Source organism: Drosophila grimshawi, unplaced genomic scaffold (assembly GCF_018153295.1).
Source record: "Drosophila grimshawi isolate 15287-2541.00 unplaced genomic scaffold, ASM1815329v1 contig_311, whole genome shotgun sequence".
NCBI classification, from domain to species: Eukaryota; Metazoa; Arthropoda; class Insecta; order Diptera; family Drosophilidae; genus Drosophila; species Drosophila grimshawi.
The window spans coordinates 17805692-18086018 of record NW_025063098.1 but is presented as its reverse complement, the minus strand read 5'-3'; the positions used below and the strand labels follow the sequence as shown (position 1 = coordinate 18086018).

Here is a 280327-nt window from a genome sequence, read left to right as displayed (position 1 = left end):
CTCATTAGAGCCTCGAGCCTCGAGTGTATCGAGTGCAATCAGGACACAATCAGGACAATGGGCCCAATTGATTGGCAACACATGCAGCTGGGCGTCGAAAATTTGCTCGCTCCCTCTCTGTCGTCTATATACATTTATGAGTCTATTAAAGTCAGAATTTCGTTCTAAGGGTGAGCACCTTAGTCCCAGTTTGTTTGATTGACAGCGCGACCAATGAACAAACTGGCGACTTCAGCAGAAATGTGGCAAATGCATCAGTTATTTATGAGCCCTCAAGTGATCAACAGAGCTCGAATAGGCCACAAATGGCATTCTCATGTGAGATGTGAGATATTCTCGTGTGCCACACTTTGCACACACACACACACACACTGACACACTCACACACATTGGCACAGATATAGCGGAAAATATCGTTGGCTGGCATTCATTAGCCTCGTCTCACGCCCCATTCTTCCTGCTCCCTGGGCAGACTGCCATGGTTTTTGCATTTATTAATTGCCTGACATGTCCATTAATTTAAATCAATGATATACATATATGTGTATATTTTTTTATTTTGCGCTGAACTGCATATAAAAACTTGATGCTTCCCCTGCCAACCCACTGCACCCCCAACAATCTTCCTCATCGCTCTGGCAGCAATTAACATAATTTTTCGCAAATTGCAGCATAAATCTCATCTCCATTTTTTTTTTATTAGTGGCGTTCAGTCAATTAAATCTCTACGAAATTAAATGCTCAGCACTAAAATGGTGGGCCAGTACAGTATGCTCTGCAATAAAGAGACCATCGGAGCACTTAAATATTTTTTAAAAATTAGCATATGGATTAGACATAAATAATATTTAATTCATCATTCGAATTGATTTAAGAACTGAGTAAGTAAGTTATTAAGTAACTGAGTAGGTAATTAAGAAGAATATATTTTACTCAAGTCAACTAATTTAAAATAGGAAAAATAATAGTTAGGTCTGTTTAGATTTTTGAACTTGTTGAATTCACAAAAACACCTTTTTGTTTTTCTGAGTATAGTAGTTGTGATTTATATAATTGTTGCCTTGCCATTATTATTAAACGTAAGTTCAACCACATTGGTGACTACTGTACGCAAAAGCAAATAACCTCATATAACATTTGGCATGTGGGATATTCGCGGATGGGCAAAAGTTGATGACTTATTTATGTTTTTTTTAATGGCAATGATTTGTTGTTAGTTGTTACAGTCGACAGCTTGATTTGATGCTGTCACAGGTGACAACACCAACAACAACAACACCAACAACGATACCATCTATAAAGCTAATAAACTCTGATTAGTTGCAAGAGCTTTGCCATTGGTCAATTGGTCCATTGGCCCCGGATCGTTGTTGTTGCCACTAATTTTTTGATCGTTATTTGGAATTTATTATGGCCAACATTTTGGGTTTCTCTCGGTGAGTGTTCGGTTGCTACCGTTGGAGCGGTTTCTTTGACTTTGAGAGCAAGCAATTAATTAATTTTGTTAGTGGGGCAAGCAAAGTGAAGCGCAGTCGGTGGTAAATTTATTTTAATTTAATTTATTTTAAGTCTGTGGCTCATGCATATTCATTGCCGTCGCATCGACAGTCGACTATCGACTTATTCATTTGCGTAAACATTTTAATTAGCAGCCAAATTGTTGATTTGTGATTAATTTCTCAATGATTAGTTCGTTATTTATTTGCCACACACGCCAGGTACGCAGCTCTGCCACAATTTTGCACACATCGATTCTATTCGGCGGGGTCATCAATCAAGCGATCAATATTCCTCGCCGATCTTCTGCCCAAGTGATATGGCAGGTTGTTCAGTACTAATAGGTATATATATTGCCTGTCTATCAGCCGATTGACTGTACCGGAGCAAATTCGTAAATTAACATTTGTTTCAAAGCGAGAGAGTGAGAGAGAGAGAGAGGGGAATGTCATTAAAAATGTGCTTTAATTAGCCACAATCGGAGAATATTTTGGCCTGTAGCTAGTGCAAAAGATTTAACCTACTCTCTTCCGGGAACCTGCTTCAAAAGCGCCGTCGATTTCATATTTCCCCGAATAGTTCATTTGTTAATGAAAATCCCAAAAAAAAAAAAAAAAAAAACAACCAAATCCAAAACAACAGCAGCAGATAAAAACCGCCGACACCAACCGAAGAGGAATCAATGCAAACAAAATTCCAGAACTCCAAGAACACATCCTAACTAGCTACCGTTTAATTTTTATTACGATCCAAAAGCAGAAAGAACAAAAACCTAGTGGAGAAAAAGGCGAGTGTGAAATTGTCGGTGTTTTTACGATTTGTGGCTGCCGCTTTGATGGCAGCCTCCTCCTTGCAGCCTTTGACTATTTGATGTTTCTATTCACACACAGATACAGAGATAGGGAGAGAAACTATATGGATAGCAGCCGATACTCGATCCATTGCCAATGTCAATCTATGGATTGCTGTGTCTTTTATTTTATGGCCAGAATTGGCCACTCACACGCCCTAGGGCTTGTCGACTTGTCTGTGCGTCATAAAACATATTTTCAGGGATCTCACAGATCTCTTCCCCCCCACGCAAATCTCTCTCTCTCTCTCTTTCTCTCCTCTTCGCTCCTTTGGGCTATTTTGACGTTTATAAATATCCCACAATTTGTTTTTCTCTCTCTCTCTCTCTGTGTCTGACGTAATGCTGATGGACAAAGGTGCCGCGTGTGAGAACACATGTCGCTGCCTGCAACTGTGTATCTGTATCTGAGTTACTCGTTGTATCTCAGCTCTGCAGTTTGATTGCTTTATTTGTTGTTTTAGGCTGACACTGGCCACTCGAGAGGGCGTTGCAAGTGTGTTTTGATTGTTATTGTACATTTATTATTGTTTTTCTTTGCCTTCGTTTTTTTTTTGTTTCTCCACCCGATTTTTCACAGCAATTAGTTTCAAATTTGCCGCGCGTCTTTGGTGGCACTTGTGCCGTTAAGCATGGGAAGTGCATGTCCTGCATTTCCTTCAGGATGTGCCTCATTTTGGCTACTAAGCGGCAGCTATTAAGCCACTCAAGCTGATCGCTTGAGGAAGCCAACAGCAGTTGCAATTCAACTTCAAAAATAAATCATAAATTCATTGGTATATTTGAGTGAATATACAATAATTATATGTGTTTACAAGTACAGTGATCACTTGAAAAAATACTTTCTAAAAAACGATATACTTGCTATGAGAAGCATAAGTATCCTGCAAAGCCCCTTAGCGAATCTTGGATCACCCAAAATTAAAAAAAAATATTAATGCAACTGCTTAGATCCCTTCAGATTTCGTTGGTATTATTATAATTTAGATCAAATCTTAATCAGAACAAATGGTGTCATTTATTTGTCAAAGCTTCCCTTTTCGGAGTGATCACTGTGGCTCGTATGTGTTTAATGTCTACTGCGAATTCGCTTGTAGTTATTCATTTAAAATTTGTCTGCTTGGCAGCGGTGCGTGGCAAGCAGCCTGCAGCCTGACTCCTCTTCAGTCCGCAGACGCCACTCAGCCGCCCTTTGTGATGAGCCTCCTCTGCTGGTGGCTTTGACAGTTATGCTAATGATATCATGAGTCGGTTCAGTTTCGGTTTCGGTTTCGGGGCGTTGCCATCGCCATGACTGACTTTAATTTGACAGAATTTTGTCATGTCATTTTGTCGCATTTCGCATGCGAAATATGCGCCCAAATAAGGAGCAGGGGAGGTGAGTTGAAAGTCTGTTGACGGTGTCGGCGGCGTCTTGAAACGCCATACAGTTTGCCACTTCCGCTGAGGAGATCGATCGTTTGGGCCCTACAGAGATGTCATGGGAATACGAGTCGCAAGTCGGCAAATATCACATTTGGGAATCTGACAGAGGAAGAGCTTTTTTTTTAGTTGTGTTTCTACACATATTTGTTCCTTTTGTTGTTGCTCAGATATATGGCATTGGCATGTCATTTGGATGCAGCGTCAGCTACCTGCCAATTACCTAGCCATCATTCTAGCCAGGCAGCCACCAGGCGACCACCAGGCGACCACCAAGCTAGCCACATCTAACAGCTAAAGCGCACTTTGATCTTTTGCCGCCTGGCCAATGGCCAAGCAATGTGATTAAGCCTGCTTTGCACACAGATACACACACACACAGATATACACACACTCTCTCAGAGAGTCGAGAGTTGAAAGCCTCCTCGGCAGCCTGTTTTTCGCTCGTTATTCTCCACTTTGTACGCCTGTCTGCTCATTTATCAAAGCTGAGGCCCCACTGCATCTGTATTGGTATCTGTATGTCTGTATCTGTGTGTGTGTGTGTGTGCGTGTGTGTGCGTATCTCTGGCTGCGTTAAGCGGCTCATATCCGCGCCTCACCAGCCAACTGTCTGATTTTGGCTTTGAAGTTCGGCGCAGCTGCGTGATTGGCTGAGCTAACTTGGCTTTAAAGGCGCAACTAAAGTCTTTAACTGGCTTCTACTTGGTCAGCATTCTGGCTTCTTCAATATATAAGAACGTATCTTCTCTCTTCTGTTGCTGATGATGCTGCTGCTGGTTCATTAGAAAAATGACGGCTTTGTCTTTTTTATGGCTTACTTTAACGCTTACTTTGAGCTGTTTCTGTTTGCTGCTGCTTCGTCTTCTGCTTCTTGTTGGCTTAACTCATTTGGCCTCGAGGGCTATTTGCGTTTACCCATTAGCCATAATGGCCACATTGCCACCTGTGTTGCTCACGCATACAACACACACACACACAATTGTACACAAACGGAAACTCGCAAATTGCTGCATACCTTGCGGCGCTGCACATTTCTTGTCATTTTTGTCGATTCGCACATTATTATTATTGATGTTCGCTAATGATTTAGTTGAGCTGCTTTTTTCAATTTTCGCAACATTTTTCTTTTGTTGCCGTGAGAAAAGTTTTCGGGAAAGTTGTGAAACGCTGCGATTAAGTCAAAAAAAAAGAAGAAGAAGTTAGACATGCTGTGGGAATTGGCAGCAACAGCATCTAGGAAAGTTTCCGCATTGAGTAACGTTTATTTGGCAAATTTAGACTAATCATGGCCATAATTTATTGTCACTCAAAGCAAAGCTCGCACACAAACTGTGCAACGAATTGACCGAACCCCAGGAGCAGCCATCACCCCATCAGCCAGCACCCCCAAGGGTCAAACAAACAACCCCCACAATAAAAGTCAGCGTCAACAAATCGAAATACATGTGAGTGCGGAAAACTAATGGATTGATTTATGTGCTTCAGCACCTGGAGTGCTGAAATTTATTGTTGCTCCGGCCATAAATCAGCCAAGGCGACACTTTTTGCGTGGGCGAAATGTCAGATGCAGACATCGTGAAAGAGAGAGACGCAGAGAGAAACAGAGAAAGAGAGATAGAGAGAGAGTTAGAGAAAGTTTTGGTGAAATTGAAAAGGGATAAGAATTCGCTACGCTATAGACAAAGTTACAGATTTGGGGGACTACATTTTGAGTAATTAATCGCTCCCAGCGGCATTTTTGCGATGCGACAATAAAAATATGTTTCACGATTTGTTTGACTTTCGACTTTGGGGTCACCACAAATCCGACTTGGTGCTATGGGCTGTGTGTGTGTGTGTGTGTGTGTGCTTGTGTGTGGGCGAACGAAAATTAATTGCTGTCATTAACATGAGAATTAGGAGTGGCAGGAGCTAAACACAAGAGACAAAGACAGAGTCCAAGTCCAAGTCGTAGTCAGGATGTAAACGAAAAGTAATTTGAGTTTTTATTGCTTCCGCGCGCTGAGAGATTTTTATTTTTGGGGTAGCGCCAAATAATGGAGATTAATATGGGGCGTGAATGGACAGATGCAGATGCCGATGACGATGCCGATGCCGATGCCGATGCCGATATTGAGATTAGAAGGAAGCGTTTGAGGGTAGTCGACAATTAACGCTGTGACGCTACATTTTTATTTTTATATATATTTCTTGGTTGTTGTAGTAAAATGTGTAAATTAGCTTTTAAATTTCAACAGCAAATAGTGTGACGCCCTCAGATCGGATCAGATTGGATCAGATCGGATTGGTTTCTCATGAAATGTGAATGCGAGTTTTAGTTCTTAACACAATTATAAATCTGTGTACAAATTCCAATTCGGATGCGTATTAAATCCTAATTGCGGCATGGCTATTGGCCGTGTGTGTGTTGCTGTTGCCGCTCGGCACCTGTGTGAGTCGGCACTGATCAAAGATAGGCATACAAAAGGATCAGCTCAGCTTGCCAAGGCACGTCTCTCTCTCTCTCTCTCTATCTATCTCTCTCTGTCTTGCGCTCATTTACGATTCTTCACGCTCTGCCGTTGTAGGTGTGAAAGGCATTGACCAAAACTAAAGTGCTCTCTCGCCGAGAGTCCATTAGCCACCTACACCGAAGGATGCTAGCAGGTCCTTGCGCTAACTATGTGTGGCTAATGTGTCCCTTTGTGCCTGGCTGTAGATTATCACACGCTTTATAATGAGTTTTCCTAGACCCGCTGGCAAACCTGTGCCAATTCCCTTTTTGTGAGGCGCATTTGTTACGCATCCTTTTCGCTTCAAGACAATGCAGCTTCGCACCCATCCTCGATCTCTGTGTTGGCCTATTGCATTTGTTACATTTGTGAAGCGTCATTAACACACGCGCTGACACACACACACACACACACACATATAGAGCAACATATAGCAACAAGAGTGTAACTTTAAACAAAGAGTATATTAAAATAAATCGAATTAAGTGGACTGACATTCAATTTGTGCTCTGGGCCATAATGTGCATTGCCATGCATCAAACTGATTGCTCAAAATTGTGAAGGGCCTTTGAGGGTTTTTTTTTATTTTTTATTTTTTTTTTGTTCGACTTAATTCGATTTGATTTGATATTTTGAAAAATTGAATTTTAATTTGCCACACAAGTCGCCGAGCGTTAGCGTTGCTAACTTGCCCCAAAGTTCAAGGCGTCCATCGGTGCTTAAAAGGTTTCCACCATTTTCCGATAAGCACGAGAAAGCAGTTGTTGAAACCTAAACATTAACGCTATCAATATGGATCACAGTCTCTCTCTGTGTGTGTGTGTGTGTGTGTGCAGAGCGTGTGGGCTTGATAGAAACTGAGTTGGAGATTAGCTGATGCTTAGTTTTATCTAAATTAATTAGTATTTATAATAAAAGTGTTGCGATAGCATTAAGAACAGTATTATTTATCAAGCATTCAAATATTTATTGTTCAGGTTTAGTTCTCAAGGTAATTTGACTATCAGTTCGTCGTTAATTTACAAATACATAAAAACTCTGACCTAGAAAATCGTACTGAACTGTGAAAAAGGAATCAATTTCTAAAATAATACTTTCTTGATCGTAGCCTGGCCGCTCATATTCAACATTAATTTTAAAGTTTTGATTAAAAAAAGAATAAATATGGAAAACACGAGATATCATTTTCCACTGCCATAACATTTTTGGAGTTGAATCCAGGTTTAAGCGCGAAATTACGAAATTTAGCTTGAATTTTATATATGAATTATATCCCCAAAAAATTGGCATATTTATTTTACATTTCAGACTTGTATTTATCTTTAATATTTTGTATTTGATATAAACTTGATATAAGTTGTATCAGAAATCCTGCAAGTAGCAACAATACATTCGTTTGCAACTTTCAACCGCAACATCGAACATCAGACACGTTGCAACACCAGCAAAACACTTCACTGCCAACTTAGTTCTCTCTCTTCTTCTGTCCATCTCTCTCTCTCTCTCTCTCTCTCTGTCTCTTTTTATCTCTCATTATCTTTCTGTCTGTGGCTCTGGCAGCAGCTTGAACCCGTGTTGCAGGCGTGTCTTTTATGCCTCTTGCAACCGTGACGTCATCAAGGCCAGCAGCCAATCAGCGAGTCCCATTCAGGCGCCTGCGCTGCGCGTCGGCGCAAAAGCGCTGGCAACGAGCCAAGGCAGAGCAGTTGAGAAGGAACATTTAGCCAAATTAATTGCTGGATAATAACTTATAAGCTGACACCGCCCGACTTTGACAGCCGCAGGCAGCACAGACCAAGTCTCTAATTGGTTTTTGCGTTTTTTTTTGGGCGTCTCTCTGTACGGAAAGTGACCCACACCCACACCCACATCCACATCCAGACCGTACCCGCCTACAACTCTCCAGGTGGAGAGTCGCGTCCTCGGACTGGCCCCGAGTCTCGTCCAACGACGCCATTATGCTGAATGAGAGCGTCGCTATCTTCATGCCATCTGCATTTCATTTTATTTGTAATTGGATGTAATTCAATTTGAAAATAATTGTTGCTATAATTTCAGTGTAATTTTCAGTGGGTGTTTTGTCTTTGTCAAACACACACACACACACACACATTGGCAGGCAAGTACAGTCAACCTGATTTTCAACGAACGTCATAAAAAATTGTTCATCACACTTTACCCAAAGACAATGAAGATCTATCTACAGTATCTATATTTTAATGGCCTTTGTTGTATATATCTTAAACTTTTATTCTTTTCAATTATATATTTATATATGTACACATATCTTTAGCTAACGTATTTATTTATTTTTTTATTGATTTATATGTTGTTCAACAAAGTTTAATACTCAAATTTGACCTTTCAATTATGGATGAACATGTTTCTTGTTTATCTAAAGACATCAGCTTAACTAAGAAACTCGTTTAATTAAGTGATTACTCGTAAACACTATTAAAAATTTAAATATTTTCTGCATTCTCACATGTTTCGTAGTTTACTTGTGTCCACTATTCGGAGACTACACTGTTTATACATATATTTTACTCTTTTCCCAATTGCATTGCACCTCGACACTGGAATATAAATTAATGAAATTAATTCACATGACAGAGCTGGACTGTTGTGTCATTCAAATGTGATAGAGGCAGAGAGAGAAAGGTAAAGAGAGAGAGAGAGAGAGAGAGAGAGAGATAGAGAGAGAATAGGTATACCTATAATTTGTGTGCCCTTACTTTGTATGTAATCGAGCTCTATACATTTACCTAAATTATAATATCATATTATTATTGATAATTGCGCTTTTAGGTTTCAGCTTTTATTATTCGAACTCGCACTCACACTCGCATTCATGCTTATATTCATTTTCATATTCATTTGTGAATGAGGGACGTCAGTCAGCTTTGAAGAGGTCTCATCTGAGGCTCATTGTCTAATTAATAAGCTCTGTCTCTGTCTCTGTCTCTGTCTATGTCTGTTTGTCTGTCACAAATTAATTAACGCCGCCTTCAACACGAGGCGAGAGACGAGTGCGTCTATTGTTGCCCATTAGGCTTGATGACTTCGGTTTTGGGGCTTTAAAAAAAGCATTCCTCGCCTGGCATTGTCTACAATGTTGTATGCGGCTCACTTCCAGCCAGCCAGCCACCAGTCTATCCATTTATCATTCAGCATGGCACGAAACAATCATTCTCTATTCATAATTGAAAAAGTAACGTTCCACTACTGTTTGGCAGACTGGGCCTGGTCAATTCATATATGCCCATAATAAATATACATCTATCTATATTAATAATATGTCCGTGTCTGGGTTCACTAATTGCCACCACTTAATGGTGCAATTTGATTTTGAAAGAGCGGCTTGGGCATGATCATCAATGACAACTTTTGTCAGCAGCTTTTCACTCTATATATATATATTTATATATATATTTACGATATGTATTTCTCGGAGTTTGGGGGCAAGTGAAATCAGTTCAACTGACTTGTGGCAAGTGCGAGAGTGTGGTCAAAGAGTTTAACACGAATGATGTTCCCTACAATTGAGGGTAATTGTGGTGCGGCCACAGCACCAGAGCACCAGAGCACCACATCAGCAACCGGCTCCACATGGGCCCGAGCCATACGGAGAATGTGGAGTACGTGTCGATAATAATATTTCAAACTAATTGCGTCTACAATTTCGATCGGCATCGACAGCAACGGTAGCCACAAAAGTGACATGCAGCTGACAGCTGAGTTATTATGAAGGGCTGCGGATCGCTATAAGGCTACTTAAATTAAATTTGGGGTTATGCTGCCAACTGCCGAACAGCCGTCGGCCATTTTTGTTTTTGTTTTTTTTTGGCCACAAGTGTGTACAAATTTACTGTGAAGCTTTCACTGGCAGCGAGTCCCAGAATGAGCAGCTTCGATCACCGATCCGCAATCCGCGATCACTGATCACTGATCAGCGAGAGATGCCACAGCGTTGCTCTTTATCAACAAGACGTTTGGCACACAAAAAGAGCGCAGTCAGAACGATTTGGCCAACTGACTCTGACTCTGTCTCTGACTAACTCCAGCCATGGGACAGCTCGGCAAGAAGACGACGCATCGTCGAGACATAATTACCACCTTTAAGAAGATGATGGTGGTTTTTCGCGCGCTTTGATCTGTGCCGCATGCCGCCAACGAGAGTCGAGAATCGAGAGTCAAGAGATCGCCTCAAATCGCCTTTGGACTCCGCCGTTGAGCTTCGTTGGCGACCACGAGGCGTCTCCGGTCTTCAGTAGTTGCCAGTGCTCAAGCTCAAACTATCTATTGATTTTTAACGCGAGGCTGACGTTAATGGTGCCTTGGCTCAAAACCCCTTTGACTATGCCTGCATAAAATAACTACTAACTACACTAAAAAAAAAAATTAAATAAATTATAATAAATAAATAAAATACCATTTTCAAAGTAAATAACAATATATTTTTATATAAATATATATTTAATATATTTTTATGGAAACTTTTAAATACAAACTAATTCAACACTTTTAATTTCATAGCTGGCGCTGTGCGAACGAAAACATATTTAAAATTTATTATGGTATATTCTGAAAAAACTATGAAATTAAATTATATTTTAGTTGAAGTTCTAGTGCTCTCCCTTGGCTTATTAATTATAATAATATTTTTATGTAAATGTGTTATAGTTAATATTAATAAATAAATAGAAATTCTTTTTTTTTTAGGTGTAGCTCTGGGCCAGGCGCTGACCGCCTGGTAAGTAATGAGAATGCGATTTGGCTAAGTTGCAAGTTGCAGCGACGACGACGACGACGACTCGTCTCGTCATCGGTGGACAACAATGCAGGCCATATAAATAAGTCACGTAAACGGCAACAATGGCCGCAACATAACACCCTTCTTCGGGTTGTTTGTTGCTTGTTTGTTGTTGGTTGTTAATCGTTGCATGCGACCGTTATTTGACGTTTTTTCTTCTTTTTTTTTGTACCCATTTTCTTTGCTTTCTGCTGCTTCTACAATTTTCGTGTGCGTTACAGCAATTACGCGCATGCGTCATGGCTAGCACCTCGCTGCCACGTCCCTATTCGTATAGATATATGCTGGCAACTACATAAACATATATAATTACGGTGTACTTTTGCTTTTAAGCTAAAAAGCTGCAATTAAACTTTCCCGCTCTTTTATCTGTTGATTGCATTGCCAGCAAATGCATCGTTTGCGCTCATTAATGAGCCACTTGGGCGGTTCCGGTGGCTCAAAAGCGTTCAGTATGCTTCAGCTGTGTGGGTGGGGTGTGATTTCAGGTTGGGGTAAATTTGTAAACAGTGTTTTACAACAGCTAATGTGTGTGCTTTAGAAAGCTTTATTCAAATATTGTTATCGTCCCGATATGGAAACCTTTAAAGAAGTACAATTATAGCAAATAAATTTACTATGAATATCATAGTAAAGTATAAAGTTTATTATGGTTAAGTAAGTCGTAGGCCTTTACAGCTAGTACTCTAATTCGTAAGTATTTTAATGTATATATTTAATTTATTAACAATAAAAATAATTTTTTTGTCAAAAATATACAACAAATATTACAGGCACAAATTGAAAAAAAAAAAACAACTGGAAACGAAAGTCTATAATTTCTGAACACAGTGTTAAGTTTATTTATTTTTTTATATTTTCATTTTAACAATAACAATTATTGAGTGCAAAATAAGGCACAGCTAACACGGATTATTGCAACAATTATAATTTGTAATAGCTACTAAACTAATACTTTGACAAGTTGTAGACCAATTATAATTATAGTTTATAAGATCAGTGACAACTCTGACCATTTTTAGACCATCATTTTGGTTTAATTGAGAGTTAGTCAAAATACCGCCGAGCAACAAAAAGTTTTTCTAGTTTAGATTATATACGAACGACAGTTAGTCTTCAGTCACGGCACGTTCATAAATCACTTGACTTTCTAATTTCAAATTTCACCACACACACACACACACAATTGTAATAAATGTTTGAAGCTTCGAGTTCATTAAGTTGTGCTAATAAAAATAAAGTCACTTGACTGCATTAAATCGGATTGGACACGCGCACTTGTACCACAGCTCGAATATACATATATTTTCACATACAGGACAATTGCGAAGACCACCCTCAAAAATTGTCTGCCTGCTTCCGACTTCATTATGCGGCGGACATAAAAACTGACAGTAAAAACTTAGTTACGCATACCAAAAGAAAAAAAAACAACAACAACAACGATAACAGTTTCACAGGATAATGAATGCAGGTGCAAATGTGATGCGGAAATATGTTACGCTTTTTGGGGTGGTTCGGGTTGGTCCACGGACATAAACTTGGACGACGACCTCCCCGACTCTATCTCTCTCTGTCTCTCTCTCTCTCTGATGACTGCCAAGAATTTCCAATTCCATGAGCAAGTGCTCGCTGGGCCAGTTAGGCCAGTCAGTTCAGCTGAGGTGTTGGTATATTGTCATAATACCCATGTCGTCCTGCCTTTTATGAGGGGTGGGCATTTAATGAACTTTTCCAAGTGAGTGGCCACATTCGTTTCAATTTGTCAATCTCGCTTACCACACCCCCACAATCCACCATCCACCCCTGGCCAAGTGTCTCCGTTTGGGGCACATGACTTTTTGTGCCGGAGGCGTGTTTTAATTCCGCTAAATGCCGCACTGCAATACGGTTATAAAATATGCATGACAGCTCTTTTCAATTGCACACAAACACAATCTGACATGAGCAATAAACATTTTAATTATAATGCGATGAACTTGAATTGCGTTTGTTGTTTCTTGTACCCTGCAGGGTATTATTATTATGATCAGTTGCAAAGGTGCAAGTAATGTGCCAAACAGCTTTTTTGCTGTTTCGATTAGCATTCCAAAAAACTAGCTGATTAATTGAGTATATAATATAACTAAACTAAAGATGGAAGTGTCCTGGATTGATAAACTCAAAAATTACACATTGAAATCTGAACTTTAATAGCTTTTATAATAGTTCAGAACAGCGAATATTTAATCTTCTCGACTTATTCAATCTATTGTTTGTCTTTCATATGTACTTACTAGTTGGTGGTAAGCTGAGTTGCGGCCATTTTGTTGCACGCTTCTGGACAGCTTTGGTCTCTTTCTCCTCAAATCGTGGCATGATTGACGCCGCTCAATCGATATCGATCTCTGGGAGGGAGCTGAGGAGAGTGGTGGAGCAGAGTAGAGTGGAGTAGAGCGATCCAATCAGGCGCTGCTGTAGGTCGCTTTGGGGCATTAAGTCGACGCCGCTGCGCCATAATTTAAGCGAATTATCTATGAAATAAAATCACCGTTCGTTTTGTTGCCACGGCGCCCGCAACGAGAATGGAGGGAATCCGAATGGGAATGGGAATGGGAATGACGCAGCAGTCGAAGCCGTCGAAACAGTCTGGATTCTACAGCACACGTTTCATTTTGAACTATTTGTAATTAGAAATAATGCCAGATGAGTACTCGGAAATGGGGAATGTGGTTCAAATTTGGACAGTTTGTTTGTAAAGTCGACACACCTTTGATATATCTACTCCCCTCTCTCTCACTCTCTTCCTGTATATGTATCTCTGCGCATGTTTCTGCTCATATCGCGCGACGCCGTTTATAATGTCTCAATATTTCTCAATTACGCGCCACGCATATAATTTGTTGTTATACGCGGCACAATCACTGATCAGCAGCCAGCAGCCAGCAGCGAGCAGATCGGAAGATCGGCAAATTGGCGAACCAGCAGCTGGTCCAAACCGGCAGTGGCCTCGGCCTTTGCAATCGTACAAATAACTCCATCGTTGACTCCAATCAACTTTGGGCAGGCAGTTTTCTCAGCACACGCAGAGTAAAAGGGAGAGCAAGATAGAGAGACAGAGAGAGAGAGAGAGAGAGCGAATGAGAGAGAATGAGCGAGAGAGAGAGAGGCGGCTGTCGAACTGGGAGGTCTCAGTTGCTGTTGTTGTTGGCCAGAGATAGTGTGGCCAGAGGCTTAGGCTCCATCTCCATCGGATCGTGCGCCGAATGCTTCACATTATTAGATGCGGATTACCACTTTGGTGCAAAGATCAAATCACTTTGCTGCAGCGAGCGACGCTGTAGGTACACTTAAACAAATATTCAATAATATTGTACTTAAATCAATAAAGGAACCAAATACTAAGCCAGAAAATAAAATTTAAAAACCTTCAAATGTTTGCCCGTTTTAAGATTTTCGTTTATATTTTTTATATCCTAAGCCAGAAAATAAAATTCTGTCAAGAATGTTTTTCTTTGGTCTCAATAACTTTTAAAGTAACCCTTTTTCTGGATAAGTTAAGTAAGTGGTTTTCATCTATATATATATATATTTTTTTTTTATAATAATATATATAAATACATAATTATACTTTAATTGTAAGTTATGTCTAATTTCATATAACGTTTACACTCTGAAACATAGGTCAACTTATTGACAGATTAGGAAACATTGATGATATATATTTTTTTAAACCAGGAATTACATGATTAAATGAATTAGGATAATTAGTAAATCAAGAATTGTATAATAAAATTAATACAACAACATTGTTTCGTTGAGTGTAGCGGGGCCAATCAAAAAGGCAACTCTCAAAAAACACACTTGCTCTTGGCCCCGTCTGGACAATCTGGCTGGGTAACCTGGCCGGGCAACTTGGTGGCGTTAGCTTGAGGTGGCTCCAATCACGTTTTTTCGCGCGCTGCTTGCCTTTTACAATTTGTTTGATCTGCCCCAAATGAATTGTGCAGTTTCAATTTGAATTATGCCGCGGCTGCATTACAACAAAGCTGTGCAGAGAGAGAGAGAGAGACGATCGTTTTTTTGGCCACATGCTGTGTGAACAATTGCAATTGAAATGTCATTTGTCAAAATAAAATTGAACAGCCTTTCAAGCAGCCGCCGCAACGCCTTCATCGTCGCCCCCGATCCTTAGTCAATGTCACCGTTTACTGGCTCCCATTCCACAGTCCAGTCCACAGACAATGGTTTGTGCGTGTTCAACACGTGTGCTAATCTCGGCTGAAAACAACCGACTGATCGGCCGACTAAACGCAACAAATCAACCTTCAATCAAGACAATCCTGGGCGTTGCTCCTCCTCGATCCTTGTGCGGCATCATCAAACTGGCATAAATCTTTAATGGAATTCATTCATTATGGACAACAGGCGGTGGTCGACGTTGCTGCTCGATTTGACCACAATGCAAAAAATAAAAGAAGTATAAGAAAAATAAGAAAAAAATAACGCTGGAATTGGCAAAGCCAACAATGGGCCTAGAGTCGCACGTCTTGCCTTTATTCTTGTTGTTGTTGTTGCTGTCCTTGCGGGCATTATAAATTCTCTTTTGTGTTTGAGGGCTTGGCTCTGGGTCGAGGCTACAATTACGTGTGTGCGGGATGCGGACAAGCGGGATGAACAGACGGACGCTTTGCTGCCGATTTTTGGTTGGGTTCGCATAAAGCGAAGGCGCTAAAGGATAACACCCTCTTAACGCCTACCCAGCACATTGTTTGTGTTGCGGCACAAACACAAAGTGAATTGCTCAAGAAACAGTATTGGCCAATCATTGATTGAATCGAATGAGCACATATTGGCTAACGCAAAGCCGTTTATTGTTAATTTTTAATTCATTAAAAAAAGAAAACATAAAAAAAATAATTAAATTTGAAAACATTTAATTTAAAGCGAACTCTCAACTCTCTCTTGCTATCTAAGCTTTAAGTTTTAGAATATATATTAGCCTTATAGATAAAAATCAAAATATATAAATATTTATATGTGTATACAGATACCAAAAACTATACTAATAAATCCCCATATCATATGTAGTTTGTAGAAATATTATTTAGCCCCAGGGAATGCTAGGAGAGCCTTTCTACTATTCCACTACTTTGCAGTGTTCTTATTGTGAAATGATATTAAAGATAATCAAATTATATTTCCAATAAATTTAAACTTGTATGTGAAGTCATACCTTAGACATATATAAATGATGAATAATTAAAAGGAATTAGTGGTTTGGCTTATACATTATTTGTAGTCCTTAGTGTGTATTTGAGTTGGCTGAGAATATCCTATTTTTCTTTGGTATGTCAAGTCTTTATTTATTTTCCCGTGTTACGTGCCTCCACTACATCATCAAATGCTGCCACACACTGACTATAATTAAGCCGTTGGCTGGCAAAGCCACAGCAACTCCAGCTCCCATTCTCTCTCTCTCTCTGTCTCACAAACTCTCTTTCCGTATCTCTGTCTCGTTGGCTCTGTGATTTTGAGGCGTGAAATAAATTGATAATTTTGGCTTTATTGGATTCTCCAGCCTCGCATTCCACCACACAGATACATGCACATATCGTCACACCAAAAAGCCAGATGACTCGCTGTGCTGCGCTGCTGTAGGTCCTCAGTTCCCCAGCAACGTCTGGCGTCTGAGCAATTAATTTGGGAGCGAGCGTGCGGCTGGGCGGGCGCTGGGCAGACAACAATGCGTCCAAGGATTAAATCGATTTTTATGTTGATGCAAAGCCGCAGACGCAGTTTGTACATGATTTTTTTCTTATTTTCGGTTAGTTCCAAATTATGAATTCGTGTGGCATGTTTTTTTTTGTTTTTGTTTTTGTTTTTGTTTCTTGGTTAGCAGTGGTTGGTCGCATGAGTTCTGATGAAAATTACAGCGCTTGGGGCTGTCGATCTCCCCCATCCGCAAAACGGTAGCTGTACCTGCCCCAAGCCCCCATGCCCCATAAGCATTGCCTGTTGGCGGTGGCAACAGTTTAGCGCTTTTGTTGCTGTTTTATTATGGCTCTCAAATGTTGTTTATTGATGGGGCACAACGGCTAAGCGGATCTATACATGTATATACAATATACTGGCGAGTATATCTGCATAAATTGTGTTTGTGTGTGGCTGTTTGAGCTTTGAGCTGCCGCGCGAGACTCTTAAAAATCAATAAATTTCCAGTCAAATTTTCTGAGCGCGTTCCGCCGAACCAAAAACTCATGTTAAAATGTCATAAACAACTTTGTCATAATTTTGGTAATTAAAATTGGCCGCCCGCAAGCGTTGGCCAGTTTCACCATTAGCTTCTACTATGGGCAGATTGGTCAGATCTCTGGTTGATTTATCGTACCGCTTTGAGGTGTGACTTTGTTGTTCAGTTTTTATGATGCCGACGATATGGGGGCTACTTACTTCTGTATGAGCCCCCATTTGCCCTCTCTGTCCAGGTACATTATAAGGCCTTAATGACGGCTTTTACAGTTAATTGAATTACGATACGTATACGAGTTCTTGAAAGCCTCTGAATGAGTAAGATCAAATCAGCTGATGCTCTGTCAACATATTCATACACTATATTTAGTTGGAAATATTTCAGCCGGCAAAGTCCCCGATATAAAAATTGTTTAGCGCCCAAGGCAAACAGTTTTTATTAAAAGCCATGAGAATAAGTTTAGCATCATCTTCAATTAGCAGATCCTTCAACTGGTACCAGTTGATATAATTGCCAATCCGAAATGACACTAATTAATGCCAATCAATGACACGGTGGATCTGATCCACATTTATATTCAAGTCCAACAACAGTTGCTGGAGCGTTTTGGCCTAAAATCGCTAATCGTTCGGTGCAAACCGCAAAACTATACGGGGAAGAGCAAAGAGAGACAGGCATAAAAAGAGCGAGAGAGAGAGAGATTAACTCATTTTCAGCGGTTAACAAACAACTGTTGGCAGTTGGCAACTGGCCGATACGAGTAGAAAGCGTTTAGAAACGCTAGCCGGATGACGAGTGTAAACAAAAACAATTTAAAAACCATTTGGCAAAACAATTTTCTAATGACGCTCATATGTTGTGCATTTTCGTTGCGGTTTTCAGGCGGCAAATTACTAAAAAAAAAAATACCAGCAGGCAACACGGCAATTAGACGACCTTAGAATCCTTTATCAAAACAATAGAAACACAGCCACACAAAGGGTTCCCCCTACCCCTACCCCTCCCCTGCTCACACTCTCTTCCCATCCCTGAGAAATTAGAAAGAAAGGGCCCACTAATAGATACTGCAGTGCCTAATAGATACATTTTAGAGCGTGCTTCGAGACCATCAAATATTTTCGACTCTCGGCTCGACGCTTTTGTTGCTGCCATCAAACAAACAATAAAAAATTTATTAAAGAAAGGCAAGACGAAAATTACACAACGAACAAATTAGGAGAAAATAAAAGAAATAAATAAATGAGAGATACAACAGACAATAGGCCAAGGAAAGTGGCCATGTCATATGGCCCAATGGGAATGATGGAAGTCGCAGGAACACCCAGAAGCAAGAACTGGAGTGCTGGAGAACCCAGCCCAGCCACAGAAATTGAAATATCGCTGCCAAAGGGCCCTGAGAGCTGCGGGGTAATGTATCAATTTAGTTCAGCCTCAAGTTTTTGGTTTTGGGTTTTCGGGTTTGTTTGGCTTGATTGGTGCGCTTACGGTTCGCAGGCAACGAAATCATTTAGGCAATTGATATGGCAATGGCAAAGGCAAAGGCCTGCAGCAATCTATATAGCCCTTAGAGTAGTCTTGTACCACACTCTAACAACGATTATAAACAAATTTCCGCTTTTGACGCGCGCCGCAACTTGGATGAATAGAATCAAGGAGAGACGGGGGTTACAGAGTTGGGACAGAACTGGGCAAGGGAGAAGCTAACGTAGTTTAAGTAATTCCAAAAATGGACTGCTCAAAAACGTATTTGTGCAATTAACGCCAGACCACCAACAACAATAACAACAGCAGCAGGCACAATCAACTTAAATAATGGGCATTTGGAGCGCGTGTACAATTTATTAATTATACGCCATGTTGTGTGCCTCGAGCCAACGCCCAAAAAGGCCCAACTATTTAGGGAGTGGGGGTGTGGCGACGGCAAACTTTACTGCCATTTTGTTTTATGTATGTAAATGCTAATTGCAATTGCTTGGCCTTGTATTAGGAAACATTTCTTGGCATCGTTGCTTTAATTAGAATTTAATGTAGGCAACTTGGAGTCGTCAAATTATCCCGATATAATCAGTTGAGTGTACATTACATCATCATTAGAGTACAGCGAAAGTATCGCATAATTAAATTAAATTTGAAATATGTGAAATGTGCCATCATTTAGAAGGGGACCTTGCGCACATGTGAAAGTAGAGAGACGTTATTATATTATTTCATTATTTATTATATTGTATCATGACTCGCATGTAATTTAAGTCACACCCACTCCAAACCGCACACACGTGCCGCACCCAGCGGAAATTCAAAACTCAGCATGTGGCCGCATTAATTGCAAATCAAACAAATTGATTTATTTATTTTCAATATCACAAAGCGGAACATAAATTGAGCCAATTCATAGCAGCTATCAATCCTCAAGAGCCGCCATTCAAGCCAAAATTCAAAATTCAAAAGTTTTCAACAACAACCGTTTTTGGCCGACTTAAATGCCAGTTACACATTCAGCTAGCTGCCTGGGCGTGAAAGTGGCAACAACCACCCTGAGTCCCGGTCAATTTTGTGCCGTATTTGTCTGGGGTGGTCGAGTTTTTCCATTAGTGTCCAGTGAGGCGCGTGATGCGCGTTAACCCACCCCGCCCGGCCTGCCCCTTACCGTTGCACGATCCGCCTCCTTTTTTTTTTTCTGCAACACACTTTTGACGCCATTACGTACAACATTTTGTTGACAAAACCTGACTTGCACATAAATAACCAACGAAACAAACGTAAATGACTACTCGGGCTTTAGATAAGCCCAGGATACCAGAATAAGCCTGAATCTGGTAAACAACCACAAAGGGCGATATAAAGTTAAACTCATTTTACGGTGTGCGAAATTGTAAATATTTATGCATTTTCCATCCATTGCGCACAGTGGTTGCGATGACAATGTGAAGTACATCCATGTAAAGCATACATTTAAAATATGTGTAATAAGAGTAATAATAATTTTAAATATGTTTTGTAATAGTTCAATTTTTGTTATATTTATTTGATGCACAATTAGATATCTGATATCTTTAACTTGAAAAATATTAATGTTAATCCGTAAAATGTTGCGTGAACCTGACTACTAATAAATAATATATTAACATTTTATTTGTTTGTTCATAAGCTTAAAAATAACATGAATAATATGAACCCATTAAATAATTATAATAAAATTAGAGTTTTAAGTGTATTATTCTTAATATTATTGGCAACTATAATCAGACTAGATTTAAGCAAGCAATATCCCTGGGGAAGAACAGAATTAGACAGGAGACTATAGACTAAGAACTCACCTACCTAAACTATGGTCTTAGCCAGAAAAAGATGCAGTATCTTAGGGAAACATATTCTAAGCTCAGAAGAAATTGGAGTTTTTAACCCGACAAAAATTCTTGAAATAAATGCTACATTAAATACTCATTTTGTTTGGTTTATTTTAAATATTTTTTAAATTATTTTGTAATTAAAAATAAAACTATGAATAAAATAATAACTAGCTTATATTTTGTTCTAGTTTATTTTTATGTTTTCTCATTTGTTCCACAGTCCCTGCCTCCTGTAGACACCCAATGCTGTCGCCATATTTGTTTGTGGCTGTTATTGTTGTCGTTGTCACTGTTGTCGTCGTCGTTGATGTTGATGTTGCTGTTGTTCTTACTGTTGTTGTTGCTCTTGTTGTTGGTGTTGTTGCTGTTGTTATCCTTACGCATCACAAGACTTAATGCGGATAAATGGTCTGACAATTACGTTTATGTCAACAATAAAAATTAAATTAAATCGTTTTTAAGAATGCCGCTGAAGCTGAAGCGGCTTCCCATTTTTCCCACCCCGTGGACAGATGTTACAAATACTTAGATCGAGGTGACACTGGCAACACCAACACACAGGAAAACCTCACACAAGCCAATCACAAACTGAAAAGGGGGCAATATAGGAGTAGAGAGATGTTATGGAAAAATCAGTGTGTGTGTTTTTGCAAGTGTGTGTGTGTGTGTGTCATGCCACAATGCAAACTGTCAAACGGGATGTCAGGCAAGTGTCAGCGTTGGCGGCCTGCAGCAACAACTTCAAAGTGCTGGCCGGGTCTGGGATTGGAGCTGGGAGTGATCGTTCCTGGGTGTGACACAACATGCGTGACAATTTAATGAGCAGTCGCTGCTAGCGGTGAGCTCTGCACATCCAATGTTTTAATCAAAATTACGCGTAATGGATTTTGATTTTATTAAATGCGACTTAAATGAGTTGGGACACATTCACTCTCTCTGACACTGTCTCTCTCTCTCTCTCTCTTGTATACATATAGATATATATATATATATGCGTATTATATTATATAGAAGCAAGTGTATGCGACTGACGCAGACTAATTAAGCAGACGGCACTTTGCTCGCGGCTACGCAACATCTACAACAGCGCCGGGCGTGTTTATATGTGCTGTGACAGTGGAGGCGGATAAGGCGGTGGTGAAGGAGGAGGAGGTGAAGGAGGAGGAGGAGGGGTTAGGGGAAGGTTTGAATTTGCTTGAGATTTGCTTGAGATCCGCTCGGCGCTAATTGCGTTTATATCCTTCAGTTAATGGCACTTAATTAACAACTGTGCCGCAGCATTGAGGCATGCACGAAACACTTTTCAGACACTACAGACACCGCTGACTAGATGAACATTTTTTTGCGTTGCCACACATATTTTTTGATATTTTCCGTATACCCTGTATACAATCTGTTCCAACGAATCATTTGTACAATTTATTTGAACATAAAAATACATTTATCTCGAACAGAATTAAAGGTAAATAAGTTAGACTATACAGTTATAAATTAATATATTTAAGATATACCTAATTCAATTGAATTTATTTATTTTAAACCTATTCTGTATAATCTGCTTAAAATATACTCTATACGAATAATTGTCAAATTTATTTATAGAAAAAACATTTATTTCTGACAGAATTAAAACTAAATAAATTGTTGTTGAGAAATGTATATGATACAGTTATACAACTAATATATTTAGCAAATAATAAAACGGACATAGCTATGAAGAAAAATTAAATCGTTGTTTTTTTTTATACCCTGCACAAAATGCTGAGATCTGCTCTTGCAAGTAATTTGTAAAATGAATTGAAAATAAGCATACACTATTTATTACTGACAGAATTAAAACTAAATAAATTGCTGTCAAGATATGGCTATGATACAGTTACAAAACCAATATATTAAGCAAATAATTAAGAAGATAAGATGAAGCTTTTATTTATGTTAATAAAGCACATTCGTGGAAAAGTGGGCGTTTTCGACTAAAGTGAAATTTATGCCAGTTAACTTCAGCAAACAAAGGCCACTCAACAAACTGACAGTCCAATTAGCAGAAATAATAACACATCAGCACACACACAGACACAGTTTTATATATATCTGTGCCGGATGTGATGGAGCACCCAAAAAAAAAGAAAGAGAAAAGATATATATATATATATTTATATATATGTGTACAAATGAAAAGAAGCGCTACGGCTAATGCATATATGAATTTTTAAGTGCCGCCAACGCCAAATGGTCTCCAGTCCGATTCCCAGGCCCCCAGCCATGCATAAAGCCAAAGTCCCGGTTTCTATATACATATATACATATATATATATATATGTATATATCTGTTCTTCGACATTTGGCATGCATCGCTGCCAATTCGTAGGAATTATACGAAACGTTAAGTTTTATTAAGCAGACATCAATTGAATTGAATAAAACTCGAATAAATAATAATGCCAAACGATTCTTTTTTTTGTTTCGGGGTACAGTTGGCGCCAAGTTTTATCTGTCATTTAGACCTAAACTTCTAGTTACCTCGATTGCGACTTTTCTTGACGAATATTAATGTTAATTGGCGTCGTTTTGATCGTTTGTGTATCTGTCTGCTTGCCTGAATGTTTATATCTGTTGCCATGACTAAGTTATGACAATTGCTGGCGTTGATTGCTTGGCTTAATTATGGCCACGTTGCTAATGAAACTCACGCCCAGTCCGAGCTGGTAACTAATTGATTTGTGTTCATAATGAATATGGCTAAATTCAATTCTAAATCTAAATCCAGAGGGGTGGACAGGCGCACAGTGTATATATATATTAAATTCTTTATTAAATATTTAATATGCATTTCATTTGTTGTTAATAATATTAACCTTCGGACTTAAAATACTCCAAAGGCGTCTAATAAACAGCCTTAAGTAAATCAAGTTCTTCCTTATAAAAAAATCATTATTGTATTTTTGGAGAGCAGAGTTTGTTTGCAATTCGATCTTCTGATTAATTCGTTGCATTGATGACTTGGTCACGATTTGTCATAATCGCTGGAGACGGGCCCGGCTACCGATCGAAGTTGTAGCTACTAATTGATTTGTGTTTGCCAGGAATGCTGTCAGGCCCCGGTCCGAGTCCGAGCTTGATTTGGACGTGATTTGCGTAATACTAAATACAATGGGTTCAAATGGGTTTTAACTAATTTCAATTAGCAGCTTTTTGTGGCCGTTTTGTTTTGCGTGATACTTTTGCGATGTGCAAATTAAAATCATATACAAATGGAAAATATATACTGTTGCTACTATTCAAATTAACGAAATCATATATATACAAATATACATATATGTTTGTATATGTATTTACGGTCAAGTATGCGTTATCATTTGCGATATCAAAATTACCATAAACAAAATGTGTTAATTGGTGAAACCTAAAATGAATTAATCGACGCAGTCACAGGCACAAAGATAGTCGCTGACTATGTGATCGGTATCCACTAATTAGTTTAGTCAGCCATTAGGCTAACACTAGAGAGTCAGGCAGCTAATTGATTTATTTTTGTGTCTTTTGGTTAGCAAGTCAAATGGCCAACCGCCATTATATTGGGCATCATAGGCCGGATCGTTGTCTGGCTCCAACTCCGAGTTAACAGCAACTTTCCAAGTCCCATGCTCAAACAGTCACATGCATCAGGCCATATCGGAATGGGCTGCAGCACATGAGGCTTGGGTCCAGACTTTGCTCACCCGATAATTATGCTTGGTTGTAGATACAAAATTAACACTTAAAATTTACACTCATGGCAACTACAACTCGCAATTAAGGCAATTAGGCTGATGGAGAAGCTAAAGATGAGGACTGAGCGCTCATAACGAATGCGAATAAGGCCAAGAAGACTGCAACGGTCAAAAGCTAATGATGCACAATATGGCGGCAAGCGCACATTATGTGCTGGCTACACTAAAAAAAAAAAAATATCATCGAGAGTTTAGAAAATAAATCGCTATGAATTTTCAAAAATCGCTATATTTTTGCTGCCAATTTTTACTTGCATTATTACTAAGAAAACATATTTCTCAAGTGGAAAGTTCTGCGTTTCTTTCAGGGTTTTTCTATTCTTAACTCCAGGGTATATTTTATATATGAACACAGAAATCTTAAAATTAGATTTTCTTTCTTAAAAGACATACTCATTTTTTGGAAAAACAGTTTATAAAATGTTTTCCGTAAATTTAGAAACTATATCTAAAAACAAGATAATACTTTTAGTTTTGAGTGCGAATTTCATAAAAATCTATTAAATAGCCTGCAAATTTTAAAATATTTTTTTAGATTTTATAAATGTTCAGTTAACTTTCATTTCTTATAACAAGGCAAACAGCCTAATGCTGGACATGTATTTCTGTGAGTGTAGAGACAGATTCTCGGCAAAGCCACGCTTCAACTTAATGGCAAATGGCGGTCTGTCTGAGCTGGCCAATCAAAGCGACCAGTTTCCAGTTTAAGACTTGGCGAGAGTCTTTCGTGTGCCGATTGAAATGTTGAACTCGACCGATTACTGAACTTGGCCAGGATTTATCAAGCTGCACCAGCCGACTGTTTGCCAATTATAAACCGCAGACTTGGCCCGATTTGCATAAACACAATGTGAATGTGAATGTGAATATGGAGCTGGGTTTTTTGGGAGCAGGAGCAGCCAGCCATGTGAATCGCATGACACATTATGTCATTACATTGTTGCAACGTGTAATTGGAGGAAAAGTTTTGCCGCCAAATGACAAATGCATGATCCAAAATTGAAGAAAAAAAACAAATAAATGAAGAAAAAAACAACATCAAAAAGCCGCCGTCAAGCTTATGAATTACAAATAAGGCTCGTAGTTGTGGTTGGGGCACAGGGCGTGGCAATTGCATCTGCATACATAGGCATGGCAAGGGGAGTGGTTGGAAGGGAGGCGGCGTGTGGGGTTCGTCAGTCGGGGCAGTTCTTGGCAATGGCAATTCATCACGGGCGTTCGTTGTGTCTCGTTGCTGCTTTTGAGCCAAGGCAAACCAAACACATTTAGCCAACTAATGTGCCAATTTAAATGCAGCAATATCAACAAAAGACCAAACAGGGTAAAAAAAAATGACAAAATATTCAACTTAAATGCCAGTTGGTGCTGGCATTCGAATTGAAATTGGAACTGGAATCGGAATTGGAATCGTAGTTGGAGTTGGGTTTTCGCTTTTGTATGTAATTTGGAAAATGAGATACTTTTGCAACTTGCCAGCGGTATAATTATAATTAATACGAATGCAACACAAACAACAAAAGCAACATGAATAAGCAGGCAACACAATAACAACAACAACAGCAACCATGAAAATAACAACAACAAGAACCACAATCAGATATTTCTGGCACAATTTCAAAAATGGCGGCAACGTTGTCATTAAATTTATCTTTTATTATTCGTTACAAAAAACAACATTGTTGCCGCTTGTGGGTGTTGTGTGGTTGGGGTGTTCTTGTGTGTTTAAAGCTCTTGAATTAATTGCATTTCACATGCATATTTCATACGACATGTTCGTATTTTAGACACAAATTAATTGCGGCTATTATTTATGTGCAATTCGAAATGCCAACCACAACTCGAAACAAATTGACATTTAACCGATTGCAACATGCTCACATTACATTAAATGACATTATAAAAAACCACAATTCAATTTTTTATGTTCAATTTATTCCGTTCACTTCACTAAAATATATTGTACATAATTTAGTTTTACTTAATGGCCAATAATTATTTTGTTAGTTTAATACTAGGTAAGTGATTTTTTGCAATAATCGTATGAGCAGCTGATGTGCTATTTGTCTGTCAATACCATTGATTATTCTTAATTGTTAAATTATATTTTTATAGTGTCCAATTATGGCACACCTCTTTAAGCAAGCCTCTTAACCCTTGATTACACACTAAGCCGAAACTAATAAAAACTAAACAAAAAAGTCGACTCAAAACACGCCAAACTAGCACGCAACTTGCTCAATGAGTATGTTACAAGCTGCTTAGTGCAAGTAATAAGCGGCTATGCCAGATATACTACCACAAATATACAAAAAAAAAATGAAAAAAAAATAGTCAAGTCACAATTACGTGACGGACAGGCAAAGGGGGCGAGGTGGTGAGGGGGGCGGCAAGAGAGGCGATAGTTTAATGACCAACAAACGCCTTCTCATTAAACGCTAAATTACACAGGCGCATGACGCGAATTTCAGAGACATGTGCAATAGCAACAACAAAATATAAATTCACTAAATATTGCTTAACAACAACAGAGCAGCAGCAGCAGCAGCAACAGCAGCAAGAACAAAATATCGGTTGCATGCAACACTCAACTCTGGCATTTGCATAGCACAATGTTAACGAACACAAACAAACTCAAAGCTGAGCCCCAACTTTGTTAGCTGATTAAAAATAGCGCATGGCATGCAAATCGCCTGGGCTTGTGTGTGTGTGCGAGTGTGTGTGTGTATGTGTGTATGTGTGTGCTTGTTTGTATGCTACACTAGGCCTACACCAAGAGAAAAATATGGTGGACGTTGGTTAAAGTTAGCTTAAAGCAGTTCTTGGCAGCACGAGATGAAGACTCACAGACTAATCTACCTTACCCAATAAAATATGCTTAGAAATAAATCTTATCTAAAAGAAATCACATTTAGAATAATTTCTTAATTTCAGAAGAAATTATATGATATATCAAGAATATCATATATGGGAAACACATACTTAACTTTATATCAAAAATATAATCAGAAAAATTTTAAATGTTCTACAATGCAGACATGTAAATTTAGGAAAATGGATACCAATAGGAGGAAAAATAAATAAAATATATTTGAGTTCCATTAATTCGATTAATACTAATTTATATGCTAAATAATACTATTTATTTATGTTCATATAAAAAAATTTAAAATATATTTTCAAAATAATATACAAACTAAAAATTCTACAAAATAGTTAAAAACAAACACAATGATTATCTTTGGCCCGTCGTCGAAGTTTATCTGCTGACATCTAAGGTCGGAGAAGTCTCCTTCATTTGATATATATATATATATATATTTTTTCTGAGTGTATTTAGTCTAGTAATATAACAAAGTATTGGCCCGAGGGTGTTGCTGGCAACAAGAAGCAGGACAAGGCGTTGAATCTAGACGAACGACGACGCGTGCAAGCAGAAAAAAAGAGAAGAACAAAAAAAAAATCGAGCTAATAGATGCTTGACGTTTTGACGTTTTGCTGCGCCACCCGACAGGCTCTATTATTAGGCGCCCCTTGGCTAGGGAGCTAGAGGGGGGGTGGTGGCCTACTCTATGGGCATGACTGCGACAACATGCAATATGCTGATTTTAGTTTTGCATGTCGGCCGACGCTGTTGTTGCAGCAACAGCAGCAACACCAGCAACATCAGCAACATCAGCCAAACGAAGCCATCAACGTCATCCATCAGCCATCCAGTTTGCTGCAGCGCAGGTAATTACCAGCTAGCCAACAACAACAACAACAACAACAACAATTGCTAGACTGCTTGTAGTTAGCCGTAGTAATATGCTAAATTAATTGGACAGTATGAAGTGCGTGATATTGACTGCTAATTAAGCAAGTTATAACCAAGTTAGTATCCGCAAAACACGCGCGTTATTTGTGAGCGCTTTAAAATGCCCGCAAACACGCAGCTGCAACAAAGGACGACGATCAATTGTCCGCCAGCCCAGTTATACCCACTGATAGAAGAATAGATCGTGCGTTCATTGAAACGCCGACTAATGCGAGTGACCCCTGACCTTCCTTAGATGAGGCATGCAACCTGCAGTTCAGGTACAGGTAACACAGTAGCTGCCGTCGCCGAGTTTCCTAGAAGGACCAGGCTCAGGGCCTCAATATAAATTGCATATAATTATGCAACAGCAAACAACAAACAGCAAAGGCGGGCAACACTTTGAGGCGACACCGAACTTCACACCTTCTTCAACGGGCAGCTACGAGTTCGTTGTGGCATGCTCTCTTGGCATGCATCCTGTTGCCCCGTATCCAATTCAAACAAAGCCTTCGAGCACGTCATCCATTAATGGCCAGGCAAATTTGATGGCCAAGTCGCCATTAGAGCGATATCATCTTGGCTGAATATCGCATGGCTAACAGCATTTAATGGAGAGCAGAGCCGAGCAGAGGAGAGAACGAGACCGAACGACAATGATCCATGTTGTGATGCGCCTGTCGATTAACCATGACAACAGGTGCGGCACGTAGTATGCAAAAGGATTGGGACCAGCGAAAAGGATAATCGATTTGACGCTCTCATCGCGGCGCCTGCAGCTGCGCCTAATGTGATGTGTGAGTGAATTTGTGGCTGTCTGTCTCTCTGTCTCCCCGTCCCTCTGTCTGCCTGCCTCTCTTTGTGGCTATTGCTTCTATAATGAAATTGTGTTGACCAATTTGTTTTAATTTGCCTCCTTTTTTTATTATAATTTTTGTTTTTTTTTGTCGCATCCTTTGACTTGGACCTCTGTGTGTGAAAGTGTGAAGTGTTCGTGGGTTGTGGCTGCAAAGAGGCGTGTTCCCGATTTGGGGCCACAGCTGCCAGCCAAACACGAATTAAACTAACTGCCTACTGACACGACCAAACAATTTTCGAGCAAAAAACAAAACAAAACAAAAAAAAGAAAAGAAAAATCAATGAAACTGCAGGCACAATAATGAATGCAGCTTTTGGATTGTGGCACGCCTCAACTTGGCTCGCTGGATGGATTGATGGTGGTGGCTTTAGACTGGCTAATAAATGAAATGTTATATTGCCCGGCAACAGACAACAACAAACAGAGAAACAAAAGCAAAACAAAGACAAAAACAAACAAAACAAACAAAACAAATATGGCAGCCACGATAATTGGTCGCCATTTTGAGGCGCATTTCGTTTTAGTTTCTGTTTCTGTTTCTGTTGTTGTATCTTTGACTGTTTCTCTGTTTGTTTGTTCTACAGCTAGCGACACGCGCCACTGCACACTTGCAACAACAGCAACAACAACGACAACAACCACAGCAGCAGCAAGCGGAATATCAACCACAACCAACTGCAACTGTAACTGACAATTGCTGAAAAGTTGATTACAACTGACGCAGCAGCAACCAACAGCAACCAACAGCAACAGCTGGAGCTCATGTTGCTGATGCTGATGATGATGTTGCACTCACAGCTCGCCCCTTGCATTTGGCAGCTAACACAGCCCTTACCACAAATCTAGGCTCATCATTTCCGCCTACACTAAAAAAATTAAATAAAAAAAATGCTACCCGAAAAGAAACATTGAATAAAGTTCAAATTAAGTCATAGCTCTAAAAACAGAAATATACTTAAAGGAATATATATTTTTCCTCAAGTAAGTTTCTGAGTAAAAGCTTTTGGAGTCAAACTTTTGGTTTCTTAATAGCTAAATTTAAATTTAGGCAGGTGGACTTTTTGGCACATTATCTGAAAGTTAGCAATGATAATTGCTCTTACTAATTTTTTTTTTTGCCAATAGCTAAAACATATTAACCATTAATATAAATAATGGTTGTGTTGTTTTAATCATTATTAACAAAATTCGTTACAAAATCTATTTTATATAAATAACGCTTGCCCTTAATTCACAATCCCAAAATCATTAATGGATTTAATAAATTTCGATCAAATTTCAATACAAATGCAAACTTTTTAATGGATTTAGTAAAATCAATTTGGTTACATTTTCAAAAGAAAAGTGTAAGCTGAACTAACATTCCAAGCAAGATCAAACTTTGAAGCTCTAAGAATAGATTTAAGCAGTACGATCTCTCATACAGATGACTAAAATGATTAACTTCAAACATTGATTGGTTTTTCAAAGAGTTAAGTTCAAAACATATTCTCATATTCTAATAATGCTAGCTTAAAATCTATTCGCTCACATTCATATTTATATATTTATGTACATAAATTTCACTCACCACATAAAATTTAATAACCGTTTTAAAAAAGAATTAACTGCATGCAAAGTAATTTTCCAAAATCTATTTTTTCTAAGTGTACTCTGGCATGGCAATGAGGCCCTTTGAGTGCACTTAATTTTAATAAGTGCTAATGAGTTGCACAATGGGCGAGGAGGCAAGAAAGCGGACCAGCATTAAATGCTTGAGCACTTTGCATAAATGGCTCTTTGTGGTGGCTGCTTCCGCTGGCGTTGGCAACATTGTGTTGCCAAAAGCCGCTGGTTGTGCTCGATAACCGCAAATAACACGCATTGAATGATGGCCCAAAAGCCCATTCAGACAATATGGGTATCGATGGACTTGCTGGTTCCATCGATGGCTGTAACCACAAGTTGCAGATCATGACATTTATTTCTCTCCCTGTTCGTCAAACAGTCGGTTAGTCAGTCAGTCAGTGGCACAAAGATGACTCATCTCAACACATCTAGTTTTTAGTTGGCTGCCTATTTGCATTAGGTGGGGGAGGAGGGCGGGAGGTTTGGGGGCTCATTAGTAAGGCAGCCAATTAATAAGCAAAAATAAATAATTGCACAATTCATTTGGTAATTAGACATGGCTCATAAAGTTGAATTAGCTAAAAGCCGATGGCCAAAAGATACAACCCAGCCAAAAAAAACACAGAAAAACAGAAAAAGTTCTATAACGAACGCATTCAAATGAAATGAAATTGGCTATAAAGCCAAAAGCAAATTGACTGTATCTCTCACATAGACATGTGCATAGACATAGCACATATACAAATATATACAAATATATATATATACATATATATATACATATGTATAGGGCCACATTATGTAGGCTTAAATATACACGCATATAAACAATTCATTTGTCACACTAAATTTGTTTCAATTCATTTGCTCGAAATGACAAATAATGCGATATAATTACATTTTGTTGGGTTGCTTTCAGCTCGGTCTTCTGGAGTTTGTTGATTTGTTGTCGTTGTTGTTGTTGTTGTTGCTGCTGTTGTTGTAAGCGCTCATTAGAGAGCCCTTGGTGGAGATTTTTTAATGAGATTGTTGCTATTTATGTACGTTTTTCCACAAAAATTGCAGCTGTATGTGCGCATGTGTGTGTGTGTGGCTGTAATTATCATTTCCCTTCATCAACAGCAACGGTGCGTATGAGTGTTCTGCTTCTGCCAGTGTCAATCTCTGCTGCTGCGACGCCAACTGCGTTTACCGTTCCACTTCAATTAACGCACAATTTGCGCATGCAGAGAGAGAGAGAGAGCGGCATACAGAGAGTGAGAGAGAGGGGAAAGGAGAGTCTTCATTGACATCGCCTAATTTAAAACAATCACATGAAAATCAAAAGCATTGCAACGGCTGTCTCCTGAACGTAGGAACCTCAGGGCGGTCCATGTAAAACTGGCGGCTATTAATGAGGCTTGACTGCAGCACCCCTCCTTGCCTCATTTTTTTTATTTATTTATGATTTTTTTTTTGTACGACAGCTTGCAAATTGTGTGTGCCATTTGAGATTATAATCAAAACATATACGACTCTTAGTTGCTCTTGGCAGACCAAGAATAACATGAAACGAAATGTTGAGTGATGGTTCTTCTGTTATCGTTCATGTCCTTACAGTTACCTTAGAGGCGCACTCTGTCGATAGATAGTCAAGGTTTTTACAGGGGCAGCAAGTTGAACCAGTCTCGCTTAACCGTTATGTCGTCGATGAGTCGTTAATTCGTTGAGTAGAGCATGTTTCGTTAAGTTAGAGCAGATGTCAATGCATTTTAGTCAAGACACCAAACGGGTAAACATTTACGTGCGCCATCTATTGGCACTTGTGTTGGTGTTCCTTGCACTGCTTGGCAAGCAGTGCTAACTTAACCGTTTCAGTAAAAAACGTGGCCAAAGTTAAATGTATTATAAAGGATTTATTAGGAAAACATGATCAGTTTGAACTACTTATTTATATAAGTATAGTATATAACTTACATAAGACAATCAATCCAGAATGTCTTTCAATAATTTGCAAGGATGTGTTCCAGCTTTAGCCTTTTTAATGACCCTTAAAGTATGCCTCATTTTGTTTACCCTGAGAGCGATTTAGCGAATACAGCAACCAGTGGTGTGGGCACGCGCTATCCCCAATGGTAAGCTGCACACGGCAAAAGGAAAACATTTTTTGGTAGAGGAAGATTTATGTATCCTTTTACAACTTGTGCAGCAATTTAATTACTAGGCGTTCACTATGCTGTTAAGTTATTATTATACCAGAAACAAAATATGAGTAATTATAAATATATCGTATTTAATATAAACGAGATGTAACATAAATATATTCTAGATAACATGTAACTTAACTTCTTAATTAGATATGGCACTAAGAAACATTTTTCAAATTTGATAAATGGTCCATTTACGATTGAATTGATTAAATATTTTTCTATAACAATTAAAATTCACTTTAAGCATATGTTACTTTCATAAATATTTCCTTCTTTTGCTTAAAGTTTGCATCGATGTACGAACATTTTGCAGTTGGTGTCTTGCTGCATAATCAATAATTTTTAATTTAACATCAATCGCACAATCGTTTCTGCTTCAGCGTAATGACCATTATTATATTTTCAACATTAACAGGCAATATAACAACAACAAAAAGTCAATTCAATTTTAATGGAGTAGCAATAAAACAGAAAAAGCGCAGAAAATTGATACAGCCATGCGGCAGCCTCAGTTGCCAGTTGGCAGGCGATTCAAAACCAGCCACAGCTATATAGCCATAGCTATAGCCATAGCCATTGATATAGTCGTAGCCATATACGGATCCGAAGCAAAAGCTAAGCGACCAAGCATAGCTGCAGCTAAAGCCCGTTACCAAGCCTTGCAGCCAAGACTGGCAATACAATTTTGCAATTGAAATAAAATAATTTAAAATCGTTTTCATCAACATCAGCTCAAAGAGTTTTTTTTTGTGTTTTATTTTCGTTATTGTTGTTGTTGTTGCTGGAAATGATTTTGCGGCAATCAGTCAGCGATGACTTCTTCATAATGATGGCAATGATCATTATGATGATGATGATGGATGGCTATTTGAAATTGATTCGTGGTGAATGCAAATGTGAATGCGAAGGCGAATACGACTACGAATACGAATGGCATTCATTCTGTGCGATTTGCCATCATTTTCATAGCCAATTGCATGCTTTTGACCGCTGCACTCTACCTCTCTCTCTCTCTCTCCCTCTCTCTCTCTCTATCTCTCTCTCACTCTCGCTTGCATTGTTTCTATCTCTCTCGCTGGTCTTTCGACGATTTTGTTAATACGAAACGTGCCTGCTTGCCTGATGCGCCGTGTCCAATTATATAGTTCGCTCATTGTAGGGTATGCTAAATCGTACAGAAAGCTTAACATTTGCCTCGCATTCGCATGCTCGAATTAATCTTTTTGTGCGCGTTCTCAGTTCTCGCATTTCTCGCCGTTCTCAGCGTCTTTTCATAATGGTCGTCGCCATCGTTTTACTCGATTTGCGGTTAAATTGTCTGACGAAAGAAAACCAATTTCAATTTCAAACAAAACGTTTTGTCCAAATTACGCAAAGGTTTTACTCTGTACGTGGTCATTGCATCATCAAATCTCAAAGATGGAGGTTGAAAGATCTGCAATCTGCAATAAATGGCTAATCGATCTACAACAAATCATCGGAAGTGTTTTTACTGATTGCCAGTTGCTTAGCTATTTTTTATTTAATTTTTTTTTTGTTAAAGGTCTTCTCTCTCACTCTCTCATCTTTGGATCGATTCACGGAAACCGATCAACGAGAATGATTTATGTGCGAGCTGTATTAAAGAGAGGCCAGCAAAAAGGAAGTGAATGCCATATGGTCTCTCTCTCTCTCTCTCTCTCTCTCTCTCTCTCTCTATTTCTTTGCTAGAATAACAAATGGATTTGAAATTGTTACAGTCTGTCTCTCATTAGCTCTATAAACAATAACGCCCACCTATCGACTCTACGCTCTCATATCTTTTGATAAATGACCCAAACTGTTTTCGATATGTTTTTAATGCCCACAATTTGCTGCATTATCAATTGATAATTTTTTCTTTTGTCAACACTCGCACACACACAGACACACACACACACACACACACGCACAAAAAGGTCAACAGAATATGGGCGCCATTCAAGCGCATCCCTACACTCTACAAAATAATAGAGAAAATATAACAAAAAATATATAAAGGCAATCAAATATCAAAGAGTCTAAGCCAGAGAATGAAATTCTTATTTCAATAACGCTTTTTGTTATCCAGAATTACCTTAGGATGAATCTGATTCTGTATAAGTTAAGCAAGATTGTTCTCATTTTAAAACAGTTATTAAAAGCATGTCTAACTTTTTCTTAAGTTAATAACTTTATTGCTTTGAGTATAATATGTAGAGCTTATTTAAAGTAGTTAGTATATATCAAACCTGAAACATTAATAAAATTAAATTAAATCAGCTTGAATCAAGACTTATCTTTATTATGTAAAGAACTGTAATGTTTTACACTTCTAATGAGTTTGAGAATTTTTAAAGTAAAATATAGAATGATATGGAATGAATGCGATTCAAATTAACTAAACCTACTTAACACAAGAGTTTAGATTATTTTATTAAGAACTGGAACGTTAAACACTGAAATTCATTTTTACTAATTTGATAAATAATAAAATTAATAATATATTAAGATTATAGAATGAAATGGAAAGATTCTGGGTTTTTCGCTGAGTGCATTCAAATTTCCCCCGCCACTGACCCACTTGCCTCTTGCCCCTTCCAGCACATCCGGTGTTGTCTTTGATAAGTTCTTGATGCGCCGCTGACTTGTCTGTCATATTATCATGTTAAAGCATGTCAAAAGCGCCAGGCAATTATTATGGCCAGCTTGTTGAGTGTTTTTTGCTATTGCCTGTGTCTGTGTGTGTGCGAGTGGATGTGTGTGTGTGTGTGTGTGTGTGTGTGGGCCGGCACTGCCTTGGCCAATGATTGGCTTTTGAGTTTGGCTTTGACTTCAGATATTTATAACTTTTATGGATGCTGCTTTTGATTAATGTGTGACAACGTGTGTCGCGAACAAAGCCGTATGAATATTAAACTATGCCTGGCCATTTAAAAGCGACATAAATTAGCCGCCGGCTTAAGCCCCAAATCTAAATACATTAACACAAATCGTTCCATTCGTTTGTGTGTTCGTTGGCTCAATGCTGCATTTGGAGCTGTCCCCCCAGGTTGGCGACCAGTCCGCTTCTCTTATCGATGCTTGTAAATGTCTCAACTATTTGTTAAATGCTAAAGCGACACGGTCATAATGGAAATGACAACTTAACAGCAACGCCAACAACAACAAGCACACATCTTAAAAGGCTCGATCAAGTGGCCAAGTCTTCTACCTTATACCGCCCCAACACCGCCCCTCACAGCACCCCCTCCACATATCATCGAAGTTGACGGTGTTCTGATAACTGTATTGAGAGTGTCATTAACATTTTGATTGGTTTCGCAGACACGGACGCTCCTCTAAAGTCCACAAGAAGTCAAACAGGACAGGCTCTCATATTATCAGCGCACAAGGCATGCACATCATTTGTTAAATAAAGTAGAGTCACAGTCAGAGTCAGGAGTCCGATGAGGAGTTGGATGAGCAGTCGAAGTCAGCCTCAGATTTTGCAGCTCTCCATATGTACACCGGGAACAATAACTGAGATAAATTATACATAAACATCTTTTCTCTTAAGATGAACAGAATTCCTACAATTAATTCACAAATCGAACATATACTGCAAATATTTTGTAAGAGCAGTAAGTCTAATAATGCTTATGCTAAGCATAAAATAAAAAACAATCTAAAAACAAAGTGAGAATGCAATCAAATTAATTTTCTTCAATCTTTGTCGATTGGGTTAGTGAAGGAAAGTTGCCCATTTTAAACATTTCAGATGTAATAGTAAAATCTTTGTACTCAATAATTATGTAACAGCAGAGCAAAGCTATATAAAACTGCTTAAGTCTTGACTTGGCTAAAAATATGATTATAAAGAATTTGCTTTTGGTTTCTTAAAAATGTACCTAAAATTCTTTTCCTACTTTCTAGCTCTCAAATACTAAGCAACTAAAATACTTGGACAAATGCAATCGTATCTAAAATAGGATCAAAATACTCGACTTTAGTAAGACTTTGAGTATGAAAAAATTGGATTATTTTCTCTCTGTGTACTTGTACAAATGTATAGCACTCGGACTAACTCTCTGCCGGACAACAGGCGATGCTTGTGCGAGGCAATTAATCAAGGCGACGTTTTCGCATTCAAAATGAAAACACCTTTTTAGCAGCAGTGACAACAACACCAACAACAACAACAGCAACAGGAACAACAACAATCGCAACAACATCGTCAATCAGTATCAGTTGACAACGGCAGCCTGGAAGCCATTTACAGAATGTGCCAGCCCCAATTTTGGTTCGATGGAGAGAGGGGTGGAGGAGTGGGAGGGATTACACGGCGTATGCGTGATTCGTAATTCTGGACTCGTTATACGTGGATCGTTATTGGTGATTCGTGTGGCGCTTTACGTTTAAAGTGGTGTCTGGCGCTGGCGAAATTAAAAAGCGTCAATTTGTCACACGTGGTCAGGTCTCCCCAATTCAGCTCAGCTCTGCCCCCTGCCCCTTCTTCATGCTCGTTGTCATTAAGAACTGTTTTGAGGCTGAGTGTGCTTAATTGCCCCTTTTGCAAGCGAAGCCAACGACTTTGCCACTTGGCACACTTTTGTCGCCTGTCTTCTTGTCCCCGTTGTTGTCTAAGTTATTAACTGCGCTTGCAATCCATTAAGTGAGCAATTGGACGACAAAACACGATGCGAGTGGGTGCAAGGGAAGTGCACCACTGACAAACTCCCACCTTCCTCACAGGGGGTGTGACTGAGGGGTAAAGAGGCAGCTGCTCATACATCAGACTTTGTCACTTGGCTGCCGATTGATGTTGTTTGCTAAATGGTTATTTATATACTACTAAAAGCATTCGTAAGTCCATAAATTCATTTATACATTTAACAAATATACATTAAACAAATATTTGTATAATTTAATATAATTTTTGATGTATAATATCTTTCTGACACAAATTAAATTAACATAACCTTTACCAACTTGTATGTTTCTTTTCTCCTTTTGTTGACAAATTAATTGATTATTTTATAAAAAACCATACAAAGAAAAACTGCTTGGGCCATAATTGGACCATCTGACTAAAAGTAAACTAAACCAAAATATCAGATATATTTTTGAATTTTTAAAAAATTTGCTTAATTTATAAAATGAAGAACGAGTTGTTATTTTAGACACTCCAAAGATTTACATAAGTTTGTAGATCTGCTGACATAAAAATTATTGTTCAAAGTTTGACTTATGTGTCACTTAAAACTCATCTTTCTACTGATTACAAGGCAAATATATATTAAGTGTTCTGCTATGGACATCATCGACTTATGAAGACGTACATAAACCAACTTTCATCAAGATTGCTGATAATATGAGGGAAAACTTCTTCAAAGTAGAAATGCTCTACAAACTACATTTATAAACCAATTACCCAAACACTTAAAAATTGGACGGATAAGGTAATACTACATTTATTCTTCGAATATGCTCGGATTTAGATAATTCAAGTCAACCGATAAGCACACAAATATATATATATATCTATATACTTATCAGATACGGCGATTCACTTGCTGTTGGGAGCGTTTTAAATAATTACAATGGAACTTGTGAGTGGGTAAGTAATGTGTGTTTGTTAGTTAAGTAGTTCTTGCGGCTCCAAAACTTGTTGTTGTTGTGTAGAGGCATTGTGTGGGCAGAGTCTTGGGACTTTGTGTTGCAGCGTCAACTGCTTCATGGAGAGGAAGACAGCTTCATGTGTCAGTTAGCAAAAAAAAAAAGGCAGTTTGTGAGCTGATGCCTCTGCCTCTCAGCCACTCTGGTACTGGCTGTACTGGTGCTTCAGCTTGCCTGGCTGCAAGGAGCACCAACACCTTTGCACAACTGCCTGGACCTGCTCCTGGAGCATTAAGGACATTTTAAATTAATGATCTGAGATTCATGGCGCCCGTTTCCGTTCCAGTTGCCTACGTGTTTGGCAGAGTTCGCCGAGTCCGCAGGGTACACGATTTTTTAATTTCAACTAAAATCCATTTCGGATGATGAACGAGATTGTCGAGCTACAAACTCTGATTTAGCTCTGAGCCCTGGTCCATGCCATTGCCATTTTTAATTGTTTTGGGAAAAGGCGGACAGAAAAAATGAAAATATTCATTTGTTACACGGAACTTCTTTATTTCTTTCATTGTCGTAGGCACACTTGAAAAATGATTGCGTTGCGCAAAGTGCAAGTCATTTATAATATTTGGCATCATCAACAATTTGTTTTGTTTTGAGTTCGCACAATTTCAGAATATTAACAATTTTTTAACGCATATGCAAATTAAAAATGAAACGCTACGAACAGTTCCAGTTAATGAGCTAACTGAACAAATATACTTAAACACATTTTAATTAGCATTTAAAATGAGTATCAAAAAGCTTTTAAGAAACTGTCCAATATCAATAATAAAAATAACAACAAACAATAACAGCAAAAAAAAATATATATATATAAATAAAACCAAAAAACAGACAAACAAGTCAGTCTGAAATCGATGTATCAAAATATGAGAGGAAAGCCTCGCTCGTTCATTAACAAGCGCGTCAAACTGATAAAGATGAGAAGATGGTATACCAGAGTGAGAGAGCCAGATAGGTAGAGAGAGAGAGAGAGAGAGAGGGAGAGAGATCAGTTGAGGGAAGAGGAAAACAGGTCACAATGCTAATTGATTGCAGCAACGTAGCTGCGGCAACGTGGGCAATAAAATTATTGAAGCCACCGCCAGGGGACACACATTTCTCGTCTCGATAAGCAAATTGCGCTCCGAAATATGACCAGAGAGGCATGACTCATGCAACACGGCCACGACCAGAGCAGAGAAGAGTCGAGCTGAGCTGAGCAGAGCAGGCACAGGTAAGTGGTAAGCATAACTGACCCAAACCGAATCGAACTGGCAGCGTCTAATGCACTAGATTTGGGTTTTGGGCTGCCCTCGTGCAGATTAAGCAATTAACTTGGCTAGTTGAGATAAGTGGCTCACACTCTCAACTACGTTCAGCTCTAATTCTCAAAGAGGTGTCGTTTTATGTAGATGATCTCAATATGCTGAGAAATGATTTCAATACGCTGAGAGAAATGCTACACTTACTTCAAGTACAATCGGGATAAATTAAGAGCGTAAATTCTAGGTTCAAGCTAATTTACTTTTATTTAAAGATGAACCCAGGAGTGAATTAACAATTTATTTACATCCAATTATTATTATTATTATTACGACCCAGATAGATCTATTGTGTCCCCTTCTGAGCACCTAGTTCTTTCATCAACCCTGATTCTGGCACGACTTCAAGTATTTTTGTCATTCTGAGGGTTTCCAAGTCTTCCTTAAGACATGTTTCCCTCGGATAATTCATCTTCTTCTGGCAAAGGCTACACAATTATTTGTGTCTTCCCCTCGTTGACACAAAATCGAAAGATTCCCTTACTGATTATACTTAGTTTAGCTAGCTGACCTCTTAGCCGACAGTATCCTGTCAGGGGACCGATGAGTATTCTATTCTTCCCCAGGATATATTGCATAAATCGATTATGGTCCTAATAGGAGTCTCTCTGCCTCCCCAGTATATCAAATAGCCTTCTATTCTTGATTCAAGATTGATTTAGGAAATATCTGGTGATGTTTTTATAGATGTTTTTACTATCGTACTTAGCCTTATTTTATGTATTTGGGAATTAAAAAAGAGAACTTCTTTATTTTTCTGAGTGTACACAGGCATTTATGTGAATGTATTTCAATCTAAGCGATTGTAATGCATTTCGTTTTAGTCAGTTTGCGTATGCAAATCAGAAACATGTCGTGAGTTCGATTTTAAATCGTATTTCAGAGTTACCTTTTTGTAAAGAAATTTATACGTGATCATATTGGATCATTTCTGTGAATTTTTATGAGCTTTTAATGTTATAATTTACTTTCCAAATATTTAACGTCAATATGTATATTTATATATGTTTTTATAAAGAGGTTTTGCTTTGTTTAGGCTTTTAGTGGAGGCGTGTGTCATGAATAAATGCGATAGATCTGAATTTTTTACGAGCGTATCTGATTTAATTAGTTTTATGCCTCAAAATACCATAAAATACTGGAAATGCCTTAACACACTTTGCCGCAACAAAGTTGTTATACAAATTAGTGAAATGTGCCAAAAATTTATAAGCACAACTCAGACTTTCAAATAAATTTATGAATCGCATATTAAGCTCGTACAAGCACCCCAAATCTCTCTCTATCTCTGTCTCTCTCTCTCTCTCTCTTTCACCCACTTGAGGCAATAAAAATCATGGCTGCTCCTGTAAACCAGCTAAGTAGGATCCATAAATATTGCAGCTAATCGCACGAACTCTGAGCGAAAACAACGGAGATTGTTTGTAATCATACGAAAATTGCCTACAAATGAACTGCTTAACGGCGTGTCGCACATTTAGAGGGCGCCCCACACACCCCCTCAAGGCCAACACCGAACACAGGCCCAACCCCCAGATGAATCGCAAGCCCTAACAACCCCATTGTATTCCATTTAACCCGGAAAAAACTGTGCCAAATTTGTGCTTGCGGCGGCCGAATAACAATAGCAACAACAGAACTCAATGGCAAACCTTGTATGTGAAATAAAAAATACCCTGTAATCGTGTAGAGTAGGTAAAATGTGTATTGCTTAATTGGAATGCATATTTAATTTCTAGTTATTTTCACTTTTACTACACAAACGTTTTGGCTACACAACTAATACGCCCCTTGCAGAACTGTTATACGGGGTATGGAAACAATCGCAGACTGAAATTGCGCGAGAAGCATATTTAATTTATAAAACGACCAAAATGGCGCTCAGCAAATTGTCGATGGGCATATGCCAAGGATTGGGTGCAGGACGAAGACTGGAGTGGGACTTGTGGCAGCTACTAAGGGTGCCACAAAACTGAAAGCATTACGGCAATGCGGGATGCGTTGAAAAAATTGGTTACTTATTAAAAATGCCCATATAGCATAAAATATTCATATCTGCACATTTATATTCATATGTGTGTACAGTGTGTGTGGGTGTGTGCGTGTGTGGGTGTGTGTGTGTGTGTGTGTGTGTGAGTGTGGTTGCATAAAAATCAGTGGTACCTGCGCAGAGTGGGTGCGAAATTAATTAAGAACGCTCTTTTATGCAGCGATTATTAGGCTTAGCAAAAATAAAAGTTTAATTCCCACTTGCTTGGCGACCTCTTTTATATCAGACTGCCTTAAATATGCACACAAATGTGATTCAACTGAAATTAAAGATATATGTGTCAAATATCCTAGTCTATATATTTAGAGTTAATAAAGCAAAGTCTGTACAGCAATTGAATATCCTTAAATGAAATTACCATTCAGAAGGCAGTCTCTCATTTCAAAATACTAAAATAATACAAATACAAGCAAGTAAGAATGATAAAGTTAAGTAGGGCGATTACGAGATACCCTGTACCCTGCTTTTAAATATATTACTTTAGTTATATTCCCTGCAAGCAGCTTTGGTTATCCGATCTCGATGAGGAATCGATTTGTATTGATAATCGCTAAACGGAGGCAGTTTTCGCAGTATAAGAGAACTCACATATATTCAGAATTGTCTCCAGCTCTTTTAGCGTTATCCGTTTGTGACCTATATATACATATATATATATGGGGTCGAACAGGCTTGCTTCTGCCCATAACATTTTTTTGTATGTATACCCATTTTTAGCAAAAATTAATCATAATTACTAAGAAATCTGTAAAATTGTTAAAAATTTATAAGTAATGGGCTCCACTCAAGTTGCTTATTGTCGTTGCCAAAAATACTGAGAAATTGCTTTCCAATTGAAATTCTTTGTTAATTTCAACACTCAAAATCAATAATCTCAGCTGTTGACTACATTCCCCTTACCCCCCCGTGCAAATCAGTGCGCTGCGATGCTATCGATGCTCAACAAGTCGACCTTTCAAGCAGTTCTCCCCAAGGTTTGCTGACGCCCACACACACAAATAGACTCACTCGCATGGCGATTAAATAATTAATGTGTTAATTTATCGCTTAGCAAATTGTGTGGTCAATTCACTAACAAAATCACGCATAGACCCTGGTTTCTTGGCCCCATCGAAATCGATGTCGAGTGTGGACATGCGAAAAGAATTTTGGAAAGCAATCACGATAGCCTGGGGCATTGGCCAAGGCAACCAAAAGAAAGTGCTTCACGTGTTAAGGGAAATCACACAAATGGCAACAGGGCAAGTAAATACAAGAAAAATACACACACATACACATAGTGTCTCTATCTCTGTCGCTGTCACTGACACTGTCTCTGTCTCTGTCTCCGTCTCAGGCGATTACGTGGGCATTTGAAAGAGATTCGCCATAAAGGTAAAACTGTCACCAATAATAGCGCACCACTGGCCACACATAAAATTCGCGCAACGACGGACAGAGACAGCCATAATCAGTATTGGCAATTGAAGTGACATTTGCGCTGTGCCACCACCCACCACCCACAACCCACCATTTGTATATGAGCCAAATAAAAATGCATACCAAATGAAGCTGGCGAACACTGCAACGAGCAGCGAGAAGACAAACATAGAGACAGAGAGAGAGACAGAGAGAGAGAGAGAGAGAGATGGAGAGAAAGAGAAAGAGAGAGAGCGAGAGAGAGAGAGCGAAAATAAGCCATTTGGAGGCACTTGCGCAGAACTTTGCTGCTGAATATTCCATGAAGTTGCCAATAAAGTCAAGTGGCAAGTCCTGCAAATGGAAACCGGAGCTGGGGCAACCCGTAAGCTTATTTTGTTGTTGCTGCCACTGTTGCTGCCGCTGCTGCTGCTGCCGTTGACTGCAGTAAGCTGCTGCATACTAATTTTGCCATGCCCCTGTCCGCCCGCCCCACTCCGATTGCCATGCATTGTAGTGGCATCTTGGCCTCATTTTGTATTCATACCAAGCACCAATTTCTCGTTGCTGCTATTGTTGCTGTTATTTTCGCCTGCTATTAACTGAAATAAAAGTAAAAATGCAATAAAAATGCGGCCCGCCTCTTATTTTGCATTAAAATTGCATTGCAATTGGCGAAGTCGAGACCTTCTTTATTGTTGTTGTTGTTGTTGGTGTTGTTATTATTGCTGCTGCTGTTGCTGTTTTATTATGGCAATTGTTGCTCGTTTCTGTTGCTGTTCAAATGAAATCCAATTAGTTGGTTACAAGGCCTACGAACAACGTCGATGGCGATGCGTCGTGACTGGCAAAGTCCTTTTGTGTCTGAATCTGAGTTTGTAATTGTGTGGGTCTATAACATTGTATGGCATTGCAGACACTGAGAGAAAAACACACACACAATCATCAAATATCTTACGAAAGTCAGCAAATTATTTTCGTTACAAAAGATTCTTGAAATAGTTTCAAAAATTAGATTCTTTGTTCTCAACTTGTACAACTTTAACTTAAAATTCTGATTTCCTTAATTTAGTTCTGTTTTCAAGCATTTTTTTCCTATTAATAAAATATTAACACTTAGCAATTGTTGGTCTATTTGGGCTTCCGGGTTTTCCCAATCCTTGCAATATATTTCTGACCATTTAACATTTTCATACTCTCAGATTGTTGTTTGCTGTTTAATGAACTCTTTTTATAATTTAAATATGTTTTTTTTTGCTTTCTACAGGTCAAGTGTCTTACATTTTTATTACATTCTTTATAATACATTTTTATTTTAATTTATTTTTAATTTTATATAATTTAGTTCGTGACTTAAACTTTATTTTTAAAATTAATTTTAATTTTTTTTTTTTAGTAAACATTAAATACTTTGTATAAATAAAGAGTTGGAAAGTGTTTTTTTTTTTCATTCTTCCAGCTCGCTTCTAGTCATAATATTTGTTGCTCAGTGTAGCGTGAGTTCCGTTGTGTTGGCTCACGCGCTCAATTGAATATGCAGTAATTGCGCGTTTCATTGTTGGCCATGATTTTGCATGGCTGGTACCAAAAAAGTGTTGCCTAAGTGCAAAATTGAATTTTTGTGATTAATTTTTTGGTTTGCCGAACACGAGGAAAAGCTAGAAATAATCAAATGGTACCTAGAGCAAAAGACACTGTATCCCCGCTACATCTCTGTCTCTCTCTCTCTTTCTCTATCTGTTGCAGTCTTCATTTCTAATTCAGTTCTCTTGCGATGCGTGTACATGGCACATGCCAACATATCAGAAGCAGCTTCTTAGCTTTCCATTGCCAGCATGGCATGCCACAATCAAGTGGCAGCATTCCTGCTCAGGATGCCACCTGAGCTGGACCCGTGCTCAAGGCCAAGACTCGCCAATAAAACTGTCAATTAACCTTTAAGTGAACCCAGAAGAAGAAAAAAAGAAGAAAGACGCCAGGCACAAACGCAGGAAAAGACGCGCATACAAAATAATTTCCATTTTTGCATAGACACCAGAGCCAAGGCATTAGCTATGGTGGCAGGAGGGGGTAGAGCAGGAGGTTATATCTTATCGCTGACTGCCAGAATGCCAGGCGAGAGATAGTAGAACGAACATTTCTGCGCTGGCGCTAATAGAGAACTCAAAGCGAACTCAACTGTCAATGGACGGACATTAGGAAAAACCGCAGGAAAGTGGACCACAGGCAAAGACATGTTCTCCCGCCAACTGCCCGCCCCGATACCGCCCCGTCGCTTTGTGAACTCAAACTGACAAAACGCTGCTATTTCCAATTGTGCTATTAATCTGCCACATTTGCACTTCTCCAGGCCATTCGCTGGCCTGCTCACTCACATAGACACACACACACACACCAAGTTGAGCTTTGTCTCGGTCCGGCGGGAATGAGAGATGAGGGGCGTTGCAAGCGGCCACGCTTGGCTAAACCGAAAATAGAAACAATCAAAATGAAAATACATTCTCTTCATGCTCTTGTCTATTCGTAATAAAAACCCCAAAAGCAAAACGTTTTCCATTTAAAATGTCGTCGCAAATGCAAAGCTTCCACTGTTCTCCCCCCCTCTCCCCTAGCTCCATTCGCCCCCGACTGCGCTCCAGGTCTTGGCCAGCAGCAGCAGCCAATGGGAGACGGGCAGCGTTACGCCCACTGCGTCAATTGTTGGCCAGTTGTTGGCCAGTGCTGCCAAGCAGCGTGCAGAACAAAACCTGTTTCTACGCTGAGCTGAGCGAAAAAAAGAGAGCCGACCCAGCGCATGTGCCATGTGTCAGTGCGAGCGAGAGGGAGAGGGAGAGCGAGCGCTTGTGTGTTGTGTGAGCGAGATGGAGTGGCGTCTGGGGCGGGCCAACCAACCAAGAGCAACCACCAAGTGCAGCTCAGCAGAAGCAGAAGCAGAAGCTGAAGCAGAAGCATAAGCAGCAGCGGGTAGCGGGGGCGGAAGCAGAGGGCTGGCTAACGTTTATTATGGTAGGTTAGGTTCAAACAAGGTGGCAAACAGGCTCGTTAACGTTAACCAAATAGGAAGGAAGCAGCAGCAGCAGCAACAGCAACAGCGGCAGCAGCGGTGGCTGAAGCATCGCTGCCGGCGTCAGCGGAACTGGTTTTACTTGTTTCATATATGTATATATATATTTATTTTTTTCTTGGTGCCAGCGGGGTGGCTCCTGCCTTTGGGCTCAACATTATTTGACTAACAAGCTTCGCAGCGACAGCAACAGCAACAGCGGCAGCAGCAACAGCGGCAGCAGCAACAACGGCGGCAGCAGCAGCAGAGAGAGAGTTGCTGCGACAGAGAGTCGCAAGAGTCCGTCGGCATATTTTTATTTTGGTTGCATTGATGAAAAGCGTTTACGCCCGCCAGCACGCGCCCGCTCCCAAGCACAGCATTCTGCAGATCGCATCTCAGTCAAACGGCGTCCGTTCAAATTGTCGAGTCGGTTAACGAATTGTTGTCGTCGCGTCGCGCAACTCAATCAAAGAGCCAAGTTCATAATTAAAACTACAACTGCAACCCGAAACGAATTGCCGTCAAGTGTGGTGCGTGTGTTGCAAGGCAATTACATCTAGGGCATATATTGTTAGAAACAAGACCAAGTGACGAGAGTGTGAATCGTGAATAGTGCTGTTATTTTGTTCGAAAACTGTTCGAATTGGCGCCACTAGCTGTCAACATGTCCAGCCACGAGGAGGATGAACACGAACACGATCACGAGAATGGCGACGATGTCGAGGAGCAGGAGATACATGTCGATGTCGATTCCGATTCGCGAATGTCCTGCGGCAGTGGCTCAGATGTGGATATGGACGGTGGCAGTTGCTACGATGAATCAGAGACTCCGCTAAGGTAACACATATCACATAAAAGACAAATGTTGAAAATAGATTCAAAATGCTTACGTTGAACTGAGAAATACAATATACAAATATGAGAAAGATTAACCGACATGAAACAGCCAGGTTAACATGGCCAAAACTCTGATCCGTGTGGATCATTATATTGTTAGGAAGCACAGAGTTGTACGTATTTTCTCTGAGTATAATTAAAGAAAGATTATTGCGGAGCCTTGGCTGAAGATAGAGACGAATAAAGTGTCTAGACATTACTGATAAGGTTAATTAGGGCTCAAACTGACTACAGCTAAATTTGTAAAGAAAAAGAATACCACAGCAAATCGTATGTCTCCAAAAAGTGGCATGTCCGAGCCTATACAAAGCAAGAATATTTAAATTTATTTCATTTAAAATCTCGAGTAACAACCACAGATTAAAATTTTTTTTTTTTTTGCGATAAAGGTTTAAAATAAAATATCAAAATCAATATTTTATACTTACTAAGAAAACGTCAACTTGTTTTTATAAAGCTTTGTTTGTTTCATAGATTTGGAGCAATTTTGATTCTCTATTCATAATTTAACGATCATTGATGAGTACAAAAGGCGTGTATTCAAATGTCTTCAGCATTGTGTGGCATAACACACAAAGACCATTTGAATAGCTAACAAGCAACTCAATAGGCAGAACATAATCACACAACTGCTATTCATTCACTATACTCGATCCAATTTGGTTTGTGGTGTGAAGAAACCTCTTAAACACTAATAAATTGCCGCAGCAGCCAAAAAGAAACTTCCTGAATTTAATGACAAGTTACCATATGACAGCTGGGAGAATAGGGTACAGGTAGTCTGGGATAGGGGATAGGAGAATGGGGCTTGGGGAATTGGGCTGGGGAATTGAGCTGGGGACTGGGGACAGTCTACGGCGATAAAACGCACATTAGCAAGGCGCCAAAAGCGCGCGTTGATAACAATACCCAAATGGGTCTAAACGAGTTCCGCAACAAAGCCACAGTTTGTGGGCCCCATGCATATTGGATTAACATTTTAATAGAGGGGGCGCTATAAAAATCCTATAAAAAAAAAAGGAATGCGCCCGGAGGCAAACAGCGAAGACCGAAAGACATATCATAGGCTGAATACCATATGTTTATTATAACAAGTTTACTTCGACTTTTAGTTATAGTATTTTATTTTATTTTTGGAAAGTGTACATTAGACGATTTGAAATGACTTTAATTATTGCTGCTTATAAAACGAAATGACGATCGTGACTCGAATGTGCTGCTCGGTGATTTATAGAATTCAAATCAAATGCCTCGTTTCGCATTTGCATAATTACTTAATTTGCCACAGAGTGACAGCAAAAATGTTACGCATACGCCGCATATTGCGACGGCAACGAAAACATGATTTCTGCGTGTTTCGGGCCAAATACTTTGAGCCTTATCTCTGCTAGCAAATGGCCACAACAAGAGCAAAAAAACTATATATGCAGGGGATATGTGTGGGCAACACTGGTCTCGAAACTTAGTTGGCAACATTAATTAATAATTTGTTCTGTCTGCTTATCGTGCGACACTTTTTTTCTGTATTAATGAGTCAACAACAGCAACATGTTTAATATCTCGTGTCTTTCTCGTGTTTTTTTGGTTTTTTTTTTTTTGTTTGTTGTTGTCCAGTGAATCGCTGCAATCGGAACAGACGCGCTCCTCGTCCAGCGAGAATCTGCCCTTCAGCATATCGAGGCTGCTTTCGAAACCCTTCGAGACCAATAACAACAACAATAACAACAACAACGGCCACAGCACACAGCACAACAACAGCAGCCCCAACAACAACCACAACAACAACAATAACAGCAGCTCCGATAGAAACTCGGCGGAGAAGGAGCTGCAAGCTGAAGCGGATCACGAACTGGCCGCCTATAAGCTGGCCACCAGCATTGCCAACTCGACATATGGCAGTGCCGCTGCCTTGTACTCATATCCGCATCTCTATCCGTCGGCAGCAGCGGCCGCTGCTGGCCATGTGCTGCGAGTGCCACCGCAGCGTACGCCGCTGACCTGGGCGCTGCCACCGTTGCATCATGCGGCGCTTGCCCATCAGGCGGTCAAGGATCGACTTGCAGGTGAGTGTTGAGTGCAGATTTCATCATCATGCCAAACATTTACTTTGATTCATGCTGTGCCCCAACACATTTATGATCTGCTCGAAGCCATCCGCCAACGGTAGCCGAAACAAGCGGCTACTGTTTCGGATTTGCTGCTGGATTGCAGTAGTCGGCCCCACACTCGTGATTACCATGTGGCACGCACATGAATGTGAGTACGGGAGTGCGTCTTATTAAAATCCAAGCTGCGCTTGGCCTGTGTCTCATTTTCGGTCATGGGCGTAGCCAGCAGGGGAAAACCACAAGTCATTGATTAGCGAATATATACAACACTTTGATTTTGTATTATATGGCATTATTCGAACGGATCCGTTCGTTTACGCATTTAAAATATATTACAAAAATTGTTATAGTTATAGAAACCATAGGAAAAACCCTTAAGCTGGAAAACACTTTTAAAACTTATTTAAAAAATGAGTTCTAAAATTTAAAGCACCTGCTCTTTTTCTTATAAAATGGAAAGTAGAATTCAAAAGTATTTGATTGTTGCACATTAGTTAGCTATTTTAAAAGCAAGTCGCATAAAAAAGACAACTTGTTATGTATATGTCTAAGACCGACCCCCCCAACTGGTATCCTGGCCACGCCCATGGTAGTAGCCCAGGCTAATAAGCGCGATCAGAGAAGTCTTTTAAGCCAACATGCCTGTCGGCATGTCATTCGCGCACCCAGACCTCACACGCACACTAACGCACACACGTGTGTTACACACACACACTCAGAATATCCACAGTTGTAGCTGTGCGCCCTAAAGTATAAAAACATGTTTGCCTTCAAATGCGCAATCGCAGCTTAAGTTAAAGAAAAGAAAAAAACAACAACAAGAAACAAAAACTCAACGCTGCGCCACCGCCCAGAAGCAAAGCTCAGGCTCAGTGCATACAAAGAGCGAGAGAGAGAGAGAGCGGGAGAGAGAGAGAGAGAGAGAGACACACACATTTGCCACATTTGCATATGGCCGGCTGCAGATCCTGCCTGCTGGCTGCGGCTTTTCGTTAATTTGTTTACATTATGAGCTTCAGTTGTAGCTACAAGCTGCAGTCGCAGCGCGAGCCGCATTATTTAATGAGTGCGCGTTGATTTTATTACGCCTCAGCAGCCACCATCAGGTTGGTAGGGGGGAGGGGGTAGTGCAGCATTTTATTTTATTATATTATTTTTATCAGCTGTCCCTACTCTGTCAGGAGTTGGGGCATCCGAATGCCAATCGATGTGGCTGTAACTCATATTTGGGACGCATTTTGGCCATGCAGAAAAGCTGCTTAGCATCGTGGCGATCGTTGCGATTGCTTTTATGGCCAACATCCGCCGCCGCCGCTGCCGCCACAAGAGCCTTTTTAGTTATTTTAATGAGCTGGTTTACATGACTTTTTAATTTCGCGCTGTGCCCCCGAAAAGGAATTAATTACACATTGGGCGGTCGTCGAGCTCAACGCTAAGTCTCGACTCTCTGCTTATTTATCGCTGCATACCACACTTCAATGTGAGGGGGCCTCAACTGACATGGGCAGCTTTTAATTAGCCACTGAGACGGAGAAAGAGAGAGAGAGAGAGAGACACCGAATGAATGAGTGAGTGAGAGAGAGATAGCGAGCAGAAACCCTAGTAGAACTCAGCCACACTTTTGAGGCAGTCATGCAAAGCAAGCCGAGCCATCTTCTGACCAGTTTCGTTTTGTCAACATCTTCGTCAGCGTCTGAGTTGCAATATGAGTGTGTGCATCTGTGTGTGTTTGTGACTGTGTGTGTGTGTCTGTTTTGAGTGTGTGCATTGTGTCGCTTGGCTTGCTGATAAGCTGGCGCCTTGGCTTTTTTCATTAACAAGACAAACGAGCGACTCTGCAACCGTAACACAAACTGACCCTTGCCGTGATCCGATCCCCGCTGCCGGCTGCCCGCTTCCCCCTCGCACTGCCATATGATTAATAACCGTTGCATGTTAATTGGAATGCTGTTGAGCTTGCTGACAGGCGGCGCAGCAGGCGCCAATTATTTTTATATTTTGTTGTTGGTCCGGGTCAAACGCAACCCTTTATGCAATTTGCCAAATAGCCAAAAACTGCAAGTAATTGCAACCAACCACAACCAACTTTTTCAAAGGGTCAAAGTGCAGACACTTGAGTGTAGATATTTAAGGCATATTGCGCATACGCCATGTGGGTCGTCGGGGCAGAAACAAAACACTGGCTCAGGCTCAGGCACAGTTGAAGTTGAAGTCCCAGTCGCAGTCAGAGTCTCAGAGTCAGACTTGTGCTCGGTTTCGGCCACAGGCGCCATCAATAATGCATGCTAAAAGCTTTTAGCATTATTTTACGTATTTTGGGAAGGCAGTTTGCAGGCAGCAACAGTAACAGCAGCAACAGCAGCAGAAGCCGCAGCCCACAGACAGGTTGTGAGTATCTTTAAGATACGCCAAGAACAGAACCAAAACATCATAAATAAGAACAACACACACACACACACACACACACAAGTAGGCAAGCAGCAAAAGAGGGAGGGGTTGGGGTGGCAGCAGTGGGGAGCGGTGAAGCGCTGGTAAGCCATAAAATTATGCTTACGCGAATGGATCCCACCACGAATCCTTTAAGGATATAAGTACTGCACTGCGCAAATCGAGCGCCTGCTTATGTGGTGCGATAAATGGCTTTTTATTGAAATTGATATTGCTTGAAATATTCAAATGGTGGCCAATCCCCACACGGGAATTGCGTTCACGAAATTTACACACTTGAGTCGAATATTTATTTGGGCACACATTCAAAAAGGGTTCCTGGGAAAAGTCGCAATAAAAAACATGATTTGTCAGTTTAACACCAGCCATACATTCTGCCATTGAGGTTTCTGTCGATTGATGAAAATTTCACCCATTCTGAAGTGGTTTTTATGGAGGGAATGAAAAATTTACAAGTAACTAGATATAAAACGCAAATATACCTGTCAAATAAACTGTTGGCCTTACATCATAAACATAATAATTATATTGCCTTTGCAGTTACTGCTATTTATTATTAGATTGATTTTGGAAAAATATTTACAATTTCGATTTAGAAAATTCATCGACATTAGAAAATTCAACAACACAAACAAAACCGAAGAGTTTTGTACTCAAATTAAATATTGCAAAAATGTGCAACAAATATTAAAATAAACATGCAGCTCACATTTTTCAAAAATATTTTTTTCGATCTTAAAATACGTAAACATTTATATTTATATATCAGCTGAAGAACATTAATCGGTTGTATTATTAAACAGATAATATGAATTCTGTATAAAAAAAAATAAAAATTTATTTTTGTTTTCTACTCTCAGATCGAGTCAATCCTCTATGTCATTTTCAGCGTAAGGAATTTAAGCAGATAATCAACATTCTCGAAATGTTAGATGTCTACTGTGAAATTCTCAAAAAGTTATGTGTTTTTTTTCCCTATATGCCTTTCCGATGTCTTTTAAAACTGTGTCACATTCAGTAATGAATTTAAACGGAGACCAATCAGAAAATTCACAAAATGTTAGCACTCTAAAGCTCTTGGTTATCCTTAAATGGCAAATGTATTTGTATTTGTTTACCTAGCTGTTTGGCTATAGAAATTCGCCACGATATTCACAGCTAGAGCCAGACTTATCACATGACCCCGGTGACGATGGTCAAGCCGGTTTCCCAGTTGTCACTGAGGACGACGATCAACGACATCGTTTTAATATTTTTGTTTGGTGACCACTGCGCCAGGCTTATCGCATATAATAAACAACAACACGCATGCCAAAAAGGCAAAAGTAAGTCGACTGGCTGGAATTTTAAAAGGTTCAGCGCCAGCAGAAACATGGACCGTTGCCCACTCAGAATACAGAGAGAGGGAGAGGCAGAGGGAGAGGCAGAGGGAGAGGCAGAGGGAGAGGCAGAGGGAGAGGCAGAGTGAGGTGCAGTTAAGGAGAACAGAGACTGGGTCACATACGCATCCTAGGAACCCGCGACTTTATGACTCAACCTGAACAAACGGCTGAAAGACGACTGAACGGCGGCTTTGAATGAAATTGATGTCGCGTGCGTTGTCTACAAGACGATGCGTCTGTGTCTCTATGATAAAGGTTAAAGATCGGGCCTCAGACTGCGGCAATTAGGCGCTTAGCGGCCGGAGTCACTGACTCTTTAAGGGCTGGGCTCGACTAAATTGATTTAACAGCGGGGCAGGTAGCAAGGCGGCGCTAAGGTCGCTAAGTAGCCGCACACAGGTGCCGTTTGCCGTACCGGAAGCAAATATCGGAAATTGCTTGTTATCTGGCCATGGAATTTATTGTTTGCTAATTGCTTGGATAGGACACTTAGCTAACTATATATGTATATATATATATGTACGAGTACTTAAATTTCTTCTCCTTCTTCAACTAACATTACAGCTGCCTTTCCGATTGCCCGTCGCATTGGACATCCCTATCAGAATCGCACGCCGCCCAAGCGAAAAAAGCCGCGCACATCCTTCACACGCATCCAAGTGGCCGAGCTGGAGAAGCGTTTCCACAAGCAAAAATATCTGGCATCTGCGGAACGTGCGGCTCTGGCGCGAGGACTCAAAATGACCGATGCACAGGTGAAGACGTGGTTCCAAAATCGTCGCACCAAATGGAGGTAAGTTTCACGATAAAAAACAAAAAAAAAAAAACAAAAAAAAATCAATAAGCTTCTCAAAAGTGCTGACAGCTAGCACCTTTTTTCGCTCCAACTCCAACTCCCCATTTACCCGACACTTTAAACTACAAAATGTACAAATGGCCTTTGTCTAAAAGAACAAAAACAAAACAAAAAAAAAAAGGAAAAGGAAAAAGCCAAAAATAAAGCGTTCTCTGCAGAACTGGGGGTAAAAGGTTTATCCATTATGCATAAGCACATTAAATGAAAAAGAGCAGGCGGCAACGTTCTTGGTCTGGGGGTTGGTAAACTGTGGGGGTGGATTCATTCTTTTTGTGTCTACGGAGGGTATAGCCAGCCCTCTGTAGCGTTAACTAATAATGATAGTCATAATCTCAAAATGGCGGACATGAAAATAATGAAATATTCTGCAAAAGCTTAAAAAAGTCGGTGCAAAGTTTACTCATATTTAAAAACAAATTTAACATGAGCTAAATTATTCCAGTTACTAATAATGGCAAAATGACATTTAATAAGATTTGATATTTTTAAAATAATTTTTATATGGTTTTGTCAATTATTCAACCATGAAATGATTTGGTTTTAAATTTCTTTTAAATCATAAAGAGATATAATCCATAAATGTATATATAATTGATATATGATATAGTGAGTGGTAAATGTTTATGCACAACTTTTACTTAGCATAAAAGCAAGCATCTGTTAATTATCATTTTGATTTATGGCGCCGGCCGTGAAAGAACTAGCCTTCCCCTGCCAATGGCAATTAACGAGTAATTCCAACTTGGACTCACAGAATTAGTTACCCCAGTAACTTCCATAAACACGAATGTATATATATTATATATCTACATATGTATGTGTGACATATAAACATGTCACGCGCTTGTGTGTCTCTAATTTAATGAGGCATTGATGCGTTCAACACAGTTGCGTGTCTCAAATTGTTTTATATTTTATTACTAGCATTAGAATAATAACAAAATGTTTCTGTATAAAGCAGTTTTACCCCATAATATATATATCATATGCAATTACCATTATAATAAAGCAGTCGTAGAACCTTTTTTTATACCTTTTTGAAAACTGGCACCGTGGCAACTGGCAACAACATTGTGTCGACTGTGGGCGCATTTAAGACGCGCTAATTGCGCGCTTAGCGGGCCGACAACGCCAGAAACCAGACGCAAGACTTAAGATACGCCACGCCCCCCTTTTGCCCATTTACCCATTGCCCATTGAGTTCAAGTCCTCTTTGCTGTTGGCTCTTACAGCTTATCAGGCATTTTGGGCCTATTTTAGCTCGTAAAAATTAATGATGTAAAACGCAATTTTGTTAACGGCAATGGCCACGGCTCGTTTGTGGCTAAGTGAAATGGCAACGGCATTATACAAGCCGCTTGATTATATGTACCTCGTAAATATTAAACACACTCAAGCACACACATGGGTACAGCTCACATAATTGCCTTAATGCAATGCTGAATACTGCGCGCCAAGTAATTTGAATAATTAGCACCGTCCAACATGGCGTATGAGTTATGTAGTTGTGTTCAGTTATGTGTCAATTGCTTGGCCCAGAGATTACTAAATGTACTTTTTTACTTATTTTTAATAAAATGTAACCAGTTTGTACGGCCATGACAACAACAGCAATGCAAAGCTTTTCAATGCTTTGATTGCTTACAGTAAAAGCAACGACAACAACATCAATAAATAATTAATAATTAACAACAGCAACAACAATAGCAACAGCAATGTGCGAGTCAGTTGGCTTGAAGACTGAGCGATTGAATGACGCTTGTTGCCTGTCAATTTGACAATGTGTTTAGCGACAAATAAATGAAAAAAAATAGACTTAGAGGCAACAAGAAACAAAGTTACTAAAGACACAAGCCAGAGTCAGACACACACACACACACACCAAAATATAGATACACAGACTGAGTGAAAGAGAGCACAAAGAAAGCATTGAGAGGAGCGAATGAAACGAAAAAGCAAAAAAAATGGAGTCTCATTGCACACTTTTTGGCAATGGGGCACCTAAACAAATGGCGCTGTCTAATGGATGTCTGGCCTGGCAAGTCCCTTTCGCAGGATTCGCCTTTTATATACGCATATATGTGGAAAAAGAGATAAGAATCCTTGCGTCAGGAAATATGCCATTAAGTTACTATTTCTCTAGAAATTTGGAAAATTAATGAATTCACGAAATATTTCTTTCTAAATTCGGAAATGAATAACAATTACTGTCTCGTAATTTAGAAATGATAGTCCTGGTCTTAAGAAATCGTATGAAAAATGAGACAAACACTTTTTGGCCGTAGAAGTATGTTGTTTTTTTCAAAATCTTTGTAGTACATGATAAAGCCATATTTAATTAATTTCTTGTTATTAATTGCTTGCTCTAAGTTCAGCATATATACAATTAAAGTAACCTTAATTAAATAATTCTTACTTGTTCTACCTACCGATATTCATTTCTTGTTCTTAATTTCTCAACATTTTCCTGCACAAATCTAAGTAAAGGACATCGACAAAGTAGTCTTAACTTGGTAATTCAAACTTGTTGTGCTGCTGCTGATTGCAACATAGGTATATATGCACATAATTTAATTAACAACCGGCACATAAATCAAGTAGCCTTTAAACCCTTTTTAATTATACGGCCATGCATCAACTCAAAAGATTCAGTTGGTTGGGCAAATCTTAAATTAGAGTACGAAAACTCACACGAAATTAATTGCTTCGCATATGGAAAAGTTTTCATGCTGCTGCTGAAAGCTGTCTAATTAAAAATTTATACACGCACACACTCGCAAGCAAATGACAAATGAACTGTGCATGTGTGCGTGTTTCTCTGTGTGTGTGTGTGTGTGTGTGAAGTTCTTGGAAAACTTGAACCACAAGCCGAAAATCAATTTGGCAGAGAGCAAAGTTTTTGCCAAAAGAAGAGAATCAAATGAAATTAATTACAGCTGTGTTGGCCATTTGTAAATTAACTTTGAAGCTATTTTTGGCCGGCACGTGTCCAGCCCCGGGAGCGAGGACGAAATCTTCATCTTAGTGGCAAGTCCCACAGGAATAAACAAATGCCAGCCAATTAATGGTCTAGCTAAATTGTTATGTCTCGCAAGATAAGTACCAGAGGCCCTTTTTTTTTGTTGTTGTTTGTCGAAGGGCCTCTGTGTTGGGAAACCCCAAAAGCATTTTGGCCATGGCTATTTTGTCGTTGTAATTTGCTGACGTCGTTTTGTGGGCTGTTTGTGTGTGAAATGATTTTAATTACGGGACCCAGTGAAACCTGTGAGCAGCTGCTAACAGTGCGACAATTGACTTGCCATTAAATTTGTGGTAACATTTATCTAACCTCCATTTCTCCATTTCCATTCCCACTGCCCCTGGCAGCGCCTCTCCAACTCCCACTCCAGCAGTGTGCAGTCAACCGATTTATGCGTCAAGCTTTAATAAACATTTTAGCCTAATGTCTGGCCATTATTTATCGTGGATAACAGCAACAGCGACACAAACAACAACAATAACAGGCAAAAACATTTTCATCGCCCTGGCGCCAAAAGACAAACAGTTAACATTTGTAAAGTGTTTCTTGCATTTTCATTTCCACATCCAAAGCTCTCGTGGCTGAAGATAAATTACAATCGTGCCTCATGTTTCTCTCTCTCTCTCTCTCTCACTCTCTCACTCTCTCTGCCCGCACAAGAGAGCACGGCTTAAATTAAGGCCGCGCATACACACTCACACACACACTCACACACACACTCACACACACACTCAATCACACACTCGTACATTTGTTTACGTGTTTCTGGAGTTTTTAATCAATTTTCGTTGAATTTTTTATGCGGTAGCTGTAAAACAACTCGCAGATAAACCATCCAAAAATGCCAGAAAGTAAAAGTGAAAAATACTCCCCATATAATAATTCACTTGAACCAGAGCCAGACAATTGAGTTGTTGTACAGATATCACACAAACAACGCGCACAACACTCTTTTTGCTGCCTGCTATGGTCAATAATTTAATTAGAGAAACAGCTGCGTACAGTGAATACATCTCTAGCTTTGTATAAAAAGATATTTTTCAAATATCAAAAATATTGTTAGAGAACTAAATAAATAAAATATAAATAAAATAAAAGCTGTTCCATTTGTTCAAGTTCTTTACAATTTAATGGGCCATACCGGTAATAATTTGATATTTTCCTGCCCAAAATTGTAACACAGTGCGACTGAAACGTTGTAAATGAATTTTTAATAAGTTCGCATTAAAGTTATGAACTTGTAGTTTGAATGATGACATTGCTGATGAAAGCCGTAATGATAGCATATTAAACTATAATACAATCATGGCATATGAGGGTCGCACACACACACAAACACACACAGTCGCACACTAACGAGCAGAGCATTTAGGATAGTAATTAAGGGACAAAAGTTTGGGCTCGAGTTTGAGTTTTGTGAGTAGACGTCATCGTATTTAGCTGGCAACCGAAAGGACTTCATTAGATCATGAAATATTCAATATGGCGCGCGATGGTAAAAACAACCCCTCCATTCATGCATGTGTGTGTGTGTGTGTGTGTGTGGGTGTAAGTGTGTGAGTTTATATGGGGGTGGCCACAATTAGAGCATAAATGCTGCGCAAACGCAAAATAGAGGGGCATGAGGAAAATGGAGGGCAACAACTAGAACGAGGCTTGCAGATGGAAGGTAATAACTGCAGCAGGATTGCAACAGCAGCAGCAACAATGGCAAAAGGACGTGTTGCAATTGCAGTTGAATAATTAATGGTACTCATACGCACACACACACACACACACGGAAATTGCCAGTTGCCGTTGTTGGTCGGCTTAAATCCCATTTAAGCGCAACATTTAAAATGTAATTTTACGCAAGGCAATTCGAAATTAATTTTCAATAAGCAAAAGCGAAACAATCCCATTCCAGCGTGGCCATAATTGCGTCCAGGAATTGTGGCAATCAGCATACTTGATTTGATTAGTTTTAAATGGTCTTAATAAGCCACCCACATAATGACTTGATGAGCCAGACCTCGACTCCACGTCTCCGCCCCATTCGTATCCGCTGTCAGCCATCGCTCAAGCAAATTGCTTTTCGATAATGAATATGCACATTAACCGATGCTATTGAATTGATAAGCCTCATCAGCATATCCTATTTTAATTGAATTGTATGCTTTATGCTTTATAGAGGAATCTTTGGAAATTCCCTTAATTTTGGTGATCAAGGTACAATATCATAGCACTCTCTTAGTGAAAATAAAGTTTCTTTTTTTTAACTTAATAATAAAATGTAGTTGCGAGTATGTGCACTATATCTTTCCTTCTCAAAAGTTAACCATTAACATATATGAGAGTATCTTTCAGTACGGGGTTTTGCGGAACAGGAGATAGAAATGCATTCTTGCTTTAAGATTAACTATTAATAATTTTAGGATGAAGTATGGGCAGTTATGATGAGGAGGTGAACTCTGGTCTGCTATCTATGGCATCCCTAAGATAAGTGTTCGTTGTTGGGATAAAGTTTACTATAAATATACATTATGACGGGGATATCTTCCAGTCAGGAATATTCTTTTAAAACTAAAACTTACTTGCTTTTATTGGAATCATAACTCAATATCTCATTCTCTCTCTCACACTTGCAGACGTCAAACGGCGGAGGAACGCGAAGCGGAGAGACAGGCGGCCAATCGCCTGATGTTATCCCTACAGGCGGAGGCCATTAGCAAAGGATTCGCGCCGCCGGCAGCGCCACTGGGCTCTCAGACCAGCGTCAATGGAGCTCCTCTTGCGGCGCTGCACGGTCTGCAGCCTTGGGCGGAGGCGTCGCATGCCGCTGGCTGCTAATCGTCTGCATATATATATATATATATACATATATATATATGGCAGGAGTACATATATGTATGAGTATGAGGTTTATTTGTGATAAAGTTTGCTTTGTATATAGATACGAGATACGAGTAAATTGCAAAACAAAATCATGTGTACAGTGAGAAAGTTCACTGTGAATTAATCAACATGTTATTGCAAGTTGTAAATATTTAGCTTTACTTTTTAGACATACATTATTATAACTATATTCACTTAGATTGCTAAGTAATCGATTTAAGTTTAAGTAGTTTCTCTTAGTTTGTAGCGCAGTGTTTCCAATTTGTTTATTGTTCAACACTTGAAGGCAAACAACGCAAAAAAAAACAACAACAACAAAAATGCATCTCAAAATGTCAACTTTAAAACATAAATAATAAATAAACAAAATTTTAAATATATGGCTTGTATTGTACGTTAGTCGTAAGTCGAATGGCATTACCTAGTATTATACAATTAAATAATAAATATTAAACATATAACTAACATAAAACAAAATGAAATGAAAATAAATACATTACAAAATCAAAGAAAACAAATATGCATTTTTTGTTTTATTGGAAATTAAGGGAGTTTAAATATGATTTATCGATCAAAATTGGCCGGATATAATATTTGATGTGATAATGCGTCTTCTATTGAAAAGAAGAATAAATAAAAGCAATCAGCCATATGCTCAATCCAAACAAAAACCAACAACAATTAGTCATTCGAGGACCCCGAACTTGAATATAATATCCAGCGGCCTTTCATTATAAATATATTACGTGTTTTTTTGCGCTAAAAGGCAAAACAAACAGACGCCGCCTGGCTCCGACAGCAGGTAGGCCAATCCCCTATATGTTTAGGGAGAGGGAGACAGGCCCTTAAAGTGTTGGCCGCTGTCACATTAGCGTCGGCTGCCGACTCTGAGACTTGAACTCCTACAAGTTGCCGTTGGCTGCTGGTGGTCGCCTGTGCGGAAGTAAACCATTTTAGGCAACAAGTTGCAAGACGGCGCCCACAAAGTTGCAGACCTTCGAGGTTCGTTCGGTCTGTCCGTCTGTCCGTCCGTCTGTTTATCGGTCAGCGATCAAATGCTCTTTTATTGAAACTTCAGCAGAGACACCTTTTTAATTTGAACATTTGCCGCTGTTGCTCCAGCAACTCCTTTGTACACACTCAAAGAAAAAGCAAACACAAGTTGCTTATATTGGATCAAGAACGAAAATCGAAGACCACCCAATTATTATTTCAAGAATGTACTTTTTGAAAGCTAACTTAGAGTCTAAAACTTTAAGCTAGCTTTACAAATTTACATTATTAATTTATATGTTAGACTGTTTTAGAAAATAGCTAATTATAAGATTGAATATTAAACTAAATAAATGGAAAATAAAATAAGTTTAAAATTAAAAATACTTGCGAAAAAAGTTTTATACTTGATTTAAGAACTTTTGATCGACTTTGTCAAGAAATCTTGATAGGTATTCATAGAAAATTATCTAATTCAATACCAGTTGTGCTTCAATTTCAAACATCGTTGTTCTTATTTTTTATTTTTTTTTTTTTAGTGTATGGACTACCTGGAAATTCGCATAAATTGCGTTTAATTGGACAATTTTTGTTTTATACCTTACCATATTTTTCTGTGTAATGAGGATGCTCCTCCATTTATTCGTTAGCTTACTTTGTTTGTGCCATCATTGCATGCAACAAATGCCGACTGGCGAGTGCTGATGGGGATGTGGCTCTAATTGGCTGCCAAGTCTTGTAGCGCTACCAGGTTTGATTGATTATTGAGCAAACTTGCGGACAGGCACTTGGAAGCCGTAGCCGTAGCCGTAGCCGGAACTGAAGCCGCAGCCAGAACACAATCTATTTGTGTCCACTTATTGGAATGACAGGCGCCACAGGTCTGCTTCGAGCATAAAAGTTTCGTAGCCCAAAAATCAGCAAAAAGAAAGGCAAATTGAAAGTGACCAGAGAGGGTGGCTTCGGCCGGACTCCACCTTGCAACGAATGTGTGCGTGTGTGTATGATGGCAGAATGGATATGAAAAATACAAATGAACAGCCCTGCGGTTGGTCAACAAGACAGCAGGAACTGTGTGGCCGGAGGAGAATTTCATGTGAAGCCTCTTGGTCATGCCAGCCATGTCAATTTGGATTATGGATAGATTGAAAGGGATTTAAGTCCGACCAAGTAACTGGGCGCCGTATACCGGGCACACTCACTCAAAATTTACCAGTCTGGGCACAAAGCAGAGCCATTTTCAAATTAGTTTTTCAGACAACAACAAATTTCTAGCTGCAATTTTCATATTAACAGCACTAATAACAACAGCGAAAGAATGGAAAGCTTGGGGAATAGCTGACAATACACAAAAAAAAAAAACAACAAAATATCAAAATAAACTAACTTTTGACAGTCTGCAGCAAGAGTCACAATAACGGTCGCAGTCACAGTAGAAGGCACACAGTGACAGCAAATAATTAGCGGCCATCATGGAGACATTTAAATTAAATATGAGTCGCCTTTGTTGTGTGTGTGTAGTTGTTATTGTTGCAGTTACTGTTCCAGTTGTAGTTCGTTTTGCTAACGGTGGCACGTCTAGCCTCTAATTATGGTCGTCGCTGGTTGGCCTGTCAACCTGCCACATGACAGTCATAAAAAACAATGTCATAAAGGAAACCATTTTTAACAACGTAGCTAAAAACCAGCAAACTGAGTATGCAGTCGACTAAGAGATACCGTTGACTATTTTTCAGTAACCAAACACTTTTGGTTTGTATCTCAAAGAAAAAAACAAAATTACTTTCGATATATGCCTTTCAATTATGTTCGACAGCAAGTCCAAATCTAAATTAATTTTACTGTTTGCTGTTGAAAAGTGTATAATTATACTTTAGGCTCTTTGCTTTTATTTCAATAATCATTTCTAGCGACATTAGTTCATTATTGATTTTGGCTATATTTTATGGTAGCCAAAATCATAACCAATCATGATTGAATATGAATAATTGCGATGCAGAAGAGAATCTAAAGAAATGTTATAAAGAAGTTAACTTTTTATTAGAATGTTTTTGTTCTGTAAGGACAAGATCGATTATCTATAAGCAAGTCTACAGATTCAATAAAAATACAGGGTATCTTTATTGTAAAAACTACGTTTGTCAAGGAGAGGACATACTGTCATTAGTTGCCTTTGTCTGCACATATGTACATATGGCGCAGTAAATACCTGTATTCTATTAAAATTAGTGCACAAGAGTTCGGCAACACAAAATGAGTTTAAAAATGGAGTAAATGGAGTGCGAAGCCATGCATCCCCCGATGGCAAGGGCAGCCATTATGCCCAAACGGGACAATTTTTTGTATCAGTTATTTTATTTTATTTTTTTTTGTGCGGATCTACCACCATAACCTGGAATCCGGTGCGACGGCGATAACTAACAGCACTTCTAATGACCAAACAGTGCCCCGTTCGTTGAATTAATCATTTGGCTTGTCATTAGGCATTTTTATGCTTTCAGTTTGTTGTTGTGTTTTTTTGCTTTTTTGTTGTTATTGTGCTTATTGTGCTTTTATTTGTTTTAGTTTTTTGTTTAGTTTCCCATATGGCATTTAAGTTTGTTGTGGGCAAAGAATATGCTAATTGCTGTTCATGATGACATGTTGTTTGTCGGGTGTTTTGGTGTTGTTGTTCTTACTGTTGCTGTTGGCAATGAATGGAGTGGCTAAATGATTTGGAAAGGGTTCCCCCCGCACACATGTCCAGTCTGCCAGTCAAAACTAGCAACAAAATAGCACCCAAGAGAATATGAATTATCCGCATCAAGAATAAAATGCTAAATACTCTTGTAATAATGCTTAGTTAACAGGCAGTTTAAGCACTAAGTGCAACACTAAATAACGAAGCTTTCAAATGCTAATCAATCCTTATATATTTATAATTAATTTTAATTAGTTGGAATTTTAAATAAAATACGTTAGAGTGAGTTGAATATTCATTCAATTCTATGTCTAATAAAAATGTCGGAAATTTAAATTAGTATTTGCAATATAAATATCAGTCAGTTATAGTTGGCATTGCAAAATAATTATACAATTCAATCTGCACTTATCACGATCAATAAAAATACTTGGATGGTTCATATAGACTACAACCGATCGAAAGAGTATAGAGATGACTTTATAGTCTTTAATGTAATTTATAGTTTCTTCAAGCGTTTTGTAATCAGCAAACTGTTACAATTACAATTACATTTAACTCATGTGTTGTTAAGACAGTTCAACTTCTCCATTCGAACTTCGCCAGATTTAATTTAAAATAACTGAAATCAATTTGTATCCCTAAGTAGAATTTTCTGTAATTTAAAGTAATTTGAGTGGCAATAGTGTAAATAATAAATAATCAAACTCCATAGCCTTATCGGCAATTTTAACATTCACTCTTATAGATATTAATCAGTTGATCTAACCAACTTATCTGACTTAATAATCAATAGAAAATACTTGACCAATAGACATTAATATTCATATACGTATGAATTATAATCATTATGATCCATAACACTATACAGATTGACTTGCGACAAACTAGTTATTCTATTGAGCAAACCGATGATTTATATTTGATAATAAAATAAATTACAATGAAGTGCATTAGGAGTACATCAAAATTGTTCCGTGGAAACGAGATGGAGTCGTGTGCTTCACACATTCAGTGCAACATGAAAATTTAATCAAGTTGTTTTCAATTGAGTGCAAAATCACATCAGCAGCATAAAAAGTTGAAAGCCAGGAGCGGAGTGGAGAGTGTAAAGTGCCAAGAGCAGGACGAAGACCGTGCCCAGTGCCAAAACCCCACTCCACTCCAATAGACAAGCAGTCACACAGACAGACAGACAGGCAGGCAGACAGACAGACAGACAATATAACTCAATGTGAATTGAGTGGTCAGCCATGCTGCGAGGGTTGCTTTTTATACAGCACCGGTTCCCGAATCCCCACTTTCCCCGAGCCTTGGCCACAAATGTCAACAGCTAACAGCATATTGGACCCGGACCCTGGGTCAAATTCACGTAGCATTTCGAAAGCACCGATTTCTTCTATATATAAATATATATTATACATATATATATATATATATGTATGTATTTATTGCCAAACACACAAATTTATGACCAACCAATAAAACGCTGTAAATAAAACAGTAACAGCAACCAAATCGCTGACTTTGACGAGCTAGGCAAGGTAAGGAAAATAACATTTCAATTTTATTGCTTCGTTTGGTCCACAAAAAGAAAAGCCTCATCAAATATTAAAAAAGACTGGAAAATTTATGCCGAATTCCATTAGAGTTATAGCGTGAAAATTGCCTCGATGCTTTTGCTAAACAAATGTCAATGCCCCAATTAAAAAGAGAGGGGCAATAACTCAAGGGTGGAGTCTGCTAAATAATAAAACTACTTTCAAAAGACAAAGCACACAAAAGTTTCTTGGTGGAAATCTCTAAAGTCTATTTAAGCACCGCCTGTTGAAATATTCAAATTAAGCTGGCAAATTGAGCAAGATTTCCACTTATAAAAGCGAGACTTTCATTTCATTTGTAGCTTACCTTACTCTCATTCCTTATTCCTCATTCCTCATCATCTTCGTCTTGGTTCTCCTTTTCTTATTTGTATTGTGTATTGTGTGTTTTCCTCGTTTCTTGATTGCGCTCATTCCCAATTGTCCATTTCATGGACGCGCAGCATTTGCATTTTTTATTTGCTTCAAGAGAAATTGACCTTTTTGGCCAGCTGCTTTCTTGGCCTTTGTCTAAACTCCTGGACTGCTCTGGACTTTTGTAAGTGGCCTTCTGGGTAAATTTTGATTTTTGCGTAATTTTATTTTTCTTGTTGCTGTTGTTGTTGCTAGGGCCAAGTCAAAACTCGTAGCTGGGCCATAAATAATGCAGCAGCAAAGCCCGGCAATTGCCTCAATCACATCGGGGCCAAGAATGTTCACGCATTTCCAGAATGAAAGGGGGCAGTGGCAGCAAAACACGGAAATTGAAATGAAACGAAACTCATTTAGATATATCCGTCTAAACCTTCTTAACAAACCCAGCTCCGACAATGCTTCCATTCCATTTGCTTTGCCAAATTTTTCCCAAATGCATATTAAAATACGCAAGTCCCACAGATTTCGTGTCCCGTTTGCTGGCCAAATAAATGGCTTGTTGTAAAAATAAACGACAAACGAATGGCCCAAACAATAAAACGAAAGAAAGAAAAAAACCAACAAAATAACGCCCACGACTTACGACATTTCCAAAATGAACAGGAACAGGAACGGGAACGGGAACGGCAACAGGAGTATGGGCATGTCATGTTCATGTTGACTAATGTTTAACGAGCGCAACTTGTCCTTGTTGATGTTGTTTATGAACCTGCCACTGTTTGTGCCTCCCTGCCCCGCCCCATGCCTCTATTCAAATCCCTGCGGTGGTCGAGACCGGATCGCGGCGAGAATTGACACGCGTGCCTCCTTCCAAGTCCTCCGCTTCGCCAGCATTTCAAATTGATGAAGTTGCGCCGATATAATGGCAAGGAGCGATTTTGCAGGAGCAGCAGCAGCAGCAGCAGCAACTGATGTGTGGAGGGTGGTTTTTGCCACCCCTCAGCTGGTGTCAATTGTGTAATTGCCAAATGTTGTTTTCAAATATTTAATTGAAAGGGTGTTTTACGCATTATCGCTGTTTGCCTGTTGGCCTGTTTGCCTGTGCGTTGACTGAAGGACTTGCCATTTCGTGGTTACACGCGTATCCTGTTACAAATCCAGTGTCAATGCTGTTTTGCTTGCATGTTTAATATAATTGTTATCCGTTTGTCTATTTTGTTGCGCGGCTACTGAAGGGGGAGTGATGTTTGTTGTCATTTCAGTTGCTGTTTGCTGTTTGCTGTGTGCTTTTGCAAGTGTTGAGATTTTCTCAGCAATTGATGCTGATAACAGTTGACCCCGCGTGATCAACAGCAGATGCTACAAATACACTTTGAGTTAAGTGTCCTGGGAAAGTTTACATATATACCAAAAGAGGTTATAATATTCGATTAAAGAGAGAAAAAACCTCACATTCAGAAAAGCTTACAACTTACAACTGAGAACTTTGTTAAGATTTACACACATTTTTCTTAAAATACAAATTTTGGACATAAAAAATGTTCAACAAGCAAATTACGATTGATAATTAAATGATAAAATAGGAAATTGAAATTTAATTAAATCGAACCAAATGAATATCTTAAAGCTTAAGCTTGTAGCAGTGGGAAGAAAAATATCAATAAACTTCAGTTATTCTAGTTATCTTATCTGATCTAATAAGCAATATAAAATGATTGACCAATAATCATTAATATTCAAATATGTAAAACAATCCCTCATATATATACTAGCTGATGATATTGATCAAATCGATTATATATGATCGATGATAATCATTGATGTGGAGTCGAAGGTCGTATTTCGCACTTTCCATGCAATTCAAATCAGAAATTAACTCAAGCCACTGAAAATTGTGTGCTGGTTAAGGAAAACTATATTTTATTGATAGAAAACCTGTTGTTATAGAGGATATAGCGCTTTGTATATTATAATATAATCAATAATTATTGTGTTAATTTCAATAATAGACAATGTAATATGTTATTTGATCATTGGTTGAGACAAGATTTCTTGCAGCTTAAGGAATTTTTATATATTCTTTAGTAAACTTCTTTATTATGTTCCTTGAATCTCAGTATCGAAGTTTAGTAGATGTAATAATGTTATTCAAGGGATTTGATGTATTTTGTTGCTTATTTATAAAAATAATAATTTATTGACTAAATAAGTAAGTAAATAAATCAATTATTATAGAAATGAATTACATGAATTCAATTACATAATAGCTCTGAAGCAATTTCATTAAAAGACAGTCTTTGTCAATGGTTTCCAGATGTTGTAACCAATTTCAGTCGCATGTCAGCTGCACAAGGACCTGTCCCTGTTAGCTGGTCACTTGAACTCAACGAATGGGCGTTAAAAGCAGCTTTCAATACAATTTACGTGGCCACATGGCACCTACATAGGGAGCATTGACGACAGGACGACACCTACGCTCAATGCACAAAAGAGCACTCAACGCGAATGTCGATGACGAGTGGCGAAAAGAGTCTGGGAAAACACTGGACAGCAGAGCAGAGAGCTGAACGCTGAACGAACAGCAATTCCAATTGCATTTTAATGCAATTACAATTCATACTTCATACAAACCCCACCCAATTCTACCCACTGGGATTGAGAGGGAGAGAGAGAGAGAGAGAGGCAGTCCTTGGGCAACTTGACAACCCCGAAGGCCCACTTGACATTGACAATAAACAGCGAAGCGTTGCGTTGCGTTGTTGCATTGTTGAAATATGTCCTGCGTCCTTAATTTCACTTTTATTTTTGCCAGCCTCCGCAACGAGAAATGAAATAGTCCTGCGCATCGGCCTGTCGCAGATTAAAAGATATAAATTCATATTCCCCAAGCACCCGAGGCCGTGCGTGCGAAGTGTGTCCGTCTGTGTGTGTGTGTGTGTGTGTGTGTGCGACACACACACACGCTCGCACACCCTCCCCGAGGATCGATTAGCTTGTTAGGAATTCAATTGGAAAACTGCGTTTTGTTTTGTTTTCCTTTGCTATGCATTTTTTTGCGTGCCTATTTCATATATCTTTTTTATGAAGGGATTGCGTGAATGATGAGCTGGCTCAGCTTTATGGCAGCCACGTTTGATTTCATATCGGTCACCAGCGACTCGCTTGCGTTCAAATATGGGAGTAACAGGTGTACAAGGCACAAGGCACAAGGCACCGGAAACAAGGCACATTTTGAGCTCAACACGACGCTCTCAAACCACTTAAAGTAATTAGCTACAAGGATGCTCAATTGCTCGGCTTGTCAGTATTCACTTCATCCCCTGGCCAAATTAAATGTCTGCTGTTCTTCATCAAGGAAGGCGGCACAGAAAAAAAACGTGCCAACAAAACAACATTTTCGCATCTTGGCGCACACAGCATTTGTCATAAATGCGCAATTATATCCAACATCCATGGAACATTATGATTCATTCAATTACTGTATTAATATTGAATGAACGCACACTACTCAAATTCACCTTATACATATATATATTTATATAAATATTGGCCCATTTACATACTTACAAATATCTATAAATATTATATATTGCAGCTTTTACCGCATTTTCGTCCCTATTGATTTCTTCAACCCGTTTCGATTTAATGTTTTCCATAATCGTTCAATTCCATCCCCTTAAATGTTTTGAGGAGCTTTTTTGATTGATGATGCCAATTCGGAATTTCACATTAACTGAAAGCATCATTGGCTATTACAAGACGGTATTTAGTAGCAGCTTTATTAACTATTAGATTCTCTCAACTATTTAATATGATTTATTTTAATTTAAAGAAGAGACAGAACATAACCAGAAAACACAAATTAAATATATTTGAATGGTGGAATATAAATATGTATTCGAATGTAAAATGTTTTTATTTCGGTGTGTATTCTTTTTTAATATGTTTTTTATTTATGTACTTCCATAAAATAAATGTTTAATTGTAACGGTTATGTAATATAACCGTTTTGCAATCTAGCCCACTGGCATCAAACGGTTAGCCGCAAACTTGAACTCAAGATGGCGCTACAGTCTCATAAGCGAGAATTACAACCGACTTAGCGGAGACACGACCCTATCGCATTGGAACCAGTTTTGCTTTTAAATTTAAAAAGTTTTAAATTAAAATGCACTTTTATTTGAATAGTTTTGGCTTAAGCCACGCCAAAATATATCTAAACACTTTAGCAATACTTTTGATGACTTTTCAATATAAGTAAAGAGAATTTCCTTGCAAATATTGTGGCTATAGAAGTTAGTAAAAATATTTTATTATATTAACAAGACATACAGAAGCGGAAAAGCTGGCTAAAAAGGCAAATGCATTTACTTAAAAAAAATCCTTGAAAGGATAAAATAAAGATGATTAGTTTGCCATACTTTGTCCAAAAAGAAGTCTTAATTAAGTTTAAATACAACTTTTATTTCACTGCAATAATAATATAAGTATTAAATAAATCACTAAATATATATATTTTTTTCAATATTTTTGTAGCATTTCTTGCTAATAACAGTAACGATCAATTAAATCATAATGGGATCCATTTAATGTTTGCCATAATCGTTGGGCTCCACGGAATCGACGCCCGGCGCAGAGGCGGCGAGTGCCTCGAAAATCTCATTTGATTGATGATTATTTGAGTTTGGGAATAAACTGTTCTCATTATTGTTGTTATTATTGGCACTGGGATGAAGGGGATGAAGGTTTAGGCCACGAGTTTCCGCTTCCGTCTCGGGCCTATTTGCATTGTAGGCCAATGCGTTGGCAAAGGAGCGATGCAGCATCGCATTGCCTACAAAGTGTTGCAGTTGCATCAGGCAGCTGTGAAATGAGAAAAAACGTTCCTAAATTACAGTTTCTAAAAATGTTCAGATAGACAAATTGATAAATTGATAAGTAAATAAAAATTATGCCACAATTGTACTTGATTCTTTCCCTGAGAATAAGATATATTTATCACAATTTGCTTACCGTTCCAACTTAAGATCAGTAGGCTTATCCTGAATATCGTACAGATCCAATAGACCCAGATTATGACCATTTGACAGGAGAGCTGCTGGCGGTGCTCTTTTCCCATTTGTCCAGCCTCGAGAATACTGAAATGTCTGCCCCATGCAGGCCATGGAGAGGGTGAAGAGCAACAGTGGCAGCAACAAGACACGCAACATGTTTATCGACGACTAGCACTTATGTACACAACTTTTAAATGCGAAACTTTTGCTTATAACAAATATTTTCAAATATTTATATTCAAAACAAATAAGTCTGCGCAAAACCACACACAGCCAGGTCGAAGCAGTGTCTGAGCCTTTATTGCTGCTCACATCGCCTTTTATATGTTCAGGAGCAAAGTGCAATTTCGTTAAAATCACTTGGCCATAAACGTAGCTTCAGCCAAAAGGGGTAACTTTTTCCCTCCTCTTTTGACTTGCTTCCTAGCCCTCTAGCGCATGCAGATTAACTGAGATTATTAGTTGGCAATTGTTTTCATGCGTAGCCAATGTGGCATTTATCGCCCACATGGCCACGCCCCCAGCAACCGGATGGTTGATCAAATTGAATGCATTTGCTGATTGGAAAATTGCCACTTGCCACAAGTCCTGCCAAAGAAATCTGGCAAGGCATAAAGCACTGTAGTTGAATAGTTAAAGTAAAAGTGTTTGGACTTTTGTGCCCTCGCAGAGTCTATTACAATTTTCTCATGAACTGTGTAACGCATTGAAGAAACCCTTTCTCATCCCATAAGGGGTATATCAGCATCAATAGGAATCTTTCCGACCCGCAACGGGTATATCAGCATCAACAACTAAGTCAGTATTGAAGCTAACAGCAACTTTGGCTGTATCCGGATTTTAATATTAATTTTGGGATTATTAACCTTGATGAAACTCACTTTTTATTAACATCGATTAATCAGCATCATTCAATTCAGACATACCCATTTAGTGTCTGTTTTTTTCCAGAGTATTTCAACTTCTTTCCGATTTTATGTTCCATTTTTTCTTTTTGTAGTTTCTGCTGAGTATTTCGCCTGAAGCCTTTCGCACGGCAATCAACACTCAAATTCTTTGACTGGCTTACGTATTAGGTTTATATTTAGCAGAAAATCTAAACTTGGCTTTTTTTGCCGTATATAGCAATAAAGTATTTATGTACATATGTACAGAAAGTTATATATAGATATATATGGATTTAAAGACTAGTAATCTCAGTGCCGTTGGCAGGATTCGATTGTTCGTTATTTTGTGCCAGTTCCACGGCATTTTTTTTCTCGTTTGATTTGCGGCGACGCATCAAAAAATAGCAGAGTCTATAAATATAATATGGATTAGTTAAAAATAGAGTAAAAGTAATAGATAAGAATGGCATAAGGTATATCAGCATACTATTTTTAAGACTTACACAAAAACGAGCACATTGGGAATATAGAAGATTTCGCCAAACAGAAAGAAGGCGCCTGGAAAAGAGTCGACGGTGTTTTTATAAACCGCACTGAAGATGGGCGGAAATATGAACTGGCCAATGGGCTCACTGATGCCAAAGATGGAATACATTTTGCCTACAAATAGATGCAAAAATGCGTTATTTTTGATCATTTTTGAGCATTTAATGCAGGAACTCACTCAGCTCATCGCCAGCAACAATACTCGCTCCAATCGTTTTAATGGCGATGACGCGCAGACTGACAAACATGTCCACCACACTGGCCACATAGAAGGATGTGGTGGTGGTGGCAAAGGCCTGTTGAATATAATTATAATATATATAAAAAATTCCGAGATCAGAGATTAAGTCACTTACATATAGAGCTCGGGAGAACACAATGGCGAGGGCAGATAAAATGCCAATAGTTGGATCGGAGAATTTAAGCAATTTACTGAGAATGGCGGTGCCAATAAATGTGCCCACCAAAGCCGCACCGCCTGAGATGGTCAAGAAGATGCTAAAGTCGTTGCCATTCCAGTTCAGCTTCTTCAATGTGAAACGATACCAATAATCATTTTCACCCACTGCAGGTCCCAACGTCAAAAAGTAGGCCAATATCAATAGGCCCAATAGGAGGCGTCCATTATTTTTGCGCTTCACCAGCGGAAGTCGGAGGCAGTCCATCACAAGCGTGGGATCGAAGAGTTCCTTCAACAAGGAGCGACGTGCTGGCACTGGAGGTGGCTCCACTTTGGGTGGCTCCAAATGTGGCGTCAGCTGAAAATTGACATTCTTATTGACCGGCAACTCATCCAAGTTGGTTATCTCATAGGCCATATTATCAGCTGCATGTGTCTGAGATCTGGGCGGCTCAGTGCTACTTGGCTCATCGGGGGCATTTGGCTTTGGCTTAATCTCCTTGATGAAGAAGATTATGTAGAGTATGGCAATAATTTGAAAGACAACAGCAGAAGCGAATGATACTGAAATTTCAAATAATTGTCTGTGTTAACTCAATGCATTTCTGGGTAACCTTTTATAATTATTGAACTTACTGACATAGCCAAACGTGGTAAAAAGCACTCCACTAACGGCGCCCAGGAAGGGCACACCGGTGACAAACATGGCAAAGATGCCAAAGCGAAAGATTCGATCCTCTTCGGGTGTGGCTATCGTTATATAACTGTAGACAGCCATTAGACAGAAGGTTAAGCCACCGCAAATTGAGGGCACAATGACCTCAAGGTACATGCCAAACTCCATTGGCAGACTATCGAAGAAAATGGCCGAGATCATCAAACCTGCCAGGTGACCAGGCGCACATTACAATTTAGCAATGTATAAATCTTGACAGTTTCATTCACTTACAGGTAAACGACAACGCTTCGCCCACGATGGGCAATATCATGCATGGTTTCCTCTTGTTATATCTATCTGACCAGCCTCCGGCGAATAGCAGCACAATCAGCGGGAATATGGCGGCTAAAAAGGAACAATTTTAGAAAATATGTGAAAATGATTATCGCTTGAAGTTCATTTAAGAATACCGTCTCAAATCTGACTTGGAACCGGTTCAAACTCTAATTATAGCATAACTGATTTGATTATCACAAGCTGTGTTTCGATTATAATAGAAACTTTACTTCAAACTTTGAAAAAATATATTTGCTCTCTCTCTCATCTCTCTCTCTCTCTCTCTCTCTCTCTCTCAACTAGAGCAATACTATTGTTTTAAGCCTTATTTAATTCAATTAAATATATTATACAACTAAGTATATACTTATGAGTTACAGTAGTAGCTTTGTCATAATTTGAGATATATATAATACAAAATGATTTTCGACTATATCCTGGTAGCCGTATAAACTTTAATGAATGATAGTCTTTTTTCTAAATCATTATTCAATTAATGCAAATACCAAATTATTAAAATACTCAAATACTTTTACTAGAAATGAGTAAGCAATTATGATTTTTTTTGCTGAGTGGTTAGCAATAATATTGCTTGTATTTTTTCTTAATGTTATTTAAGATATTTATAATAGAAAGTGATATCCTGGCAGCTGGGTTACTTATATACTACTAAAATGACTAAAATATTAACAATTTGGACATACTAAGGTTCTATTCGAAATGAGTAAGCAATTTTGAATATTTCACTCAGTGAATGCGATTAATAATTATAAATGTCAAATCATTTCAAGCCTCTTCAAGACTATACAAAATTTCAGCTTACATTATTGCACATATGCAAATGGAATATAATAGCCACAAAATGCACAATAGACGTTATATTAATTAAACCAATGATGTTTCTCTTACAATGCTGATGTAATGAGTTTCAATTAACATTTTATTGACATGAAATCAAGTATTTAGCTTTTGAAGCTATTCAATTTCTAATCACAAATTAGTTGCCTTGGCAATGACAGTAACTTAAAGGTTGAAAGACATCCGAAAATAAACACAACACAAAACACAATCTGTGTAACTAACCGGTTTGGACACTAACTTGGCTATAATTTAAGACTAAGCAGAGCTTAAATTAAATCTCCCATAAAACTAGAAGTTATGTAATCGAAAAGAATTTAGAGAATTCATCAGAGAAAACAGGCTAATGATTGCAATTTAATGATCGGGGAATCCACTAACTGCTAATTATGTACCAACATCTTCTTCTATGTGTTCATGTCCATAAACATTTATATTAAGACTCATAATGCGAAACATTTCTTATTGTTTTTTTCTCCCATTTTTTTTTTTTGCTTAGCTATTTGGCATTTATTTTTAATGAAACCTGAAAATGAAAAATGGGGATTGAGAAGATTCAAAAACTGGTTGCATTTACATATAAAAAACAACATTTATCTGTGTGTGTGGGCATATGTATCAATATAAATAAATATATGCTTAGATGTGTGTGTATGTGTGTGCTTATATTACCAATTGGTGCACGTTTTCCCGAAACATCAGCGGATAGTTTTTGCGCTTCTATTTCCGCCTTGCAAACGGTATAATTAAATCCGCTAGAGCTTATGTCGAAAAGAATCTGCTCCGCTGTGGGTCCCGTTGTTGTATTCTCGAAATTGAAAGCATCACAATCGATCCCCAATTCGGACTTGTCCAGCATTGTGGTACATGTGATCCTATTGTATCCGAGATTAACGCGACACGCCTTTTCCAGCGGAAAATTCTGCATGGCCACTTGATTGAAAACCGATGCCATAAAGTAGAAGAAGAAAAACGGCTCAATGACCAAATAATGCCGATAGCGCCACAATTTTTGCAAATAATTCAATTTGGGCTCCTCCTGGGCAGCCGACGCTGCCGCCGCAGCCGCCGCCGTTGCTTCAGTTTGATTTGTTTTTGCCATTGCTCGACTTCGAATTCTTTAGATTTTTTATTTTTATTGTTGCGCTCTCTTGAGCATTTACTACATGTTAAACAACCAAGTTCTAACAACAAACTGTCGTCTGGCGCGGCTGGCAAGCCAGAACAACAGCTTGATCATACGCACAAGAAACTTGTTTATTAATTTGCTTTATTCTTTTGTTATTGTATTTGTATTTTTGTTTGATAGATATATATATTGAATTTTGTCATTGCGAAGATCTGTGATATATTTGCATATCAGAGAGTGAATCTTTCTATGTTTCTCTCTCTCCCTCTCTCGCTCAAACACAGTCTTTCATTGATAATAAATTGAATGCTGCAGTGAATAACAACTAGTTGGAACTGCTGTTACGTTCAATGAGAAGTATTTGTGGCTGCGTCAATGTCGTAGCGATCGAACCTGTACAATGTGCAATCTCTGTCAAACATGCCTAGCTTACAAAATATAATAATTATACCTAGAACTAATTGCAATTTATACAATTGTGTAAATGAAGCCGGCTTTTTGTTTGTTGTTTCTACTCAGTCCAGCGATGAGTGCAATTCTGATTTGTACAAACATAGTAGAGTCGCATTTCTTCTTCGGCGCGGCGGGTCTGTGCCTGGAAGAAGACAGCTTCACGATGCGAGCATTTGGGGCATGCGTGGTCTTCGGTACGCGGCAACGTGGGATCGGATATCACGTCCGGCACTATGTGCGTTAACTCGTCGATTTCGTGCATAATTTTGTTGACATATATGCAATTGGAGTCGGCCTCCTGCTTGTAATCACAATTGCGGCACGCGTACATCAGAGTTTTATTATCCTTGTCCTCCTTGGGGTACAACATGTTGTTGCATTCCTGACAAAAGCGAATGCCCACGAAGCCGGGTCCCTCGGTATGCGTTGAATCGAACAGACCAGCCATAGCGCCTAGTATTGAATGAACCAATTTAATAGCTACTTTCAAATATATTCTCACAAGTTTACGTGAATTGGTTTCACAAAATTGTTTACTGAACAATATGAAATGGGAAATAATCACCAAGTTTCGATAATGTAGCTAACAATGCTATCGATGACCAGATTAGCTCGTGAATGATGTTAATCGATAGTTCCCTGGTCTTGTCTGCTGCAGCGACCAGCCCTAATGTAGAGTATTCAAATGGAAGCACTTGTTGCGATTTTAATTCAACTTTCTAGTAATCAATGTTAAGTCAGCCAAACAAATATAAATATTGGGAATTTTGTTTTCAAAACCTAATGTAAGAAGGCAATAAGCGCATAGTCTCTTGACAAGCTCTACCGAGTAACAATAAGTGATTGCTAATGGCTGGTCACATTTATTTCAGAACAGCTGATTGGCTGTGCACGAATACAGTGAATAGTCAGACGCTAACGCCATTGTATACGTGCCTACAATCGAGCTGTGAACTGTAAGTGAAATTTTTATTAAATAAGCGTACATTAAGTATTTCTCAAGTACATTTTTGTTTTCACGGTCACACACACAGAATTTGAAAAGCATAATTTTCAATCAGTGTAGACAATATAGGCTTGCCTTACAAGTAAATATGAAGCGATCGCTAACTCTCTCGCTCTCACTTGGAGTTTTTCGCGTATAACTATTTCCCTTGCGCCTCGTTTCAGTCAGTTCAGATCGGCATCGAGTTCAGACAACGTATGACATTCATTGGCGCAAGTTTCACATTTAATTAGAGAAACTACAGCTGCATTGTGAGTGTGTGTAATTGAATGTCATAAATATAGTATTTAAACGAAGCATTGACGCTGAAAAGTTATTTCAAATCGAACATACTTCCGCCAAAGCCGGCAACAAAATTATTAAATAGTGAAAAGTATGCAACAATTTCAATTTATATTAGAATTATTTTCAACCCTAAATATATTTTTCACTGCACCGACGCCGAACAGCGCAGCAAACTTGTTGCGTTCTTTTTCGATTTCTCACCCAGTCAGTGTGTAGTACGGTGTTCTCGCTCGCACTTGCACTCGCACGATCAAAGAGTCAGGGGCGCCGCCATTTTTATTGTGCGCTCTGCTTCTAGGCGTTGCTGACGTGACGCTCGTTGTGCTGGTTGTGCTGTGATCAATTTAAATAAATCACGAGCCTAAAAGTAGGCTAAATTACGCAACCACACACTGATCCTTGGCATCCTTCCGCCTACTCCTCCCACTCTTACTCCATCCACAGATCACTTCCAATGAGCGCGAGAAAGGACGCCTCCGAAGCGAACTCCCTCAGCTCCAGCAGCGATGGCGGCGGCAACGTAATCAAAATCTTGGACGTTGAGAAAATAGCATCAGCCAAGGATAAACGTCCTGGCACCCGCATGAAACTGCTCAACGATGTGACAGCGGCTAAGACAAAAATCTCTGCACGCGTCAAGCAAGAGAAACGCACCAGCATCAAAATACTCAACAACGATGATTCAGCGAACAGTCCCAAAGGCAGTAGCGATAGGCGCTCTGCTGGTAAAGCAGCGACTGCAACAGCTGGCGTCAAGATCTTAAATGAGAAACGCATTGCGCCAGCCTCGACGCCCGTGGAGACGACCAAGATTAAGACATCGCCCGGTAAAAAGAAGAAAATGGATCACTATGTGCTGCAAGCCATCAAGAGTGAGAACAGCAAATTGGACAATACGACGACCAGCAGCGTGGAGATCGAGGATGATGACGATACCATTGATTTTATACTCGCCGACGACGATGTCGAGTTGGGTGCCGCCAAGGAGAACGACGATGAGTTCGTTGTTTCCGGTGTGGAGGAAGACGACGACGACGATGATGATGAGGATGAGGGCACCGCTGAGGGCACTGGTACAACGAATCGCAATGCCGGCAACAACAGTGAACTCAAGGAGATTTTGGAGCATGTGTGCGGCAAGTGCTACAAGACATTCCGGCGCGTCAAAAGCCTGAAGAAGCACTTGGAATTCTGCCGCTATGACAGTGGGTATCATCTGCGCAAAGCGGACATGCTCAACAATCTGGAGAAGATCGAAAAGGATGCAGTGGTCATGGAGAAGAAGGACATCTGCTTCTGCTGCAGCGAGAGTTACGACACCTTCCACGTAATTTACCCCAATTTATGTGATTATATTTTATATGTCTAATTTAATCTTCTATTTGATCTTCCAGCTGGGCCACATCAATTGCCCTGACTGCCCCAAGTCGTTCAAGACACAAACCAGCTACGAGCGTCACATCTTCATCACTCATTCCGAGTGCAATGATTATCCCTGCTCCATATGCAATGCGAAATTGCGCAGCGCTGCCTTACTCAAACTGCACGAGCAGCAGCATCAATTGCGTGGCAAACCCTTCGCCTGCAAGATCTGTGGCAAGGATTTTACGCGCTCCTACCACCTGAAGCGCCACCAGAAGTATTCGTCGTGCTCGGCCAACGAAAATGATACCATGAGCTGCAAGGTCTGCGATCGCGTATTCTATCGCCTCGACAATCTGCGCGCCCATCTCAAACAGCATCTGGGCACCCAGGTGGTCAAGAAGCCCGAGTACATGTGTCATGTGTGCAAGAATTGCTTCTACAGTCTGTCGACGCTCAAGTGAGTCACTTTCTTAAATATATAAATATAGAGTTGCTATACCATAAAACGTATAACTCTCTCACAGAAATGAATATACAAATAAACCTTCAAAAGTACATATAAAAAAGTTAATAACTTTTTGTGTAAAGTTAAACAAATTATATGGGAAAAATTAATTAATTTAATCAGGATAGCCTCATAAATCCTTCAACTTTTTATATATTTACTTTGGGTAAATGCTTATAGTTTAATTAAATGTTGTTACTTTAAAAAACTGACAATAAGTCTATGTGATTTTATGTAATGGATACAGGGTATTAAGTAGCCGAGATTATTTACTAAATCCAATCTTTTCAGCATACACATACGCACCCACACTGGAGAGAAGCCCTTCGATTGCGATCTGTGCGACAAGAAGTTTTCCGCCTTGGTGGCTCTTAAGAAGCATCGACGCTATCACACCGGCGAGAAACCCTACACCTGTTCAGTGGTAAGTGGTGACTGATGCAGAGCAAATCATTGTTCCTTATTCCCTGTTAAACCCCTTGTCTATATTTGGTAATTGCAGTGTAGTCAATCTTTTGCCGTCAAGGAGGTGCTCAATCGACACATGAAACGGCATACGGGCGAGCGTCCACACAAGTGCAACGAGTGCGGCAAGAGCTTTATTCAGGCCACACAGCTGCGCACGCATTCCAAGACGCATCTGCGTCCCTATCCCTGCTCCAAGTGCACCGAAAAGTTTAAGACAGAGAAACAGTAAGATGTTCACAAACAACATATAACTATGCCGTTTATTAATTAATTATTAATTTTTCTCAACCATTTAGACTCGAGCGTCACGTCAAGGAGCATTCGCGGCAGAAGCGTCGCTCCTTTCCCTGCACGGAATGTCCCCGAAGTTTCCGCACTAGCGCGCTGCTGCAGGAGCATGTTGATTCTGGCGATCACTCACGTGAGTTACAACTACTTATCAACATTCTCACATTTATGCTGACCAACTGGTTTCCCCGGTTTTTAGCTGATAAGCAGGTGAGGGCCAAGCGCTCGGCCAAGGCGATCGAGCGCACCGATTGCGCCATCTGCGACAAGAACTTCGACAGCACCGATACGCTGAGGAATCACATTCGCAGCGTGCACGAGTGCGACCCGGATGACATTTTTGGCACGGATCCACCGCCCGCAAAGCGACGGGCTAAGAAGACCGTCCAATTTGTGGCACCGATAGAGCAGGACGAGGACGAAGACGAAGAAGAAGACGCTGAGCACGATGAAAGGGAAGATGCGCCGGCTGCCAACACTTCGGCGGGTTCGCTCATCTCCAGCCAAACGGATGGCAATGGGGTTGTGGTGCGCGAGTTTCTGGTGGATGAGGGTGACGGCAGCGCCCAGACAATTGTCCTCGAAAATGAGGTGTACACCATATTGCCCTTGGAGGGTGCCGCCTCCGGTGCAACCGAAGCGACATCAGCTGAGGGCGATGTCAAGGCCGAATCCAAGGAGAAGCAAAAACAGGTCGTGTCGCCAGTGGTCAAGAAGGAACAACGGAAATCGTTGGCGGCCAGTTTGGCTGCTGCCATAGCGGATAATCAGGATGAGCCGTTGAGCGAAGATGATTTCAGTGGCGAGGTGCTCACCGAAGAGGATCTAAAGCTAAAGGAGAACATAGCCAAGCTAATTGATATGCTCGTCGATCCGCAGACACTCAAGAAATACGGCTGGCCGAACAGCACCGAGGAGTCGGTGCTCTGCAAGGTCATCGAGAACTGTGGCCACGATCTGGAAAAGGGTGGCGAGAACTATGCCGAATTGGATTACGGCAGTCGCATGCGTGAATATTGCAAGCTCCTCTTCACAGTGGTGATACACAATGACTCGATTAAGTCGCTGCTCAACAATTTTCCCATCGACGATGTCATTGAGTATGTGCTCGGCGATGAGGATCAGGAACAGGAGCAGGACCCGGACATGGAAAAGGACAAGGAAAAGGGCAAAGACAAGGAGACTGAGCAATCAAACACGGACACTAGGCCGGATGCCGTTGAAACCGATGCCTAAAAATCCACATTCGTCGTTTGTAAATATAAATATAAATATATTTATAGGCTGTATTCACAGTGGGACAAATACAATTATTTTGCACGCATTGCCCACTGTGAATGGGTCCAAATATTAGTTTTTTTCACACACGTTTCGGTTTCGGTTTGAACACTAAGTGACCTTAGATAATGAAAATGATGATGATGTTTACCACCCATTGAACTGTTATTCTACAATATATACAATCAATTTATAATATTCTTTTTTTTTAAAAGAGATCTTATTAAATAAACATATTTACAAATTTATTGCTCCATTAGCATTTTGAGTATGCGTTCGTTGTTCTGCAAAATCTTGTGGCGACTCTCGTCCACCAGCTCCTTGTACTCAACAATGCTGGCCTCGATGGAGAGCAGCTGCTGCTTCATCGGTTCCGTTGCGGATGCGGTGAGACTCCGCTCGCGCTTTAGCTCCGTGGCTGCCTGTGTGTACGCCTCCCGCCACATGGTCAACTCTAGCTGCATGGCATCGATGTCCTCGGGTATGAAGTCCATTAGTTTGCCCAGTGGATTTACCGATTTGGTTATCGTCTGTATTATATCGCGCAGATTGTTCACTTGACGCGCCGAGCTCTGACGCGTGCCCGCCGAATGTGTCTTCTGCTGTGCATCCTCCTTGCCAGGGTCGTTGGTCTGTTGAACGAGCTCCTTTTGGGTCTCCAGTATCTGTTGGACCAAACGACCCTGATGCGCATCGTGGAGATCGAGCTGGGCATCCGCTGTACCCGCCTCTATGTCATGCGCATTGGCATCCTCAATGACCACCAGATTCTCGCCATCATCATCAAAATCCCCGAACGTCTCCAGCTTCACATTGACGCCGGACATCTTCAGCTGTTCATGTGGCTGCAACACAATCTCCACATTGCGACGTCGAGGCGCGCCAGGGCGTGCCGACGCTGGTCGTGCGCTGGGCGGACGCAACGAGGTGCGCGGACGTGTCACCGAGCTGGTGGATTCCTTGGAATTGTCACGCGTAAAGGTGCCCTCCCGTTCCCTCTTGGCTTCGCTGCTGCTGTTGTTGTTCGAGTCGGCAGCTGCTGCACTGATCGGACTGTTTGCTGCGGATGGTTCCCTGGAGTCGTTAGTTGTTCGGGGCAGCTCAATGGCATCCGCTTCGGCGGTTGCTGCCTGTCGCTGACTGGCGCTGGAGCGTCGACTCTTGCTGGATGATTTGCGGCTTTCCGATTCCAAATTGCCTACTGCTGGCAGCTCAGTAGTAGCCACAGAAGAAGCAGCTGTTGTTGGTGGCGGTGAAGGCTGCTTGACGGGCTCCACTACTGGTGCAGGTTTCTCCTTGGGCGACGGACTCTTCGGGGCATTGGATTTAGGTGAGGGCTCTGGCGATGGTTGCTTGACTGGCGATGGCTGCTTGACTTGCGCCGCCGGTGTTGGTGACATGGATTTTATTTCACTCTCCGAGGAGACTTGTTGCTTTAGTTTGGACGTCGGCTTTGTGGGTGAGGGACTCTTCTGCTTGGAGCCTTGTTTGGTCAGCTTTGGCTTTGCCTCCGACGCATCGGGCGATGGTTTGTGCCGACGCAGTGGCTTCTCCTTGTCGGCAGGCGATTTTCGTGCCGTCTGCTCGGTGGCTTTGCGCAGCTTCTGCTCCTGCGGCGAGATGCGTTTCTCTTTGCGCTGCGTCGGCGTCGGGTCCTTGCCGGTGGGGGATATTTGTTTGCTTGTCGTTTTTGCAGGCTTTGGCTTGCTCTGGCTCTTGGCCTTGTCGGGATCACTGTTCAGCACCAGCTGCACTGCATCCTGCCATTCAAGACGCTGATCCACAACGCTGGCCATCGCCTGCAGCAGTTCGTTGGTCAACTTGGGTTCGTGCCCGGCCACGATCTTCGAGGTGCGCACCTTCAGATCCAGTTTCGTGGTGAGCTCTATCGGTAATTTATATTTAGATATATATATATATAAATTATATATATATGTGTGATGTGGCCATGACTCACTTGTGACGTCAATCATCTTCTGCAGAAATCGCGTCTTGTCATTTCGATCGCCTATATTCTCGAACAGCTGCTCCTCCGGCGTATAGAGACCCTCAAAGCAGCCCGTTTCCTTGATAAACTACACTTGGAATTTTTGAGTAGGAAACTTAAACAAGTCGGCAAACTAATCCTTACCGCTGTAAAAATGTCGAGCAGATAGCGGAACGGCGGCTTCTTCAGCAGCTTCTCCGTTAATGGCGGTTTCTTCAGATATTTGCCCAAGCTCTGCTGGGTTGCCTTTATGGCGGTATCCAATTCCTGATCTAACATGGTCGGAGGATTTTACTCTACAATGCTTGAAATTTAATACCAACTGGTTTTGCTTGTTTGTTTGGCTCAACTGGTTGCCAGGACAACCTGTGGCCAAGGTGAACTCCAAACGGCGCATGCGTTGCCCAAAAATTCCATCAGTATGGAAATGAATCACATTCAACACATTCTTACTTTATTTTGCTTAAAAAATCTTCTCATACAACTTGATTTGCATTTTATTTGGCCTTTGGAAAGGTTCTCGGCTGGATTGTGTGTGGACATGGATATGTACGACGATTGCACCAAAATATTAAGTTAAAAATACTATTGACAGGCAATAACAAATAAATTATAATTACACACATACTACTGATTACAGATTATATTTATCAGTTGGTATTTTATGTGGGGGGCCAATTAAAAATTTGCAAACAGTTACGACAAAAAGAGCAGTCATTTTATGTGAATCAAGGTGTACTGATTAACAACTAAGTGTGTGTCTGTGTGTGTGTGTGTGTGTATGTGTGTGTGTAGTGTGTGTGTATGTGTGTGTGTGTGTGTGTGTGTATATGTGTGTCTGTGTATGTGTGTGAATTAAGATTAATAATTCTCATAACTAAACTAAGCATTAAACGAGTAATTAAAGCTAGTCATACAAAAAATAATCATAAATGGTGGCATTAATTGGGGTAATTGGAAGGGAATTTGGGGGTAGTTTTTGGGGGGTAGTTAGATAGACTTTGCAAGCAAATTGGCGGCAATTACAAAGGGCTGACAGTTGGACTAACATACAATAAGATCAAAAACATTCGACAACTGCGTCGTCATCTCATACGTCATAGTAGTAGTATATATAGTACAGGTTTTTTAAATAGCGCAGCGCTGCTTAACATATATAGATGTATGTAGGTTTGTATATAGTGTATATAGTATATATGTGTGTGTGTAGCTGGATATATATGTATATATATATATAATTTACATTTAGTGCAGCATTTCGTATTATCCCACGATGTGCAGCAATTAAAAACAATTTGTAAAATTAACTTTCTCTCTCTCTGTCTCTCTAGCGGTCTACATGTGTTTTCTATCTTTTCTGTTTTTTTTTTATTGCACAGTAATTAAAACTAGTTATAATGTCGTAGCGCTTGGTTAATTTGCTCAGTGTATGTGTTCCCAAACAGCTGCTACAATTCAAAGAAATCATCCTGCTGTTTCTCCAGACGTTTCAAGGAATTTTGCACGCGTCGCGTTTGCGTCGTATTCAAAAGCTGTGCCGTATCCGAATTTCCGCTGCCCGTCGAACTGTGTCGCTGATGCTGCGGCGGACGATTGTTGTTGTTGTTGTTGTTGTTGCTGTTCTTGTAGGAGTTATTCAGCTGATGATTGCGACGCTGCGGAAAGGCATCGGTGCAACCGAAACTGTTGCAAATATCCGCATCACTCTGGCTGCTAACTAAACTGCAAGCAAAGAGGAACGTATTAATAGAGAAATAAGTTCAATTTTTGGATATATATATATATATATATATATATATATAGTATAACCACTTACTCCTTGGAACGCTCAACATATTTGCGCGACTCGGAAATTGTGTTGTCAATCTTGTTGAGAAAATCATTCATGCACTTGCGATTCTCCTCCTCTGGCGTCATCGCTGCCACAGAGTCCAAAGACTTGCTCTGCTTGCTGTTGCACGCACTGTGATTGTGCATCATCGCCGGATCCTCATCGCTGCCACCAACCACCAACAGTTCGCCGGCAATCGAATATGGACGCGGTGCTGTGCCGTGCAACTGACCGGAACGTGTGCTCATCGTTGAGGAGGACGACGATGATGACGCTGACGATGACGTTGATGAGCTGTTGGTGTTGCAACTGTTGTTACTGCTGCTGCTGCTGTTATTGTAACAACATTCCGTTTGACTTAAATTGTTTGCATTGTTGAGCGCCTCACGTTGCACATTCGCATCGGGTGTCGTTGGCGGCGATTCGAGTACGCCGGCCAGCATATCAGCCCCATTTGCCTGCAAATAGTAGGGTGACGTCTTCTCCACCGGCACCAGCAAGAATTGGCGCAAGAACAAACTGTCCGAGGCAAACAGGCGATTCGCGCGGCGTATTTGTTCCGTCTGTAAATATACACGATATATATATAATATAGATAATTGTGAGTATATATATATATATATATATATAGATATAAACACATCAGAGTATTGTCAATTATTTGCAATTTCACGAGTGGCAACTGATTGATCGATCGATTCGATTCGATGCGATTCGATTGATGGATCGATGTTTGGAGGCGGTGACACAATCCGTATATGGCCAAAGCATTTAATTTTGTTGAACAATGATTAATTAGGCGAAAATGAACCAAACTTCAGCTACTTATCTGGGTTTAAGAAGCTGACCAAATGTTGACACAACAACAACCACAACAATATTAGTCCAGATTCTCAGACCACTCGTGATTCTATATAAATTATATGCAGCAAATGACGTGGCACATGCAGCACTACTTTCTGTGCGATAAAGCACAGTGGATAAACAATTAGACAAGTCGTCGTTCTACAGGGTATACGCCATGTTCCCCCCCTAACGTCAAAAATTATATTAAGACTATCTTATTTACCCAAATCACTGTCACGACGAGCTCGCAGCAACACAGGTGTGGACTTGCTCATAAACATTAAGGAACAAAAAAATAAAAAACAAAAAAAATATATATATAAATATAACTTTGTATGGGTGCATTATTCAAAATATTCGCAAACATTTATCTTTATAGATAACAAGTACGCAAAAAAAAACGTGATCAAAACTAGCAGTTAAGGTTTTTTTTAACTACCCAAAAAACTAATACACGTCTATTGTCAGCATTTAATTAATATTTAACAGTTTATGGAAACTTTTTTATTTAATGATTAGCAAACAATAAAAAGCAAATTTGGGATTTGTTGAAAGAGTTGTAGATTCTGAAGAAATGCCAAATGTTGGGGATGTATTTTAAGGAATTTGTATTTGAGATTTTTTTTTAGATATTTATTAATTGTTTGTGGAATTTTTTTTGTATTTTACTTTTTACACTTTTTATTGACATTTTCCAATTTGCATAATTTGACGTATTCTTAGAACCATAAATACGTTCAACCCTTCATTGTAATCGTGGGATGTTTTTAAGATATTTCTATTAGCGATTGTCTTATTAATGTTTTGTCTAATTTGCTTTTTAAAACTTGATTTTCTGGTCAGTTGAAAAAGTTAATTTTCATAGATTTGTCGTGTGGATTTTTTAATGCATCTTTTTTTTTCTTTGTATAATTTGTATTAAAAGTTGAGCTTGTGATTGATCAAATAATTGTTTGAGACAATTAATTAAATGTGTGCCTGAAACGATTGAGCAATGATTCAACACAAACTAATTTGAAATTCTGATCTGAGTGGAATATGCAATTGCAAAGTGTTATTAAATCGATAAAGTTGAAAGCGAGCTGACATTTCTGATGGCAAACGAAATTTAAATAATTGTCGTGCCACACGACAATCTGTCCGGTCAGAAAGAAGCCATTGTAAGTTGCACAGAGCACACACATACACACATATGTGTCGCGTACACGTGCCCCTTTGGAAGGGTGTCTGTGTGTGGCAACTTCTGGCTCAAATCGATGATGCATGCATTGGAGAATGAAAAATGAGTGTATCTTTTAGTTTGTTACTTACCGTTGCGCCATATTTGAGGGAAATGCCTTGCAATGTGTCCGTTTTCTCGACGGTGTGTCTTATGAGGATTTCATTGTTGCGCAGATTGTTGCAGCAGGTGCTGCCATATTTCTTGAGGGTGCGTGAGGAGTCGCGTATCGATTGCTTTTCGTTGAACATGAATTCCGAATCATCCATATCAGGCACGATCTCTTGAAACTGCAATTGTGGATCGAAATAAAAATGGTGAAAGTGTCAAATATTTGTCTCTCCTTTTTCGTTTTTTCTTTTCTTTATCATAGACACAACAAAACGAACAAATAAAACACAAAAACAAAAAATAGATTACCAAAATACATATAAGACACAAGTACGTGTGCGTATGTATAGAAATGTTGCTATAAATATAATCAGCGGCACTGGCAAATTTCACTGATTTACTAATTTCTCACCTGAACTCCCCCCTTGCGGTAACTGCAATCGAGCGAAACCAACCAAACCAAAAAAAAAAAATCGAAAAACACCAATACGATTGCAATCTTTTAGGCAAATTAAAGGCGCATTTTAATTTTACGATGCATTTGTTCTACTTAAATCAATACACTCACTTTTCTGTATTTCTACATCCAAAATAAGGCGCAGATTTGTTTTGTTTTCGTTTTATATTTTAGCAGTGCTGATTTTCAGTTTCGCCAACTACGTGTTTACAAGTGTTTGTTGTTGTTGTTGTGCTGTGGTATTCAGTGTGACCGTAGCTAGCCACAGACAGATACCAAATTATGCAATACACGATAGAGATGGGCGGTTGAATTGCAAATGCAGACACGATAATTGAATTTCCTTTCACTCTTTGTGATTGTTTGGCATATTTTATTTATATTCATGTCTAGCGCTAGCAAGCCGGTCTGATGACGTTGTTATCGATAATTGCAATGCGCGCAGAGTTGCAAGTGTAGCACAGGTGAGCGCGTGTTTGTTTGTTGTCTTTTGTTTCGAAGCGAATTATAATTTTGCGATTGTTTTTTTTATTGCTTACGAGGGCGCATAATAATTTTTTTCACGTGATAGCCCACGAAACGTTAACTGCTCTCAATGTATTTGTAAATGTTTTGTTAGACAGTTAAACCTGTTTGGCCAAAGCAGCAACACAGTCGACGTTGTCTCGACCCACTCAACAAAGACAAAAAAAAACAACAACGGCCGCAGCTAGCTGCAATGTACGTATGTGCATATATACATATAAATATATGTATGTAAATTATCAAATCGAATTGCCGGCATGCCTGCTAATTAACATTGTGACTTCAAATATGCTTATATTAAAGGTAACTGGTCCCAATGTATTCTAATTTCAAATAATTGAGGCATTGAGGCAGCAATTACTTCCTTGGCTTCGATTGCAACTTAAAAGAACAGCATGCATAGAAAAAATAAACACGCCTAAGCATGTATGTACAAATGTGTGTGTTGGGTATTTACATTAACAGCTGTGCCTGCTGTTAAGGTCAACAACAGGTTGGCGCAATTGCTGTCGAAGTGTTTTCTGCAATAACAGTGGGTGACCAACCACATTTTGTACTTTGTACGCATGTATGTTTGTATGTGTGTGTAAATATACTTATATACATATGCGTCTGTGTGTGTGTGTGTGTAGAGAGAGAGAGAGCAGTCTATGTTCGGCAATATTAGCTGATATTATGCGGCAACTGATAAGCAGTGCTTGCCAGAATTCGAGATACACGGAAATCAAAATCGACAACATCAACAAAGCAATTTAAACAATGACTGTGTTTATAGAAATGCCATATGGATTTAGGTGTTCTAAAAACAATAATGCAATTTTTATTCAAAAACAATGGATATTCATTTAATTTCCGAAAGTTTGATCAAGCTACAAATAACAAATATGATCACATTTCTAATAAGCGCAGCGATAATTCTCCATTTCTCAGACGTTTCAGTCGTTGCTGAAATTCAGCTGAATTTCGCATAGATCTACTATAAAATATATATATATATATATAAACGGTCATTGACATGCACAAGAAAATATCACAGAAGCTAGTCACGCGCCGGGTTTCCCTCAATTGACTTGGCTAAATTTATACATATATATATGTATATAGTTAAGTGTACAAACACTTATTTATAAAGCTCTTGAAATTGTCCATGCTCGGCAAAAATCGGTCAACTGATCTTTTGATGAGCAACCATAAAAAAGAAGATAAAAGGGGGGATTTCTCATCAAGACGCTCAAATTCGGACATGTTAATTATTTATTATTATTTAATTGTTTATGTCTATCAGACGACGCAAAACCTGTGAAATCGCATAGATTCACCGAAAAAGACGCGCTAAATGAAAATGTATGGCAGACAATCCAAATTTCACATGTGATTCATTAATTTTTTTAACGGGGCTGGGAAATAACAAAACAAACAAAAAACAAAAAATTACCGTGGGTTGGATGCTCAATGGATGCCAAAGAACTTGATGCGATCTCTCATCGAAGGTCAAGCACATAATTGCAACACTCTCGACGACTAGTTGAAAAGGCCAAAATTAAAGTCGAGCGGCAAACAATCATAAATAATCGTATGGCAAAAAGCGCTCAAAACCCATAAATTTAATGAAATCGCTTGCAATCTATTTCAATCACTTTTTTTTGTATTTGTTTGTTGTTGTTGTTATGTATTTAAGTGTGTCAAAATTTATGGAAAAAATCGGAAGCGAAGGTTGAATTTAAGTAACAGTTACTTTGCCGCACTATCTTTAGTATTAATTAAAAGTAACAAAATAGGAAATTACAAAATTCATAATTGATTCTAGCAGCAAACAAACAAGCGAACGTTAAATAAAAATCGAACCAAATCGTACGTGACACAAATACAACATGGTAGCTTAATTTCAAAATTATTATTATGCATGACAACTTTGGGCATGGAACGAAACGTCGAAATTAGCACTGTGCACATACAATTGGTAAGAGATCCGTTGATAACTCTGGTTAGCAAGCCTAATTAACTGATAATGACTTACTCACATACAGCCAAAGACATTCATGCATCAGTCAGTTAGTCAGTTAACAATAGGGGTATTTTGTACTCAAAACACAAAGGTAGCCAACTTTTGCTGGGGCTGGTATATCATATCATGACGAATCGAAAGTTCATTTGCTTCAACATGTTTTTGTTTGTTTTTTATTATCATGCTTCTGGGGCTTAGCACACAAATCACTTTCAGACCTTCTATACTTATATATGCTCAAGCTGTCTCACACATCGCATCCATTGTATAAGCCACGTTGCACTTGACAAATGCAAAGCCCCGCCAGTCCAACAAGTGCCAGTATCTTAAGTGGCATTTGCACATATATTTTCTGATAAATAAAATGGATGGGTTCTTACTGAATAGTTGCTGCTCTAGCACTATTTGATGCGACGACGAGTATTTATTTAAGTGTACTCGTGTTTATTAAGTTGTTTATCTATCTGTGTGTCTCTCTAATTGAAGGGCAACATCATCGCTGCAACAGTTACACAGTGCACAGTAGTACACAAAGCAGAATTGCAATAAAAGTCATGAGCTTGAAATATTTAATTATATTCAATCTTATGGAAACAGGAATTATAATCCATCTTATGGAAACAGCTCTGGGGCACTGCCAGATTATCATACATGACAGTCATTCAAAGATTCTATAGTAAAATTCCAATATTGATCTAAAAATTCCAGCCATAAGAAGACTCCGAAGACTTTATCCATTTGATATTCCCTTTAGATAAAATAATATAAATTCCAAATACGTAAACGTTATCTATGTAAAATTTAAATTGGATATATATTTAAACGTAATGATTATCTGCCTGGGGATAGATTGTAAATATATAGAGAGATATATATATATAATATATAATAAATGATTTAAAAAAAAAAAACAAATATTTTTCTAATGGTTACATTTTGATGTCAGGCCTTGAACTGAATATTCCGGATTTGTAAAGTAAATTATTTCAGAAATGCTGACATGACTGATTGATCCAACAACTTAAAACTCATCTCATCATATAGTGGAACAATCCGTAGCTTAGAACTATATACTGCCTTCAGCACAAATATGGACATTTGTTAAGTGTCATAATTGTTGCATTTGAGCTATACAAATTCAGACAGACAGACATGGCTATATGGACTCGCCTAGTGATGCTCATCAAGAATATATATATATATATACCTTATGGGCTTCGAGACGACTCTATCAATGCGCTACACTCATCACGACAAAGTGATAATAATGTCAACAAAGGTATTCAAATGTGTACCATCATTTAAATTCAATCAATAGTTGAGGAAATGAAAACTTGTGATTTTTCGAGGTATCACTGTATGTATGTAAATTTGCAGTTTTCATTACTGAACATTCGCTACGTGCACTATAATAATCAACGTGACATTCTATGATATTTCAATGGTGATTCGCCAAATACTTTTAGCCAGTGGCATTTTAACTGGCCACAAAATACAAATGTGAAGGGCATTTTCTAGAAGACGAACTCTAATAATAATATTAGTTGATTGCCTCTTACGCACGTTATCGGCATTATGTGCTACTTGGCAACAGACACATAAACATTAAGTAAATATACTATATATATATATATATATATAGTCGATATGTATGTGGTTAAACCACTTACTGATTAGCTGTCTAAATATATATGTATATATATTGGTACGGCTTGTTGTATGTTCTCGCATGCAATTAATTGTAAGTCAAATGAGACTTTAAATATTTAAATTAATTATATGCACAGGCCCCGTTAGCTACAGGCATTTACGGAATTAGAAGTTACACCGATACATAGATATATATATATGTATACATGTCAGTCCCCCGTAACTTTTGCATTTAATGACGGCTGCAGTTGAGTTTGGGATGATTGATTATACGGGGGGTAATTAATTTTGATTCTCATCATTAAATCATTTGACTAGCCATCGAGTGTATAATATTTTGATTTATTCAGCTGTGCAGTTGTTGCTGTTGTTGAAATTGAATTCTTTTGTTTTTATTTACGGTTGGGCTAAATAACAAATAAGCCACAAGATAAGATTGTGAATGTCTCGATCAAGGCTAGAATCTTATTTATAGTCAATATGCGTGTTTATTAGTGGCTTAAAATATGATTGATGCCCATATAAAATAAACAGTGGAACAAAGGAAAGTCCCAAAAGTGCTCCGATATCGCAAATTGTCGCTTTAAATGAAAGAAAAACACGCTTATGGCATATATTGATACTAAACTAAGAAGTGGTATCACAGCTAGTCAAGGCTAAACAAATATATAGATAATTATATATACATACATATGATAACTGCCTAGGAATATTTAGTGGCTTCTACTTCTTCATTAATATATATTTGTAGTGTGTTAGTTTAGTGTCTGACATATATATTATAATGGATATTTGGAATGTAACCTGTAGAATATTTGTATGAAAGCACCCGAACCGGTTTAAATATTAAAATATTGCAAATTGGTAACTAACAACTACTTCAAATACAATACCCAGAACAGAACCGGTTAAGAGCCAAATTGCAGCAGGAAACGTTAACCGAGCCCACAACACATGGATTATCTTGAGCAAAATGGTGCTGAACAAACCTTATTAAAATATGATTATTACAACCATACCGATAACTGAGTCACTCTTTTGATATCCCGCAAACTCTAAATCATGGCCTCTTCACACCTTTTAATATGCAAATTTAATGCGTGTAGGCGTGGAAGATTGTTTGTGGGCGTGAGTGAGGCACCCCGCTACAAACGAGGGTCAATCGCACATTATACAAAATTAGAATTGATTGAATTGCTAACGCTGCGTATAATAAATATTTGTGCGATTGTGCGAGCGAGCAGACAGATAAGCAACGATAAGCGAGCAGAACTTTTTAACCTTTCGAGTTGCTCCCATTGCGACTATTTGCGGCAGGGCAACTAGGCCAACACTGTGCGATAATACCATGTACTTAAGGCCGTGTACGTTTGCGATATGTACAAAATACGCAAATTTGCTTTTCTTTTTTGTTGTTTTGATTTAACTAACGTTTGGAGTTCTCAGCAGTATTTCTAATTATAGCCTTGAACATTTGTACAAGCCCAGTAAGGTCAAACACCTAAGTAAAAGTTTGCTTAAAGCAAAAAATTAAATAAAAAAAAAGCGAAAGAAAACGGAGAAAAGAACTTTGAAGTACAACATAACAGTAGAAATTAGACAAATGACTTAAGAATAACAATAATACGACACTACAAATGAAAGATCATTACAACTGGAGCATAAGAAACGAAATTTGTTATGGATAAATATAGTTAGAAAAATATAGGAAAATTCCATGTGCAGCCAATCGGAACTGCAAAGCAAACTTTTAATCAGCCAGATTGGTTTTTCGCCACTTATTTGTTGGTGTAAAAAGTGTTACGATCAGAAAGAGAAGGAAGATTTATTTGTAGGCAAGTTATTAACAATGGTGTGCCATAGATGACCATTCTTGTTGTTTTATTACGGTTTTATGATATCGGCAAAAAAAAAAAAACAAAACAAGAAATATCGCAAGAAATATATGTGTCGTAGAAAAAAGAAACAACAACAATGTTGCAACGCAATTCCCGAGTTTCGAAATGCATTATATTTTTACAAGCCGTTTATTGTTTCATAAAATATATAATAACTCCTGTGGCTTTCTTATAGCAGCCACAAAATAACACGGCTCGTGACAAACCTTGCGTGATGCTATTAAATTTTAAGTATTTTCTGCTAGCAATTTACTTGCTACGCCTCATAAATGTTGCATCTTAACTTTAATTAAGCACTAATGATCTTAAGGCAATCTCTTATACATTTATTTTTCATTTTTTTATTTTTATTTAGTTGTGTGTAAATAAAAATATAAAACTTATACTCGAAAATGCATTTTCTGCCTATGAATTAATGAGTATTAGTACGCTATAAGCATTTAGTGCATTTTCACATTATTGGATAATTATACCCTGAACCCATTAAAAGTGTGTAAATGTTTTTTAATGTTTAATGTGTTCAATGTGCAAAAACATGTAACAGGCAGAAGAAAGCAACTCCAACCCAATATAATATTATAATATACATATATGATATATATAAATATATTCTTGATCAGCTGTAGATAGCTGATAATAGTCTTAGAGATTATCAACAATAGAGACTTTTACTTTGGAACGTAAGTTCTTCTATATCCAATTCTTAATTATTAATCTAATCCATACTATTTCACATCAATATCAGTTTATTTTCTAATGATTGTATTTTTCTGTGTTAACTTTAAATAAATAAATAAAAATACCCTGGGCCGATCAAGTTTCTTTCATTTTATCGATAAATGCCTCGACACATTTCGATTTCCGATAGAAATAAAAGGCAAAAGCTTCTAATTAATATAAATAAATAGACATATGCATATTATTGAACAACTGGAAAAATTTCATCAAGATCGGATGAGAAACAACACAAGATATTGTTCAATACCTTTTCTTGGCATGTATTCAAAGTGTTTGTAACTCTAGCCAAGTAGAATTATCAGCTAAAAGCACAAAAACGTTAAAATGGCGGCGTCTGCAGCAAAAAAAACCGGCCTGCGGCTTCTTGCGCTTAATCTGGCAGCTGGGTTTTGGCCAGAGCTGGGACTTGGGCTTGGTTTCGATGTTGGTCTCGGTTTTGGGCATTGAACCCGATGCGAGGAGCAGCAGACAAAGATGAAGACAAAGACGCAGACGCAGACTCAGACCAAGGCTAAGGATATTTATAGCTTGTGGCATTGCAACAATGCAGCATATGTACATATACATATATATGTATATATATATATAATTGCAGCTTCGAGTTGTTTTGTGCTTTGGCCTAATTAGCAGCAACAACTGCTGGTAATAACGACAGCTAAAGCAACAAATAATAAGCGCTGCACAAGCGTAAACACATAAATGCATTTGGCTTTATTCACTCGTGCACTCATTTGCAATTCAGACAGAGTCGCACAAGTTGGCCGCATTGCTAACTGGCTGGCTAACTGGCAAACTGGCTAAGTGACTGACTGACTGACTTGCTACTTTTGGCCAGATGTGCGACGGCTGCTTACTCATCGCCTGGTTCGTTGGCCACGAACCGCCACCAAGCTGCACACTTTGGTGGCATTCGCATACGCAACACAAAACAACAACAACAATAAGAACATGAAAAACAAAACAGAAAATATTTAAGAAACATAAAAATAAACAACAGAAACGCTGCATTCGAAGTGGTTTTTCTTGGGTAATGCGAGACTATTTCGACACGATCGTGTTTCATGAGAATTATATTTGAACCCTCATGTCCGTCCGTCCGCCCGTTCGTCCGTCTGTCTGACGTCGTCGTTGGCTTTGCTTTGAAATCTTTAAATGTGGTTAGGCACCTCAACCTCAACAAACCGATACAGATACAGCTACAGCTTCAACAGTTTCAACAGTTTGCAGTCGCCGCCAAACTGTGTCTTTAATAGATCTCTGACTCTGACTTTGTCTGCTGACTGCTGTTGTTGCCACACAAAGCAACACACTCACAAACACACATGGATACATTCTTTTTATACTCTATCTAAGAGCATTACAAGTTTTCATCAATAACATATACAGTCTAATTTTTAATCTGGCTACTTCGAGAGTCGAATTTGTTATAATTTGATTTTTTAATTACATAGAACTTTGATTTCTGATCATTTTTTACCAATGAGAAAAAATTAGCCGATACATTTTTTATTTAAATTCAAATTATTCAAATTGTCTAAATTTGTTGCAACTTAAATGCAAATTCCTTCCTAAGACTATTATCCATGAAAAAGAAAGGAAATCAGAAATTTCTTTAAAATCATTTTCACTTTTTCTTCAATCTTTTCCATAAAAAGGCACAATTCACAAGATTTATTTATTTTATTATATATTATTAAAGTTATATTGTGAAAGATAGTGAATGATTTATATTAGTTTGACTGTATATTATTAATTTAAATAAGTATTAATATCTTTATAAATAAAAGCATGACTGTTTCTTTAAGTCTTTAGACTACCATGACTGTTATGTTAAGTCTTAAAGATAAGATTAGATAAAGTTATTGTACGATCCTATATGTTTAATAAGTTTGACTGATATTTGAAATTATATTTATCATTATTTATTATCATTTTCTTATCAGTATTAACAGCATCATAAATTTATGATAAACTTTTGAAGAACAATTGAAGGAAGATTGAATTATTCTGTCGAAAACTATCGTGGAATAAATTGAACAAGCTCAACTCAGTTTATTATTATGCCTTATTATTATTCTGTTTCTTTCAACCTAATTTCGACGATGATGGTAAGCTTTCAAAGAACTATCGGCATGTTGGTATGAATTAGTTAAGTTTGACTGTATGTTTTTAATTTTCTTTTTAATCAGTATTAAAAGACTTATCAATATACAATTGGCTTACGTCTTAAAGATTGCAGAACAATCGGACAATGATGAAGTCATTGTATAAAAAACATTATTTATTTTTTGAGGAAATTTAGCCAAAAGTCAACAACCACGAGATATAGCTCGAGGCGATATCAAAAACCAATGATTCATATTTGCAAGGGTATTTGAAATTCGACAGTTCTCAGATAAGTTTGCTTGCTGTCTTATGCCAATCGTATTGGCTTTAAGCCACCACCAAACCAAGAGCTAACGACCGCCTGCTGGCATGACTTCATAATCTATATATATATACATATATATATATATATATATATATATATATATTATAAATATATAATATGCTACTTGTGTGTATGTAGTGAAAATGTATTGCAAAAAGTTTCATTTGATCGATCGATCGCTGATTCACTTAAACGATGTGGTATATTGGGTATTTAAGTTAGCCAACTTGATTTTAGCCACTTAGAGCTGACTGGAGTTAATCTCATCCAAGATGACATTTTGGCCTAACCTAACCTAACCACATAGAATATTCTCAGTTGAATTGTTTGCCCATTCAATATAGAATAATTTTTTACAAATATCCAAAGATCACAACCCTAACCTTAGACAACCCCAAGAATTCGGCAAGCAGCTAAACGCAAATGAGTTTATATATAATACTGTATCAGAGTATGAGTAATTGTGAGTATTCATTTGATTAATGGCAAACACTCAGGGATATTAATGTCATTTGGATTCTCTTTGTACTTACTTGCGAATGCAATTTCCAGTCCTTGTAGGCCTTCACAATATAATCCATTTCCGCGTCTTTTGTTGTTTGTTCTTTATGACTGAATCTGCATGTAAAAACATAAAAAAATCTAAGTAATTACATAAATAATTCACAGCACTCTCACAATTGAATTTTTCGAAATGTTTTTAGATTTTTTGCGACTATGAATCAACTGTTTTGACTTTGGTCACGAACTTTTTGATACATTTCTGAGATATTTCTTCATTTCTTTTATGGGTCTTTGCTCTTATTTCAAGCTAATTATATGTAATTTAAGTGTGACTAATTGAAAATTTGATTTGCTGACTAAGACAATTCCAAAGAAAATGATTATTTTTTTCTTTTGTCTTTTAGGCTTTGCACTTGTGCAAATCTCCAGTGTGGATTTTTCAAGCGACTCGTGCACAAATGTGTCTGTGTGTTGTGTATGTGTGTGTGTGTGTATGCGGGTGTGTGTCTGTGTGTGTGAATTTGTTTTCCGTCTGCGACAACGTCAAAGCGACGACAAAAGCGGCGTGTACCGCATTTCGTGATCTTTTGCCGTTGACGTTGTGTTTTTATCTACGACAAAAAAAAAAGTATTTATTTATTATTATTATTTTTTTACTTGTGTCGCTTTTGTTAAGATTTCTGTGGGAGAGAGAGACGATGAGACGCTTGTGTTTGCCGCAAATACATAATTGTATGCATGTGGCCAGATATACATTCATATATACACACTTATACATATATATATGAATAAATAAAATAAATACAATTATTAATTGTTGGATGGAAACAGATGCTGCTGCTTTTTGACGCTTGGCAACACAAAGCCTAAGCTTCGCTTCGAAGCGATTTCTGTGTATGTATGGTGTGTGTGTGTGTGTTTTCTTGTATGGTTGTAGTTGTATATTTTAATGGTAACCGCTTCTTTTTTTCTTATTTTTTCTTCTTTATGGGCAGTCATTGGGCACTCACACAAATAAAACTGGGCAGCAAAGACGACGACGAAGGGGCGGCGACAACGCGAGGGGGTGCGGAGTGTGGGGTGTCTCAGATTTTCGCAGCGCGCACACGACTAATACTAAACACTAAACACTAACAACAACAACAGGAACGGAGCCAGTGGGCAACCAGCTTCAAGTAACGCTCGATAACAACTGACTAACTGAGCGAACTCCAGCGAGCAGTTCCAAACCACGATCATCGTCAAAGCTCGCGACGACACACGAAGCAGCGCTCTCTCGTATTCGTGCTTTGTGCTCCCACGCTGCGTTCTGAAAAAAAAGGAAAAGAGAGGAGGAGAACGCAGAGAGCACGCATTCAGTCGAAGAATGGGCTGCCTTATGCAGAGATGCATGCATGCTTACATACGTGTGTGTGCGTTTGTGAAATGTTAATTCAAGTCATATTTGCCTGCAACTGATACACATACAAACAAACCCATTGTTGTTGATTTTTCATGTAATCAAATAGAGAAGAGAAGAAAGCATTTATCGCTATTAGATGCTGATAACATTTCTTGCACGCACTTCAAGCAGCAGGTGGTTGTGGAGGAGAAGGGAGGAGTGTGCTTGTCATCATCGTTATGGTCTGTGCTAATTAGCATACAAGACAAATGTACATATAACGTATCTATGTGCAAATGCAACTGTTATACTATTTACACATTCTTATTGCTGTACAACGTCAGTGGGAAATCACCACGTGTAAGCATACCAGCAGCGAACTAATGAATGACAACTCCCATTACTGAGTGCATTCTGTGTGCACACAATGTAATGCATTACCCATTAATACTCTTTGTGTAGTGAAATATAAAACATATTTTTATGTATTTATATATTATTGTATTATTATTGTTGTATTTTCTATACTTTGAATATATATAGAACTACATTTTGAATATATATGTAAGGCACATAAAAAAAAACTGTCGGCAACGCATACTTTCTTCATTACAAAGCAATAAAATTATAGAGTAAAGATTACGAATCAAATTTGCAATGGAATCTTTTCGCAGTTGGGATTCTCCACTCCCTCTCTCTTTCTCTCGCTCGCATTCTCTGTTGTTGTTGATTCCACAACGTAGGTGGAAAGTGGGGATTTTTCCTTACATGGTGTTTTTTCAGAGAAAAGATAAGCGATGACTGCTGTCAAACAAGGCAATCCATGTTGGATCTCTTCCAAAATATCGATAACGGCTATCTACCATTAGTAGGTTATTTACTAATGGTAACAGTTATAAATAAAAAAATAACTGTATAACAGGACTGCTGTTGCCATGCACTGCTATCGACTAAAAGTAATTAACCCCTCAAATTTTGCAGCTGGCGAATAAAAGTGAAACTGTCATATGAGGAGGAGAAGAAGAAGCAGCAACAGCAGCGCTGTGACGTCATCGTTGCGAATTGGAAATCGAATTATTTATTATTATTATTATTTGTTGAATGAATCAAGAATGTGTTAATTACAAAATCACGTACGATTAAAAAACTATTGTAAGCTTTTTAGCATTTGTTGTTTTTTTTTGTTGCTTGGCTTGTTTTGTTTGAGGATCTCATATTTTTTATAATAACTTTGGCAAAGGCAAAGTTACCAAAAAAAAAAATTGGGGCGCAGCTTGAAGTAGACATTATGGCTCAATTATTGAATTGCAACTAATTTGAAAAATACACAGAAACAAACTCACACACAAACAAACACACACATTGGCAATTGTCAATGGAGGCTAATTAAATTTTTGTCCGCAAAAGCTGTGCAAACAGCTGGATGCGACTCTAATGTAAAATGTGTGACAAATGTGAAAAACACATTTGTTATCATCAGCGAAAGAAGAAATCCAAAATAAATAAATAATAGATTTATATCTTGGCTGGCCACCAAAATCAAGAAAAATATTTCGATATCTCCATCACAATATAGTATTCCAAAATGTATTATCATGGCATCAAAATTGGTTCTTATAATTTAATTTAATTAAATTCAGCTCAATGATTTAATTAGCAACTTTTTAAATTGAGCGCTAAATGAATACATTTGCCAGTGTGTACACATACCAAAATTTTAAATAGCAACAGAGCAAGCAGCTTGCCGTCGTTAACCAGTCACCTGTCTTCGCTCATCTGGCAAGATTGGCTTTGCGCTGCCATTTTGTTGCAGTTTGAAATATTTTTGTTTAGATTTGCTATTTGCATGTAATTTTTATATTATTGCGTCATATATAATACAACAGAAATTGGGCTGTGCTTAAATTAACTTCGTTGCTAGTATCAAAATTGAAGGGAAATTTTCAGTAAGAAAAAATTTGCCACAGTCTGGCAACGTTAGACACGCACAGAACTGCCTCTAAGAATTACAATGTGTCTTATTTGATTTAATGCAAGCCCTAACTAGACATTTTTCTCACCGAGCAATGGGATTCGTTGACTTGCTTAAATGATGACAATGTCAGCTGCGCTCACCGGTTGCATTTCTTATTGGAATAATGTTCCTATCCAAATGCGGTCACACTGGCAGTTAAAACCGCAATTTTGCCCAGGTAAGACGCACTCATGATTGTCACCTGATTGCTCGGTAAAAAAAAAATTCAAATCTCAGTCCCGTTATGCGTGCGTCGTGAAAGTACAAATTTAAATAAATTTCGATTAGCAAGAGAAACAACGCCAACAATAAACAACAACTACAAATCGCAGAACCCGTGCTAAAATACGTGTGTGTGTTTGAGAGGGAGAGAGAGAGAGCAGCTGTGTGTGTTTGTGCTTGTTTGTGTATGTGTTGCTAAACTGTTTAGGAATTCCAAGAAGAAATGTCACACAACAAGCGAAGAGTGCGAACAATTGAATACCTAACGCAAATATCTGCAGCGACGGCGGCAGCGGCGATATCGCTGCCAGCACATGGACTGGAAGAGAATGGAGATGGAGAGCCAACTCCAGACTCAGCTTCAGTTAGTGTTCCAGTCTTGCCACCCATTCCACCAAACCGACTGCGACGCGAGCAAAATGTGGATGAGGATTTAGCAAGGTGAGAAGCAGCAACTGTAACTCTAACTGTAACTCTGCTATTATGATTGTGGTTTTCCAGCCGGCTTTCGTGGAAAACCCAAAACACAAACACACACACACGAACTTACATAAATGGGTAGCGTGTGTGTTGCTGTCTCTCTCTCTATTTCCACTCACTCACTCTTGTTGGCTTCCCGCATATTTCGCCCGTTTTGATTGTCAAAACGTAAACAACATTTATCTGGTTTTGTATGCGCAATATTTCTGCTTCTTTTGTGTTTTTTTTTTACGTACCAAATTTTTGTCAGCTAAAAACTGCATGCATGGCAATAAAGAAAAGAATTGTAAATTTAGCTTGAAACTTACTCGTTTTTTATACAAAAAAATAAAATAATGTTTACAATGTGGCATTTATCGTGCAAAGCCAAATAAATGTAAATGAGTCGCAATTTTTTTTTAGGCTTGCCTGAAAATTGTCTCTTCAAAGATATTGCTGATAAGAATAGCCATTTGTCTGATAAGACAAGGAACACACACACTCACATGCCTTTTCCGCTTGCTTATTCATGCATGAGACATATTTACATACACACACACACACGTGCATATTTAACATTTATTTTTATTTTTCCAATGAAAATTTTCGCATGACTTTTTCTTGAAACAAATAAATGTCAAACATAGATTTTGTTTGACGTGTGTGTGTATGTGTGTGTGTATGTGTGTGTATGTGTGTGTATGTGTGTGTATGTGTGTGTATGTGTGTGTGTGTTGCCGGCGTGTCGCCTATTTAAAATTTGGTGAAATTAATTTGTATATATCTCTCTCACTCTCTCTCTCACACTCTCGCACTTGTTCTTCTTCTTCTTCGTCTTGATCTCCATTTCGTATACCAGTTTGGCAAAGGTGCGCTCGGGGGGAGGGGATGGGCTGATATTAAAACGCGTTTAATATTGATGTGCACATGTGTGTGTGTGTGTGTATACTTTTATAAGTGCGCTTGCACATTCCGCTTTGTTAACCTCTTTCGTTATGCGTTGAACCAAACTCAACGCAACGCAACCAGATTCAACGCAAGCCAAAAAGTCAATTCTGTTTTGAAATCGAATTCGCTTTCTTCTCAAATTCCACGCTGTCTTCTCCTTCTTCTTCTTGCATGTAATTCTCAATGGAATGCCTGTGTCGTCTGTCTGTCTGTCCGTCCGTATTTGTCTCTCTGTCTGTCATCATCTGATGTTAACGGTTGTTTGACACCCAAAACTCAGGCAGCGAACACGTAACAACTCACGTAGACATTGCCGCTTTTTTTGTTTTTTGGTTTGTTGTTTTTGTTTTTCCAAGCACGATCAATCATGGTCATACCAAATGTCTGGCAACGCTTGCACTTGAACTTCAAACGGAACTTTTTGACTCTTTCTCTCTCTCTCTTTCACACGTAGTCCTTTCCATTCCACATGACCCTGCCGAAACCCAAAAAAAAAAAAAACACGCTTAACACAAACAAGCAATTTGCATTTGAAAACATTTCCGCAGTACGAAAACAATATGGCGCAAATAATAATTTTTCAACTAGATTTCATTGTTTACATTTTCTTGTCCATAAATTTTATTGACCAATTGGACACGGGGATTGTTATGAACCAGAAATATTGAGTACTTCAATTAGAATATTATTATTAGAAGATATTTTTTTATTTATCAAATGAGTAGTAGCGCTAGATTTAGTAAATTGTGGGGAGCCATAAATTAAAAATTTACAAATTAAAAATACCTTATCTTAGAATAGATAGTAGATCTAAAAAGTTTGACAAGTTTATTAATTAAGAAGAACTTGATAATTTGTGAAATTTTTGATGAAGTGAGAAAAAATTGTATGCAAAACTCTTTTCGTTTTTTTTTTTTTTGAACACATGTAGTTAAATGCTCGTTTTGTAATCGATTAGCTATCGATTATGTCTGCTAAACATATTTAACTAAATTTCTGACAAAATGTGATAAGGCCAAATATAAGCGTCATAATAAAGTGCTTGATGTAATGGCCATAAATAAATTTATTGAACATCCGATGTTATTTTGAATATGCATATATATTTATGTGTATAAATATGCTAAAGAATTAATGATAAACTGAGGTATATAATATATTTCTGAAATGCAATAAATAATAAATAATATAATATATATAAGATAATATATGTTTAATTATGTCCTCTTATTTAAAATAAATATGGTTTCTCTTATCGCAAGCTGAACAGCTTCCATACTCAGATTACTCATACGTGCCGAGTGATGGTCAGTATTGATTATTTATGATTGATGCTTGCTGCCCACTTGGATTTATTTATACCTATTACAGTGCGTATGCTTAATTTACATATTATGTGTACGCATCGCTGGACTGAAAAGCACAATGAGTACACACAACCGCTAATGTGTTTGCTCGCCTGCTTGCTCGTACATCATCAAATATCATTATTTAATAAGAATTATAATAATAATAAATACTCGCTCGCCGCAAACAAAAATACAACAACAAAAACAAGCCACAACAATCGCAAAAGCAATCGCTTGATCTTCCGTCTCTTTTGCTTGCACTTGTGTTCCACTTGCGTTCTACAACGACTCTCTCTCGCTCTCTGCCACCCACCAAATACTCTCACTCTCTATTTTGCTATCTAGTCTGTGTCTGCCCGTGACTCTCGACACGATCTCTTCGGGATGACTCTTTTTTTTGTTTTGTTCGCCTCTGCCGATTAGTTTGTCGCCGTTCGCCGTGCGCTGCGGTTGATGTGCGCTTTCGTTTATTTTCGTTTCCCGCATATGTGTGTGTAAATGTGTGCATACATGTGCATGCATATGTTTGTGCGCTTGTAATACATGCACACACACACACAAATAGAAGTAACTGTGTGTGATTCTATGGGGTAAATTTTTGTTAAAGTGCTAATAAATTGTGGGTCTGCCGCCGCATTTCAATTCGCACACGACAATGGCCGGTCGCATCCAGTGGTCGCCTCAACATTTATATTTATCGCCTGCCCAAAACGTTTAGCTTGTGAAATTCATCGTCGGACGGATGGATGCATATTTGGCAGGCGTGCAAGCTGGCCAAAAAAAAAATATATATAAACAATATAATATACTTGGTGATTAGTTAGGGCGCGATCAGTGTGATAGCCATCAAGTTGTAGTTGAGCAGCAATTAATTAGTTGGCCACACTCGACATCGACTCAAAGTTCTCTCCAGGGTTGCTATTTACAAGTGCCTCGCTGTTTGTCGTTTGTTTTCGACTCGATTAAATGAAAATGTATTGTCGTAGCCCTCCATTGTAATAATAAAATTTGTTGGTGTTATTCCCCCTCACTCCTACTAAAGTGAAATCTTATAAATATTTTGTGAAATACCGCAATAAATCGCAAAAGCCCGAACAGTATTGTAATTACGTTCCGATAGTGGGCAAGACAGTAGCCGCAAAACTGTACACTGCACCTCAAACTGTAGAAAATAACTGAATGCGAAATGCCGCGAAAAAGGTAAGTAAAAAAGCTAAAGAAAAATATGAATGTGTTAAAAGTTGTTCAATTCGGTGTACCGAAGATTGAATACCCTATTTTAGTATTTAGATACAATAAAAATGCACTTATTAGTGCATAAAACTAAAATACTTGTGAAAAAAGAAGATTAAATATTTATTAATTAATAAATATACACTTTGTTTGTATATGAGGCTAAAGTGACTGTTAAAGTGACTGTTACCTATTAATTAAATATTAATAAAATACACTCATTCGGCTAAGATAACCGTGGGAAAAAAGAAGATTAATTACACAATTGGGTATATAAAAAAATCACTTTGATTTTTATACAAATGAGGTGCTTTTTACACCTGAGTTATTCAGGTATATAAGAAAAAAAATACACTTTGAAATCAGATGGGTTTTTTTTTTACAATATAAATAAAGATTGCTTTTTATAGTATCAGCAGCAAATGATTGATTGTTGTAACACAAATTTCTACAATTTCAATTGAACTTTTGCTTATTTCTTCGACTGAATATTGCCAACGCCAGATGTTGACTTTAATACATTTACTGTCTTAAACTGATAAGGGTTGCATTTTTGACTGATATGTCAACGAGTATATAGCCAGTATAAAGCTATGTACCATGCATTAAATAAAGAGTTTCGAACAGGTGTTTAGCACTGAATCAAGTTTGAATGAGTGATGCAATTGTGCTGTGATTTTTAGAGTTTTTTTTTTTGGTCGTCAATCACTTGAGTTTTACATATGGCGGGATATAAATCAGATCCGCATTCAAATTAAAGCATAATTAAAGGCGTGACAATCGGTTTGATGCAAGCGTGCGATAGATAAACCAGCTAGATAAGATAACGCCACAGTTCCGCCCACCCACAACTGCCCCCGCATGCGATTCCTATATATATATACTATATCTATATATCTGCGATTAGCTGACATTTCTACAATTTGCTGCCTTTACTATTTGCCAATTAGTGCAGCAATTAAATTATTAAAACTCATCCCCTTCTCTTTCTCTTCTGCTCCCCTCCCAACCCTATCCTCAGAGTGGAGTTTCGCGTGAAGCAGTCGTCGTCATCGTCACGTCCAATGCCAATGGCAACCATACGCAACGGCACATTGGAGGAGGATCTGCATCCGGACGATGAACTTGCTGCGAACTATGAATCATTTGGCACCACACCGCCGCGCACCCGTCTCAAGATCAAGAATCGCGACTGGGAACGCAAACAGAAGTACAATATTGTTGAACCGTAAGTTGGCAACCAATTGTTGCATACACTTCAATTTATATCAATCGCTTTATTATTCAGCAAGTGTATTAGAAATGCATTTCTTAATAATGGAAAATAATTCTAAAAACACCATTGACGATTTAGGGAATGACTTTCTACATTCTAGAAATTATTTTGAAAACCAAAAACTGGTAGTTTTCAAGGCGGTTCTATAGATTAATTAGCTTACATTCTTAGAGAAGTCAACTTTTATTAATAAATCTTACTTCTCTTTCTGAACGTAGAACAATGCTTGGTGATATTGATTCTTCTGAGTTAATCAGCCAACTTAATTTTAGTTCCGATTAGAAATAGAAGGAATTTTCTGCCTCATTTTCTTCAAACTTATAGTTCGAATTGTGATATCCACAACTCATTTAGGATCTAATGCACAAAACTGTTGTTCTTCTATCAAAACTGTTGTGTTCAGTTATCTATATAGTAATTTGCGGTCTTCGTAATAGTTATGCGACACGCCCCCCAGCCGGTTGAGTGGGAGATGGATCGTAGTTTGGCTGGATTAGTGCGATAACAAGCATGTGTTTGGTATCGCTGGGCCACTTGAATGTGCTGCTCGTCAGTACTTCAAGTTTCACATCAAATATATTTAACTATATAGCCCCATTCTATTACTTCCATTTAGTTGCGCAGCTGCAGCGGACAGTGTGGCGGGTGGCACACCCAAGAAGGGCATGACGAAGATGGCTCGGAATCGTGTCCAGCGTCGCAATACGATGGACTGTGCCCTGCTCAACGAGATGTTCGTCAACGAGGAGAGCAAGCGGACGGACAAGCGACTGCAATCGCTGCTCCGGGATTCGGAGCGCGAGATGAAGAACTCGCTGGCATCGGCGACGGCGGTGGCGCCGCCGCGTGGCAGCAGTTTCCATGAGGTGGCACATCCGCTCGAATCGCAGGACAAGATAATGCCGCTTAGCTCGGATGAGCCGGCGGCGCTGTTGGCGTTACCAATGCGCATCGCTTCCAAGGTGGTGGAGAGTTGCAATCGCTATCGGTGCGTCTCCTCGCGACCCATTGGCTGTCGTTCGTCGGCGCCGCCATTGGCATTTGCGGCGGCGTTGCCCACACTGCGAGTGGATATGAAGCCGACGCCTGGTTTCACCAAGCGTAAGGATTTCCACGAGACTTTCTCCAATCTGATCAAGTTGGGCAGCGTCGATAGGCAGGATGGGAAATTGTCGCAGGAGGAGCACACGTGGCAGACGGAACTGAAGGATCTCATCTGGCTGGAGTTGCAGGCGTGGCAAGCTGATCGCACCGTCGAACAGCAGGACAAATATCTGTACGATGCCCGCCATGGTGTCTCCGATCTGCTCGACCAGATCATTAGGTACAAGTTTCAGCCACGCTACAAACGCGAGCCCAGCCTGCTGAGCCTCGACAGTGGCATACATTCGGACGCCAACTCCAATGCCAGCTGTGAGTACTGCCCTAATCTTTGTCCACTTTATTGAATGGGTATTAATCAACGCTTTCCCCTTTGCAGCGCCATTGCCGAGCAAGTTGTGTCAGGGCTGCATGTCGTTGTACTGCAAGGATTGCATGGAGCGACAGGAGTTGGCGCTGCGCGAAGTCACCGATCTACTGGCACGCTTGGAGGCCGCCGAGGCCTTGTATCCATCTTCCCAGGCAATGGGTGCCTTGCATCCCATTTACAAATCCCAGAAATTTGTGGGTCGCATCAAGGCCATGTGCCTGTGGTACAACATTACCAAGCAGAACAAGCTCAAGCTTAGTATTCTGGGCCAAATTCTAGCAAGGTTTGTAGTTACCTCTATTAATTTATGTGTTCAGCAATAATCCATTATCCGCAAGTCATGAATTGTATGTTGCAAAGCACACATTTCTGAGTTTGAAAAATTGTTCAACTTAAATTAGACAAATATATCGTTAAAAAAGGAGTTAATAGAATCAAATAAATGCTTTGTCTTCGACAGACTGCAAGATGAGAAATTCTCGTGGCCGGTGCAGACATCCTGCATGGGCTCGGACAGTGGCAACTCATCGGCGTCTGGTGTGGAGAACGATGACTCCGCCGTCAATTCGATGGACTCGGTGAAGCCGCCGAGCGTGGCCAGCAATGGTCAGACAGTGCGACGAGGATGCGGCACCATGTCCTGTGCCCGGGTGCAATTCATGCTGAACGACTCCACACACGTGCCGGGCGAAACCTCCAGCAGCAATGAGTAAGTGCAGCCAGTCATAGCTAAAGTCACAACATAAGTTCTAACTTGTTGCGTTTCTTCAACACAGATCCACCTCAACGGAGATCAGTCAGCTGTCCAATGAGCTCTCCGCTTGCCATTTGCGCAAGGGTTCGATGCACGACATCAATATCTTTAGCGTGGAGCCGCTGGGCACCTCGAGCAATGATTGCAATGGCGAGCAGAGCTCCGGCCTCTATCGCAAATTCATCGAAAATGTGCTCAAGTGCCGGGGATTGGCCAAATCTCTTGCCTTCCTCCATCAGTTGCACACGGTGGCGCTGTACAAGGCGCACATTGCATTAGAGAAGCCGGGCGCTGAGGATCTGGAGGATTTTGAACTGGACGCAGAGATCAGTGAACAGGATGTGCCACGCATGGATCCACAGATCAGTCGCGAACAGGTCGTCGAGTTGCGCACCTATGGCTATTGGAGCGAGGAGGCCCAATCCCTCAATCTGCCCTCGTACATTCCCACATTTGTGTTCCTCAGCGGCATTCCTCTGCAGTTCATGCACGAATTCCTGCGCATGCGCCTCGAAACCCGACCAGTGCGTCCCAATCCCCTCAGCCTCGAGCAGCTGATGAAGGAGTTGCGCGAGGGCCTAACACTGGCGCTGACGCATCGGGAGCGCTATCAGCGGCATATAACCACAGCGCTGGCCGAGAACGAAACCGAACTGGGCAGTTATATGACCATCCTCAATCAGTACGATGCGACGGTGCGCAAAACCTTTGAACTCTATCTAGACTACATTGATCAGTTGGTGTTGGTCGCTGTGCCAGAGACGAATCAAAAATCGGTGCTGGAGAAGGAGTGGATGTTCACCAAGCTAATCAGCCCGATGATTAAGGGCATGCACACCTTGGCCTCGCAGAAATTCTGTCGCATTATTAGCAAACTGTTGTGCAGCATTTCCACACGGCTGGTGAAACGATCCGAGGAGTTGAACGAACAGGTTGCCAGCACCGCACAGACCGATGATAGCGAAGATCTCAAGTGGCAACTGTTGACCATTTGCCGGGAGACCCAATCATTGCTCACCGTCGAGCGGGAGCGTTCCATTAAGGTGCTCTTCTTTGCGAAGACATTTTGTCGTGACGTCGAAACGACTGATTTCCATCGGGAGCACTACGAGCACGATGTGGCCAATCAACAGCATGATTTCATCTGTTCGGATGTGAAGGCCGCCTTCAAGCTGCTCCAGCACGATGTGCTCGAGGTGCGCAACATGCTGACGGGCATCATTAAGGGTGTTCAGTGGCGCTGCTGTCTCCGCAACATGAACGATCTGGACGAACAGGATCGGTTGGCGGTCATGTCACGCACCCGCGAGATTCTACATCAGGGCTACAAGTTTGGTTTCGAGTATCATAAGGATGTGATCCGGTTGTTCGAGCAGCGCATCATGGATGTGAAGGATAGCAGACACACTGTGGACTTGGCATTGGGCATCATTTCGTTTGCCCAGATGTGGATGCATTTCGTGATGGAACGGTGTGAACGGGGACGTGGCATGCGTCCACGCTGGGCCTCGCAGGGTCTCGAATTCCTCATGCTTGCCTGTGATCTGCAGATCACTCAGCATCTGGACGATCGCCAATTCGAGGAGTTGAAACAGCAAATGGATCGCTGCATTTCGCATGTGATCGGCATCACCTCGGAGCCGGAGAAGGTGATACGCAAGAAGGCATCGCCGCGCACACGGAAAACCTCTTCGCCGGCGACCAGTCGCAGCCGGACACCCACCCGTACACCCATGTCCGCCGGCGTGGTGGTCAATCCCAATACGCCGCCATTGCAATCACCACAATACAATAAGCTGCTCCATCCACAGTTCAGCTTGAAGGAGGAGCTGCTCCAGCAGCAGCAGCAGGCCTACAGCTCTGTGGACAGTGCCGATTATGTGGAGGCGCCAACCGGTGCCGTCAATGGAGAGTTGCGTCTGCTGGTGCCACAAACGCCACCCATTTCGTCGGGTAAAACGAGCACACCCTCAACACCGTTGGCCTCACGCCACGAGAGAGTGCGCGATGCAGTGAATCGCCTTGATCTGGATCTGGAGGAGTGTCTGCGCGAACGCCGGCTCATTGGGCAGGTGAAGGCGCTGAATTCGTGCGACAAGGTGCAAATTCGGGCGCGCAGCGTCAACTTCCGTTGGCATCGGGGTATCAAGATTGGCCAGGGACGCTTCGGCAAGGTGTACACAGCGGTGAACAACAACACCGGCGAACTGATGGCCATGAAGGAGATTGCCGTACAGCCGGGCGAGACGCGTGCCTTGAAGAACGTTGCCGAGGAGCTGAAAATTCTGGAGGGCATCAAGCACAAGAATCTGGTGCGCTACTACGGCATCGAGGTGCATCGCGAGGAGTTGCTCATCTTCATGGAACTCTGTTCCGAGGGCACCCTCGAATCGCTAGTTGAGCTAACTGGTGGCTTGCCCGAGGCACTCTCCCGTCGCTTCACCGCCCAGCTGCTGTCGGGCGTTGCCGAGCTGCACAAGCACGGCATTGTTCATCGGGACATCAAGACGGCGAACATATTCCTTGTCGATGGCAGCAATAGCCTCAAACTCGGTGACTTTGGCTCAGCGGTCAAGATTCAGGCACACACCACAGTGCCCGGCGAACTGCAGGGCTATGTGGGCACCCAGGCCTATATGGCGCCCGAGGTCTTCACCAAGACGAACAGCGATGGCCATGGACGTCTCGCCGACATCTGGTCCGTGGGCTGTGTCGTTGTCGAAATGGCCTCCGGCAAGGTAGGCGACGATCAACCTGTACAACTGATAACCTGATAAGCTGATAGCCTGATAAGTTGATAAGCGATTTTTAAATATTTACTACGAATGAGACGCAAGCGGTGAATTGTTTAAATAGTTTTGATAGTACGTGTCTCAGAGTGGTTAAAATGGCTGCAAATGCTTTCAAAATGCGATAAGCTGTTGTTGTGACTCACAAACTGTAACTCGATATGTACAAAAGACATTCACTTATAGTGATATGGCTATCAGTGACCCCAAAATTGCAGAAAGACTGTCAAAATATGTTTCAGTAACTAGAAAACTCCGACTTCAACTGATTTCAAACTGTTATTGTGACTCACAAACTGTAACGTGCATATGAGCAACAGACTTAATCACTTTCAGTGATATTCACATTAGTTACTCCAAAACTGCAAAGATAGTTTTGTCATTACGTGTTTTAGGTAACACTGGTCAACAAGTTTCAGTATTGAGAATCGGAATTTAATTGCAGCCAGCAACAGGTGATCATTAATTGGTTTCACTAACCCGAAAACTGTGACATACACAACAGTTTACAGTGCTTTCAAACTGTGATAAGCTGTTATTGCTGTTACCCCAAAACTGTAACGCATATATGCTGAGAAATGGAGAGCAAAATACTTATTGATTATAGCAGGAAATCTACTTTCAATAACTCAAAAACTGCTTAGTTAGAGCGGGTAAAATGGCTGCAAATTGTTTCAAACTGCTCACAAACTGTAACTCATACATGTAAAGAACAGCAGAGCAAACGATTCCAAAACTGTAATGCCAGCTTTGAAGATGATGCAGCTACTGCATGACTCTAAGAATGTAATATAAACTGATTATTGTTGGCCAATAGACTTTTCAATTGTGGTCTTGGTTTTTTTAAAACTGTTTTAATAGCTAACGTTAGTGATGCTAAAGACGTGCCCTTAACATTAACCACCATTAACTACTGTCCGAGACTCTAAAAATGTATACTGCTGTAACTGTAAAAGCTTGACTCTACAACTGTAGGATGCAAGAATTTTAGTAATTTACGAATGCGAACAATTTTGCAGACAATTGTTTGACATGAATTTAAACAAACAACTAAAGGAGATATATGTATATGCTAGCAATTTTTCGACACTTCAAGAAGAGCACGAAGGCACATTGGCTATAAATATTCTATTATATTTGTTATCGTTACAGCGACCGTGGGCACAGTTTGATTCCAATTTCCAAATTATGTTCAAAGTGGGCATGGGCGAGAAGCCGCAGGCGCCCGAAAGTCTCTCGCAGGAGGGACACGACTTTATCGACCACTGTCTGCAGCACGATCCGAAGAACCGTCTCTCAGCCATTGAGCTGCTCGAGCAGAACTTTTGCAAGGTAAGCGCAGAATAATATAATATATCTATTGCATAACAATGGATCAATAAATATTTAACTGATTCTCGTGTTTTTTTTTTTTGAGTCTGGCCTGGATGAGGAGTGTAGCAGCGAGCAACTGCAGGCGCAGATGCGTGGCTCCTTTCGCCGCAACATGGCGCAAAGCTAATCCCGATGCGTCGCAGACTATATATATATATATATATATATATATGTTATATATATATATATTAATACGCGAGTGTATAATAATAATTATGTTGTCGAGTTTCTGTTGGACAATAAATATCCTATGAGAAATGAACAATCTTATGCTTTTATTCAATTGCAAATTTATTGACTCTTGCCACGCGATGCAAACTCAATATCGATATGAAAATTGATGCGATTCGGCTTATCCAGCATAGCCATCGACGGTAGTTGAAATGTCGGGTAAAAATACTGTGGTGTCCATAGTGGGTGGTGGTGGTGGTGAGCCATCTGAGCCACCTGGGCCATTGGGTGGTGTTGGTGGGGCAGCCTGAACTGTTGGCGCCGTTTGGGCTTGGATCAGTGGCGCAGTGCACAGCAGGATTGCCAGGCACAGGCTGAGCAACAAATGCAGCACTACAAGCAAGTGAATTCCATAAATTTAGTTCATCTTCCAATGATTTGATATTATTTGTTAGCGTTTGCTTAACTTACGTTTCATTTTGATAGTATTTCGTTGACTGTTGGCCAATTGGTTTAATCGTTCGACTTTTATGCTGATCGCCATGCGAGGAATACGTTTTATTCTCTTTAATTAATTGGATTTACTAATCAAGAGTTTATCTGCAGTTAGCTTATCTCTGTAGCCGGAATAAACCCAATATTGGATATGCGACTTTTCTTGGAACCAACAAACTAGTTAAGTAAATATGTATGTGTGTATGTATGTGGCAATGACATATATTAGTCATGAAGATATTTTGAGCGACGTAATCACACAATTAATCCATGGACCCCATATAATGTGTATATACACATATATTCATATATATATATCTAGACAATTTCCAATGCAATGTATTTATTTTTATTTTTGTGATTTTTCGCATGCATCAACATTTAACCAAATTCAACTTAATACAGTGTACAGCATACGAGTATATAGATCAGATAACAGATTGGGTTTTATAGGTTTTGTAGTGTTTTTTTTTTGGGGGGGATTTAACAGTTGAACGAATACATAAGTACACATATATATTATATATATAGAGCAACAATGAACACAGCAACATATATATTTTTTAACCCTTTAACATTTCCATATATAAGAATTTGTCTTGTGTATAACATAGATTATTTATGTATGTATGTATGGATACATAGTATATTCAAATAGATGTATAACATAGTTAAGATTTTAGTCATCACTACAAGACAACAACAGATATTCATTCAAGTATAATAATAGTAATGTATATCGTATTTGTATATATTTTCAATTTTCAAATAATTGTAGGTCTCTAATATTCGTTTGATATGTTTTCTGTTTTCCTTTTTGGTAAATATAGTATATAAATTTATTGATATGTATTGTTACGTTTCAAGTCTATATACGTACAATGATTTTCAATTTGCTTGTCAACAAAACATCAACGTCAACATCAACATCAACAACTAATAATGATTCATATTGCTATGAATACCGAATATCGAATATCATTTACTTTCTTTCTGTTTAGTTTCTGGCTCAATTTTTATTTTTAACAAGCATATAGTTGATTGGTGTGTATACATTATATCTATGTGTAATTCTCTTTTTGAAACAGCAACAAAAGGACAGTTAACATGTATCTAATACATTTATGTATGTATATAATTTATATTCCAATAACGAGTTCTATATTTCAAGGGGCGCATTTCAAACACAACATTGAACAAAAAGTATTGCATACTTTTGAGCTGCAAGCAACAGTGGATGCCAAAATGGTTGTTCTGACTAACGAAATTCATATTCACTTTAGATAGACAGTTAGTTAATACAGCCAATTAGATGATACTAAAACTCAAGTTAAAGCTCTAACACAGCTAAGCTAATAATATAATATTGCATAATTTTATCAACACATAAATAGATATGTATAATTATTTATTTATTTAACAGCACTAACAGTTGCGCATAAAATTGCTCTAAAACACATTTAATTGACTAGAGTTGCTCTTTGTCACCTACTAAGTAGTTACACGGGTTAAGTGAGTTAAAGCAAATGAGTTTCAATAATGCTAACGATTACTAGATGATTGACATCAGGTTGATCTCAATTCAATGATCGAACTGAGTTGTACAACACTAGAAATTGTCTGATTAACTGATGACGTCATATGGACGCGAGTTGACTACACTATGAATTTTTATATGAAACTTTTTTTATATTGTATACCCCTGCAGAGGGTATTATCACGATCTATATATATTCTTGATTCGTTTAAATGGACAGATTTTGTTTTTGCCAAGATATGCCGACAAATGTAAGTGGTTATGACTGTTTCATCATCTTTAGATATATGGATAATCGAAGCCAAGCTGCAAGGGTATTTTAGATTCGGCATGCCGAAGATAACTTTTCGTTCTTGTTGGATGTGTTGCATTTGTAGTTGTATAGTTAATGTGTATCTTTACGGATCATTTGTTGCTAAGGTACATTTACTGATATGTTTAGTTTGTTGCATTCCGCATTTGTAACCAACGATTTCCATTTGCAGCATTTAATTCTGCAGCAGATCATGCATGATGTCCAGCGAGTCCTGCAACGATTTGGCATAGCGTGAGGCGCTTGTATCCTCGCACGCGTAGAATGCCGACACACAGAAGACAATCTGCTCCGGCTGTGGATTATAGGAGCAGCCATAGCCACGTGGTGTCACCGGACCATAGCCCATAAAGCTATCCGTACTGCAGGCGACCTATGAAAATGAAATGATCAAATCACAATTTAGTTCAAAATTGCATATATCAATTTGCAGCAAAATTGGGCAAAAATTCAATTAGACAATTAGTGGCTTACGTGTCGAGCTGGTGGTGCTGTTTTGGATGGTGGTGCTGTGGTGCAAAATATTAAGCAATTAGACAATAATGGTGCAAAGAGTGTGTTGCAATGAAATGAAAATAGTGCGCAGTGCTTGGTGCAAGTTGCTGTGCAGCCCCGTCGATAATTGGACAGCAGCTGATCTTGTTGGATACCTGACTGGTGGAGAGGAGAAAGCATTGCGATATCTTATACGATTCATCGGTGAAGAGCTCGTGCAGCTCGCCGGTGACCTCCACGGATGCCTCGCGCAACCCCAACAGGGGTATATCGATGCCGCTGCCCAAAATATTCTTGACCATCACCTCAGTTTGGCGAGCGACGGCGCAGCGGAAGAGCTCACGCAGATGATCCTTCTGTGGAACACAGGATGTATCAATTCATAAATGGTGTCCGGATTACAATTTACACACAAATACTCACGCTATAAATGCTAAATTTGACTTTGCGAGCATCCTCCTCGTCATCCTCGCGATCGCTCTCCAGCGGCACATTAGCACCCTCGCCCTGACACATCGCCTTGGCCCACTCCAGTGCCTCGGTGCTGGCAGCACGGATGCAATCCACACGACCCTATTCGACATAAGAGACAAACTTTGTAGAAATAGCCAAGGAGAGAGAGAGAGAGAGAGCGAGAGAGAGAGAGAGATGGACTTACGTGCAGGAAGCGTCTGGTGGAAGCACTCTCGTAGGTGGCCACAAGGTGGCCGTAAAGTCTGCAATGCATCAGATTGGTTTTTAATATAATTGTCTATAATATGCATAATATAGTATAAAATATCTTCAATAAGTACGATGTAAGCTTTGTGAAGGCCACTGTGATTAATTGAAGAACAATGTGTATATCATTTAAATAGTTTTGTTATTAGAATTTCTTGAACATTTCTTACATTATTATAAATAATCTACAATTCATGTCACAAAATACTCTTTACAAGCTTGAACTGATTTTAATGGGCTTCAAGTAATCAAATTGCTGATCCAAAATATATTTGGAAATATTTTAAGAATGCAACTGTTTCCAAACGAAAATAATCAATTTGAACTTTACTTAAAACACTAAAAATAAAATAATAAAAAAAAAATTTTTTTGAAATACCAATTTCATTTCCAAAACAGTTTTTTTGTGAGTGTACAATTTATGAATAGAGTTGGAAGACTTACTTGTAGTGGGCCAGTTGCAGGGCGAGCTGTATGTAGACATCCGGACTGACCTGGCACGATTTGACAAAGTTCTTGCCATAGCCCTTGTAGCGATACACATAGAAGTCCAGATTATCGATGGCCTTGTCCACAGTGAGCGCCGCCTCGGCAAATCGCCGCTCCACCTGAGCATTCAGATGCCACTCCAGGCGCTCCGGTGGCGGCAGATGATGCTGCGGCAAACCGTTATCATCATCCGGATGGTCAACGATATTCTTGTAGATCTTCTCGAGCAGCTGGACGACAGCGATGCCCTCGGAGGTGGAGTGCTCGTAGCACAGGCCCCAGCTGCCATCGGTGCAAATGATGAGCTGTAAATGACAAGCGGATCGGGTTGAAACCACACACGAGATCAAGGGAGAGGGAGAGAGAGGGAGCGGGAGAGAGAGAGAGAAAGAGATAGTATACGATATTGGTTTGCTTACCTGCATGGTCTTGTCGAACCAGCGATTGGCCGAGTTGAATTCACTGCCACCGCCGTGGATCATTTCGTGTGCCATGTTCGTCTCATCCCGGTCGCCAGCTGTGTGCATGGTGGGCGTGGCACCCGTAAAACCGCGTGCATTGAAATTGACGCCCAGCGGCTCATCCAAACAGAGCACCACCAGAGCCGTCTCAATTAGCTCCAGATTGCGCCTATTTCGCTCATCCCACTGCAGAGCCTCACGATCCTGGGCCCATTGGGAGCGCGGCTCGGCTGTGAGGAGTCCAACCGGGGCCGGCTTGGCTGGCAGACAGGGCGCATCGCTAAGCACGTAGAGGATCTGGGAGGCGATCTCGCTTTCGGACAGTTTGCCACGATCGCAGGCCTGCAGGACAACGCAGTACATCTGATTGCGACAGATGAGCACCACATGGCGATCCTCATCGATGTCCGGATTGGTCTGGGCACGCTTCGGCAAATACTGCGAGTCGCGTTCGACGCCCGGACGGCGACAGGAGCCAAGCAGCCGATAGTATTGGGCCATGCACAGCGGCTGATGTTTTTCGCGCGAGGCGGCCCGCTCGAGCGGCAGATCGCCGCTGTCCAGCATCTCCTTGTGGGCAAGGATGCCGTCCAGCAGCCGGGCGGCAAAGTGGGCCACATCGTGCACGGTCTTAAAGCGGCGCGGCGGAAACACCATGCCCGGATTTGAGTTGATGGGCAAAGGGATGCGCACGTTCATGTACATGTCGTTGAGCCAGTAGTAGTATGCCTACACCGAAAAAAATATATAATAGTTAGATCGATTTTGGTAATTGATATCAATCTCAAAGCTTTAAGCACATTTCGTATTTGGGTTTTCCTCAATCTGTTTGAGTAAACATCTAAAAATCAATTCGTGTCAAGTTAAATAAAGTAAGAAGGCTCTAGTCGTGAGTGCTCGTCAATGATATACACTGAACCCGAAACTTTACCTTAGGTTAAGCAATACTTTTAACATTTTTAGCTTTAGTTTCTATCGATAGTTGATATAGTTGGACGAGACAGCTCATTCTTCAAGCGTCTCTAAATCCATAGAGTTTTAAGCGTGGAATTTATTGAGTGCCAAGTAGAGGCAATTTATGTTTGAGGAAAATCCCTGAACCCCTTACCCAAGGTTACCCAAGGCAAGGCAAGATATGAGCTTCTTCTCTGAAGGAAAGAGTAACAGTTCCAACTCGAATACCTGTAATTGGCTTCTGTACGTGTTACAAGGACACAAATGAAGATGGAATTTGGTATCTAATTGGTCGACAAGAGCACCGAATGTGCCAAGACATGGAAAGCACATTTTATTGTCACATTGAATCAAAACTCAATTAGCGTTTAACGTCAATGACAAGATCAGGGTGCGCCTGGGCCTGGGTGTGGCGTTCAGTTAGTTAGAAATGATTATAATTTTTATATTTTGGGTTTTTTTGTTGTTGTTGTTGTTGAGGGTCGCCCTATTAGGAACAACGTTGTTATCGAGCGTTCCTCGAAGCGAACTGATAACGCATCACAGATCGCAGATCGGAGATCATTGATAAGCGTCCAACTTTGGCATACTATAAATAATGCTCATTGGTGCATAGTCGAAATCAGTACAACAGTTTCATCTAACTTTAACGGATACCCAAATTCATTCGACAACCCAAAGATGAAAGGTGAGTCTTCTGTCTCCACTTTCCTCCTTTCACTTTCACTTTCACTGATGGGTTTCAATGTGCAGTGTTCGCTCTGACTCTGCTCAGCCTGGTGGCTCTGTCCCAGGCACGCTCCGACTACAGGCTGCAGTGCACCCGCGATGAGATTGGCATCCGCTGGCCAAGCTATTTCAGCAACTCCGAGTACTTTGTGTGCCAGAGCGTCTTTGGCAGCCAACTGACTGTACACTGTCCGCCCGGAGAGATATTCACATTTGTGCTGCAACAGTGCACCAGTCCTTCTCTGTATGTGCCTTCACCACCCATGACCATGTTGCCAACTGCAGCGCCGATTACCATGCATTTGGTCGAAGAAGCACCAATAATAATTGGCCAAGCCGTGCATTCGACTCATGAGCACGGGCTGGATGCTGCGCACCAGGGCCACCTTGACTACAGTGAGCACAATGGGCTGGACAAGGAGCAGCAGGTTATCCATGCAATGCCACTTGATCCCACACCACCCACCGATTCAGCAACACCACCCACACTTGTTGCCGCCGCCCCACCCAAGCCCGGCAAGAAACCCGGCGTCCCACAGCCCCAGAAAGGCACTGCCCCCAAGAAGCCGAGCGCTCCAACTCCTGGCAAGGCCGCTGCCAAGAAGCCAGCTGGACCAGCAACACCACCCAAGGCCGCTGCCAAGAAGCCAGCTGGACCAGCACAACCACCCAAGGCCGCCAAAAAGCCAACACCGCCCAGCAAGGCCCAGTAGAAACCAACCCCAGCCTAAAAAGTACTCTAAGCCTCAGCAGCAAAAAAAAAAAATAATGTTTAACAAGCGGAATTTCATTCAAAACTCTAAATAACACCAAATAAATATCTTACTGCAATCGCTCCAAATATTTGTGTCGGCTATAGGAAGTGTCGTTTCTATAATAACATGTGTATCTACACACACACACACACACACCCCACACACCCCACACACCCTACACACCCACACACCACACACTTACAAGCATTTATGTGTGTGTGTGTGTGAATAAGTCAATTAGCTAATTGCTCTTGTCGCCCAATGCCGTTGACATTTAGCAATTTTAATTGATTAATATTTGCTGGGTTTGCAGCAGTTGAAAATATGCATGACTAGCAGATACCACGTATCAGTATGAGTAACTGACAGTAGATTGTTATTACGTTTTTATTATTAATATTACGATTAAGGTCGACAAAACAAACATTTTCGATTTAACTTTTTATCGGATCGAATCTTTGTTTTGTTATTTGTTTTTCTTCAGATTTTAAGATAAATGCACAAATTCATAAAAGTTGTACTTAAAATTGTTCAGCAGAATTCATTTTCTGCCAACATTTTTGTATCAATCCCATTTTTTTGTAAAGTTACGCATTTATTTGAATAGTGTCATACGTGCGTAATATAAGTATTAGGAAACAGAAAAATAATGAATAGTAAATTATTTATTATATACTATATATGTATATATATATATATCACCAAACCAGAACTAATTAGATAAGACTAAAACCGACGCGAGCTGATGATTAAATTCAACGGAAATATAATGATTTGTAGAGACGGTCGCTGTTACAAACAACATCCTATCTATACTGGAATACACATATAGATGATTGGCAGGTAGCTGTGTTAATAGGTGTGTTCGTTTCTTATCCGATTACACAATAATTACGAGAGTCTACAGCTTTTCGCTGGCTGTTATCAATGTGGGAATAGTAAAGACATTTGCCAAATATTATCGAGGTTACATAGAGAGTGAAAAGAATTCAATTTCGATATTGATTTCAATTTCAATTTCAATTTAACTGACTGTTAGCTTTTGACAAGCAGACAAGTATTAATCTAGACGTGTGAGCTGATTAAAAAATGTTTAACAAGTGCGCACAGCGTCAAGACTTAAAGCAATAAAAGGCTTTGCTTTAGGCCATTTGGAATCAGTTACCAGCGAGACGTTCAACCAGCCAAATATGAAAGCCGGTAAGCCAGAGTCTGACAGAAGAATATCGAGTGGAGGATACTCACATTACCAATGATATTTCTATTCGTTTATTTGTTCACTTTTAGTTCTAATCGCTGTCGCCGGTCTGTTGGCCATAGGTGTCCACGCACAGACAAGTTGCCCCACACCAACCTATACGGAGGACATTGTACCCAAATGCTTGACTGACAAGCGCGTCAAGCTACCAAGCTACGCGGATCCGTACAGTTACTATGACTGCTCAACTGGCACTGCCAAATTGACCAAATGTGAAACCGGTATTTTCACCTATGTGTACCAGCAATGCACCACATGCGCCCAGTATATCCCAGCCCCTGATTGTTCCGCCCTTAAATTGGGCCTTACGTGCACTCCCATTGCGGATGGCCCCACAACCGCAACCACCCCTGAAGTGACAGTAATTACCGATACATCGACCGCCGTTACAAAGACCACCAAATCCACCGCGACTCCAACTGGTTCAACAACACCTTCACCACCTGCTCCACCTTCGGATTCAACAGCTGCTTCCGGCACAAGCACACCCATCACCGACGATGGCACCACCATATATGTTCCCCCACCACCCGGTCCAGCTGATCCCAATGTGCCTCAGCCAAGCTCTCCATCTCCAACGGTCGGCACTTTTCCCACTGGTCCCCCATAGGCTGAACAAAATTTACATTGAATACATTGAATAAAGCAATGATTGGCATGCATACATATACACACATATGCTATATATATATATATATATATATATATATATGATTAGAGTACTTATCGGACTCAAATCTCGATCATTTATGTATACTTAATATTCAGACGCATTTACTTTTAACTTTGCCTATTGCCTAATATAAATGCAATTGAATGGCTCACCCAATTATCCTCAGCCTCGCGCTTGTCCTGTAGATACTGATGCAGTCGTGGTCCCAGACCCTGCGGCGACGAGAACTGCTTGATGATGCCCTTGGTGCGTTCCAGCTGTGCCGGCGTCGTGATGGGCTCCAAGGCGAGCACATAGTCTGCCATGGTTTGCTCCAGCGGTGGGACAGGTACTTTCGGCAGAGTCTGCAAGCAGAAGAAAGGGTTCCAAGTTTCAAGTGACATTTGCTAAATTATATTTTCCTTTAACTTTCTACCCTTTGCTCATTTATATGCACGACATTATAGCAGTTAGAATACAACAACCACAAAACACGCTGCCAAAAAAAAAAAATGTCCACCCTAGGGATCCAAAAATTCAAATCACAAAAAAAAAGAAAACGAGAAACGAGAAAGAATAGGAAAATGGAAAATGGAAAAAGGGAATGATAAAAGGGATTGGCATGAATCTGACATTGGGGCGTGCTGCATTAACTCCCGCTCAACTTGGTCTGTCAGCTATTTGGCTGTTCTCAACCATTTACTTTTCCCTGTCACGGAAAACTTGTATTGAGAGCTCTGCCCTTGAGATTCCCCAGTGGCGCCACACAACTTTTTTTTTTTTTTGCTGAATCGAAAGTGTCGTGCAGCATTCGCAATGTGTGGATCGAAGCAAGTAAAATATATTTCAAATTTTGCAGAGAATCCAGTCGTAATTATTTGAAATATGAAATGTGAATACGAATAGGTTAAAAAGAAAATGAAAACAATGGTTTCTAAACGACATTTAATAGCAAGTCTATTTTTTTTTTCATTTAAATAAAATTCAACCAAAGAAAAGACATTTGTTTTTATTAGACAAAGACTTTGACATTTTTTTAAATAACATTTCATATGTTGGCGTTCTGCGGATATGGTAAATTGGAATTGCGAACAAGTCGCAATGTGTCTACCAGAATTTTGACACAAATCAATATTAAAAACATTTTTGTACTTTTCAATCTACTAAAAATAAAACTCCAGCAAATTGAGTTTGTCTTTAGTCCGTCAAATATGCCATGCGTTTGCCCAGATACATTTCTTTGGGAATAGTTAAAGCATGCAGCAACATTCCATCTGTCATTTGACTCTGACAGCCGTCAAGCTGTAGTCAACCAACCACCCAACCGCCCACCTCCCCTCTCAGCTTTACATGTTTTGATGTCTATCTCTTTAGATTTTTTTTGTTTTTTTGTTGTTTTTTCTTTTTTTGGGAGGGTTGCTGTGCTGAGCTGTGCTTTTACAGGTGAGAGTTTGGGGTGGGTGGTGGAATGTTTGTTTACTAGAACTGTGGGTTGCTTGCTTGTCTATCTGGCTGCCTGGCTGTCTGGTCTTCGGTTCCGGTTGCCCCAGAGGACCGTTGCCATACAAAAGCGCTCGTTATTTGCATTTGTAATTATAACAAACAGGATTAGTCTGTCTATGTATGTGTGTGTGTATGTATCTTTCTTTTTGTATATAAATGTGTGTGTGTGTGTGTGTGAGTGTGTCTGTGCATGTATTTGTGTTTGTATTTGAATTAGTCGAGTAGCAAGTTTGTTGAGCCGCTGTGCAAATATTTAACACTGCCTGCAAAGAAATTTCAAATTGTCTAATCAATTTTACTCACGTCAGGGAATCCGAATTCGTCTACAGACTCGGCGGATGAGAGCCACTTCTTTGGTATGGACAATATAGAGTCTTTCCATCCTGAAAAAGTACAACAAAAAAAAAACAAAGGCGAACATGACAATAGACAATTATTATAAGATAAGAGAGAACATTATTTGTTCATAACGTGAGTCCGAGTTGAATACCCTCATTTGGATCCATTAGCAAACGAGCAAATGTTAAAACAAAAAACATAATTTGGACAAATGTGTTTTTTTGAAAAATGACTCACAAATCTAATATGCGATATTGTGCTGATTGATTAAGCAGCCATTTAATCATTGTCATATGGCTCAAGTACCTTCCATACTATATGTCGTAGGTCTCGAATCGGACAGAACTGTCACAATGTCACGATGTCGTCTAGTTTGACATCGCTTAGTGTCATAATTGATTGTGCAAATGTAATATATACACTACAGAACTTTCAGATTAATTAACAAAGAAATCAAAATAAACAAAAAACAAAAACAGAAAGACGCCGTTCACTTATCGAGTTTTTTTTTGTTTATGTTTTTGTTTTTTGTTGTGTTTTTTTTTTATTGCCATCTAAATCCAAGTGGCCTTATCTGTTGTGTATCTAATTCGGAAGCAAATCAAGACGTTATTGGCTTCCGCAATCAGGAATGCAATAAAGAACGGATGCCCAAAAACTTGCACAACACTAAAACACTCGAAGGGGGCGGGGTCGTACTATGGGGGTCGCCCTATGCCTAGGATGCGGCCATTTGTTTGGAGCGGTCCGTTTTTTGGCATCCTTTTAAAGTAGTTTGAGTGTGAGTCTAGTGTGTAAGCACTTCCGCTCGCCCAGAGAGACGGCAATTTCCGTTATTAGCTTTTGGCCAGATAAGTAAGATTGTACACTCGATGTTAAACAAAACATATCCCATGACAAATTCAACCTAAAACATACACACACAAATCTACCAATTCAAAATGGTCGACACTTGGCAGACTCAGAATGAAAATTCAGAGAGTGAGCAATGTGGCCCACCACGCCCACTACGCCCATTGCCCCCCATCTCAGCCCACACACTTCCGTTGCTGCCGCTACTTATGACAATCATAATGTTATTAATAAAAATGGTTTTTACGACAATCACGATAAAAGCAAAACGGACTAACGGTCGCCAAACCACCCATGGCCCTCGAACTGCGCGCACGCGTCTCCCCTTCCCCACGAGATGCCAAATCTAATGCAATTTATTAACCTTTTTTCATTATCTGGGCAAAAGATGTCTCCGTTTCACTCTCTCTGTCCCGGACAACAACTAGCTAAAAGTTGGTCACATTGTGGGTGCCGCCAACAATGGAGTCACGTGGCACCAATTTGAACATCCGTTCCATTGTTGCTGTGCCCGACTCACGACTCACGGAGTGTTACTGTTGTCTTTGCTGGAACAACATTAACCACAACCTGTAACCGACTGTCTCGGTGTCTGGTAAATGTGCCCCTTGTGGATGCGCCAGACTAACGACACTTTGAATGGGGCAACTCTGCAGTTTGTTGTAAATTATAATAAATTGCGTTAGCAAGTCTGTGGAAAATTCAAATTATGTAATTAAGCATGAGGTTGTGCCTCCCATACAAAACTGAATTATGGATACTGCGTGTCGCAAGACTTTAATCCTTCACTTTGAACGGGTTTCATGCGTCTAGAATCGACTCAAATGATGACACTTAAAGTATATTTAATGATGTTGAGCCCTGAACCAAAAAATAAAATAAAAAATAGCATACACAGAGAGAAATAATCAAATAAGTTGGGGACTGCCTTACATTGATATAGATATACTTCAAAGACGATATTCAACATCGAGCTTGAGTTACTTTTTTATGCTTTATAAGATTTAGGATAAACAATGAGACTGTTGCTTAGATTTTTTCGATCAGATTCTATAATGTTTCAACTTAAACTTACTTTAAGATTTTGATTGCAATTATACTTGATTCGAACTTAGTTTTAGTTAGACTTTTTTCCATTGAGTTCGTGCCACTATCAAACGTGATTTACTTCAAATGAGAATACTTGATTCTCAGTTATTTGAACTTAGTTTTAGCCCGCTGTTTTTCCATTGTGTATATGCGATTTTTAGTCTGGGCTTCAGCTTCGTTAAGCGAGACATGCAATTAAATAAACGTGGCTCTAATTGCATGACATGTGAGGGTTGCAAGGGGAGTCAGGATATATGTATGTATGTATGTATGTGCCACGCACACGAGTCCTTGATTATTTAATACTTGTTAGTGCTGCTGACTTGTTTGCAATTTTAAAGCTTATCCACAGCGGACAGCAGTTAAGGACATTCAGAGTTGCTGGATCAGCAACTTGTCCATCGCTTTCAATTACGTGCTTTTGGTCATGGCAACATTTCCAATTGATTGATTGATGCTGGAAATTTTGATTAGACAGACGGCCGGCTAATCAGATATTCATGCGCCATTACAACAGACACTGAGCGCAGGCCGAACTTCCGCTTCCGCTTCAACTTGCAGAGCAGAATAGGGCAGAGCAGGCCTGTCTATCGACCCATCTTTTTGATGAATCCCTTCGTGTGCAAATGTCAGTTTCAATTTGTTTGGTTGCTGTCAGTTATTTTGCCTACTCATGATTACATTTTCCTATTTGCCAAAAATTGTATACTCCCCAATTTCGATTTGCATTCTTGTCCGTTGAATGATGCATTAGCTCGTTATGATCTTATTTATGAAGGGGAACTGTGTGTGGTGTGGATGGGGTGTGTGGTATGGGTGGATACACATATGGCCAGAACAATTCGCACCCTAACACCAACCCAGAGAAATGATGGAGCTTATTGGCCACACGCCTCGTGCTTAACAGCCAGCAATAAAACGCTTCAATAAACCAACAAGCTCATTATTAAGCAGCAAAAATCACGCTTGAATTCCGGCTCCAACCCTCATCCTCCACCGCAAAATGGATGCGAAAAGGCCTCAGACGACAGGCTGCCGCCTGTCAGACGCTGCGATAAAAATGTAATCCCAATGAAAAATAATGTTTTCTGTTGCCAGCGTACCAATTTAGCAAAACTCCAACCCAAAAAAAAAGAACAACAAAATAACCCACACCTCATTACGGGAAGCGGGAGAGATGTTGTTGGATCGATTCTTGAGCAGCGGATTTGGTATACGGTTAGTTTACCAGCTGATCCTTATCCATAGCCTGTTTTTGGTGTCGCCGAGCCACTTAATGTGCGCCGCACATTAGAATATATCTATGGAATTTTGTCTATGCAATAAAAAACAACAACAACCACAACAACAAGAAAACTCCAAAATTTTCAACTGAAACCGTAGCAAATGAAGCAGAACAATTTAAAAAAGGCAAAACAAATCCGAGACTCCCTCAAAGAACGCTGCTCGTGCGACACGTTGCGACTACATAAAACACCAGCTGAACAAGCTGTGACCTCAGCAGCAGGAGCCTGCTAAGGGAAGCTGCACGGTCATAACATTGTCGAAGGAGCGAATGAGTGAATGAGTAAATGAGTGAACGAATGAATGAGCGATTGAAAGATTGAATGAGCTTTTGCCCTCTTTTGTTCGCCGTCGCTGTATGTAAAGGGCTTCATTTGGATTTGAGGGTGCTTTGCCACACAGTACCAGCTCCAACTCTCCACACCCATGTCAGCCCCAGCTCCAACTCCAACTCCAACACCAAATCCGGCTGCTGTTGCTCTTGTTTAGGGCTGCACGCACGCAACAATTGAGCCGTAAATCCTTTACGGTCTTAGCGCTGCTGTTTTACGCCGCTTTCAATATATTTTTTTAGGGCCTTCAGCTGCGCTTTTGTGTTTGCGGCCTGTTCTTTGAATTGTTTTGTCCCAACCCCGACTCCATTTCATATATATATATATGTATATATATATGTATACATATATATTAGTCCTTGGTTGCAAACTCAAATTAACTGCCGCACTGAGGCATTTCACATTTTATTCTTTCTATTTTATTTTTATAATTGTTCAGATTGAAACAAGCGGAAAGCGTAAATTGCTTGCGTATTGTTTGTAATGAGTTGGCCAAATAGTTGAGGCCTGGCCAGCACTTATTGACTCGTCATTTGCTTGTGGTTGATGCGGACTTCTGCGCAGCAAATATATACGTACATACATACAAAGACCAGCGAATACTTGAACACATTCGATAGTGACCAACCTCCCTTAAAAGCCAAAGTTATGTCTTATGCGTGCCATGGGATCGTGACGCTGGGGCAAAAGTTGCTAATGGAAATTGCTAACAGAAAATCATTTTCCACACGGCAACATCGTCCAAAATGTTTGGCCTCAGGGCACGCACACAATTTCCTTTCCTGTCTGCCAGTCTTTCCCCCCCACCCATACTCTTGCTAACTTTGATGAGTACAACAAGCACCAGCAACCACCAAACCCACCACCACCAACAACATCAATAACCACCAGCAGCAGCACAGGTTGCTGTAAAACTTGACTCTCTCTACCTATTCACTCACACAAGAAAGTTTGAAAAAGTTACAATGCTTTATCTATTTGTATAGCAAATTCCAAGAATTTCTCTACGTATTTCTTCAATTAGGTAATTAATAGAATTAAACACATTTTCCCATTGAAAGACTTCTTTCGATTCCATTTTTTTTTTCATGGTTAACAATTATATTTCAATAGTATTTGTTTGGTTTGTTTGTTTGTTTGTTTGTTGTATGTGTATTTGCTCCGTAATATGTATTATCAATATCCATTTCGATTTTCATGATCTTCATTAGCCATTACCATATTTCAATTACAATAATTTATTTGTGTACGTATTATTCATAGTGTCTGTTAGCTGTCCATTCAATTTCATAATTCTTAACTTGTCCTTTAGCCATGATCTAGCTGTCTTTTGATAGGTTAGCCATTTTGGTAGGATGCCATAAAACTGTATGCCAATATTGAATGCTATTGAAATATCCATTCAAATTTAAAATAAATTGCATATTTGTATTGAAACGTTTTAAACAAGAGATTTTACTCGTTAATTTGTAGTCTTGTTAATGAAATGTTTTTTGCTAGGAAAGTGTATTGTGTTCATCGGAAAACCGAAGATAGACATTTTCGACATGGATTGTATACGTTCGATAATTGAATTTTTCAGAGTAGTTGTTCTAACTATTTAATGTCGGGCATAGCGTTAATTATTCATTTGGGTGTAGTTAAAAGATAGGATAGCAAGATAGAAACTTAATTTTGTTTAGAGTATATGGAAAGACCTTTAAATTGAACAGCAACGTTACAGAACTGGGTTACGTAGTATATTTTCGATTTTTGCAATTGTATTGTTTTTTTTTTGGGAATTTTCTTTTAGGTTTGTCTTGACATATTTATTCATTAATTGTCTATTATAATTATATATTATTACATTAGTATTAGTTTAACACAAACGTCTATAACATATTAGCAGAAACAAGTGGTGAAAAATAGAATACAATCTAGCAGATACTAGTTACTTAAATATATATATATATATATATATATATTTGTATATATATATTCACTTGAAACACTTTGATCAAAACTTACCATACTCGAAACTAAGTGTTTTCCTATACAAAACTAAACTGTGGCGGCATTTCTTTAGGGCTTTACATTTAAAATTCAATTTCCTATGATTATAAATAATATTTACTAAACAATATTTACGTATAACATTAAAAAAGGTTTACTCGCATTGAATTTTCAATTTCATTAATTTTTATTTTGTTTGCTCTGCGTTCAGAGTCCTTTAGTGGTTGCCCGTATTCCATATCATATTAGGTTTGTTATCTTTATATAAAATAAACAATAATTGTTTATAATGCGCTCAGTTAATATAATTATAATTGTAATATGCTATCGAACATTTAACACTTTAAATACATATTTATGTTGAGTTTAATTTTGAAATTATCTTTTTTTCTTTTTTTTTTTTGTATATTGTGTTTACCTTCTCCATTTTATTTATATATAAGTATTGGTATCTTTATATTACATTATTTTTGTGTTTATTTTCTTTTCTTTTATAAATACATATTTATATTTTTAGCAACATATTTAATTTATACAATACGTACAGATATATTTTTTATTTTTTGGTATTTTCTGTTCTTATAAAATTTCGTAAGATATTACACATAGCCGGCACTGTTGCAAGTTCTGTAAGCTACAATTACTTTATTTTACCTTATGGACCCATGAAAACTATACACACACTATTTGTTCGAATCCAATAAATACTATACTTGAATCGTATATAGTTAAAAGTATTCGATAGTGCTGCACAGTTTTCGCAGGCTCTCCAGTCAGTTACTAAACATAATAATATAATTTTAATATTACTTAAACCGTTTTTTTGGAAGATTCTTCTAATTTACGTTCACTTCAACTATGTATATGGTCTCTAATCGCTTATTGTAAATTGGTTAAAATCCTGTTTAAATTCTTTTCATGTAAGATTTGAATGAATACAAAAAAAAAAAAAACAAGATATGTTGTTCGAGACCATTTAAAGAAGAATTAAGTAACATAATGTTGTATAGATAAATATATCTAGCTTCTGCTTACAGTTTCCTACTGACTTTCATAGTTTGATATATTAATTTTAACTATTCGGTATATTGCTTTTAGAAATGTCCATTAAATATACATATGCGTGTTTAATTTGTTTCTTTTTCTTTTATGTCATACTGATATATGTATTAGTTGTCGTTTCGTGTTTGGGTTTCCATTTAAAACAGATCGCAACAATATCTTTGAGATTCTGCTATGGTATGCTTTAAATGGATTTTGAAATCATTGATTGATTTTTCTTCTCAACATGGATCATAATCATATATATATATATATATATGTGTGTAGGTTTGTTTGCTCGCAGTTATATAAACAATGTTTTAATTGTTTGTGTTAATGTATATAAATTTTGTTTTCTATATATAGTTTTGCATTAAGATTCTGTTCGTACGAACGTACGTCGTTTTAATTGATACATTTGATGGGAGATTTTTTCATGAGTTTTTTTTTTGTTCATTTATGTAGTTCCATATTACTAAAGCTTGTTAATATGTAGAACTCTTAAGAGTTATATATAATTATATTCGTTATGTTATGTTAAATAATAATCTTAATAGACGGTAGAGTAAAACACAACTTATTTAAATTGATCAAATGATTCAGTGCATCAAAACAAAATAAAAATAGCTACCATATAGATTCTAAAAATCTTATCCGATAATTTAACTTCCCCTCCAAAGATGTTGGCTTAACTAATTGCTTTGAAAATCAGTGCATTTGCTATACATACATACATAGATTGTATGTATGAAGGAATAGCTAAAATGTGTATAAATAAATGAATCATTTCAAAATTGTTCAAAATAACCGAATGATATTATTCTAATAAACAGTATATTCGCACATATGTATTTATATACTCATTAGATAAGATAACATTGCTATTTATTTGAAAATGGCCGTGTCACTGATATGTTTACGGATATAGAATGTTCAAGTTGAAGTTTCAAGTGTCTACAGTAATATTATTCGCCAAATACACATTAAAAAACTATATAATTATTGTATATATATTTGTATATTTGCTTATCGCTGCTGATAGCTGCATACATATACGTAAACATACAATAATTATCTGTATAGTTGATAATATACAAAAATTTTCACTTTACTTTCGGATATTTTAGACCGCATAGCAGGCTAAAATTAGGTGTATAATATAGAAGCAATAAACTGCTCTCCAAAAAAGTGGTGCAATCGAAATGAATCATAAATGAAGTTATAGATAGTATCATCGATAGTAAATAGTATATATGTATAATTGATGTAGTGAATATACTACGGTTTATATCGTGTATCGTACTTAGTGATAGATACATACACAAGGTACACACATTTATGCTATGCTATCGTTGAGCTACTATGGCGGCTATATCCTCCGGATAGGAGGTTCACCATCTGGCGCATAGAGTCGACAAGCAAATAATAATTGATTGGTAGGTAAATATGAAACATCTAATATTTTCAAATTGATTTCCATTCGTTAGTAGTATATATATATATTTAATAATAGTACGGCCTAAAAATATTTGATTCCGATATGATACGATATATGTATAAGTATATATATATATACGATATAAGTGAGATTTTATGTATACTATAGCAATAGTTAATATCACTTTTGGTAATTTTAACAGGCGAGCCATTGAGACTCTGATATGTATCGTTACCTTGGTTGTGTCTTATGTTAAATATATATTTCAACGAAAACTTTTCAAATCAAAATCATATAGCACTGCTCTCCTGGTGCCACTGGGAAACGCACAAGTCCGTCGCAATGACAACCGAAAGGGTTTCTTCTTCTTCTTCTTCTCATCATCTGTTTTCGATTTGTGCAAATTGTGATATGTCTGCGATATGGATGTCATTGCCTGGTTACCATAACGGCACTTGTGGCACAGTGATGCCGAGTCAGCAGCACCGCTTACAATACTATATTGTATAAATATGTATATATAATATATATAGTGATATCTGTTATAGATGTGCACTCGGATAGCAGCAGGAACCACTGCCACTCCTTGAGTTCGATCTAATTATGACTATGCTTTGGTTTCTCTAGCTTCTCTCTGATAGACACGGCTGCTTTAGTACTGAGTATAGGGCTTATGCGTCCAAATATCTGGCGATATGGCGCTATATATATATATATGTATATATGTATGTATATGTGTGTATAGAGCTGCGTGCGTGTTACTTCTATCATTAAACTACAGCTCTTTTAACTAACGATCGTGTATAATACAAAACTGGTGCATGGCATTTAACTAACAGCTGCTTGAACTATTCGCATGCAATGCTTTTTTCCTTTTTTTTTTATAGTGTACGTTACCACTTACTATAAATAGGTAATATTCTATCGAAATATAAGTGAGTTTAATAAGTATTCCAAAACGAAACAAAGAAACGCCTCAAGTTTTCAACATATAAACAAATTGTATATAAATTTGCTGTAAACTAAATGTTTTTGTTTTGTTTTTTCTGGTTTTTTGTGTTAGACAACAGTTTAAAATCCTTGTCTAAAGGGATTCGCTGGTCCGGCAGGACCTCTGCTTTGCGGCTGCTGCTGCTGCTGTTGCTGGAAAGGATTTGCAACACGTGGCTGAGCATAGCTGCCACCCTGCTCCTGATAGCCCGGCTGATAGCTCTGATCCTGTTGATATCCCTGCTGCTGCTGCTGCTGCTGTGATTGATACTCGTACTGCTGCTGCTGCTGCTGCTGCTCATCCAAATTAGTCTCCTGTTCCGGCTGATATTGCTGTCCGTACTCAAGGTGATTCTTTAGCTCGCCCTCGACGGGCTTCTGGTCGTGCATGACATACGTTTGGTACTCCTTGTTCGGTGGATCCTGCATCAAAATATTAGCCTCATTCTCGAACGGCTTGAAATCGTAAATGTTGCGCAACTTGCGCAGCACAGGCACATAGGCAAGATTGGCGAAGGCAATGAGAAAGTTGAGGGCAGTAAACCCAATCGCCTCGACCACCCCACCAGCAATGATGGGGCCAACGGCATACGCAATCGAATACGAGATATCCGCAATGGCATAGATACTGCCATACACAGATACATAGCGCACATCCACCAGATAGCCGAGAGTTGGCAACAATGCCGTGTCGATGAGCGCAATGCCAAAGCAGATGACACAAATGGGCAACATGAGCATCTTGTAGCCGCTACAGAATGGTATGATGAAGCAGGAGAAGCCCTCCAACGCCAATCCGCCGGCTGCCATCAGCCACTGGTGCTGTGGATATTTTCTGGCCATTTTAACGGTGATCACCACGCCCAACACATGCGGAAAGAAGGCCGGCAGCCAGACCATGCCAATTTTCCAGTTTTCCGTTGTCATATTATCCTCCATCCACAGGGATATGGTCGGCTCGAGGAAGGCCAGCGCCACATTGGACATCGTTAGTGCTCCAGCACATACGGCTATATAGGGATCCATGAGGAGTCGCCAGATGGGTATAGTCTGAGTCTGGACCTCTTTGCTCTGTTTGAGTTGTTCCTTGACCGGTTTCATGACCAGCAGCAGCATCAAACCATCCAGCAGACAGACCATGGCCAATATGAGGAAAGGCACCTCTTTCCCTGCAAATTGATACAGTGCACCGCCGAACGGTGGCGCCACCAGGCAGCCAAAACTGATGAAGGCCAGCGCAATGCCTAGCGCCTGTGAACGTTCATTCTCCTCCGTGAAACGATCTGCAATCATCGCCAGACCAGCTGTGTCCGCAAATGCGGAGCCAGCACCTTGAAGGGAGCGGGCAAAGAAGAGGACACTGTAGCTGCTGCCGCAGGCAAATACCGCTGTGGAGAAGAACATGATGGTTAGGCCAATCATCATGGGTATATCGTAGCCGATCTTATCGATCAGTCCGCCCGAGAACGGATTCACCATCAGCTGAACAATCGCCTTGGAGGCGAAGAGTATGCCCGTGGCCGAGTCCTGACCATGATGATCGTGATGAACCGGTATTATCTGCCCGGTAATATTGTCTCGCAGCGGTGGTGGCGTCGGACCATCATCGAAACTGCCAATTTCGCGCAAATAGTCGGGTATGATGGGCACAATGACCATATACAGCATGTTGTCCAGCAACAGGGCAATGGATACGATAACTAGGATAAGGCGACGCTGGTTCACCGGCTCCTGTATCTTCTCCCACACAATCTCCTTCACCTCGCGCAGCTCCAGATTGATCAATGGTATTTGAAATGAGGCCATTTTGTCTGCTTCGTTTTTCTTTTCACCTTCTCCTTGTTATCCTTTAAAGTTTCTGTTCACTCGCTTGTTGTTCTTCTTTTCTTTGTTCTTTTTTGTACTCAATGTTGCCACCCCATGCGCTGCGCCCGCTGCTTTATTGTTGCTTTGTTTTGTTTTTGCCGCTTTTCAATTTCATGTTCGCTGCCGGAAATTGTGCAACAGTGCCTCAATGTGGCCGCCTTCCGTTTCCGTTTGCCCTACCGTTAATTGCTGTCGCCAAGCAATTCTTCGAGCGAGTAATTCTTCGATATGCTTGGCTCTGAGGTGGTTTTGGTGGTTCACTTATTTGGTTAACTATATTGTTTGTTCTTCCTGCTGCAGTTGCTGCTGCTGTGTTTTACATGATTTCGTGCTGTTGTTGATGTTGTGGTAGTTGTTGTTGTTGTTGTTGGTGTGCGAGTTGTTGGCATGCCAGTGAACAACCTTTAACGACACAGAAACAAGATTTCGTTAGATGTTTGTTTTTATTATTTTTTTCTTATTTTTATTTGTTCTTTTTTTTCACTCTTTCAGCATAGATGTTTTTATTTATGACTTTTATAACAGGAGCTGGCAGAATTTATTTTTTATTATTGAAATATTATACAATTGTTTTTCATTTGCTTTTATGATTGAAATGTTGTTTCTGTGTTGCAAAAGGATGCCTGCTGGTGAACAAAAATGTGTATTGTTAAGATTAGTTTACACAGCGTTTCTTATTTTTGCACATTCTCGATTTACATATAGGTATATATGTTTGTATTCACAGATAGATAAGTAGAGCGTTTCTTTGCACAGCAATTTGACACATTTCAATCATAAAACAAATACCAAAAATATATTCTATAATTAAAGTAATTAATATTCAATATTAATATTCATAGACAATAAATACAAAAGACATTATTTGTCATTGAGACATTGAGAGGGAAAGCCGCTGTAAAAATGTGCATTTAATGCTCTTAGCCAAGTGCCACATAGTACAATTGAATTTATTGAATGAGTATTACGCTAGACTGCTTTCACAACAATACAATACACACTCACAGGGGTAGTTCGAGGAGAGTCCTCAGAGTCACGTGGCCACACTCGAAACCTGCGCCGTGCTGTAATTACTTGTAATCATTGCCGTTTCCTGTACAAAACCCAAAAAACGGACAAGCACCTCTTGAATAGCACGCAAGCCACACATAAATAACAACCCAAACCAATAATACAATGAATATAAAGCTAGTATAATAGTTGGCTACATCCATAGTATATTTCATTCATAAGAAAAATAAAAAAATTGAGCGCCTTTCAATGAGTTATATGTATATGGTATATGGTACTTAATTTTGTGTATTTCATCTATTAATTTCCCATTCATATTATATATTTATATTAATATATTCATTTCGCTGTATAATATTTACTTATTTAATATACTTGAAAGCCAAATAGTATTTTAAATGAATTGTCATATATTTCTTTGGTTTAAAGAAGTTTGGAAAGTTTTCCTTGCGATTTCAAACTTTTTGAATCCTTAGAATAAAACTCGTTGGTTAAAGAGACAGAGAGGATATACTAAGGAAAGCGTTTCATACAACAGTTTTCCTTACTTTTCACACTGATGATAATCTCGTTTTCCTTATAGAATTGAGATAAACTCAGAAAACTTTTCTAGCCGATATCTTCTATGTGGGTGGCTGTGCCCAACTGTCTGCTCTCCCACGCCAGCTATCAATGCTGATCTAATTTCAACATTTATCTACCTTGTAGCGCATGGCCTGCCACCCTCCAATAGACAAACATATAAAAAAAGGAAACGATACGTGTGCTGGGTATAAAAATATTCCCCCTGCACCGTACACCTCCCCAAACACACACACACACACACAGTGTATATTGCATGTCTGCGCCTTTAGGTATATACGAGACGTAACGAAAACATTTCGTTTTATCATTAAATTTTCATGACCACGTTTTTCATGAGTTCTGTTTCCCCAACTGCCTGTCTTGAGTCTGTACCTGGGGGGGAATCTGCTCAGATCTGGTGGGGCGGCATACACACCCCTTAAAGCCTGCACATGAGGCAATTATCGTGTGTATGTGAGTGTGAGATGTGTGTGTGTGTGTGTGTGTGTATGTGCGAGTTTCACTGTTATTTTTATTCATTCGACGACTTTAATTTTGGTTTTTTGTGCTAGCGGGCCATAACTACAAATAACAAGCAGAGCCTGGCCCAGGTGGGTCGCTGTACTTGACCCTGGGGTTGCAACATGCCAAGCTTTTATCAAAGCCAGGGGTTGCTGTGCTGCTGCTTTGACGCTGCTCGAGTCAAGTGCAGAAACGTGTGTGTGCCAACATGTTGGTTATAATAATGAGAGAGTCAGATAGAAATACAGAGTGAGAGAGGCAGAGAGAGAGAGAGAGAGAGAGAGAGAGAGAGGGCGAGAGCAGGCCAAGCACATTGCCAGGCAAGAATATATATTAAAATCTATATAGAAAAACGCACCGCACTCACACACACATCCGCACATCCGCACATCAAACAGCGCCAATTTATATTTATGCCTTTATAATTTTATTGATTTTTCCCCACTGACTGGCGAAAACTCTCTTCTCGCATTCGGACAGCTGACGAGTTTCCCAAGCGATAAAACATTTTTGATTTTTCGCATATAGGCTTATTTCTATTTCAGGTTGTGTTTCTGTTTATTGCTTTCATAACGTTTACTAAACATGAAATTCATTTCGTCGGACTTCTGTTGTTGGCCCTTTTTGTTCATTATCCTTGGGCGCTTTATTTCGCTTTATTTCCTTTTCATATTTGCGCAACTTCCCGGCCCCAACAGTCAGCAGAATCAGAACCAGAATCAGCAGCCTCAACTACCTCAATTAGCCAGTCGTGAATTCATAATTTATTAATGCAGCCTCCAAGCTGCCGCACTTTCGAAAATCATTCACAGCCTTGTGAGCAATGATTTTGGCCTTTTCTTTTTGGCCATTTCATGAATAATTTCATAATGCGGCATCTTGCGAAAAACCTAAATGTAAAACTTTTTTCCATTCAGCTTTTATAATTTGGACAGACATGAAATCCATCCGAAAGGAATTGCCACAAATGTTAGTCTAGCTGGAAGTCTTAGTCTTGCTTAAGCGTGTGTGAGTGTGTATGTTTGTGGAAATTCAATCTATTTGCAGACAGCTCGATAACACACCAAAGTGCACTTTTCTACAGACTCCAAATGAAATTTTCGCCTGCAATTTGAGCTGGCTGGCGCAAAATGCCAGCTGCAAGGGGCAACTAAAATAGATTACTTTCCCGATAGTAGTTCTCTACATAAGCAAGTAGGTAAGTTATGAGCAAAAGTAGCTTTAAGTTTTCATAAGATGGCGGGTAACACTCTCTTTTGCGCTTCAATTTGCCACTCATCCTTTGAGTCGACCCACTTCACCTTGAATCATAGACAGGATGATCGCCGACTTTTGCTACTTTCTGTTGACTAAGGAACAACGCAGCACTTACCCCATTCAACAACAAAAAAATAACACAGGCAGCTAAAGCTCCTCCTTTCTCCCAGCTCAGACTTTGGGCAAAGAATGAAATTATATTTATTTATTTATGTTACGGAAGGTTTTTCAAATGCCTTTTGAATGCCTGCCTGCCTGCCTGTCACTCTCTGTCGGTCTGACGAGGTAATCAGCATAAAATGAAATTCCATCTTTCCAAAAAGTAGAAGAACAAATTGAATTTTTATACCCATAAAGTAGACAATTGCCAAGCCTAAGTGCGAATAATGTTTAACATTTTATTGCTCAATCAAACATTTTATATATATTTTTTAAATATAATTTGATTACTCCGCTAATTGTTCTTATTATTAATTTCTAACTTTAATTTTTAAATATTAATTTCTTGTAACCTCTTTAAAAAGTTGTGTACTGTATTGAAATTAAAAAACAATTAATTAAAAAGAATTAAATATACAAGAAGCAGAGTTAAACCAAAAACTGTTTAACTTTTTTCAACAATTTAAATACTTTTTAGAATACGATGAATGAAAAGAAAAACCAATCATAACATTTATGATAATCCGCGCTTCACACGTCCGTCGACAAAAGGCGTCGCAAATCCCTACAAGTGTGCTATTCTCTACACACATACACACACACACATACACACACAAGTGCATATGTTGCCTGAACCCCCCACAAACCTATCTCCCCGAACAACCAAAGAACCCGTCGAGCACTCCGCAAGTGTTGTAAGCTGCTTTGCTCAAGTGGCTGTCGAAGGGTTGCCAAGTTTCATCTTTTTCGATTGTTCGAGTCTGTGTTTGCTGAGGCGTGCGCATATTTATGGCACTCAGTGTTGCCTATATGTCACTCACAATGTATTGCCTAATTTTGGGCGCACTCATTGATTAATGATATGTGAGCAATTTGTGTGTACAATATTTGTTGTAGTTGCTGTATGTCCATCTGTCCATTTAATGAACTGTGGACAGCTCACCTGACTAACCTGGCTAACAATGGCTAGCTCAGTAACCACTCCCCCAACTTGATCGATTAAGCAGCGCCCCTTTGTGCGCTTTGGCCTTAACCCTCTTTTGTCAGTCAAGCGCTTCTTTTGTGCCATCCTCCATCGCATTCGCCTTCTTCAGCCTGCTTTCTGTTGCTGTTTCTGTTGCTGTTTCTGTTTCAAGTTTAATTGTCTTGTCTTTGGCTTTCGGCCCTATCGATTTCCCTACAATTGGGTTAGCTTAATTGGTTTGTTCGCGACCCAAGCTAAAAAGGCAGGAAACAAATTTTTTTTTAATTGCTAAAGTTTTTAAATAGCCCCTCACTGCCTCGAGCAGTCAAGTTATCAAAATCCCCAAAGCATCAGTTACACCCAAAATGTGTCTAGATAGATGGATTATTGTTGTTGTTGTTATTGTTGTTGTTCTCATTGTTTTGTATAAGCATAAAATGGCTTTTATCAAGTCCCAGGAGATTCACTGCCACTTAGCTGCAGGCCAACAGAGTTCAGGATCCAGCCGATGGGTCTGGGACTGTTGCCATTAGCCACCAGGCATAATAGGTGTCTTTTTCTCGGCTCTATAATCGTAAAAATAAACAACATGTACAAAATACCATAATACTTAATCTGCTGGCGGCAATTGTTGAGGCAATTTTATTTTCTCTTTTAGCCGGTTCCCTTTAGCAACACTGCACTCAAAGATAAATTCCGTTTCATATTCAAATATAATTAGAAAGAAGTCCCTACCGATTTGTACTTGACACTTCAAGCACAAACGTTGAGTATTCTTGAAAGATCGAAAACATTTTCGAACGTTCATTTTACATAAAGATGTACAGAAATTCTTGAATGAAGTAGAAATGACTAATTACGAAAGCTTTTGGGTTTCAAATATGTATAAAATGGCTTAGTTTCTATTTGATAACCTGACTTTTCATAAATTTGAGAACCTCAGTTCTTCATTATAAGAGTTATTGGATTTTTAAAATTGTAAAACAATTTAATAATTGATTTGAAACCCTCAGTTCTCTTTTCAAACTAACATCCGAGTATTTTGGTACTTCAAATAACTAAATATTTTACTATGAGCAATTGAGTTATTGTTTTAAAAATTATCTAGAAATCGTACCTATCCCAAAATAGTCTTCCCTTAAGAAATCTAATCAGAACAAGAAACGTAATTAAAGAAATATTTTGGTACACTAGAACCTTCACAACATTTTTATTTTTTGCTGAGTGTGACTATAAATCAAAGCATTAAATGGGCGTGGCTCGTAGCTCGTTGGCTACTGTGGGCGTATTAAATGAGCATGTTTCTCACCGAACCCAGGCAGCATGCTTGGTCAGCTTCAGTTACAAATTGATTTGCACATAAATAACTTGGCCAGCTCAGCGCTTAGTGCTTCCTGCCCCAGCATAGACATATAAATTACCTTTATGTACAGCTATTTTGCAGAACTACATGTTATATATATGTATATATATATATACATATATACATTTTCCTATGCCGTAGTTAATTTAGTTGGAACTTTTGATTAATAGCAATGCTGCTGGCCAGATCTTGGCTATCACGAAGACCAGTTTTTAAGCATCTGACAAGGCGCAAAATGTGAGCATTTGTATCGCTACAAATGCCTCCCAATCAACAACACCATCAGCGCCCGTTTTATGAGTTTACGACTTTTGATGTCGACTGCCAGACGCAGGACTCGGCGTCCCCCTCTTGTTTGCACTCATGCTGCTCCTGCTGATGCTGCTCCTGCTTCTGCTACTGCTGATGATGGCTCAATGTGCCCAGTTCAACCCTCGAACTGTGCTGGTTTCTCTGCGGTCTCTGCGGAAAATTCAGGAGCAGGGACGGTCGGGTGTTTTATCAGACAGCATCAAGACAAATGCGTTACTTGTTTCTCGTTTGGCTTATTACCGAGCTACCTTCCTGGCTGGCCTGGCCTGGCTGCCAGCCAGCCTTTGTCTCTGCGTCAGAATCTGGGCCTGGGCCTGGTTGCCACCCCTTCGGGCCGCCGAGCGCCCTTTTTGTTTTGACATGAAACCGCTATGAACACATCAGCGTTACAAACGCGTCTACAAGGGCAAACAAGGCAAACAATCTAATGACGAGGCAGCCGTTGTCTTGTTTCTCCCGTGTTTTTGTGTTTGTATTTGTGTTTGTGTGGGAAATTTATATTTATTGGTTTCATTATGCAGCAGCAGCAGCAGCCACAGCCACAGCACAGCAACCGAGCAAAAATTCCTTATTCAGGTGGTTAACTGTCTTTTTGATAAACTTGATCTAGTGCGAAGAAGTATTTCTAGCCACCCCACAGAACTGGTCGTTTTTAATGATTTAATGAAAAACCACGCAGAAAATTTCATTAGCCATCACAAACCTAATAATGAAATCTTTGCTTTTCGGCTCTAACAATTAGCTGACATCTCTCAACACAATGTTAAGAAGCTAATATAAGTTGGTAAATATAAATTGTAAGTAGCATATTCGATTCAAATTTTTAATTATTTTTTAAAAACGAAATTGAAATGAACTGATCAATTGAACAATGATAGTAAATTAAAACATAAATGTAAGTGAATTTTTAATTACTCATCTTTATATAATAATTTATCATTGCAGCTTTGAGGTTTTCAAATTAATAAATAAATTAATAAATTAATAATAATTCTAATTTTAACAACAAAATTAAAGTGATCTGATAAATTTGTTGATATAAATCGACAATAATTAAAAATATAATGACAATCTTTTTTTAATTATTCATGAGTTGATAATAACTAATCATTTTAGCTCTCAGGTCATAAAATAAAAATAATTATTAAGAAATTAATAAACTAGTTGATGGAAAAAGTGCAGTTATGCTGAAAAACACAATACATTTTAAAATCAATAAAAATCTAATAGATTCCAAATTTCTGTATATAAATTAATAAAAAATTCAACTTGATTGAGCATATTTACATGGTAAATATGTAATTGTGTTGAAGTAGATGAGAAAAGTTCAGTTAAGCCCAACTCGAAATAGTCAGCTCCTTTTATACAATTCTCAAATAAAATTCTCAGATATCCACTCGAGTGTCCTGTGTACATTACATAAGAACAAGAACAAGAACTAGAAGAAGAACAACAACAAGAAGCGTTGACGCTCTCGCCACTCGCACGTTAGAAGACCAACTGTAACTGTTCCATTCCGTTTTGTATCACTGAGAGACGAGCCCGAAATGTTTGCTCGTGCCACAAAACAAATGTGTCTATCCACACCTTGTGTGCATGTGTGTGTGTGTGTGTGTGTGTCAAAGGACAACGATGAGGACGAAACACTTGCAGCTTTTGTAGTGTTTGTATGAGAGAAGTTGTTTAATTTTAATTATATGTGAATATCCTGGGCCACGTCGTCAGGTTATGTAAGTACTCGAAATAAATTGCAGCATAGAAAAAGCAAAAAAAAAAAAAAGAAAGGAAAACATACATACAAATACGTATGCGTGTGTGTGTGTGTGTGTGGCTCACCTGTATCGCTCGGTGTGATATTGCTGAGGCGGTGGGTGAGAAACCCGCGCAAATTGGAGACAACACGCTGCGGCGAGTTGGGCCCGCTGCCAATGGAGAAGCTACGCAATTTGGAGAACAGTGCCGCCGACTCCGCGCCACTGCCCGTGGCGCTGCTGGTGCCTTCGTTGGACGCCACGTTCCTTGGATGCAAACAGCAATTAAATGATGAGTAGTTCTCTCGAATTGAAGCGACTCAGTTGCGCGCAAACTTCACCAGCTCTTGTTGTGGCTGTTGTTGTTGCTGTGGTTGTTGCTGTTGCTGTTGCTGTTGTTATTGCGATTTATTGGACTTCTTTTGCTTTTATGCTTTTCACAAACTTTGACGGCAGAGTTATGTAAAAACTGAGGCGAGACACGAGCCCAAAAAACATGACAGTCCAAACACCGAACACACCGTACAGGGAACACACCGTACACGCTGACACTCTGCACCCGTTGCCCGTTTCGAAAACTTTTGTACTTTGCAAAATAATTTGTTCGAAAATGTTCTCTTCTTTTTGCCACGAAATGATAGTTTTTGTTTTTTTTTTCTAGAATTTTCTTTTGTGTAGTTGTGTGTGTGTGGGAGGCCGAGGCCAGACAACGACAACGACAGCAAATGGCAGCGTGCGTTGTGTCGTCCGGGCAGGAGCAAAGGTAACTTCTGTCTGGCGCTGCTGGCCCAACGCTGCTTGTATACCGTTATTTTGTCGGTATTCAGCCTGGAATTCCAAGCAGCACGTCGCGAGTCTCCCGTATCAAGCCGTAAGCTTTCCACGGCGCAGGATTATGACGCATGCGCCTCCACGAGGCAGCCAGCCAATTGGTTGGCTTTCGCCAACACTCGCTCTCCCACCTCCCCCACCGCCCTGCCCCCATGCCGCCGTGCACCACTCTGCAGCTCTCCACCAGCGTCGCTTTTCCCATGCACATTACTCTCGCCCAGTTGAGCACATTTGAATAAAATTCTATTCGCGCTGTGTCGTTTTTGCCTTTGGATCGCATTTGCTTGTTGGCCGCACGCAAAGAAAATCAATTTCTACCTGTCCACGCAGTTGACTTGAAATTTCATTCTTCTATTTGCCGTTTTGTGGTTTTGCTTGTGCTTTTCCCTTTGTGTGGCAATGTAGCATACTTTTCGGGCTCTTATGTAAGGTGCTCGGCAAGTGTGCGTTTATTATTTGATAGTATTATTTTTGTTTAAATTTCTTTTTATCTCCCTTCCTTTGCTCTTTATCAATTTGCATAGGGGAAGAATTTGACAAGTGCACACAGAACACTTTTCTTTTAATTTGCACAAGCAAACAAGACGAGTGTATAATCATCTCTGGTCCTCTGGTCACACAATGTGTCCTGATTCATATCTGCCATCGCCAGTCAGGCTGCAGTGCAGATGACTCGATGGCAATCGCAATCGCAATTGAACTCTCGATTGTTGTCCAGGCCCACATGTGGGCATTTTATATATATTTTGTTTTTTCGGTATTTATTGTAGCATTTGCCATATTCTTTTGTTATATTTTTTGGCAGCTCAATTGCTGGTGGCTCGAGCAAGTGTCGCACAAATTTGGCAATTTCTTTGTCATTTATCACTTTGCGAGACGCTTTTTGCAATTTATCAAGATTTAACTTTGGAACTCGACCTCAAATGCCACACCATCTTAGCGGCTTAATAAAGCTATTGTATCTTGATTTGCCACAAATCTCCAGCGTTAAATTGGCACAAAGAGCGTTGACAGTGGTTGTCCTTGAAAATAATAATTTCACTTATTTAAACGTCATAAAGTCATTAGATATTCACTTCGAGATGCTTACGCAACTGAATGTAAAACAACCTTTAGACAATGAATAAAAGACAATCGTAATACAAGTTGTGCAAATATACACATCTAAATATAAATAATTCAGTAATTCAGTTTACCCCTTTTCTGTCGACAGCAATTTAATATGTGTTTATGTATTGGCCACAACTTTTAGTAAAAGTCAAACCAAGGGTAAGGCGTATTAAATATCTCTCTCATATTCTTATACATTTTGTGCAAATAACAATTACCTCAAATATACTATGAATCCTATTTATGAATCCAAAGCTCTTAGAGAGTTGTATGTACCTTAAAGTATTTACCAAGTGCAGCAATAACAAGAAGCACATAAGCCAAGCAATCAGAGTGGAAAACTTTAAATTTTGGCCACGTAAAAGCAATTACGTGCGCAAAGTCCAACTGCGAATATTTCCCTATAGCATTTTTGGTAGTATGAAGTAAAAATGCGAAAATAGAAAAATAGAAAAATAGAGAAACCACCTAATGCAGACGATCGATAAGGAAGGCAGCGACAAGCAGCAATGTCGAAGGAGCAGAAATGGCTCAGCTGCCACGCCTGCCGCCCTAACGGTGGGTGGGGGGCTGTAAGGTAAATCAAGGTGTGCCTCAGCAGGTGTGCGTCAGTTGATGTCGCGTGTGTGTTGTTTGAGCCACGACTTAAATATAAAGCACATAGCCGCCCCCCACCCCACCCACATAATACATAAAATAACCGTATATAAACAGAAAATTATATAGAACGACGACGTCGTCGTCACAGTCGTGCAGTAACGTACTTTGAGTTGTCGGAAAGTGGTTGGAAACAAGGTTATTTACCAGTGGCCAAGACGCGTAGGCGGCCCCGCAGCATTGCCAAAAGCAGCCGTAGCAGAGAAATGTGTACAAGACACGCAACTAAAATAAATACAAAACGGCAAAGCTTCTTAGTCTGCACACAATAGAACAAGCTTACACTGAGATTAAATGGTCCAACTTAACTTGGCACTGAATCTGACCATGAACGAAGTATTCTCAAGTATAGTAAGCCCTATTTGTCATGTGACCCATTTTCATCCAAATACAAATACATTTTCAAGAGTGTTTTCATTAAATTATAACTTATATGACATTCCTTAACTCAAGTGCTATGCGTACCATTAAGATGAAATATATTTATATAAATATATATCAAATTTAATATAAAAAAAATACTTAAAAACACATTAACAATTCAATCAAGATGTAAAATGTATTCAGTCTGAAGTAATTCATTTTCTCTCACTGTGTTTGTTTTGTTAAGTCTCTCAAGTTAGAAGCATAGCTTGATGAAGATTAAATATATTTTTAGATACGCAAACACAGAATTACTAAAAAATATACCTAATATTTAAGACTACTGAGAAAAGATTGTGGCAATTCAATATGAAATACTTCATTTTCTCTCTCTCTCTCTCTCTCTCTCTCTCTTTCTCTCTCTCTCTCTCTCTGTTATTATTTTGTGATTTCCCTAATCAAAGAATCAAGATTGTGCGAGTTCAGTTTGACATACTTTATTTCTTCTTCCTGTTTTCCTTTAAGCACAATCCAAGGTGTATCTAAAAATGTGCTTTGAATTTCTTCAACCCTGTCGAATCAGTTTGCACAGCACTTAAACTTAATTCTCTTTTAATTCACTGCTAATTGTTTATCCCTAAAGATTTTGTACACCAATTACCAAACAGAAAATGACTTGGGATTTCATAATCAATGATATTGTGAGAGCAAATAGATGTAATTAATCTTTATTTCAGAACACTTTGCAGAAAGCCAACGTTGACAAAACTGTGCAATAAAACTGTCAAATGTGCGTAATCCCAAGGAATCAGCTTTAACCTTAAGACTGTTGCTCTTGAACTCAAATATCTCGACAATTTTTATCTATATATATAAATATATATGTACAGACTTATATATATATATATGTGAAGCATGAATCAGCAAATGAACATTAAGCAAATATAATTCAAATTTCCATTACATTGCTTAATGTTTATTTTCAATTATGAATTTATTCGTGCAGTTGGCAGCCACAACAACAACTTCAATTGTAAGACGAGACTAAGCCGAATTTTGAACACTCTTTTTGAAAGAATCACATACGATATTATTATTTTATTGCTTGAAACTATACTTAAATCGAACTATAAATGCATCTAGTTTATTCTAACACAGAATATTCTATAACTTTTCCATGCACTTGATTCAAGTATGAAATTCAAAAATTTCTGTGGTTGCCAGATATAATTATTCAAATTATTGCATTATTCATATATTGAATATACATATATAACAAATGTACCTTAACGAGTTGAAAATCACTAGCAATGAAGCTAGCTAAAGGGCTTTCAGGCCAGGATATATAACTGTTAAGAGGCAAGTACGCCTTTTCTGTAATTAGATGACGAGTTCAGGGCATCTGTTCGAACGTTAGCGAACCGTAAAAACAGACACCACCAAACCATCCCCCATGAAGTGCAATCCCACACCACAGCCCACAACCACCACCGGTAATACAAACAACAACAGCAACAACAGCAACAACGGCAACAACGATGACAACAACAAAAGCAACACTTGTAAAATATCACGCTGTGCCTCTGCCTTGGGCCTTGGGACTGAGTTGATGTGGCCAAGGTAAAAACCGCCTTCGCCTCCTCGTTATGCCTACAATCTATCGATTTTTATACTTTTGATATATACTCACACCCACATACATACATATATATGTGTATGTGTGTGTGTGTGTGTGTGTGTGTGTGTGTATGCATGTGTATACTGGTGTGTTTGTCTAATGACCACATACGATATCTACCCGGGCTGCGTTGGGTTTACAAATTTAAACTAACCGTAGTTCGAAAACACATCAAAGCACATCAGACGCTTAAAAAGAGAGAGCAATATAGAGAGAGAGAGAGAGATAGAGAGAGATAGTGAATTACTGGCTTAATTGGATTGCTCCGAACGCTGTTCGCAGACAGAACATAAAACCAAAGATGGTTTAAATTAGAATTTCCATAAAATATTTGCAATGCTGTTGGCATAAAAGCTTGATGTGTTAATGTTGACGTGGATGTTGATCCTGTGCTGCCCGTCTCCTGATATTGACAGCTGGATAGACAGCGGGTTGCCGACGACGCGTCGTTGCCCCCATCCCCTGCCTGGTTTGAGACACCGCCCACCGTGCAGCATTTGATGGCACCAGCAAAAAATGTTTGGCAACTGAATTTCAATGGGTTGACGTGAATCCCAGAAAATGACAGACACTTAATAAGACCTACATAATCAAAATAAAAGTTTTTTTTGTTAATCTGAAAAGTAAAACTTTGATTTTTTTATAAATCATGACTGTCACATTTAAATTACACAATCTACAATTCAGAAATGAAATAAATGGAAATACAAATGCCAGGTTGGTGTATAAAAAGTACATTCATTTCTAAAATCTAGAATTTGAAATTCCTCCATTTCAGAATAGGAAGTGTTTTGTAGAATCTATAATTATTTTGGACTTTGTAAAAAATGTTACTTAAACATAGAAAAGTTTTTGCTTAAAAGTATTTGTAAATAATATTAGATATGATTTATGGAAAACTAAAACTGTAAACTATTTATATTTAAGAGCAAGGCTAATACTGTATTTATTCCTATTAAACTAAAAACAATTTCTGCATTTTCCTGGTCATATTTCATTCATGCTGAATTCCAATCAAAGTGTACAGAATATTGCTACTACATATTTTGTGTCCCCGTTTCTATTTATGTTCAGTTGGAAGGCTGTCATGTTGCACACTTTGTGGCACTTTGTGATCTTTCATTGGTACGTCAACGTTGATGCTGTCAGTGTCTGTGGCACCTGCCGCAGCCATTTAAAGATTACGCAATAGTAACACGAGCTGTGACCAGTTAGCATTCGAGGGGAATGGCGGCAAGGTTTGAGGAGCAGCAACAATTTGCGATGGGAAATTGGATTTCGCAAAAAAAGAGAAATGCGAGGGATACGTGGTCTGCATTAAGCCTTGAAAGCGGAGAGTATATTGAATTACAATAACTTGATTAAAGCTATACAAGCCAAAGGTCAACTAACATTACCGTTTATTTTCGGATTATGGATAGCATTGTTCGTATTACAAGAAAATTTATTAGTAAAGGTCTAATACGGTAAATAGATAAGCCATTATTAGTATGCCACTTAAAACATCGAAGGGGTATGTGCACAAGAATAGGAGGCACTAGTGAAATATAAAGTGTTTTACTTAATTAGGTATCATCAAATGCTTTCGAGCAGCGCCTAATGAAGCCCAAGACACCGAATATTAACTAATAATATATTATTACAGGGCATACCAAAATTTGTATGTCAAACTTGAGCTTGCCTCCTAAAAGAATGCCCAAATCATCTACACCTGCAATATGATTCAGTGAGTTGCCATGAAGCAAATAAATATTTGACAACTAAGAATGCTATAGTCAAGTGAGCTCGACTACGAAATACTCTGAATTCTCAATTAAATATATTAATAATAATATTATTATTATATATTAAAAGGCTTTGCTGACTCAAATGTAAGTTGATGTGGAAGACCTCTCATTGCTTATGGTACTGAATGTTAAAAAATTTATCTGAGGAAACGAATGTTTTTATTTATAAGCCCGAGCTCAATTCATATAAACTATTAGATTACGTTTTGGACTATATCTTGGGTGTTTCGTATCCGATCTTGATGAAATTCATGAAGTTGATCATTAATATGCCAAGTTCTATTATATATCAATTGGCTATTATATTGAAAATCGATAGTTATCCATAAAATTAGATCAAATTGGCTTGAAGTATACTTCAAGTTATACTTGAGGCTATATGATTTGATCTGATCAAGAATATATGCTTTATAGAGTCCGAGATGCTAACTTCTGTCAGTTACATTTGAGCACAAGACCATTTTACCCTTTTTACGCATTTTTAATGAGTTAAGGGTATAAAAATGGGGCATTCGCCTAAGAGAAGACATTAATTTACATTTACCACAATTAAGGAATAATAAATTTACTTGACACCCGGCTTGCAAAACTGTCAAGATCAGTTCGTAACCTTTGACCAGAAAATGAGTTAGTAGACGTTAGGCAAAGCTGGTTTGTAATTTCACACAACAATAACAACAACAACAACAACGTTGAACAAAAGAACAACGCCATCAAGAAATGTGACTGTAAACAAACCGCTGCCAAAACAACATGAAAATTATTACTTGTGAGCGCGGGAAAGAGAGAAGTCTACAAAAACACAGATAAGCAAACAGTAAAAACGCAAAAACAAAATACGAGGCGCTTGAGGTGCGTTTTGTTGTTGTCTTTAAACACTTTGGTAACTGGAAATCAAAAAAATCATTGAAAAAAATCAAATAAATTTGACACTGATTAAATTCAAGTTGAAGACACAAATTGACGTAGTATTAAGAATGAAGTCTTAAAAGAACGAATACAAATCTTACATTGAGAACAACAATTTGACTTTAATCAAGTACAAACATCAAAGCATGAAATCCTATCGAGTGCTGCGAGGGGAAAAGATTAAAAATGTAATTTTTTTATTATTATTATAAATTATTATGGAATGTGGACGATGCTCGGAATATTTTCATCTTGCCGGGGGAGTCACAACAAGAAAATTGTTTCAGCGACCTTTCAAAAAGAAATTGCATACTTAATTGAATTTTACAACACTTAAATGTCGAGGAGCGCAAAATAATGCATAAAGTGTTGAAATTACTGGGAATAGGAATCTAAGTACTAATATAATGGAATCTGCGCAAACAGAATAATATCAATAAAATGAAAATAAATAAATTAGTGTTGACGTTTCGCCAACCAGCCAGCAAAATGCCGAGCGTGCGAAAGAGAACGAGACGGTTGAGTGAGAGAAAACGTTAGCCAAATGCGAGTAAGGGAGACGCATTGAAACTAGAATCAAAGCAGGAAAAGGAACAAAAAAATATATTTATTGAGAGATTCCCATTTCTATGTGTGTGCTATGGTGTATGTGTGTGTGTGTGTGTGTGTGTCACATGAGTGGTGGAATTTGAAGGCGCCCACGGGAGCATCGACGCCAAAATGGCCGCCGAAAGTGTTGAAGCATATTGGGACAAGGGGCGCAAAAGGAGCCGAAAAGTGGCCGTCGCTGGCCCATAAATCGTAACGGGAGCGAGCAGGAGAGGTCGTTTATAAAAAGAACAGTGCGATCAATAAGTTTTCGGACAAGTTTTTTTTTCGTCATGGCGACGACGATGTCGGTGACGCAGACAGAGAGTCAGCAAATTAATTGCGATTTGTCGTTGCCAACTACCCACACATAAATACATGCGCATGTGTGTGTTTGTATATCTGTGTGTATGTGCGTGTGTGTGTGTATATATATATATGTGTGTGTACAAAAACAATGTCAACACTTGATAACATTAATTTTGCTTAACTGTTCGTATGTATTTACTTGCATGCATGCGTATGCATTTAAATGTATGTATATATATATGTTTGTGTGTGTGTGTGTCTGTGACGCTGTCAAATCGAAAAATGCAACTTTTGACATTTCGATGACCTTACTTAAGTTGGCAACAACAACAACAACACTTCGAGTTGAGCTGCCCTCTGAAAATGTGTAACCTAAATTCTCAATACTGGGTTCATGTTCATGTTGCTGTGTAGAATTTGTGTGTTTGTCAAAACCGTTACATGTTCCATTTGCCACTTTGTTCCAATGGGCCATTTGGGGCGCTCTCTCGCTCTCTCTCTCTCTCTCGCTTTGGCTTCCTTTTTGGGATGGTGAGCAACTTTCTCGTTTCAGCTGCTGCTGGTGGCGCCTCCGACGACGCAGCCTGTCATTTCATTCAAACATGGCCGCGTGGGTGTGGCCTTGTCACAAACACTTAGACATATACACACACATCACACACACACACACACACACACACACACACACACGTAGAGAGAGTCCGAGTAGGCGGAGCTGCCTTTTCACTAATTGTTGGCCTGTCAGAATGAATCGGCGGCTTCCAGTAGGATAGGATATGCCATTGGGCTTCCAGTCTGCTACAAGTCATCTGCGCTTTCCAGCTCTTCATCAGCTGTTTGAAGAGGGGCATTCTGTGGTGAAAGCTTCTTGCAGGGGTCTTAAAAATGCCTAACCGTTATTCACAAATATTTTCCAATGTTTTTTCTTTACTTTTCTTATGCTGTGCATATTTATGTCTGATTTAAATGCAATTTCAATTTGATTCGAAAGCGATGAAAAGTTTGACAGACGATTTGATCAGGAATAAAAATATTCATATTCTAATAAATATTTGAATAATAATATTGAATGAATTCTAGTGCACATTATGAGTAAAATTGAAAATTAATTTCAAAGCTGCCAATTCAGGTATATTTATCACTGATTCATGTATTAATTAATGCACGAAGAGCTGCGACGATTGATAGCTGTTAATGAGGGTTGACATTGAATACAATTCGGATATAATCCATGTAAATTGCGCATTTGCAGCATTTTGAATTATTGATGTGTAATGAAAAATAAATTATTTACAAAAGTTTCTTTTTTTTCTCTCAGCTAAGTTGATGTCAGATATGATGCTAATCGGTGTGGGAGGAAAGCTGTTTAGCATGATGACGTCAGCAACGGACTTGAATTGAAATAAAGTATGGGAGGTTTTGGGTGAAACAAAAAAAATAAATAAAATAAATAAAAAGACTTTGAAGTTTGGCTGTATGCCACAGCATGAACTTCGACCTATGCTAACTTCATGCTCGCTAGCTGAGTGCTTATTATCTAGATCACCTTAGGGCCCAGTTTGGAGCTTTGCATTTATTTGTCACATTGATGAAAGGTCATTTGGACTTTGCTTTTGCCACTGTCGCGGTTATCTGTCAGACCACCTGTCTGCCGGTAGATTTATCATTTTTGCGACATGTCAATTTGTCATTCAACTCACGGCCAGGCAGCCCCACTCTGTGTATTAGTATGCATGCTTGTAAGTATTTTCATGTGTCGAATTTTACAAAGAGAAATAAGCAAACAAATCTTATCAGTGCAGGCATCAATCAAAAGAAATTGTACCCATTTCCCATTAACAAAGATAAATTGACTTTAATAATTACAATTGATAAAATAACTTATATTCGGAATATTAATAAAGTTAACATCATCCACTTGTATCCACTTCGTTAACCTTACTGCCCAAAGAAATGCTGAGCCAATGAAATATGAGTCGGCAAATAATCTTTTGGCCACTTAAATATATTGACACATTCTGAAAATTGTTTATTGCAAGCAAATCATTTATAAATCATTTGGAAGAGGAAACGAATCACGATTCGGCTTTTAAGCTTGTAATGATATGGGTACATTAAAGTGGATTAAATGTTGCAGCTGCTCCTCAACTCAGTGCAATTGTTCATAATTTGTGGCATTTGCACAATCACGCCGAAGTATTATTGAAACAAGTAGCCGTCAACATATAATGTTAACAATTATGAGTCGTCTAATTGCGAAAGATTTTGTTGTTCATTTTGTTTTTGCCTATGCGGCAACTTAACCCAGAAATGTGAGCCAGAGGCGGGCAGCAGGTGATGCGAAACCCACGCAGCGGCATTCAAAATAGTCGCTGGGATCATTTATTACCAAATGAATCCTATTGTCATTGTCATGGCTGAGGCTGCAACTGAAGACGTAGCTGATATCTCAACTGTTTAGATGCTAGATGCAGCAACCAGGTAGTTAGTTTGATGGGCCTTGTCAAGGCCATTGAAACTTTCTTCAGGTTAAAGAGCAGCAAGCAGCAAGCAGCTCAAGCCACTAATTGGGGCAAAGTTAAGCCAACCTTTCAGCTGTTGCTGTGAATTGTGTGGTAAAGCATAAAGCAAACATCAGTAAAATTCATTATATGATGCCATTGATGAACACTTCACTCTACCATACTGTGGGCCATCGGCACCTAAAAAAAAAAATGATGAGAGCACCACTTGAGTGCAGCACCAGCGGCACCATCAGCGAGATGGAGTCGCTGGTCGCTCAGCTTGTTTGCATTGCGGCAATGATTTCTAACATAAATATATTGAAGTACTTTTCACTTTTAATGCGAGCCCGCAACTTTATTGGGGCCTTCGTTTTGTTTGATATTTACGACTTTTACTTGTTAAAAGGAAAACAAAAATAAAAGTAATAAAAAACAAACACACACACACACACACAAACTGAAACTGAAATGAACAATTTATATTTTGTTAAGCCCCCCACAAATTGGAGCAGCGTTTGTCATCATCTCAGCGTGTGTGAGCCCGACTCTCGTTCCCTCTTTAAATGAATATATCTGCTATAGCCATCCAACGTGATTGATTGTAGTAGCAACAGCAACAGCGGCAACAGCGGCACCATCAGCAGCAGCAACAGCAGCAGCAGCGGCAGCGGCAGCAGCAGCAGCAGCAGCAGCCGTGTTGTCGGCAACAGTTTTGATTGGCAATCGAAGGTGTTAGATAACATTACAAGCGCAATAGACACGCACTGCTTAATTATATTTTATCAGAAATACTCGTACTCATACAATATATATGTATATATGCACATGCCTCATATATCAGACAGCGTAGCCAAACACGAACACCACCAATGATGTTCGCATGGCCATTGACATAACTCGTCGATTTATGACAAATAAATATTAACAAATAAATAAATGTTCGTTTTACACAAAAGCCAAAGCTTAAAGAAAAAGAAGTAGTTCACATGGTTATCGGGTCAACATTGCCAAAGTTATGTGAGTTGAATTCTAATCAGTTGAATTTAATAAATATTTTCTCGGAAACGTAGCAAATAAAGTTGCAAAGAGAGCAATTTTGGGCAACCAACATGACAAACATAATAAACGTGTTTTTTTTTATTGAAGATAAAATAAGCCATTATTAAGAAACAATTTTGAAATTAAATATCTTTGTTAGAAACAAATCTAGTCTTTAGCTAAACATATTGAATAACCATGGAGACGTTGGCCTTTGTAGCTAGTAATTTAACTCTTAACTTAATTGAAAAAATATATATATTTTTAAATTGTTCAACAAAACATTATTGTATAATATACTTAATTGAAAAAATATATATATTTTTAAATTGTTTGACAAAACAAAATAAACAAAAAAAGAAAAGGAAGGAAGTCTCAATTGTAATGCACAAAGCAAAATAATATCAGTTGGATTTAATTGCAGTTATCGCATTAAGTATTGACAGGCTTTTTATGATTTGAATGATTGGCATGAATTCGCATACTCTGCACAATCAAAATCATTTCCCCCCTCCAACCCGGAAGATTGTAACAATAAATGAAAATTGATTGTTACAACGATTTTGGTTATCCCTTGTGACACCGCTAAGCAGGTGTGGTTTTAAGGAGATTATGTGGCACGCAACGCATGCCAAAGTTTGAGCATTTAATTAAGTAATTTATTTGACATCAAATCGATAACACCACGCAGCAGAGGACAATCTCAAACGCACACAGAATCCATAAAATCCAATCAAAACTTGGTTGAGCTAATTGACAAACAGAGCGAAATGAAGGATAAGTAATATAAAACGACAGGTTATAAATATTTTGGTTTTTTTTTATGCTGGTCTCTGTTTACGTTAAACATCGAAGTTTCGTCGTAGACATGGTTTATTTAGTGTATGGCTCAAGCCACTTCCACTCCTCCCAGACAACGCACTCCTGCTGTGGCTCCATGAAGGCATAGTTATCGGGGCACTGAATATAGTCGGCCTTCTCCTGTCCCTCGGGGCACACCCAGTAGTGGGTGGGATCGGAGATGTCACGGAACTTGCGAGCATGATCCTGAACGATGTCACAGTTCGGTTCCGCATAGATATCCTGGCCGTTATAGGCCGATGCGAGGGTCACAAAGATGCCCAAGAGCAGGAAGCTGAAGATCGTTGCTACAAAAAATTGGAAAATGTCAGAATAAAATACATATATGTATATATATATATGTTTTAAAAGTGACTCCCACTAACCCAGATGCATTTCGTTGAGTGACTGAATGGAAATGTTGCAATTATTGGCATTTTGACAGCATATTTATAGTGTTCGCTGTGCCACACTCTCTGTTCCTGTATGCTCTGGGCTGGGTTCTTATCAGTTTTTTAATTTGATAATTTCTTTGCCAAAATTAAATGCTCCACAAGTAAAAGCACTTTGTACAAATTAGTTAGTTGCCTTTCGACTATTTTTAGAGCTCATCAAAATGATAGAAACGCGTCAATGGGCGCACGTCAGCCACATACAGATACAGATACAGATACAGATGCAGATACAGATGTGAGACACTTTTGGGGACTTGTGCAATCTGTGGGTCGGCGCATTTACCTAAGACCCAATAATTGGATTTACTCAAAGCGTGGCCACTTAATCGATAATGAGCTGACTGCTCCCAAGCTGTGGCACCAATTCGTCTTCGTCATCGTCTTTAACGAAATGCTCAAAATTCAGTCGAAGCATTTAATATGGAGAGTCTCCAGCGACTTAACCGAAATACTACATACGAGCCCAATTAAATGCCCCCAGGGGGCAAGTCATTGTCGCCGTTTTGAACTCACTTTTATGTTTTCTCTCTCACTCTCTCTCACTCTCACTCTCACTCTTACCCTTTCCCTCTCTCTCTCTTTCTGTCTGGGTGCCTAGGAGCATCATTAAGCTGAGCAACCAAAGGCACCTGCCGCTTGGCGACACCGGCCCCCTTCCCTTTCCCCCTTCACCAACGCAAAGCCTCCCCCTCCCCCTGTAACGACTAGTTCAATGCGGAAACTGTAATTACTATTTAAGCATTTTGTAATAGATTTTGGCCTTTTTTGTTTTCATCAACTGTTAACAGTGTGGGTTTTTTGTGCTACTTTTGTTGCTGTTGTTGTTGTTGTTGTTGTCGTTTTCAGTGATTTCGTGATATTTTTTGCATGCACACTTAAGCATTTATGTTGGTCAAGTGTTTGCTTTGCCACTGCCACACGAAACGCTTTAGGGGGTCATCAACAATAAAAGCCACACACAAAGAGACAAACAGTTAACATAAGTTGTAACATAAACACACACACACACACACACACACTTTTATTTATAAGTGTAATTTGGCAAAAATCGAGAAATCAATTTGATAACAACAAATATGCGTCGATGTTTATTTTGCAATTTAAATGCATTCACATTACAGCATGATTATAATTATATGGATAACCTTCCATTGTCTAATTTCGTTTATCTTCGGTTAGACTTTGTGAAACCAGACGCTATGCAAATTCCACAGCTGTCACATCAAATGGCTCATTAATCAATATTCATAACTCTGTGCAAACAAAAGAGAGGCCAACAATAACGAAGAAACATGATGTAGAATATGAAATAACGAATATAAATTGGCACACATACTGAATACATATCTGATGGTGATCCAAGATCTTAATAAATAAATCAATTTCAAGAACTTCAATTAATTTAATTAGTTGCTGTATCTATTTCTATTTTTATATGCTGCTTTATCAAAAGAAAGAACAAAAGAAAAATACACTAATTAGTTGAGTAACTAAATTGATATAGCACCACACCCAACTCTCCTCTTGCCTCTCTTTATTGTTGGGGGTTCCTTTCTTTCTTATCAATCGCATTTTGCTCTCAGATAGTAATCAACAGATGCGATGGTTTCCAATTGTGTTTTCATACTTGTTTTTTCTTTTATTATATTGCTTGTAACCATGCGCGTGTCCCCGAGAAGAATCGGAACTATATAAGAATCGTTTCTGCACTGGAGAGAGCACACTTGATAGAAACTTTCACAGCTCACAATGAAGACCGGTGGGTATTAAAACAGGATTTTTTTTTTTAAATATATATACTCAATATAAACTGACAAATCATGATTGCTTGCAGCCTTTGCTCTGTTCGCCGTTTTGGCTGCTATTGTTGTTTTTGTCAATGCTGACGCTGGTCGCTCGGCCTGCAAGGATGAGTCTGAGATTGGACAGACCTATCCCCATCACTTCGATCCGGCCAAGTACTGGCATTGCGAGACACTGGGCACCCCAGCCACCGAGGTCGACTGCCCCAAGGGATTAGCCTACATGCATCTCCTCAAGGAGTGCATCCCATGGGCCAGTTACATCTGGAAGAAACCCGAGATGCCCCCAACTGTTTACTAAATTTTGAAACAAAATAATAAATAATTGACAACAGCAAAAGACTAATTATTACTATGCGTCGCACATCCTGCAACCTTGAAGAGTTTTGCATAAATGTGAATAGAGATCATGGTTTATGATCATTTAAATGCGATTATTCCGGCAGCAGCAGCCTAAGGCGTATGCGCTATGCACATTAAGTATACGCACAATTATACAACGCTTGCCGTTAGCTATTGCGTTCAGTTATGATTGATGCCGCCACTGAACTTGCCCCACACACACACACACACCGAACTAGTGGTGGTGAGTCAAGTTTGTGTACAATCGTTTTATCAATGCAAAAAAACAAAAAACAAAAAAAACAATAACAAAACAACAACCGCAAAAGCTTCAGTGGCCGCTTTGTGTTGACGTCAACGTCAACGTCGACTTCGACTGCGCAGTCGTGCAAGCGCCACAGCTATTGATGTTATTGTTGTTGTTGTTACTGTTATTGCTGTTATTGTTGTGGTTGAAGAGTGCATTTGACGTTACATAAAATACCGAATTTGAAAACATGTTGGAAGCTTTACTATTTGGCTTCGACGCCGACTGCGCCGCCTGCTGCGAGGCTGGCTTTTGCCTTTGCCCAGTTATGTTGTTCGTTCAGCTTGGCTGGGATACCAGCGCCCGGCATTCGTATAAAAGTGCATGCTCCGCGACACACAACAGAGTAGTTTGCATTCGACTTTCGGCTGAGCAGCATATCATCTTCAGCAAAAAAAAAAACAAAACACACAAAAAACAAAAGAAACAAAAAACCAATCACCCATTTGCACATCATCACACACAATTGCTGTTGCCTTTGAACGGTTAGTTTGTGTTTGTTGTGTGTGTGTGTGTTGCACTAAGGATAACCGTTTAAATTTGCGTTGTTGCTGTTGTGTTTACAAGTGTTTTGCCGTTCGAGCTTTTGTCAAGTGTTAACCCATAATCCACAGAGATTAACATCTATATTTAAGTTCATACTTAAACATCAAGTTTATCGGCATTTTGGATTTGCATACAAAAATACAAGTTTATCTGCAAAGGGTGTATTTATGGCTTAAAAACTTTTTGCGCAAACCGCAAATATTTAAATATACCCATCCTCCCTTGTTGAAGGAGTTTTAAGTCTTGTCTTGGTTAATTTCCAATTTATGTTGGCCCGTCTTACACAATCCGGCAGTCAATGGCCAATTAGAAATGCTTACGCACCGCACATAAGCGCTGAAAAATAATGGAAAATGAACAAAAAGACAAAATATGTTGTTACCACAATGAGCGGGTCAAAACTGTCAGCACTTAAGTGAGCTAAAAATGGAAAATAATTACAATTTGGTGTTTAGGTTTTGGGTTTTTGCTTTTTATTTTGTTTATTTTTTTTAAATTTTTTGCAATAAAGACGACAACAAAACACGCAAGAGTAGCAACAATCGAAAGTGAAAAAAAAATGGCACAGGCCAAAAGAAGAGTGCAACTAACAAAACAAGGCAATAATTGGCAAACGGCAAACTAGAGGAAAATGTGTGCGGCAAGCGTTGTGGCAACACCAAGAGGGATGTAGCACTATGATAGGGTTGTTGCAGCTGTACGAGTTTATATGATTTGATAAAATCTCAGCCAAAGACTGAGGATGAATAAAAGCCATCGGCTTAGGCTTTTGATTCAATTGCTGGCTGGGCAAAACCGAAAAGTTTCACTTCATTCTGCGATTTTGTTTTGGGTCCCAGCATAATTTATTCAAATATGCTCAGAGCTCAAACTAAATTTGAAAACTCGGCGATACGGTCCAACGGCTGGGCGCGAGTTGGGTATATATTGGCAGAGTTCTTGGCATTGATACGAGTGCTGGCTTTGGCTGACTGGCTGACTGCTTGGAGATTGATGAGCGTTTTTGGTGGCCGGCGATTGAGGGTCGAATCCATAGCTGTCCACTCATTTGTCGGTCATAGCCACATGATGAGCATCACAAAAAAAAAACTTATGCAACATTAGCGTAATTTATTTCTTCTTTTGTATTTGGACTTACCTTCTTTTGCTCTCTTTCTCTCTTTTTCGATAGCTTGGCCAATTTGCTAGTGAAACGCACCGCGGCAAGATGAGCTCGTCGTACGCAGTGGTAAGTCTGAGTTGCAGTCGTAGTCGTAGTCGTTGTCTTTGTCGTATTCGTTGTAATGGCCACAACACATTATCCGGATCGGCATAGAAAACTAATTTCCTTGTTTATCTGATTTTTTTGTTTTTTTCTTTTTGTGTGTGGCACACACGCAACTTGTATCTGTAGCTTTTCGGTGTTGTTGCCGCTGTCTTCATCGTCGTTGTCTCGCCACCCGATGTGGCTGCCGCTAAGCGTGAGGCGCCACTGAACAATGCGTATCTGCCACCGTCTTCGGGCAGCCGACCATCGTCCAAGTACGGCGCACCACCACCCAGCTCCTATTTGCCACCCGCTTCGGGTCCGGCGCCATCGTTCAATTCGCGACCAGCTCCGTCCAGCAGCTACTCGGCACCCGGTGCTTCTTCGGGTGGTCCGTATCCAGCGTCGAATCATCACAAGCCCTCCAGCTCATACGGACCACCGTCGCGCCCAGCTCCAGCGCCATCCTCGAGCTATGGTGCACCACCGAGTCGTCCCAGCCAGTCGTATGGACCACCACCACCCCGGAAACATCACTCATCACGTCGTCCCTCATCCAGTTATGGTCCACCGAAATCCTCTGCACCTTCATCTAGCTACGGTGCTCCAGCACCACCTGCACCACCATCCAGCAAGTATGGTCCACCCAAATCGCCATCGAGCAGCTATGGCGCACCATCTCGTCCATCCTCCAGCTATGGGGCGCCCAGCGTGAACAGCTTCGTCCCATTGCCATCAGCACCATCCACCAACTATGGCGCTCCCTCAAAGACGCAGGTGCTCGGCAGCAGTGGCTACACATCGGGACCAGGTGCCCCATCAGCGCCCTCTTCTTCATACGGTGCTCCCTCGTCGGGCTCTAGCTCTTTCCACCCAATATCGCCTCCCTCCTCCAAGTATGGAGCTCCAAGTGGCGGTTCCAGCTCTAGCAGCAGCAGCTTCTCCACTCACCCATCGTTCAGTTCGCCATCCTCATCGTATTCCGCACCAAGCCCAAGCGCAAATAGCGGTGGATCTTATCCAGCAGCTCCTTCAAGCTCTTATGGCGCACCCAGCAAGGGATCAAGCAGCGGTGGACCTTATCCAGCCGCTCCCTCGAGCTCATATGGCGCACCAATCTCCAAACCCTCCAGCTCTTACTCTGCACCCAGTCCCGGAGCCAGCAGCGGTGGACCCTACCCTGCAGCTCCTTCAAGCTCGTACGGTGCGCCCAGCTCTGCTCCATCCAGCTCCTACTCCGCACCAAGCCATGGATCAAACAGTGGTGGACCCTATCCAGCAGCACCATCTAGTTCGTATGGTGCACCGAAGCGGGCGCCCTCTAGCTCCTACTCGGCTCCCAGCCCAGGCGCAAGCAGCGGTGGACCCTACCCAGCCGCTCCGTCCAGTTCTTATGGTGCTCCAAGTACAGGCCCGTCCAGCTCTTACTCCGCACCAAGTCACGAAGCCAGCAGTGGCGGACCTTACCCCGCTGCACCCTCCAGCTCATATGGTGCACCAAGTGCACCAGCACCTTCAAGCTCCTACTCCGCACCAAGCCATGGATCAAGCAGCGGTGGACCTTATCCAGCTGCTCCCTCGAGCTCATATGGCGCACCAATCTCCAAACCCTCCAGCTCTTACTCTGCACCCAGTCCCGGAGCCAGCAGCGGTGGACCCTACCCAGCAGCTCCTTCAAGCTCGTACGGCGCGCCCAGCTCTGGTCCATCGAGCTCCTACTCCGCACCAAGCCATGGATCAAGCAGCGGTGGACCTTACCCATCGGCTCCATCTAGTTCATATGGCGCTCCAAGCTCAGGACCCTCCAGCTCCTATTCGGCACCAAGTCTCGGAGCCAGCAGTGGCGGACCTTACCCCGCTGCTCCCTCCAGCTCATATGGTGCACCAAGTGCACCAGCACCTTCAAGCTCCTACTCGGCGCCAAGCCATGGATCAAACAGTGGTGGACCCTATCCAGCAGCTCCTTCAAGCTCGTACGGCGCGCCCAGCTCTGGGCCATCGAGCTCCTACTCTGCACCAAGCCACGGATCAAGCAGTGGTGGACCCTATCCAGCAGCTCCTTCAAGCTCGTACGGCGCGCCCAGCTCTGGTCCATCAAGCTCCTACTCCGCACCAAGCCATGGATCAAGCAGTGGTGGACCTTATCCATCGGCTCCTTCAAGCTCATATGGCGCTCCAAGCACAGGACCTTCCAGCTCTTATTCTGCCCCAGCTCCAGCAGCTCCGTCCAGCTCATATGGAGCACCGCCATCCAGCTCCTACTCAGCACCTAGTGGAGGAGGCAGTAGCGGTGGACCTTATCCAGCAGCTCCCCCATCTAGCTCATATGGTGCACCGTCCAGCTCCCATTCATCCGGTAGCTTCAGTTCTCATGGTGGCTCTTCTTTCGGATCCTCGTTCGCTTCGTCATCAGCCTCATCGTCATCCTCCAGCGGCGGTGGTTTCTCCACTGGCCCCTTATCCTCCTATAGTGCACCGGCCGCACCGTCGAGCAGCTATGGTGCTCCTAGTGAACCTTCCTCATCGTATGGAGCACCCTCTCAAGACTCTGGATACTCGTACTCGGCGCCCAGCCAAGTGCCAGAGACCATTCAGCAGGGCTACAGCTCCAATGGTGGCTACACTTACCGCAAATAGTGAGCAAGTGAGCCCAGATTCGCTCAAGTGCCTTACAATACTCGTATCCTCATCCCACTCAGTTTCGCTTCATCCCATATCATCAGCTGCTCTCGAAAAACAAAAAAAAACAAGAAAACCCATAAAAAAAAAGCAACAAAGCAAAAACTGTAAATTATTCCCATATTGACAAAATTTCGACCCCGCTTTACGACCCATTGAATGTTAGTTGTAATATGCGTTAGACATTAATACTTATGAATTGTTTAATAAAGATGATGAAAAAATTATTTCTAAAAAAAAAAAAAACAGATTCCCTTCTAAAGTGAGATCTCGCAATGAGTTCCACTCACTTTGTAGACATTGAAGTTCATGAAATGACGTTGGTTAATTGACAGTTGAAGGCAAATCCAAATCCAAAACAGCTTTGCCATTTTGCTATGCAAATTTCCGTAAAAATACCGGATATTCAGATGCCAGTAACAACAGCAGTCGCAGCAGCAGCAGCAGCAGCAGCAATATACACGACAGCAACATCCACAACAGCAGCAATAACAACAGACAACATCAATTAGAGGGCAATTCTTGTGCGACGTCAGATATGAACTTGTGATGGGATGCCTTAGACGACTTGTGGCTAATTAAGAAAACAAGTTAATTGCCCAATTACAAATGCAGCATAATGAATCTTGACTTTGGCGCATTACCACAAAATTAATTTGACAGTGTTTCCCATAAGTATCGCTACTATAACTAACCACAAGACGAGATGATCTGATCTTGTTGTTATCTTCTGCTATTGCATTGTTTGTTTTTTTTTTTTTTGGCTACTTCAATTGCCATTTGCTCTTTAACTTTGGATGGGCCAGCTCTTCACTTCCCCTCTTGGAAACTGCATTTTTATGATGGGAAATTTCCGCTTACGATAATAGAGCAACCATTGTTTGCTGTTGTTTGTTGTAATGTTTGCTGCTGTTACACAAGCCGTAAATAGAGTTGTGTATGTGTCCAAATAAATAAATACACTCCACTTGCGAAATATAATAAATAATTACACGTAATTTGCATCAACAGAGAAACCATTTTAATATATATATATTTGTTATTTATTAAATACTTTTTTTTTCTTCTCTCGTTTTTTTTTTTTATTATTTTGCTATGCTTTAAACATTGATATGTATTTTCGTTTGTTTTTTGGTATAATTTATTCATATATATTGTATATCGTAATCTCGCCTCAGTTTAATAATTAACATAGTTTGTAATAATGCCGCTAATAAGTAATATGTATACATCAATTGATTAGACAACAATAGGTGAACGAAAGTATAACCCCAAGTTTTAACCCAATCAACTATTTAACATCGCATGATTTCTAAATATTTTTTTTTGTTTTTAGTTTTTTTTTGTCTATTTGGAGTACTTTAGTAGTTCGTTCGATGCTCATCCAGCAGTAATTGTAATACATAAAATAGTTGGTGGTTTTGTTTGTTAGTAAGTTGCTTAAACAATTCAATAAAGTTTCTGTCTTCTTTTCTTTTGTTATATACAGTTCGCGTTGCTGCACAATAAAAACAACAAAAAGGAAATCAACACTTGAAGTTGCAAACTTCCATTAACAATTGCTAAAGATAGTTTTCCAAAACAATAACAAAAAACATATACAATATATATATATATATATATATCTGTGAGCGAAAGATAGACAGATATACATTCAGATTTGATAGAAAACTTAAAAACCAGAGACAAATGTAACAATTAACAGTAAGTAACAACAGCAAGAACAGATATAAGTAAATATATGTATATCTTTATGTACGTATGTATATTGAGTTGAGTATGCTTAATGTGGACTCTTTGATGTGTCAAATCTTTGAATTACTTTTCGCTTACAATTCGCTTATATAAAGGTTTAAAAAACGTTATTTTGTTCGAGCAAACATATGTGGCTCAATTCCAAAAAGCAGTCAACATTTAAGTACTTATTACATTTAAAATAGTTTTCACATCAAGTATTAAGTATTTGATCGATTTGAATATATGTATCAAATGTCTCAGATCAACGGGAACAAACTTTAACAAACGAGCCAAGGGCAATTATCGAAACGAACAAATGCAAATCTCTCAATAAAATACATAATACTTATGGAATCGATTTAAATATGGTTTTTGGGAATAAATGTTTAGCTTCTCTCGATAGGTTTATTTCTATTTTTTTTTTTTTTTTTTTGTATTTTGGGATTTGTTTTTTCAGAGGCAGCGCGTGTTTACAATCAATTTGGGTTGCCAATATCGAATATTACCGCAGAGAATCAAAATAGGTTTTCACTTGGTATATGCTTTCTAAATTCAGTGTATCTCCTTCTATATTTGTATATATAAATAGGTATATATGTATAGGTATAACTGTGTATATATATATATGATAATTATATATACGTATTAGGTACTATGACGCAACATTCTCTAATATGTTAGGTATAGTTTCTCTTTTATCTTTTTTTTTCTATGTGTTTAGTTTCTTACTTTTGTGGTATGTTTGCTCTTTGAGAGCAGCTAAAATTCTTTTGCCTATATAACGCTCAATTTACTTATATATCCCGTTTAGGTCGAATAGTATTTTCTCAGTTGCATAGATGATATGTTTATGTTCTGTACGTTAAGTCAGCTTTGATATAAATCTTTCTTTTTCTTTTCTTGTGGAAGGACACATGATTCACATTATATGCACCTATACCTTAAGCACAAATTCATAGAAATGTATTTTAGTATATATTTGCATTTCAATCAAACTACGCCAATTTGTCAATTACACAAACGACATAAACCAATCAAAGTTGAGTAGGACCCAATATAAGTTGTATATATTTTTGAGAGCAGGTCTTCGCTCTTTAATTAATACATAATTGTATTTTTAACATTATTTACATTTCTCGTGGAATGGGAAATGCAATTGATATGTTTTCAGTTACATTCAGTTTTGACATTGATATGTTTATCGATTCGTTTTCAAGTTATCCCTATATAACATTTATACATTTGATATGTGTCGATTGAACTATTTATGTATTTCTCTATTACATTTACTCTATTACTCAAAGCGATACAAAAAAAAAAGAAATGTAACCAGGACATGGAGTAAGCAGTTATCTCCCCGAGAGATCTCTCTATTAGAAACTATACACAAAACTATGGCAAAATGAATATTGTATATAAATTGTGAACGCAACATTCTGCACTTTATACCTGAGCACTTGTGTGTTTAACGTATGCTGAAAATAAATACATTAGATATGTATGTACATATATAGTGTATATATCCATCTAAGAAGCACAACATAAAACGTAGCAAGTTGTGGGACTGTGAGCCTAAACCTAATCTCACCGATAGCATGGAGACCGCTCAGAACGCCGTATTATCCTGCTCCGGTGTGGGCATAGCCATGGCCTGATTTTGACCACCACCACCGCCGGACTTTTGGCCGGTGGCCGTATCCAGCATCTTCTGGACCTGCGCCTGTGCCGTCTGTTGATTCATGCGTCGTGCTTCGGCCACGGGCAAATCATCGTCGGACTCGAGAGCGGGATTGATGCGACCATTGCGCTCATCCTTGCCGGCCATTGTGGCCGCACCGTACGACCGAGCCAGGGGACCAGCCATCACGGACAGCTGTTCGCCGGACTCGGACGGATCACCGACGCGCTGCACATCCTCGGGTATATTGACCACACAGCGGAAATAGTCATAGCTCGGCGGCAGTTTACCCGACTCGAACATCATTCTGTGAAAAATTGATTTTCGCATCAGAGCTAATTGATTAAAGTGATTAGTTGACGTACTTGGTCCACCAGGAGACAAACACCAAGGTGATCAGGCTTATCAGCATGGCCATTGTGCGGAAGGGAAACAGTTGTGTATTCGTCTCCACATCGTAGCCCGGATAGTGGACGAGGGCGGGCAGGCCCAATATGGCCTCGCCACCGGACAGACGAATGCAGAGCGCCACAATGTAAGCCGCCAGGCTGCCATATGTATTACAGTGCTTCTTAAAGTGCACCACCATCAGCAGCTGTGGGAACAAAATGACATACACCAGATCCGAGCACATGGACCTGCACGGAGGAGAAAACATATTTTTGGGTGTACTTAGGTAAATGAGCTGTCAATCAGTTTAAGCTACACTCAGAAAAATGCACTAGAAATACAGTGAACATCAAAAAAAATCAATTTTGCTTATTAAATTTATGAAACACTTTCTTTAAAAGTGAAGCGAATATATTTTTAGCTTCTAAGTAATTTTTATAAGTGCATAAATAATAATTATAGCTCTAAAAACAAATAAACAAAACAAAACAGTTTTTCATTTCTTACTCGATTATTGAAAACATTTATTTGTGTTTTCCTAATAATTATTTTTAAGGGATTTATACATAAAATATCAGCCTCAAATATTTATAGTTTCTCTGTACATTTTGAAAGTATATAAAGGTATCTTTTTGAAGAAAAAAATTAAAAATTCACTTTCTGCATTTTTCAAAATTGCTCGGCATAGTTATAGTTTTCTCAGTGTATGCACACTTACCACAGTCCATAGATGGAGGGTATGGTTAGGGCCATAATGGTTGCCAGAATGCCTACAACAATGATGGAGACGCGCATTACCCAAATGATTTCCATTTCGGAAGCCTTCTGACGGAAAATCAATTTGTAAACATTGCGTGCAAACATCGAGGCGGCGGACAGCACGGAGGAATCCGCCGAGGACATGACAGCAGCGGAGACGGCGCCCAGGCCAAAGAACGAAACGAAATCGGGCGTCAGATACTGCAAGACCATGGGCAATATCATGCTCGTCTCATCCACAGTTAACGGATATGGACCTTTATACTCCGTCTCGTTCCAGGCTGACAGAAAACAGAGAGATTAGCTAACAAAATCGAGCAACTGCTAATTCCAACTCACGCGTCGCCTTGGCAATGGCACCAATGAGCACTGGAGGAATGGCCATCAGGATGCACCCGGCGGCTGCCACATAGGAAAGCAACTGTGCCCGACCCGCCGTCTTGCTGGAGAGCACACGCTGGAAGTACACCTGCCAGGGAATGCCACCAAAGACGAGCAACAGGCCATAGTCTATGTAGAACCAGCGTTGCTTCGGCTCCACATGCCCAATCCAATCCACATCCATGTCGCTCAAGCTGCGCACATGCTCATTGGTCCAGGCAAACGGTATGCACATCCACAGTCCAATAAAGATGCAGAACAGCTGTATGACATCTGTGTAGGCCACCGAATACAGTCCGCCGAACAGTGTATAGAATATGGCAATGCCCGATGACAATATGACCGAGGTGCGATGATCCATGTCAATGATAACGGACAATGTGGCGCCCAGGGCGGCCAGAATGCCTGCGGCCCAAAAGACTTCGCCGCACAGCGCCGGCAGAAACAACAAGCCACCCATTCGCTCACCAAACGAGTCCTGCAGCGGATCCAACATGGTTATATAGCCCTGCTTCCTCATTGGATTGGCAAAGAAAATGCCACCTAAAAGTAGAAAATCGTGAATAAAGAATCAAATATTTTGCACTGATCAACTTACCAAATACCAAGCTGAGGGCATAGCCAAACGGTGCCTGACACCAGACCAGACCCGATGTGTAAATCGCTTCCGCCGTACCGTTAATGTAGCCACCGCCCACCCATGTGGCTAAATGGACGATAAGAGATTAAGCAACAGAGGATACTTCAGCTAGCTTAGACTCACCTGTCATGGTAAATATGCCAACGAATAGACCAATTGATCGTCCAGCCAACATGACCTCCTCCTCGGAATCATTGCCCGCCTGCTTCTTGCGACCTGCCCAGATGCCCACAACAAGGATGAGCAAGTAAAAGAGCACAATGCTCACCACTCCAGCTATGTTGATCATTTTGCTACCCCTTCCTTGATATATAGATATAAATATGTATATATAACGGGTGTTTAGGGTTGCCTGACAAGCGATAACTTCTTGTTGTAAACAAATACTTTTGCTGCAAGAGAGAGATAGCAGTATTGTTATAAATAATGTTGCACGCTTTTTGGAGTCCGGTGCAAGCCTTCAGCAGTTGCATTAAATTGCTTTGAATATAAAACCCCAACAACCCACCAACTATTCGCCTGCCAACCCCATCCCCTCGCCAGCACACGCACCCACATAATGACCAAGGCCAATACACCCAACCCACTGACCTTTACGCAAGGATAACCCAGAAGGATATTCGCTGTTGGCCATTCGCTGTCCTCGCTAATGGATCCAATTAACTAGGAACCACAGTTGTGGAAATACGAGCAACTTTAAAGGGTCCTGTAGTGCAGCTGGCCACCCTTCAGTCTGCGGCACATTTAATAATCCTAAATGACAGCGTCGATTAGACCGGACAAAGTACTCTTCAACCAGATGAGTACATTTCAAGCGTCAGACAGACAGACAGACAGATACATATAGCTGTATATAAATGCCTAAGTAGTCCAGTAGATGTAAGAGTTGACATATGACCCCCAACGTTTTTGGATTCATTCACAAAATGATTTGCAATTAGTCAACTACAAACAAGTAAGAATGCTCTAGTCGAGAGTGGTCGACTAACAGATACGCTGTACTCATCCTCGCGCGGCTTAAGCTGTTTTTCTTCTTCTCTGAGCTATATATACTATATATATAGCGACAACCCAGTAGCACCATCAAGTCTTCTTATATTGTTGTGTATAAATAACTTAAATGACTCCTTTATTTATTACGCAATCCTTTTGCAAGGGCATAAGGATAATGACTTTTAAATGTGTGAAAATGCCCAAAAACAGGTACCTGACCTTTTGTGTTGAAATCAAATATTCTGAGGAAAATACATATTTAATGATGACTTTAATTCTTATAACCAAATCGCAAATCGATATTTGTCGATATTTAGACTAGTTTAGAGACATCGTCCTTAATATTAATGCTGATCAACTTGCTGGCTGATCTATACATTTGCAGCACTTTAAATACAGGGTATAAATAAAATAGAACTCTAAGCGCTTTCCAAAAAAAAAAAATAAAGCAGAAAAACAGAAACCGTCAAGTGTCACACATCGCTGCTCCCAGAGGCAGTCAGAGAGTAGGCAGAGAGTAGGCGCGCAATCTCTGCGCATGTCCCCGTGCATTTGCTGTCAATCGAACTCACCTTCACTACCACAGTGTATGCCTATATATATATATATATATACAAGTATGTGGTGTCACTGTGTACGCCAAGTTCAAAGCAGGCGTTAAGTTATGCGACGAGTCCCGCGTCTCTGCTTTTAACGACGGCAAAATGTGCGCGCCAATCAAATGCGCCTTGGCTTATGCAACATTTCCTAAATACGATGCTTCTTGTTGAGTGCGACTACTTTTCATATTTAGTAGACGAGAGAACAGATCACAGACACGGACGCGACTAACAATCGGTTGATGTAGGAAACAGAGTCTGGCGCGGATTAGTTGAAAGCACGTGATTAACGGCAGTTGCAACAACGGCAGCAATAGCAGCAGCAGCAGCAGCAGTCGCCCCAACGCAGGGACGTCTTTTGAGACGGACTGTTACGCGTTTTAAAATGTAACCCACACATGTGCTCCGGCTATTGAGAAATCACGTGGCGACCGCATTAAAACCAAATTTTATTCAAATATATCAACAAATTCAATTTTTCTTTTTCAGTTTTTTTTTTTTTTTAATTTATATAACACTCGTTAGCATTGAGATTAAATAGGTAGTAGTAGCTTCTATATAGACTTTTCATTAAATTTGAACTGTGAACGAAACCGAAATCGAATCGATTAAATCAATTTATAAATTCGGCTAATTTAAACGACACTTGATTATAAACAACTAAGATTCGACTAAGAAACTCGTCCCACGCACAGCCGTTCGCCGTTCCGACGAAAAGAGTAGCAAAATTATAACTGAATTGGAAGTTCAAGTGCTGGAGCCTTAACAGCGGCAATCAACTGTGCTCCGCTCACACACACACACACACACACACCACAACCGAGTTCATTCCCTATATGTGTGCTGGAAACGTGTAACGTGTATTGGTGTTCATTCGTACCCCTCATTCCCGACCCATGCCAGTGGAAAGCAAATCAGGGGTTGGAACACTCGTCGTCACACGCTCTCTCTCTCCCTCACTCTTTCTCTCTCTCTCCTTGGCGTAGGCATATTACAATAACGTTGGGGAAATTACAGGTGTTTGCTTGCTGGGAGAGTGTGGTGAAAAGCCACTGGCAGTTTGTTAATTCTCAACACGCCCATGTGAAACACGTATAGTGCTTAGTGTCCCACTGAGTCGACAATTAGTTTCGAACTGCCAGCTTTGATGAGCAAGCCTTTATTTTATTGCAATTTCTTAAATCAAAATTCACACTTTTTCTTATCTAATGGAACCGCGCTTGTAAGGCGATCGCTTTGTACCTCCTCTGTTCTCTCTAATAGCGTGAGCCTCAAGTGCCACACGCTTGAGAATGCTTAGAGTGGCACATGTTCATACTTGAACACCCGGACTTGGCGCAAAACGGTTTTAACTTTAAATTCACATTTATTCATTTTATGTTACACACAGCACATACACTTAAGCAACCTTAGCACAGCAAATAAAATGTAATAGTCAGAAATACTTGTACAGCGGTTACTCGCCAATTTGTGCTACTAGATTTTTATTTTAGTTTTAGATTTAGATTAACATTTATATTATAAGTCTTACTAAAAATTCTAAATATATTTTTCTAATCATTTTTACAATATTTGTCTTTTACTCATTTGATTTGAGTAAATATTTTTAAAACAATGTCACTTAAATGTAAAAAAGGCAAAGAATAAAATAAGAAATGAGTTTGAAATCTGTCTAATGCTAATCATATAAAAGCCTTCTATTTTCGAATGACCACTGTACAAACAAGTCTTTAGGCATGACCAAATATCAGCCTTTTTACATGCATTGGTAATAAGCTTAGCGAAAGTTAATACGTTAATAGTAATGAGCTTATCATAAACTGGTTAATTTCGCCACCTATTAACCAAATATAATTATATCATTTGTGGTTTTTTGATCATTTATTCTTAGTGCTAGGCAAATGGTTTTTTCTAGTAGCCGAATTTGTCGTTCAAATGTGTGAAGCCATCGCCCCTTTGGTCAGACGGTGGCACCCACTTGGCGTACTTCTCGATATCCTCGTGCTCGGCCAGCTCATGGAGATCCATGTCCACATCCTGACGCTGCTTGCTGTTGTTGCGTTGTCGCGCACGCTGACGTCGTTTCTTGTGGGCAGCCAACTCCTCGGCGCTCTGCTCCTCGGCAGCGTCTGCAAGTGCTGTGGTGTCTGTGACTGCTGTTGCATCCTCTACTGTTTCAGCGGGCACCACTTCCGCTGTCGAGTCAATTGTCGGCACCACATTACATGTGTTTGTTACATCCGGATCTGTGAGTGACTTGTCCGTGTGTGTTTCCGAATCGACCGTTGACTTGATTTCCTTTGTATCCTCACTTGCTGATGGCTTTGTTATTGTTTCCGCTGCAAACTTCGTGGACGTCGCCATGTCCGTCTTCTCCTCTAACTCCTCGTCTTCTTCGACTTCCTCATCATCGGATGCAAACACGTTCGTTTGCACTTTGGCTCGGGTGCTGACCAGTGGTTTAACCACTTTGAATTTACTAAACTGATTTCGCTTGCCAATTATTGGCAGCTGTTTTTTGGCTGCATTTGTCTCCTGTGTCTTGTTCCTCAGCATTGAGCCACTGGGCATGGCTAAAGAAAATGCCGTAGGCTTGGCTATTCTTATGAGTCGTTCTAACCTCTGCTGTTCAGATTTTATGCGCTGCTCCTCAAGCTTGAAAAAAGCAAACAGATTAAATATAAAAATGTTTACAATTCAAATTTCACAACTTACCCGCAACTTTTTTATCTCCGTTTTATCCACTTGCGGCACATTTCCAGAGAGTGTATCCATGAAATTGTCCAGATCATCGCTGGCACTCTCTTGCTTAACAGCCAGCTCCTTCAAACGCTTCTCGTTCTGCTGGTAAGCCAAAATCTCTTGCTCCACTTTTAGCTGCTCCAAATTCAGCTCGAATTCCTGCTTAAGCTAAAATTGAAGAACATTAATTAATTTCTATTTGGATTAATGGGTATTACTGGCTTACCAAATCATCATAGGTAAGTGTCACACTTGCGGATGCATTAGCCTTGCGTAGTTTTTTTCTGGCCACATCGCCAGTGCGATCCCAGAACTCATCTTCGTCATCGGAATCGCCCGTTTTCAAATTCTTGCGCTTTTGCGACTCCTGATTAGCCTGCCGCAGAACACCGTGTCGATCGAGAGTGCGGCATGCCTCCAGTGCACACTGCACCACGCAATCCTTCTTGCGTCCCTTGTGTGTGACCTCGACAACAATGGGTCTGCCATTGGTATCGTCTAGCGGCAGCTCTACTCGGCATACGAATGAGCCCTGGGACAACTCATCGCATTTGTACTCCAGATTGAGGCCTTCGCGCTCAAAGAAGCCACGCAACGTTCGCTTGGGATCGTCGAAGAAGAGATCCTCGTTGTTAGAACTGGCATATGGATTGTGTGTCAGATCCGTCTCCTCATCGGCATCCTCGCTCATGCCCCAGCTGGCGCCTTCATTGCGCTCACGCTCCTCAGCCTCGAGGGCTTTGCGCGCCTTCTCTGTGGCAGCCAAGACAACTTGTTGTTCCCGCCGCTCGCGTATCTCCGTAATTGTTAGCTCTGATTCAGGCTCCTCATCCTCACGGGGACCCTGCAGTATGTACACCCGTGTGCTGCTGCCCAGCTTGAGCATGTGACCAACACGAATGCGTATATAGACACGTGGCGGCAAACGTTGTTTGTTGAGAAAGGTGCCATGTGTGCTGCCCAGATCGTAGATGTACCAGCCCTCGGATTGATCGGATATTGGCAAATTGTCAGCACTGAAGACATCATCATCACTGCCTGCATTGCTAGACGGCTTCGGTTTGTATTGGAGCACGGCATGGAAGCGTGATATTGTTGGATGCGCCATGGCAACATCATTTTCCGGGAGACGTCCAAAGGTCCAGATCGCCTGATGCTGTAGATCCTTGACCTCGTCAATGATTTGGCCCGATTTGAGCACTTCGAATCTATATATATCGTGTGCAGCTGGCGGGCGGGACCACTTTGGCACTTTGTACAAGCAACTGCTACTGTTTGGATTCGATTTTGGAGCTGGTGGCGGCGGCGGAGGCTCGGCGGGTTTCTCGAGTGCAACAGGCTCTTGGTATTTGAATATGGGAGTGACTGGCAGGCCGGGCACCTTGAATTCGTCCATGCTGCAATTCAATTATCGCATATATGCAATGCGTATTGACTGTTTTTCAATTTATTTATTATTGTTTGTGGACCTTAAGAAATCTTTGCAGCTATGTGCACACAGACTGTTGATACACATATCGGTATTGTTGATAACTTTATTTCTCAACACTGATTTCTGTATTGCATGCATCATCGATAATATCCTTACTATCGATATTTGTGTAACCATCGCACTTTCTTATGAATTAAAACATGCTAGCAAAATACTCTTAAGTTCACAAGTTTGAATTTAATTTAATCTTAAATTGACACAATTATGTTTCTCATTAAACTTTATATGTGTAGTTTTTTGTAAACTATCGTTTTCAACTTGGCGCCAAAAGTTGGCCGATTCGATTATCATCGATATCGATACTACTAAAAATACTGACACACTGTCAATGAAGTTGGCAGGCCGCTGTCGGAAGTCCGCGGAAATTATTTATTTTTGTTTTTTGTTTAAGCTAATTTTCTTAATTTTTTAAATTGTATTATAATAGAATATTAAATTACAATTGGAAGTGATGGCGTTTTCGCAATCCTTTGGATTTAGCGACAGTACGTTCATGAAACTAGAGAACGATTTAAAAGGCCCACAAGCAGAAAAACTCAGGAATAACAATAACAATCAACTAACAAGTGGCTTGGAAATCATCCAAGAATCTCCGCCCAAATTTAAATCGAGACCTCAACGTCTGTACACCCAGTCCACCGTGAATAGATCGAATGTGTCACAGCGCCAGCAATTTCGACGCAGTAAATCCGACTCCAAGCTGGGGCGGATAACAGGAGCAGCAACAAAAACAAACGGCAGCTGTGAACAATACTTGCAGTTCTTTAAGGATGATTTTTCGCTAACACGAAACCAGGAGCAGACCAAGGGCAAGCAGGCAGACACATCACAAATGCGTGTCTCCCAAATCCTTACAAACTTGGATGCAGACGACGAAGTGTTTGCAAGTAACTCGCAAAATGTCAGCACCACATCGGTTTTTGAGGCGCAAATTTGCACAGAAGATGTTTTCGGCACGGATACGGAAACGGAAACAGTTGAGAGAACTAATCATTCACCCATTGAATTGGCGAATCTCGATGAGAGCAGTTTTCTACTGCCAGTTAGGGATGCGGAGGCGTCACAGCAACTCCAAAAGGATCTGATGCGCAGCCGTTGCGAAATGGCCAAGCAGAGTGTCGCCCATTGCCAGAGATTCACTCAGAACTTGAGCAGCATGTCACCAAATCAGTTGTACCTATCACCCAGCAGTCCAGCCTTCACAAGGGATTCAACCGCCACAAGGGATTCAACCACCACAAGTGATTCAACTATTACAAAGGATTCATTACCCGCCACAAGAGATTCACCCGCCCAAAATCCCATAGATTTGAAGGCGCTCAAGCTGATTTCCGCCTGGAATCTGCCGCACAGTGTGCTCGGCGAGTACAAGAAGAAGGGTGTCGTCCAAATGTTCGACTGGCAGGTCGAGTGCCTCTGCAAGCCCAAAGTGCTCTTCGAGCACTCGAATCTAGTCTACTCGGCGCCAACATCCGCTGGCAAAACACTTGTCAGTGAAATTCTGCTGTTGAAGACGGTGCTGGAGCGTGGTAAAAAGGTGCTGCTCATCCTGCCCTTCATTTCGGTGGTGCGGGAGAAGATGTTCTATCTGCAGGATCTGCTAACGCCAGCCGGCTACCGGGTGGAAGGTTTCTTTGGGGGTTACACGCCGCCGGGCGGATTCGAGAGCATTCACGTGGCCATCTGCACAATTGAGAAGGCCAACTCGATTGTTAACAAATTGCTGGAGCAGGGCAAACTGGATGAGATTGGCACAGTGGTCGTGGACGAGGTGCATCTCATTTCGGATGCGGGTCGTGGCTACATCCTGGAGCTGCTGCTCGCCAAGGTGCTGTATATGTCCCGCAAGCATGGGCTACAAATCCAGATTATAACCATGTCGGCCACATTGGCCAATGTGCAACTGCTCCAGCAGTGGCTCAACGCGGAACTCTACATCACAGATTACCGGCCGGTGGCGCTGCAGGAGATGATCAAGGTGGGCAACAAGATCTACGACAATCAACTGCGTTTCTTGCGCAACATCAGCAGCAGCTCCGAGGTGCCGCCACTAGGCAACGATGCGGATCATGTGGCCCAGTTGTGCATCGAAACGTTGCTCGAGGGCTGCTCCGTCGTTGTCTTCTGTCCCTCCAAGGACTGGTGCGAGAATCTGGCCGTGCAGCTGGCCACTGCAATGCATGCGCTCATCAAATCCGACAGCAAATTGGCCAAACGTTTGCGCTCCCAGCTCAACACGGAGTCCATTGAGGTTGTGAAACAACAGCTGCGAGATATACCCACAGGTAGCTGAGTGACTGCTTCCTTAGTTAATTTAATATGGTATTATTTGCATTTTGGTTTCTTTGCAATTGTTTTCCTTGATCTTTTAGCTTACGCACAAGTCTTCCATCCAAATCATTAGATAAATTAAAGTTATCTTAATTTTAAGCATTGCCATTAACTGTCCAGGTGTATATTTACTTACTTACTGGGCTCGCTGATGCTTCCTTCTGTCTACTACATAGACTTGCACTTGCATCATTAAACCCTTCAAGAATTAAAGATTAAACTACTCAACAGGTCTTGATGCGATCATGTCCAAGGCGATTACGTACGGCTGTGCCTTTCATCATGCCGGACTCACCACGGAGGAGCGGGACATTGTGGAGGCGAGCTTTAAGGCGGGCGCTTTGAAGGTGATTGTCGCCACGAGCACTTTGAGCTCGGGCGTTAATCTGCCGGCACGTCGTGTGCTCATCCGATCGCCCTTGTTTGGTGGCAAGCAGATGAGTTCGTTGACCTACAGACAGATGATTGGTCGCGCTGGACGCACCGGCAAGGACACACTGGGCGAATCCATACTCATTTGCACGGAGAGCAATGCGCGCATCGGACGCGAACTGGTCACGGCTCAACTGAAGCCCATTAGATCCTGCTTAGATCTGGACGGAAGCGTAAGCAGCATAGCAAAACTCAAGTGTCCCATAAATATTTAATTATAAAAGTTTACAGACGCATCTGAAACGGGCGCTGCTTGAGGTCATCTCATCCGGAGTGGCTAGCAGCAAAAAAGACGTTGATAGCTTCTTCAATTGCACTCTGCTTAGTGTGCAAAAAACGTTGAATCCACAGGTGGAAAAGGAGACAGAAGATGAGGATAAGGATGAGGATGAAGCACATTACATAACTGATGCATTGGATTTCCTGGTTGAGTACGAATTTATACGTTTGCAAACGGACGAGGAGACGGACACCGAGCACTATGTTGCCACGCGCTTGGGCGCTGCTTGTCTAGCCTCATCGATGCCGCCAACCGATGGCCTAATCCTCTTTGCAGAGCTGCAAAAGTCGCGTCGTTGTTTTGTCCTCGAGTCGGAACTGCATGCCGTGTATCTAGTTACGCCATATTCGGTGTGCTATCAACTGCAGGATGTGGACTGGCTGCTCTATCTGGACATGTGGGAGAAACTGAATCCCGCCATGAAGAAGGTGGGCGAACTGATCGGTGTCAAGGAGGCGTTCCTCGTGCGCGCCATGCGTGGCCAGACGAAACTTGACTACAAACTCATGCAGATACACAAGCGGTAAGTGGTGGGGTAGAGAATAAGCCCAAATGCCGTCATTAGTTATGTCCTTCTCTATGCAGCTTCTACACAGCGCTGGCGCTGCAGGAGCTGGTCAACGAGACACCCATCAATGTGGTGGCTCACAAATTCAAATGCCAGCGCGGCATGCTGCAGAGTCTTCAGCAGATGGCCTCCACCTTTGCTGGCATTGTGACGGCCTTTTGCAACTCGTTGCAGTGGTCAACACTCGCCCTGGTTGTGTCCCAGTTCAAGGATCGCCTCTACTTTGGCATCCATCGCGATCTCATCGATCTGATGCGTCTGCCCGACTTGACGCACAAGCGTGCCCGATTGCTTCACGATGCGGGCATCACCAGTCTCGTGGAGCTGGCTGGCGCCAATCTGCTTGCTTTGGAGCAGCTGCTCTTCGATTCGCTAAGTTTTGACTCGGCCAAGCAGCAGGAGCATGAAGACGCCATTGAGGCAGCTAAACGCAACTCGGCGAGGAATTTCTTCATAACGGGCAAGGCGGGCATGACAGTTGCCGACGCTGCAAAGCTGCTCATCCAGGAGGCGCGACTGTTTGTGCAACATGAGATTGGTGTGCGCAACATCCAGTGGACACAAGTGGCCGCCAGCTCCAAGGCAATAAGTGATGACAATTCAAAAGTAATTGAGCTGCACATGTCACTGGAGGAGCAGGAGCAGGCTAAACAACGTGCTCCAGCCAGCTCTAAGACAACAGAAAGCTGTAGCAATTTAAAAGTAGAAGAGTTGCATATGTCAGTGGAGGAGGATTCGGCTAAACAGCAGCCTCCAGCAGCTGTGATGAACTCAGAAGTCAAGGGCAAAACTCTAGAAATCTTCAAGGCTAAGCAAATGAGTCCGGCAGCTCTTTTGAGATCAGAACGCAAGCTCAAAACTCTAGACAGCTCCAAGGTAACAAGTGATAACATAAGAAAAGTAAATGAGTTGCACCTGTCACTTGAGAAGGTCCAGAATCAGGCTAAACAACAACCTCCAGCAGCACTGATGAGCTCAGAACTTAAGCGCAAAACTCCAGACAGAGCCGAGAGGCTGAGCAAGGTGCGCAAGATTGAGCAAGCAAGTCCTGCGACCAGGCAGTCAATAAAACCAGATGAACCTGTAATAAAAAATTCGATAACCCAAAAGTCGAATCCACCAGCGAGTCCGAAAGTGCTCACCGAACGTAACCCGATCAGCTCCAGCACCAATGTACCAATTGTCCAGGTAGAGGAGAAGCCCAGCACAAGCGCAGCCAGCCGCAATGAGCTGCTCAGAAAGCAGATTGAGGACCGTCGTCATGCGGCCCTGATGAAAATCAACCAGAGACGCGCCGCAATGGAAAACATGCGCCAAGGTCTGCCCGGCAATGCGCCAGCAGAGATTCTACCCGGCTGTACGCCTGACAGGAATATTGTAAGGCAATTCCAAACAGAGACGAGTAGCATAAAGGAGAATCTGAATGCAAAAGAATTACGAACTCAAACGCCACACGACAAAAGCAGGAATAACACACCCACTCAATTGCCACGACGTAGTCCACGTAATCATCAAAGCACTGGCTCAGTTCTGGTGCCAAACAAATCAACTGTTTTCGAGCAGGATCTGTTTGCGGGCGAGGACGACTCCTTTATGCTAAACACAGGTCTAACGGCAGCGCTGACCGCAGCGGAAAGTAAAAGCCACGCGGAAGCCGATGAGATTCCCAGTTCGCAGCCAAAAGAATCACCGGACAGATGCACTGTTCTAACCCCACATGCCTCACGGCTTATGCGCTCCTGTCAGCTGCGCTCGAAGCGACGTCAGAGTCCCAAACCCGAACCGCAACCGGAACCGGAGTCCGCATCGAGTGGTGGCTCCTCCATCGAGCTCTCAAATCTGTCCATGGAGAACTCGCTGATAAAGCAACCACTGCAGCTGAATGCATCGCATATACTCAGCTGCTCCAAGACGGATGAGAACGCATCCAGTTTCAGTAGCATCGATGTCATTGATATATGCGGCAACAAAGACTTGTTCCAGCTGGCATTCGGTGAACTGCAGCGGGCAACGCGTTGTGGCTTCAGCGTTGGATTGCAGGCGCAGGCGGGCAGACGCAAGCCATTAATTGGCGCCAATCTGTTGATCAACCAGGTGGCGGCGGCGGCACAACGTGAGGCAGCTGCTGGCACCCAGATCAACTTTCAGGTGGATGACAGCAGTTTTGTGGCCGGAGTTGCCTTTTGCCTGGCGGATAATGTCATCTACTGGCTTAACATGCAGTCCGAGGAAGGGCAACAGCAACAGGATCATCTAATCAGCAGCAGCATGAAAGTGGAGCAATTGTGCCGTTTGATGGGGCGACAGGAGCTAACACTCCTGACGCACGATGGCAAGGAGCAGCTGAAGACGCTGCGGCAAGTGCTGCCCCAATTGGAGAGGATGAACGTTCAGCTCGAGGATCCCAAAGTGGGCAACTGGCTGCTACAGCCGGATAAGATGCTTAGCTTTCAAAATTTGGTAAATATAGAATTATTATTTATGCGTTTCCCATTTGTGTTGAGCTTCGATTCCAATGCAGTGCCAGCAATTTGCACCGGAGTGCACGGCTCTATCGAATCTATGCGGCAGTGGTCGCGGCTATAGTAGCTATGGCCTGGACGCCAGCAGCGCCATCATGGCCAAGGTGCGCGCCTCCATCGAGGCCTGTGTCACTGTGCACATACTCAACGGGCAGATCGAGAATCTCGAGCGGATTGGCACGGGACAGTTGCTCAAGTTCTTTCGAGGTAGATGCATCACACTCTCAGCAGCTCCTCTCTCCCTAACTTTCTCCAACTCGTTGCAGAATTGGAGATGCCCATACAAATTTCGCTGTGCCACATGGAATCCATTGGTTTCCCAGCCAAGGGGCATCGTTTGCAGACTCTCTTCCAACAGATGTTGGCCACCATGAAGAAACTGGAGGCGAAAATCTATGAGCTGCATGGTTCGCGTTTCAATTTAGGCTCCACGCAAGCGGTGGCTAAAGTGCTGGGATTGCATCGCAAGGCAAACGGACGCATCAGCACATCGCGTCAGATTCTGGAGAAGCTGGACTCGCCCATGTCGCAGCTGATACTCAACTATCGGAAGCTGAGCATGCTGCTCTCAAAGAACATGCAACCACTGCTGAAATGCTGTCAGGCGAACCGAGTGCACGGCCAGAGTATCACCTATACGGCCACGGGGCGCATCTCAATGTCGGAGCCCAATCTGCAGAATGTGGCCAAAGACTTTGAGATCCAGCTGGGTGCAGAGAAAATCAATATATCGTGTCGCAGCGCCTTTGCACCAATGGATGGGAAACGGTGTCTGCTCTCCGCCGATTTTTGTCAGCTGGAGATGCGCATTTTAGCGCACCTGTCGCAGGATCAGGCACTGCTCAAGGTAATGAACTCGCCGCAGGATCTGTTCACAGCCATTGCGGCGCATTGGAATAAAATACCCGAGTCGGAGGTGTCCGAGCAACTGCGCAACGGCACCAAGCAGATCTGCTATGGCATTGTCTATGGCATGGGCATGCGCAGCCTGGCCGAATCACTCAAATGTACAGAGCAGGAGGCACAGATGATCTCAGAACAGTTCCATTTGGCATATGCCGGCATCAAGTGAGTCTATGTTGTATACCCAAATAATAATTCGATGCGTTACAACTTATTTCTGTAATCTATATTCACAGAGCCTATGCCATGAAAGTGGTCAAGTTTGCGAGGAACAATGGCTACGTGGAGACGATAACGGGTCGACGTCGCTATCTGGATCATATCAACAGTGGCGAGCCACAGATAAAAAGTGCGTATTTCAGTTAGATTTTCTTTTCATTTTGCTTAACGCATTTCTTGTGCAGATCAAGCCGAGCGCCAGGCGATCAATTCCACTATCCAAGGCTCGGCGGCAGATATTGCGAAAAGTGCCATTTTGCGCATGGAAAAGAATATTGGACGTTATCGGGAGAAGCTGGGCTTGGCGGAAAATGCCGTCAATTTGGTGCTGCATCTGCACGATGAACTCATCTTTGAGGTGCCCGTGGATAAGGCGAAGAAAGTGGCCAAAGTCCTCAGTCTGACGATGGAAAACTGTGTCAAATTAAGTGTGCCGCTCAGGGTGAAGCTAAAAATAGGTCGCAGCTGGGGTGACCTACAGGAGGTCAACGTTTAGTGCTTTTATTGATTGACATATGTTTTACAAATGATATTTATTATTCGTTTTGTTCTTTCAGTTTTATTTAGCTTGTTTTTGTTCCCACTCAGTCCATGAGCCAGCATAGGCTACGGCGCTGCAAATTAGAGCACGTTTTAATAAATATACATTCTTATGTATCAGCATGACTGTGCATATTTCTTACTTGGTAAATCCCAGCGTCTTGGCCAAATTCGCAGCACGTGCCGCACGCCCGCCTGCCTTGCAAGAGAATATCATCACAGCGTCCGTGGACGGCTTAGCGCGTCCATACGACGTCTTGAAGTCGCCATCAGGTAAATTGAGCGCCTTTTCAAGATCAGGCACTGACATAAGGAAAACATAAAAGTAATCAGTATGACATCATTTTGTTCTTGTAATTAATTATTCTATGTGTCTTAACTACTTACGCGGTATATTAATGCTAGCCGGTAATGTGCCAGTCTCTTCTAGTTCAGATTTGTTGCGAACATCGAATAAATATTTCGAGGGTTCGTTGGGAATGTTTTTGACTTCTTCGTAGGTTGCCATTTTAGTTACTGATTAAAATGGTCAGTTCAATATGCTCAGGTAACAGAAAATTTGGGACTATCAGGTAAACGACCAATTGAAATGAATGCCGAAATTTGTTTTCGATTGGCAGCATGTATATCGAAAGCTATCAACGAAAAAGGCAGTGTGACCACATTTTGCCAAATTTAGTGTTATATTTAAAAGCACATTTTAAAAATGTTTCGTTTTATTTGTAATTTACACATTTTCTTTTAAAGTAATTTATCAATTCACATTATTAATATTCAAGAATTCACTAAATAAGAAGCAAAGTTAATAATTTGCTTTACTAAATCAACAATAAAATTGCACAATTCTCATTGCATGCGCAGAGCATTTTGATAAATTAAACAAGATTGCAAATAAATATGTTACTTTTAAACCAACTTCAATGCATTGTGTATAAATATGTATGTATATATTTATATATATATATACATTATTATGTATATAAAATATGTATATCAAAAGTGGCTCAGTTTTGTTGCAAACTTCAAAGGGCATAGACATATTTTAACCTACATGTATTGTATACTTTCTTTTTCCATTCATTCATTTCGTGCCAATTCCAATTCATTATCATAGATCAAGTATTTATTCTGTACTTTTCTCTTAAATCAACATTTACGTTGGGTGTCTAGGCGGTGCATATACAACACTTTTTTTTTTTGAGTGTATAATTCCACTAATTATTATTTCCTCTCGCATTACAATTTAGAATTGATTGTTATTTATCCAAAAATATTACTTGTGTAAATTCTATGAATTTATGTTTTGCTTGGTGCTTTTGCATTGGTGTGTTTTAATACCCATGATTAGCAATATTATTATAGACGAATAAAGTACGTATAAAAAGATAATTCCTTCTTTTTTTCTGTTTTCTTGCCATTGAACTAAAGAAGCAGAACAAACAGAGTGCTGCATTATTGCATAGGAGTTGCCGGCAAATTCCGTTTTGTGTGTGTGTGCGGTTTTGTGTGTGTGTTCTTCGTTTTTGCATATTGTTGCAGCATTAGTCAAGACGCTTCGACGGTGGTATTAAGTGCTCCGGCAGCACAGTTGGCAGCTCACAACCATCCACTTTGACATTGATTAAGTGCATCGCCAGCGCAAATTCATCAATGTCCAGAAAACCATCGCAATCAATATCGGACAATTTCCAGATTTTGCTAAGCACTGAATTAGGCAGTTTCGATTTGATGAGCTCCTGCTTGGCAGCTGCAATTGTTGAAGAATTTAGTGTGTTAATTATTATTAATTTGAAGCACCAATATTATTGTTATTCAACTTACTTGACCCGGATATTTTGCCATCGACCGGTCCCAGCTCGTTGAAGATGACATCTGTGCGTGGTTTATCCTTGTTGCATATCCATTCGTGCTCGCCGTATCCAGCATCGATGCCCTCGCCCTTCATGTAGCCAAACGGTGAGACAGTGTCGTCGATGACGCCCTCGAAGGCACCTCCTGCAAGAAAAATGGTGTAACCCAATCGATATAGTTTATAGTTTTCAATTACAAATCGATTTCAGTTTGTGTGTGTGTGTGTCGTAGATTAATGAAGCATATGCAATCTTAGTTTGTTCGGTGCGTTGTCCGCACTCAATTAGGCGCAATTAAAAACCTTCAGATCGTTTAGGCTCCAATTGACGACGTCGTTGGCCATGGGCCAAAACTGGGACGTCCTCAGGCCATAGACTTAAGTACGTACTTTAGCTGTCTAGTCTACTTGAAAGTGCAACATCACAAACGAGTGCGTTGCGTATGGCGCCTCCCTCATGTGGCAAGTGCCCCACACATATTTGTACCCTTGCAGAGGCCTTTTTATAGTTGTTGTTTTATATATATTCTTGACCAGCCAAACTGGGAACTTTTGCTGTCATTTAGAACATATAATTGCGAAAAAAAAAAATAATATACGTATGAAAAAACTAATCATTAGTTTTGAAATTTTTTCAAACGTTGATTTTTAATATATTGTTTAGTATTTCCCCTATAAATTAATACTGATTCTGTATCTTTTGTATATATATTCATTTGAAAGGAAAAGTGCCATAATTTTAATTAATTTAATTAAAGTAAGTTGAAAATGGGATACAAAATTATGTTTTCTTTTTATCTCACTTTTGCATGAGTCGTTTTCCAAAAACCGTCTTAACTTTAGTAGAAATTTAAAAATACACCTTTGAAAACATTTCTTGAGAATTATGCTATTATTTTTTTTCTTTCTGGATCAATTTATCAGAAAGCAGCCATAGAAACTATCTGTCGCAGATGAGATCTATGGAATAACTCTTTTTGTGCATCAAAATAAGCCAAGCGTATTATGAGACTACTAACTACTACTTGGCAAGAAATTGTCAACTTCGGAACTCTACTATATCACTTAGCTCCCTTGCCGTCTGCAAGGGCATATAATCTTCGGTTTGCCGAAGTTGGCGCTCTTCTCTCTTTATTAACTTCATTAAAGCAAATGAATATTTAGGCGGCGAGTTCGACAAAAATAGTTAAGCTTGCTTACATCAGTAACTGGCTCTGGCTTTGGCTCAGGTTCTGGCTGCGGTTCTGGTTCTGGGTTATCAAGATTGGGTTCGGGATTGACTGCAGCAGACCCTGAGCTGGCGGGTGTTGCGATTTCGATGTGTTTTTCAGTTTCAGTTTCTGCCTCGTTCTCGATATGGCCTACTCTACTTGTGCAGCTGCTGAACAATCTGAGCTGCTGCTGGCGGAGATTCTGCAGCCAGCGATCGAAGCGCTCCACAAACTGAGCACTCTGTGTGCCCGGGGTCAGAACCTGCGGCTCCTCGCACATATCGACCTCCTCCTCTTCTGCGATACACAAATGCATAAAAAGAAATTAAGTAAAAGACAGAGAGAGAAAGAGAGAGAGAGAGAGAGGAAAGACTGAGATAGAGAGAGAGAGAGAGAGAGGTCTACATACTGGTGCGAGACGAGCGTGACAAAGCGTTCAAATTTCTTTTCTTTTTGACGCACACTTGGAAAACTACGACAGAAAAATTAGTGTGCCATTGCCAAAAAAAATAATAATAATAAAAAGAACGAGTCAAATCTGAGAGTGGGTTGAAACTTTTTAGCAGCATATTGCTAAACATATTGCACATGTGTTGATAACAAACAATATACAAGATAAGCAAACGAGGCAACTGAAGAATGAATAAATCTAGTGCTAAATTGTCTCTGTTTCCAAGAGCACAATCTGTGCAAAGTTGATTGTGATGCGGAAGTATTTCTAAATCAAACAAATGAATTATAATAAATGCATAATGTACTCAAGATATTCTTCCGCTAGCAGTTGTAATGAAAATCTCAGAAAATTGTATTGAACCAATCTTGGCAACAACATTTGGTTTCCAACTGAAATTATGAAGAATCTACTTTATGCAATCTCCTAAGGAAATATGTCTTATGCCGACTTAAATTCTTGTTATCATCATATCGATCCGGGCTGACGGGAGAATAGCTCTAAGCTATACAATATTAATAAATTGTATTAAGATAATGGGCTTCAATGTAAACTAAGAAAATTCTTTATAAATTGTTGTGCTTCTTTTAAATTATATTTTAAGTACAAGCAAATCAATGACTCTGTTGGTGTAGACAATGGCAGGAAACAATAGGAAAACTATCTTTGATGCTTTTCCCTCTAAGCTCTAAGGTCAATTGCCCGCATGAGCATACAACTACAACAAAGGAAATACAAACGGAAATGCACTGAGACAAAGTGGAAACCAAAGCGGAAAATCACGAATAAATAAAGTAAACAACAATAAAACGGCTGACGACAAATAAGCAGAGAAAGAACACCAATCGGAGGCGACTCTCCTCGCACTCGACACATTCGACACATTCGACACTTTCGACACATTCGACACACAAAATTAGCGTCGTGTTCGGCGATGCTGAGGCGTTCTTGACTTTGATTTTCGACTGGTTCGCCTCGTTATTCACATTATCAGCGCACTCTTTTGGGGTTGGGTATATCTTTTGGCACTGCATCTCCCAAGGGGTATTTTTAGGCGGCAAGTTCATTCACTTGTTGGAGTTTCTTTCGGTCAGTGTATGGAGAGGGTCTTACTGATTTATTAGAGGGTGTGAAACACATGTAATTTCTAGAAATACTTCTCATGTAAAAAATTAAAAATAGACGCAAAAAGATTTTAAAATTGTATCATTTCAATAAATAAGTCTTATTAGGTTTTATTTCATCAATATTTAAGTGATAATTCTTTGGAAATGCAAATTATCTAAAGTTTATTTAATTGCACGAGTAATATTAATTTATAGAAATATTTGATTCTTATGCAAAAAATCAAAATTGAAAATTCATCATGTTTATAAATAATTTAAAGTAGGTTTTTTTGTTAATTATTTATGTGACAATTCTTTAACAATTATAATTATAATTTGTGCAGTTTTCTAAATTATACAATTAATAATAATTTCTAGAAACCCTATTCCTAAGCAATAATTTGTAAAATATGCGAAAAATTCGAAATTTAATCATTTCTAAAAATAAATTATATTATGTGATTTTTTTGTTTGTTTATTTAGTAATTAAAAGTGCAGATTCTTTGGAAATATCAGTCATAATTTGCGACCAAGTACTTGTTTCTCCGAAGCAACTTTCTTTTGAGAGTATTTAAACTCAGGTACTCTAACAAAATCTCTATTACGTACTTGAATCGGCTAATCCAAGGGAAGACAAATGGGCGTTGCTTTTAATACCCCGCCGCATGACGCATATGTGAAATGTGATCGAATGACATCAGATTCGATCGCTTTAGTGGCATTTTTTGGATTGGCATGGATTTTTTGGCGAAATGTATACGTATATATAAATAGTATAGATTCCATACTATATATATATAGTAAATGCTTTCGCAAGGCCTCCGCGTAATGCGCTAATCGTTTAATTAGAAGATCAGTCAAGTGGACCTCAAATGTGTCTAGTCTTAAATGGCCACATTTTGCGGAATCATTCTAGAAATGCTTGTATAGACGACTAAATCATCAAATAAATGCTTTCTTCCTGCGTTTAGTGCAAGTCCATTTTAAAAAAGGAAAAGAAAAAAATAAAGAGTCTCCAGTGGAAGCGCCCTGAATTGTCTCTCTCAATTTCAATTCCAATTTGATGTTCACTGCTGCATAGGATGGGGCCACTTAATGTGGCACACGCGACCAGTCGGCGCCGTGCTGCCACACACACAAATTGATACGCGGCCTCAGGTTGCCGTGCCGCATCGCATCAAGAGTATATCTATCTGGACGCAACTAGTTACTGCTCCTCTACACACAGAGAGGTTTGTGTGTGTGTGTGCAATAAAAAATTGAATGGGTTGCAATGGGTTTGGCCCCAGCTTAAAAAAAAAAATACGCTGCCTTTGCCAGAGCTTAGCTGCGCGACTTATGCAAAATATGAGACGGGTTGAGGGGAGATTGTTCTTATTGTGTGCCTGTAAATTTGCAATTTAAAAGCATTTACTATTATACCCTAACTGAAGGTGAATGGCATTACAAAACTATTTCAAACTGCAAATTTTCAACTGGTTTTTTTAATTCGTACATTGAGCTTTTTTTGTGATATCAATCCCTGTTTTTAATTTTTATGATATGAAAGGCAATTAAATTACCTTTTAAAAATATATAAACTTGTATGTGTAGTCATCTCCCCGAGATTTATTTATAAAAGCTATAAAGGCATGATTCAATAATGGGTTGGGTCGCTTACTCTTGTTGTTGCTTATATATATACAAGTATATGTTTTGTCGCCAAACGCTTTGATCTGCGGGAAACATGAGCTTTTTATGTGTTTCCAAGCAATTTCTTAATGCTCAAAAATAAATACACAAAAGTTATCAAGTCATTTTCTTCTTCTCTTCTCCTGAAGACTGAGCTTTTTGATTGAGGGCAGCTTAATGCACAACGAAAGCTTAATGATTAATGATGCTTACATAAATTTCACACTTATGAAAGCTCTACGCTCATTTGTACATCCTGTTTACTTATAAATAAATGTATAAGTGCACACATGACAATAATTAATTAAAAGTCATTCATTAGAATTTCAATCGCTAAGAATTAATCTTAATAAGTAATAAATAAATAAATACATAAAGAGTGTACAACTCGCGACGTTTTCAATTCATTTTCTTCCTCTTGCGCGCTGTTAATGCTGCTGTTTTTGGCGCTGTTCACTTATTAGATAATAATTATTTTCATTTTCTCATCTGTGTGTGAGTCTGTATGTGTGTGTGTATATTCGTGCATGGAATACATATGATCTTAATAAGCACAGCTGGTCACACTTTATGTAGTTGCTCGTTTTTATTAACATACAAGTGTCGTATAACAGAACAGAAACGTCATGTGGCAAAAGTATTACTTAATAATATACTCTGTTTAGTCATATGTACACATGTATGTATATATATATATATATATATATATATATATATATATATATATATATGCATATCTGTATGTTTTTTTTTGTTTTTGCAGCCCTGTACAGATAACAGAGCGAGTTCTTTGTTGCTGGAAATTAGAACAGTGCTAACCAGACGACAATTGGGCGTTGAACGTTGAACGCCTCTTTACAGAGAGCATGAGACACATTTTGGGTGTTTGTCTGCTACTGCTTCTTCTTCTTCTTCTTCTTCGCTTTTAGTGGGGTGTGAATTTCTCAGCTATGAACTTTCGATAAGCGTTGCTTCTTGAACTGATTTTTATCTATATCTACATTCATAGAGACTTAGTGATATCTATCTGAAGAGGAGCAGAGCCTGGCAACGCGATAACCCGAAAGATAGCCACAACAAACAAATGCGTTATTTGACTTGGCCTATAAATGTTAAAAAGCTGCTGCACAACCAATAAACATTTTACGAAGTGAAAACAAACAGGTGCCAAAGCAATCGTTAGACGTTGTAGTAATTGGGCACATAGCGCCACCCAAAAGACCTTGAACTTTCCCATTCCACACGACCAAAGTCGAATCACAGACTATCTATCGAAGTGGGGGGGTTCATAGGTCAAACACACACACACACTCACACAGAGGACATCATTAAATACAATTTACACGAGAATTATAATCGTTTTTTATATATTTATTACACTGATCAAACAGCAATTACTAATGCCCCCAAAGCAATTGGAATAAGTGCATTTATATAAAGCAGAATATTAAATGCTCTAAGCTAATACAATTATGTATCTGAAACAATAGCTTGAAATAAATAAAAACTACTTTGATTTCAAATATTGAAGAAAAAATAAAATTTTTTTCGTTTTATGATTTTAGTATGAAAATTCATAGCTTTTGTATACTAATCGAATTTCTGTCTAATATTCATATTCAAGGTGGTTTTATTACAATTTTTCCATACGTCAATCAATGATAATTTAACAATTTGTACTTGATTCAAGGCAAACCTAGTGCAAATAGAGGTATAAATATTGAGTACGCAAAAGTTAACAACAAAAACACAATTTATCGAGATTATTTAAGACTTAAATATTGATGAATTTAGTGCTGGGTATCTCATAGTCGGATGCACAACAGGTGTAGATCTAACTAGTTTTTCCACTGATTTGTCTGGTCTCAATGTTTTAAGTTAATGCTTTCAATGCGTGCTCGTCGTCATGGTTGGCTGGAAACTGAATCTGAATCCGAATCTGGATGCGTCGATGGTCAGACTGTGTCCAACTAACCGCTGAGCGCTGGAGTGTGAAATATGTATGTGGACTGACTGTACCCACTTAAAAATGAATGAAGAGCTCTCTCTCCTCTCTCCACTCTCCACACTCTCGACTCTCAGTGGCATTTCCCTTAGACATGAGTCACTCAATGAGCCACTTTTTTCACTGCTTACATCATGGCAAACAATTCGGTTCGATAATTGTTATCACTGGAACATGACGACAGCCAACGACCAAGTTGTGATAATAAGTTTGTTGTTGTTGTATTTAGGTAGTTACCCTCATAAAAAACGGACAAAATTTACTGTTCTACAAATGGAACACAATTACTTATTTTCTAAATACTTAAATAGGAGCAAAAGCTATTGAACTATCTACAAAATACTCATTAATAGCACAATTTTATTCATTAAACTTCACAATTTAAGCACTGCAATTTCTTATTAAACATTTTCCTGAAACCCCTATACAAAATATCCATAGAAAATTCTAAAACAAGAGTTCTATGATAATAAGAGCAAACTCTATTGAACTATGTACAAAATACACATTAGTAGCACTTTTAAACACTTTTTCGCTAAGTGTTTGCATGTTCCATGTCCACCCATTTTCAAGTAGAAATTTGTTGCTTATCATATATATTCACAGTATTTGTGTTAGATATGAAAGCTTAAAACTGAAAATGCCTTATTACCTTAACGTTCGCTGGCTATTTACAAAATTATTTGAATTGCACATTATTTAAGTTCTACTTGTCGCCAAAAACAAATAGAAAAAATATGAAAAAAAGTGCGTCCAGCATAGAAACAAAGTAATTTTCCGCTTATCAGCGAAGCGCTCTTATCGCACTGTTTGCCTAGCCAGTATAAAACTATAAATATATATAGTAATATGTATGTATATATATGTATATATATTCTCCATACATATGAGCCCCAATTGCATAAGTGCGAAAAGAGGAAGCTGCGAACCAAATAGACAAAGGCAATTAATTGAAAGGGGAAATTGGTTTCAGATATGAGATACAACATATATACCTATATATATATATATATATACATATTTGACAACATACAGTTACAAATCCACTTTGACAAGAAATGTTTGAAAATGTGTCTTTTAAGTTTGTGAGTTTAAAGAATTTATGAACTCGTTTTTAGAAGTGAAAGACTCTTGAAAATAAGCTAATAGGTTTTCAACTTATTTAAGAACATTTATGAAAACGAAGAAAATGAACGAAAAAATAATAGCAACACTTTTCAAATTTTGAAATTATTATTTAATTATGAAAATTAGAAATACTTAAACGAACTTTATAGAAATAAAGTGCGCAGGTGATGCTATTATTTTATTGCTTGTTTTTTAGTACTTCCAGGAGCAATACTGACTGTAAGTTATAGAGTAATACTAAAGAATATATTCAAAATAAACCTTTGAAAAAATTGCAATTATTTTAAACATAAATATTTTATATTATTTAAATAAGCCACATTGCATAAGTGCGAGAAGAGGAAGCTGCAAGTCAGTAAGCCAAAGACAATTAAGTGAAAGAGGAAATTTGTTTTAGACATGATAAACTATATATACATATATGTATGATGCTAGGAAAGCGAGTGGAAATGCCCAAGTATATCTCCTGTAGCTTTCCATGCTGCATGCTGCACGCTGCATGCGCTGCTAAGCACTTAAACTGTAATTGCTGCATTCATTAGACACATTCAGCGGTCTCAAATATATCTCTGTCTCGCTCGCTCGCACTAGCTGTGAATTTGTTGTGTTTCTGTGTGTGTGTGTAAACTTGTTTTCAACAATTTGGCATGACTATTTGTTAACTGGGTCAACTTGTGTTTTGCTTTTAGCTGTATTTTTTGCAAAAGTTGCGCGTGCGCAAAGATTTTTTTTTATTTTTTTTGGAAAAGCTGTCTGAGACGGTAGAAAATGTTCCAGTCTAGCTTTGCAGACAATCGTCAAAATGTTATATTCATGACATCTATATAAACCGCTTTCGGGGTCATGTTCCGCTTGGGAATAGCAACAAAATAGAGTTCCAATTTCAGGAATTTAACATACAACAAATTTGGCAACATTAATTCCAAATGTGCTGAATCTAAAAACAAAAACCGGCAGCATTAACATGTGATCATTAATTGCTTTCGTTGGATAACTCAAAAATATCAAGAAATTGCAGTTGTGGAATGCCATGGAATGCAATGAGGGCAATATGAATCAGCTGACTTATCACTCCTGGAAATGTGTTAAGCGCTAAACAATATTTCATTTCTGCTAGGTGCTGAAATGTGTATTTATCGATTTATATCGATTTTGTATGCAAGTGGATAGTGTGACCAGGTGATTAAGCAAGTGAACAATTGAACAATTGAAAAGTGCTGCTTTGAAGTTTATTATGATTACCTTCGATTGCTAGACGAGGGCGAGGACGAGGACGATGAGAACGGACAAAAGAGACAATTTTGTAGAGTGTTGTAGCCAAGATAAGGCAGATATATATATATGTGCTACAATATTAACTCACCCTTGACTACTGGATCTTGGACGAGTGACATCTCCTCCTGGGGAATCATTTCCATGAGTCGCGCAATATCCTTGGCCAGCATATTGTCGACAATGTCCAGCAGATGGGGCTTGAGTGAATGGAATTTGGAAAAGTCCTGATGCTGCAGCAGATCCTGCATTTTCTTCACATCCGGAAAATCGCCGGGGGATATGGAGTGTTCCCGTTGAATGCGATCATAGACCTGTCCCAGATTCTTGATCAGATCCTTCTTTTTGCTATCCTTGCCGAACATCGATGGCATATCCTTGCGCAGTTCTGCAATGATGAACGCATGCACCTTGGCCAGACGCGCACGCTTAATCAGATCGTTGAGTTTACGCAATGCCGCATTTCGTGGCAATGATTGCAGATCCCGGAACAGATCCTGTTCCTCGTCCTCGAACAGACGCCGATTGGCATCGAAGCGCAACGGCTGATCCCAGAAGCTGCCGATGTAGACACGTGCCACCTCCGGCGTCTGCAGCACCTTGCCCAGCGACCACATCAGCGCGCCATAAACCCGCATCAGCTGCTGATGATCAATCATATCCGCCTTGTTCAATATGATCCGGATCTTGTCATCGTGCCCCTTGAGCGCCTCAATCGAACGCCTAAACTCATCGGAGATGTCCAGCTTGTGCGCATCGAAGAGCAGAATGATGCGATCCACACGCTCCGCAAACCATTCGAGCACGCCCGTAAAATCATAGCCACGATCGATGCGCTGCTTCTCGCCGGACAAAATGCCCGGCGTATCCACAATGGAAATGGCATTCAGCACCGGCGACGAAACACTCGAGCACTGGAAACGATTGAGGAAGGCGTTGCCGTATTTCGACAATGGCCGGAATTGTTTCTTGGGATCGACGACGAGTGCATTGCCGGGAATAACGCCCTCCTTGTCATCGTACATAACGGCAATGAAACGATCTGTTGTCGGCTCCGGTCCGATGCGTATGCCGGGAAAATCACGCTCCAACAGGTAACGAATGAAGGTTGTCTTGCCCGTCGAGTACTGCCCCACCAGCAAGATCATCGGCTTCGCATCGAAATCCGGATCCTCCAGCTTTGGCGAGTGAAAATCATGGAATTGATAATGTTCCTCCAATGGCAACAATTTGCTGCGATAGATTTTCTTCAGCTCACCGATGACATTCTCGACCACCTCTTGATTTTTAGTCTCGCGCTTCAGAAAACTAAACATATTTTTTGTTTTATTTTTATTATATTTCTTTTTGAGAACACACAACTATTTATACAAAATTCGTAACACACACGGACGATGGGGCAGACGGGGGCGTGCGGGGCGGGGGCGAAGCGCAGCGACGGCGATATTCAATAAATATTATCGGGCGAATTGAAATGCGAGTGTCCACGTGTAAAACAACAACAAAAATTGATGAATATTAAATTTTTTGTTGGTTTCGTTGAAATTTATGATGTGTACACTCGATTTAAGGCGAGACGTCGCGAATGATTCACGCGCGGCGTACGTTGTATATTTTTGGAATAATAATAATAAAACAAAAAAACTGGGCCGCGTTTCGGTACTATAAGCGACAGACACCAAGGCTGCAATTCCAAATCCAATATGAACTGATATAAAGCTATCGAGTAGTGCGCACCGATAACCGATTGCCGAAGCAGCTTGTTGCGATAGTTACAGTCCAGGGTGGCAGCACATTTGAGCGATTCAACTCCGTAAAAAATATACATAAACTTAAAATAATGTAACTTTTGGGAGCCCCTTTTGAAAATATATAAATTACTAAGTCAGCTGTCACATTTTATTGTGCAGATGAGGCAACAATTTTTATAATATATTGCAAGCTATTTCAAGTAATTATTAACACTACTTTGAACCGATAACTTTTGTTTGACAGCAGAACGACATAGAATATGGTCAGCCTAAAATTTACGCATGCCTCTCATCAAACGACGGCCCCAGCTGTTTGGGTTTCGATTTTCAGTCGTGAGAGCGCAGCGCTAGCTAGGTTTGCGAGCGGTGGTCGGGTTAAAATTTTTGTTGGTGTGCATCGCACCAAAGAAAGCGAAAAGTGAATACATAATTTACATAAAACGTTAGAGCAATAAAAATTCAACAAAATCTAAATAGCTGGTGAAATGTAGCAATCAAAATCGGTAGATGCCGTGTGTGCTGTGTATATGTGTGTGTGTCGCAGCAGCAGCAGCAGCTGCCAGCATGTATCTCAATAGAAATTGCATGAATCTCAAACGCAAGGCGCGCAGCGACACTAAAAACAACACCAACAACCACAACAGCAACGTGAACAACAACAATAATTTATAACAACAACGACAACAACAACAAAAAAAAGCACATTTAAGTAATTCAACAATTGAGAAAATACGACTACTACAATAAAGGAGAACTTTTCGCAAAATGCTCGAAATTCTATTCAAAGCGACTGCAATGCGGCAACAAAAAAACCAACAACAACAGCAACAATTTAAATGCAGGCATTAAATCTGAAACTGGACTGGGAGTCTGAAAAATCGATTGAGGAACAACGATGCCGACAGACGAAACGGAGCCACAAACGAAAATATTGCGCACTTGCAATTTTAGTCAAAGGTACATTTAAACGTCTCTCTAGATATATATAATTAACATCTATTTCAATAGCTGTATGCTCTGTAAATTAGCACAATATTTCACAAGCCAACAACAACAACCACAACTAAATGCAAAGTAAGCGGCGAATTAGGCTTTGCACCCTGTATACCCTGTAAGCATTTAGCATTGGCCAAAATGGCCATGTTAAATGTTATGTGCATTTGTGCACAAAATTCAAATACAATTTTTGCACATTCAAATTGGCGAAAATGAATGCAAAAGTTACTATGAATTTTTCTTTAAATTTAATCAAAAACCAAACTTGCAAAACTTCTTAAAAAGAAAACCACCCATTTTTATTTATTGAGTTTCCTCGATTTTCAAAGAACAAACTTATTGAAAAGGCTTCAATAAATATAAATTTGAAATTAATATTAATAAACATACAATAAAAAAGTATAAATTTATTTAAATATTTTAAAGTAAATGGAAAAATATAAACTTTAAACAATATTTCATTTTCACGTAAGGTTAAAAAAAAGCTTAACTTAAAAAAGAGAATAGAACATAGAAAGAAAATAAAATCTATACAAAATCGATAAGCTTAAACTTGACAGTACGTGGTATGTGCTAGTTGAACATATGCTAAAATAACACTCTTGTTGCTCTGTGTTTTGCTTGTCTTTTGTGCGACTTTTTTTGTTTGTTTTTTTTTTTAGCCCCGTTATATCGTACACTGATTTCGTAACAAGCAAACAGTAAATAAACAAATAAATACTGTCTCACATACCTGTTTATGCTGAATATCTTGTCTACAGGTTTACCGCAAACAACCTTCCCTCTACCCCACCCCCTGTCTGCCCCTAACTGTTAGCTATTAGCTGTTGAGTACGCGTGCCCTTAAAGACATTGCTTCTTTCACGTTTTGCTTCTTTTCTTTATGGTTTTTTGTTTTGTTTTTTTTTGCTTAATCTTTTAATCGATGTTTAAAGTTCAAATTCAAAGTCAAATGGATGGCTTATTTCCGGGGCGGGGAATCCGAATTGTCGTCGTCATCATCGTTGACGCCCCCCATTAGGTTTAGCTATTTTTTTTTGTTCTGGCTTTCGGCACTTGAACTTTGCTCTATTTATGCTATTTATGGAAATTCGTTGATTTCATTAACATTAATGTTGCCATGGCATTTATGGGCGTATAGGTTTTCGGATATAAATTTCTGGCTGGCTTTTTCCTTTTTATTGACTAGAATTGATGACGCTTATTGGGTTTTTATTTCTATCTACTTTTGGGGCCGATTTAATTATCATTTAATATACGTTTCGACAGTTGCTACAGTTTATTGAAAAAACATTATAATTATAGCACGATTTTAGCACAAAATTAGGCTAATTAACAAAATTAGACTCTAAAAAGGTGTTATCTCATATATATTTCTATATGTATTGTGTTGTATTGCAAAAATAAGCTGTTTTAATTAGACAAAATTGGAAATTTGGAAAAAACCTTTCAAATGATGTTTACTTATGGCAGTGGAAGATTGCCATTTTGTAAGGTCGAATTCTTAAATTATAATTTCCACTATTTTTTCAATTAACAAATAATACAATTATGCTAACGCATTTGTTAAAAAATATATTAATATTGCTGTTCATTTGCCAATTCCTATTATTGCTATAAATAAATATATTGCGATATCAAATCCCAACAAACACTAAATTTAAATATAAAAATATATAATTAAATTTAGTGCTTGTCTGGAAATATTACAACAACAGAGAACGTTGCAGTCGGACATAACCGAAATGCGATTTTACCGATTTACACTTTCCGAAATATCTGATTTGCCTGGATGAGGCGGAGATGGGCGTGGCTGTATAGCCTCCTGGTGGACGTAGCACTCCAACGTAGACTTTGATGCGCGCACAGACTAGTATATGTTCCATGGTCCCAGTCTCTATCTCAGTCTATTCAGACGGACATTTATTTAATACCTTCGTTATCAGAGTTCAAAAATGAGCTTTGTTAACTAATAAAGATAATGTTATAGAGCTTTAACATCACAATACAATATAGGTGTGCTTACAATTTTGATAAACTTGCCTTACTATTTACCTGCTTTTCAATACAATTTTTGATTTCGTTAAAATGCCTATTAAGCAAAATTTTCGAGCACTTCATGAATTATATAAATATACATATATTTATATATTACGGTATCAAGGTCATGGTAATATTCCCTGACAAACACAAAAGAAAAAAAGAATATATTAGTTCGATTTGTTCCTGCCTGTTAACTGGCACAAAGAATGCTTGCTGAGGCGACAACTGCAAAGCAATGATGTATTTCGAGAAACGTGGCACTCGCCAAATCTGCCATTCTATTTATAATGCCAATTGACGCGAGGCCGTCCGAGATCGTCGCCCACTTTACAAGTGAGCGACCCCTCCCCTCCTCCTCCAAAAGTCCGGCGGAGAAGGTATTCGCCATATTCGCCGGTCTCCCGAGGCTGATGACAACACACGCACGCAATTGTTACGTGTCGTGAGGAGGCCGTTTGTGACTAGTGCACCCAACCATCCACGTCGCACCACCCACCTAGCCTATTGTTATAGCGATTCAAGTCAAGCTGAATGGCTTATCGCTAATCACCCGAGACTGAATACCAAGTGCCTAAACCTAAACCTAAACACATGGAGGATGAGGAGGAGGAGAACTCATCAGTCGAAGCCGATTCGCATTTAAGGCTGAGATTTTATCGCGGCGCAGCTTTGCTGCTGATTTCCATGATGGCGATTGCAACAGCTGAAAGCAGTTCTCTATGTAAATTAATAGCCTCTTGAGTAATGCGTTTAGATTGACAGATTCCAGATTGCAGGCCCACTTCAATTTCACATAAAGCAAGCCACTTAAAATTTGAAATGCGAAACACGATTAACATAAAACAATTCAGCAATTACGAATACGATACGATTGAACCTCTTCGTATATACCGCACATACTTACAATAACCCTGACCGGGGGGATTTCAATTTAGGTTCGAAATAAATAATGTTGTGTTAAAGTCTCAGCAATTCACAACTCATAGATTTACTAATTAAGTAAGTTAAGTAACTTGCTTACTAACTTACTTACCTATTTACTTCTTACTTACTTGGTTAATTAGTTCCTTACTTAATTAATAACTTACATCCATTCATACTTTGTTAGTTACTGCTATTAAATCACTGTCTTATTGAGTTCCTTCCACTAACTTGCTTACTTCTTGACTTAATTATGTTCTTCTTTAAGTTCTCACTTATGTACTTACTTACAAACCTACTTACTTTACTGCCTTACTAAGTCACTTTCTGACTACTTACTTGACTATAGCATTCTACTTTGTTTTTTATGCTTATGTCCAAAATTTATCGCACTTAACGCTCAGCTGTACAAATACAAATATTTTCCATGTGGTGGTTTGTCAAGCAAAATATTTACTTTATTATAATTATACTGTGTCAAAAGAAATAAAAGATAAGTGGGACTTGCCAACTTCTGTCTTCTGCTTGTTTTTTATTAGCGATCCGATAAAAAAAATTTCATGTTACTCGAAGAAACCAATTAAATGTGTGGAATGATTAGCATTTTGAAGTTAACTCCCTTTTCGTGCTTTACTTTTATCACCACTTTCAATTAGTTAATGTTCATTTATTTTTTATTGATAACATTCGTTTATCAATTCGGTATACTTTTAGATGGCGCACTGAAAGAAGTCACCTCATTGGCACCTGCTAGCAACTGGGAAACAGTCGCCGATAACATGTCAAAAATGAGAGGTAAATACAGCTACGGTTCTCCTCGTACAGAAATGATTTCATTTTCTATGAAGGTCGTGTACTGATACCGCTGCCCAATACGGGGGCAATGGGACGCAAACGCAACAAATTTTATATGCGCAGCATTTTCATCCTGGCCCTGTGCATCTTTGGCCTGCTGCAGTATCACAACTTTAACTACTGTGAGTGGAATTCTTTTATAAGCTAATTATTGCTTTCCAATATTTGTGGGATTTTTATTTTGTGGATAGTGGATAGTCGCGATACGATGGTGAGCGATTCGGTGACCAATGACTCGGTTGATGCCATAATGTCCATGGTGCCGGCAACACTGCACAAATATCTGACGCCACACACACGCAACCACAGCGCCGGTGAGATCTATCACGAATTAATAAATAGAATAAATACTAAACCCCGTTTATTTTTTTTTTTCTGCTATATAGCGCTCCAATTGAATAGCAGCGGTGCTGCTTCAATTGGCTCTGGTTTGGCGGCATCGACCACAATCAGCTTTGATGTTTATCATCCGCCAAATATGACGGAGATCAAGCGTCAGATAATCAGATACAACGAAATGCAGCTGGTGCTGAATGAGGACATTTTTGGGCCGCTGCAAAACGATTCTGTGATAATTGTCATACAGGTGAGTGGAATTTTGTTTGGAGCTACAAATGCTAGAAACATTTCTTACTCGCAGGTCCACACGAGGATCAATTATCTGCGCCATTTGATTGTTAGTTTGGCGCAGGCACGGGATATATCCAAGTCTCTGTTGATATTCTCGCACGATTTCTACGATGATGATATCAATGATCTGGTGCAACAGATTGATTTTTGCAAAGTGATGCAGATATTCTATCCGTATTCGATACAAACACATCCGCACGAATATCCCGGCGTCGATCCCAACGATTGTCCCCGGAACATTAAGAGAGAGCAGTGAGTGAAGGACTATTAATCAATTCGAAATACAATGTAAATCCCGTTTTTTTTGCTTTTTTGTTTTGTTGCAGAGCTCTTATCAGCAGCTGTAACAATGCCCTATATCCTGATCTCTATGGCCATTATCGTGAGGCGAAATTTACGCAGACCAAACACCACTGGTGGTGGAAGTCGAATCGTGTCTTCAACGAACTGGAAGTGACCCGGTTTCACACGGGTGAGCAGCGCTGAAGCAACTTTCCCCCAAAGAAACTCATTAATTTTTAATTCGTATAATTTGATTTTAGGTCTCGTTTTGTTCCTTGAGGAGGATCATTATGTGGCCGAGGATTTTCTGTATTTGTTGGCGATGATGCAGCAGCGCACCAAAGACTTGTGCCCCCAATGCAATATCCTGTCCCTGGGCACCTATCTGAAGACATTCAACTATTATACCTACCACAGCAAGGTGAGTTTCAAAATACCCACCACCACGCACACACACACACTCTCTGTGCTTCCTTTGCCTGGCTACGAAATTCGTTTTAGTCGTCAACACAAACAAAAAAAGAAGAAAATGACTTAAAGAAAACAAAAACCAAAAACAAAAATATATATTTAATTTATGTTTTTAACAAGAGCAAATGTCAACGCTTATTGCCAGTTTAACTGTTCTCTAAACTAAACATATCCCGTCTGAAACATGAACGTTTTTAAATAGTGTATTAAATCATTTCAAGCACTAGCAAAAAGGATCTTCAACACATACATACATACATACACGCATACATACATACATACACACGTACATACATACATATGCCTAGTGCACACAGATACAAAACACACACATAATTACATCTATGTAACACTCATCTGGCAATTGTTCAACAAAATATATGTCTACTGTACATATGTATGTTTTCACCGTATTTGATTTGCTTTAATTCGTACTATAAGCAAACACACACACATACACACACACACACATACACAATCGCAATTCATATATCGTTTCTAAATATGCATATCTTTCTGCGTTCTATTCTACTTGATGACAGACTAACAAAAAATCGTTTGCTTCCTCGCTGATCTCGTCAAACAGTCTATTAGGATCGAATAGGCATAATAATAATAATAATAATAACAACAATAATAATAATAATAATAGAAACTCCATTCTGCAGTTAACTGCGTCATCATCAGCGCTATCATCATCCAGCACTTCATTAAAGAATGCGAATGCGAATGTGAAAGTCTATGTGGGCGACACCGTCGATGTCGATAACGATAACAGCAACAAAAATAAAAAAAACAGCAATAAAAGAACTAGCCACATCAACACTGTCACCGCTACAGCCACATCCAACACCAATAATAACAATAATCCTTATAACGATAATATTAACAACAATAACAATAACAATTACAATAGCAATAATAATATTAATAATAACAATAAAAATGGTGCACAAACATGGAACTATCATGTCCTGCCGTCATTGTATTCCGTCTATCAGAAGGTAGCACCATCGACAGCAATAACCAACATAAAAAAAAGAAAACAAAAAATAATACCGTTATAATCCTAATCGATATCCAGCACTTCCGATCATTGCAATTGTAGCGCACAATTTGATTCCGATTTATTTTTCATAACTATTGTTTTAATTTGCTTACTGTCTGCGTTTTGCATGTTAGCCGCTAACCAAACCCGCAAATCCAATCCCAAAATGCTTTAGCAATTCGCATGTGTGTGTGTATTTTTAATGTTTGTGTTAATTGTTAACGTCTCTCTTTACTACGATATATTTATGTATATGTTTTTATGTGCTTGGCTCTGTGTTGGCATGCCGATAATTCGATAAACACACACAGTTGCGCACGCGCGTACACGTCGCCAAGATCGATAGGCGCAGCATCAGCCATGACTATCGCAAGGTATCGTTATCTATACGAACCCATAGCTTTAGAGCGTTTATCGATTATGCAAATCAATTTGATTGGGGGGCATACCTACATCATCAACTAACAGCACTGCGATCCACACGAATGGGCGCATTTTTCAAAAATGGGACTTATAACTTTCGATCATTTTAATCATGAGTTAAATTCTGGTATAGATTTGATGCAATCGCGCATTCAATTTGTTATTATGATTCCTCCTCAAAACACACTCTTGGCTCGATTTTTCTTTTCGTTTAACTTGAATGAAAATTTGCATGCCCAACTACCCCCACCCACCCCCCGTTTTACTTCCAATTGTTCGCTGTTCGTTACCCAAAAAAAGAACCGCTCGAAGTCATAATCAAACAGCAAATCCCAACTGATTCACATTTCCATTGCTCTGGCAGGTGGAGTCCATGCCATGGATAAGCAGCAAGCATAATATGGGCTTTGCCTTCAATCGCACCACCTGGACGAGCATTCGCCGGTGTGCGAGACACTTTTGCACCTACGACGACTACAATTGGGACTGGTCGCTGCAACATGTGTCTCAGCAGTGTCTCCAGCGCAAGCTGCACGCGATGATTGTCAAGGGACCCCGCGTCTTTCACATTGGCGAATGGTTAGTGGATTATCAATCGAACTGATAATATTTACTTAGTTTACTTTGTAATTACAGTGGCGTTCATCACAAGAACAAGAATTGCGAATCCAATCAGGTCATCTCCAAGGTGCAACATGTGCTGCGCATAGCACGGACTTCCAATCAGCTGTTTCCGCGCTCCCTGATGATGACGGTGCCCAGCTTGATAAAGAAATCGAAGCTACGCAAGGGCAATGGCGGTTGGGGCGATCTCAGGGATCATGAGCTATGCCTGAACATGACGCTGCCAACGAGATAAAGGATATCACCAAATACTAACCGTAGCAAAAAAGCCAACAAAATAAATTAATACATTGGCTTACTTAGTTTAAACATTAGCTTTTACTTCAGTAGAACATAATTTAAAATAGTTACTCTGAAATACAAAAAGATTGTGAAAGAAAATCCCCCAAAAAAGTTTTCATATAAGTGGACAAAACAACTGAATTAACAAACAAAAAATACTACACGAATTCGCAATCAACGCAAATTTGTGCATAATATGCAAATGCAAAAAATCAGTGAATCTAATAGCAAATTTTATAACAAGAAACCAAAATATTTAACAATGCTGCACAATTGAATTTTTATATACATAATTATAAATCATCTAGTCAGATTTGTATAGGCCCAAAAATCCTAATGAAATTCCACATTGTGCCGTTTTTTCACTATATATATATATATATCTTTTATGGTTTATGTTCCGTCCACAAATCAAGACCGAACTATTCCCATTAAATCGGTGATGTAAACCATGGCGATCATTTCTATATATATATATGCATATAAATATGTAACTTGCATGAGATCAGTCTAACTAATATACTTTGTAATAATCATCAATCTATATACAAGTAGAATATACATATATTTACATAGCTGTATTTTGAACAACAACCCCCAGATTGTGCCGAAAGCATTAATAAGTCAAGAAAATAAACGCATCAACTAGTCATATATATATATATATATATATACAATACAGATGGCTTAATAATTGAATTGTACCAAGAAAAACGCAGAAATATATATGTGGAAATCTCTTCAATAACTAAACTATTTAAGATATAAGAATATAAGCATGTAAATAGTTGAGGCCCTTTGTTGTATAGATTTCACATAAGTTCTCTTAATATAAAATAAGTATTACATTTATGTATTTGTTATTTTTTAATTGTTAGTCCAAGGCGCTTTTATCTCATAGGATTTTCAATTACAAATTTGGACGTAAATTAATATATACACATATAATAAAGGCTAATTAACTGAAATCGCACGTTCGAACTGTTTACTCATTAACTATTAACTATTTATACACTTTGCTAACATTTCCAACATTTTCGCATGATAATTGGCCGTATCACTTGCCATTCGATTCAGTATCTTCAGCCTTGTCATCGCCGCTCGATTTAAATCATCCGTTCGTCCCCTTGCTATCTCAACCATTGCCAATTCAAAGGATGTCATTTTGGGATTTTTTGTAGATTTGTTTCGCTTTGCAGGTGGCTCATCTGTCGTTGGACTGAAATCCCCGTGAAATGATTCCTCCGAAGTTGCAACAATAAATGAATTATTTGAATCTGTTTCTGAAACATTATCATCAGCATCCGCAACATTATCCCCAACATCCTCATTGTTATCATCAACAACATCATTACCAGCATCATCAACAACATCATTACCAGCATCATCAACAACATCATTACCAGCATCATCAACAACATCATTACCAGCATCATCAACAACATTATGATTTTCAGCATCTGCATCCGATTCATTCTTACACATCATCTCCGTCTCATCTACATAAATTTTTTAGAGTTTTTCTTAGTAGAATTTATAGATATAGAAACGGAAAAATTTACCTGCATTTTGCATTGCCAGTTGGGACATGATTTGATGCATTTTTTTAAAATGTAGCCAACGTTTGGAGCTAGCATCAGGCTTTGTCCTTTCGCTTAACTCAGTTCTGGGCGACATTTCAAAATATTTATATATATTATTGTAAGTAGTTCTATGTACCAATATATACATACTTGTATTTCCTGACCAGATTATCCAACTTTATTTTTATTTTCGACCAATGTAACTTCAGGCCGGCTTCTGCTAATTCTATGGCCATTTTCTTATATATTTTGCTGTTCTTATGCACCGGGGACTTAAACAAGGGAACATTCTCCTCCCACATGTCAAGTAATATCTTTTCATGGTAGAACTCCCAAACAGCCCGTTTAATTATATCATCTCCAGTTTTGCTCATTATAATTATCTATTTATTCTTGGACAGCTGTTACAAAAGATGTTGGATGATGTTGCATTTGAGAATCACTTTTCGCATCTCCTGCTAGATGTCGTCCTGTGTGAATTGCTTACTAAAATGTTGCATTTCTCAAGCTAAATGACGTACGTGGTGAATGAAATTTGGCATTCGCCCCGAACACGTTGCCGTTCATTCAATATGTTGTAAAATAAATTAATGGAACTTTTAATTTTGACATAAAGCCAATTTCACAATAAGCATTTGAGTAATTGTAAAGAATTTTTTTAAAAATAAGTGAAAAGCAAAAGGATTTTTTTTTGGCAAATTTGAATATTCCCGGTCTACCATTCGCCCCGAATAGTTTTGTAGTGCTGTGTAATGCCATTGAATTGGCTTCGATTGACAGCACAAATAAATGCCAACAAATTGTAATATTTATAAAAAAAAAAAAAGACATTTAGCAGCCACAACGAATAATGTAACATTCTGCATATATTCAAAATAATATAAAATTACTTTCGTATAACATGTAATAACTGATTTATGCAGGCGCAGTAGTTAAGCCGTCGCCGGTTTGAACAGCTTTCGCGGTGTGGTAAAGCTTTCGGTCATAGCTAGTTGCAATCGCGCCGCTGGAGTGGAGAGACAGACATACGGAGACCATCGCATCAGGCAGAAGCAGCACACAAATAAATAAAAACAACAATTGTTTTACTGCACTTACCCACGCCCACCCCCTACAAACCACTACTTGGGACACAGAGAAATAGAGTAATATTTAATCTCTACTTAGTGTCTATTTAAATTGCAATAATGTTGGTTCGTCGTGCGAGAAGCATCAACAAATTGCTGAGGATTGGCTCGGCAAATGCAGCAGCATCGCACAACACTTATTTTACCTATGTCAATGAGTTGTCGCATCCGTTGCCCCGCGAGCCGCCAATCGTCTCGCCCGAGGAGGCCGTCGCCTGCATTAAGTCTGGTGAGTTATCTGACGAAAAGTAAATCTGCGCTGGAATCGCCGCCTGAAGATGGCGCTGCCAATTCTAAGCGAAAATTCTATGTTATGTAACACAACAACAACAAAAAACCAAGACCTTTAAGTCCTGAGCGTCTTGCTCTATTTGCCCTGATTAGACTGCTGAATGAAAGTGCAAGGGAGAGGGTCAATAAATCAAGTCATGCAAATTATGAGAGTGTGTTGTTGTGTGTGTGAGTGTAGCGTTTGCAATTGAAACTATTTACACACACACAAATTACACATGTGTTTTGTGCACATAAACATATGTATATCAAATTACAGGGTGCTTCAATATTAAAATCAATTGAGCGTGCTTAACACATCCGAGCTTATCATTTATTTACTCCGCACGCACACGTAAGCAAAATTATAGCCCTATTGAAAGTTGAGCAATTAATAGGCGTAACAATGATCAGAAATTTAATGGCTCTGAAAACATGATAAAAGCAAAATATAAAACTATATATATATAAAGTTCAAAATAAGCAATTTAACTTGTTTTACATAACATGCTTTTCTATTAGAAGTGTGTACATAAGAGATTTGCATAAGTATGCAAAGTTTCAAAGTTTTAATTCAATTAGGCTGTTGTTTTTATGAGTTCCTAGCTTTCATTACAACTATTCTCATTCCGTTGCGCCTTCAGTTGTGCATATATTTTGAAAAAACACTAACAAATGTGCTCAAATTAATTGCACTTTGTACTATGCCCAGCTGTTCTCAACGAAAGCTCAGTTTAACATTAACAGACACACACAGACGCGCACAGAGAAGAGAGTTGGCATCGCACACAGTCACTTATTAGAACCGGCCTCTGTTGAGCTGTCTGAGCTCGTGTGCTGATAAGGAAAAACTTATCTACATATGTTATGTTATGTTTGATGTGCATTAACTAGCTGTTATGCAATAGTGTTAGTTCACAGAACTGTACAGCAACTGGGGTGCTCTGATAACATTGGCTGTCGCAAATAAATTTGTTAAATTGTTGGTGCTAATTCAGCTTTGATTTAATTAATTTCATTCGACAAGTTGCGCAATAGCCAACCAAAAAAAAAAACGACAGGCAAACAAAATATATGTTATGATAATAAAACTAGTTTCGTATGTTGACCCCGCCCGCGAGCACGAATCGAAATGTTTATTTACATCGCAAGTTGTCGCACTTTTTGAGCTTCATCTTATGGCGATGTAGAATCACAGAAATATGATTGTTATATGTATGTACAGTTAGATACACAAATACAGATTTAATTCTGTTGAGCGCTGGCAGCGATCTAAATTTAGATCAATTCACAAACACGCGCCGCTCAAAAATCAACTACGTCATTTAACGCAGAAAAATTGTGTTGGTTATATTTTTGGTGGCACGTTTTGGTCGATAATGCTCAGATATGTAGATATATGTATGTCTTCTGGCGTATGTACACAATCGCATATATAGGGAGTAATCTTTGGGCAACCAGACAAAAAAAAGCTTAAGAAATGAACAGACATACAATGTTATTTAGACAAATCATTTCTTATCATGCGACTTTTGATAATTTTTAATCATGAACTTGTGGCAGGGTGTTGATCCAGACAATGACTTTTGGGCTTTCGATAGAGCTTTTATAAAAGCTCCCTTGACGACGTTTGCAGTGGGCAAAAAGAGAGAAAGCAAAAATGTTGATCTTCTGATTCACATTTTTAACACTAACAGATGCAAGCCCTGTTCTTAACAGATCTTTGCATGCAAATACGCCTAAGAAAAAACAGAAATAATAAATATATATGTATATATATATATATACTTCACAGCATTTGAATTCTTTAGGATGCAATAGAAATAGAATATTGGCAACTTATTTATAAATATATGTATATACATTGTAAGCAAGTGCAAGTGTTTGGCAACTTCATCTACTCATATCAAGTACAGTAAACATTCGCTCATCAGTTCTACAACTTTTAAAAATAAGCTTGTTCGTGTGTGGCGAGTGTTTACTGTCAAACAATGTACGCGTACAATTTCTTGGCATAGAAATGAATAATGCTAAAAAAAAAAACAAAAAAAAAACTGCACGTGAATACGAAATGGTAAATATACATACATATTTACACACAAACAAAAATACAGTTGCCTAAAAAATTATTAACACCACGCTGACAAGAAATGGTTTCAAAGGTGTTTGTTTACAGAACTTATAAAAAAAGTGAGAAACAATAAAAAAAAAACATTTTTTATTAAACGTAAAGTTGAAAACTTATTTAAATTGAATTCAAATTTAAGAATTAAGTTTTATGAAAAATGAAAAAAATAAACAAAAACATAAAAAATCCATTTTTCTTTTCAATTCAAATTATATATATATATATATGTATTAAAAAGAATTCCAGTGGCAGTAATAAGTTGTTACTTACAATAAATATTTTGTTACATTAAATCAAAATATTGGAAACAACTATTTTCCGACCTAACAAATTTCATGATATGATATTTTCACAAGTCAGGTTAATTTTAAAGTCAAGTTTTTGAATACATTTTAACAGTTTGCATTGTGTTTAATTTGCAGGCGATGTGGTTTTCGCACAGGGCGCAGCCGCTACTCCTGTGACACTGCTGAATACGATGACGGCGCATGGAAAGAACAACAAACTGGAGAATGTGACTGTTTGCCACATGCACACCGAGGGTCCAGCGGAGTATTGCAAGCCGGAATATTCGGACATTTTCCGCTCGAACTCGTTCTTCATGGGCGGCAATGTGCGCAAAGCTGTCGCCGAGGGACGTGGCGATAATATGTCCATATTTCTGCATGAGATTCCCCAGTTGTTCTACAAGAAGATTGTGCAGCCCGACGTTGCCTTAATTCATGTGTCGCCACCGGACAATCATGGCTTCTGCTCGCTCGGCACTAGCGTCGATTGTGTCCGTGCTGCGCTCCTCAACTCGAAGAAGATTGTCGGTGAGTCCACTAAGCCAAAACGGAATTAGATATAAATATGGTATATATTTTGAAATAATCGAATTGCTTGCAGCTCAAATCAATCCAAATATGCCGCGCACCTTTGGTGATTCCATCATTCACAAGTCGCACTTTGACTTTGCCATTGAGGTGAACGACAAGCTGCCGCAGCATGGCACAGGCGAGATATCGGCTGTGGAAAAGAAGATCGGCCAACTGATTGCCGAGAATTTGGTTACAGATGGTGCCACGCTGCAGATGGGCATTGGCAGCATTCCGGATGCGGTGCTCAATGCTCTGCACAACCACAAGGATCTGGGCATACACTCGGAGATGTTTGCCAACGGCGTTGTTGAGCTGGCCAGAAAGGGTTGCATCACCAACAGTCGCAAGACGATGCACAAGGGTCGCATCGTTGGCTCCTTCCTGATCGGTGATCAGCCCCTCTACGATTTTGTCAACGATAATCCCTTCATTGGTACGCCAAGCATAACCTAAGCCCAAATATAAATCTCTATAAATAATTCTATGTCTTCACAGAGATGTTGGCCATTGACTATGTGAACAATACCAGCATTGTTAAGCAGCAGCCCCGCATGACGGCCATCAACAGCTGCATCGAGGTGGACTTGACCGGTCAGGTCTGCTCCGATTCGATTGCCACACGTTTCTATTCTGGTTTCGGTGGCCAGGTGGACTTTATACGCGGTGCTGCCGAGGGTCTGGATGGTTTGGGTGTGCCCATCATTGCCATGCCATCGACCACCAACAAAGGAGAGAGCAAGATTGTGCCTATGCTGAAGGCTGGTAAGTTTTTCAAGCACACCAATGTGATGCTCCATGTTAAAATATATTCTCTTTTTTTTGCATAGGCGCCGGTGTGGTCACCTCCCGTGCCCATGTTCACTATGTGGTCACCGAGCACGGCATCGCCTCGCTATTTGGCAAGAATATGCGCCAGCGCATGTACGAACTGATCCAAATCGCTGATCCCAAGCATCGGGAGGCGTTAGAGAAGAGTGCCTGCGAGCGTCTCAAAGTGATGCCATCTCCAAACTAAGGCTAACAACTAGCAACTAAGGCGTACAATAGAAGGACGAAACATTTAAAGTGCGAGACTCCCATTTAACAATTGAATTTTGTTTTCTTTTGTAACATTTAATGGCTAAAGGCATTCCCGCAATGGTTTCCTCTTTCAATTGAGCCTCCTCTCACATTACTTTAGATCCGCCACACAATTCCTGTATCAATCCGACACAAAAACTGACAATGAATCATTAAAATCGAAATGTTAAGAAAGTATTTTCTATATCGACGAGTTTTGATTATATTCCCCTCACAAAGTGTAAACGAATGCAATGGAATTGAACATAGAAATCGAATCTATTTTGTATAACGATGCGGACTTTTATATCCCCCAAAAAGTGGAAAAGGGCAAGTTGTGGAAAAGTATATATCAAGCAGGAGTAAGCATCTCCGAACTCATAAGATATATACATTATATGTAGAAAGCTAAAGTATTTTGTATATCGATGAGTTTTGATAATGCCCAGAAAATGTATAAAAAGGGTTAAGCATCTCCGACCCCATAAAGTATATACATATATACATATGTAGATTCTTGATTAGCATCGAATTCTAATTTGGAATATACCATATAATTTAATCAATAACTTATCTTTTCCCACTGCTGATAAACATCAATTACCGACAGCAATAAAAACAACACACAATTTTAAAGATATATCTTTCTAATCGGGTATGTATATACCTTGACATAATGCGAATCATCTGTAAAAATTTCATCAAGACTGGAAATAAATCTTATATTCATATTTAGCAGCAGCAAGCGAAAGTATTCTTTTTCCTTTCGATATACATACAAATACATATGTACATATATTGAGTGCAAGACGTGTACGAGTTATGATTACGAGTTAAAGACTTGGGTTCAGTGTATCTCCATATCGAGCTCTCTCGACTAGAGCATTCTTATTTGTTTGTTTTGTTGTTCTTGTTTTCATAGTACAATTGTAAAATTGAAAGAAAGCCTGACTGGGATAAGAAGTTGGTGCCGTTTTGTGTGAAAAACATAATTGCAAAACAGCCACAACTTCAAGAACCCAAAGTATACTTTATATACAAATATATAAATATATATATATATGCAGCTGCATGCTTTGTTTTTTGGGATGTTGTTCTTTTTTTTTTTGTTACATATTAGACTGGCTTATTGCTTAAGTGTAAGTAGTACATCATCAGTATATTTGTATCTTTTTTTTGTTTGTTGTTTTTTGAATTGTTGAATGATTAAGGATCTCAGAGAAAGGAACTAAAAGTATGTTTAAGTTTTACATCGCATGCATGTAGTATTATATAAGTGTGTTTATGTTTATGCAATTGTATTGTTTAAAGGGCCTAAAAAAACTTTTAAAACCTACACATTTAGCTTACAAATCTTTCGTTGTTTTTTTTTTTTTGTTTTGTTTTGTTTTATTGATTTTTTACTTTTTCTTCTGGTTCTTGGCATTATTTTTGACATCAGCGTTCGGCTCAATTTTGGCGCGCTTCTTTGGATGCTCGATCTCATCATCTTCGCCATCGTCCTCCTCATCCTCCTCCTCCATGTCGACCACCTCAACATCATCCTTGATGTTTTGGCCATGGATATAAACCGGTCCGCTGCCCTTGATCAGCTTGAACGTAACCTTCGACTCGTAGAACTCCACATCGGGATTGACGGCACGCGTCTCGCCAGCCTTCAGCACTGCAATCGGTATCTGCACCGAGTCCTTCAGTGTGGTCACCTGCAAATCGAATGGAATGGAATGGTTGAGGTCAATTTTAGCGATTCATTTGATATGCTTATGCAAACAGTAAAACAAATTAGCGACATTAGTTTGAGTTCAGGGTGTGAATACTTTTATAAAACTCCCTCTAGCAAAGGATATTATAATTGTGAAATATGGACTCTGATATTTGCCACCCTCTGGAAAATACCCAAACAACAAACAGCGTAAGGAATTCAAATAAACTGCGATAACAAAAGGCAACAAGTTTCGTTACGTTGGAACTGAGAGAGACAGTGAGACAGCAAGACAGGCTATTAAATGGTACTAATAAGTCGAACACGGGCCATTCGTTAGTCTGCAGTCGCAGAGACAAGAGCAAAACCGCTTTTTATACAACACACTTCAATTCTCCAACTCGTGGAGAGTAGCGTGGCGGGTGTTATAAATATAAGTTAATAAAACTTACGAAGCACTCAAGTCAATTAATTGCTCAAAGTGTATCAAGACAAAATATTGGCAAGTATGTGCGACTTCAACGAAGGTGCGTTACAAAAATAATGATAAGTGAATCTCAAAGCAAATATACATTTAATTATATTACTAGTGCGACTACTTTCTATCAAGACAATGTCAATTTGTTTGTTTAATCATAAGGTCATCTCTTGAAATAATCTTCAATTATTATTTTATTTTTTTTAAATTGTGTTGAGCTGTTATACAGCATATTTTAAATGTAATAATTTGAATAACCCAATTTCTATAATCAACAAATATTAAAAAAAAAAAAAAAAAAAACAGAAAAAACAACGAAATACTCTATAGAAATTTGCTCAACATCAAAAATCAATACGAATCGTGGTCGGTCCAATGCTTATCGAACAGTGTACGATGATTAAAAATGAATAAATTGCATGTGATTTACTTGAGGGACAGCAATCACAAGGAATTACAGATGCCATCAACAAAAAATCGGTTTTAATCTTAATTCAGAGATCGATTTAATTTCAGTTGGCCCACTTCAGATCGATTGGAGCGTACAGCAATAGGTAGCCATATTTTTATTCTTTTTTTTTATCAGCTTGAGCCACACGATAGATCCATCCAAGTGGTAATTGGAGGGAAAAAAACTGACAACTAGATAAGACGCTCGGTTATTAATCATGTGGTTTGGTTTAATCAGAGCTGTCAAGTACTTTTCTGTCGCATTCCAGATGAGCTCTATCACGAAAGGTTGCCCAATGTGTGTGGCGCTATGGGCGCCAAGGCGCGCAACTGTTGCAGCACACAGACCGTTAAAAACATGCTACCCATCTGCAGCTGGCTGCCAGGGTATAAGCTCAAATATCTGGCCGTTGACTTTTTGGCCGGCATGACGGTGGGTCTAACTGCCATCACGCAGGGTTTGGCCTATGGCGTTGTGGCCGGTTTGCCGCCCGTTTATGGTCTATACTCGGCTTTTATGGGTGGATTCATTTACATTATATTCGGCACCTGCAAGGACATCACAGTGGGTGAGTAGTCAACCATAGACGAAATACAGTTGCGAAAAAATAAATAATAGCTCCACTCTCACAAGAAATGTTGTCAAAGGTTGACAAACTAATGGTTTGTTGCTACAATCTTAAGAAATAATTCCGAAGTGGTGCTATTAATTTCTTCGCGACTGTATATTCGATGGATAATTTGACTTGGAATAGCTGAAGTTTCCTACTAACTTATTGTTGCAGGACCCACGGCCATTTTGTCAATGATGATGTATTCACATTTGAATGGCAATCCGGATTATGCTGTTTTAATGTGCTTCCTTTCCGGTTGCATAATTGTGGTGTTGGGTCTGCTGAATCTCGGTGTTTTGGTGCGTTACATTTCGGTGCCGGTGACGACGGGTTTTACGCTGGCCGCTGCACTAAATGTGGGCAGCGGGCAGATCAGCAATCTCTTTGGCATCCAAAGCAATACGAACGGTTTTCTCGACGCGTGGATCACGTTCTTTAGCCACATCCAGGAGACGCGTCGCAACGACGCCATTCTCGGCTGTTGCACCTTAATCGTGCTGCTTCTCATGCGGGTAAGTTGGCGAAATTTGGACATCGACTTTCGTTAATTTACTTTAAATTGCTTCCCTTTTTTATGTTCGCTTAGAAATTGACTGCTTTGAAATGTGGCCATCGGCAGCTGTTGAGATATTTGGCGCTGTCTCGCAATGTTCTGGTCGTATTTGTGGGCATTCTGTTGTGCTATCTGCTCAGCCGGAATTCGGATGAGATGATATTCCGGATGACGGGCGCGATTACGCCGGGTTTGCCACCGTTTCGCCTGCCGCCATTTCAAACGGAGGATGATTTGGGGCAGACGGTTAGCTTTAACGGCATGATCTCCAATCTGGGCGCAGCAGTGGCAACCATACCGCTGCTCAGCATCCTCGAGAGTATATCAATTGCCAAAGCATTCTGTAAGTGATCTCGAACTCTTCTATTGTTTTACCTATAGATTCAAGTTGATTTCACCATTCACAATCCACAGCCAAGGGCAAAATTGTGGATGCATCGCAGGAGATGATCGCGCTGGGTATGTGCAATGTGTTCAGCAGTTTCTTCTCTTCGATGCCCATCACTGGCTCCTTCACCCGCTCGGCGATTAATAATGCGAGTGGCGTTAAGACGACACTGGGTGGCGCTTTTACCGGCATTCTCGTCCTGATGACCCTGGCCTTGTTGACCTCCACTTTTGCATATATACCCAAGGCAACGCTGGCGGCCATCATCATTGCAGCCATGATATTTATGGTCGAATACGATAAAATTGCAGAGATTTGGCGGGCAAAGAGTAAGTGCAACAGACTCCCAAAATAAAGTCAGAGTTTTAGATTTCGATTTTCGCGCTCGCCAGAACGTGACATGGTGCCTTTTGTGGCCACCGCTGCTAGCTGTGTATTCTGGTCACTGGAATATGGAATGTTGGTGGGAATCGCAGTAAATGCCCTGTTCATACTGGAGAAGAGCACGACGCCACAATTTGAGCTCACCACACAAAAGGTAAGAGCAACAGGCAAAAGCATTTCAATTTCAGTTTTTCAAATTTAAGTTATATACTTTTTTAAGCACAATGGAATTGAACTGTGTTTGGCGGAGCTGAAGGGCAGTGTAGATTATACGGCTGCCGAATATTTGAAATCAACAACAGTTGCTCGCGTGACAGAGGAGGAACGGACGGATAGTTCAATTGGACTGGTGATCATTAAAGGCGATGAGATTAGGTCAATTGATGCGACAGTGGCGCTGGTAAGTAAATAGGCAACAACCCATTTTAATCGCCAAAACCAACAAACAAAAACTAATAAAAAAATTAAACAATTCCAATTTGATTTGCCTTAACAGAATATAATCTCGCTGCGCGATGAGCTGAAGCTGTTGCGATGCGAGCTCATCTGCTGGAACTGGAATGTGGCAGCAGCGGGCGTTGTTTGCCGGCTGCAAAAGCAGGCACGCGCCATGTTCCAGTTCACCAAAAGCTTTGCGGACCTCATCGAAATTGTAACGGCAAATACAGGCAGCACTAACAGTGATCAGAATGCCAGCGAGGGAAACGGGGGTGCTGCTGGTGACAGCACTCGCCTTGATCAAATTGCATGCGACTCAAGTCGATAAACAAAAAAATATATATACATATATACAAAATGTGTTTTGCTTTGGTACAGTCAAAGAGCAGAGTCGCAAGGTATTCGCTGAGCGGATACCCTGTAATAAATACACACAAGCAAAACGCAAATTGTAAATAAATCAATGTAAATCATAAATAGAACAATTTTTGTAGAAACGCATACATATATATAACAAATATATATGTATATCTGGTGTAAGTTTAATATTTACTTACAAGTTGAAGTCGTAAATAAAGTTAATTATATCTGCAAATATTGGAAACTACAACTTCGCCCGCTAGAAATATTAAATATTCCATTTTCTCTTCCATTTACACTATATGAAAATATATAGAATTACGGGGTATTTCAAGTGCCATCATATGCGAAATCGACTTTTGGGCATTTGTGACGTCATGCATTTGGTAAAAAGAAGAGCAGCAAGAGCAACAGCAACGGCGAGGACAACGGCGGCGTTAATAGCAGACAAAGGGCGCGTATTGCATGCAGATACAGACAAAATTACCACTACCCCTACCCTTGCCCTTGCCCTTTATCCAGAAAACAAACGTTGTGTCTGCCTGCTTGGAGAATGAATACAAACCGGTCCACAATAAGAGAGACACACACACATACACTGAGACACACACACACACATTGACAGTTGGTGGTGTAGTTGGCGCACTTACCTCGACCACGTTGAATTCATTATCCTTTGCCTCGGCGCCCAGTAGGATCTGTTTGATGACCAGCTTCTGACCGCGTGCATAATCCTCATCGGCGACAACGTCCCAGGTGACGCTGTTGCTTTCTGCGGTTAAAGTAACACCTGAAAATAAAAATTAATTACTTGTAGATTAAAATACACACACGCACACACAAACATGCATCTGTATCTGCATTCATGTATACAGATATACGCACACACACACACATGTACACACAGACACAACCTTGAATAAAAATGCCGGCAGCCGGCAACGTTGCCAGCGCATTGCAAATTAAACCAATTGTCGCCGCTCATTCACTATTATATTGATATGTTGTTAATTGTTATTTACCATAGAATGATTCCTCTGCCATTATTCGGATTTATTTTATGTCTAGCTTTAAAATATGAGCGCCGAGCACGTGTTGAGCAAAAACTTTTGCAAAATGGTAGCTACCAACTAGGGATACAAAATGTGCTAGAGATGTGCGCGCATTTCACTCGTGGCGTTACCAGATACATTCACTAAGCAACTCACTTATTATTAATCGTTTAATATTTAATTCACATGTGGATTTATATATAAAAACTTAATTTCGCAATATACATTCTTTTTATTAACTATTAGTTATTTCAATAACATAAATTTTAAAATTTTTGTTTTTCTTTTGCTTTTGCAAGCAATATCGGCGTGTGAAAAACTATCGGTATACCATCGATGAATGCCAAGCATCTTTTCTACCGCATTTGCCTCTTTAGCTATCGCCATTGTACGGGGCACGTGTGAAAACTACAAGATTTCATAAACTCTTTTCGATTGGACTGTACAAGAGCGTTTCTTTTTCTGCATACAAATGGAGTCCGAATCGTTTTACGGTGATTATCAACCATTAGGCGTCTATAGTCGGCCAGTGTCTCAGTCCATGAGGCATCACCGGCAAAACCCACTCACACAAACACATACAGATACATAGAACGATTGGCTTTAACAAATTTTCTCTTGATTCCAGGTGTTACGTTGAGTGAAAAAGAGCCAATTGCACAGTTCGATGTGCCGGAAATTCCAGAGGAGTATATAGTACACTCACACAAACTGATCATCAAACAGATCTCCTTGGGACCCGAGGCGAAAACGGGCGAATTCAATGTTGTTCAGGCATGTAGACAATAATTTCTCCAGTGGAAAAACACTGACATACAGGAGGCAGGGGAAAGTGGAAAGGGGCAGTGACAGTGGCCATCTATTAGCTTAATATCGCATAACAACAAGTATTTAATAATCGTACACTTGCAGGCGGAAACAAACGTGCACGATGACGGCGAGAAAAAGACAGTTAAAATTCCCATTGCGGTCTTAAAGGTTGGCGAAACGCGCAGTTTGAGGCCAAATGTTGAGTTCCCCAATGGCTCCGTCACATTCAAGCTCGTCCAGGGCACGGGGCCGGTCTATGTTTGTGGAAAGGTAAATCATACATCGCAAATTTCCATATAAACTATATATTTCTTACTCTACTTAAAACTGTGCTTCCTTTAAGGCTGAAATGAACTTGGGTGAATATGACGATGGTCAGATGTATGAGGAGTATTCGGATGAGGACGATGACAGCGATGAGCTCGATGATGAGAGTTCGCCACAGACAAATGGCAAGAGCATAAAAAAGAAGTAATACAATATATAAAAGCAAAAAAAAAAAGGAAAAAACCAGTAATCTAAGATATAATCGGAAAATCAATCAATCATAAATGTTAAACAGTTTGCCCTGTAGAACGAACTTTGAAAACACACACACAAAAACATATTTTTGCTAAAGTATGAATAAACAAAACAAAATCCAATGCAATTATGCAAAAATGGTAATTAATAGTAGTAGTAGATACTCACAAAGCGGGATTTAAATTATATTTTGCTCACTGTTAAAAAGATTAATAGTTAATTTTTAATCCATGTTTTGAGTGCTTTATAATTTAGCCCAATTTGGGGGACAGGTAATACATTTGTATTGGGAATTGGTCTATATTATCGGGAATTTTATTCATTATGTTATGTATTTTAAATGTTAATGCTTAATATAAAATAATTGTGGCAGTTTTGAGAAGAATGCTCACGGAAGATAAAACAATGGCCGCCACCGCGTTCTGTGTTAGTTACAAGCTCTCGCCACTGAGATCTTCTGCCGTGGTACGCTTTAAATACACAAAATAAGATTACTTATTATACAGATACATATATATATATATAGAGAGAGAGAAGGTACACCCTACCGAATGTGTATTACACGACGCCTGTCGTCGCTGGGATGTATGAGATCGAGTTTGTGACTCCACTCGATTTGTTTCATTTCGTAGCGAAGCTTCTTGCGATCGAAATACGAAATGACACAGCTGACCGGTATCCAGAAGACAGCGGTGACCATCACAACGGCCACTATTCAAAACAAAACAAAATTGTTAAGCTCATATAAACAATCTATATATATATATATCATAGAGCAGTCCTCCTTTACTTACTGACTATGTTGTCCTTGAGAAAGCGCAGTGTTTTGGCCACATTTATCTCCTCAATAATGTCCCAAAAACGCTCGACCACATCCTGTATGGTCTTCTCGCACACACCCTGTATAAACAGTTAAATATATTAAATATAAAAATAAATATAACAATATCAATCATAAGCAACCTTATTGCAGAAACCAGTTATGCAGGGTGTGCCATCGGGGAGAACATCTGGCGGCTCAACGGGGAAACACGTCTCATTGATGCTCATGCGACAGCAGCGTTTGCATGCATCCACAATGATGTCGCACATGCAGCTTTGGAGGCCTTGCGTCTCGCAGTAAGGTACACATTTGCCATTGCGACACTGGCCGCGCTCCTGGCAAATGGTGCCATCGGCCATCGCTGGCGATTTGGGGCATTCGGCATGGGAGCCAGTGCAGCGTGCCTCCTGCTCACAGGTGGCATATTGTGCCTCTCGGCACTTCATCGCCGCCGGCATAAACTGACAGTTCTGACAGCACGGTGAATTTTTGTCGCTGCACATGGCGCCCTGATTACGGCGCAGTTTACAGTTCTTGTCGCAGCAAGAGTCATTGTCCTCGGTGCCCAGCAGACCGGCGTCGCACTGTTCATCGCCCTCGACGCGTAAGTTGCCGCAGAAGGACTCCTCGGGCTCGGAGAAGCAGCGGCCACTCTTGGCTTGCAGCACTTTGCGTATGGATCGCAGCGAGCACGGTGAAAATTTCTGAAACGTAATCCAATTAGTTATTTGTATAGTAGTATTAAGCAGGATTCGCTTACCTTGTTGTTCACATCGTAGCCGCTGACGGAGTACGTGTACATCAGGAAACTGCCACCTTGCGAGGCACTCGGTGAACACTCGGGTATATCGGGATCATGCTCGGAACCCCAATTATGTCCAAACTCATGAGCCGTAACCAGGTCAGCCTCGCGTGTGATTACGCGCTGGCCATAATGATTACGGGAACTGCTTAGGCCCGAGTTCAGATAGAGTGTATAGCCGTTCTTGAAGTATTCTTTACAAGATTAAAAAATAAATGAGAATAAATATAAGTATCTATTTCTGTCTATGGCCTTAATAACAAACTCAATCAAATCAAATAAACCACTACTTAAAAGAAAAGCAAAGAAGGGAAACACAACGGTAAGCTAAATGATGAATAAATATGTTAATCTCGGGGATTAGCAACCTGGTGTACAGATACCACCGACAGAATTTCGGCGTGGGGAGCCAACGTAAGCCAAGCCTAAAATGCCGCCTTCGAACTTGAGATCGGTAAAGAGATGAGCTAAGCAAAAGTCTTTATGACTGTATTCCCGTGAGAAGACCTACATTATTATCATAGTTATGAGAGTAATTAGCAGTGATGGGAGTAGAAGTAGAACAATAGAACAAGATTTACACAATATTTTTTTAAGCTATACAAATCACGACTTGATTTGAATATTTTTACAGCTCGGCTTACCTCGAGCAGATTGCGTACATCCCATTTTTCACGTATCATATTGTAGTGTGCCTCTCCGCCCCGCAAACGTGTCGGCTCCGAATGCACAACGATCTTCTTGATGACGAAACCCATGCCCTTGAAGCCCTCCTGATCGGAACGATCCTGCCATACGGTATCATTATAAATTTTATGCACACGATCGATAAGGCTTATCTGCAAGGGAGAATATCAATGATTGGATTGGCTGACTTTCAAAGCTGTGTCTCACTTACCAAGTAATTAATGGTTGTCTTTGTATTGCCACCGCCCATCTCCTGAAAGAAGCGATAATCGGCCACTAGGAGAAGTGGACAGCGCGTCTTTGTCGGCGTATATTCATATTGATCCGATTGGCGCTTCTCACGCAGAGCGTAGAGCTCATTGTCATTGTGCTCCAGTTCCAGGCCCTCTTTGATGTAGCCACAGGTCTTGGGCACTGTGCCTGGCTGCTCCTCATTATTATTGAGCTTGACATCGGATGATTTGTAGGCAACCATTGTGTGTTTCTTCGCCGTGGGCAAATGGCGCCAGGAAGGCTCTATGTGGTAGGTTTCTTCGGGCAGTTCTATGGACATGGTCAGGGTGCCATCCTCAATGTGTGCGCGCACAGATGATTCCAGTTCACCGAACACGCGACCCGTATAAAAATTATCATGATCTGCAAAGGGATTAAATACCTTAATTCATATTGATTGATATAAATGTATTTATTTTTGGAGCTCACCCAAGTGCACAACAGTCTCATTTCCGTCCGCATCTACGGCGTAAGCTCGAAATTTGCTGTGGAGCACATCGCGATGCGGATGCAGAATCACGCGAAAGTTTTTGCCCAGTGTTTTGAACTCGAGCTCCTTAATTGTGTTATATGGATTATTGCTTTGCTTGACGCCCCTCTTGACAATCCGATGTACAACATCATCTCTGTGGAAAACTTCGTAGTGGCGCAGTGTCCGTTTCAGTGCAACTGTGTGCGGCAAAAATTCCATATTATTTTCATACATTTGCATTTGGCAATATGCATATTCTGATACTTGCCACTCTTTTCGACCAAAAGGCATGTGAATATGACACAAATAATTATTGAAGCACAACAATTAATGCATTTTGTAAACATTTTTCATCTCAATTGATCGGACAGTGTTGCCAAATGTCCGTGTTTATAGTTCTAGGGTTGTCCATCTCCTTGACACAGACTTCAGTCTGTATCTGTTCGATAACATTTATAGCCGATAACAATAATAAGGAAGGCGCTTCATTTGAATATTTTTCGCAGTGTGCGAGCAGTTTGAACACATTTTAGATATTTATTTAGGAATTGGTTTCGAATTTTTCGATCTCGATCCGGCATAATTACGCGGATCGGCCGAGACAGGTATTGGCGCCAGCTTATAGTCCACACCATAGAATTGACCATTTAAAGATTTCCTTCTCGGTTTTGGCTGACTATGAACATAATTAATTAGCAAATTATTTGTTAAATCTGGTATAACATTAATAACTTGTTGTCTTTCGATCCAAATACAAAAATGTCAACATAATTATCCGGCACATTGTTCAGAAATTTTCTATAACGACAACGCATATAGGGATTGGTGCGACACGATAGAGATGGCTTCAGATGATCCAAGTGATATTTGAACATGGGCAACACAGCCCAATTTGTATCCGGTTTATTGAGGAAATCTCGAGGAACTGCCGATTTCTCTACATCTTTCTCCTTATGCTTTGGCTTAAATTCCGCAGCAAGTTTCTCAATATCAATGCGAACTGGCGTATCTGTAAATGCTTCGCAAATCGGTTTCAAATGCATTTTTCGAATATTATTAAGAAAATAACAGGACACACGAGAATTTAGCTAAAACAAATATGATTAACAATTTATATTGTAAAATGAAAAGGGGGCGTGTTGGCCGCCTACTTGAAGACGAAAAAGTTTCGAATACATTTACATTTACATATAGTCGGATTCTACTAAACGTTATATTTGGCTTATTTAATCAAATCGATATATATATATATATATACATATCTGTATATTTAAATACATAAATATATATATATATATATTATGTACGTATTTAGGTTAATTTACAATTTGAAACACGAAAGGTTTACAATTACAATTACTGGGGGTATTGTAGTAAAATTCGATTCGATTTTCGACAGTTGAACTCGGAAACTTAAGATTAAATTGTGGCTAAAAACATTTGTTTATACATATATATATATATATATATATATATATATATATATATATATATATATATATATATATATATATATATATATAATTATGTTGATTGTGATTTGAAATAATTTTTCTGTTCACTTCTGTAACTCGGCCATATTCGCCTCAAAGATGGCCGTATTGATTTTGTGCTTGAGTGCGATGAGCACCTCTCGATTGCCAATGGCACGCATCTCATTGGCCACATACTCTCCGTATGTGGAGAACTCATCGCGCAGCGTGCCGGAGATTGCCGGCGCAGGTGGTATCGGTGAACTGGCCGGCTTTGGCGGCGACAGTGTTGACGTCGAGTTGACTATGGCATTGACACGTGGCAGGCGTAATGTGCCCGCCGTAACTGTGGTACCGGAACTGGTCAGCACATTGCTGGCATTGCCATTTTGTGTGGCCGCCGCCAGCGTGGAGGCAGAGAGTATGGTGGTGCTGTGACTGCCATTTGGATCGAAATAAATACGCTTGGGCGCCGGTGGATGCAGCTGATGCTGATGCTGTGGCGTAGTTGCCTCATCGAAGTAACCATTTTCCGGCTGGCCAGTTGTATCGCGTCGCTGGATCTTTATAATGCGCGTGGGCATCACATGCACCGATGAGCTGCTACTGCTCGCGCCACCACCACCAGCATTGCCAGCGCCAGACGATTGATAATGCAATTCTCCACTTTCGCTTGCCTGAAAACTAACCGCCTCAACGGCATTTGATGTGTGATGCAGCTCCATCAGGGACTGGGAATGATGCTGCTGCTGCTGTTGTTGCTGCTGATTGTGGTGGTGGTGCTGCTGATGTGTGTGCGTCTCGAGAGACTCGGTGTCCTCTTCGTTCATGTGCACATATGTCCCGCCCGCGAGTTCCTTACGTAGTTTGGGCTTTGTATCGACATCATCGTCTACGTCGCCGGGCTCCTCCTCATCAATATCATCGGCATCTTTGGTCGTCTCCTCGATGAGCTTCTCCAGCTCCTGAGCGCTGCTCGCATGCGATTTGCGCGGCGTTATTATATACTCCTCATTCATATTATTGCTGTCCGTTGCATTCACCTCTCCCAATGGATATTTTTGAACTGTGGCGTTTTCCGGCGTTTGCAGTTCGGCTTTCAAGCGTCCCTTTGTCGAGCGACACGCATAGGGTGAACTTAAAAAGTTGAGATTCTTGAAACCAAACCACTTTGAATTGTAGGGTTCCTTTCGTTTCATCCGATTGATCTCGCGATGATATTGTGTGCGAAGTGTGTGAAATTTCTTCTCCAATTCCGGTATGGGTATATTGCCACCGAGCACGTCGCTAACCTCGTTCAACAGCCGCTGTTTGACATCCTTCTTGCGATACTCGTCGCATGTCATGTCCCACAGTCCGCGTCGCTGTCGATACTCGCCGATCAGCAGCAGCGTCTTCTCTCTGGTCCACTCCATTTTTAGCTACAGCCGGGCACACACAATATGCTCGTTGCCTGCCCAAAAAAAACAAAAACGGTGTCACAGTCACAATTCGCCGAACAATGAGCTCGACGAGGCGAGTTCTATATCTGTGATCTGTCCGCTAGATCGTCCGCTTCTATTGTCGGCGGCAAACGGCTCCCTTAAAGTGAGAGACAAAAACAACAACTTAAATTAGCACAAAAACAAACTACAAAAAGAAGCACCCAACTCCGACAAGCCGAATACCAAATACCCTTGTGTGAAATTACAGCTTAATTGCAGTGGTTAAAATTAATCAAAACAATGTAAATAAAATTCGATTGCTTCTATGGAAGCCTTAAAGTCTTACAGTGAAATACTTTACAAACAAAATAGTTCATTTTTAAAAAATCGTTCAAATTCAAGTCTTTATCATTTAATTACTCCCTTAATGTGTTGCCCACTTGACGATCAAACTGAAATACTCCACTGCAAAGGGTATATTAAAAACAAGGCGGGCGCACACAAAAAATGCACATTGAACGCAAGCAGAAGTTTTTTAATAGCCAGCGAGTTGAGTTTGTGTTACCTGCAGGCGAGCGAGGGGTACTTGTTAACCAGCCAAAAACCACCAGCAGCTAATTTATTGTTATTCCAATACCACTTGCCAACAACAGCATCTGCTACATTATTAAAATGTGTTTCGCTTCGTTTGTGTTTGCATTTGGTTTATTGTCCAATTTTTGGACAAGTGATATGTACGTCTTGCAAAACTTTGTGTGTAGCTTGGCAATTAGTATAATTCTTAAAGTTGATTATTAAAATGTTTTGTTTTTTTTTATTGTTTTTTTGTTCGTGTAAAAATTTGCGTTGTTTTTATCCTCCCCTCCACTCTTATTTCATGGAAAAGTGTGCTGCCAACTTGGGCTTTGAGTATTTGTGTATATCTAATGCACTCTTGACTAAAATATCGATAATACACATATCGAATAGTTCCAATGCAGTGAGTACAAAACGGACTTAAAATAAATTTGAATCAAGATGACTTAAATAAGTGTGTATTTATTGAAAGTAAATTGACCAAATATAATTTTATGTAATTGAGATAAAAACATAAAAGAAATTTTCTCCTAGAGCAAAAATGCAGATGCGATACGTTGGCAGACCGCAGTATGTATTAATCGTTTTTCATTCATAAGTATCGATAAAAAGCAGCAGTGTCGTGCTAGAAATCAACGACTGACTACTTTTATTTTAACGCGGTGTTTACCTTGCCAAAATAATGGCCAATAACGACAACTTGGGAAAGCTAACAGAAGAATCGCTAAAGCGCAAGGAGCGCTTACAGAAGCTGCGCGAACAAGCGCAATCCAAGACAGGTGGAGTCACAGAGAATGCGGACAAGTTGCCAAAGTAAGTCCTCAATGTTTATGAATGGTAAAATTTGTTGACTATCGCTTCTTCCTTTTGTCAGGCCAATTTTTCGCAGTTACAAGCCGCAAAATGAAAACACAGTTGGCGAGGTGCTGGCCCAAGAACCAACTGGTGACATTGAGTCCGCCGTGCAATCCCAACTGAATCTGTTGCATCAGCCAATGGTTATTGATGAAATTGATATCACAAATCTGGCGCCACGCAAACCAGATTGGGATTTGAAGCGGGATGTTAGCAAAAAGCTGGAACGCTTGGAGCGACGCACGCAGAAGGCAATTGCGGAACTAATACGCGAGAGGCTGAAAATGAATCAGTTCGAGGACATTAGCCAGGCGGTGAATGTGGGCACGGCACAAGCAGGACAAAAAAACACAGATGAAGATTATGAATAGAGCACTAGGATACATAAATAAATTTAATAAAAAAAACACTAACGAACAATCATAATAATTAATTAATTACATATTTATATATATTGCCTATTTGCGGTTGGCTTTGCGGCTGGAGTTCTCCTTGCCCGCTAAATGCTCCCTCAGCGTAAGTATCTCTGTGGTGAAAGAGATTAGGAATTCAGTTTAAAACAATTGTTGCCTTTTTCTTAAAAACAGCATCTTACGATTTGTGTACTTCTCCTCGAGACCCTGGGCAAAGTGACGCATCGATTGCAGCTGCTGGGGAATCTCCTCGCGCAGCTGTTGAATTGTTTGGCGCGACTGCTGCAGTTCCTCGTCGCGTATGGTTAGCAGTTTGTCCTTCTCCTTGACGGCCTTCTCCTGCTGCAACGCCACTTCGGTGCGCCACGCAATCGTCTTCTTTTGACTGAGCAGCTCCTGATTTTGCTTGAGTATGATCTGATTCGCTTTAGCTATCTCATCGGATGCCATCTCCAAAGCTTGCCGCTTGGTGTGCAGTATCTTCTTCTCCGCCTCCAGTTCCGCAGCAATGTTGGCCTGAAAACACAATTAAATTGTATCAATTTGATGTATTAATTTATATATAATATTACTTACCTTTTCCTTGTTGCCCTTTTGGATGTGCTCCTGGAGCTCGGCTGTGTGCTGTTTGAGATCTTCAATTTTGTATTCCAGCTTGCGTCCTTGCTTCTTAGCGCCGGTTAGTTCGTTGTGCAGCTTCTCGTTCTGCTCCTTCAGGGTGCACATGCGTGACTTGCAGCAGATGAGCTCCTCGTTCAGGTTCTTTTTTTGTTTCTCGATCTGCTCCTGCAATGCCTTCACATCGACCATTTCCTGTGCCGCACGTTCCAGTTGTGTTTGGAGTCCGGCAATCGATTGACGACTGCGATCGAGTTCATTGTTGCGTTGGTCCCTCAGCTTGTCCAGCTTCTCTTGCATTTGCTGCAACTCCACCAAGTGTTTCTCGCCCAGTTTGCGGGTGTTCTCCGCGAATGCCTCACGCAATTTGCTGTTCTCCACGCCCAATTGCTCAATGTGCGATCGCTGGGCATTCATTTCCAATTGCAACTGCTGCGTATTCTGCTCCAGCGCATAGAGTTTCTTGTGCGTCGCATCCAGCGTTGCATTAATATAGAAGAGCACTGTGTGCAGCGGCGCCGAACGGCAGGGCAGACAGAGATGCACCAAATTCTTAAAGGATCGTTTCTCCACAAATTGCAAATGGTAATCGTGACGATCTCGCGCCGTATCGCTGGTGCAATCTCTGGCGGAAAGGCATAACTCTAGCTTCCCTTCATGGCAGTCCTGCAACATGCGCACCACATTCTCCATAAAGCCACCAAATGTGACATTCAATGATTGATCCTGTTTCAGCTGATGGAAGGATGCACTGTCCACTGTGGTTATATACATGCGACGCTGATCACATTTCTCCGACAAACGCAATTGCTGCAAGCAAGATTTAGGCAAACAGTTATCACATAAGGTGGAAAGATTCAATTGGCTTACGATCAGCTCCTTAAAGTCGATTCTTTCGGCGTGGAGTAAACAAGTTTTCTGGCTGCGCATCGCATCTCTGTCGCCGGCGAAGTTAACCATCATTTCCATGCTTGGCATTATGTTGTGGACATTCTTTTTGTAGTCCATGCTGGCAAAATATGTTTCATCTGTGCTTGGCGCCCACATTCTTCAAATAAATCTATTTGTTTGCAATAAAAAAAGTGAGTAAACAAATCAACTGTACTCGATAACATTTCTTGCCGATAGTTTTCGATAACAGCACTGAATTTGTTTTTATCGCATTAAAGGCTCATGTGCAAGAAGAAAAATAAGTAAGAAAAAGAAAAAACGAAAACAGCGAGCAGAAGAAAGTAAATTCCTATATATATATATATTTATATATATATATATATGTCGGTAAGTATTGATCTAAAGAAAATCATAGCAGAGTGCTGAAAGTTTGTGTGTTGTTAGCAGACAGCCAAAGTGTTTGTAGGCAGTCTGCCGCCTGGCTGCAAACCGGAGGAGCTGCGACACTTGTTCACCAACTATGGCGTTGTCGTCGAGTGCGACATTATGAATCGATGCGGATTCGTTCATCTGGAGACCATCGAAATGGCCGAGGCAGCCATTGCCGCTCTAAACGGCATCGAATTTAAAGGCCAAACAATTGTCGTAGAACCGGGCAGACCCAAAGACAGAAGAGGTGGCGGCGGCGGCGGTGGTGGCGGGGGCGGCGGAGGAGGAGGAGGTGGAGGTGCCGGCAACCGAAGGCCCATGCAAGGTAATTAATTAATTGAATAATTAGAAATTGAAATATATATACATATATATATATATATATTTTAGGACACGGCGGCGGCGGCAATTTTAATCGCGGTGGTCACAACAGTGGAAATAATTTCAGAGGCGGTGGCGGCGGCGGAGGCGGTGGAGGCGGCGGCCGTGGACAAAACTCAAGCGACAGCCATTATGGACCAATGAGAAGTGATCTGAACTTCAGACAGCAGCGAAGTGCGCCGTATAGCAAGGGATCGGGACAGCATAACCAAAGCTTTGACACTCCTTCAACACAACCGTATAAAAACAAATTTAACCAAGGCATGATTGGCAGCTCATCACACAGTGATTACTATGCGAGCGGATCGGGTAACTCCGGTGGCTCTGGTAGTCATCAGCGTGGTGGCAATGGCGGGGGCTCCTCATCACATAACATTGGGCAAGATCGCCGGGGATTCGCACTGCCCGCCGTCGAACATCAGCAGCAGCAGCCGGTGTCGTTTGGTGGCAAACCAAATCGATTTGGCAATGGACCAATTGATCATGATAATGGCCCATATCAGCGCAATCGCAACAATATTGGAATGAATAGGTAAAATAGGTTTTCAATTGTTGAGTTACTATTTGATTAACTGTTTCAAAATGTATTCCTTTAGCAGCAGCAGCCCGCAGGGCAATCGTGGTGGTTTTAATACGAGCCGCGGTGGTTTTGGTGGACGTGGTGGCGGCTTCAGTGGTCGACGTGGCAGTGGCAGTGGACACAGCAGCAGCAGCAGCAGCATGTCGCATAATTATAATAAGCACGATTCCGTTAATGGTCACAATCATCATAGTGCACCAAATGCATATCAAACGGATTTTCCACCGCTCGGCAGTGGTGGTGCAGGTGGAGGTGGAGCTGGTGGTGCTTCAGGCAATTACAATCGGTAAGGAATACATAAAACAAATATTGTGTGATTATTTATAAATTAAAGATTTACAATTACAGATTTAATGGACCGCGGCCAGCGCAGAATATGAGCGGGAATCGAAGATTTTAAAGTGTTTTATTTTTGTAAAGCAATATTTTTATCATGGACGACGCAGATTGTAATCGAAGATGGATTTCTAACCGAATTGCTAATAGCCGAATTTTGTTTTCCATAAATTGTCCGCGCGCGACATTTTAATTTTAAGGTATATAAAAAGTTCGAAACCGTTTATCAATACGATTAAGCCCAACAACAACAATCAACGACAGTATAATTTGTTAATTGTAATTTAGGATGATACAATTATTATCCCTTGAACAATGTGCAAATAGATCTTTTTCCAATTAGTAATGACAAAGGAATGCATTGTAAGACCACGTCACGTTCTTCTTACAATACGATCAATACAAATATTAAAACTTTTCAATATAGAAATGTTGGCATTTCGTTATTTAAGCTATGAAAAAATTGGAGCAACAGGAATTGAATACGTTTTTTCAGACAGGATGAACAAAAGATATGTGAATAATTAGCTCTTGGGATTTTAAGTTATTTTATTATTATTTATTTTACGAATGTAATAAGTTTGTTTCGATCTACATGGCAGCAGCTGACAGCGAAAGGATACGTTCCATCTCGAAAGGATACGTTCTTCACATGCATCCATTGATATTGCCAAATTGCAATGCCCACATTATATTAACTTATTTTTTACCATTTAGTGCAATATTACCAGAACCATTTAGGCAATGATATGCGTGCTACAAACTAAATTGGTGGCAAAGTCAGATATTTTACTGGTGTAGTATCTGGTTTATAATACTGTGTTTAAACAATTTTTGATTGTATTGTCTAAAAGTGCTATTATCTTGGCATCATCATTGTTTTCATAGTCACTTGTCTCTTTTATAAATTCCACATATAAATCTAACAAATCTACCACCAATTTTATCAATCTGCAGCGGTCTGTAAAAGCTTTTTAAATAATAAAATATGTATATAGTTTTTCGCTCAAATTTGAATTCGCCCAAAAAGAAAAACACTCCGAAATTCAAATTCTATGATTTTCTGGTCACACTTATTTGTGTCGATACTCAAATATCGATAAGTAACAATGTATCACAATTGTCTATCGAAAGCTATTGAAACACAATGGGCTTTGTGTTGAATGCAAAATATAGTGATAGGCAGCAGCAGCATTCCTTTGTTTAAAGATAAGTGAGTAAGTAATTGATGTGTTCAGACGCACTCGCCACGTACTTATTGACTTAATAATAACTGTTGACTGTGTGTGCAGAGACGTTCTTTGCTTTCTACTTTAGTTTGCAATGGGCAACGGCCAAAACTATTGGGTCAAGGCAAAGACATTCGTCTTTTTCAGCTTGATTTGCATTTCGTGTTTCGGACGCGCTAAAGCACAGTGCCCCAGCGACATCGGGGGGGAGGCGGTGGCAGAAGGTAAACAACAAGCGAGCTTAACTGGTCAGCTCAAATTTGCGCACGTGGTGAGTCGATGTTAAGTCAATTTTTGGTGCCATATGCTTAAATGTTTGTGTTGCTTTGCAGATATTTCGACATGGCGATCGAATGCCCATAAATCCGTATCCAACGGATCCGTGGGGCAACCCCAAGTACTGGCCTACGGCCTGGGGTGAGCTGACAAATGTGAGTAGTTCAAATTTAAATCTGTGGCTGTAACTAAATATCTTCATTGTTTTTTTTTTTGCGTGCAGCTTGGCAAACAACAGCATTACGAGTTGGGTAAATGGCTGAGGAAACGATACAACTGCCTGTTGGGCAGCAGATACAACCGAGATGAGATCTATATGCAGTCTACGGATGTGGATCGTACACTGATGAGTGCCGAATCCCATTTGGCTGGTCTATACGAGCCGATTGATCAGGATGTGTGGAATCCACAAATCAAATGGCAACCAATTCCTGTGCATTCCGTACCAGAGAAGGCTGATCCGGTAACTAGTTGTTGCTGCACATGCCACACGCCACATTTTTATTGATCTAATATAATCTTTATTCATTGTAGATTCTCGCTGCGAAGGCTCCGTGTCCAGCTTTTGACTATTATCTAGCTAACTTGCAAGCATCTTCGGAATTTCAGTCACTAATAGAACGCTATGAAAATCTATTTAACTATCTGAGCGCAAATAGTGGCCGACAAATAAAAACATTTATTGATGCACAATATTTGAACAATACACTGTTCATCGAGACGCTATACAACAAAACACTGCCAGTGTGGGCACAAAAGGTTTATGGAGGCGCCAACTTGACGTGGGCCTCGAATTTTGCATTCTCGGTTAATACGTATACCCGGACAATGGCGCGTCTCAAGGGTGGTCCACTGCTGAAGGATATTCTGGAGCGTTTCGAGATCAAAATTAAAAATCAATTGATACCGGATCGAAATGTGTTTATATATAGTGCACACGATACCACAATTGCCAACTTGTTGAATACACTCAAGCTCTTTGAGGTGAGATTGCAAAATGTTATATATTAATCTTAATGATGTTAAGTTTAAATTTGTCACTCAGCCTCACAGTCCACCATATACGGCGTGCATAATGTTGGAATTACGTGTGGATGCCAATAATATGCCGTTGGTGTCGGTGTTTTACAAGAACACCACAGCGGAGCCGCTGCCCATGAATATACCCAATTGTGGTGTCTCCTGTCCACTTGCCAAACTCATTGATCTCTATGCGGATGTGTTGCCAGGAAATTGGGTTGATGAGTGCAAAAGATCCACACTGACGATGACGTATGAGGAAGCCAATTTGGCAGCAGCATCAGGTATGTGTTTAAAGATCTTTACACAATATATATCCAACTAAGCTTAAAGCCTTAACAGCAAGAAAACCAAAAAAATCGTATATTAATTACCAATTAGAACAGCTTCAAAAGCATTTCAATCATCCACATGAAAAGTCTGCGAAGATTGCATACACATTTTAGAATTATCTTCAAGACCTAGTATCAAAGTGTGACATAAATGTGAAAGCGGGTTTTGTTATAAAAACTGAAGTAATATTTTAACATAATGTAAGGCAAATTGTGAAAATTAATTGAAATGTATCATGCAATGATTGCATAATTAATGCTGTCTACTAATTTCTAATCTCATTGCAGGCATTCTCATTTGCATCATTGGTGTTCTACTCTGCGCCAGCTTTGGCCTAATGATCTACTATCGTCGTCGCAATTACAGCATGTACACTTCGTATGCTCAAATGGCATAGATAATGACTTGGATGGCTTGCAAAAAAGACTTTGTTTAATATTTGAAATCATATGTATATATAGTTTATAGACATTAAGCATATGTATAACTAATTTCGTTTGTTGCCATTCTTTTGATGCCACAAACTGTTAATTATTGGGCATTTGGCTATTAAGTTGATTCTCTGATCTTGTTGTTGCTTATTCTGTTGAACGATGGAAAACAAAGACTGTGAATAGTTACCCTGAAGTTTCTTACACACATTTTTTTACATATGTGTGCATCTTGCGAATATAGACTATATATATACATATAGCATGCATGTGTATAACTAAGTATATATCTATATATATCTGCATTTACGAGTATAGGCTTTTATGAAATTATCTTGTTGTACAAAAAACAAAAACATATTTTATGAATTGTAATAAAATGAAGAAAAAAAAACGAGCTCAAAATGAAAACAATTTTTGTTTTTAATATTATACTAGAATTTGTTTATTCACGCATATGCGATTTGTTCGACTTAATTAAGATAGAGATACGGTTAGAATGTAACTAAGTCTATATACAACATAAGCTGACAATGACGATTGTGGTAGAACCTGTTTGATCGATTGATTGATTGGCTGATTGACTGAGAGAAGGTTAGAAAGATTTGATGGAGACAGGATGAAAGCAGATTTACCTATCCACAATCCCTAATTCACATCTATCTGTATGCCTTGTCGTCCGAATAGATGATGTACGGTTGATGCTGATGCTGATGCGGATGCTGATGCTGATGCGTCAGGCTGTCGGCACCATCAGCACTCAGTGCCCCACCACCACCACCCGCACCACTGAAGTACGACATGCGCGACATGGTCGAGTAGGCGGCAGCAGCTGCCGCCGCTTGTTGTGCCGCGGCCTGTTGCGCCACCTGCTGACGCTGCGTCAGATTCTGTGTGGACGACGACGCCTTGTGCGGCAATGTGGCATAATTGGCCTGATAGGGTGGGACAGCATAAAGTGCTGTGGCACCCGCGGCATTCTTATTATTATAATTGTAGGCGGCATTGTGGGCGCCCAATTGTTGCAACGTTGCCGTTGGCATACCCATCATGGCCGCACTCTGCTGATGGTATTCGACATTGCTCATGCGCAGCCGAATAATACAAATGATAATTATCAATATGGCGATAAAGGCGACCACTCCGCCCACAATGCCAATGATCAGTGTGTCATCGTTGCTGATGATGGGCGCCTGCGCCTTCATCAGCGGCGCCTTTGTCTTGATCTTCATAATCGTTGGCTGCGTCGGCTCCATGCTCCAAATGATGAGCGGCTCCTCGGTGGCAATGCTGCCACTTCGTGTCACCAGCGAGGTCTTCAGCAGCTGCGATGTCGACGGCCGAGCCGAGGAGGATGTCATCCGACGTGGCTCACAGGTCAGCTCATCGTCACCCACCTCGATCAGTTTGCGGCCGGCAAGGTAGGCCGGGTCGTGGCACCTCAGCTCCGGCATGCCCGAGTTGGGCAGCCAGCGGCGCAGAGCGCGTGCATCACAATTGCAATTGATGGGATTGCTTTCGAGTCCGTGCAGCTGCAAACTAGCCCGTCGATCGTCCAGTGCGTTGAGAAACTGTGGCACCAGCGAACTAATCCGCGAGCCCTCCACATTAAGTGCGAGCTGCGAGGAACGCGGCACGGGAAACAGCAACGCCGGCGGCAGAGCACTCAGCGAGGTATTCTGCAGCTTGATAATCAGATCGCTGCTCTTCAGCCCGGCCAGAGTGCCCGAAGAGATGGACTTTAAGCGCTCACCACGTATGCCAATGGAACTTAAGCGTGGATGCTTCAACGGCTGGATTTGTTCACTGCCAATGGTCGCATCCTTGACCTCAATGTCGAGCTGCTCCAGGCCCGGCAACAGCTCCATAATGCCCTGCAGATCCAGATACCCCAATAGCGGCAGATCGTATGCCTCCAAATTGGCCAGATTTGGCAGCGGTCTGAACGCATTCTTCTCGATTCGGCTGCAGAGGGGCAAGTGATTCATTCGCAGCGTACGCAACATTTCCAGCTGTGCAAAATTTGACTGCGAAATGAGCTCGAAACTGTTATTAGACACATCCAGCTCTTGCAGGACTTGCAACTGTGGCCAGGCCAGCGAGAGATCACTCAACGATGCCAACTCATTGCTGGAGAGATCGAGTGTCTCGAGAAGCGTCACACGTTGGAATACATCCGGTTTGATGTTGTGCAACTTGTTGTGCGACAGATTCAAATACTGTAGGAACGGGGTCTCCAGCAGCTGTAGTTCCTCAATGCCTGTGCCGGCGAGATTCAACTCACGCACCGTCTTCGGTTCATTGAGCACATTGTGCACCGCCTGATTACTGAGTGGATTGAAGGAGAGATCGATCCGTTTGATGTTCACCATAATGCTATCATCCCGTGGCAACTCTCGAATGCGATTGTGACTCAGATCTAGTGAGGAAATGAAGAAATATCGCAACTGTAGCGCTTTGAGCGGAGCATATTCGAAGCGATTGTGGGCCAAATTGATGTTCTCGAGCATGTGCAGCTTGGAGTGTTCAAATACGCCATCGGAAAGCTCCGCCAACTGATTTCCTTCGAGATTGAGGTGTTCCAGTCGCACCAGACCCTCAAAGGTGCGTTCCCCAATGCGATCTAGACTGTTATGCGATAGATCGACAATCTGCAGCTGGGTGGAATTGTGGAAGGCCATCTCGCTGACCATGTCCAGTTGATTGTGGGCGAGGAACAGTGCACGCAAACGTGGCAAACGAGCAAAGTCCAGCTCTTCGACGGTCTTTAACTGATTATGCGATAGATCAATGTATTCCAGATACTGCAGCGTGGTTATCAATTCCGCGGGGAAGAAGGAGAACTTGTTGTGACTGGCTTTGATCTCGCGCAGACGTGGATGAATGCGGAACGAGGAGGGAAACAGATAGCTGAGCTGATTGTGTGAGATGTCCAGTTCCTCGATGCCAGTGCCCGTATTGAAGAACTCGCCCTTAAAAGCGGACAACTGATTGCCACGCAAATCCAAGCGTTTCAATTGCATCACATTGACAAAGGCGCCGGCACGAATGGAATTGATGCGGTTCTCGGATAGATCAATGGAGCTGATGTTCCACAGATTGAGGAAAGTGCCATCCTGCAGCTCCTGCAACTGATTGCCACCCAGATGGATGTGCTTCAAGTCGTGCAAGCCGGCGAGTAGATCTCCGCTCAGCTGGCGAATGCTGCAGTGGCTCAAATCGATGATCTGCAACCGAGTCAGTGGCTTGAACAGAGCCGGAGTCAGCGGCATCAAATGATTTCGGCTCAAATTCAGCGACTGCAAGTTCGCCAAGTCAGCAAAAATTGTGGGCATAATGTCGCCCAAATTGTTGCTGCTCAGATCCAGGCTACGCAGCTCCGACAATGCCAACGGTGTGTTGCCCAGCCCAGTGAGTTTATTCTGCGCCAGCTTCAACAGCATCAAGGTGCTCTCCAATCCGGCAAACGTGTCCGCATTCACCATTGCCAGCGAATTGCCCGCCAAATCGAGTGTATGCAGGCTGCTAAACATTTGAAAGCTACCCGGTGGCAACTCCCGGATCACATTGCGGGACAGGGAGAGTGTGGTGATATCGGCGGCCTGAACGGAGCCCAGAATTTCAGCGGAAAGTGCCGCCACCCGATTGAAATCCATTTGCAGTGAGGTCAACTGGGGCAGGCGGCCGAGAGCGCTGCCCGGCACCAGTAGAATATTGTTGTCCTTAATGATGAGCGTTTGCAGACTCGGCAGACCCTCAAGCGCATCGTCTTCGATCTGTAAATGGGATTAGAGATTAGTAAATTTCTCTCTCTCTCTATGTAAATTATCAAGTATACGCACTGTGCGCAGCGAATTGAGACTCAGATCGAGATACTTGAGCTGGCTCTGATCGCGGAATGTGCCCGGCGGAATGCTGGTGATACTGTTACGGCTCAGATCGAGGCTCTCCAGCGATTTTACCACTTGCATATGCGTGTAGTCCAGTTGCTAAAAAATTAAAAAGTTGGATTCGATTATGGATGGGATTATTAAAAGTTCACATTAAAAACAAGTCAACCACAATATTTGTAAATCGTTTTAAAATATAAAACGTTTTTTTTTTATGTTTGACTTCTTGGATTATGTTTTAGTCATATAAAGCTAGAAGATTGTCACCTGTAGCATATTGGACGATAGATTCAGTGATTTGAGACCAGCAATGGAGGCCAGTGCCACAGTGGGAAATTGACCGAAGAAGTTCGCGGACAGATCCAGTTTGTGCAACGTGGTCAGCTGCTCGAAGACATCGCTGTTCAGATTGGTCAGACGATTGCCGGCCAGTTTGATTTCCCGTATACGGCGAAGTCCACGAAATGCCTGGCTATCAATGCTGCGCAAAATGTTGTAACGCAAATCGATAATCTCCAGCTGCGACTGGGCGCTAAATGACTCCCGATAGAGCGTATCTAAAAGGATGGCAAGGAAAATCTCAACATCAAGTGAAGATCAAGATCATATTGTGATCGCTTACCTATGTGATTCTGACGCAATGATAGATGTTTCAGGGCACTGGGGCCATTTAGTGATTTGACAGGCACCGCCGATAAACTATTGCGATCCATGAAGAACTCCTTGAGATCCATGCAACCCTTCAGAACACCCTCCTCAATCAATTTGATCTTGTTGCCCGACAGATCGAGCAAACGAAGATTTTTTAAGGTATGCAGCTCGGCTGTGGAGAATATGGGATTCAGATTATCACCCAACAAATTGTTGGCCAGACGCAGCTCATTCAGCGAATCCTTGAGTCCATCGAAGGCCTTTTCGGGTATGCGTCGAATGAGATTGTTGGACATGTCCAAATCCTCAATGGGCAGCTTGAGCTGGCCAAATGTCTGCAAAGTATTAATAATAAATGAGTGTGTCATTGACTCCATTCGAGTTCTTGGCTCATGTCTCACCTGTGCCGGCAACGTTTGTTGTCCACTGTGTCGTTGCGTATACACCACGATGGGTGCACCATACGGCAGCTGGGGCGCATCGCCGTGGAAGACAACATGATCGCAATCCATGGCCACAGCACCGAGTTGGCCAGTTGCCGCAAAAGGCACTACATTGCATCTGTAATTGTAAATTGTAAATTGGGAATTGTAAATTGTAAATTGTAAATCGCAATTTGTAATTTGTAATCGGCGCCAATTGCTGGGTGATTAAACGACAAACAAAGCCAAACGAATCAGCGCCAACTCACAAAATTGCATTCAATTTGCGGATATTAAAATAATACACGTCGTCCGTCATCCGCAAGCGGAAACTCGTCCGTCTGTCCACCCGTCCACCTGTCTGTCCACCTGTCACGTATTCACTCACCTGCATGGCAGACGCAAGGCGGGACTCAGCTCCGGACATGGCCGCCAGGCCTCGCTGTGTTGTGGCAAGTAGCACAGGCAGCTGAATAGAAGCAGCAACAGCTGCATCCACGTTTTCATTTTCGCTGCAAAGTAAAAGATTGTTTTTTCATTGAGAGAGTTTTTTTTTAATATGGGGAAAAATGTGCATTAGACATAAAAACAAACAGACTCTGGTCGAGAGAGCTCGTCTAGAAGTTAAACATTGAATCGATTAAAATACAGTTTGTAATATCGAGGCACTGCTCAGAATACAAACATATATTTATTTTATTATTTTTTTATTAATTATTTCTAATTTAATATTTAATGTTTATTATTTATACTCGGTCTTTCTCACATATGATGATCAATGTGAGGATTAATTTTTGGCTTTTTGGATATTTGTTTACCCATCTTAATGAAAATCGAGGTATATTAAACAACAATTGGAAGGCTATGTCCATAAAAGTGTGGCGAAACGGAGGCAGTAAAATCAACTTGATCTGTGCATGGTATACGGGAACTTATATTCCAAATGTGAATTCTCTAGGTCTCATAATTTCTGAGATCCGCTTGTACGTACAGACAGACGGACAAGCAGATTAATTATGTCTTACAGCTAAAAGCTTTCAACAATTTGAATAAAATATTCAATTACATAACCGGTAATTGATTTTTAAAGGCTAGTGCGAAGCCCTAAAATCCTATAAATAAATAAATAAAATATATATATTTATATACAGTATTAAATTACGTAACCCGCATCTGATTTTCAATGTCAAGTGCGAAGCCCCATTTTCGATTTAAAAGATGTTTACCTAGCATTATTAACATGTATCAATTTCTATGATGAGACAAAGATATATATATATATATATATATTTATTTAGATTTTCAATTCATTGTAATTCATGCAATTTCTTGCCAAATCACTTTTGTCCACTGTCTTAAGAAATCATTTAGTAAGCTGATTACACATACTTGGATTACTTGTTGCTTGATTCACGAGTCAATGTGTCTAAAACTTGTTTCAAAACACCGAGTTAATTATGTGTTTTTTTTCTGATTTGAACACATTTATTGAGCTGCCCGCTGTATTTGGTCATTTCCTCTTTGCGCTCGCCGCTGTGTGAGAATATTTAATTTGAATACCGCTTGGAGACTTTCAGTTGAAACCACATATTTGTCTTGTTTCTTTTGTTATTATTCTCTTGTGCTTGTTGTTGATACTCGCCCAAGATCACCAAAAACGATAGAACGCTATAATCAGCCAAGTCAACAAAAAAAAAGTATATATATATATATATTCTAATGGTATTTCCAATTCTACCTACACACTTAGTCAGGAATGTGACACTTGGATTACATACAGCAAATGGAAAGACAGAAATTTGTATAGAATCGTAAATTGCAGCAGATTCTCAGAATTTGCAGAGAATGGCATTTTGTAAGAATTTGTTTGGGTAAATTTTTGTCATGATTTTTGTGGCTTAGCATCTCAAATATTAATTTTTTTCTTCATATTTATGTATTTTATATTTTATATATATATATATTTATATAATACTGTTAAGCTTTTGTGGTTTTTGTACGAGTCGAAGGCCTAGCTTAGTGCTTAGACATTATTTTACACATAAATAAATAAATATTAACTTCTTTCATTTCGAATTGGGTTTTAGCTGTTCAAATTTGTTCAAGGCGATATTCTTAAGCATATCCGGACTATCACATTTATGACAAAAATGACATGTTCAAGTTTTGAAATATAAATTTTCCAAATCCATCGCTTTTCAGACTTCCAACAGCCCTGACTTTGTAATTAACTAAATTACATGCTTAAAACTACTTTGGTCATACTTTTTCCTCTGCTCTGTATTTTTTGTACTCTCCTCCCAAAAGGGAAAGTGTTGTTGGCCCAACGATGGGCGTGAAAAGTTGAATTTTTAAATTTGTAGGTATATTACTGATGATGACCTTCTTTAAGCTTGCAAAAAAAAACGTTACCTCTTTTAGTTTTAGAACCACTGTATTGAGGGGTTATTTTTACAGTCTGTTACTTTTGTTAATTATGATCAACGTTGTAAAGCAGGTTTCGCAGCAATTAAAAATTCTATAAATTATTGTTTTTAGTGCTATTCTAGCACTTACTGCACATCAGTTGACTCAATGATTAACTAACTAACTGTTACCAGTGCTTCTGTAAACTAAAGAACTAAACTCTGACTAGAGATACATTTATATTCTTCGTTTCCTGCTCGTTCTACAAACAGACACCCGTCGAAGCGATTCTTGATTATTTCTTTCTTGGGGCGTTTGGTGTACCGTTGGATTCGACTTGTTTGCTGTTGGATTGCGCATCGACACCGAAAAAAAATAACACTACATTGTATGTGTGTGTGTGTGTGTGCGTGTAGACAGTATGTGCTTATGTATTTTGTGTATGTATTTTATGTTTGTTTTTTTATTTTGCTATTTGCTCTATGGTGCATAGCCATGCAAAACGTTATTTAGTCAGTTTTTCGAAATAGCGGAGAAAAGCTTGCGCACACATCTTTTGTAAATAAGTCGATAGACAGACAGACGGACACACGGATCGACTAATATGTATGTAAATTTTTTTATTGGCCATAAATTAATGTTGCATCTTGCATTTCATAAAAATTTCTCAAGTGTGGCTTTTTTTATTAGCCCCTTTTACGCATTGCAATGCATTCGATTCGATTCGATATCGAAAAGCTGCTCGTACACAAACAGCAACAACAGCTTCAAGGTCTCGTTTGCGACTGCGTCCACTTCTTGTTTTTTCACACACACGCGCACACACAGATACATACGCACACATACACGCATACACTTTCATACTACATACGATTAAAAAACAGAGACTTTTTGATGGGAAATATGTTAATCACAAAGTGCGGTTTTTGTTGTTATTGTTATTGTTGTTGTTGTGTTTTGGCTTGTTGTAACCTGTTTCGTCTCTGATTTATATTTTTGGCTTACTTTTTCGGTTTGTGGCGGCGGTTTTTTTGTTATGTGAAATTGCACGTCACTATCAAAAATGTTGTTGTTGTTGCAGTTTTCAGCTTGGGAAATTTGTTGATGCCTTGATTCCTTTGTTTTTCTTTTGGTTTTCTTCTCTTTTTTTTCGACAATTGCACAAAGCCCGTAATGAGTTGTTGTTATAGTTATGTATGTTGTGATTGTTTACATTTGTTTGTATTGTGTTATAAGCAAAAAGAAAGCGCAAAAAAGAGCACAAGAATATTTTTCCCAGGCAACAAGTTGGGGGAACAAAATCAGATATTAAGGCAAAAGTAAAACGCATACAGCTGCAAACGATGTGTGTGTATGTGTGTGTCAGTCTCATGTACTCGTACAAGTGCCGATAAAAATGCAGACAAACAAGTAAACTTTTGCGGGAACACAGAAAGCTGCTGGGAGCTGCGCTGCTACTGCTGCTGTTGCTGGAAGCTCGGGTAATAATTAAGCTGCGCAGCAACTACAACTACAATTACAATTACAACTACAGCAACAAGTACAAGTACAAGTACAACAATAACAACTACAACTGACTGCGCATGCGCAGCGACGGCAACGTCAACGTCTGCTTCGCGTACCGTTTCGGTTTGAGCTTTTGAGCTTCGACTGTGAGCCGAGTCTTGTCTATCGGTCTTGTGCTCCACTTGAGCGTCGCGCAGCAACTGATTTTGGGCTGCTGGCTTTGCTCGGGTTTCTGCTCTCGGACAGCCAAGCTGTCAGGTGAAACTGGTTTCTTTGTCTTGCGTGGTGGGGGTACTAAAAACGCACTGTGTACTAAAAATTCCAAGATGCTCACAATCTCACTCGCTCTCTCTCTCTCTCTCTTTTTCTCTCTTTCGCTCTTTCGTGAATGAGATTGAATTGTGCGTCTTTGCTGGGTAAAAGTTTTTGTTCGGCTTCGCTGTTCTTTGGCATGCGGCAGAAAGTTTTTCGGTTTCTTTGTATTATTGCCCTTGCCATATCTGTGTATATATCTGTGTGTATTTATTTACCTGTTTTGTGATCGCCGATTGGCAAGTGCGCCAATTTACGCTAATGGGGTTAAGTCTTCAATAAAGCGCAGGCAATGTGACAATAGACAATACGAGTCTCACTTTCCTCAATTGGCGTGGCAACTAATTACACACAACACAACCAACGACGACATCTGTGACGATCATCATCATCATCATCATCATCTTGGCACGCACATCAGCTGCACGCTGAGGTTGTTAACACCTGACTAGCTGACTAGCAAACAGGCAAACACAGGAGCCGCACCCCATTCCCAGCCCCTACCCTACCCCCTCAAATACATACTAAGTGCATATGTAAATGTATACTGAGAAAAAATATAGCCCTTGAGCGAAAAGCATCTCGAATCTGAATTGATAAAATATAATTAAATCCATTTTTAGATACATATTTTTAAAAACTTTAAAAGTTGATTATTTTCCATTTTTTTTATAATGTTCATAAAAATAATATAGGTAAAAAGCTTTTTGTTGCAAGTAAATTTAAAGTTTAAATAAATAAATAAAAAACTCGACAAACTTGGTTTTTAAATGCAATTTGTGAGCTGCTTATTTGGTTGCCATATAACCTGTAACGACTTGGAGCATATTTTCGCCAAGTGCAGTTCAGTAAATTTGTAGCTGTAAATTTAATGTTTTTAATGTTAAGGCATGCATGTTAACAGCTCAACTCAGCTCGAGCAGCAGCTGCCGCAAAAGATTTCTTTTGCGCAAAAATACTTTCCATTTTCATGTGCGAATGGACCACACATCTCCTACACAAGTATTAATAATAATATTAATAATAATGAAAATAACAGCAAAAGCAACAACAACAACAAGAAAAATACCAGCAGCAGTAGCAACAATGACGTGCCACAACTATGTCGTGTTTAACCATATAAATCAAATGCGTTCAACTGTTGAATGATGTCTAAAGCGCAACACTTGACTGCTTTTGACTCGAGAGCCGCTCCCACAATGGGGCAAGCAGCTTCGCAAATGTCTGTGATTCTCTGATGTGTTTTGTGAAAGGTTTTCACCCTCCCCCTCCCTTGCCTACCACACAGACAACGCCCAATCCATTTTCATATTTGCATATATGCAAAATTGGCAACATTCAGACATGTTGACCAAAGGTGCATAAACCTATTAAGTTGGCCAATTGAAGCGTACGAGGGGATTCGGATAACTGCTCGAATGGATTACACAAAGCAGGCACAGATAGCTTTAACAAGTCGAGGATAACGTATCCAGCTCTCAGAAAAGGGGACGTCGAATTGTATTTTATTTCATACATTTTGGTCATTGCCACTTGGCGTTTATGTAAAGTTGGCAGCTGTCCATCCTACCCCAACTGCGTACGCCTTTGGTTATGTTATCTAAAGGTCAAATCATGATTGATAAGCTCTGGTTTTTCAAAATGTTAAGTTATGGCTTTGGGATTTTGTGGTTCGTCGTCGTCAAGCCCTTTTTAATGGATTCATTTTAACATGAATTTCGAGAAAGAATAGCTCTTCTTACTTTAAATGTCGTATTTAAGTATATATCAAATCATAATCTTGTCCTGGTTATTGCAAATATGATAACTCTTACCAAACTTTGGAATCTTTTAACTCGTCACTAAAAGCTTTCTTTGATGATGGTATTCAACCTTACTTAAACTCAGCACGAAGAAATAGTGTTTGTTTGTTTTAATAATAATTTCAAAGAAGAAAAATAACTTGTTTAATATTGATAATAATAATATTTATAACAAGTCCAAGGGCAATCCGTTTTTTTTTAATTTTTGATCCTCAAAGGCAAGTTTAGAAGAATGTTCAAAAATTCTAACCTGTCATATAAAAAATGACAGAAATGACATTTAATGTTGTCCTCCTCCACTAAGCAGCACTTTTCGCACACATTTACAGAATGGAGTCCATCTGCTCGCATATAAATTTTATTATTATTTTGAAAAACCCTTATTGTTCCTCAGGGATATGTATGATATATTAGCTGAAATATAACTTAATGGCGACAATGATGTCTACCCCAATAAGGACACTACGATAACCTCTCCAAGAGCATAAGAACCATCAATCAATCCTAGCAATTGCCCACAGAAGTGTCATAAAATGTTAAATATGCCAAAATATGCCTATTTTTCAGCTGAGTCAAATTTGAAGCGCACAGCTTAAACGATTTTGGACAATTGGAATCATTTAAGGATTATGCCAGCTACTTTTAAGGGTCAGGCTTTGAAGAAACTCTGAAAGTGAGTGCTTTATTTGTGGTACTTTTAGCTAGGCAAGCAAATAACTTGTCAGTGGCTTGCATCTACTTTTCAGTTCCAATAAAGATTAATGTCTTTGTACACAGTACATAAATTATTATTTAGGGCTCGACCCATACACTCAAACACACACACAACAACAACAACAACACACACTTACACTAGACACAGGGGAAGCTATAAGTAAAGCGAAACCTAATCAATTATACAAACGCTCCAGCCTGGAATATTATGTCAACATAATAAGGCAATGGTAGCCCATTGTCCTTGTCCCCAGTTGCCGTTTCATTTTATTAGCCGTGGATGTGGTCTCTTCGCACCGTAAATAATGAGCAATGATGTCGGGCAGGAGTCTACGGGTCTATACACTTGGGCATGGTCCGGGTCGCGGTTCGTATTAGATAAACTTGTTGTGCCCATTTTCCGGATTTCAATTTTGATAAATTATGCATTTAAAGTACAACTTCAGGCATACGTTGGCCCATTGTTTTCACAAGACCATTTCCTTAATTCAAACAGGATATTTGATCAAATTAAACAGCCAAACTGCCAGTAAGCCTGGCGAAGAGTTATTGATTGTACATGTTGATGTAGGCTAAGGAAATGCTTTCAAAAAGGCATTGCTTTAATGTCTGCTTGAAGTCGTTAAATCCACTGAAGTAATAAATTATCCAGGAAGCTAATGTTTTTGGGATTTTCTAGTTGTTTTTATTAGATTCAGATTTTTGTTTATTACACTCAGCAAGAGCAGAAGAATTTGTACAAGATGTAAATTTTGTTTTAATTTTCCTTAATTTAAAATAAATAAATTCAACATTTAAATATTGATTTAAAATAACATTTCATTTGAAATATTAGTAACGGAATTTGCGGTTAGGCTGGTTTCTTTCAGTGTAGTGTACCGAAAGGTCAAAGTACTTAGCTCCACCTTCGCTTATAATAATAATCCAAATCTACTTTTGCTTATGGGAAAGTAAATGTTATTGTTGTCTTAACTGAATTTGCTTGACTTTTACACACCTCCGCAGAGATGATTTATGATGTGCATAATTTAGTAAATTCTCTTAAGGCATATATTTATATATATGTATTTCTTAAATACATATTTATTCTCAGAAGAATATTCTATAAATACGATTTAATTTGATTACACGGACAGTTGAATTCAAATTAGACCAAGTGCACGTAGATTCATATCTGAACCTGGCACAAGTGTTGTTTGTCTGCAGACACACACACACACACACATATATATATATACATATATATATATATCTTTTATTTATATTTTTTATGTTTTAAAGTCGTTAGCCTATTGTGGAGTGTTTGTATTTTTGGATTAAACTGAATGGCCTTTGGCCAAATGGCAGCCATCTGGCAATCAGATTTGTTGCCAACTTGTTACCACAAAACTTTGTAGTCAAAAGCATCCAAATACGTTGCAAATTGTTGTTGTCCTTGTTGTTGTTGTTTGCCATGCCACAGCCACTAAGTAGACGCCACGTGGATAAAGGAGGTTTCCAGCGAATTGTGCTTGTTGCTGATGGGCACCTTTGAAATGTTAAAAATGTTGCATACAATTCAGCGAACCCAGCAGGAGCAGCAATTGCTCCTTACAAACTGTCTAAGTGTGTGTGTGTGTGTGTGTGTGTGGGTGTGTTTGTGTGTGTGGGGTGTACAAGTGTCTGTGTGTGTGTCGCTGTTAACCAATTGGGAGATTTTGAGCAATCATCTGTATTAATTGCACCATAATTGGTCAGTCAGGTGTCAATACAACAGTTATAACGCCAGGCGAAGGTGCAGAAGTGCGTTATTAATGATGCTGTCTTATTGATAGCTGCACTCTGACATAAACACACACAATACACACACACACACACACACCTATACATGACTGTGCACTCGTCAGCTCACAAAATTGAACTCATGTGGAAAAAATGGAAAACTGCCAATTGCAATGTGAATAAAAAAAAAAAACAATTTAAAGAGTTTTATTAATCGCTTAAAGGAATACGAAAATTCGACAAAATATTGATGGGCCAATAAACATAAATTTTTGAGTTAAATTAATTAATTGTTTAATTTATTTATAATTACATAAATGTAAACTTTTCAAGATTCGTTTTGCAAAATTATCCAAAGTTCAGGTTTAAAGAATTTTTACTACATTAAAATACTATATTTCGCTTAAGAAACTCATATTTTATGTCTGTCGTAGGCAATTAATGTGAGGACTAAAATCGAGACACAATCGATTCAAAAAGTCAAAGGAATAAATTTGTGTATTAAAAATAACAAAGTCAATACGCAAAGAAATCAAAATCAGCCAATGGGAAAGACAAATAAAAAGGGTTTTGATTAATGTTTACCTGCTTTAAAACACTTGATTAAAGGTTAAGCATCAGATTCATTAAAATGGTTAGGCCTATAAGTGGGCGTGGCAGGCGTACGCCTTCTGCAACAGTTAATTAAAACTTTTTCGCGTTGCAGAAACAGCCAAGCGAGACCGCAAACAAAGACAAAATTAGAGCAAAGTGCGAGCCAAGCCAGCGACTACAACGTCTGGATGCCGCCAACTGCCACACCCACTCCGCCTCCCAGTCTACAGTGGCAACTCCCCTTGACGCCTTTGCTATGCTTGAGTTGAGCGATTCGATTTCGTTGGCTTCGTTGTGTGTGTTTGGCACCGTTGAATGCGTAAAACTTTTTACACGCGCATTTGATTTAACTTTAATGCAATTAAATTGTTTAATTTCAAAGAAACATAATAAATTTGAACAAAACACACAGACAGAGAGAGAAGGAGAGAGAGAGAGGAGCAAAGTAAGCTAAAAGTGGTTAAATGAGTTTTCTTTTTTTTCCCATTATTCCGGCAATGAATATAAAATCAAGTGAGGCACGTCTGAATACCTGTATATTGACAGTAGCCAATAAACGCATGCTTGTAACTAGGATTAAAAGAAAATACGCCCCCAAAAGCTGTCTTTGTCACACACATACACATACACAGCAGGGTGTCTGTGTGTGGTGTATGAGCTGTCAATAAATTTAATACCTTAAGATACTCGCATTTTGGTGAGGTGTTCATATTTCATGTATTATATTTGCATATTTTATGGCAAACAAAATAAAAATATTTCTTTTCATTTTGGCACATATTTAAAATCAAAACAAAACAAACAAACATTGTCGAAAAGGTTGGCAAGCTTGGCAAAAATATTTACACACACACACGCATTACCGGAATGTGCCACATGTGATGATGTCTTCCTGTGTTCCTGTGTTGAAGTCAAGATGGCGAAATCCATTTGTTGCCACATTATGAAGGGGTGTTCTTGCAGCGAGCTGTGAAATTGAATGTCGGAAACATTAAGGGAAGCTTACAAGCCGGCAAACACAATAAAATGCTGAAACGAATCTGGCCTGTTTCGAAATATGATTATATTTGGCAACACATGGTTTAATACAGCATTTGCAACAATTTCTCCACCATATTATGCATGCCCAGAAGCAAAAATAACTTTAAATTTCTTATGAGCACCCGTCTTGGGCAAGTATCATCAATTATAGCTGCAATCTGGCAAGCAAGAAGTAAATTAAACAAAAAATCATAAATTGAAATATATTATTGATTAATGCGAGAGAGACAAGCTGGCATTTAAACTAGACAGGTAATTGGAAGGTGCCCACAATACATAAAATCACAAAATTGCGACAGTTGCATCAAATGTATGCTGATGTACCATTAAAGCATACATCATTTGTTAAGACAGTTTGGCTATGCGTAATTGAATAATATTCGAACATAAATTACGATCAGCTGTCGGAAATGCACTTGTCTAAATAGCCTTCTGACGGATGCTGGTGAAATTTTGAACAGCCTGCTCAACAATTGTATGCAAATTAGCTTAAATTCTAACTTAAGCGAGCCACAACAATTGGAACAACGACAACAATTTTGGGCGTAACATTTGAATTATTGCCACTGGCATTCGCTTCATGAGTTCTCAAGTATTTTTCAATAAGACGTCTGCCTGTAAATGGTACTTCAAAATCCGGTGTGGCTTTTGTCACTTTTAAGTCGACATCCCCAAAAGTATGCAGCAAGTTTTTTACAATGCCATTGACTTTAAATGGCAGCCAGCACGCACGCACGAACACACACACACAGAGACAGCAAGAAGCTCTCTGAGATGATGTGCGAAGTGTGAATGAAGCTTCTGAGGTAGACGTGTCGTAGGAATGCTGGCGAAATTAACGTGTGCCTGACAACGAGGAAAGCTGCACAGTGGGCCCAGCTGGCTTTATTTCCTCGCAAATATAATTTTGTCAAAATTGAAAATGTATTTAGTATAGTAAACGTTTGAAAGATAACAAAGATAAGTACTGCACTTGGAAAATATATCGCTGATATATCAGAAATATCTCCTTGCTTTTATAATAATTTCTATAAGAAATACAAATTCTTAAAATTATAAATAATACAAAACATTTCAATATCTTCAGCAATTCTGACTTTTGACTAATATTATATTATTTAAAAAAAAAAATACGATTTTTAATTTCTACCCCAAAAAATACATAACCATTGTGTCGCTTGGGAGCCTCCCTGTCAATATTTGCATACCTGAATTTAATATTTATTTATACATCATTTTAATTTTGCCAATGTGTTTTTTTTTGGGGAGACGTGCCACAGTGCGTCGCGATTCGCGACATGTCCTGACGGAGGTAAGCAACAGTTCCACCGACCGAATTCTTCGACGGTGCTGAAAACATTCCTTGGAACTTTGGAGAGAGAATGCAGGTAGTTAAGGACACATATGAATCAGGTGATAATTCTTCGAGTAACTTTCACAGTCCACATAGTCCAGGCAGAAGCTAGTTAGCCAACTTATCTTAATATGTTTGTTGAATGTGGCAATCTGAAAATGTATACAATTAATGCAAACTTGTTTGGGCAGTTTGCATGGACACTTAACGATTGCTCATAAAGTTCATAAAGTTGGCCCATGATGAACGAGTTTGCTAGCTGGCAGCCCGGAAAAATGGGCGACGTCTGGGCGCCGGCTTTTTTTGTCCATCAAAATGTGACCGACATTAATAAACATAAAGTATGTCGGAGGCATGGAAACGAGTCCGAAAACCAACAGCTGATAACCAATGCAAAGCTACATTTTGCTCAGCTATCCGAGATGAATTATATTAAGAAGTACGATACACTCAGAAAAAAATCAAAATTTATTTTATTAAAATATTTTTATTTGTTTAATGTGCATGAGGGCAATAGAAACGGGAGATAATCTTTAGCAGGTTTACTAGGAATAGAAAAGTTACAAAATAATAAATATAAATTTTCTGAAAATATAGTAGAAATATATATAGAAATAATATAGTTAAAAAATACTTAAAGTTGATATATTTCAAAAAATAATTAGTTTTGGGAATGATAAGCTTGGTTTTTATAAATGACCAACTGTGAAGTCATTTGGTTTGTTGAGTGTGGTCGCTGCAGAGCCTAACTAAGTGAGTAAGTATGTTTGTGATAAGTAAGTATATCTTACATATATGTTGTGTATGCGAATCTGTAGCATATTCTATATTTTTTTGGGGTGTACAACTCAACTGTACGTTGAGCTCATTTGCATTTGTGTGAGCAATATACTCAATGAGATAGCGAGGTTGTCGCTCAAGTGGCGGGATTCAGCGAGCCGCTTTGAATATTGTAAAGGTGTTTACTTGGCACCCAGAGAGAAGGGTTTGACACGTCTGCAAATTGCTATTGGCTTGCCAGACTTTACTTACTGCATTACCTGACTCCCGATTTTGAAGAAGCTCGCATAATTTAAAAAAAATGCCTGTCAGGGTCACGTTCAGATCCCGCTTCAAACTCTACATATTATTTATTTATTTTTATTTTTTTGTTGTTCATTTATTTTCATCTTCAATTTTGTTATGGTGTTAAACGCCCCTCGTTGCTGTCTCAATTACATTACATTATGCTGCCTTGAATTACCATATTGTCTGGCTAAACCGGCTGGCTGGCTGTGGCTGCTCCTTTGAGCCACATTCGGCCGTAGCCGACCCTAGCCGACACTCTACACAAAATATTTACTTATCTATATGGATACATGCATTCAGCAAGTCTGGACTAGCCGCCAGTTGCCAGTTGCTAGAGTGAAATTTATGATCTCCGCTTTTGCCGGGGACAGGGTAACATTAATTTAACGGCAGCGTATGCAAAATGTCTGCGAACGAAGTGATTCAAGATCTTACTGATGTCCTTTATCGCTGTCGACGTCTGCCCCATTTGCTTCGCCTTCCTTTCCATCATCTTGTTTTTTGCAGAGCTTGTAGCCGTAATTTGTTTCAAATTATCCTTTTAAATTCCAAGCATTGCGCGCATCTTGAATCTCTCCTCTACTTGACAGTGGGCCAAATTGCTTCGCTACTCGTTATTGGAGGGAGTGAAGTGGAAGGATTGCCAGGACTAGGTTGTTTGCCTTTCGTTCTACCCTGTATTATCGAAGATAGTAGTGTGTATTGGCGTTGTGCAATGTCCCTCATGCTGATTATCAATTCGTTCTTCGCTACAGGCTTGAAACTTTAAACATATACCTATCTATGCCCGCGTCAAACAAGGTGTTACAGTTGGACTAGGCTAGTTAATCGATAAAATCGATCAATGCACATCGATAAATCCGCGTCTCCTTCACAAATTTAAAGACAGAGTCAACAAACGCTGAGCGTGGATTGCTGGAGACCTCCTTCAAAGATTGACACATAAGTTTCGGGACCACAACTCACTTTCAGAGTCACCAAATTTTGAAGGTATATTCTCTGTAACTCCGCTTCAATGGAAGAGCGAAAAAATCAAAATATAGATATATATGTCTTCTAATTTATATTTGGAATGAGAATACTTGCTTTTTTCTGGTACTTCCAACCTGTTGTCAGCTGGCATCACATTTGCTGTCAGAGTATCTCGTAATCAGGTATGCCCGACTGCAACGTTCTTATTTGTTTTTTTGGTATATTTTTCATGCAATTTTCTTTTTTTGGTTGTGGCCCACATTTACGCTCAACTGGATTCGTTCGCAAAAAGGTAGTGTTTTATTAAGTTGCCAAGCATGTAATGCAAGAATTCGGGAATCTGGGCAACAGTAAATAGACTCTTCATTTGTGTGCACCGCGATGAGACTTGTCAAATAATTTGGCCCCAAAAAGTTGCTATTGACGGCATCGAAAAGGGATACGACAAGTTATTGAGTAGTAAAAAAAAAAGAAAAGAAAACAAGAGGCAAAAGTATGAGCAACTTGGTAATTGTCGTCATACAAATATATACTTTTAGGGTTCTGCTCGACAAATTAAAATGATATAAATCTGCCATCAAGTTGCTTGCGTCAAACCAAATAAATTATATTTCTGTTGGCATGTCTCCGGCATCTCATTGTCTTGGCCTCTGGGGGAGCCTTAAGTCTGCAAAAAGAAAGGAAAAAGTTGGTTTTCATTACTGGGTAATTGGAATTTGCACATTACAGCCACAGGATGATTACTCCTTATGCCCAGATGTGTAGTGTCGCCTGTCGTTATCATTGTCTCATCAGCATTTCCAACAGTTTGGGTTTTCCTTACTGAAAAAGAAAATATATGGCAAATATTTGCTTGAATATTTGCCATCAGGACATGTTATTTGACGCCTTGTGATTTAATTTAAACCTTCTTGAAATTCGATTACAAATATCTTTGAAGAATTTTTGTCGCTTTCGGACAAGGTTTTAAACTTGTTGGCAAGTTTTTTTTTGTTAACATGCTTCCGCATCGTAAAGTTGTTAAGCTAATTTGGGCCGCCTACATGAAAACATTAAACAGCATCTAAAAAGGAGCTATTTAGTGGATCATTTGGGGCCATGCCCGAGGCATATGTCTTTCGGTCCAACTCCCAACCAAATGGCACCTTTGTGCAATGTCTTTCTGCCACACAAATGCAGATGAGTAGGACAAGCAACCATTCGCTCATAAAACTGGTTCTTGGTAACTTTTCGGGTGATTACACAGGACGAGCCACGAGCTTGAAACAGCTCCTTGGCTGTGTGTAACCTTCAACTTAGCCACGTGCTGCAAAAGTTTACAATTCTTGCACAATGCTTGAGGGTTGCTCAACTTAAAGTATGCTTAACCTCAGGCTGCACACCTGAAATACATCTCGAAAAATATTAGTTTTTCTGCAGCTGCACAGACATAATCAACTAGAAGATTTGTTCAGAATTCAAATCAAAGTTGTTGCAAGCATAAGCCATGTTTTACATGCGCTCAATGCTCCTTTGCTGCCCCCTCCCTCCCCCTTGGGCTGAGCATCTCGGCTCGGCTTTATTTGTTTCAAATTTTGAAACTTTGCACTTCAATTTGGAGTGCATGCAAATAACAAAAAGTACACGAAGCGTGAACTGAGGTTGCTGCCACACCGTTGCCGAGGAAGACAAACTTGGCCAGGACGGATTTGGTCACAGTTGCAGAATGTTGTGGCATGCGGCAATTCGCATTGATTCACCATGGCTGGCATATGAGTCTCTCAGCTTTATTAGATGTTCAGCCGTTGGGGGCTTCTGATAAATGGCACAAGCACCAGCTACACTCAGAGAAAACAAAAAAGGAAACAATCAAAAAAGCTTAAGTATTTATTTCTTTATTTTTCGTTATAATAACGTTAACCCTTCACTTTGAAATAAACAATAATTTATTTTAATTTGTATATAATTTTTTGGTAATAATAATTTACACTTTTAACGGGCTGGACTTTCGCTGTATGTTTGCTTATACGGTGTGTCTGTGGCGTAAATATGGCTTACGAGTTCAAGGTTGAGCTCGAGACATAAGCTGCAACACAAAGCTGCAGCAAGCGCAATATGCCCTGGGGCCCAAGTTACAAATATCACGTATACGCATAATTAACAAGAGTCAGCAAACGGCATTTCTCTGATCCTGCCCCAGTCAGCTTATACCTTGTCCCGAAAGGTTTACGCAGCTGAAATAAAATAAAATTAACAAAGCCATAAGGTGACACTTTTTTTTTCTTCTCCCCTCCTCAAATACACACACAACCAACACGTGCTGAAAAAGTTTTGTTTTTCGTGCTGGTTTTTCGTGCCGCCAATTTTGTAGTTGATTTGCTGCTCCTGTTTCGCAGCAATTTCCTTTACGACCAGCTGTCTAATGTTGGCCCCCATCCCGAAAATAGAAAACTTTATGGTTTATGGAAATTGAACCTTTCCTAATGAAGCTGGAGCAACGACAACAACAACAAAAAAGAGCTCAGAAAAGCCACCGCCCTTATTGAGACCGTTGCATATTTTAATAAAGTTTCCCTTCGCTCTTGTTTGTGCTTGCAGTTTATTAGCCGTAAATCAAAGTGTTTCGGAGTTCTTACATAACACCTGGGCATTGTGTGGCATTTTATGACTCAACCTTGAAAAACTAATAGACGATGGCTCCAATATGCCCGTATGTGCTACACTGAGACATATATATGTGTCACAGAACATTGACTTGCTTAATAAATAACATTTATATTTAATAATTAATAATAAGGTTCAAATATTGTCTTTTATCTCTCATATGTATTTGTATGTTTTTTAATTTAAATTTCAATTTTGTAGTATTTTTCAGAAAGAAATATTATTTAGAAATGAATTTTTAATTGGTGTTATTATTATTATTTTTACTTTTATTTATACTCATTTTATGATCATCGTTGTTGTTATCACTATTCGCATTTTAATATGATTTCCTCAGTCACTGTCCATATTATTTTTCTGAGTGCATATATGACACAGTTATGCCTTAAGCCAAAGTTACTTTTTGATAATAAATTCAAGCCATAAACAGTTTTTCTGTTAATCTTAATCTACATGTGGATATACCCAAATTATTACGGGGAAATTAGTGAGAGAATTATTGAAAATTATTTAACTTTGGTTTACTTTCAAAAGTATCTGCATTAAATACAGCTGAGCATGGATTTTATTTATTTTTTTATATTTTGTAGCCAGATTAACAGGACGTACGTGCAACAGGATGTGCTCTAAAAAATTAAAATTTTGTGTATATAAAAAGCGTTGCCGTCAAAGGTAGAAGGAGCATTACTGAACCAAGCTTAAAGATGGCCATCAATCAAAAAAAAAGAAGAAAATTGTACGCTGTCAACCTGTCGGTATTTAGCCAAAAAATGTTCGCTGCTTGGTGTTAATTTTCAAGTTGTAGTTGACAAAGTGATTATCGTTAATGAATTGGATGGAGAAGGGGCGACGGAGCATGTTAAAGGTCAGTCTGTTGATTAAATATGGGTCATCAACATGGCACTTAATGCCCCACAATGACCAGGCAGCGGTGGCTAGCCATAAATGGTGGCCAGCTGTTGCTGAAGTTGCGTATACGCCACGTGCGCGGCTCAAATAAATATTGCTAGGTGCGGAAAGTGCATGATGAGCCATGATGTTGATGATGATAAGATGACTTTGATGATTGATTAGCCAGTGTCAATGAGACATGGACACCAAGTACTGTTAATCTCGCTCTCTTTCTCTCTCTTTTATTGCAAACTATTCAGACTGCAACCATGGGCGTATTTGGGGACTTAAGAGGCCAATGGGTTCTGCAATTTTAGATTTACAAATTTTTAATATGTGCATTGTCATTGTTGCTTATATTTCCCCTTTTCTAAGTTCTTCCGCGCCTTATCTAAGTTCGTAGCTATGCTCATAAATGCAATTAATTTCACTTTTTGCGCCAAGGGCACAAAGTACTCGTTAAATCATCAATAAATCAAACTTTTTTATACATTTTTATATGCTTTAATGTTGCTTATTTAAGGCATTTTTGACTGCAGCTGCTTCATGCGAACTGAAACAAGACATTTGTTGCCGCTAAAGCAACAAACACTCACACACATTCACACACACACACACACACAGCTGAGTCAGACACAATCACCTCAATTTTTATTTAGCATCTTCCACTCCGATTCTCTATAGCCAATTGCACGTGGGCCACAAGACAATTTAGTGGCCCGCTCTGTTTACGAATGTGCGTATGAAAACAGAGAGAGCACAAAATGCTCCGCAGCCAGATAAGGCGCAGACGCGATACAAAAGTGTATGCAGCACGACAACACTGGTGAAACGAACGTTTCTCATTTGAAATGTGAACTGTTTTTCATAATTTTAATTTAACAATTTATGTGCAGCATGTAAAATGATAGTAGTTAAGTGCAATAATATATATATATAAATGTATATGTTAATGACTATTTAGTATTTTGTATTTATTATGTTTTATTGCACTCAGCAGAGCAGCAGCAAGCGAAAGCTGAGCCAAAGTCAGCTGCGACTTGCGTCTCTGCTCGCAGCTCGCAGTTCGCACTTCGCTGCTTTTGTTTCCCTTTTCCATTTTGCCATGCCATCCATCCATTTTGCTGCTGCTCTATTCACATAGACAGTTGGCACAGTTGGCCGTTGCCAATGTTGCCGTCAGTTGGACGGCAAACTCGCGCGCGAACAGTTCGAAAAACAGCAAAAAGGCAGCGAACGCTTCGCATGTTTGAAATTGAGTTTTCTGAAGGAAAAGTGTTAAGCATGGAAAATGCCGGCGGCAACATTTTTCGAATCGTAATTCAATTGGGGCCACTGAATTGAAATTCAAATTGTACATGTGCGAAATAAACATATAAAAAACAAAAGAGAAAGAAGAATATTAAACAATTAACTAATGCGTGTGTTGTGTGCGTGATTATGCTTTGTTTTAATTCCATAGAGCTATTAACAAATGGAAATGTTGTTGTTTTTAAATGAAACCAACAAATATTTACAAATAAAAAACAAAAAATAACAACAGCACAAATAAAAATCGTTTGTTATTGCCGATTTTGATTTTCCGTGTTGCATTCACTAATGAATGCTCACAGTTTGGATTTGGCATAAGGCATTTCCAATCCAGTCCCCCGGTAAGTTTGAAAAATATTTTCACAATTTTTATTTATTCATTGCTCAGGCAATATTCTCAACACGCCCGATCATTAAAAAACGTACGCTTATTAATAATTGAAAATTGTACAGTCGGAGACCCGACGAAGTTTGCTTTACACTCAACAGCCAATGTTATTTGAGAACCTTAATTTGCAACAAATATATAGATGCACAGCTCTCAGATGTGCCGTCGTGTTTGCTGTGCAACAGGAAGTACCTAATAAGTTACTAATGCATATTAATACTTAATATTATGTGTCAAAGTTTCGAATTTTCGTATACATTTCCACCAACAAGCAACTGAACCTCACTTAAATTCAGTAGCATTTCATCGTTGAGAGGGTTCAGTTGTGCTCAGAGTTTTCCCACCTGATTTGATAACAATTGACAAGTGTCTAACCATATTCGAATATTTATTAATACTTAATATTAAATTCAAAAGTTGGCATTCTCGTTCATCAGCTAAAAACTAACCTCTCCTAATTCAGTTACCCCACTTAAGCTTATAATAATTTTCGAAAAACTTTTAATAGTATGCTAAAAAGTTGAAAATTTTCATTGTTGTTTTTCACTAAAACTTATCCTTACTTAATTCTGTGGAATTTCAACTTTCACGAGGTTCAGTTGAGAATCGAATTATCCCACTTCAATCTCTCAGAATTCCCAAAACTCTAATTATTTGCTAATGCATATTAATGCATATTATTATGTTTTAAAGTTGGTATCTTCCTTTATCAACTATAACACAATCTCACTTAATTTAGTAGCATTTCAGCTTTCAGTTGCTTCAGTTGTGCCAAGAGCTTTGCCCACTTAAATCTGTAATAATTTCCACAAAATTTAAGTTTCAAGTTTCATCGAAAGATAAATGTTGCAAGCATTAAGCACTTCTAATAATAAAGATTAGCCTGAGCCCGTATTTAATGTTTTGTTTTCCGCTCGATTAACGCATTGCATATCAAAATTTAAATCGAGTGTATAATAATTGCAGATGGAGTCTCTCACGCTCAATCTATTTGTGTTTTTCTTTAATTGAGTGCATTTAAGTGGCAAGTCTAAACTGAAAGCATTTGTGTGCAATCAAATCGGTTCTTTGAACTCACAATATCATGAAAGTTCTTTAAGTTTTCCCATAAAATTGTATTAATATTGTTTTGTTTGCCACTTTGATTATTATTATTTTTTTCATTCCCTTCTCACAAACTTTACGACATAATACAATTTTAATTAAATTTATTTCGTCTACCTACAAAATGAGTTTTCAACAATGCAAATATCTGCTTTACTTTTTCTTTACTTTTTTTTGTTTAATATGTGAAGTTACCAAGTTTGAAAATTCCATTAATAACTTGGAACATTTTTTAGTACCCTTAAAATGTATTTAAGTGCGAAATGTTGTTCGATATGTTGAAGTGAAATTAATTTGGGAATAAATGTGCAAATGGCAAACAATTCCAAATATGCCATTAAATGCCACAAATTTCTTTTTGTTCTCGTTTCTTATAACGGAAACATAACTCAATTTGGCTATATTTTTCTATGCGTATGTGTTCCGGATCATAGTGTGTTTTTTTTAATACAGACTCAAATCACATAAATCAATCAAAGCACTACTAACCCGTCTGGCATTAGACATTCAATGTCGGAAACGATTGTCGGGTTTTTTCTTGTCCTTCGTGTGGCTTCACTCGAGAGATACCATCAGATCAGTGAGCTCTGTACTTATAGCAATAGGCCTGGCTAACATAATATAAAGAACAAAAATCACTTCATATTCGCTGGTCAGCTTAGCAAAATGAAATCCTTTCAACACGAATTGCTTTTAGCGACCCTCAATGCCACATCACATTACGGCGTAGTCAAAAGCGTTTGTGGCAGCCATTAGTTGAATTTAATGCTCAAGCGATGCTGACATATACATCTAAATATATGTAATATGTGTGTGTGTGTGTATGTGTGTACATACTTTCTTGCCCCAATGCGCCCGCGCTTCGTGTCCCTTTCTGGAAATTCAGTCGGCGGAAAGGTCCTTAAGCGAATTAGAACGAATGCTATATTGTATGCTCCAGCTTGTTCCTCTTGTGCTCTACTATTTTGTGGTGCTGTCATGCATCAAAACATTTAATTAAATTGGAACTAAAGCCCAGCAATACCAGCAATTCAGCCAAAGCTGAAAACACTGGTCAGCAGCACCACTGCACTATCCATCCTTTACTATATATGAATTTAAATGAAGATAACTTTCCTCATCGCACAGCAGCAGCCCCTATCAACGCAGTAAATCATGTGCATATTTCAACGAATCCACTTATTCATGCCTCTTGTCAGTGACACTCATATTATTATGCCTTAACCCCATTAAAAATAGGAAAAAAGGATAACTGGCAGAAAGAAGCATCTTCATAAATATGCTTAAACACATCAAAAGCCGTCCGTCTGTCTGTCTGCCTGTCCAACTGTCCCTCTGTTTATCTATCTGTTTGAATCAAAACAAAAATACTATTAGAGCCAGAGACTTCAAATTTGGAATATAAGTTCTCTTACACCATAACAAGATTACTTTATTATATCGATAACTGCATGCGATGTATCGATATAAATCGATTTCCGAACAAAAGGTGCACTTAAATTGATACATTTCATCCACTAACTAATTATCGATCAACATTAAAATGTTCATCATAATAGGATAAAAAATCAAAAGCGCAAAACAATATATTGATGCTCAAATAACGATTATTCAGTTAATTAATTAACGATCAACAGGAGTCTTTAATCTTAGGCTTGCTTTACTTGTTTTATTTTATTACAGTCCTTCCTCTCTAACACCGACCACAATCTGCCCCAGTAAAGCAGACACTTTGAGTAAGAGAAATATTTTATTAAATAGTAAAGTTTTATTCTGTTCATAATTGAGTGGTTGTGTAGTAAAAGTTTTTATTTAATATTGTTGCACATTATATTAAATAACGTTATAAACGAGTTATGTGTGGCACTTTAAATTATACTCAATGTCAAATTAAAGTACAACAAATTGGATTTGGGTAAAATTTGAGGTCCAAAATTGCATCTCAATTCGAGTATTTTGAAATACAAAACGCACGGACATATTTTATTCTCAGCTCTTTAGCAGCCAGAAACCATTTCGTCACCCTTCCCTTGCCATTCCTTCCCTTCTTCTACCCCTTAATCCGCCCCCAATGGTGACAAGTGCATGACAGAGTTGGCCGCTGCTGCTTTTTGCACTTACTAATTGAGATCTTATTCGATGGCCTCGTCTGGATTGGCTTTGTTCCTCAATTTACACGTAATTGTAATAAATTGACTGAATAGGGTCTGCTGCTGGGGAGTGCTGGGGTAGGTGGACAGCAAATAAGCAAAAAAAAAAAATATTTATTGTGGCTCCCGCATTTAATACAAGCTCCAATCTAACTCGGAGTGTAAAGTAATTCTGGCTTCGATTCTTTGGTCTCCCTCTGTGAATAGAGTTAGCTTACCCCATACACACACACAAATATACATAACAGGGGCATTAATATGTGTTGGCTTCCTGATAAACTCAATAACGATAAGATAAGACATTGAATGGCACTGGCCTAAAGACTTTCTTGGCCTCTTTGGACTTGCCATTTGGTGGCCTGGCTTTTTTCTTAAACAAGATCTGTGCTGGCACAGATGTTTATAGTTCGTGTACAACAGGTCGTATGTATGTTCTAGCTATTTATTTATATCTATTTGCTTTTTATTCTGACGTAGCTGAAACTTTTTATTGTCCAGATCGTAATCACATGGAATAAGAAAGATAATGCTAATATTTTGTGTTTTGTCACGCAAATTTGACTTTTATTCAAAATTAATGTTTACTCGAAGCAGTAAAATAAGCAAACATAAAATGTAGTACCTTAGATAAAACAAAGAAAAATTGCATAACGAAACTTGAAGTGAACAAGTCAAATCGATGAAAGGTGTATATTTAGCTGAGGAATTCCAGTCTGTTGGGTGTAAGACTTGTCAAATCGTTTAGAAAATGTGTTAAGTACTTGGTTGCTTGCTTTCATTGAAAATATTTTAATACACACGCAAACATATTAAAAGCGCATAAACAATTTATCTCGCCCACCCACAGCCCAGATATCGGAATCATAGCAGAAACAGATTGCCAACCATATTTTCAATAGTCTAATTTTTCAGCAAGCTCCAAAATCTATATGAGTATTTATGGTGTGTGTGTGTGTGTGTTTGTGTGTGTTAAGCACCCCTTTTATTTATATTAGTATTTACGGGTATTGTTTAAATGCTTGGCCACCGCTTTTTTGTTAGGTGCGAAAACCAACAACAGACGCATTATGAAATTCTCGCGGAGCACACAGCTCACGAAGCTCATTAAAAAATCATTTTTGATGAATTTTACTCTCATGAATTCGCTCAGCAGCTGGATGTGGAAGCATGTGGCCAATTTGTAGCATGGTATTAATTTCGATTCGTTCAAATACGATACGTGTGCAAATTAAAAAATACAAAACCAGCCCAACGTACTTGCATTAGGCCTTGGTAATTACAATTCAAGTTTATTTTATTTCCATTGTTTTGTTTGTGTGTGAACGCAAAACAAAAGACACAGCTGAAATGCAAAGCGTATAAGTTAAAGCAGCTGGTCATGCTCGGAAAATATATGTTGTGGGTGGGTGGGGGAGGGTGTGTTGCAGGATGTGTGGAGGGGGGAGGGGGGTTGTCATTTGCGCGCATTTTAACATTGTTTTAGAACTTTCCCTCGGTTAATGGGCCAAGAAAGTGTTGGGATGAGGAGGCGGGCAGACTCAGCCTAAAAGTAGACCAGCATGGCACATCCAGCAAAAAGTGTAAACCCATTCCTTATTGACACACATGCACACACACACACACACACACAAGTCTATATGGCATACATTCCGGCAAAGAGACATGCACACACACCTAATATCACAGACACAGTTAAAGGCCAGGAAGGGGCAAGTGCCGCGCACAAAAACGACAAAAAAGAAAGACTCGCTTTTATTATTATTCTCTTATTTTGTTGTACAGCCTGCACACCCTGTACTTGACTTGTCAAACAGCAACAAAGCCACGTACATCCCACATTTATGAAACCCAAGTTCCAGCGAAGGAGCGAACTTCTCTCACAGTTTTTGTAACAACTAATCACAGCGCACAACAAAAGCTGATAGTGTGTGTGTGTCTGTGTGTGTGTGTGTGTGTGTGTGAATGTCTGTGTGTGTGTGTGTGTGTGTGTGTGTGAATGCCTATTCCTTGTGGCTGTCATAAAAAGTTGATCACTTCCCACTCTCAAACAATGTGCAAGATAAGATTGCGCAATATTTAGGAACAATTTTATTGATATATTCAATATTCCTTAAAATAAAAATAAATTGATGGCGATTGGAAGAATATTTGCTTGTTTAGTAATATAATATAAGAATATTGCTTGACATACTGCCGTATAAAATATTCCTTAAAGAAAAATAATGGTAATCGGTTAACGATTCGCTTGAATAGTCATTAAATACAAATAAAGCTTGAACAAGTTTTTCATGGAGGTTTATAGTTCACAATTTTAAATGAAACCAATAAATGTTCTACAATTTTAATAAGCCTTAACCTAATTCAGGGAACAATATATATAAAATATATACACTTATATAAAGAAAAGAATATTTTACAATTCGAATTTTAATTCCCATTAAGTTGCAGAAAAAATGTAAATTACGCAATGGAAATAGAATCTGATTCCAATAGATATCGTTAAAGCGTAAAAGTCCAGACAATTTCAGAATATTGACTAAACATAAAAGTTGGACATAAACATAAAAACTCAATAGCTTTTCAGTTCGCTTAATAGTAGAGCCTATATAAATATATATATATATGTCTATTCTTATTTTTAATGGCAACAAAGAAACATTCTGAAGCCATTTTCCTTGATGGCTTTCACAGTGTTTAGTCGCGTGTAAGTTCAGTGATAAAGTTGTTTTTAGCGAAACCCCAACTCAGAAGTCAAAATTTATTTAAATGTCATCCAGTTGGAAATACCAAATTTTTGTGTGTTTGTGTGTATAAAGAGTCATATACCTTACGTGCCCGTATAACGTAAATAAAAGGAGTTAAACAATTTTCCACTGTGAACTCCCTGGTACGTGACAATTTGGCTATTTTTCAAGTCGACACCAACAAAAGTAAAAGCAACAAATACGAAATAATAAACTCCATTTTTGTGTGAAAACGAAAATGAAAGTCCTTTGAAGGGACATCAGTCAAAGAGCTTTGGACAGTTGGCAATGTTGTTTGTTGACTATTTATATGTATATATTATATATTTTTTGTATTTTTTATTGCCATTTTGCCAAATATTTTCGCACAAGCATTTTTAGTTTATTTCGTGAAATTGTGGTTGCCAGACCCTTCTCCATCTGTCCCTCCTTCGGTCACTCGTCCCGCTCACTTGGCCAGTGCAGTTCGGGCCATCCAGCTAGCTGCCAATTATAGCCAACATTCTTTTGAAGTTTGTTTACATTTCATTAAGACTACAATGCTCGTTCGTCGCCCCAACTGCAGCGTAGTCTTTTCAATTTCCAACCCAACCCTCGCCCACCCACATAAGACCACATAAATAATATTGCCATATGTTTTCTATACACATTTGTAATTATTTTGAGCAGTGTAGACAACTTGCCGGCAATTGATTTTAGCATGCTGCTTTGTTGTTTGCTTTTGTATGGCGAACGAGTGGAAACCAAAGAAAAATAGAAACCGTCAACCGATTTATTGATAAACTGCTGTTCTACATTATCGATAGGATTATTTTTGGCATCATTAGCTATAAAAAGAAAACAGAAATTCCAGCCAAACTTGAAAATGTTGTTTGCAAATGTCATCATCGTAAATACGGAGAGTTAAGGGCTAAGTTTGCGCTTAATTTGCGAGAAAATTACAATCGATTGAATTTGGGGTGAGTTTTCATCTCGCTGAGTGGCGACTTTCAAGTGGCAAGTGGCAAGTGGCGCACTGACACTGACACTGTCGTCAGCTTAAGAAATTATCTTCAACTGTCAGCAGCAGGTCAGCATGATTTAATGTTCACCCACAACTCAGTTCAAACTTACTCTGTCCATTTTCGGTGAGGCAAAAAATAAGAAAAAAAAAAAATAAAATAAAAACCTAAGCAATTTTCAATGCTCAATGCACCGTTTGCCACAAGAACTCAAAGGAAACAACTAAAGGTGAGTAAATCTAGCTCATGGGACCCATTCAATGTCTCTTTGAGTGTGAATTGTTCTTGCGAATTGGATTACATTTCATTTGAATCTTGAACGTCTTGCTGCTCTTCATCAAATTTTACTTTATTTTTCTATTGTTTGCAAGGCGTTTGTATCATCGTTCGATGATTGAAATAAAAAAACAAAGAATAAAATCGCTTTGTAGATAGATGAATGTTATGTATTCAAATGATATCAAACAAAATTTATGACCGATATATTTTCAGAGCTTATTTACATAGACCCCCAAAAAGGCTTGCTTTCCAAAATCTGTTAAATTATGATAGTGATTAGTTAGTTTTTGGAATTCTGACGAATGATAAGAGAATTTTTACATGAACATTATCTTATTTGATGACTTTACTTATGACTTTACTTTCTGACTAACTTTTAGTCATACAAAAATGTTGATTTTATTTAATTTAATAAGTAAAATACACTTTTTGCACATTTGAATTTCAGATCAACTTTTCCCCGTGACTTTTATCCAGATTAATCAGTCTGTCAGAGCTAATACTACGATTTATTTAAAAGTTATTTAATTAACATATACTCGTATCACAAAAATAAAAAAAGTTCATAAATATTAAAGATTTATTTAGAGGTATCTCAAAGTCAACCCAACTCTTAACTATTTCCACGAGCATTCTCAATGAGCACATTTAAGAGTTTCATGAAAAGTCTTGTCAAATTCACTTAAAGTGTTTTCTCAGATAAGAAATGGGTGTACTTATGCACAACGAGAGCAGTTGCTGTGATTAGATTTCGAGGCACAGAAATGTACAACGTATTTCTCTCTTTAGCTCAAACATTTAGTATTGTCTTACCTCACTAAGCAGCAAAAACCATAAGATAATTAGATAAGCACAGTAACGTAATAAAAAACAATCAATTCGCGAACTTTTCAGGTGCAGAATGTTACTAATTGGTATCAATTGAATAGTTTATAGATTCGGCATACATAATTAACAATAACCGTAGACATTCGAGTGGCTCGTGAGGATTGATGTGGTCGCATTGTGGATTCTCTGCATGAGTGAGTGAATTGCCTTAGTGAGTTTCAAGAGAACAAGTGCCACATTGAAACAATTGAGCTTATTAAGTTCCATAAACATATTAATTGCCAAACGAGCTCCTTGCACATCAATTGAATTCATAATGTTAAAGTTCAATAATAAATTAGAGCTATTAATGATAATGAGATATTTTGAAATTTGAGCGAAATTTACAATATAAATTGTATCCGTATACCTGAAAGTTACAAAACTCTTAATTGGCTTTGATGTTGCAAAATTCGGTGCTAATTTCAAAGTTTGTTTTGCGTTTATTAAACTCCAAAAGCATTTAGTGGATGGGCCTATTTACATTTGAAAGGAACTCTGATGTGACATCACGTCCCTTTAGGGCCGTTGCGACAAAAAAAAAAAAACATTTTTCTATATTGCCAAACAAACCGCAAAAAACCTTTTTGCTGCTTGTTGGTCTTTTGTAATAAAATCGTCAAACAAACCGCAACCGCAAGTGAGCCAAAGGCCGGCGACAAATAAAAATCAAAATCAATCGTGACCTTTGACCCAAAAGGCGAGGATCTAAGAAGTTTACTTTATAGCATATCCACACACACACACACACACACACACACACGCACACATCCTCGTCACATTCACGTACTTCAAACTTTTGAGCCACAATGAGAATGTTAGATTTAGTGGCTGACCGAAAAAGAGCAACCACAAGAGGAAATATCTAAGAATTATTTTGCCAGAAAATGAAATTAGTTAAATGTATTATTCTACCCACTTGTCTCCATTCGCAGGCAGACGAGCAAACAAATGGAATCCAAATAAGAGATACCAAACAAGGACACGCCGCATTAGCCAGGACAAACACACACACACAAAAGACAACCAGAGCAACGGCAACCATGGATAATAGCGATGACCAGCTTCTGGACAACACTTGGAGCAACTGGAGCACTTATGCCCCAGCCATGCTCTTCAACGCGATGCACAGCGTTTTGGCGGTGGCCAATCAAACTCCACTCGCCGATTTTAAGCAGCCCAGTTTGGCCTACAATCTGAGCACGGTGTAAGTACACAAATTCGACAACATGAAACAGATTCTCCACAGAAAAAAATAGCGGGACAATTGAGCGATAAGTGTCTGTCCAAAATCAATAAAACTAAATGAAGTTAACTAGCTATAAAAAGTCTACTCGAAAATCTTGTTTGACAAATCTTTAATGGAGAACCAAAATTTCTGGGCAGTCGCTTTTTTAGTAAACATCTTTTGTGATATGTTTACCAATTAAATTAAACTTCTAAAACATATATTAAAAATCATAATGGAATTGCAAAGCTCCGCTTTGGTTCCGTAATTCATTACAGTATCCAAATAGAAGTAAACAAAATTAAAAATAATCATTAAATGGATGCTATTAGATTTTCTTTATACGCTGTTATTGCCATATCAAAATAGGATTGAACAAAATTAAGTAAATAAAAATACCAAAATTCAAATATATATGAATAATTTAATTCATTGTAGTGGCATGTGCAAATAATTATATTAGATTTATAATTTCTTCCGTAAATTGGCCACATTAAAAGCGTCTAAACCATATTTTGTTTTTGTTTATTTACGCCAATTTACTTTTATCTGTTTATTTCCACAAACCTTAGTATATTATTTATTTAAACGTTGCGTTGCTTGTCTCAAATGGGCCTTCAAGAATATAATCATATATAATTATATTTGTAACCGGATCCATTTCCGATATTTTGAAATTTATACACCCTTAAGAGAAGCTCCGACTTATTTATAATTGTGTTATCAACAAAAGACACAAAGTCATGCCGGATGGAGGGGGGAGGGAAACGCTGGAAGATGGCATGAGAAGTTTTAATATTTTCTTATGTGTAGAAAATATTTGTATAAATCGCCATAAAATAGTATTGAAAAAACAGCAGAGATTTGTTGTGGGTGTGCAATCCAGTTGAAAGGCCTAATTACGGCTCAAATTCAATTAATACACAACACACATACACACACACACAACGCTGTCATTAAGTCACAGGAGGCGATGTTTGCCAAAAACATTATGGCTTGGTATCATCGACCATGCTCATTATTTTAGCTGATGAACTCGCTCCAGGCTAGATCCTCCTACTCAGCTCTTTGCTTTGTGTACTCATCATGCATATCTAATGACGCATAATTGTGGCATCCAGTCAGGCATACACTCACTCGCTCAGCCAGTTTGCCATTTACTCAATGCAAGTTGCCATTCAATCAGTCTGGCATTTCCGTACACTCCACCCACCACCCATCCACCCATCATGGCTTTTTATTTCCGTTTCAAATACATTACATTGATAGCCCACGCCGAATACAAATAGGAATGTACAAAAAAAACATTTCACATTTCTTGCTTTTATATTATAAAGTATGAATGCGTGTGTGGTGGGTGTGTGGTGTGTGTGTGTGTGTGTGTGTGTTTGGGTGTGTGTGTAAGTGCCTGTGACTGCTTAATGCTGTCTTCTGCCACAGCATTCCCGCTGGGAATAAGGGTGTATTTAAATTGTACATTGCTTAGTACAAAAAGTTTTCATTTTTTTTCAATGGTTTTTGTATGAATAATTCTGAAAGTACATTTTTTTCGATGTGTACCGTAGATAATCATTGTAAAAGTATGAGAACCTATTTTTAAATTGGTATTTATTTGCAATTCGTTGGAATATTTTCCGTTATAAGCTTATCAGCACAAAGGGTATTTTAAAGTCGATCTGTGTATTTTTTGGCAAACATTATATTTTTTTAACGACATCGACAGTCGTCTTACTGCATCAACAATTTGTTTAACTTCGCAAACACTCACACACAACTTTATACAGATTTATCTAAAGACATAGATAGGCACACACACACACAAATAATTGTTGCGCTTGACATATTCAAAATATATTTTTTGGTAGTCGTAAACCCATTTGGATGCCTCATCTGGGTTGGATGACATAGTTAAGTCAAAGTATAATTCCGGAAATTGCTTCTGCTTCTGCGGTTTTCAATGTTTTCTTTCCTACGAATTGTTTATTTGTTTGTCTTGCCAACGCATCGGCAGGCTTAATGCAACAAATCAAAACCACAGAGAAAAGTTAAGCAAAAATAACAATAAAATTTAACAAGAGATTTATTTCACTTTTATTCGCTGTGGCCCACAAAATTAGCTGAAATAAACTTATACAAATGGATGTACAAATTGAATCGAACGCAACAATTGTATTCATATAGACTATATGCATATATGATAATATATTTAAATGTTTGTGTGAGTGCTGAATATTGAAGTTGGAATTTTAGTACAAGTAGGTAGATAAATTTAAAGCATTCTTGTTAATAGAAAATCATATTCTATTATGGGATATTATAATTTAAATGAGGACGTCAATCTATAAAAATATATTTCATTTGTTTTCCAATTGTATTTATAATTTTATTACAATCTTTTATAATCTATATAAGCACGTTAATTTACAAAAATATATCTGATTTGTGCCTTCTTCATTTATATTAACTAATTGATTGAATTCTAGTTTAACCGATATCTATGGTAATTATACGAGGAGTATCTGATAGGCGAGCATACTCATTCCATCTCTTATATGATTTCCATGGCATTTTCGTGTGCCTGCGGCTACTGCTCGAAATTGTTTTCTTTTTAATTTTTTCTTCGTTTTTGTCCTCTATATATATATATATATTGTCTGTGTGCTGCAGCTGCGAAACTAGCCACCCATAAAAATCAATAATCCTCTTTGCACCAGGCCAATAAACAAGAAGCGACTTATGCAAATGGTGCAGTGGCTACTGTGCTTTGCAGCCATCGCAATGAAGCGATTTTTTTTAATTGCTACAAGGAGCTGGAGAGCAACAAACACTAAGGACTAACGTCAAAAGCGTCAGCAGCTAACATCAGTTAACAAATGCAACTAGGAGACTAACTAAGCTGACTGCGTATGCCAGCATCAAGTATACACATATTAAATTACTTGTGTGTCAGCGTGGCTCCTAACGAGCCAAGCATAATATGAGATCCGATTTACTGCCATATTTAAGGACCAACATACTCATTATACACAGCTGACAGGCAATAAGATAGGAGAAAAGGGGGAGAATAAAGGCGAATGCCGACGAAGCCTCTTTAAACAAAACCACTAAATCTATGGCACACTCACAATTCTGTGTGTTGGCGTGTGTGCGGCTGAAAGGCCTATTTAAATACTTGTACACACACACACACACACACACACACGCCGGACTGAATAAACAATTGGAGCAACAAAATATTAAATAGACGACAACGAGTGGAGCACTCTTAGCCCAATCTGAACCCGACTGAGGTTTAATGTCGTTGACAATGCCCACAAAATACAAAAAAAAGAAAAAAATACCCAAAGAATTTGTTAACGCACGCACAATTACATTCGCGAATGTGCAACCCAACACACACATACACAGAGAGAAAATGGTCGTAAAATGTAATTTGAATAGCCTTTAAAAAAATGATTAAGATTAACGAGTTTTAAATCAATCACAATTGCTGGAAGTGCGAAATGCGAGAAAATAATATTTCAAATTATTTGAAATATTAGTTCAATTTTTTTTTAGCAAAACATTATTAAATATGTATATATTTTATAATTTTTATTTTTGACAAATATTCCCATTTTGTTTTTATAATATTTGTTTTTGCCGTGGAAAATCAGAAAAGCATGTTTTCAAGCGGGGTGGCAAACCGAATCGGAAACAAAAATAAAACTGCAACAGAAACTGGAACGATACTCAAATTTATTGTTTGTTGTTCTCTGTTTATTATAAATATTTTGTTTTGCTGGCTTCACATCAAGATATTTTAAATAAGTGAAATAGCATAAGAATACGCAACTTTAATAATTTCGAGATGTGTATATGGCCAGTAAGACAGATACAAGGGTACATCCACAAGGCGTTCGTTTGTTAGGCTTAGCACACATAATCTCTGTGTCACTAATTCAACAATGTTTCTAACACACACACAACACGCACACACACACACACACACAAATTGACTATTCTCGCACAGTTTACCCACGGGCATCACAGGCTTCACTGCCACTGACGTGGGTGGCGGTCTTGGACTCGATGGTGAGGAGGAGGATGCGGCAGCGCCAGTTCCGTCGTTTGCCTTCGTCGTGCCCTGGTGGCGCCAGGTGCTTTGGAGTATTCTCTTTGGTGGCATGGTGATAGTGGCAACTGGCGGCAATTTGATTGTCGTATGGATTGTGTTGACCACCAAGCGAATGCGAACGGTTACCAACTATTTTATAGGTGAGTGAATTTGACCTTGGCAACTAAAAGCAAATGCAAACATTGCGTATGAGCAATAAGTAAGTTAAAAATTGCACATACGTCACGGTAATTTTATTACAAACAATTTCAGCTCTTTTTTGTAATGCACGAACCTCAAAATGGCAACTAACTTTAATTAAAAACATGCACTGCAAAAGTATAAATAATTTTTTGCGTAAATCATCTTCGGCAGCAGGAATGTGTCTTGAAGGAACTTAAATATAGTTAACTTTTCTCCATAATTGACTCAAGTTTCTCATTATAACTTGTTTTTCCATTCCATATACACAACTAACTTTGATCAGTCGTTAACTAAAAGCAACACTTGCATTGCACTCATATCTATTAATAAGATTATGTCAAAGCTTCACATCAAGTATATTAAATAACTGCTCTAATCTGTTTAAAGATAACTTTCAGCTTGCAACAATTTATGGTTGGCCCCCAAATGATATATTTGTAGCCTAATTATATTTCAGAGGCCAAGTTCTGACTAATTTCACCTAATGGAAATATTATGGCCTTCTCTCTCTCTCATTCACTTTGTCGCTCTGTCTATTAATAATGACATTACTGGCATTACTCAGACATTTTAAGTCCCTTTAAATAACAGGCTCTCCTACTGCACATGCTTAAGTACAAATGTATTTGTGTGTGTGTATGTGTGTATGTGTATGGACTTCCGACTGCCATTGCCCAAACCATTAAAAACAAAGCGCACAAAAATGCACCCCGAACAAAAAGCAGCAAACAACAAGAACAACAACTAACCCTGGCCAGATGCTGTCAGCTGACTGCCTTCCGACAATTGTCACACACACACACACACACACACACACACACACACACACACACACACACACACACACACACACATACACACACACACACACACACACACAGTGAGTTGCATATACTTGAAAGCCCGCCGGCCTTATGCATGCGCAAGTTGACAACAAACAACAATGAAAAGCCTTCTTTGCTAGCCGAAGACTGAATACCCTTCCAAAAATTAACTCAATTTTGTGTGAAAACAGACCGCAAATCTTTTTTGTCTTGTCTTTTCTATTTTTGTCCTGTCTTGACCGTAATACACACCAAAGTAGCCTTGATGTTCTATCCCAACAAAGAGACACAGCTCAACATGAAAATATGTCTTTTGTTGACGATAGTTGGAAATTATTCGTCGTTCTTCATCCTTCCTTGTATTTTGTGCCAAATTTCAGACGGATCAACATACAAAATATAATATGCCAGCCAACAGAAGAGATAATAAATATATATTGGCTAAATACAAATTGAAAAATGCAATTAAAAAACTCTCGTTGTTTGACAACTAATTAATGAGATTGATTAAGTCGAACTAACAAAAAAAGTTAATTTTAATTTATGCAATTAAAAAACTGTATTGTCATTTAGATTAGTTTTCATTATTTTGAGCTGACTCTCGTTCTTTGACAACTAACTAATGAGATTGATTAAGTCGAACTAACAAAAAAAGTTATTTTTAACTTATTTAGTTTCAATTTCGGACTATACAAATTGAGCACAGGATAGTTATTTTTGGTAGAATTGTTGTGGTTACTTCATGATAAAGTAGCAAGAAGCTGTTTTCATCAAACATGTCATTTATTAATTATTATTAACTAGATAATATAATTTAAAAATGCCTGCACGAATGACACTTGAAGCTGGCAGCTTTTGTTTAAAGGCCTGCAATTTTTCAGTAAGCTGCTTTTATGGTCCCAGGCTCAAGCGTCAGTTGTTCTAATCGACAATATTATTCTGAAGAGTATTAAAAGAGACAAAATAGTTGCACTGCCAGTGTATGTATATAATAGTGTCTGCGAGTGAGATACGCTTGGCTCCCTGACCTAATAGCTGGCTGAAAAGTGCGGATGCTGTCTCTGTCGCTGGCATCGTCATCATCAGACCCCCCAAAGACAAAGTTCGTCCTGGCAGCTGTTATCTTGTCGAAAATATTTATATTATTTTAAATATTATGTAAGGTAAATTCCTTTAAGCCCCACACGGGCTTTGGAAGTCATTACAAAATTTGCATTTGTAAATACACATTGGCAATTATTATTAGACTTTTAATAGCTGCTTTGGGTGGTCCTTGCTGGTCTTTTTGTAGTCGATACGCATTTGCATTATTCGCTGTCAGTGTTCATTCCTATTGTTATATCTTTATTAATTAAAACGACACTAAATCGATATTCAACGACATGGCTGACAGGCCAACAGGCCAACAGGCTCCTCCAGAACGTCCAGGACCTCCAGGCCTGATGGCCAAGGGCGCTTGAGGCCAGGTCGTTTGCCGAATGTGACACGTTTGTAGGCGTTGCATGAAAACACTCTCTAATGCCCAACAGAGAAACATTTCTTTAATGGTTGTTGTTGTGGTTGTTGCTGCGAATGTAGCTTTTTATGCTTATTTCTCTGCTACTTATCTACATAGATAATGAAAAGTAAACAATGGCAAAAGGCATACCCATAATAATTTGGTTTCATTTTTTTCTGTTTTTGTTGTTCTGTGTTGTTTTCGTGTTAGTGTCGACGGCGTTTTTAGTGATTCATGTAAATCGTTGCATACAATAAGCACTTAGTTACTTACAAAACGAACAACATGTACAAACATAGAAATGGCCGCCATTTTCCATTTACATTTACAAGGCGCCGTTTAATTATGCCCCCCTGCAATGGGTTTTCAACTAATTATAAATGTACAACGCATAAATAAACAACAAGCAAATAAATAATAAAATATGCCCAAAAAAAATACATATAAAAATGTGTATTTGGAATGTTGCCTTCTTGTCTGTTACCTTATTTGTGTGAGATAAATTTTGTGGACTGTTTGTATTTGTATTTGCCACTTTGATTGTGGTTGTTGCTCTTGTTGTTTTGTTAGCTTTGTCACGTGACTTGTTTGCTTCAGCTACTTGCTCACTTTCACTGATAATAAACGCACACTTCTTGTGTACTTTACGTGTTTGCCTTTCGTTCGCAGTGAATTTATCCATAGCCGATGCGATGGTATCCAGTCTGAATGTTACCTTCAACTACTACTATATGCTGGACAACGATTGGATATTTGGCGAGATCTACTGCAAGGTTTCGCAGTTCATTGCCATGCTGAGCATCTGTGCCTCGGTCTTCACACTAATGGCCATTTCTATCGACAGGTAAGTCAGTTATTAACGCTACCACATTCGAGTTGTACAACAAGTTACACATGCACATAAATAAACCTAGAAAAAGAATTTGTAGAAAGTATCCGACTAATATCAAGTACAGTAATCGAATGGGTTTATTACCTAAGAATGTCTAAATACTTTTTTAAAAAAAGTAGGTCATAATTATTGGCTTTCTTCAATTAATAACTTTCTTATATTATTTACATATGCCTTATTTCTGAAATGTTATCTATCGATTTTAATATTTATAATTATTGTTTACTGTTTGCTGACCTCTCCTTGAAATTTAAATATATCTTTCAACTGAAGCACAACAGATGACTGAATCCCGACGGTGTTAAAAATTTGAAAATCTTTGAGTTGGAGCCAGCGAAAGACATATTTAACATATTTGGAATGATTTAAAATCGAGATTCAAAGTAAAAAATTAAATTTTAAGAAGAGAACGGCTGAAATTCCACCTCGATTGCACTTGAATTTAGAACAACCTTTTCGTCAAGTGTATGTACATCAGGAGGTACTCAACAAATTGCAGATGTGCGTGGCTCGTTTGCAAAGTTTTTTTGGTCTGTGTGATTTGGGTGCAGTACCCTTATCAATCCTGACTTTGTGAACACCTTCCAAAAAAAAAAAAAACGAAGAAAAACATAACAATTTAATATTATGTAGGCAATGTCTGCGCCGTGGCATGTGTGTATAAGTATATCGAATCTTTTGATATGTTAAGCTGAAGGGGTTAAGACCATGTAAGTAGCTTGTTGCATTTGGGCCAACATTCATTCTCTATTAACAAGAAACTCGTTTTTAGCAGGGCCAAATAGGGATTTCAAGACTCAAGATTCAATAGGCCATCCAATCTTGAAATACTATGGCAGTTCATCAATTTCGACAAGGGTCTGTCAAACATTACCTTTATCAAATGCTCAATCGATCGAAATATTTATGCTAAAGTATAACAAACTGAGCTTATTTGATTTTCCCATAAATTTGAGTAACTCCAACAATATTCTAATTAATCAAAAGCAATCAATTGATCAAATCATCTGTGCCAAAATATAACCAATTTGTCTGACTCTATCAAATATGATTTGATTGCGTCTGGCCACCAAAAGTGTCTGCTGCAAAGAATTCAGCCGTTATTATTTGGTGGCAATATAAACTAATTTACGCCGTAAAATTGCATAAAAATCAATGGCGCATATGTGGCATAGAACATTTTAGGCCATTAGCCTGCCATTTGCCAATATAATTTGATTTTGGGCCAATCACGTTCAACATAATGCGTACCCTGAAAACAACCGGTAGTGTGGTAGGATGTGAAGGCTATTGCCATTGAACAACTGCCAGATATTCTATATAGAATAGTATAAGATAATTATAATTCTCTACAATCAGGAGGCAGCTACCCTCCCTCTCCTACTATCCTATTAGAAGTATTCGGCCACCCTTCAAGAAAAGCTGGGTGCGCCTCGAAAAAACGGGTGGGTGCGCCTCATAATCAGACTTATGCAAATATATTTAAGTAGAAATTTAAATACCACATGCAGACAATTAAAAAAAAATTAATTAAAAAAAACTAGTTTAGGTTTTCCACATACATCTTTTGGTGATAGAAACTCTTACTCGCAGTCCACAATCGCAAACATAAATGTTCTCTGTTTTTCTTAAAAAATCTCTATTTCAAATTTTAAGAAACGTTATATTTCGATATTAAAATGTACTTAAACGAAATGAACCAAAATGATCTTAAGAAATTTAAGTCTTCTAAAGGGATGCATGACTTTCATATATGAAGTTGTGCTAATTCATTTTGAGTGATTTCACTTACAAAAATCGGCTTATAGCGCGCCCTGGAGCCTCTTGTATTGCATTAATAGAGTATTTTATGCCCCTTTTTTGTAGGTACGTTGCAATTATGAAGCCGTTGCAACCGCGAATGAGCAAGCGACGCAATTTGGCCATCGCTGCGGTCATCTGGCTGTCCTCCACACTCATCTCGTGCCCGATGCTGCTGTTCTTCAAAACCGAGGAGGTATATTTTTAGCTAATAGAAAGCACTTTACAAGTAAACCAATTGCTGTCACTTTATACTACATGAGAACACTTTGTATTACTGCTCAAAGGTGCCGGTGACCATCGAGAACAAAACACGCATCGTCTGCTTCCCGGAGTGGCCCGATGGCCCAACGAATCACTCCAAGCAGGAGCATCTGTGAGTATACAAAGGCACATATATGTCAGTATGTCTGTGTGAGTGTGTGTGTGATTGTGTCCTTTCAGCAGGAAAAAAGGGGCAAGCCAACGAAAGCATTTTGTTGCATGCCAAATTGCATGATGCTATAAATCAGCAAATCAGGCAAACTGTGAAATGTGAAATGTGAATTGTGCATGCAGTGGAAATCAGTGTTGACTGCAGCTATCAGATTATCTTAGAGACAATACAGACTCAGTTCGGGATGGGTTAGAATGTACTCAAGCTATAAAAATAATCGAGCTCATAAAATACAAACGACAGAGCATCACACAACACGGAGCGAAAAGTTCAAATATTTCGTATTTAAAGGAGCCAAATTTGTTCTTGACTTTTTTCAACAAGAAAAAGTTGCAAATAAATGTTGGAAAAAATCATAAATTCGAATTTGAGCTTTTTGGATGTATTTCTCACTTATTTCAAGTAATTCTTATTCACTTATTCCAAATGATTTGGGTTACGTATTTTCTGTACTTGGCCATAGTTGCTTTGTGCCTATTTTGAGTCAATCGTTTTGGTTTAAAGTATGTCTACCTATAAATATGAATAATGGTTTCCCTTTTCATACGAACTTATTAAACACAATTCAATAAACTCTTTTCCAAACTTATACTGCTTAAAACATCAAACCAAATACTTGTGAACGGGTTCGCACAATTCCACATAAAAAGCTCAACAAAAATTCCAAGCCATAATCCGAATTGTGGTAATAAAAAACCCAAAATTAGTCAGAAACAGAATTAAAAATAAAACATGAATACCTCTTGGACATAATTAATTAAATTTCAACCATTTCCCTTGTTTAACATTGGGCATATAAATTAATTAAGACTAAATCGATTTCATTCAGACCAATTTCCTTTGCGGACCCTTGTTGGCTTTAATTAAACATTATCCATTTGTTCAAGCAACATTAATTTCAATATATAACTTTTCACATTCACATTCATATCTATGTCATATACTGGACACAACTGCTATTATATTAAAATGTCAATAATAAAAACGGAAAACTTTTCTCTCTGTGCAACTGTCCGGGGGCCGTTCCCGTAAAACGGATGCGCAATCCTTGACAACCGTTTTGCTATGACAAATTTAAAAGCATGAGGGCAATCAAATAGTAAACTGCTACGACTCAATGCTTTTCCGGCACGCAAGACCATTAAATTTAGACTCCAATAAAAATTGAGAGCATTGTACATATACCGAAATACGGACATACGAATAACGATGGGAATTGACAGCAATTTGTGTGCTGTGCATTGAAATGGTCAAATGGTCACTAAATGCAAATCTTATTAGCTCTATCTATCCAGCATTTTGCATCTACTTATCTTGTGTCGCCCATCTGCCAGATACAACATTCTGATCCTGGTGCTCACCTACTTGCTGCCCATTGTCTCGATGACAGTCACCTATTCGCGTGTGGGCATTGAACTCTGGGGCTCCAAGACCATTGGCGAGTATACGCCCCGCCAGGTGGAGAATGTGCGGAGCAAGCGAAGGGTAAGCCACAACGAATCCATACAAAATCCCCACTTAAGTACATGCACAATTATTAATTTCAAACTCAGCACCCAAACTGTATGCTATGTTTTCAACCATCATTATCATCAGCATTTTTAAACGCATTTTTAATGCGTATTTATTTGAATTTTAATTTTCCGCTTAGGTGGTCAAGATGATGATTGTGGTAGTTCTAATATTTGGCTTTTGTTGGCTACCATTCCACACGTACTTTATCGTAACCTCATGCTATCCGGCTATTACCGAGGCGCCCTTCATTCAGGAGTTATATTTAGTTATCTACTGGCTGGCCATGAGCAACTCAATGTATAATCCGATTATATACTGCTGGATGAATTCACGGTAAGTATTTCTTCTTGAGACTGCTTGAGACTGTAACACGCCCTTAACACACAATTTACGTAATTTGCGCTGAAGGCTCCTGAACAAGTGCAGCGTTAGTAACTTTGACACTGACACAGTTCCATGTGCCATGTGCCACAATCCTCGCAGCTGGTCCGGCTCTTCATCACATCATCACTCGGTCGCTTAGTTCGTTAACTTGTTGGCTGTTGGGTGTTAGCCGGAAATGAAGCCTTCAATAATCATCATCATTATCATTATCATTATCATTATCATTACTGCGATTAACATCAATGTGATGATGCGCGGAATTGACATTAGCATTAACCTTTCCATCGCATTTGCGCTTTGCCAATGGTAAATACAAATAATCGTTGTAGTCATTTAATAAGAGGGCAGTTTTGCTTCTTCTTCAGTCAGTGTAAAACTAGTTTGAAGCAGTATTTCAATTTATTACTCGCTAGAAACAAGATCAATAAAAATATTGCGATGCATATTCAATTAATGAATTTGTCCTAGATAAAACCAACTTAGTGCATGAATAATGATAATATGCAAGAGTTTTTATAGAAATTCTGACCAAATAAATTTAAAATTTATGTTTAGATATCAATATATTTTTATTATTTCGATAGAATTTGATTGTGGTTAATTTCAATCGATCACTCAGTCAGTTCGTTAATCAGTAATAAAAACTGTCTCACTTAAATATCTTGTTTTTTATGGTTATTTGGTAACAAAATATTTTTAACAATCAATAAATTCTTTCCTTTTTCCCTGGCTCCATGTCAAGAGTTCATTTTTTATCGGCTTTTTCTTTTTATTTATTATTATACACCCCAATTTATTTCGATTACTGTCAGGATTTGTCTACAGGCAGAGGCTCGCTGCGGCCTTCTAGAGCCACATTTAAACTATAAATTTATAGTTCATGTAAATTAAAGAAATAAAATGATTTATAGTTTTTAATTTGAAGTAGGTGTCTGTAAAAACCCTTTTAAAGTCATAGCTGCAAATCATATAAATTGTGCTACTAATTGAACAATCCTCGCTTAGAGACACACCACATGCTCATACGCACCTACACACACACGCACACACACACACAAACATAAATATATATAGATAGGTACACACACTGCACACATTTGGGTATGCAGACATATGAACAATGAACTGTGTTTGTTACGTTCGCACAAATTGACTGTTGATGTGGTGGCACATCCGTTGAGGGGAGACGTAACTGATTGCAATTAGTTTCGCCCAGTCAACATGCCGATGACTGTTGCCAACGATGTTGGAGTCATGTTTGGGTCTGGGTCTGGGCCTGGGTCTGGGGGTGTCTGGTGTCCTGCCGTTTTATGACAACAATCCACCACGTGGAACTACACCCAGTCTACGGCACTAGCAAGGTCCTTCGCCAGCCGGCTACGCCCTTATGTAAATGATGATGGCTATAAAGATGTGTTTTTTTTTGTCGATTTTTCTTTTATTACTTACTGCAGGTGCCGTCAACGGGTTGTCGTTGTCGATCCATAGGTTTAAGGTATGAGAAGTGAAAAATAGAAGTGAAACATAAATCAAGCGGCTTGACATGTTTCGAGGGTTGGTTAGCTCTAGGGCCAAATTATTGAGGTGCCATAGATTACTCGGGTTACCAGGTGCTCTAATTTGGCTAAGCTAGTTGAAAAACAAAACAAAACAAAACAAAAGCAACTGCAGGGGAATATTAGCCATTCAGTGGGAACAGCAGCAAAAAAGCAAGGATAACAAAAGAAAATTGCATAAAACACAGTAGAAACCAGAAGAAATGTGCGGAATTTAGTTGTTTATGGCTGTGAATATTAATTGAAAGTGCAATCGAATACTAATAAGAGTTTCAGTTGCTGTAGTTGTCAGCTTCTTTTGTGTTTTGTTTAATAATGGCTCAAAATATTCTAATGAGCAGACAGTTGCCTCAGTATGCTTTTGTGGTAATACTCTTATTTATAAATAAACTCTTACACAGAATATTATATTTTAATTGAATAAAATGATGTATACTTATTTTGGGAATATTAAATTAATTGGATTTAATTAGTAAAAAGTATTTGTTTGTAATTTAAGCTTCTTGTTACGAAGCTAAGTAAATTAGAAAAAATATATTCCATCCGAAGACATTTACTATGATTGGTGGCATTTTACTTAGTTTGGTGAATTTGAATATGCTTTTGCTATTTATAGCCTCTCTTTGCCGTTCTGCAATGGGTAAATTAATATCGCAAATTCGACTCGGAACAAGCAAAAGAGAACGCAATTAAAGTCAAAGCGTTTTATTGCATTTTGTAGATTCCGTTATGGTTTCAAGATGGTATTTCGCTGGTGTCCCTTTGTGAATGTGGGCGCGGAGTCGCTTAACCGGCGGGATAATCTAACATCACGCTACTCCTGCTCCGGCTCCCCGGACCACAATCGTATCAAACGGAATGGTATGTTTGCTGAGCCGCAGCACCAATGACTTCATATCTCTTAACATTATGTTGGACATTGCAGACACACAGAAATCAATACTCTACGCCTGCCCCAGTTCGCCGAAATCCCGTCGAGTTTCACACTGTGGTAAGTCGACTTTCAATTCGATTCACATTGCCTGGCAACGGGTATTCCTCGAGTCTATTGTGTTGTAGGTGTGCTGCGCAATTCGGTGCCGCGGGCAACGGAGAAGATGGAGCCACACCAGAATCGTCTGTCGATGCCAGCCCAGCATCAGCAGCTGGGCAGCAAGAATAGCGGACCAGGCTGCCTGCGTGGCGGCAGTCGATCGCCCTACCAACAGGAGATGCGGGAGCGCTGGACCAGTGACAAGTCAAACAGTTCCCTCAACTTGGCACCAGAGAATCGCACCACACAGCTGCTGTCCTGACAGCCGTCGACACCATCGGCACCACCACCAGAGCATGGGATGGAGTTGCAGATGCAGATTGTGTGCAGCTCCAATGCCACCTACAACAACAACTATCGGCGCATCAACAACATCGGGCTGGCCACGTGTCCTCCACCAACGGCAGCCGATGACAAGACTTGGCTGTAGGTTTTGTCTTCTCATCAAGTCTCGAATTTATCTTTAGTAAATTACAAAACTACATTATTGCTGCGGGGCAATATGATATCCATTAATTCATGTTAGTGTTATTCAAAAATTATAGATAGACCCACAACTGGACCAACAATCCAGCCACAATTTAAATATTGCTATGAGCTACTAAATTAATTAGGTCTCAGATACACTCGGAAAAAATTCTACTTTAAAATGTTGAAAATTGCCAAAAGTCAGCTCTTTTTTCGCACGAATATATATGTATATATACATAAGGATAGAAAGTGATTCCATTCAAAGCTTTTCTGTTTTAAAAAATGTCTAATCTTGATACATATTTATAATAAACGGTCGAGATTTTTAATAAATGTTAGAAATTCTGCATTTAATAAAAATCAAAAACAAATTTTTTCCAAAAAATTGCTCTTTTCATAAAAATGAAAAGATATTTTTGGAGTTTTCAATTAGGGGCAGGCAGTTCTAATTTTAATCAAATTCTTTTCTAAATTTAGAAGTATATCTAAGAAAATTAAAAATTCTTTCTCATTTTTTAGGTCGATTTCAGTTTAATGGCGACTTTCTCAATTCGAAGTAGAATTTCTTTTTCTAAGTGTAGATGATGAAAGTAAGAAAGGACACAGATTCCTTATTCGTCGTTCCATATCCTATTACGAAAATGCATTGCAATTTGTCACTGAGTGTGTTAAATAAAATTACATAAGTCTATGTACAATTCTGATGAACTGTGTATGTAAATGAAAAGTGATGATGATATAGTCTATGTATATATCTATATGCATGCATATGGTGTTTAAAGTCATCTATCGATTTCAAGCAAAATGAAGACTTTCTACTATTATATTCATGTAACCTTGTATATAGTATATATATATATATAGATATATATATACTATTTTAAATGTACACCTACTTCATGTTTATTTATATATGAATTGAAAATTCAATTTTATGATTTAGTTTGCACAACAACTCGAGTTGTGAATGATTATCCTGTAAATATATACAATATATATATGTTTAAGTATG

General features: G+C 39.3%; 35 protein-coding genes and 1 long non-coding RNA gene across 51 annotated transcripts; 16 read left to right on the top strand and 20 right to left on the bottom strand.

Annotated features, from left to right (window-relative positions):
• The first annotated feature begins 46946 nt into the window (after positions 1-46946).
• On the top strand, positions 46947-59873 carry LOC6567256 (T-cell leukemia homeobox protein 3). The gene is made up of 4 exons (XM_001993835.2): positions 46947-47171; positions 48846-49294; positions 53734-53962; positions 59672-59873. Exons 1-4 carry the CDS (start codon positions 46999-47001, stop codon positions 59871-59873), a joined length of 1053 nt encoding a protein of 350 aa, XP_001993871.1. The 5' UTR covers positions 46947-46998.
• A 10182-nt stretch (positions 59874-70055) lies between these two features.
• LOC6567291 (pro-corazonin) lies at positions 70056-70824 on the bottom strand. The gene is made up of 2 exons (XM_001993836.3): positions 70560-70824; positions 70056-70409 (listed from the first exon to the last, which is right to left on the bottom strand). The coding sequence occupies exons 1-2, from the start codon at positions 70754-70756 to the stop codon at positions 70133-70135; spliced, it is 474 nt and encodes a 157-aa protein (XP_001993872.1). The 5' UTR covers positions 70757-70824; the 3' UTR covers positions 70056-70132.
• An 831-nt stretch (positions 70825-71655) lies between these two features.
• LOC6567292 lies at positions 71656-75479 on the bottom strand. Its single transcript, XM_001993837.3, has 7 exons — positions 74958-75479; positions 73383-73496; positions 73070-73315; positions 72390-72997; positions 72212-72329; positions 71991-72147; positions 71656-71898 (listed from the first exon to the last, which is right to left on the bottom strand). Exons 1-7 carry the CDS (start codon positions 75385-75387, stop codon positions 71781-71783), a joined length of 1791 nt encoding a protein of 596 aa, XP_001993873.1. The 5' UTR covers positions 75388-75479; the 3' UTR covers positions 71656-71780.
• Positions 75480-75553: 74 nt separating this feature from the next.
• On the bottom strand, positions 75554-76453 carry LOC6567293 (DNA-directed RNA polymerase II subunit RPB9). The gene is made up of 2 exons (XM_001993838.2): positions 76378-76453; positions 75554-76320 (listed from the first exon to the last, which is right to left on the bottom strand). Exon 2 carries the CDS (start codon positions 76313-76315, stop codon positions 75926-75928), a length of 390 nt encoding a protein of 129 aa, XP_001993874.1. The 5' UTR covers positions 76316-76320; positions 76378-76453; the 3' UTR covers positions 75554-75925.
• A 297-nt stretch (positions 76454-76750) lies between these two features.
• On the top strand, positions 76751-81262 carry LOC6567294 (protein suppressor of hairy wing). 3 transcript variants are annotated; one of them, XM_032740219.1, is made up of 7 exons: positions 76751-76823; positions 77603-78485; positions 78553-78980; positions 79320-79452; positions 79531-79721; positions 79793-79917; positions 79984-81262. In XM_032740219.1, exons 2-7 carry the CDS (start codon positions 77613-77615, stop codon positions 81018-81020), a joined length of 2787 nt encoding a protein of 928 aa, XP_032596110.1. In that variant the 5' UTR covers positions 76751-76823; positions 77603-77612; the 3' UTR covers positions 81021-81262. The 3 variants fall into 3 exon arrangements, with proteins under 3 accessions (XP_032596110.1, XP_043071094.1, XP_043071095.1); XM_043215159.1 differs by lacking the exon at positions 76751-76823 and adding an exon at positions 77110-77130; XM_043215160.1 differs by lacking the exon at positions 76751-76823 and adding an exon at positions 77166-77246.
• Positions 81263-81264: 2 nt separating this feature from the next.
• LOC6567295 (TRAF3-interacting protein 1) lies at positions 81265-83426 on the bottom strand. Its single transcript, XM_001993840.3, has 3 exons — positions 83194-83426; positions 83020-83137; positions 81265-82947 (listed from the first exon to the last, which is right to left on the bottom strand). The coding sequence occupies exons 1-3, from the start codon at positions 83326-83328 to the stop codon at positions 81308-81310; spliced, it is 1893 nt and encodes a 630-aa protein (XP_001993876.1). The 5' UTR covers positions 83329-83426; the 3' UTR covers positions 81265-81307.
• A 102-nt stretch (positions 83427-83528) lies between these two features.
• On the bottom strand, positions 83529-98332 carry LOC6567296 (uncharacterized protein DDB_G0271670). 3 transcript variants are annotated; one of them, XM_001993841.3, is made up of 5 exons: positions 98275-98332; positions 97294-97378; positions 87038-87235; positions 84866-85443; positions 83529-84771 (listed from the first exon to the last, which is right to left on the bottom strand). In XM_001993841.3, exons 2-5 carry the CDS (start codon positions 97339-97341, stop codon positions 84498-84500), a joined length of 1098 nt encoding a protein of 365 aa, XP_001993877.1. In that variant the 5' UTR covers positions 97342-97378; positions 98275-98332; the 3' UTR covers positions 83529-84497. The 3 variants fall into 3 exon arrangements, with proteins under 3 accessions (XP_001993877.1, XP_032596113.1, XP_032596111.1); XM_032740222.2 differs by having other exon boundaries at positions 83529-84766; XM_032740220.2 differs by lacking the exons at positions 97294-97378; positions 98275-98332 and adding an exon at positions 87469-87546 and having other exon boundaries at positions 83887-84771.
• On the top strand, positions 87905-99133 carry LOC116805797. 2 transcript variants are annotated; one of them, XR_004365399.2, is made up of 2 exons: positions 87905-87977; positions 98260-99133. It is a non-coding gene; the product is annotated as an uncharacterized LOC116805797 (long non-coding RNA). The 2 variants fall into 2 exon arrangements; XR_004365398.2 differs by lacking the exon at positions 87905-87977 and adding an exon at positions 97667-98158.
• Positions 99134-101031: 1898 nt separating this feature from the next.
• On the top strand, positions 101032-112745 carry LOC6567297 (mitogen-activated protein kinase kinase kinase 4). 2 transcript variants are annotated; one of them, XM_001993842.3, is made up of 8 exons: positions 101032-101322; positions 105892-106098; positions 106763-107559; positions 107627-107900; positions 108078-108326; positions 108394-111109; positions 112313-112492; positions 112578-112745. In XM_001993842.3, exons 1-8 carry the CDS (start codon positions 101105-101107, stop codon positions 112659-112661), a joined length of 4725 nt encoding a protein of 1574 aa, XP_001993878.1. In that variant the 5' UTR covers positions 101032-101104; the 3' UTR covers positions 112662-112745. The 2 variants fall into 2 exon arrangements, with proteins under 2 accessions (XP_001993878.1, XP_032596236.1); XM_032740345.2 differs by lacking the exon at positions 101032-101322 and adding an exon at positions 104152-104837 and having other exon boundaries at positions 112578-112743.
• Positions 112746-112837: 92 nt separating this feature from the next.
• On the bottom strand, positions 112838-113230 carry LOC6567298. The gene is made up of 2 exons (XM_001993843.2): positions 113177-113230; positions 112838-113098 (listed from the first exon to the last, which is right to left on the bottom strand). Exons 1-2 carry the CDS (start codon positions 113181-113183, stop codon positions 112887-112889), a joined length of 219 nt encoding a protein of 72 aa, XP_001993879.1. The 5' UTR covers positions 113184-113230; the 3' UTR covers positions 112838-112886.
• A 310-nt stretch (positions 113231-113540) lies between these two features.
• Positions 113541-144971, bottom strand: LOC6567386 (choline O-acetyltransferase). Its single transcript, XM_032740077.2, has 10 exons — positions 144938-144971; positions 142278-142511; positions 123370-123449; positions 121737-121928; positions 117174-117944; positions 116710-117059; positions 116204-116261; positions 115969-116118; positions 115701-115901; positions 113541-115423 (listed from the first exon to the last, which is right to left on the bottom strand). Exons 1-10 carry the CDS (start codon positions 144969-144971, stop codon positions 115226-115228), a joined length of 2268 nt encoding a protein of 755 aa, XP_032595968.1. The 3' UTR covers positions 113541-115225.
• LOC6567388 (peritrophin-55) lies at positions 120768-121578 on the top strand. Its single transcript, XM_001993846.2, has 2 exons — positions 120768-120853; positions 120941-121578. The coding sequence occupies exons 1-2, from the start codon at positions 120844-120846 to the stop codon at positions 121519-121521; spliced, it is 591 nt and encodes a 196-aa protein (XP_001993882.1). The 5' UTR covers positions 120768-120843; the 3' UTR covers positions 121522-121578.
• On the bottom strand, positions 131529-134282 carry LOC6571024 (vesicular acetylcholine transporter). Its single transcript, XM_001997194.3, has one exon. It carries the CDS (start codon positions 134227-134229, stop codon positions 132505-132507), a length of 1725 nt encoding a protein of 574 aa, XP_001997230.2. The 5' UTR covers positions 134230-134282; the 3' UTR covers positions 131529-132504.
• Positions 144972-154839: 9868 nt separating the features above from the next.
• Positions 154840-155202, bottom strand: LOC6567389. Its single transcript, XM_001993847.1, has 2 exons — positions 155193-155202; positions 154840-155114 (listed from the first exon to the last, which is right to left on the bottom strand). The coding sequence occupies exons 1-2, from the start codon at positions 155200-155202 to the stop codon at positions 154840-154842; spliced, it is 285 nt and encodes a 94-aa protein (XP_001993883.1).
• Positions 155203-156999: 1797 nt separating this feature from the next.
• Positions 157000-157403, top strand: LOC6567390. Its single transcript, XM_001993848.2, has 2 exons — positions 157000-157020; positions 157096-157403. Exons 1-2 carry the CDS (start codon positions 157011-157013, stop codon positions 157362-157364), a joined length of 279 nt encoding a protein of 92 aa, XP_001993884.1. The 5' UTR covers positions 157000-157010; the 3' UTR covers positions 157365-157403.
• A 2031-nt stretch (positions 157404-159434) lies between these two features.
• Positions 159435-162361, top strand: LOC6567391 (pro-resilin). The gene is made up of 2 exons (XM_001993849.3): positions 159435-159486; positions 159652-162361. The coding sequence occupies exons 1-2, from the start codon at positions 159466-159468 to the stop codon at positions 162139-162141; spliced, it is 2511 nt and encodes an 836-aa protein (XP_001993885.2). The 5' UTR covers positions 159435-159465; the 3' UTR covers positions 162142-162361.
• A 1478-nt stretch (positions 162362-163839) lies between these two features.
• LOC6567392 (high-affinity choline transporter 1) lies at positions 163840-169856 on the bottom strand. Of its 2 annotated transcripts, XM_032740115.2 has the most exons (8): positions 169334-169856; positions 167892-168160; positions 167727-167834; positions 167087-167671; positions 166707-167028; positions 165964-166236; positions 165509-165905; positions 163840-165395 (listed from the first exon to the last, which is right to left on the bottom strand). In XM_032740115.2, the coding sequence occupies exons 2-7, from the start codon at positions 168055-168057 to the stop codon at positions 165527-165529; spliced, it is 1833 nt and encodes a 610-aa protein (XP_032596006.1). In that variant the 5' UTR covers positions 168058-168160; positions 169334-169856; the 3' UTR covers positions 163840-165395; positions 165509-165526. The 2 variants fall into 2 exon arrangements, with proteins under 2 accessions (XP_032596006.1, XP_001993886.1); XM_001993850.3 differs by having other exon boundaries at positions 163840-165905.
• Positions 169857-171236: 1380 nt separating this feature from the next.
• Positions 171237-173572, bottom strand: LOC6567393 (kanadaptin). Its single transcript, XM_001993851.3, has 3 exons — positions 172329-173572; positions 172076-172270; positions 171237-172015 (listed from the first exon to the last, which is right to left on the bottom strand). The coding sequence occupies exons 1-3, from the start codon at positions 173496-173498 to the stop codon at positions 171272-171274; spliced, it is 2109 nt and encodes a 702-aa protein (XP_001993887.1). The 5' UTR covers positions 173499-173572; the 3' UTR covers positions 171237-171271.
• Positions 173573-174027: 455 nt separating this feature from the next.
• Positions 174028-181515, top strand: LOC6567489 (DNA polymerase theta). The gene is made up of 8 exons (XM_001993852.2): positions 174028-175879; positions 176157-176530; positions 176589-177160; positions 177223-179665; positions 179727-179934; positions 179994-180795; positions 180867-180979; positions 181035-181515. Exons 1-8 carry the CDS (start codon positions 174046-174048, stop codon positions 181343-181345), a joined length of 6657 nt encoding a protein of 2218 aa, XP_001993888.1. The 5' UTR covers positions 174028-174045; the 3' UTR covers positions 181346-181515.
• LOC6567490 (rhodanese domain-containing protein CG4456) lies at positions 181316-182004 on the bottom strand. The gene is made up of 3 exons (XM_001993853.2): positions 181777-182004; positions 181533-181692; positions 181316-181463 (listed from the first exon to the last, which is right to left on the bottom strand). Exons 1-3 carry the CDS (start codon positions 181895-181897, stop codon positions 181409-181411), a joined length of 336 nt encoding a protein of 111 aa, XP_001993889.1. The 5' UTR covers positions 181898-182004; the 3' UTR covers positions 181316-181408.
• A 486-nt stretch (positions 182005-182490) lies between these two features.
• LOC6567491 (EH domain-containing protein 3) lies at positions 182491-193951 on the bottom strand. The gene is made up of 3 exons (XM_032739947.1): positions 192174-193951; positions 183211-183384; positions 182491-183136 (listed from the first exon to the last, which is right to left on the bottom strand). Exons 1-3 carry the CDS (start codon positions 193396-193398, stop codon positions 182931-182933), a joined length of 1605 nt encoding a protein of 534 aa, XP_032595838.1. The 5' UTR covers positions 193399-193951; the 3' UTR covers positions 182491-182930.
• Positions 193952-194154: 203 nt separating this feature from the next.
• On the top strand, positions 194155-203354 carry LOC6567492 (alpha-1,6-mannosyl-glycoprotein 2-beta-N-acetylglucosaminyltransferase). Of its 2 annotated transcripts, XM_001993855.3 has the most exons (11): positions 194155-194790; positions 198508-198588; positions 198642-198770; positions 198840-198962; positions 199035-199234; positions 199289-199530; positions 199605-199750; positions 199821-199981; positions 200574-201035; positions 201867-202081; positions 202139-203354. In XM_001993855.3, the coding sequence occupies exons 1-11, from the start codon at positions 194670-194672 to the stop codon at positions 202359-202361; spliced, it is 2103 nt and encodes a 700-aa protein (XP_001993891.2). In that variant the 5' UTR covers positions 194155-194669; the 3' UTR covers positions 202362-203354. The 2 variants fall into 2 exon arrangements, with proteins under 2 accessions (XP_001993891.2, XP_032596069.1); XM_032740178.2 differs by lacking the exon at positions 200574-201035 and having other exon boundaries at positions 194166-194790; positions 202139-203224.
• Positions 203355-203366: 12 nt separating this feature from the next.
• Positions 203367-204652, bottom strand: LOC116805794. Its single transcript, XM_032740180.1, has 3 exons — positions 204142-204652; positions 203971-204074; positions 203367-203907 (listed from the first exon to the last, which is right to left on the bottom strand). The coding sequence occupies exons 1-3, from the start codon at positions 204363-204365 to the stop codon at positions 203408-203410; spliced, it is 828 nt and encodes a 275-aa protein (XP_032596071.1). The 5' UTR covers positions 204366-204652; the 3' UTR covers positions 203367-203407.
• Positions 204653-204799: 147 nt separating this feature from the next.
• Positions 204800-209633, top strand: LOC6567493 (4-hydroxybutyrate coenzyme A transferase). The gene is made up of 5 exons (XM_001993856.3): positions 204800-205347; positions 207939-208331; positions 208405-208809; positions 208872-209138; positions 209204-209633. Exons 1-5 carry the CDS (start codon positions 205179-205181, stop codon positions 209389-209391), a joined length of 1422 nt encoding a protein of 473 aa, XP_001993892.1. The 5' UTR covers positions 204800-205178; the 3' UTR covers positions 209392-209633.
• A 643-nt stretch (positions 209634-210276) lies between these two features.
• On the bottom strand, positions 210277-215916 carry LOC6567494 (nucleoplasmin-like protein). The gene is made up of 3 exons (XM_001993857.3): positions 215825-215916; positions 215453-215592; positions 210277-211138 (listed from the first exon to the last, which is right to left on the bottom strand). The coding sequence occupies exons 1-3, from the start codon at positions 215844-215846 to the stop codon at positions 210836-210838; spliced, it is 465 nt and encodes a 154-aa protein (XP_001993893.1). The 5' UTR covers positions 215847-215916; the 3' UTR covers positions 210277-210835.
• Positions 211520-214968, top strand: LOC6567495 (sodium-independent sulfate anion transporter). 2 transcript variants are annotated; one of them, XM_001993858.3, is made up of 8 exons: positions 211520-211664; positions 212335-212634; positions 212851-213191; positions 213266-213575; positions 213647-213949; positions 214013-214158; positions 214225-214404; positions 214501-214968. In XM_001993858.3, exons 1-8 carry the CDS (start codon positions 211646-211648, stop codon positions 214768-214770), a joined length of 1869 nt encoding a protein of 622 aa, XP_001993894.1. In that variant the 5' UTR covers positions 211520-211645; the 3' UTR covers positions 214771-214968. The 2 variants fall into 2 exon arrangements, with proteins under 2 accessions (XP_001993894.1, XP_032596070.1); XM_032740179.2 differs by lacking the exon at positions 211520-211664 and adding an exon at positions 212079-212169.
• A 307-nt stretch (positions 215917-216223) lies between the features above and the next one.
• Positions 216224-217310, top strand: LOC6567575 (nucleoplasmin-like protein). The gene is made up of 4 exons (XM_032739902.1): positions 216224-216348; positions 216483-216628; positions 216767-216934; positions 217008-217310. The coding sequence occupies exons 1-4, from the start codon at positions 216327-216329 to the stop codon at positions 217137-217139; spliced, it is 468 nt and encodes a 155-aa protein (XP_032595793.1). The 5' UTR covers positions 216224-216326; the 3' UTR covers positions 217140-217310.
• An 89-nt stretch (positions 217311-217399) lies between these two features.
• Positions 217400-220779, bottom strand: LOC6567576 (ADAM 17-like protease). 3 transcript variants are annotated; one of them, XM_001993860.3, is made up of 10 exons: positions 220512-220779; positions 220201-220440; positions 219710-220134; positions 219456-219650; positions 219180-219318; positions 218770-219005; positions 218150-218713; positions 217981-218086; positions 217735-217897; positions 217400-217656 (listed from the first exon to the last, which is right to left on the bottom strand). In XM_001993860.3, exons 1-10 carry the CDS (start codon positions 220588-220590, stop codon positions 217614-217616), a joined length of 2190 nt encoding a protein of 729 aa, XP_001993896.1. In that variant the 5' UTR covers positions 220591-220779; the 3' UTR covers positions 217400-217613. The 3 variants fall into 3 exon arrangements, with proteins under 3 accessions (XP_001993896.1, XP_043071015.1, XP_032596080.1); XM_043215080.1 differs by lacking the exons at positions 219180-219318; positions 219710-220134; positions 220201-220440; positions 220512-220779 and having other exon boundaries at positions 217402-217656; positions 219456-219555; XM_032740189.2 differs by lacking the exons at positions 217400-217656; positions 217735-217897; positions 217981-218086; positions 218150-218713; positions 219180-219318 and having other exon boundaries at positions 218899-219005.
• On the bottom strand, positions 220780-221501 carry LOC6567577. Its single transcript, XM_001993861.3, has 2 exons — positions 220976-221501; positions 220780-220919 (listed from the first exon to the last, which is right to left on the bottom strand). The coding sequence occupies exons 1-2, from the start codon at positions 221284-221286 to the stop codon at positions 220781-220783; spliced, it is 450 nt and encodes a 149-aa protein (XP_001993897.2). The 5' UTR covers positions 221287-221501; the 3' UTR covers position 220780.
• Positions 221502-221764: 263 nt separating this feature from the next.
• LOC6567578 (rho GTPase-activating protein gacF) lies at positions 221765-223974 on the bottom strand. Its single transcript, XM_001993862.3, has 2 exons — positions 223705-223974; positions 221765-223296 (listed from the first exon to the last, which is right to left on the bottom strand). The coding sequence occupies exon 2, from the start codon at positions 223128-223130 to the stop codon at positions 221802-221804; it is 1329 nt and encodes a 442-aa protein (XP_001993898.1). The 5' UTR covers positions 223131-223296; positions 223705-223974; the 3' UTR covers positions 221765-221801.
• A 373-nt stretch (positions 223975-224347) lies between these two features.
• LOC6567579 (coiled-coil domain-containing protein 12) lies at positions 224348-225003 on the top strand. The gene is made up of 2 exons (XM_001993863.3): positions 224348-224528; positions 224590-225003. Exons 1-2 carry the CDS (start codon positions 224398-224400, stop codon positions 224939-224941), a joined length of 483 nt encoding a protein of 160 aa, XP_001993899.1. The 5' UTR covers positions 224348-224397; the 3' UTR covers positions 224942-225003.
• LOC6567580 (spindle assembly abnormal protein 6 homolog) lies at positions 224768-226677 on the bottom strand. Its single transcript, XM_001993864.3, has 4 exons — positions 226472-226677; positions 225560-226411; positions 225166-225499; positions 224768-225096 (listed from the first exon to the last, which is right to left on the bottom strand). The coding sequence occupies exons 1-4, from the start codon at positions 226646-226648 to the stop codon at positions 225029-225031; spliced, it is 1431 nt and encodes a 476-aa protein (XP_001993900.1). The 5' UTR covers positions 226649-226677; the 3' UTR covers positions 224768-225028.
• A 178-nt stretch (positions 226678-226855) lies between these two features.
• LOC6567581 (RNA-binding protein cabeza) lies at positions 226856-228648 on the top strand. The gene is made up of 6 exons (XM_032740078.2): positions 226856-226879; positions 226940-227183; positions 227214-227246; positions 227312-227834; positions 227899-228168; positions 228231-228648. The coding sequence occupies exons 1-6, from the start codon at positions 226874-226876 to the stop codon at positions 228280-228282; spliced, it is 1128 nt and encodes a 375-aa protein (XP_032595969.1). The 5' UTR covers positions 226856-226873; the 3' UTR covers positions 228283-228648.
• A 709-nt stretch (positions 228649-229357) lies between these two features.
• Positions 229358-231918, top strand: LOC6567582 (prostatic acid phosphatase). 3 transcript variants are annotated; one of them, XM_032739856.1, is made up of 7 exons: positions 229358-229431; positions 229511-229718; positions 229780-229878; positions 229947-230186; positions 230258-230707; positions 230769-231027; positions 231364-231918. In XM_032739856.1, exons 2-7 carry the CDS (start codon positions 229542-229544, stop codon positions 231471-231473), a joined length of 1335 nt encoding a protein of 444 aa, XP_032595747.1. In that variant the 5' UTR covers positions 229358-229431; positions 229511-229541; the 3' UTR covers positions 231474-231918. The 3 variants fall into 3 exon arrangements, with proteins under 3 accessions (XP_032595747.1, XP_001993902.1, XP_032595749.1); XM_001993866.2 differs by having other exon boundaries at positions 229370-229435; XM_032739858.1 differs by lacking the exon at positions 231364-231918 and adding an exon at positions 231086-231271 and having other exon boundaries at positions 229380-229431.
• An 8-nt stretch (positions 231919-231926) lies between these two features.
• Positions 231927-240584, bottom strand: LOC6567629 (protein artichoke). 2 transcript variants are annotated; one of them, XM_032739854.1, is made up of 7 exons: positions 240499-240584; positions 236859-236982; positions 236450-236609; positions 236020-236383; positions 235665-235954; positions 235350-235496; positions 231927-235283 (listed from the first exon to the last, which is right to left on the bottom strand). In XM_032739854.1, the coding sequence occupies exons 2-7, from the start codon at positions 236975-236977 to the stop codon at positions 232167-232169; spliced, it is 4197 nt and encodes a 1398-aa protein (XP_032595745.1). In that variant the 5' UTR covers positions 236978-236982; positions 240499-240584; the 3' UTR covers positions 231927-232166. The 2 variants fall into 2 exon arrangements, with proteins under 2 accessions (XP_032595745.1, XP_001993903.1); XM_001993867.3 differs by lacking the exon at positions 240499-240584 and adding an exon at positions 239882-240475 and having other exon boundaries at positions 231934-235283.
• Positions 240585-255112: 14528 nt separating this feature from the next.
• LOC6567630 (tachykinin-like peptides receptor 99D) lies at positions 255113-279625 on the top strand. Of its 2 annotated transcripts, none has more exons than XM_001993868.2 (11): positions 255113-255186; positions 264314-264585; positions 268619-268863; positions 271898-272072; positions 273987-274116; positions 274208-274296; positions 275691-275841; positions 276008-276204; positions 278533-278672; positions 278737-278802; positions 278871-279625. In XM_001993868.2, exons 2-11 carry the CDS (start codon positions 264422-264424, stop codon positions 279104-279106), a joined length of 1593 nt encoding a protein of 530 aa, XP_001993904.1. In that variant the 5' UTR covers positions 255113-255186; positions 264314-264421; the 3' UTR covers positions 279107-279625. The 2 variants fall into 2 exon arrangements, with proteins under 2 accessions (XP_001993904.1, XP_032596114.1); XM_032740223.1 differs by lacking the exon at positions 255113-255186 and adding an exon at positions 262399-262461.
• Positions 279626-280327: the final 702 nt, after the last annotated feature.

What these genes read in the sequence shown, in the direction of transcription:
- LOC6567256 (XM_001993835.2), top strand. Translation starts at nt 46,999, where the DNA reads ATGTCCAGCCACGAGGAGGATGAACACGAACACGATCACGAGAATGGC. An exon ending in GAATCAGAGACTCCGCTAAG is followed by an intron (nt 47,172 to 48,845) that starts GTAACACATATC and finishes GTTGTTGTCCAG; the next exon opens with TGAATCGCTGCAATCGGAAC. An exon ending in AATCGTCGCACCAAATGGAG is followed by an intron (nt 53,963 to 59,671) that starts GTAAGTTTCACG and finishes TCACACTTGCAG; the next exon opens with ACGTCAAACGGCGGAGGAAC.
- LOC6567291 (XM_001993836.3), bottom strand. Translation starts at nt 70,756, where the DNA reads ATGTTGCGTGTCTTGTTGCTGCCACTGTTGCTCTTCACCCTCTCCATG. An exon ending in ACTGATCTTAAGTTGGAACG is followed by an intron (nt 70,410 to 70,559) that starts GTAAGCAAATTG and finishes CTCATTTCACAG; the next exon opens with CTGCCTGATGCAACTGCAAC.
- LOC6567292 (XM_001993837.3), bottom strand. Translation starts at nt 75,387, where the DNA reads ATGGCAAAAACAAATCAAACTGAAGCAACGGCGGCGGCTGCGGCGGCA. An exon ending in GGGAAAACGTGCACCAATTG is followed by an intron (nt 73,497 to 74,957) that starts GTAATATAAGCA and finishes GTTCCTTTTTAG; the next exon opens with CCGCCATATTCCCGCTGATT. An exon ending in CCCAATGTGCTCGTTTTTGT is followed by an intron (nt 71,899 to 71,990) that starts GTAAGTCTTAAA and finishes TTATATTTATAG; the next exon opens with ACTCTGCTATTTTTTGATGC.
- LOC6567293 (XM_001993838.2), bottom strand. Translation starts at nt 76,315, where the DNA reads ATGGCTGGTCTGTTCGATTCAACGCATACCGAGGGACCCGGCTTCGTG.
- LOC6567294 (XM_032740219.1), top strand. Translation starts at nt 77,613, where the DNA reads ATGAGCGCGAGAAAGGACGCCTCCGAAGCGAACTCCCTCAGCTCCAGC. An exon ending in AGAGTTACGACACCTTCCAC is followed by an intron (nt 78,486 to 78,552) that starts GTAATTTACCCC and finishes TTGATCTTCCAG; the next exon opens with CTGGGCCACATCAATTGCCC. An exon ending in AACCCTACACCTGTTCAGTG is followed by an intron (nt 79,453 to 79,530) that starts GTAAGTGGTGAC and finishes TGGTAATTGCAG; the next exon opens with TGTAGTCAATCTTTTGCCGT.
- LOC6567295 (XM_001993840.3), bottom strand. Translation starts at nt 83,328, where the DNA reads ATGTTAGATCAGGAATTGGATACCGCCATAAAGGCAACCCAGCAGAGC. An exon ending in TGCTCGACATTTTTACAGCG is followed by an intron (nt 83,138 to 83,193) that starts GTAAGGATTAGT and finishes TTCCAAGTGTAG; the next exon opens with TTTATCAAGGAAACGGGCTG. An exon ending in GAAGATGATTGACGTCACAA is followed by an intron (nt 82,948 to 83,019) that starts GTGAGTCATGGC and finishes AATTACCGATAG; the next exon opens with AGCTCACCACGAAACTGGAT.
- LOC6567296 (XM_001993841.3), bottom strand. Translation starts at nt 97,341, where the DNA reads ATGGATTATATTGTGAAGGCCTACAAGGACTGGAAATTGCATTCGCAA. An exon ending in ACTGGAAATTGCATTCGCAA is followed by an intron (nt 87,236 to 97,293) that starts GTAAGTACAAAG and finishes CCACAATTGCAG; the next exon opens with TTTCAAGAGATCGTGCCTGA. An exon ending in CCCTCAAATATGGCGCAACG is followed by an intron (nt 85,444 to 87,037) that starts GTAAGTAACAAA and finishes GTATATTTACAG; the next exon opens with ACGGAACAAATACGCCGCGC.
- LOC6567297 (XM_001993842.3), top strand. Translation starts at nt 101,105, where the DNA reads ATGTCACACAACAAGCGAAGAGTGCGAACAATTGAATACCTAACGCAA. An exon ending in GTGGATGAGGATTTAGCAAG is followed by an intron (nt 101,323 to 105,891) that starts GTGAGAAGCAGC and finishes CCCTATCCTCAG; the next exon opens with AGTGGAGTTTCGCGTGAAGC. An exon ending in CTGGGCCAAATTCTAGCAAG is followed by an intron (nt 107,901 to 108,077) that starts GTTTGTAGTTAC and finishes TGTCTTCGACAG; the next exon opens with ACTGCAAGATGAGAAATTCT.
- LOC6571024 (XM_001997194.3), bottom strand. Translation starts at nt 134,229, where the DNA reads ATGGCCTCATTTCAAATACCATTGATCAATCTGGAGCTGCGCGAGGTG.
- LOC6567386 (XM_032740077.2), bottom strand. Translation starts at nt 144,971, where the DNA reads ATGCTGCGGGGCCGCCTACGCGTCTTGGCCACTG. An exon ending in TATCACACCGAGCGATACAG is followed by an intron (nt 123,450 to 142,277) that starts GTGAGCCACACA and finishes GTACTTTTTCAG; the next exon opens with GATGGAAAGACTCTATATTG. An exon ending in GCGAGGCTGAGGATAATTGG is followed by an intron (nt 117,945 to 121,736) that starts GTGAGCCATTCA and finishes TTTTCGGTGTAG; the next exon opens with GCATACTACTACTGGCTCAA.
- LOC6567391 (XM_001993849.3), top strand. Translation starts at nt 159,466, where the DNA reads ATGAGCTCGTCGTACGCAGTG. An exon ending in TGAGCTCGTCGTACGCAGTG is followed by an intron (nt 159,487 to 159,651) that starts GTAAGTCTGAGT and finishes TTGTATCTGTAG; the next exon opens with CTTTTCGGTGTTGTTGCCGC.
- LOC6567392 (XM_001993850.3), bottom strand. Translation starts at nt 168,057, where the DNA reads ATGATCAACATAGCTGGAGTGGTGAGCATTGTGCTCTTTTACTTGCTC. An exon ending in CCCTCCATCTATGGACTGTG is followed by an intron (nt 166,237 to 166,706) that starts GTAAGTGTGCAT and finishes TCCTCCGTGCAG; the next exon opens with GTCCATGTGCTCGGATCTGG. An exon ending in TTTGTCTCCTGGTGGACCAA is followed by an intron (nt 165,906 to 165,963) that starts GTACGTCAACTA and finishes AATTTTTCACAG; the next exon opens with AATGATGTTCGAGTCGGGTA.
- LOC6567393 (XM_001993851.3), bottom strand. Translation starts at nt 173,498, where the DNA reads ATGGACGAATTCAAGGTGCCCGGCCTGCCAGTCACTCCCATATTCAAA. An exon ending in CACTTACCTATGATGATTTG is followed by an intron (nt 172,271 to 172,328) that starts GTAAGCCAGTAA and finishes CTTCAATTTTAG; the next exon opens with CTTAAGCAGGAATTCGAGCT. An exon ending in CGGAGATAAAAAAGTTGCGG is followed by an intron (nt 172,016 to 172,075) that starts GTAAGTTGTGAA and finishes GCTTTTTTCAAG; the next exon opens with CTTGAGGAGCAGCGCATAAA.
- LOC6567489 (XM_001993852.2), top strand. Translation starts at nt 174,046, where the DNA reads ATGGCGTTTTCGCAATCCTTTGGATTTAGCGACAGTACGTTCATGAAA. An exon ending in TGCTTAGCTTTCAAAATTTG is followed by an intron (nt 179,666 to 179,726) that starts GTAAATATAGAA and finishes ATTCCAATGCAG; the next exon opens with TGCCAGCAATTTGCACCGGA. An exon ending in GTTGCTCAAGTTCTTTCGAG is followed by an intron (nt 179,935 to 179,993) that starts GTAGATGCATCA and finishes AACTCGTTGCAG; the next exon opens with AATTGGAGATGCCCATACAA.
- LOC6567490 (XM_001993853.2), bottom strand. Translation starts at nt 181,897, where the DNA reads ATGGCAACCTACGAAGAAGTCAAAAACATTCCCAACGAACCCTCGAAA. An exon ending in GGCTAGCATTAATATACCGC is followed by an intron (nt 181,693 to 181,776) that starts GTAAGTAGTTAA and finishes TCCTTATGTCAG; the next exon opens with TGCCTGATCTTGAAAAGGCG. An exon ending in AAGACGCTGGGATTTACCAA is followed by an intron (nt 181,464 to 181,532) that starts GTAAGAAATATG and finishes TCTAATTTGCAG; the next exon opens with CGCCGTAGCCTATGCTGGCT.
- LOC6567491 (XM_032739947.1), bottom strand. Translation starts at nt 193,398, where the DNA reads ATGTTTAGTTTTCTGAAGCGCGAGACTAAAAATCAAGAGGTGGTCGAG. An exon ending in CCAAGATCCAGTAGTCAAGG is followed by an intron (nt 183,385 to 192,173) that starts GTGAGTTAATAT and finishes TTTTTCTTGCAG; the next exon opens with GAGGTGCCTTCGAGGGCGTC. An exon ending in TGGCAAAATATCCGGGTCAA is followed by an intron (nt 183,137 to 183,210) that starts GTAAGTTGAATA and finishes CAACAATTGCAG; the next exon opens with CTGCCAAGCAGGAGCTCATC.
- LOC6567492 (XM_001993855.3), top strand. Translation starts at nt 194,670, where the DNA reads ATGCAGGCATTAAATCTGAAACTGGACTGGGAGTCTGAAAAATCGATT. An exon ending in GTATCACAACTTTAACTACT is followed by an intron (nt 198,771 to 198,839) that starts GTGAGTGGAATT and finishes TTTTGTGGATAG; the next exon opens with TGGATAGTCGCGATACGATG. An exon ending in CACACGCAACCACAGCGCCG is followed by an intron (nt 198,963 to 199,034) that starts GTGAGATCTATC and finishes TCTGCTATATAG; the next exon opens with CGCTCCAATTGAATAGCAGC.
- LOC116805794 (XM_032740180.1), bottom strand. Translation starts at nt 204,365, where the DNA reads ATGAGCAAAACTGGAGATGATATAATTAAACGGGCTGTTTGGGAGTTC. An exon ending in AATCTGGTCAGGAAATACAA is followed by an intron (nt 204,075 to 204,141) that starts GTATGTATATAT and finishes AATGTCGCCCAG; the next exon opens with AACTGAGTTAAGCGAAAGGA. An exon ending in ACTGGCAATGCAAAATGCAG is followed by an intron (nt 203,908 to 203,970) that starts GTAAATTTTTCC and finishes AAATTTATGTAG; the next exon opens with ATGAGACGGAGATGATGTGT.
- LOC6567493 (XM_001993856.3), top strand. Translation starts at nt 205,179, where the DNA reads ATGTTGGTTCGTCGTGCGAGAAGCATCAACAAATTGCTGAGGATTGGC. An exon ending in CGTCGCCTGCATTAAGTCTG is followed by an intron (nt 205,348 to 207,938) that starts GTGAGTTATCTG and finishes TTTAATTTGCAG; the next exon opens with GCGATGTGGTTTTCGCACAG. An exon ending in TGTGCCTATGCTGAAGGCTG is followed by an intron (nt 209,139 to 209,203) that starts GTAAGTTTTTCA and finishes TTTTTTGCATAG; the next exon opens with GCGCCGGTGTGGTCACCTCC.
- LOC6567495 (XM_001993858.3), top strand. An exon ending in CTGCAAGGACATCACAGTGG is followed by an intron (nt 212,635 to 212,850) that starts GTGAGTAGTCAA and finishes TTATTGTTGCAG; the next exon opens with GACCCACGGCCATTTTGTCA. An exon ending in AGAGATTTGGCGGGCAAAGA is followed by an intron (nt 213,950 to 214,012) that starts GTAAGTGCAACA and finishes CGCGCTCGCCAG; the next exon opens with AACGTGACATGGTGCCTTTT.
- LOC6567494 (XM_001993857.3), bottom strand. Translation starts at nt 215,846, where the DNA reads ATGGCAGAGGAATCATTCTATG. An exon ending in GGCAGAGGAATCATTCTATG is followed by an intron (nt 215,593 to 215,824) that starts GTAAATAACAAT and finishes TTTTATTTTCAG; the next exon opens with GTGTTACTTTAACCGCAGAA. An exon ending in ATGAATTCAACGTGGTCGAG is followed by an intron (nt 211,139 to 215,452) that starts GTAAGTGCGCCA and finishes TTCGATTTGCAG; the next exon opens with GTGACCACACTGAAGGACTC.
- LOC6567575 (XM_032739902.1), top strand. Translation starts at nt 216,327, where the DNA reads ATGGAGTCCGAATCGTTTTACG. An exon ending in GCGAATTCAATGTTGTTCAG is followed by an intron (nt 216,629 to 216,766) that starts GCATGTAGACAA and finishes GTACACTTGCAG; the next exon opens with GCGGAAACAAACGTGCACGA. An exon ending in CGGTCTATGTTTGTGGAAAG is followed by an intron (nt 216,935 to 217,007) that starts GTAAATCATACA and finishes GCTTCCTTTAAG; the next exon opens with GCTGAAATGAACTTGGGTGA.
- LOC6567576 (XM_001993860.3), bottom strand. Translation starts at nt 220,590, where the DNA reads ATGTTTACAAAATGCATTAATTGTTGTGCTTCAATAATTATTTGTGTC. An exon ending in TAACTGGTTTCTGCAATAAG is followed by an intron (nt 218,087 to 218,149) that starts GTTGCTTATGAT and finishes CTGTTTATACAG; the next exon opens with GGTGTGTGCGAGAAGACCAT. An exon ending in TCTCAAGGACAACATAGTCA is followed by an intron (nt 217,898 to 217,980) that starts GTAAGTAAAGGA and finishes TGTTTTGAATAG; the next exon opens with TGGCCGTTGTGATGGTCACC.
- LOC6567577 (XM_001993861.3), bottom strand. Translation starts at nt 221,286, where the DNA reads ATGCATTTGAAACCGATTTGCGAAGCATTTACAGATACGCCAGTTCGC. An exon ending in TTTGGATCGAAAGACAACAA is followed by an intron (nt 220,920 to 220,975) that starts GTTATTAATGTT and finishes TTATGTTCATAG; the next exon opens with TCAGCCAAAACCGAGAAGGA.
- LOC6567578 (XM_001993862.3), bottom strand. Translation starts at nt 223,130, where the DNA reads ATGGAGTGGACCAGAGAGAAGACGCTGCTGCTGATCGGCGAGTATCGA.
- LOC6567579 (XM_001993863.3), top strand. Translation starts at nt 224,398, where the DNA reads ATGGCCAATAACGACAACTTGGGAAAGCTAACAGAAGAATCGCTAAAG. An exon ending in AATGCGGACAAGTTGCCAAA is followed by an intron (nt 224,529 to 224,589) that starts GTAAGTCCTCAA and finishes TCCTTTTGTCAG; the next exon opens with GCCAATTTTTCGCAGTTACA.
- LOC6567580 (XM_001993864.3), bottom strand. Translation starts at nt 226,648, where the DNA reads ATGTGGGCGCCAAGCACAGATGAAACATATTTTGCCAGCATGGACTAC. An exon ending in TCGACTTTAAGGAGCTGATC is followed by an intron (nt 226,412 to 226,471) that starts GTAAGCCAATTG and finishes TCTTGCTTGCAG; the next exon opens with CAATTGCGTTTGTCGGAGAA. An exon ending in CGAGGAGAAGTACACAAATC is followed by an intron (nt 225,097 to 225,165) that starts GTAAGATGCTGT and finishes CTTTCACCACAG; the next exon opens with AGATACTTACGCTGAGGGAG.
- LOC6567581 (XM_032740078.2), top strand. An exon ending in CAACCGAAGGCCCATGCAAG is followed by an intron (nt 227,247 to 227,311) that starts GTAATTAATTAA and finishes TATATATTTTAG; the next exon opens with GACACGGCGGCGGCGGCAAT. An exon ending in AACAATATTGGAATGAATAG is followed by an intron (nt 227,835 to 227,898) that starts GTAAAATAGGTT and finishes GTATTCCTTTAG; the next exon opens with CAGCAGCAGCCCGCAGGGCA.
- LOC6567582 (XM_032739856.1), top strand. Translation starts at nt 229,542, where the DNA reads ATGGGCAACGGCCAAAACTATTGGGTCAAGGCAAAGACATTCGTCTTT. An exon ending in CCTGGGGTGAGCTGACAAAT is followed by an intron (nt 229,879 to 229,946) that starts GTGAGTAGTTCA and finishes TTTTGCGTGCAG; the next exon opens with CTTGGCAAACAACAGCATTA. An exon ending in ATACACTCAAGCTCTTTGAG is followed by an intron (nt 230,708 to 230,768) that starts GTGAGATTGCAA and finishes TTTGTCACTCAG; the next exon opens with CCTCACAGTCCACCATATAC.
- LOC6567629 (XM_032739854.1), bottom strand. Translation starts at nt 236,977, where the DNA reads ATGAAAACGTGGATGCAGCTGTTGCTGCTTCTATTCAGCTGCCTGTGC. An exon ending in ATTGCGTCAGAATCACATAG is followed by an intron (nt 235,955 to 236,019) that starts GTAAGCGATCAC and finishes CCATCCTTTTAG; the next exon opens with ATACGCTCTATCGGGAGTCA. An exon ending in TATCGTCCAATATGCTACAG is followed by an intron (nt 235,497 to 235,664) that starts GTGACAATCTTC and finishes TTAATTTTTTAG; the next exon opens with CAACTGGACTACACGCATAT.
- LOC6567630 (XM_032740223.1), top strand. Translation starts at nt 262,414, where the DNA reads ATGCTCAATGCACCGTTTGCCACAAGAACTCAAAGGAAACAACTAAAG. An exon ending in ATGGCCATTTCTATCGACAG is followed by an intron (nt 272,073 to 273,986) that starts GTAAGTCAGTTA and finishes CCTTTTTTGTAG; the next exon opens with GTACGTTGCAATTATGAAGC. An exon ending in CACTCCAAGCAGGAGCATCT is followed by an intron (nt 274,297 to 275,690) that starts GTGAGTATACAA and finishes CCCATCTGCCAG; the next exon opens with ATACAACATTCTGATCCTGG.